The sequence below is a fragment of the Nuphar pumila genome, chromosome 5 (genome assembly GCF_984573655.1).
Source record: "Nuphar pumila chromosome 5, dmNupPumi1.hap1.1, whole genome shotgun sequence".
NCBI classification, from domain to species: domain Eukaryota; kingdom Viridiplantae; phylum Streptophyta; class Magnoliopsida; order Nymphaeales; family Nymphaeaceae; genus Nuphar; species Nuphar pumila.
In genome coordinates this window covers 9,093,051-9,376,203 of record NC_143253.1, presented here as the reverse complement: position 1 = coordinate 9,376,203, position 283,153 = coordinate 9,093,051, and the positions used below count along the sequence as shown (strand labels likewise).

At 37.2% G+C, this 283,153-nt stretch overlaps 10 protein-coding genes, 1 long non-coding RNA gene, 2 other non-coding genes and 1 pseudogene across 18 annotated transcripts; 8 read left to right on the top strand and 6 right to left on the bottom strand.

Annotated features, from left to right (window-relative positions):
- Positions 1 to 3,185: 3,185 nt before the first annotated feature.
- Positions 3,186 to 4,721, bottom strand: LOC149836705 (zinc-finger homeodomain protein 2-like). 2 transcript variants are annotated; one of them, XM_090005534.1, is made up of 2 exons: positions 3,932 to 4,720; positions 3,186 to 3,386 (listed from the first exon to the last, which is right to left on the bottom strand). In XM_090005534.1, the coding sequence occupies exons 1-2, from the start codon at positions 4,611 to 4,613 to the stop codon at positions 3,355 to 3,357; spliced, it is 714 nt and encodes a 237-aa protein (XP_089861660.1). In that variant the 5' UTR covers positions 4,614 to 4,720; the 3' UTR covers positions 3,186 to 3,354. The 2 variants fall into 2 exon arrangements, with proteins under 2 accessions (XP_089861660.1, XP_089861659.1); XM_090005533.1 differs by having other exon boundaries at positions 3,385 to 3,520; positions 3,932 to 4,721.
- Positions 4,722 to 47,925: 43,204 nt separating this feature from the next.
- LOC149836704 (F-box protein At3g54460-like) lies at positions 47,926 to 110,286 on the top strand. Its single transcript, XM_090005532.1, has 9 exons — positions 47,926 to 48,603; positions 79,623 to 82,268; positions 82,373 to 82,586; positions 82,669 to 82,953; positions 83,025 to 83,084; positions 83,160 to 83,290; positions 83,852 to 83,966; positions 109,410 to 109,558; positions 109,946 to 110,286. Exons 1-8 carry the CDS (start codon positions 48,083 to 48,085, stop codon positions 109,554 to 109,556), a joined length of 4,119 nt encoding a protein of 1,372 aa, XP_089861658.1. The 5' UTR covers positions 47,926 to 48,082; the 3' UTR covers positions 109,557 to 109,558; positions 109,946 to 110,286.
- Positions 110,287 to 119,199: 8,913 nt separating this feature from the next.
- LOC149836703 (uncharacterized) lies at positions 119,200 to 144,528 on the bottom strand. 2 transcript variants are annotated; one of them, XR_016431830.1, is made up of 8 exons: positions 144,370 to 144,528; positions 130,254 to 130,514; positions 123,542 to 123,647; positions 121,526 to 121,708; positions 119,813 to 120,265; positions 119,645 to 119,743; positions 119,486 to 119,554; positions 119,200 to 119,392 (listed from the first exon to the last, which is right to left on the bottom strand). XR_016431830.1 is itself a non-coding variant. In XM_090005531.1 (8 exons), the coding sequence occupies exons 1-7, from the start codon at positions 144,406 to 144,408 to the stop codon at positions 119,490 to 119,492; spliced, it is 1,188 nt and encodes a 395-aa protein (XP_089861657.1). In that variant the 5' UTR covers positions 144,409 to 144,525; the 3' UTR covers positions 119,200 to 119,392; positions 119,486 to 119,489. The 2 variants fall into 2 exon arrangements, 1 of the variants encoding a protein (XP_089861657.1); XM_090005531.1 differs by having other exon boundaries at positions 119,645 to 119,725; positions 144,370 to 144,525.
- Positions 144,529 to 161,570: 17,042 nt separating this feature from the next.
- LOC149836702 (PH, RCC1 and FYVE domains-containing protein 1-like) lies at positions 161,571 to 192,438 on the bottom strand. Its single transcript, XM_090005530.1, has 11 exons — positions 192,012 to 192,438; positions 185,357 to 185,443; positions 184,661 to 184,750; positions 182,391 to 182,471; positions 182,057 to 182,248; positions 179,828 to 181,963; positions 177,771 to 177,917; positions 165,690 to 166,084; positions 165,200 to 165,599; positions 165,033 to 165,089; positions 161,571 to 161,889 (listed from the first exon to the last, which is right to left on the bottom strand). The coding sequence occupies exons 1-9, from the start codon at positions 192,057 to 192,059 to the stop codon at positions 165,467 to 165,469; spliced, it is 3,309 nt and encodes a 1,102-aa protein (XP_089861656.1). The 5' UTR covers positions 192,060 to 192,438; the 3' UTR covers positions 161,571 to 161,889; positions 165,033 to 165,089; positions 165,200 to 165,466.
- A 14,031-nt stretch (positions 192,439 to 206,469) lies between these two features.
- Positions 206,470 to 206,542, bottom strand: TRNAR-ACG (transfer RNA arginine (anticodon ACG)). Its single transcript has one exon. It is a non-coding gene; the product is annotated as a tRNA-Arg (tRNA).
- A 2,485-nt stretch (positions 206,543 to 209,027) lies between these two features.
- LOC149836700 (putative magnesium transporter NIPA3) lies at positions 209,028 to 212,974 on the top strand (annotated as a pseudogene).
- Positions 212,975 to 214,121: 1,147 nt separating this feature from the next.
- On the bottom strand, positions 214,122 to 215,102 carry LOC149836699 (uncharacterized). Its single transcript, XM_090007897.1, has 2 exons — positions 214,841 to 215,102; positions 214,122 to 214,237 (listed from the first exon to the last, which is right to left on the bottom strand). Exons 1-2 carry the CDS (start codon positions 215,100 to 215,102, stop codon positions 214,122 to 214,124), a joined length of 378 nt encoding a protein of 125 aa, XP_089864023.1.
- A 2,308-nt stretch (positions 215,103 to 217,410) lies between these two features.
- Positions 217,411 to 223,334, top strand: LOC149836698 (E3 ubiquitin-protein ligase DIS1-like). 2 transcript variants are annotated; one of them, XM_090007081.1, is made up of 4 exons: positions 217,411 to 217,708; positions 219,896 to 220,140; positions 222,086 to 222,472; positions 222,924 to 223,334. In XM_090007081.1, exons 2-4 carry the CDS (start codon positions 219,925 to 219,927, stop codon positions 223,242 to 223,244), a joined length of 924 nt encoding a protein of 307 aa, XP_089863207.1. In that variant the 5' UTR covers positions 217,411 to 217,708; positions 219,896 to 219,924; the 3' UTR covers positions 223,245 to 223,334. The 2 variants fall into 2 exon arrangements, with proteins under 2 accessions (XP_089863207.1, XP_089863208.1); XM_090007082.1 differs by lacking the exon at positions 217,411 to 217,708 and adding an exon at positions 217,724 to 217,825.
- A 2,000-nt stretch (positions 223,335 to 225,334) lies between these two features.
- Positions 225,335 to 226,642, bottom strand: LOC149836697 (uncharacterized protein At5g39865-like). The gene has a single exon (XM_090007896.1). It carries the CDS (start codon positions 226,640 to 226,642, stop codon positions 225,605 to 225,607), a length of 1,038 nt encoding a protein of 345 aa, XP_089864022.1. The 3' UTR covers positions 225,335 to 225,604.
- A 13,297-nt stretch (positions 226,643 to 239,939) lies between these two features.
- Positions 239,940 to 246,001, top strand: LOC149836696 (uncharacterized). The gene is made up of 2 exons (XR_016432044.1): positions 239,940 to 240,028; positions 245,767 to 246,001. It is a non-coding gene; the product is annotated as an uncharacterized LOC149836696 (long non-coding RNA).
- Positions 246,002 to 248,836: 2,835 nt separating this feature from the next.
- On the top strand, positions 248,837 to 259,571 carry LOC149836695 (uridine 5'-monophosphate synthase-like). Its single transcript, XM_090005529.1, has 6 exons — positions 248,837 to 249,743; positions 250,232 to 250,315; positions 251,417 to 251,499; positions 251,608 to 251,695; positions 251,778 to 252,032; positions 259,192 to 259,571. The coding sequence occupies exons 1-6, from the start codon at positions 248,892 to 248,894 to the stop codon at positions 259,318 to 259,320; spliced, it is 1,491 nt and encodes a 496-aa protein (XP_089861655.1). The 5' UTR covers positions 248,837 to 248,891; the 3' UTR covers positions 259,321 to 259,571.
- A 9,771-nt stretch (positions 259,572 to 269,342) lies between these two features.
- On the top strand, positions 269,343 to 275,555 carry LOC149836694 (uncharacterized). 3 transcript variants are annotated; one of them, XM_090007076.1, is made up of 6 exons: positions 269,343 to 269,416; positions 272,619 to 272,682; positions 273,660 to 273,769; positions 273,868 to 274,155; positions 274,237 to 274,316; positions 275,110 to 275,555. In XM_090007076.1, the coding sequence occupies exons 3-6, from the start codon at positions 273,712 to 273,714 to the stop codon at positions 275,275 to 275,277; spliced, it is 594 nt and encodes a 197-aa protein (XP_089863202.1). In that variant the 5' UTR covers positions 269,343 to 269,416; positions 272,619 to 272,682; positions 273,660 to 273,711; the 3' UTR covers positions 275,278 to 275,555. The 3 variants fall into 3 exon arrangements, with proteins under 3 accessions (XP_089863202.1, XP_089863203.1, XP_089863206.1); XM_090007077.1 differs by having other exon boundaries at positions 269,383 to 269,416; positions 273,708 to 273,769; XM_090007080.1 differs by lacking the exon at positions 269,343 to 269,416 and adding an exon at positions 270,646 to 270,683 and having other exon boundaries at positions 273,708 to 273,769.
- Positions 275,556 to 277,974: 2,419 nt separating this feature from the next.
- TRNAK-CUU (transfer RNA lysine (anticodon CUU)) lies at positions 277,975 to 278,047 on the top strand. The gene has a single exon. It is a non-coding gene; the product is annotated as a tRNA-Lys (tRNA).
- Positions 278,048 to 279,794: 1,747 nt separating this feature from the next.
- On the top strand, positions 279,795 to 282,165 carry LOC149836692 (uncharacterized). Its single transcript, XM_090007895.1, has 2 exons — positions 279,795 to 279,944; positions 281,536 to 282,165. Exons 1-2 carry the CDS (start codon positions 279,795 to 279,797, stop codon positions 282,163 to 282,165), a joined length of 780 nt encoding a protein of 259 aa, XP_089864021.1.
- Positions 282,166 to 283,153: the final 988 nt, after the last annotated feature.

Genomic DNA, 283,153 nt, shown 5'->3' with positions numbered 1-283,153 from the left:
GGATATATTATCTAATGCAAGACTTATGGGTGTAAAATCAGTGGAGTTTCCAATAGATTAGAAACTTAAATTGAATACACAAGATAGGAAACTTATCCAAGATCCAACACAGTATAGGAGATTAGTAGGACGTATCATATACTTGACAGTGACTCGACCGAATATCATCTACTCAGTTCATATTTTAGGCCAATTCATGTATGAGCCACATTATAATACTGTTATCCGAGTTTTGAGATACCTAAAATCCTCTCCTGGTCATAAAATTCTACTATTTGTCGAAAGCTAGCTCAATTTATCATCTTACTGTGATGCGGATTGGGTTAGTTGTTCAATGACTCAAAAATCTATAACATGATACTTTCCATGTTGGGTACTAGCCTCCTCTCAGGAAAAAGCAAGAAACAAGCCACCGTTTCATGATAATCTGCCGAAGCAGAATACCGGTCCATGGTGGCTGCAATGTATGAATTAATTTGGCTAAAAGGCGCTTTTAGCAGATATTGAAATTATTCATGAAGGTCTAATGATATTGTATTGCGATAACCAATTCGCCGTACACATTGCAACAAATCCAGCATTTCATGAGCAGACTAAGGATATCGAGCTCAATTGTCATCTTGTTCGTGAAAGGTACAATCAGGGACCATATGCACTAAATATATTTCAACAAAATTACAACTTGCAAATGTATTCACAGAAGCTCTTTCACGAGATGAGCTTCAATTTCTTATACACAAGTTAGGAGTCACGGACCTACACTCAAAGAGATAAGGATGACGCATAATAGCATATAAACCGATAAGGCCATACATGATTTGATCATGCGTCATCTCATAGTGGTCATTAACCATTTGTAATCATTTTATAACTCCTTTCTGTTTTTTTATCCCTATAGTCAAGGGATGTCAATATTAAGAGTATGTATATGTAATCACCATTAGATCCAATGAAAGACATCAAGTTTTCTTGGGTTATTCTTTTTTATAAGAGGGTTGGCCAAAGGGTTTTAACCACTTGGGGTGGACCATACGACAGAGAATCAATCTTTTAGGAGCTGCCCCACCTGTACCATTAAGATTTTTCCTTGAAACTTCCTACTCCATCCAGTTGTAACTTGAATGATGGCCTGAGGATAAGGGCTTGGTGGACCATTTTTTTGAGTTCAAGCCAAGCGCTACAACTGATACTGCTAAATTAAAAACCTAGGCAAACTTAATTGCGTTTTTGGTAAGTTTTAGAGCTCACGAATGTCAGCTCCTTGCATTATAAAGAGTAAAGGTATCATGCCCCTTTGCTTATGCCGAAGCAAAGGTGACTTCGTGTGCCACGGGTTTACACTGTCGGGGGGGTTAGCGCCTGTAAGCACAAAAGTATAGCCAGTCCGGCTAGGTCACTGATCCCAAAGGTGGATTTCCCGTTCCTCAGAAAAAGAAAAAAAAAGAGAGCTCATAGTGGACCCATAAAGGAACGGTAAGGGTTCGACGTCATAAAAAAACTAACACATTGACAACGTTGATGCAAGGTCAGAGATCTTGGGTTCTCACAAACAGAAGCTTTCAAACGCCTCCTTATCGAGCGAGAAATCTATTACACATTTAAATGCAACAAAAGCATTACCTCTCAGAAATCAAGACAGCTCGATCGTTTCAGCCACAAGGGCTCCGCACACTTGGTTAGGTGAGTCAGTTTAGAAACATCGAAGTTAAAGGATGTCGCGAGGTTCGATACTCAATGCTTGCATTAGAGTCGGCTGGGTTGACACCCATCCTAGCCGCGGTTGAGGAGAATCGGGTTTTCTGTACTGGCTTAGGGCCAAAAAGAAAAACATGGCTTCTTTCAGAACAGTGCACTCACCCATAACCATTCGGTGAATGAATGGACATGATGGTCGAGACGCATTTCTTGTACCACTGAATTGGACATGGATTCCTCTTTGTTGATCATGATCTTTAGGACAAGACTGACAACTTGTCCTGAAATGCAATACAGGAGCAGATGAAAAGAAAACAGATGCAATTCCATAAAACAGAGATGAACACGGCTAGGTCTACATGCACTTAATGACCAAATCTCTCTCTCTCTCTCTCTCTCTCTCTCTCTCTCTCTCTCTCTCTCTCTCTCTCTCTCTCTCTCTCTCTCTCTCTCACCCACAAACACAAAAAATCGCTGTGCGTGTAGCGATTTTCTGTGTTTTACAAAGAATATCGCTGTACGTGTTAGCAATTTTATGTGTTTTGTGTGAACTAGGTAGTTTGTGTACTCCAGCCTGATCACTTAACCATCGGGGTTAAATCAAATAGAGAGTCGATTAGATAATTCAAGCTTGTGTTCCTCAAAAATTTATTCTAAAATAAATAGAACAAAAAAAAATAGTAATGATGCAAAATTCTACCGAAGAAAGTATATTTCTCAACGTCCAAAGTGGCAAAGACTATATATATATCGGACATTCTTCACCGATTGAACTATTTTCTTTTTTCCGCCTTCGGTAAGTCGGCATAAGAAATTTCAGTTTATCATTTCCAAGAACACAATGACACGATGTTCAAACTCGTCCCTGAATATATTACTCAAAATTAGTAGGAAATGATTTCGATTGGAGTAAAATAGACGCAAAATGTCACCTAGAAATCAACCAAGGTCTCCTCTCCGCAGTGTGAAAGCAGTATGGAGAAACAGTCCTCCCCTAGCTAGTCAATCTAAAGCACAACACTGCTCATGAGTACTTTGACAGATTGTCCTAGCATTCTAGATCACTCCTGAATCGTAGCAACGGCACATTTTTGCACTGTGACATTGTGGCACTAAAAAATAAATTAAAAAAAAAAACCGCGCTCCCATCTCCCAACTCCTGAACAGCTGTATTAATTTAAACCGGCCAAGAAGGAAACACACATTCTTCCCGAATCTGACAAGGATACTGTTTTGTATGAGACAAAGCCATTTTCGGGATATATATATATATATATATATATATATATATATATATATATATATATATATATATATATATATATATATATATATATATATATATATATAGAGAGAGAGAGAGAGAGAGAGAGAGAGAGAGGTGATGACACAATGTCCAAAGATTGGGGATTAAGACTTCTGCATGGTTATGAGATCAAGTTAGCCAAATTTCATCAAAGCATGGAATTAAACACAGAAATGCAAATATGCAATTGAAGATGCATCGGATGCCTATAATATTCAATGTGTCAGCGTTCTTTATGTAGTATAGCATCTTACAAAGGTGGAATTAACTGGCAAGCCACACATTATAGCGAAGAACAGCACTAGAAAAACCTATGGAGAAAACATATATGACCACGTATTTCTTTTTTGCTTCTATGTCCCATCATCTTCCTTTCTACTTGAGCCTGCAAAATTTTGAAATTCATCTTTAAATGGTCCACGAAAGGAGGAATTATGCCATACCCCATAAGTGAAATGCTAGGCAAAAACTTGTGAAAAAACTGCTACATGAAACTACGCAGTACGTTTCCTCCACATTCTGAGGTATGAACCAGTCCAACACAGCAGAAGAAGAAGCAAAGCAAAAACCAGATGAGAAAAAGAAATGATTAATTAAGAAAGCAGATCACAATCTTTTCCGAAGTCAATATCCACCACCCTTTAGGAGTCAAGACCTTAATCCCCTAAAACCCTAAACCAGAAACCCTAAATCCAAATGTCATTTCATCTCTCTCTCTCCCTCTCTGAAGAGTGAAGATACAAAGCTTTCAAAGAACCCAAATTCCAATATGGGGGCGAAAGGAAAGACAAAAGGAGTCGTCAGTCATTCCAATGTCTAATTACACACACCAACAGCAACAGTACCATGTAGATCTTACCACCATCTTCTAAATAGTAAAAATACAATGACTCTCTCTCAGTTTCTCTCTCTATCAAGAAGGTTTCTTACCAAGTGTATGCTTGTTATTATGCATCCACACCTTGAGCACATGCCTCTTGACATTCATCTCCAAGCAAAACTGTTGCACCGCTGCCTCGTCGTGCTTCTGTATCCTCCACCCCAACTTCTCCGCCAACTCCAGCATCCTATCCTTCTGCTCCTGCGTGAACTTCGTTCTGGACCTTTTCTTCACCACCTCACCACCACCACCATGGTAGTTCTCAATCTCATCATCTTGGTCCTCACGGTGCGGCAGAACCAACGCCTGGTGGTTGTGGAGAGGCTGAGGGTGGTGAGACAAAGGGTGTGGTGCTGCCCGCAGGTATCCACCTCCTCCCGGCGGCGCCGGAGCTCCACCTCGGTAGTAAGGGAGCGCGAACTGCGGGAAGTGGTCGCCGTCCCCGTGCCGGCGGTGGAAGTTCCGGTGGCAATTGCACGCTGCGCACTTGAGGGCGTCGAGCGTGCCCTCCTCTCCGGCGGGCATGAACTCGCCGCACCCATCGATGGCGTGCCCTCCGATGCCGACCGCGTGGTTCCTCTGGCACTCCTTGTACCTCGGCTTCCTGCTGGCCGGCGACTCTCCAGCGGACAACGCCATCATCTTCGTCCGCGACCGCTCGTAGCTACCGGAAACCGGCACCGGAGGTGGCAGCGTCACCTCCCCTTCTTCCTCCTGCTCGTCGAAGTCCATACGAGTAACAGATAGTGCTCGGAGAGATGGATTAGAGAAGAAGAGACTGCGAGAGCTTTATGACCACCGGGAACTCTCCGGCGAGAGGATAAGAAGGCTCCGCTTGGCCATATATATATATATATATATATATATATATATATATATATATATATATATAGAGAGAGAGAGAGAGAGAGAGAGAGAGAGAGAGAGAGAGTGTGTGAATGTTTTTTTGGGGGGGGGGGTGAGGGGGTGTGAAGGACAACCGGGTACAGCCGGTGGGTTTTACCTTGCTCCCTGAAGGTTGGGCATTTTTTTCACCAGAGGGAGTTTCGGTGAAAAGTAAAAACTACACGGTGGGCCCCGGCAGTTAAAGAAACAGTAAATGTGTCGGGTCCCGACTTAAATGCGTGAATTGACCGCGTTGGCAGATCGGGATAAAAAACATAAGAAGAGATGGGGGGGCGAAAACCATGGTTGAAGACGGTAAAAAATCGTAGGCAGGGTCCCCCGCCTCTGTTTCTTTCACCTCAGCATTTATGTCATCATGATAAATGAAATGTATGCTTATGATCATGTGATAATATAAAAGGGATGGTTGGTTTCGCAGTGCGTGATTTCATTATGATTGTGAGCAGAAATGGGGTAGGTGGAAAACCCAGATCCACTTAATTGAGGTTTTTCATCGGTTAAACTGGTACATGTCAGTCATGTTTGACTTTGAACAAGCTAGTTTTGTGTGATGTTAGTATTCTATTTGCATATAATAAGAAAGAGAAAGTTGAATGGCTTACGAGAGGTTACGTGAGACGGTGGGATTTGTCATTTAGACCACGAACTTTTAATAATACCATTACTATCTAGATGATGATGATGATGAGAGAGAGAGAGAGAAGTGGGGGACTCATGTGACCCCCCGTCCGAGTGGCACGAGAGTGACGTGGACATGTTCGTACGCATGGCATTTCGTTTCTCGGGGAGCGGTGCTGACGTGACCTGACCAACAGCCGAGTCCGGCCCCATGTGATGCCACGTCATCAAACTCGTGCGCTGCACCTGCAACTCTCTCTCTGTCTCGGACACGAACTGGAGCTTACGTTTACCGCACTCTACGTCACACGAGTGGTAGGCACGTGCTTGGTTTGGTGCAACTTGCAAGCTATGTGCCCTGAGAAGTGTTGGAAAAGGAAAGCACGGGCTGAGACTGCAACTCTCTCTCTCTCTCAACCAAAATTCTCCATAATGGTTACGCTGAAAACGCCCTTCACATGTGCCTCCTGGTTCTGAAATCTATGCCCTCCCACCCCTTTTTCTCTTTAATGAAAATGATCCCCTGGATTTGGTTCACTTCAATGGATGGTTTGATTCTATGTTGTCAGTATCGGTATCGGCTATGAATCGTTTTGCCAACGATTCATCTGTATCAGCCAGATACAGATACTCAAGTGAATCGTTCTGCATTGACCAAAAAATAAAAATAAAAATATTATGTGCCAATCAGAACATGACACTTGTTAGAACTATTAAAACAATATTTAAAAAATATTAAAAACAATAACTTTTAGTTTGTTTTTTTTACATTTATTAAAAATAGCCGATTCAGGGGTGATGTGTATCAATTTTCTACCCATACGATACCGATACTGACTTTGATTTTTCACTTCTCTTTTTAATCATCCTGAAAGGAACCATGATTGCTAGAGCACCATGCTCATGTTGATTGGATGAGCCCACTTTCCATAAAATGAACTTTGATCTGTCACCTGTGGTCCATGATATCACTTTCTTAACATGGGGATGCGGTCCTCCATGATCCTACCTTAGTTCAGCATTATTGGTTCTGAAGATTGGCTGACAAAATGATGCCTTAATTCAAGAAATATTGATATGGGAGATCTCATGTCATCTCTTAGAGGGACATTGGGCTCATCAAAGCATGCATGAACATGTTCATGCAATTATGGCCTTCAAAAAAAAAAAATTTGAATGCGTTCTTAGCATACTCATTTTTGTCCTAGACAAATTAAGTGAAACCAAAGAGAGAGAGTATATAATACAACAAATTAACTTTTATTAATTTATTTCATTTTTTAGTGGAAATCAGAAACATAGATATACCATGCATTTGACTCGTGTCAGGTTGGGACATGTTTCAGAACCCCACCCCTATGATCAAAATGGACGGTGGAGATTTGGCTGGTTGCTACCAAAATGGTTGGTTCCCTTCTCAACAGATATTTGATGCCCCATTTCTCAGAGGTTTGTGGAAACAAGACTGCAGTTGGGCCTGCCCACATGAACCAACGGCCCCACATAAGCCCGATTGCCCTCAAAATGAAGACATTCCTCCCAAAACATGTGCACCTTTATGAATATCATTGTGAATGGTGCTAAAAATAGGATTGTTGGCATTAATTCTTGCAAATTTTTCTGTTTCTGGTAGCTATCACAAAGACACAGGTACAACCTGACACCTGACACGAGTTTGACTTGCAAGTCGATTTTTTTTTTTGAAAAATAGAATAAATGGGCATGGAATTTTTAATGTTTAGTTTTTTATCATTTGAAATCTATCTTAAACATTTTAATGTTTAAAATATATTTTTTGAATATCATTAAAAAACTTTAAAACTATTAAAATGATTAAAATAATATCTGCAGGCATCAGTATTGTGTCAATGGGTCTGGTCGTGTGAACAAAGATGAAAGGTCAAAATAGTGTGTCCCTGTGACATAGATCATAAGCAACTATACGGATTCGCCATGTGCTTGTTATGATGATAATGGTGTTGATGGTAAGGCCCTTGAGAGAGAGAGTGTGTGTGTGTTTGTGTTTAATCCCAAAGAAAAAAGAAGGAACAGGGCATCCTCCACGCTGAACCAAATAAAGCTGCACGGCATGAAATAAAAGTGTAGCCTTCTCCCTTGTATTTATTCCACTAATTTTGTTTGCCCCTGGCCACTTTCTGCAAAAGGAGGGGGACAAAGTATTCCCTTACCTGCAAGCCTTCCTTTCCCTTAAAAGTATTTTGTTTCTGCATGTATTCTCTCTCCCCCCCCCCCCCCTCTCTCTCTCTCATGGTGAGTGGACGGGCTTGGTCGTTGATGGGACAGGCCTAGTCAAGCTCGATCTTTTGGCCAATCGGGTCGGGCTCAGACTTAGTACAAAACACATTGGGCCGGTGGGCTTAATTTGGACCAGGTCAGGCCGGGTTGCAAGTCATCGTATGTTGATAACATTTCACACTTGTTCCCTTGAATTCATTGGCACTTTTAGCAAAATTTTGAATCACATGACTTGATATATAGAGAGAGAGACACGTAATGGTGGATGCCCTTATTATTAGACGTTCGCCGCCGCTAAAGACCCACACTACAGGAGAAATGGGCTTTACTGACGCACTTCCTGCACTGCCCCAGTAGAAACACGCGATTTACTGATGGACAAGGTCTTACTGATGTTTCACTGACCCAACTGAAAATTATGTCAGTTTAGGGAGTTTTTTCTGGCACAGCTTACATGTGCGACAGAGAAAATAAATGGTAAAGTTTCATTGGCGCAGTTTAGGATTGCGTCGGTAAAAAAACTCTTTAGTCGCCGCCAGTGAAGGCCATAAATTTTTAGTGGCAAGGAAACCCGCTTTACTCCCTCTCGTGTATTGCCCTTTTCTTCCCTCTCATTTTCCCCAAACCCTAACCAGTTTGGGGTTGTGCCATTTTTCTCTCTCCTCAGAAGGAATACATCGGCGCAAACAATCGGTGATCAGAGGTGCTTTCTTTTTCTTCTTCTTGATGATTCCTGTAGATCGATATTTTGTGCAGGTGGTAGACATCGGAGGTGCTCTCGGCGGTAGAAATCAGAAGTAGAAATGAGGAAAAAAGGAAGAAGAAAGAAGGATGAGCAAATGCAGTGTAGAAGAATTTGTCTGCTCTGTGGATAACGATCACGGGGGGAGATGAATGGTGATGATGCACAGAGACGATAATGCCCGCAGCTCGGCCATGACGATTTCATGATCGACTAGCGGTGGCTCATCGATTCAAACCTCCTCTTCCTCGGCCCCAAGATCGGCGAGGGCGGCCACGCCAGTCTACGAGGACATGTGAGTACCCTCTCCGCCCAATATTTTTGTCTCCTTCTTTGGGGTTTTGCTTTTATGGATTATCATCTCTCTCTCTCTCTCTCTCTCTCTCTCTCTCTCTCTCTCTCTCTCTCTCTCTCTCTCTCTCTCTCTTCGTCCTTTTTACTGTCTCATGCATCCTCTGATAGTGTATGATGCAAAAGAGAGGTTACAAATGGGTAACCACAGGTCATGGGTTAGTGGGTGCGTGAGACGGTTGAGAATCCACGTTGTGTCTGTGTGGTTCCAAAACGTAAGAAATAAGTTTTGTGAGTTACTAGAGTCGTGCATTAGTAATAGGAATAATAGGGTAGTGCCTATTAATTAGGAATAATCGGTTATAAGTTTTTTATCTATAAATAGTGGGTTTTGTGGCCTGTATGAGTTGTACTTTCTCACCTTGTGTTTTTACCTAAGTTTTTATCTTATACTAAGAAGTGTTTTTAGTATTTACCTCTTTCATTATTAAGTTACTATTATGTAGCGTATTGTTGTGTGTTTCTCGGTTTGAACCAACAGTTTGGTATCAAAGCATTAGGTTCGATTGAGCTGGACGTGTTTGAACATTGCAAAGATCGTTGTCGAATCCAGATCTTCAAGTTGGTTTGCAATTACGTGGTGTAATTCATGATGTCTAACGGTACAAATCTGAACTCTATAAATCTTTCACATGCATTGGTACCCATTTTTAATGGAGAAAACTATAAATTTTATAGAGTATTAAGATGAAGACATTTTTCATCTCTCAAGATCTTTAGGATCTAGTTAAAAATGGTTTTGTAGAGACACAAAGTTCAAAAGCAACAGAAAAGGTAGCAAATGAAGTAAAGGAGTTGCGCAAAAAGGATGCCAAAGCTTTTCTCGTTTTGCAGCAAGCGGTAACTGGAAGTATTTTGCCTCGAATTGCGGCAGCCACCAAGTCGAATGAAGCATGGATTGTTTTGAAGGAATCCTAACATGGAGATAGTAAGGTAACTATTGTAAAACTCCAATCACTTCATAGAGATTTTGAGACCCTGCTAATGAAAGAAAATGAGTCCGTGCAAGATTTTTTTTCTAGAATGTCTACTACTGTAAATCAAATGAGAACATTCGAAGAAATAATTGATGATAAAAAGGTAGTAGAAAAAATCCTACAAAGTATGCCACCAAAGTTTGATCATGTCGTCACAGCTATAAAGGAATCCAAAGACATGAGTGATTATTCTATTAACAAATTGATGGGGTCTCTTTTGGCACATGAGGCTAGGTTAAACAGGTCAACCGAGAAAAGTATTGAACATGCATTTCAGGCCAAGGTAGAAATTTCCAAGAAGCAAGCGAGTAACGATGGTACCTTAGAGAATAAATATGCAGGAAGAGGAAGAGGTAGAGGAGGATATCATGGTCGTGGTCGTGGTCGTGGTCGTGGTCATGAAAAATTTTAATTGGGTCAGCACAATGGAAGCAATCAAAGGCTGAGTTATAAAGACAAACAATGCTATTATTGCAAGAAGTACGGGCATGTGGAAGCAAGATGTTGGAAGAAAACAAAGAAATAGGTCAATGTCGCTGAAGAACAAGAACAAGGTAACCTTTTTCTTGCTCAATTGGAACCCAAGGTTAATAATATGTGGTTTCTAGATAGTGGTTGTAGTAACCACATGTCAAGTTGAAAAAACTTTTTCACAATATTAATGAATCTATGAGAATGAATGTTTGGCTTGGAAACAACAAACAGGTGCAAAGTGAAGGCAAGAAAACTATTGAAGTTGATGTTAAATCAGGTAATAAAAAGGTGATTCATGATGTTTACTATATACCTAGTTTATCATACAATTTATTGAGTATTGGATAATTAATTGAGAATGGTTATGCACTTAACTTTTATGATGGAGTATGTGAAATTAGAAAAAGGAAAATAGACGGTGAACCTCTCATAAGAGTCAAGATGGCACCTAATAGGATGTTCCCTCTTAAATTTACACGTGTGAATGATGTTGCCTTGATTGGCAAAGAGGATGAGCCTTCACATTTTTGGCACTTACGGTATGGACATTTACACTATAATGGGCTGAAAATACTAACCAAAAATATGGTTTTGGGGTTGCCTAGTGTAACATGTTGTGAGGAAGTTTGTGAAGGTGTGTATATGGGAAGCAACATCATTTGTCGTTTCCCATCGGAAAGGCATAGAGAGCCAGAGAGCCTCTTGAGTTAGTTCATGCAGACCTTTGTCGACCTATGAACACTCCATCCTTAAAATAATAGTAGATATTTTTTATTGCTTACTGATAATTTTACTCGCATGAGTTGGGTGTTTTTTCTCTCTTAAAAATCAGAAGCATTTAAAAAATTTCAGGAGTTCAAAGCCTTTGCAGAAAAGGATAGTGAGCATGTCATAAAGTGTCTACGTATAGATAGAGGGAAAGAATTTTTGTCTAATGAGTTTGAAGATTTTTGCAAGAAGAATGGAATTCGCAGGCAGCTAACAGTAAGGAAAATAACAGAGCAAAATGGTGTAGCTGAGCGGAAAAACCGTACAATTGTGAAAATGGCCAGGAGTATGTTAAGTAAAAAATGACTCCCGAACGAATTTTGGGCTGAAGCAGTGAACACAGCAATATACTTACTCAATATATCTCCAACAAAGGTTATGCGTAACATGACTCCATATGAGGCGTGGTGGCAGTGAAAGCCAAATGTAAGTAACTTAAGAATTTTTGGTTGTGTGTCTTATTCCTTGATCGATTATAGTGATCGTAACAAAATGGATAAGAAAAGTGAGAAATACATTTTTGTTGGTTATAGTGACAAAACAAAGGGGTATCGATAGTATAATCCAACAACTAAGAGTTTAATTATTCATCGTGATGTTATTTTTGATGAATTAAGCTCTTGGAATTGGAATCAAGATGCAGATAGGTCAAAGATGGAAAATGTTTCCCTCATGCCTGATAAGACATTGGAAGCCTCAACAAGTATGTCTCAAGACAACGGTGATACTGAGGACACAGACTCACTGCCTAGAAAGGTAAGATCCATAAAAGAAATTTATGAATCTTGTACATTTGCCCTGATGGTTGAAGAACCTATGTGCTATGAGAATTCTAGTAGGAAACAAGAATGGGTAAGATCAATGGAAGAAGAAATGGTAGCCATTGAAAAAAAATGATACCTCGAAACTTGTAGATTTACCCACAGGTCAAAATGTTATTGGTGTAAAATGGGTTTACAAGGTTAAATATAATGTTGATAGGAGCGTGCAAAAATACAAGGCAAGGTTAGTCGTTAAGGGGTATGCTCAAGAATTTGGAGTAGACTTTTCAGAAATGTTTTCTTCTGTTGCACGTTTTGAAACTGTTAGAATTATTTTGGCATTAGCAGCTCATATGAAATGGTCAATGTTTCAATTTTATGTAAATTCCGCATTTTTTAATGGGTTCTTGGAAGAAGAGGTCTATGTTTTCCAGCCACAGGAATTTGTTGTTAAAGGGAAGAAAGAGAAGGTGTACAGGTTGGAAAAGGCGCTTTATGGCCTTAAATAGGCACTACGAGCCTGGTACGGGAGATTGGACTCATACCTAATGCAAAGAGGATTTCATAGAAGTGAGAGTGACCACACTTTGTATGTAAAAGGAACAGGTACTGAATTTCTTATAGTCTATGTTTATGTAGATGACATAATTTATACAAGCTCGTCAAGTACACTTTCTGAAGAATTTAAGGTGAGCATGATGCAAGAATTTGAAATGTCAGATCTAGTGTTGTTACATTATTTTCTTGGACTTCAAGTCCAACAAAGTGTTGAAGGTATTTTTATTTCTCAAGAAAAGTATGCTTTAGACTTACTTAAGAAATTTAATATGGTGACGTGCAATCCATGTTCCACTCCCATGAATACTAATGAGAAATTATCGATACACGATGGTACTATGAAGGCTGATGAACGGTTGCATAGAAGTTTAGTTGGACGGCTAATGTATCTTACACAGATACGTCCAGATATTGTGTTTCCAGTCGGCCTAATCTCAAGGTTTATGCAGTGTCCCATGATACATCATCTTGGAGTGGCAAAGCGGATCCTTCGTTATGTTCAAGCAACAACTAATTATGGGATTTAGTACCAAACAATTTATTATTTCAAATTTACTGGTTTTCTGACAGTGATTGGGCTGGTTTTGTAGATGACAAGAAAAACACAAGTGGATTCATCTTTAATCTCAAATCAGGAGTCGTGTCATGGATGTCAAAGAAGCAAGCAATAGTGGCACTTTCATCCTCAGAAGCAAAGTATGTTGTTGTGAATCCAACTGTATGTCAAGCTATTTGGATAAGAAGAATTTTGGCAAACTTGCATCAAGAACAGGCAAATTCAACGGAACCCTATTGTGATAACCAAGCAATCATTGCCATGACAAAGAATCCTGTGTTCCATGGGCTAACTAAGCATATTGAGTTGCATCGTCATTTTATGAGACAAGTTGTTGTCGATGGAGCTATAGCAATGAAATATTGCTCTACGAATGACCAAATTGCAGATGGATTTACAAAAGCACTTTGTTATTCAAAGTTTGTGAAATTCAGATCCACTTTAGGTGTATCGAGTTTTGCATCAAGGGGAAGTGATAGTGTATGATGCAAAAGAGAGGTTACTAATGGGTAACCATAGGTCATGGGTTAGTGGGTGTGTGAGACCGTTGAGAATCCATGTTGTGTCTATGTGGTTCCAAAACATAAGGAATAAGTTTGTGAGTTACTGGAGTCATGCATTAGTAATAGGAATAATGGGGTAGTGCCTATTAATTAGGAAGAATCAGTTATAAGTTTTTTATCTATAAATAGTGGGTTTTGTGGCCCGTACGAGTTGTAGTTTCTCACCTTGTGTTTTTACCTAAGTTTTTTTCTTATACTAAGAAGTGTTTTTAATTAGTATTTATCTCTTTCATTATTAAGTTACTATTCTGTAGTGTGTTGCTGCGTGTTTCTCAGTTTGAACCAACTTCATCTCTATCGTTCCATTGGCTGCGTCTCCGAACGAGTCGCTCCCGCCGCTTCTCTGTTAGGGCTTCACGTTATGACTCCGCTTCCTCAGCTTCTTCGGAATACTACGCGATGCTCAACCTCGTCAGAGATGCCTTCCTATAGGAAATCAAGAGCGCCTACCAAAAACTCGCTCGTCAGGTTCATCGACACTTAAATTTCGACCCCACTAGCCATCCATTTGGTCCTCTGTTTTTCTTTCCCTGCATTTTCCATTTGGACATTGGTTTGCTTTCTCTTTTATTGATGCCTTACAACATGGTTTGTGTAAAACATGGTTTATAAACATCCGTTTGTTTTCCTTTTGAGATAAGTGCGAAGATATGTTTCTCTAGAGATGATTGATTGACAGACTAGTAGTGGCTCTACTAATATTAATCTGTTAAAATGGATGTTTCTGAGAATACCAAATCAAAAGTACATTTAAATGCTATAAGTTAGATTTTTATATTTTTTTTCTTAAAGTGAATCTATATCTAAAAATAAAAAGAATTGATGAGATCATCTTCTAAAAAAATCTTAAGTATTAACACATGTTTTTATAATAATCTTGAACCTACATTCTTTGGGTATATATTGAGGGGAAATCTAGCTTGCCTCAGATTGGAGTTCATTTTATGATATATTATGGTCTCTGATGATAAACTTCAAACACATTGCAACTCTTATTATGCATTCAGCTCTCTCTCTCTCTCTCTCTCTCTCTCTCTCTCTCTCTCTCTCTCTCTCTCTCTCTCCATTGCATTTTTCTTTCATTTTTGGATTTGGTTGCTGTCTATCATCTGTAACTGGTGTCTAATTCAGGTTCTTCTGAAATGGTTAACTAACAAGCTCTCAAGAAGAGTGCTTGATCGCCTGAGATTCCCACTAACATGTGAAAAAGCCTGCAAAAAGATCACATCAATAAATGAAGGAGATTTAGGTAAAATGTGCATGTTGGTATTTGTATTTGGAACCCGGGATATTAACTCTTGGTTCTCCTATCCTAATTGGATCATGGTTGGCCTCATTGTTCAGTCGTCAGCTGAAAGGTGCTACGCTAGTTGAAGCCATTTCATGGTTTATTTATTAATTTTATTAAAAATATTTTTCCTGGAAGCTTCTCTCCCCGCTCCCTCCCTTATTTGAAGATGTTCTGTAAAGAAAATTGGTGAACTGATATTCTTCTTTTTTCCTCAGACAGAATTCATGGTTGATATGAAGTGCGACGATTGTGTTTCAGCTGTCAAGAACAAATTGCACACTTGATGGTATGGTTCTTCTAGTCATTTTTTGCACTTAAAGTATACTCAAATCTCTTCTCTATGTTTTGTTTTTCGTTCATTCTCTTCAATACATATTACTTTACAACTTAATAATCATTCATTTCGTTGGCAGGTGTCAAAAGAGTTGATGCAGACTTGACAAACCAAGTTGTAAGGGTGTTTGGCTCTGTTGCTGTTAGGTCTCTTGACAGATGCTTTAGAAGAAACAGGTCGTAAGGCTCCCTTAATTGGCCAAGGGAGCCCAGAAGGTTGGTATTTTGGTAATGCTCTGGTGTGGTTTCAGGTTTTCTTGTAAGCTGCAGCATATTTTCTCCCTAATTCTTAAATATATATTGTAAACGAATTGCATGAGTCCATCAAAGTAAAATTTAAAATTATATGGATGTCGGTGACATGATCTCCTGTTCGTTTGTTTGGTGTGTGTGTGTGTGTGTGTGTGTGTGTGTGTGTGTGTGTGTGTGTGTGTGTGTGAGTGTGTGTGTGTTGGATTGTATTTTTTCCATCTTTTTGAGCAATTCATCTTTGGGATGGTCTGTGGAAAAGCTTGCTATATATGTCATGCTGTGTGTTCCAAACTCTGAATGGAATCCTTTTATTAATTTGTAGGTGCAATGAAGAAAATAAATGAAGTTAACCCTGTAAGGAGAAAGATCAACAACATTCTTTACAAACAATATGCTGTGTTGTTCTTTAATCAAAGTTTTTTTTCTTTCTACCAGTTTGTGTATTGTCGGAAGGAGAAATGATTTTGATTTCACACATGAACGGTTGAATGGTTGGGCTAGACCAGGTCATTTCTCAAAGATAGTAGCAAATGGCCTTGATACTACTGTTTTGGATCTGGGACCTACATGCTGTTGTTCACGATTTCAACATCCCATGATCGTGAATTTCTTGTGTGTGAAGATTGTTGCTTTTCTTATCATAATCAAATTACTGTTTACATTTATGAATGAGCATTTTTCTAAGCTACTGGAAATTCTACTTGTACATCATCAAAACCTCTTAGTCTAGTGTACATTCTCCAATAAATAATGGCGGAACTTTCATATGTGAAGTTAGACATGCAAGATATTTAGAGCATACCTAAAAGCCGATGAAGCTTTTAAGGAAAATGGTGCCCTTTAAATATGCTAAAGCTAGGTTGATATATAATATTTGAGGGTGTTTTGCTTGTTTCAATCATTTGAATTATGCTAAGCTAATATGGAGGGTTTATGTTCGATCAACCCTACGTGATAGACGTGTTGGCTTCATTTTGGCTGTGTCGCTTTGTTTGAGTTGGCCAATCAATTCTTACTTCTCTCTCTCTCTCTCTCTCTCTCTCTCTCTCTCTCTCTCTCTCTCTCTCTCTCTCTCTCTGCCCCCAGGTCACCCATTGTTTAGAGCAGTTCTTGAGAGGACAGAGAAGCCCAATCTTTCGTTGGATTCACTCCCTCTAACATGATACGGGTGGCATGCCAATGGATGCCCTTTGCGAGGTAGTGCATTTGCTTGGGTTTTACTACCTATAGACACCCAATTTTTCTAAGATACTCAAAATACTAATATCTTTTGAAAAATCAAGCTGCAAGTTGGAGTTTACAAAGAGGACAACACGAGAAAACCCACAGGATCCGTTGGACGGCTATCTCAGTTTAGCAGTCCGACAATTAACGACTATCTCAGTTTAGCAGTCTAACACTAGATGACTATCTCAATTTAGTGGTCCGACAGTGCTCGACTATTTCAGTTTAGCGGTCTGATCTTGTACGGCTATCTCAAGTTTAGTGGCCTGACCTTGTACGACTATCTCAGTTTAGCGGCTCAACTCAGTTTAGTTGTTTGATCCTGGATAATTATCTCAGTTTAGTCGTCTGATCCTGGACGACTATTTCAGTTTAGCGGTTTGACCCTAGACGACTATCTCAGGTTAGCAGTTCGACCATGGACAGCTATCTCAATTTAGCAGTCTGACACTGGATGACTATCTCAGTTTATTTGATATTTGGTTTATAATGTCTCTAGAGGATGGTCAAACCTGTTTAGCCGTCCATCTCTGGGCAGACAAACCGGTCTAGTCATTCAATCAGTTCAAGCAAATGATGCATATTTGCCTCATCTTCAATCACTTTTGCATATTTTTGAGAGAATATTTCCCCGAATAAACTTTCTTCCAAGAAAGATTCCTCCCAATCTCTTATCCAGGAGAAGCACAAATCCATTTGGACCAGAGCCAAACCTGAAAAGTCCCAAGATCCGAATTCATTCCGAACACGTACAAATAAGGGTACACCCTTATGATCAAGGGGAGAAAAGGAAGACGTCTGAACATTGACACTAAGAAGAATGAACACAAGACTGTTGTCACCTGCCTCTTCGATCTTCCTCACTTGTACAGAAGTTCTATCGGAACAACTACATAAAACCCTCACTTTCCTGCAAAAGTATTGTCAAATCTACGAAAAGAACTCTAAAGCTTAAAAACGGACCTCGAGTTTGAAAAAAGTGTGTTTACTCTCTTTCCTTCCTTTTATTTATTTATTTTATTTATTTATTTTATTTATTTAGTTAATTTTATTAGTTTAGAGCATATATTTACATGTTTTTTTGTATTTGCATCTATTGTGTGAGTTGCGCTACGGAATCAAAACGTGTGCTCTAACTTTACCTTCTTTTTGGCAAAGGACAAACAAAGTTTGAACGGTGTTTCCATATCTTTTAAAAAGAAATTTTTGTGATTTAAAAGGAAAGTCTCAAAATTTTTTATCAACAACTTTGGTGATCACAATGGGATGTTTTTCTTTAAAATTTTACAGCTAAACCTGCATTTCAATCTCTATTTTTTTTACTCTGTTAGATGGCTAAACCAGGTTTAGCCATCCATCTTATTTTTTTTGCAGACTAGGCATTTTGAGGGCCTTCCTGCATTTCTGTATTTTTACTATTAAAAATATTATTGTTTTGTTTAGATGGCTAAATTGGTTTAGTCATCCATCTTATTTTTTCGTAGACTAGGCATTTTGAGGGCTGGTCTACATTCCTGCATTTTTTCTACTCTTAAAAATATTGTTGTTCTGCTTGTATGGTTAAACTGGTTTAGTTGTCCATCTTGTTTTTTTCACAGCTTGGACAGTCCTAGGACATGTCTTCATGTCTGCATTTCTGCATTTTTCTTATTTTCTATAATATTTTCTACTTTGTTGGATGGCTAAATTAAGTTTAGCCATCCATCTTGCTTTTTTTGCAGACTTGGCCGTTTGACGTCCTATTGGTATATTGCATGCTCATCGTCTACTCTATTGTCCTTGACAGGTTTGGTCATTTAGCCAGACTCTGTTCCTGAAAGGTTTGGTTGTCCAGCTAGACTTTGTTGCTAACAGATTTAGTCATTCATGTAGAATCTTCCTTTCTCCCATTTTCTGTTTCTGTAGATTAGCCGTCTAGGTCTTGTAGATCCTTTTTGTAGACTTGGTCATCTTGGCCCTGAGATCTCATTGCAGACTTGGTCGTTCAGGCCCTGCAAGTTTCTTGCAGATTAGTCGTTTAAGTCCTATAGCTTCTTCTCACAAACTTGGTTGTCTTGGCCCTACGACCTCATTGCAGACTTGGTCGTTCATGCCCTGCAAGTTTTCTGCAAAGTGGGTCATCCAGACCCTGCATCCCTTCACTCTTTGGTCATCTAAGGCATTTTTCTGTTTTAATCATCCAGCTATGTTTGGTCATCCGACTCAGTTTGGCCGTCTGCAACCCGTTATCTTGAACCTTGATTTCACTGTTTTCTTTTATTCTGAATATAGGCTTTTTTGAATTAGTTTCATGCATAAATATTAGGTTTAGGATTTTATCACATTTTTAGATACCATTTTTGAAGAAATTGCATGATATTTAGAAATTAGAAAAACATAACCTCTAACAATTTTAGAATATTGTATAAAAACCTTTTTTTTTCAATTGTATGCTTCCTGTGTTTTTTTTCTATTATCTCTCTTTTAAGATTAAAGCCCTCTTTTTGTTTGAAATTTTCAACTCACCTTGTCTTACAATTTGGATCTTCGGATACCCCCACCCGTACATTTAAGTTGTTAGATTGGGTATATTGGTGGCAGTACCATTCGAAGCCATAATGTTTATTTTAATACTCTTAAGTTGTTAGCTTGAGTACATTAGGTATTGGATCCGAAAGAGGACTCCTATCCTACAACCCAAAGAAACCTCATAGATCAGTGGATTGCTTTTCGAGGAGACCTAGGATACCCTTCAATTTTGAAAATCTCTCTTTACTTGGTTGAGCCCCTCTGAATCACTTGTTTGGGGTATCATGAATACCCGATCTTGGACCAAGAAGATGAATCCCCTATTCATTCTTGAGGAACTGCCTCTGAAAAATCTCACTTACAGGATGTCATCTCACATGTTTAAACCCGCTTTCAGGATGCTACATCCTATGGTGTTGAATGTCGCTTTTGATGTGGAATTGGATGAAGAGACTCATACCGATATCCCCAAAGAGGTTGCAAATGTTCGGAGAAAAGGAAATGGTCCAGTACAACTAGAGTTCAGCTCTCGACGGTACTCTTAAGTTCCTCGTAACATTCTTCCAACGGATTACGAGAAGGATAGCTTTAGCACAAACGAGTCAGTTAGGAGACGAGTCTATAGAACTTTTCGGGTCAGATCCCTCATTAAGGAATGAGATGAGCTGGCACAAATGAAACATCACATTTATAAAAAAACGAAGAGAAAGATAAAAGAATTGCAAGAAAAAAAAGGGTACCAATGGGCTCAAGAGGCATGAAAAGAGGAAAGAAACAGAGATACCCAGGAACAAGAATATTGAGGCAAATCTCAAGTGTCCGACTGAGAGAAGAGAACCCACTGACACCGAATGACCCATCCGGTCCACATTAGATCCTTAGAGTCAGATAGAAAAATCAAATCCCTTGATGACATGGTCAAGAATCCCAGCACCAGAATGAGATATGTGGATATGGACCGAAGGGAGTATTCTATGAAAGACTTCTTACCTGAAGGATATGATGATGAAGATAGTGAAGCATCTCCTAAGTTTTTGAAATTTGGAGAGAAAGGTGATCCGAGAACTCACCTATCACTATTTATGGGAACCATGACCAAATATTGAAATAACGACAGGAGGCTGATAAACTAGTTTTCTAGAAGTCTGAAATGGGAGGCATTGGACTGGTTCGCCACCCTAAATCTTCAGAACATCCAAGAATTCATGCAAATTATCAACATGTTCATGGAGCGATTCTATTTTAATGTGGAGGCCTTGCCCACCATTAGCCAATTGTATGACCTCAAGCAGAAGGAGGAGGGTGCCCACGAATTTATAAACTGATAAAGGTTCATGGCGAGCAAGATAAAGGAGTCGATCTCAGACTCTTACACACTGGTCATAATAATGGATTATTTCTCTTAATCTCTAAGGAGCCTAATCAACATGACTCGGGTGGAGACTTATGTCGAGCTCATCTAAAAGGTTACCACCTTTAAGGTAAGCATTAGAATGAGAGTGTATGATGAGTTCCTAGAGAGCAACAAGGACAACAATGTCTATAAAAAATCAAACTTGTTTAAAGCCCAAGTTAATATCTTTCAAACAATGTCAGAAACAGGGCCAGAAGTAGGGTCACCAAGACCATAGACAAGGCCACCAGGGCCAGAGGGAATGTAGCAAAAAAGGTTCTCTAAACAAATAGAACGAGAAGGAAGGTAGGTACGATGAAAATCCGAAGTGGACCAGGGATAGGAGGTTCACAAGGTTCAAACCAACCCGATCACAGGTTCTGGATTTGTTGTTGCAGGATGATCTAATTAAATTGCCTGAAATATCACCCCCCCCCCCCCCTCCGGAGATGAAGGATAAGCATTCATCTAAGTATTGTCAGTTTCACAGGGCGGTGGGGCATGACACTAAAGAGTGTTGTCTTCAAGCACATCATTTAGGACAATATTGATAGTGGTGAGTTATTGGTTGATGAGGAACTACAGAACCAGAGCAATAATGACCTGGGCATTTTTCAAGAACCCATTCCAAATCATAATTCAAAAGAGGAAGTTCAGGCTTGTGAACGAACGAAGAATTGACTCCCAGAAAAAGCTATAAAGCAAAGGTCACCTGCCAACTTAGTGATTTGTATTCCCTGGGTCCTCATATGCAATGTTAGTCCTCAGTAATTGCATGTAACTCCACAAATGTGTTACTAAGGAGGGGTGAGAGTACAATGAAGGCAGATTCTAGGAAAGAACCAAGAAATATCATGATAGTCCCTTGAGATAAGTGAAATTTGTTTGGACCCTTCAGACAATAATTGCACTAGGGTTCATCCTCCAGTGTCCTATCACAGAGTCACTGGCACAAAAGTGGATATTCTTCCTATATTTTATCTTAAGAAGAGTCGGCGAAAAAATGATGTGAGTCAAACCACACATTAAGGAAAGACCTATCAGTTGGAAGTCCTAAATAGAGTATAGCCTTTAATGCCTCATCAGATCACTTATCAACCTAAATCCAGTAGAAAGAAGGTGACCTCATTCCTAAGCTTAGTGATGAATGAGGCATCGTTCAGTACGGGCCAAGCATCAATTGTGGACCCCACTAAAAGGCCATAGGACTTCAAGCACAGAGGGAGGATAGATGATTCTCGCCTCAAGAGTCACCCCTTATACTTGCATGTGCAAAAATATGGTAATGGATGAAAATTTGCCTTGCACATAGGGTACCAACTTTTTCGGAGACTGAAAAAAAGCCAGCAAGACATAAAAGAGCCTCTCCTAGCAGTGCCAAAGGCAAGGGACCCAAGGTCTAGGCTACAAAGGACCTGAACAGAAAAGGGGTAAAAAGGAAAAGCTCTCATGGGTCTTAAGGATTCACTTCAGAAAGGAGTCAACCATCATCAACTCAATAGAGACTTTTGTTGCTTCAGAGAATACATAGTTGGCACTTTCTTTGCATCAACTCGGTCTCGATTCACAGAAGTCAAGTAGTCTTCCTCCGCTTCTAAAAAAGGTCGGTATGCCCAGAAAAAGGTGACTATAAGTCAGGGCAGAACCGTGATGGTATAGAGGAAAAAAGACATCTTGCATGGATCATCATCCCATGGTCCTAGGTAAGCCTTCAAAATCCTGAATTGTGTAAAATAGTATTTTAAAAAACCAAAAAAATAAAAAAATTCAAAAAATCTTAAAATCTAAAAAAATAAAATATTTCAAAAATCCAAAAGCCAAGAAAATCCAAAAATATTTTCTTCTCTCAGAGTCTAAGCCATCATCTTAGTTGCATATTATTCATGTTGACAAGACTAAGAAAGCTTTTGTCAAACCATTTTTCAATGATGTCTTTATGAAAAAATCATGTCTGGACAAGTCAAAGGAGTCTGAACCTATCCACAACCCAGAGATAGGGTATTGCAAAGTCATCAAAAGTTTAAACCTCTCAGATAAGAAAGAACCTCTAGCAACCAAGCATCTTGACATCTAATCCCAAACCAGCTCAACCTCATTCAACGAGACCCAGACGGTCTTGAAAACTTAGTTTACCTCTGGACACTGGTCTGACCTCGTTCGACAAGACCCTAATAGTCTCCACATTCCATTTGTCTTGAATACTAGCCCAACCTCATTCGGCAAGACCCACAATGGTCTTGGTAGTAGAGTTCACCTTGACTTTAATAGTCATAAAAAGATGATAGAACCCCATCATAATGCTAAGCATATCATTGCATTAATCATTAAAGGTCAGAGATCTTCTCTCAAAACGGATCTAGCTCTCATCAAAATGATCATTCCCTCCAGTATATCCTTGCATATGAGAGTCTATCACATAGGACATTAAATTCTTAAGAGAAGATAAGGAAGTGACACAGTGAGGCTAATTGATTTTAATCCAATCATTTTAGCTCATGAGTCTATAAAGATGAATAATAGGGGCACAAAATTATTGTCAATGCATAAATGTAAAGTCTTTGAAAGCTTACTTAGGTGACCAACTCTCTAGGGAAAGAGTAAGGTTATGAATACCTTTGATGCTGATCTACTCATAGGTCGGCCTCCAGAGAGGTCTTTCCTTCTATCTCAGTAGGGAAACATTAAAAAGCATGCACAAAAAAATACAGTGCATTTAAGCTAATACTTACCCCTTGGACCATGGCGTGGTAGCAGGCTCCAATCATGAAATGGAGTTCGGGGCAGGGATTAAAAACAAGTGTGTACTATAAAAAAAGCCAATACTTTCCTCTAGAACTTATGATAAGGAGGCAGACTTCGGTCAAGTGTTCTTAGAGACAAAGGTTGGATAGATAGGGGCATCCCTCTTGAATTGAGTAGTCATAAAACCCATGATTGCCGAATCTCGGTTCTAGGGAAGAAATAAGTAAGAAATAAACCTCTTACGGGATAAAATCCGAGGGTAGAAAGAAACTTACCTAGGAGCAGAATTCGTACTTGAACATATTCTCACCCAAACTCTAGTCCTTTAAAGTTCAAGCCTTAGTGAGAACCTTTGAACCTAGCAAAAATGTTTGCGACTTAATCTCGCATTCTTATAACTAGTCTCTTGAAACCAAGGCAAAATTAAAGGAGAAAAATCCTGATAAATTCGAGTGTCGCTACCTTATACCAACCTGAGAGGAGAAATGTCTAAAGTGTAGGAATCTTATAAAACTCTATGTCCTTATATGATCAATCATTTGTAGTTGTCATAGGCTATCCACTATATCACAAATGCATGAGTCTTATTGCATATCATTGCATGCATCACAATGCACAGAAGAGTCTAGCCATAGGGATCCTCAGTCTGAAGAATATCTAGAAAGCTTGGTTCGGTGCTACCTTACTAGAGTATACCTGACTCCCCTCACTGGGGCAAAAAATCATCAATTGATCAACTTACTGGAGCATCTCCACCCTATCCATTAACCCACAAGAGGTATAGTATTTCTAACACTCGCCCTCACAAATTCTCAAAAAGAAAATCATGAAAAGACATCAAAAAATAAAAATAGACCTAAAAGCCATAAAAGGGGGTCACATTTCTCTTGTACTATCCTTGCCTAAAGACCAATATTTTCTCTCTTTACAGTAAACAAAATCTTTCTGGTACTGGCACCGACATCGCTCGACAAGACCACCAAATGGTCTTGGCATTCAGTTGCCCCTCCACTCGCATCAACCTCGCACGGAAAGAACACCAAATAGTCTTGGCAATCCAGTTATCCTTGGATTGATCCAACCTCACTCGGTGAGACCCATAACGATCTCAGTAGTCCAACTCCCCCTTTTGAATGCTGGCACCAACTTCCTTCGTTGAGACCAATCACAGTCTTGGCAATCCAGTTCTCCTTTGGACACTAGTCCGACCTTGTTCAACAGAACTGAATTCAATTCCAACAACCTAGTGTTTCAAACCTTGAGTGTTCACTTCTTTGTCATAAACCGAATCACATTAATTAATGAAAAAAAAAAGAGCATACATAGACACTCAATTTTCCCTAGAGTTCACAAAGGGGACCGCACGAGAAAACTTAGAGGATACGATAATGGACGATTATCTCAGTTTAGCGGTCTGACAGTGGATGGCTATCTTAGTTTAATGATCCAAAAGTGGACATCTATCTCAGTTTAGCGGTCTGACCCCGTACGGCTATCTGAGTTTAACGGTCTAACTCTGTACGTCTATCTTAGTTTAGCAGTTTGACCCTAGACAACTATCTTAGTTTAGTGGTCCGACCCTAGACGACTATCTCAGTTTAGAGGTCTGACTCTAGATGGTTATCTCAGTTTAGCGGTCTGACACTGGACGACTATCTCAGTTTATTCAATATTTGGCTTATCTTGTCTCTAGATGACGGCCAAACTTGTTTAGTTGTCCATCTCTGAACAGATAAATTAGCTTAGTCGTCCTATCAGTTCGAGAAAATGAGACGCATTTGCCTCATCTTTAACAACTTTTGTATATTTTTGAGAGAATATTACCCCAGATAAACTTTTTCACATGAAGGACTCCTCCCAATCTCTTATCCAAGAGAAGTACGAATCGATTTAGACCAGATCCAACCTCAAAAAGTCTCATGTACAAATAAAGGCACACCCTTATGATCAAGGGGAGAAGGGGAAGATGTCTGAGCATTGACACTGAGAAGAACGAACGCAAAACCGTTGTCACCTGTCTCTTCGATCTTCCTCACTTTCGTGGAGGTTCTGCCAGAACAACTGTAAAAAGCCTTCACTTTCTTGAGGAAGTGCTGCCAAACGGAGAAAAGAACTCTAAAGCTTAAAAACGGACCCCTGGTCCGAATAAGGTGCAGTTACTTCCTTTTTTTTATTATTTATCTAATTAAATTTATTAGTTTAGAACAGATACTTACATGTTTTTTTTTGTTTGTTTATTTGCATAATCTACTGTGTGAGTTGTGCTACGGAATCAAAATGTGTGTTTAGGCTTTACCTTCTCTTTGGTGAAGGATGGTCAAACGTCCCCACATCTTTTGAAAGAGAATTTTTGTGATTGAAGTTTTAAATTTTTTTATCAACACTACCTAAGCGGAAGGCAACAAGTTCTATGTCATAGGGACATGTCATTTTGGTAGAGTGTTCATAGTAACATGCTCTGACACGTGGATATGGACACTGACATGTATGAATATATTGTTTTATTTCAATAAAATGAAAAAAAAGTAACATTAAAATATCAAAAAAATAAATTTTATTGATTAAAAATTGTCTTATTGTCGTATTTTTGAAAAAAAAAATTGAACTTACAAGTCCAACCCGCATCACGTGTCACATGTCTTTGTGATCATAAAAAATTGGTCCCCCAACCCTCCCTCTCTCTCTCTCTCTCTCTCTCTCTCTCTCTCTCTCGGTAAAACCATAGAACAGGGGGCTGGAATCCAACGGAAACCGCCTCTAGGTGTCAACCACGATTGCCCCAACCGTGGTTTTCCCAACTACCAGTTTCGTATGGAAAATGGATTGGATCAACCCCCAATGACCCTGATCTGATACGATCAACCCCCAACTACTGAAGAACACCAGCCCCCAATGAAAGTGGCAACATGGAACATTAAGGGCCGTCGGTGGGCCCGCTGACACATCTTAGATACAATGCCACGTCTGAGATTTGATGTAATGTTTCTCTCGGAAACTAAAATAACTAGAGAGAAATTGGACCAGGTGTGTTAGGAATTTCCTGGATACGGTATCCATGGTAATTTTGACTCTTCTGAGAGTAGCAGAATAGTTTGGTTGTGGAATGAGAGTGCGGTGAAAGTAGAGTTAGGTTTCACCTTTGCCCAGATTATGTCCATCATCGTAGAAAACCAGGGGGAGGTGGTGGTGGTGGTGGTGGTGGTGGTCTCCGGGGTGTATGGCTGCAACGATACTGCTGTACGTAGAGACCTTTGGAGACAGCTGATTCACCACCCAAGAGACACTGGAACACCACCCGTTCTATCGCTGAGAGGGTGGGTTCCAGGATGGGGCATGCAGACAGCGGGGATTTCAACAACATGATAGAAATATATGGACTGATGGAGATTCAGATCTCTAATGCATTGACAACAAAAAGGCCTCACCTTCCGTCTTGACTGCTGTCTGTTCAATGAAGCATGGATCCAACAATTTCCTAACATTGTTAGAAATATGATACCGAAGGCAGTGTTAGACCACAATGGGCTGGTTCTCAATTCAATTTGAGAGTTTCATCCATCCCCATCCTTCAAAATTTTCAACTACTGGTCTAGTAATGGAAAATGGCGAAGCCATCATCAGAGAGAGTTGGATGACAGAAGTTCAAGGATGCGCGATGTTCGTCCTAATTAACAACCAAGCTGAAAATAACAAAAAAGGAATCTGACCCAATGGGCTAAGAAGAATGTAGGTTCAATTTCAGGCAGGATCCAATCCAATTTAACATCTTCGGGTGAGTGTCAATCCCTCATAGAAGAGGGCAATTTGAAAATAATTGAAAAGGAACTACACCTTAGAGATGAACTTCAATGGCCCAAGGGTTTAGAGGAATCCACGTGAAAACAAAAATTGAGATGCCAATGGTTGGACGAGGGGGATCGTAATACAACCTTCCTCTACTTCCAGTTCAAAAGGAATAAGATCACCATCCTCATTTTGGAGAACGGGTCTCTCTAGAACTCTCAAGATGAAATCAAGGCAGAAGCAATAAAGCATTTCAGCAACCTAATCCAAAAATCGACCGACCTTGAACATTACTCACGTTGCTTGGAGAGAGAAGCCCAAGGGTCAAGCAGAAAGACAATGAATCCCTGGAAAAAGGTATGACAGGAGGAAATAAAACATATTTTATTTGAACTTGACCATAACAGCGCCAACCGTCTGGTATAAAAAGTTTTACATTGATAACCAAACCCGGTAAAACCACATTTTTTTATCATTTTTACATTGAAAAATTGCGGGTCTTAATCGAAACTCAGGCCAAGTCCAGGTCTGGCATAAATTTTCACAAACTATACCCCGGTCTATGAATTAATCAGACCTTTGGGTCCGCACCTGGATCTTAATCGGGTCTTCTTATTAATTTATCACCATACCCGGATTCTAACAGGTTTGGTTCGGGTCGGGTAAGGGTCAACCAGGCCCGTTGACACCCCTAAGCTTATGTGGCAATCACATGAAATTCAAAAAACACTCGTCCACTCCAGGAGGATCAATTAACTACCATGACTTCTAAAGCTGAAGAACGAAGGAGCAGGTCATATGGCAAAACACATACTTTTTTGTGCAAAAAAAAAACAATAAAAAAGATTATTTTTCAATTAAATAAGACAACAATTTTATACTTTAAACAAACATCGGTAACAAGCAGAAATTCGAAGTTGCTTAAATAGGGTACTCACCTTCAATTCACAAAATCTCATCTTTTTTGTTATAGTTCAAAAATAAAAAAAAAACTGTCATCAACCTCATAGTGGCTGGCCTCTGGTTGATCAAACCCTTGAAGTCTCTCCTATCCACTGCAGAGTGCACCCAGTTTCGACCATGCCGCAAGGGACTCCACACTTGGGTTTCAAACTTGTGATGCATGGTGAACTCACTGACATTCACAAGTCGCCCCTACCAGAAGAAAGGAGCCCTTGCGGGCTTCACAAAATCTCAGCTTTTTGGTCATAAAAGAGTGTGGAAATGCTATGCTTCAAAGTTAGGCCACTACAAAAAAAAAATGTGAATTTATCCGTCGCTAAACTGTTCAGTGGCGGATTGGCGTCGGATTAGCGATGGATAGCATCCGTCGCAAATTTTTGGTCGCTAATTCATGACGAAACTCATCTTTTTCTAATTCATCGCTAAATAAGCGACAGATTTAGTTTATTATCCATCGCAAAATTTAAAAAAAAAAAATATATATATATATATATATATTTTTTTAAATATAAATACTTCATATCAAATTCTATATGTCTAAACAGTGCATAACTGCATTTTTATACTTCATATCCAAATTATTACATATAATTTTTTACCATCACCAATACATAACTCTGACATACAAAATAAAAAATTTTATTTATCCAGAAGAGGAAAAGAACATAGCACAAAATACCCATAATACAAATACATAAGTAATATGGATTGCTATTGCAACAATTAACAGCACAGCAGTAATATGTAAAAGGGCCCAAAGACTACTTTCTGGTCACGAAAGTCTGATGAGAATGCATAGCAGTGACATGCAATTCAGCATAATGAACAGAATCCTTACAACCAATGTTAGAAATTTAGAATACTGACCACACCTGCTATTTTTTTTATCATTGACGCTGGATTTGAGTGCAATCCTTTCACCAATGCTACAATAAAATTCTTTAGCTTACATAGTTTTTTATCTTTTTCTGAGTCAACAAGGATAACATCTGCTATCAGGGTATCCCACCTCAGCAGTTACATATCTCTGCAATAGTGGCGGCAAAGCTTTGCGCTTGGGAGCCAAAGTACTGCTCAATGCACTTGGTTGTTTGGTCACTAGGATGTTGCTAACAGGGCCTGCACGTTCACATTAAAGCACTTTCATCAGAACCACATAAAACATTGATAATATTTAGTTGATGTAACTAGTATCTTCATGTAGATGTAAGAATGAGATATAAACTTGAACAGCTTGAACGCATTCCTTAAATCTAAGATTGTTTATTTTATGTATATCAGTATCAAAAAAAGCTATCAAAAATTCAGTAAAATGCATGCCTTCTCTCATTAAAGGAACAAAACAAAAGCAGAAACTTTATGCAACAGTAAAAAAGTAATCATCTTGCTAAGAAAATGCACATAGCCACCTCATACTAGCATCTATTTGCTGTTAATGGGGGCAGATTATAAATCCAGTAAATTATATTTCCTAAATAATGCTTGGTGAGCTTTCTTGAGTGTGTGCAAGTACCAGTTGTAGACAGCACACGTGTTATTTGCACATAGGTTTCTCATGCTTGCTTAATTATACATCACATTATGATGCTTATATTTCAGAAAGATGAACGTGTTTCAACAAATGTCTCAAGAATCGATGAAGGTTTACCTTCAATGTCATTGCCTGAAACCTGCCTCCATCCGGCATACCGGATTTAGCGATCCTTTGCAATACATCCAAGTTTATAACCTCTCTGTAAAGCTTCAAAAAGAACAAAACCATAAGCCAAATGGTAAGAACCGTATAATCATACAGAACGCAATAACTCTCTCAAAACTTTCCGTAAATGTGGCTTCATTAGAGTTTGATTCCAGTGGCCGAGTCATAAGTCAATGAACATATAGCAAAACAAGAAAAAAAACACAACTAGGTGTGATTTTTGGGCGGCAAGTTATTCAAATGAGATTATGCATTGAACCTTAGAGTCAGAAGGGGCTTATGATCTATTACATACAACACCTCCCAATCAGATTCCCCTCATTTTTGTCAATAGTCCTTCCATAAATTCAACCAAACGCCCTATTTGACTCATCAAATTATAAAAGTGCCTGATTTTTTGGATGACTTAATCCTCTGATATCAAAACCTTCAAAAATCTCTGAAAGTACCGTACTGGCTGAACCCTAATTCAATAGCAATACAGTTCATTTTTTCCTTTTTTAGGAAAAAGAAAAGGGGGAAATTCAAGTAAGCCCTAACCTCGAATTCCAAATCTGATAGCTTTGCCTTTTCGGTGATCGAAGTAGATACCGAAGGAGCAGTCTCTTTAGGCGTCCCTCTGCAGACATTTGAATCTGATTGTCCTCTAAACCCCTCCTCTTCTTCCTCAACCTCGTACCCCACTCTCTCCTTCGCGAACTCCGGACCGTGCCCTCGTATCGGCACAAGCTCCTCCACAAACTCGAACCCTCTAGCAAGGAGGCTAAGATCTCCCGCCTCTCCATTATCCTCGGCACCACCTACTGCAGAGGAGACCCAGAAGCCTGATCCTCCTCGGTTATTTTTTCGTGATGGTCGGGTCGGGGTACGTGGGGGTCCCACACCAGGCCGCCGTGCTCCCGGGAAGTCACTACTCCGACGCCGAGTTCCGGCAAGTTGCGTACGAGGCATCACCGATAAATGTCGGACAGCATGTTTATTACACCGAATATCCAGATTTGTGGACCAAAATTAATGACTTAGCAAGGGAGGGAGAATTTCGCGCCCGTTTCATATTGAAAAGTAGCTACAAAATAATTCTGTCGCAAAATCTGTAGTAAATTAGCGATGAATTTTATAACAGAAAAATTCTGTTGCTCATCCATCGCGAAGTTACGACAGAGTTTAAGACAAAAAAAAATTATCGTGAATCTATCTCTAATTTGCGATAGAATTTTTTCATCGCTAATTTCAATTTTAGCGACGGCTAGTTTTCTCTAGCTAATTCATCACAAATTTTGTGACAAAAAAAACCGTCGCTAATTAACATTTTTCTTGTAGTGGGTCATCCTCCAATGACAAGGTAAAACTTGAACAAGTCGGGATCCAAATCCAACAAGCAAAATTCTCAAAAGGTACGTCTGGTGTTTCTGGCAAGGACAAGATGTAGTATAGTGAGTGTAGATGGGAGGACTCAAAATAACTACAAAAAAAGTGAACTAAATCAATAAAAATGAAGCTAGATCCACAGTTTACCTTTGTTGAGACTTTTGGGGACCCCTTTTCTTTTAACCTCCAATTTCCTTTCTTGGACTCAGCAAAGTCGTTTTAGTAGGGGTGGACACCAGGCCGGTTGGGCCAGCCTGGTCAAAGCCCGGCCATTCAATTGATGAGTTGAGCCAAAAACCCATGTCGGGGTTGGCTCATTGAGAAACCCCCAGCCTGTAGCTAGACTCTTAGGCCCATGGGCCTAATCTGTGAACAACCCAACCCATTGCCTCAGGCCAGTTAGCGAACTGCGTAACCCATTGCCTCAAGTCAGTCTACGAACCGCCCAACCCATTGCATACCACTATTGTAATATCGTGTATTTTCACACTTAGTCATTTTAAGATTTTTCAAAAATTTGGCTAACTACAGAATAAAAATCGGTAGATTCTCGATTTTAGGCCGATGCTTTTGAATCTGAGCTTGGCCTAAGTCTCATTGTCAAGGCCTAAGAGCCACTTAAAACGTGAGAAAGAGTTTTTTTTAACCTTTAAATTTAAGCGAAATTTGGGTCATTTTTTAACGAATTTTAGAGACAAAATTCAAGTTCTGTATCGTTGGATGCATTTCAAAATTTTGAGCGCAATGATATTTTATTTTTTCATATTCGAGTTACGGTTGGCCCAAAAATCCCATTTTTCCAAAAAAAGACTGCCTCGACGGGTTGGGTCCAGATTTGGATTGAACTGGATCAAGTAGATTTAATCCAGATTAATATGGATCTGAACTTTATCCAAGACCCATATTAATCTAGATTTGATTCGGCCCTAGACCCATTTGGATTTTTAGAAATAGATTTGGATCTTAAATTCGAATTCAAATCTAAATCCATGTCTAACTAAATTTCAACTTTAAATTCATTAGATACCTTTAAATTGAAGTTAATTAGTGTTAAGAAGTCTCTTAGATTGATATAGTAACTTTTAGAAGCTTCTGAATAATTATTTATTATTTAATACTTAATAATTAATTTTATTTAATTCCAAAATTTATTTTGACATTTGTTTAGGACTCTTAGTAGAGTCCTTAAATACATGTAGAAGAACTTAAGAAGGTTTGAGAGACTTAGAGTCCAAATGAATTAAAAATTTTAAAAAGTCAACTGAAGAGCAAAAAAAATTGGAACTCTAAAAAGAGAAAATAGTCAAACTTGGGGAGAGCTCCCTCTCTCCATCCCATCTAGAAGGGGCTGGAGAAGGGGGGGGGGAGCGGGGTGTCACCCCCCTCTTTGCCTATATAAACAACAGAAAAAAAAAATAAGAGAAAGAGCAAAACAAGAAAAAAGGGAGAAATGAAGAGAGAAAAGAGAGAAAGAGAGGAGAAAGAAGTGGGGGATTCATTAATCTTCAGCCATCCAGAGTTCTTCCAACCATCAATTAGTGTTTTTTTTTTATCTTTGCAAAAGGTACGTGTTTCTTCTCTTAAACCAAGTGAGAAAAAAGAATATAGATAGGATTTTTATGCAATATTTTGGTAAAAATCCATGGAAAAAGAGTAAATCTACATGTTTACTTTAAAAATACATGGATGAGAATTTATGGATCCTCTTTTATGGATGTATTTTTTATTTTATATATCTTGCCAAAAATAAATTTTTGTACATGCTTATTTCAATGCCAAGACAGAATTTTATTCCGTGATAAATATGGCATGTCATGTGTTTGCTTCATAGTAGATTTGACTCCCACGATTTGCCCAATGTATAAGTTGTTGGATGCATGTAGGTATGTGAAAGAATACTTAATACGTATGCACATCTCAATAAAAATCCACATAAGTATTTTAAGAATAGGTGCATATCTGAATGTAAGTTATTTATACAAGCATACTTGATTTTGAATTCGTATATGGTTGCATATCATGCTTATTTAAATGCAAAGGGCATGTGTATAAATATGCCGAAGTATGTACACCTAAATGAAAGTTCACAAGGTATGACTATGATTGGATTTATATATGCATACAGTCATGAACCTGAATAGGCATGCACACGTACCATACAAGTCTATTTTTTTTCTGGCACATGTGAATGTTAAACCCTATTTTTCAGCATACTTAATTTACCTTTTTATCGCTGAATTGACTGTCAACCTAGCCGAGTTGTGCTTGGTTGGGCAAGATCAGTTTATGCCAAGCCCAACCACTTGGCTGGGCAAGGGAGAGGTCTGGCAGCACTTGATAGGTGCTGACAAACTACACCAGGCCTAGCTGATTGGTTGGGCAGGTATGTCTTTCAAAAAAGAAATTATTTTCTTTGTGGTCCACGGTCTGGTCTGTAGACCAGCCGAGCCTAGCTCGGCTAGCCAGACCTGGCAGAGCCTTGCCAGGCCTATCAGGTATAGCTGAACCTAGTTCAGTTGGCCTAGCATAGTCTGCCAGGCCTGCCAAGCCACGTGGGCCCAACCAAGCTGGTGCTTGCAAAAAGAAAAAAATAATAAATTTTATTTAAAAAAATAACTTATGGGCCTCAACCGACCCACAGTCGACTGGGCCACGGTCTGTCTGCCCCCCAATCAACTGGATCAGTTGGGCTGAGGGACTGACCCAGCCGACTCGGTCGACTAGGTGGGTTTGAATGTGTGCCATACCCAGCCGACTGGGTCGGTTGAGTCACATGTCTTCAAAAAAAAAAGTTATTTTTAGTTTATGATTTTTCAATATGCTTAATGGAAACTGAAATAAAAAGTGTATGTTGCCACATGAATGTATGAATTTGCTTATGGTGTTAGATATAGTTGTATTCATACAAAAGAATAAAATATTTCATGCTTGCACTTAGTATATCATACTTAATCAAAGTGTCAATGCAAAATTGTTTTCATGTGTATGTGCATGCATGAAATTGATATGTTTTTGCATGTAATAGTTGCATGAGTGTTCACATGTTTGATTAAATTGATTCACGAAAGCACGCATTTGACATGAATATGTGTATTGAAAGAAGACATGCATTTAACATGAATGTGTGAACTTATGCACATGCATATGAATATTATTGTATCATGCACATCTCTATATTGGCATGTATGATTGTACACTAAAAAGCATGTGAAATGAATGCATAGTGGCATGTGATTCATAATTTTTGCATATGAATGCATTGATGATCAAAATAGATCATTATAGACCGTGCGAGCCTTAAGCATGTGTTGCTTTTTGTTTGAGATGTTGTTATGCATTGCAAAAATCAAATGTGATATTATTGTTCTAATTGCATTGTTCGTTGTTGCCACAGGTTGTGGTTTCATGAAGAGCTTCGCATATTGATTTGTGAGTTTGTGTTATTAATTTTGTATGTTGAATTATAAATTAAAAAGAAAATAAATTAATAACAAGATAAAAGAAATTAAAAGAATAGCGCAATCTACGTTTTCTTGATGTTTCTTCTATAGTATAGAAATCTTGGACATTGCGGTTTTGGAAAATCGTGAGGATACTAAAACTTTGTATGTATTGTTGTACCCCTGAACCCGATATTGAGGTTCTTTTCCTGACCACAATTTTAGGGACAATCCACCACTTTACCTGAAAATTGTGTGTAGACACAACTGTTGTTTTGGTATACCAAGAAAATGATATTATAATTATTGATTTTCATAGTTTCTCGGAATTAGATATTGATTTATAATGTTCTGATGGATGGTGTTGATTTCTGATATTGATCGAGGGCTGAATGTGGAACCTAATAATAAAATATAAATTATGTATTAAGCTACAACTGAAAACCTAATTTAACATCGAGAAATTTTGCCTGTTTCGAGTATCCGCAGGCAACGATAAAAAAAAAACTTAAATTGTGTACATTTAATAAGAACATGCATATGAAAAAAAACTGATAAAAGATAATAATTTATTCATGCATGTGCACTGAAATCATACATATTCATGTTATGCATTAGATCATGCATATTTACTTGTCCCCTTACTTGTGATATATTGATGATTGCATGTTCTGAATGCTAAATTGATATTCTCTATTGCTTAAATGATTATTTGAATTATGAATTTATCATAACTACATTATTATAAAATATTGTATGAATCTTATTTGTGTTCTTTTTATTTATTTGTTTTATTAGAAGGATTCGTACACAAAATTTGTTAGATTGTAATACCTTTATTTTTGTGTTTTTAGAGCTTCTGAGGCCAAGTGAAGGGATTCGCTTTGCGAGAAGCCACGAGGGCTATGTGACTGCTTGATAAACTTTTCTTGGGTCGGCGTGGCTTTTTTTTATGTTATTTATATTTTATTTGCTTATGTCTCGTACTCTATGCACTTTAATAAATAAAGTTGGTTTATGTTGAAAGATAGGTATAAGATGCGGTTATTGTATTTAAACCGTAAAGGCTCTGAGTTTTTTAGAATATTTTCATACTTGAAAAAAAAATTATTACTTTTTCATGAGTATGAATTGGGGTTGTTACATCTACTGTTTAGGGTGTTTTTGAGATTTAAAAGGACACGCACGGCGTGTAAATTCAGCAAAGCTTATTTGTAAGGTGCCAGCTTTGAGGTTAGGTCTATGATTCATCAGCTTTTGATAGTTATAGAACTTTCAAGATAAGTAATTCAGGGGGCGTTTGATGCGCCAAAAAAAATGCCACATGGATAGAACACATGGAGTTTGTCCAGGCCACGCTATTTCTAGATAGGGTTGCGACTGGCGTGTCCCGTGCAGCACGTGTTGTCTGTGTGTAATAGACATGGGATAGCGCTGTGCAAGGACCGTTTTATCCCCGTAAAGCATTTGTCCCACATATCAAACGCGATCTTATGGTGCATTTGACAGCCTAGATACAATGGTCCAGGAAACATGGTCCTAGACCATTGCATTCCAACCTTCGACAATGGGCACCCCAGTAGCGTACGAAGAAGGCTCTCCTTTTGACAAGGCCATAAAGGTATCCCCCCTCGGCCTCTCTTTACTTTCTAACTCAGACTGTACTTTCATGAAGGGGCCCATAGTTGTGACTGAACCAGATGAGCCCCCAAGCTTTTCCAACATCAACCTAATGCCACTTGGGCCCATCCACACCCCCTCTCGAGTCTGGGCTTCGGTATACCTAGCAATGGGGTAGACCTCCTTACCAAACCCCAAAAAAGTTTAAAATCCTCCTCCCAAAGGGCCCCTGGGAAGGAAAACCATGGATAAATTAAGGCTGGCTCTACGCGGCTCTTTCAAATGGAAAGGCAAATCTCTCCGTCAAAAGTCACTCAAAGGGACCAAAAATCTCTCGGAACGACTACCCAGATCCTTGATTGACTGTGATCATGCTAATTATACTGTTATATTTCCTGATTTATATCGTGTTTTATATCATGATGACGATTGTGAAACTGTGTGATCCGAAATATGATCCAACAGCTAAGAGGGATCGATCACAGTTGGGCTGGTAGGCAGATTGTGAAAGTCCTAAGGAAGCACAATGTTGATGTGGCCTTCCTCTTGGAGACAAAGATCACTGGTGACCAATTGCCACAACTTGAAAAGGATTTTTTTGGATATGACATGTTTGAGAACTTTGAAACAGTCAATAACAGTAGGATTGTTTGGCTTTGGGACGTGGAGTTTTACACAGACCAACTTATGTCTGTTAATGTGGAAAATTTATAAACTGGTTGTGGCTACTGGTGTCTACGTACGCCCGTAACGAAGCCTCAAAGCGAGGAGAGTTGTGGCAACAGTTAATTCAACACTCTAAAGAAGTTCCCTGGGTTATTTTGATCGACTGAAACACCACTTGATCCTTGCAGGAACATGTTGGTTCTAGGCTTGGTCATGTGGACAGCGAGCAGTTCAATGATATGATCGAGGTGTGCAGATTAACAAATTTTCAAATCCTGAACTCTCTTCTTACTTGGCATAATCAACAAAAAGGAAGAGGGTTTGGTGTTGGCCAGCTAGATAGATGTTTGGTTAACAATCTCTGGGTTCAGGAATTCCCCAACTCGGAGGGAAAATTGATTCCCAAGCTAATATCTGATCAAAGCATCCCCTCTTCTTCGACCTTTGGCCCCTTTCAAATTCTTCAACTTTTGGGCTTTAAAAAAAGATTGTGAAGAAGTGGCTTAATCTAGTTGGGAGTATGAAGTACAATCTAGCGTGAGGTTTGTCCTCACCTCTTGATTAGAATCAGTCAAGGAAAACCTTAAAAAGGGCGGATGAACCTCTTTAAATAGAGAAAGCCAAAGAGTATTACAAAAACTTTGCAAGTGTAGTTCGACAACTCTATAAGGCTTGTAATTTGATTCAAGGAGTCTAAGGGACTTTTGTAGTCCGATCATACAAAAAGTCTAAGGTAAAATTACAAAACTACCTTCCAACATATTATCATATAAATCATTTTTCTTATTTATGCATTGGTGCCCACCCACATTAAATTCTTTGCTCTGCCCCCTGTATACAACTATGGAAAAGAAAAAAACAGATTACTTTATATATGCATTCAAACCATTGTCATATTTTCTTTTATCAAGAAATAAAAAATAAAAGACGTTTAAGGGTTTTGGCAGATTTTTTTTCTATAGTCAAAGTGAGATTAGGCTACCAGTTATTGTTCACCGTACTACTCTGGGGTTTGAACCTGTAACGTCCCACCACAAGAAAAGATGCACTGACAGCTCCTGCAAACCACGCGTGATGAAGAATCCATGTTGCTCTAGTTCAGCCAGTACTATAAAAGTATCAAACTGCCTAGCACGTTTTTTTTTTTTATGACCAGGAACCCTTGCTAAGAAGCGGGCCACCCCCTACCAGTGAGGTAAACGCCTAGTGGGTTCACTAACACCCAAGCCCTTACAAAGCCCCACCAATTAAAGGCACCCACACACCCGGTGAGAGTCAAACCTAGGACCAAGGGGTCAGCACCTTCTTCCCCAAACCTGCTGGTGGGTGTAAATTGCCTAGTACTTTAGTTGCCCATTTTGGTAATTAGTCAATTTTTTTGTAAATAAATATAATGCTAGCGAGCTAAGTTCCAACAACAAGAAAATTGATTGGTAAGGAACGACTAATAGACCATTCAACAAACCATGTTTGCAAATTGCAAACAAGAATCTTGTCCATCTTTATTTTACTTACTGATAATCAATCCAGGTCACATTGATAGTTTAGTTCAATCTGATGTTCTATTGCTATAATCTCATTGCCGAAATCACAAAGAAATTACGTTACATTTAGCCCTATGCTAAAATATGGTATAAATAACTAAGATTTTAATAGAAAATAATAATAAAAATAAAAATGACCTTAATCTAATATGGATTCAAGATTAATCCAAATCTTAAATGGAATCCAAATTTAATTAAAAAAATCATATGACAAGATTGAATTCAAATTAAAAATATTCTAATAATCAAGCCCAGCACTTGTTTTCTTGTATACTTTTTTATTTATTTAAATAACTAATGAAAACCACCTCACTCACTCGTGAGCTCATTGGTGTAAAAACCTCTGGTTTTGAACTTGTGACGTCCCCAGCCTGGTGTCATTCAGAAATCGTCCCTACCAGATGATGGAAGACTTCATGTGCCATGTACCGTGCCTTCTTTTATACCATGCTTGGTGAAATTTCTAGTAAAAATGGTGTCTCGTGCTCTTTTTGGTGTATCCTTGTAACATAGCTGCAATTTTCATAAACGGAAATGGAAAATTACTTTTGGAATCCGATGGTTTGCCACCAAATTTCTACCTAGAGATGTCAATCGGTCACGTTTGTACTGGGTAACAACCCAACCCTAACTCGAATTCTTGAGTATGGGCATAAAAAGTGCTAACCTGAATAACAATCAGGTTGACCCGAGGGGTGAGGTATGGGTTATGATTTTTACCAAGTACTCGACCCGACCTGGCTTTTTTGTTGGGTACCCAACCCGACCCCACTGTTTTATATGTATTTTAAGTAAAAGTAAACTTATGAAATTACACGAATCTAGGTTTGAGATTTCATTTTGGTGACTCCAACAAAACCCTAACCTAACATTTTGTTAATTGGGCGGGTTCAAGTACATGCTGATTGGGTGGGTGCCTGACCCATTTACAGCTCAATTTCTGCCTATCGCCTTTACAGGCCATGTCCCTTCCAGCTCTCTCTCTCTCTCTCTCTTACTAGAAATGCTATAAGAAGGTGACAAACACAATTCCCGAGAAACCATTTCCGAATTGGGAACACAACGTTTCACCCATGTTTGGAAAACGGGTTTCACCCATGTTTTTCATGCGTTTTCCAAACGTCGGATTCATGTTTTCATCTTTTATTTTATTAATTTATTATATTACTTTTTCATGTATTTCTGGATCGTCTCTCAATTTGTTTCCCATTTCACGTGCATTTAAAAAACCCTGTTCTCTATTTGTTTCCCAAAATCTCTCTCTCAGCCTTCTCCCAACATTTTTTTTTACTCAGAGAAACCACCCCAAAAATCATAAGACCTAATGGTGCTTTGTCGGTTCACTGTCCTAGCAGCATAAACCACGTTTTGGCTTGCACAAGAATGAAGCTAATAAAATTTGAACTTAGACCACTCACCTAGCAACCTAAGCCTTGTTGGATTAACCACCACGATTGACGTGGTGGTTATCTACGATGTGGATACATCCCCACATCAGAGATGATCCATCCAATAAATCAGCGTACTGTTTCTACCCTATGCTTTATAAATACAGGGTATCATGAGCGACCCTGATACGGGAATCCAAGTCTACTCACTGACTGCCTAAGGAAACTTGCGCTTGTGGTAGCTGCAGCTCGACCGAGCAGAGAACCTCCGGCGACCTCCATCTATGGTATCCACAACCTGCTAATGGCCGGATCAAGTATGAGTTCCTTGCATTTTTGTTCTCTGTTTTCCTGTCTTTACGCAAGGCCACCGCCATTCAGGGGAGGCGATGCATTTGCCGGACGATCAATCCCAACAATGGGTTAAGGGCCCACACCCCGCTTCTGCTGCGGGGTGTGTTTTCCGGTCGTCCAGCAATGCAGGTCACCGTGGGGCGACGCTGCAGCTGGTCGCCGGCAGCCAGCGACTGTCGCCGTTGGGTGACAAGACAAAAAAAATCATCGACTTACCTCCATGTTTAGGGGTTTTCAGTCGGGAACGACACACCGACTTCTCCTACTATTTTTTTCTCCGTCATTAGGTTTTCTGCAGAGCCGCTGATGCTATCGCCGACGGCTATCGAGTCGCCGGAGCATGGCAGCGGGGTCTGTAATGGCTATTTTCGCCCCACCATCAAAAGCAAGTGACCATTAGATCACTGACGATGGCAGCAGCCCCACCCTTGTCTTCGGACCGCCGACAATCGTCGAATTGCCGGATCGCCACGATCGACGACTGCCATCTTCATCTGCATCTGGAGGAGAAAGAGCGAAATAAGGTTTTTCTGAAACCCTATTTCGTGTTTCAGTTTTTTTTTTAAACCTGTTTTGGATTTTCGGGTCCCAGTTTGGATCCGGACCTACCCCTCCCGAACCGATCCATAAGGCTCCTCTGGATCGGATCCGGGTTTCAGGTGGGGACCCGCTCTGTTTCGACCCGAATCAAGCTAAATCCTGGGCCAGACCCGGATTCGGTCTGTACCGGGTCTGGCCTGGATCCAGTTAAGCCCCGGGTCTGACCCAGATCCAGTTCAAACCAGGTTCGATCCGAATTCGGCTATATACCGGGTCTGACCCATATTCGGTTGCAAACCGGGTCTGACCCGGATCTGGTTAAAATCGGGTCTGACCTGGTTCTAGTTCAAATCGGGTCCGACCTGGTTCCAGTTCAAACCGGGTCTGACCCAGATCCAGTTTAAAGTCGGGTCCGACCCGGATCTAGTTTGAACTAGTTCTGACCCGGATCCAGTAGGGTCCAGGCACTATTTGGCCTTAACCGGATCAGGGACTGATTCGACCACTTTCGGGACCAGTTCAGAGCCATTTTTAATCGGTTTCTTCTAGTTTCTCACCAGTTTCGAGATGCTAAGACCCTGTTTTCTTAAATATAAGAAAATACAGGGATTTTGGCATACGGTTATAGGGTTTTTATGGACTTTTGTTGATACTTGACATCAGTTTATAAGGTTTAGAACTGGTTCAGACCCTTGGATAACCAGTTCGGGGTTGTTTCAAACCAGTTCAGAGTGCTTTTAAATTGGTTCCTACTTAAGAACCCAGGGTTTTACCCATTTAAGCTTGGTTTGGGTTATAGTTCATGCATTTATTTGTAATTATGCATGCGTGAATGATTGTGTATAGTATTGGCATTAAGGATAGCTAGATGACTTAGTGAATTCATGTCACCAAAGTGACTGAATACACGTATGTTGTCAAAATTTTATATTATCATATGGTTTTAGCCAATATTACTGTTGTACTTATATTTATGAAACGATAAACGACCCAAAGGTAGTTTTATCGTGTTTGGAATTTAAGTAAGGTAAAATAAGATAAATGTGTTGAGATACATCACACATGAGTATCCAAAGGTACCTTGTGTTGATGGTCTATCTTCACAAGAGCCTTAGTTTTACTGAATATGGTCGGTAGGCGAAGTGGTTTTGCGTGTCGGAGCTCTTACCAAAGTAGGACTCTGATGACCCCCTTCACTCGCTTGGAAATAAGCATATCAAGGGCCTTTATTATTTTGCTTTTTCCATTAAAGTTTAGTCTCGTACGAATGCTTCTTGATATGTGTCTTTTGTCAAGCAGTTTCTAGTTTTGTGATTTTATATGACTCTAGCTCTATACCTTTTCTTGATGGATCTAATTTTAGTGATTGGAAAGAAATTATTCTTTTTACATTAGGGTATATAGATTTAGATCTGGTCCTAAGGATAGATGAACCTGCTGCCCTCACTGATCAGAGCATTGTTGATCAAAAGATTGCTTTTGAGAAGTAGGAGCACTCGAATAGGCTTAGCTTGTTGCTTTTGCAATCTAAAGTAGCTAAGAATATTCGTAGTGCTATCCCACAATGCAGAACAATGAGGAAATTCATGAATGCCATTGAGCCACAGTTTGTGAGTTCAAACAAGGCCAGAGCCAGTACCCTGATGTCAAAACTCATATCTATGAAATATACTGGAGGGGAAAACATTCGCCAACACATTTTGGAAATAAGGAACATAGCGTCTCAGCTAAATGACATGAAGCTCACCATCTCTGATTCTTTCCTAGTACATTTAGTTCTAACGTCCTTACCTTTGGAATACAGACCTTTAAAAATCTCTTACAACACACATAATGATGAATGAACATTCAATGAACTTATGTCCAAGTGTGTTCAAGAAGAAGAGAGGTTGAAAGAGGAGAAGGTGCAGAGTGCACATATGGCTTCTCATACATCCAAGGTGGGACCAAGGAAGAATGCATTTAAGAGAAATGCTAGAAAGAAGCCAACTGATGATAAGTCATCTCAAGACAAGCAATATGACTCTACTCCCATAAAGTGCTTCTTTTGCAAGAAGAATGGACACAGGAAGGCAGATTGCATAAAGTATAAGAAATGGTTGGAAAAGAGAGGTAATTTGTCATTTGTTTCTCTTGAATGTAATTTATTACAAATTTCTAAAAATAGCTGGTGGATTGATTCTGGTGCTACTGTTCATATTTCCAATTGTCAACAGTTGTTCCTACAGAAGGAAACCAACAATGCAAGAAAAGAGTATCTATTCAGGAAACAAGATGCATTCACATGTGAAGGATATTGGAACCTGCAGGATTACTCTAGATACAGGCGTAATTTTAGATCTTCATGATGTCTTTTATATTCTATCATATAGTAGAAACTTAATTTCAATTTTGAAGTTGGATAAATTTGGATATTGTTTTAAGTGTGAAAATTTTAAATTGTTCATTTATAGAAATTCAATTGAAATTGGTTCTGCATCAGTTTATGATGGTTTATATCGATTGAATGTGAAGATCCAAACTCAGGAGTCTCTAACTTCTGAATACGCATTGGTTGAAAATAAATGTAGCTTGATAAATGATAAATCTTACATGCTTTGGCATCGAAAGTTGGGTCATATCTCTGAAAAGAGAATAAAGAGACTTGTAAATGAAGGGATCTTGAAATCTCTAGATTTTATCAACAATAATCCATGTGTTGATTGTATAAAGGCTAAGCATACAAACACATATAAAGAAGATGTCAAACGCAACAGTGAGATATTGGAGATAGTCCATACGGATGTATGTGGACCATTTTCCCCCTATTATACAGGCGAAAAATATTTTGTCACCTTTATTGATGATTATTCTCGGTATATGTATCTCTACTTGATCTTTGAAAAATCTGATATTTTTCAGATATTTAAGGAATTTAAGAAAGAAGTAGAGAAAAAACCAATAAGGTTATTAAGATAGTCAGGTCTGATAGAGGTGGCGAATATTCTAGTATATTTACTGAGATGGGGCAAAGGGAAGGACCATTAGCGCGATTTCTCAAAGAGGAAGGCATTGTGTCTCAATATACCATGACTGGTAGTGCCTATCAGAATGGTGTAGCTGAAAGGAGAAATCGTACGCTTAAGAAAATGATCAGAGCTGTGTTGAATTATTCAACGCTTCCCATAAAGTTGTGGGGTGAAGCCTTAAGGACTGTTGTGCATGTTTTGAATAAGGTTTCTACGAAATCTGTGCCTAAAACTCCTTATGAGTTGTGGACAGGTAGGAAACCATCACTGTCTTATATGCACATATGGGGATGTCCTGCAGATGCTAAGTTGTATAACCCCCACATTAAAGCCTTTGATTCAAGAACAACCAGTGGATATTTTATTGGTTATCCAGAAAGATCAAAAGAGTACAGGTTTTATTGCCCATCTCACTCACCAAAGATTGTTGAAACGGATAAGGCAAAATTCGTAGAAGATGGTTCAGTAAGATTAAGTACATTTCAAAGCCTTAGTTTTGATGAAGTACAGGATTCAGTTTCATCACCTGTTAAGGAAAACATCGAAAGATACCACATTATTATTCTTGATGATGATGTGGTTGATCATTCGGTTGTTAATACACAAATCCAAAGTGAACCTATTGTGGACAATGCAGAAGAGCACAAATAGGATGATCAGGTTCAATCTGAGCTTGAAGAATAACCTGTTTGGAGATCCACAAGGATTAGGAGATCTGCCATACATCCTGATTATGTGGTGTACCTTTAAGAGCTTAGTGATTTAATAGATATAGATGATGAGCCGTTGACTTTTATGAAAGCTGTTGAAAACAAACAATCTTTGCACTGGATAGAAGTGATGAAAGAAGAGTTAGACTCTATGGCTAAAAATCAAGTGTGAAATCTTGTCATGTTACTTGAAAGAGTAAAACTCGTAGGGTGTAAATGGGTCTTTAAGACCAAGAAGGACTCCAAAGGTAACATAGAGAGACATAAAGAAATATTGGTTGCTAAATGATTCACCCAGATGGAGGACATTGACTATAATGAAACATTTTCTTTTGTCTCAACTAAGGAGTCAATGAGGATAATTTTGGCCCTCGTAACTCATTATGACTTAGAGCTACATCAGATAGATGTGAAAACAACGTTCCTCAACAGGGATCTGAATAAAGAGGTATACATGGAACAACCTCTTGGCTTCTCTGAAGATGATTGTTTGGTTTGCAAGCTTAACAAATCAATATATGGACTTAAACAGGCCTCCCGACAATGGTATATTAAATTTTTTCAAGTCATTGCGACTTTCGGGTTTACAAAAAATATTATTGATCAATGTATATACCTTAAGAAAAGTGAGAGTAAGTTCATTATATTGATGTTGTATGTGGATGACATCTTACTTGCAACTAACGATATAAAGTTGCTTTAAGAGACAAAATAGTTTTTTGCATCACATTTTGATATGAAAGATATGGGTGAGGCTACTTATGTTCTTGGTATTGAGATCCGCCGAGACAGAGCAAAATGTTTTAGATAAGTTGTTAAAGCGATATGGGATGGAGAATTGTTCTCCTAGTTCTACACCCATATCAAAAGGTGACAAGCTGAGCCTACAGGATTGTCCACATAGCGATATTGACAAAGCACAGATGAGTGCTTATCCATATGCATCAGTTGTTGGCAGCTTGCAGTATGCGCAAATATGTTCTCAACCAGATATTTCTTTTGCAGTAGGGGTATTTGGCACATTTCAGTCTAATCCAGGTTTACCCCATTGGAAGGCTGCCAAGAAAGTCTTGCGATACTTGCAAGGGACAAAAGACTATATGTTGACGTATCATAAAGTTGATCACCTTGAGGTCATTGACTACTCATATGCGGATTTAGGAGGATGCCTTGATAGTAAAAAGTCTACTACTGGGTACGTCTTCTTACTTGATGGGGGCGCGATCTCTTGGAGGAGTGGAAAACAGACGACCATTGTTGCCTACACCATGGAAGCAAAATTCATAGCATTGTACGAGACTACTTCGCAGGCTATATGGTTAAAGAACTTCATATCATCGTTAAAGGTGGTCGATTCCATTGGGAAGCCACTGAAGGTCTACTGTGATAATGAAGTTGCGATGTCCTTTTCTAACAACAACAAAATTACTACGTCGTGCAAGCATATGAAATTGAAGTATTTTGTTGTTAAAGAAAGGACAAAGAATCATTTACTGCATATTGTTAATATTGGTACCAAAGAGATGATCGATGATCCTCTTACTAAAAGGCTAGCACCAGGATTATATTCCGAACATGTAATAAGGATGAGATTGTTAAACTCTTTTTTGACATATGCACATAAATAAGGTGATCACTTTCAGTTTTTTGATTCTCATTATGGTTGTTGTTAATCTCATAAGGATTAGAGATTCAACTAAGGACCTATAGAATAGAATAAAAATGTCATTCTATTCATCAAGTTATTCTCATAAGGTTTTATGGTTAAAAAGGTTTATCGTCGGATCAAGTGGGAGAATGTTGGATTAACCACCACGATTGATGTGGTAGTTATCCACGATGTGGATACATCCCCACATCAGAGATGATCCATCCGATAAATCAGCATACGATAAGGGAGAATGGTTACACAAACTGTTCCCACCCTATGCTTTATAAATATAGGGTATCATGAGCGACCTTGATACGAAAATACAGATCTACTCACCGGCTGCCTGAGGAAGCTTGCGCTTGTGGTAGCTGCAGCCCGGCTAAGCAGAGAACCTCCAACGACCTCCATCTCCGATAACCACAACCTGCTAATGGCCGGATTAGGTATGAGTTTCCTGCATTTTTGTTCTCTGTTTTCCTGTCTTTACGCAGGGCCACCGCCATTCAGGGGAGACGATGCATTTGTCGGAGGATCAATCCCAACAAGCCCATCCCACTACACCAAACCCCCCTTGGGAGCTCCCTTCCTCCAACACTCTCCCATGATCACTATCGTTTGATCGCAAACAACATATTATTTTCTCAAGTGTCATCACATGGCACATTTTTTGTGCCTTATGCACCTGATCGCCGTCCAGGTCGATGCCCGGTACTTTGACAGGCCCTATCCCAAGATGGAGGGTGATCAATGTGCTTTTCACCGGTCACATGGCGCAAATTTTTTGCATTAAGCACCTGATAGCAACCTGTCCCCAAGATGATGATCAGGTACTTAATGCACAGATATTTGTGCAATCATATTGCACCTGATCTTTGAATCAGATTTCGTATTTTTATCTCAAACCACTGGATCATAGGTAATTTTTATTTTTAAATTTCTTTAACTGTCAATGAGTTAAGATTTTTTTATTATTGAATAGGCTTTTGAATAAATAATCCATATATTTCACATATCAAAAAATATTATTAATTACTTTTATAAGCAAGCTTGGAGTCGACCCAAATATTTTTTAGTCAATTAAAATTTTTGAAAAATGGTGTTCTCATGTCCTATTTTTCAAATAAATAAATAAATGTGAACTCGACTAAAAACTCGTGTCAAGTCAAGTACGCGTGTCCTTGTGACATTGCTTCTCTTAAACAATGTACATGCTTGGATGAGTCATAACCTTATCGGATTGGCTTGTTAAGGGGTCCGACTCGTCAATCGGTTCAGACCATAAGCTCCGATTAGTAATATTGACTTGGGTCTGATTTGAATACAAATAAAACAAAATATAAAAATAATTAATATACAAGCTATAAAAGTAGCTCAAAAATATTTTTATTGTGTTAATGTCGCAATAAAAATGTGATATTTTACGATATCCAATATTTTGAAAATATTGCGTTCATTGGCGTTATATCAGCCATTATTGATATTCAAACCCGGACACGGACCTGGTCCGATTCTGCCTATGTCAGACGCAGTCGGATCTGGTACCAGCACTTCAAAGTTGGTCCCGGATGAGGTCCGACCCGTTTGACAGATGAGGGCTGGATCTGACAGTACTGACACGAGCCCGTGTCTTTCTGCTTCCCGCCCTTTCAACCGCCAACAGTCACACCGTATAAACAACGGTCGAGTCCGCGATATTAAATAGGCTCGATATGGTTCGGGTCGAGTTATAACTTGACCCACTACCGTACAGAAATCTGATTGGTACGGATCCACCACAAAGGTTAAAGACCGATCCACGTCCGTATCCAAACCGAAACCGTACCCCCAGTTTAAAAGAGTGGGTTGAGGAAACCAGGAAGCCCAACCGCCATCCCAATACCGTATACTTGAACCCTTACCATCTATTTGATTCGGATCTGGGGCCATCGAACCCGAATCGGGATCAGGTCAAAACAATTGGACGCACCCACTGATCCAGTTCCTCCCATCCCAAGAAAAAAAAGGAGATATTTAAAAAAAGAAAAACCCCAACCTAGAGAGTCTGTGGCATCTGATCTTCTTCTCTTCCTCCTTCATCTTCTTCGTTTCTGTGGGTCGGAACCAGCTCAAAACAATTCTTGCTCCATGCTGTGAGCCATTCCTCCAGAAACCCTAAATTTCTGTGGTTCTTTCTTTTGGGAGGGGAGTCTCGGCCATGGTCGACGATCTCGACCAGCACAAGCTCTGCGGCTTCCTCTATGCGGTGGTCTCCGTCGACCCCCAGGAGACCCTTCCCCACCCAGACATCGATTTATCCCTCACCCAACTCCTCCCCTTCGGCTCTCTCTGCTCCTTCTCCCCCTCCTCCCCCGTCCTAGTCGCCGAATCCAGCGTCGTCCTCACGCCCATTGCCGATGACGCCGGCGGTCCCCGCGACGACAATGGCGAAGTCGAGGGGAACCCCGGGAACGGCCTGAGGGGTAAAGCTCAGATTTCCGTGGGGAAGAGGAGGAGGATTAGGCTCGCGAGAGGGAGTACCAGCGTCTTGCACCAGCTTCACACGTTGGTCGCCCACAAATGCTTGCGGATCGACGGGAGGGTCGTTCGCGTCGCGGTTTCTTCCGGACGTGCGAGGGCGGTCGTCCTCGTGGACGTTTACTTGCCGATTGCGTTGTGGTCCGGATGGCAATTCCCCAAATCTGGAGCTGTGGCAGCCGCGCTCTTTTCTCATCTGAGGTTTTCCCATTTTTCCTTTTCTATGGAAATTTGTATTGTTTTATCCTTAATTTCGTACGAGTGGTTTTGGATTATTTGTTATTGGGTTAGTATAGTGCCAAAAGTGGAAATAAAAGGGTTTTGTTTCGCTTATAAGGGCAAACTGTGAATCCTTGTGAGCGATCGAACTTGTTATCCAAGGGTTGATTCCCACTAAATGGACCATGCCTGAAAAAATCTATGAGTTTAAGTTGAGTCAGAACATCGTGACATTCCAACTAGATTGTAGGTGCAATAGATTGTATTAAATATATAGCCTATATATAACAAAATATCCTTAAAAGCAATGCACTGTTTAAACACACAATTGCTTTTAAGGGTAAATTGAGTCTTTCGTTTTAGAAGGAAGCAAAAATTCAAACACAAATTTCAAAAAGTGGCGAGGTCTTCTTCTGTAATTTCAGCTTAAAAAGTATAAATGACTTTTTTTACCCTGTAAAGTAACTATATATTAAAAAAAATGCCATTATTTTTAAGGGTGTTTTGATCATTTCAGTTAGTTGAATACTGCTGAGTTAATACAACTGGACTAAAGTTAGTTAAACTATATATATATATATATATATATATATATATATATATATATATATATATATATATATATATATATATATATATATATATATATATATAGAGAGAGAGAGAGAGAGAGAGAGAGAGAGAGAGAGAGAGAGAGAGAGAGAGAGAGAGAGAGGCTGAACATATTAGGCTCTCTTTTCTGGTTCTGCCCCGTTAGGCCCCGTAGTTTGAAGTGTTTTATGATAGATCTGAACTGTTAGATGTGTCTAACGTGTTCGATTTAGTAGGAATCTATTCTTGGATAATGTTTTTTCAATGAAAACATGTATTTTTATGAGCAGGAAAAAATTGATGCCTTCATAGCCATTGATTTTGGATCACCGGAAAAACCTGTATACAGGTCCAGTTCCAGTTATCCAAAATCCGGTTCTCACTAAACAAAACCTATAGATCACATCTACAGTGTTAGATGTGAGAAAAAATACCAAAAACTATGCTTTTTGGAAGGGCCTAACAGGGCAAAACGAGAAATCTGGGTAGAACTAGATCATATATGGGAAATAAAAACCTACAAAATGAACATGGTGCTAAATGAAACATGCTATTGTATTTTCATTGTTTTTTTCGAAATTCTGACCCCATAGATGTATTCAGCATGATTGATTTACTAGAAATTGACACTTGGAAGTTGGATCATGCATTTTGGATGGTAAAAATAGTATTTAGAGCCTAAAAATTCTGTGAAAATTATAGGCCGTTGATTTTTTAAACCTTATAAAAACCTATCAATGCATTGGAATCAAATGATCCAAGAAGTGATTCCTATAACAACCAGCATATAGAATCATAGATCACATCTGGATGGTCAGAATTTCAAAAAAACACTGAAAATCCAATAGCATGTTTCATTTAGCAGTCTGCCCATTTTGTAGGTTTTTATTTTCATAAATAAATAAATATATATATATATATATATATATATATATATATATATGGGTTTATTTAACATTAGTTGCATTCAACTGATTGAAATGTCTGAAATACCCTTACATGCATTGGTATTTTTATAAATAATGATCACTTTTTGGGGTTAAAAAAGTAACTTTCACTTTTCAAATTCAAATTTGGAGAGTACATCTTTTTACTTCTTTAAAAAGGTGTTTGAGTTTTTGTTTGTCTCAAAATCAAAAGATTTATTTTGCCCAATAAGTAATCATGCATCTTAAAAAATGTCATTTTCTAAGGGCATTTTGGTCATTTCAATTAGTTGACTGCAACTAATGTTAATTCGGCTAGATTAATGCTAGATAAACCCTTTATATATATAATATATATAGAGAGAGAAGCCCGTAATAGTGGATGCACAAAGTATCCATTGTTATCAGACATTTTTTTGCCATTGATCGCGTGTGGATCTATGTAGTCAAAAGCACTAGGCAGTGCCAAGTCCGTGGACCCCTAAAAAGACTAGTCGAGGACTAGGCGAGACTAGTTGATACCCCAATTAAAATAAAATAAAGTATAAAAAATATACATAAAAACATGTTTAATTATTTTAATAATAACATGTTTTCATCACACAAGTACAAAAGTACACATGCTTTCACAAAATATATTAATATCACTGTCACCGATATCGGCAATATTTTGAAAATATCACGAGAAATACTGATATTTTAAGGTAGCCGATATTAAAGGGAGTATCTCATGATATTTTCAAAATATTGCTAGAAGACAAAATATCTTGATATTATCACGATATTTTTGGGAAAAACTCTTTTTTTGTTTTAAGTTTGCATTTCCTATTTTTTTTGTTTCTTTTATATTTTAAAACCTTTACAACATGTTTCTTTATATTTTTAGAAGAAAAATAATGCAAAACTTATTATTTCTTAGGTTTTTTGTTGTTATTTATATTTTTTTCAATTTTTTAAACTCCCGAGATTTTTTGAGATTTTTCAACTTTTGAAAATCTCTCTGAAAAATATCCTTGCTGAGATAATACCTTAAACAATATAGGTGACTATGATTAATATGCATAATACATAACCAGAATATATATATATATATATATATATATATATATATATATATATATATATATATATATATATATATATATATAAAACTGTACATAGACACGTGCACACACACACATATTCAATTATTCATAACATATTCAGTATAATCAACAAAATATGCTTCAGTCTTTCACAGAAGCACAATAACACATACATATATAAATAACATATTATAATCCATAATACCAAACATGCTTTCAGGCTTTTATAAAAAAATCATCAGAAACAAGGTAACACACATATATTTAAACCATAATCAATTAAAACTGTGTGTGCTTTCAACGTTTCACAGAAAAATCTCAAAAGCAAACACACACATACAATATATAAATATATACAATTACCTAAGCATTTTTTCATCATTTCACTTAACAAATCGCACACACACACACACATATAATTATATGTATAAAAAAATAACATAATATATATAATAATAATAAATGACTGAACTGCCCTCATGCCTTGGCGGGACAGCTTAGTTGTTGACTAAGCTCCCTAATCGGCACATTTGGTACCTTTTAAGGTAATCGCCTAGGAATTGCAAAGCCTATGCATTTTACTTATGCCTAGACCGACTAGGTGGACTAGTCAAGCCTAGTCGACACTTTTGAGTTTTGACTGCATTGGCGGTGGTCGCGACCGCTGGTAATGCCCACTTTTACTCCCGTCGCATTAGTTGTGGTCGTGACCTCCGCTAATGCACTGTTTTTGCGCAAATCGGACATGCAAGGTGGGTATATGTGCGTCTGATGCTTGTTCGACGGAGAGGCTATCCACTATTACGACCTCTCATATATATATATATCTATATATATAGATTACGACACATATACATATATATGATATATATATGTCTACGTGTCTATCTATATATATAAATATATATATATATATATATATATATATATATATATATATATATATTTATTTTGTAAAACCCCACAGGGGTATTTCTGTCATTTCACTATACACGCATATCATTGATATGCTTTTTCTTTTCTTTCTTTTTCCTTTTTTATTTTTTACTTTTTCCTTTTTAACATTTGAGAGGGGTCCACATAGAGTCGTTGGACCCCTCCAACGGTCATAAATATGACCGTTGGAGGGGCTCCAACGACTCTATGGGAGCCCCTCCTTGGGTCCCTTGCTGTGTATAAATAAGGGGCACAGTCCCATGTATTTCCTAAGCTTCTTGTGAAGCATTCTATGAAGTGAAGAATATTTTTTTACCTCTTTTTGTGCTTGACCACTTTTGTGGTTTATTTTGCCCCTTTGTGGCCTCTTGTGTATGTGCGTGCTTCCGTGCTTTCGCTTGAAGACTTTGCCCCTTTTCATTTGACACTTCATTACATGGTATCAAAGCCTTGGTTAAGAAGGCTTCATCGGATTCTACCTTGACAAGTAATACCTTTCCTCTCTCTTGTCTTATTAATTTGTTTCTCTATATGGCCAACAAAGATGCAAAAATCGATCTATCTTTCAAATTGGATGGGACCAATTACCGCATGTGGGCCGCCGCTATGGAGAATAATCTCAAAGGTAAAAAGCTTTGGGGTTATGTATGTGGAACCATTCCGGAACCACAATTGAAGTTAACTAAATTTGAAGGAAATGAGGAAAAAGCTTTGAATGAAGAAGAAAAAGAAAAAGCTATTCTTGATTATTCTTCTAAAATGGAAGATTGGGAAAGTGAACATGCTAAAATTTTAGCATGGTTCATGAATAATGTCGAGTTGAAGATTTGTGCAAACCTTGCAAAATTCAAAAAGGCTAATGAAGCATGTTTTTTTATGAAAGGCATGTACACCCAAAGAGACCTTGCTAGGCATTTTTTTCTACAAGAAAAGGTAAGAGCTACCAAGCAAGGTGATATGAGCATTAGGGACTACTATAGTGCCCTATCCTCTTTGTGGGATGAACTTGTCCTTCTCGAACCACAATGGGAAGGAAGTGCTATTGCTATGAGACAAGAGCAAATGGAAAAAGAGAGGTTTTTTCAATTTGTTCATGGGCTTCGTCCCGAATTTGAACAACTTAGAGGATCTCTACTTCATAGGGCCTCTACCCCTCTAAGTGATATTTTGGCCGATTTATGTCAAGAAGAAACCCGTTTGGCCTTGAAAAAAGATGTTGATGAAGTGCATGCCGTGTCTAGACCCGGCAACAATGTAAGAACATATAAACCACCACATTTTTGGAAGAATAATGGTGGTGGAGGAAGAAAAATTATTTGTCATAATTGTAATGAACCGGGCCATATTCGTCCCGATTGCCCTAGATTCAAGAAGAAGGTGGCTTCCGTGGGGGGAACTTCTCCAATCATCAATGAAGATTCAAAGAAGGATGGTGACATAAATGTAACGACCCCAATCCAGACCCTGTAAAAATGCGGAATATTTTTTTTTTCTAAGAGTTGCGGAAACTTTCCCAGGGATCTGGGGTCCTCACAGTTCCACTTTCCATTGGATAGCCCATCCACCACAAACGAAGTTGCAATTATCATCCATATCAACCAACTAAAACTCTTTTATTAATGAGTAAGAAAATTTCAAAGACAAGATTTTCTTCAACTGAAAGTAAAGTAACAATTGCAAAAATTAAAAGAACTAAAAGACAAAAGAAAGAGTCATTATGTCCTCTAATGAAGCTGACAAGCCCAAGTATAACTCATCCATCCCCAGATGCATGTCCAACTTCACTGTTCACCATATCCTGTGAAAAACCAACAAAGTAGGGTGTCAGAACCGAAATTCTGAGCACAACTACTTCTAAAGAAAACAGGTGAGAGAAAGAACATGGATAAGATTTCATGCAGTGATTTGAGTGAGTACAGATATAAAATTTGCAACATTTAAATATCCATAACTACCAATAATTGCATATATTCACCAGTCAAGAACAATAAACAATGTCATAGATCAATAACTAAATAATCAAACCTTTCAGCATGATTTCACAAAGTAAGTCATATGCTACCACCAAAAGATGTCATGATATCAAGAATGATTTAAACATGATCTAATGCATAACAGAAAAATGCATGATTTCTTCTGTTATCCTTTATTTAAGTTCCATCTTTCCATATGCATGCCCTATTAGATGCACACATCCTTAAGTTCCTCTTTTTAATTACCGTGGCCCGCGGATACACCAAACAGGTACAAACCCCGAGGTCAAGTAGGTTTTCAGGGTAGCTTAACACACAATTTGTATTTTATTACTGGGTTCCAACTTAGCCCTCGACCGATATCAGGAAACAACACCATCCATCGGAACATTAGACCTCCACATCTAATGTCAGGGACACAAGGGACACTCCACGCCCACAAGTGCCACTTCCTTGGTACCATAAACTCACAGTTGTGACTAACACACCACTTCCGGGTAAAGTGACGGGTTCTCCCTAAAACCGTGGCCAGGAGAAGAACCTCAATATCGGGTTCAGGGGTAACAACGCACACAAAGTTTTTGTATCCTCACAGTCTCCCCAAGACCGGATAACTAAGATTCTTATACTCTAGATGAGATATCCCAGAAGGTATATTACACTGTTCTTATTCATTATATTTTTATTTAAAGTTCATTTTTTTTTTAAGTTTGCAACACCATATGCAAAAGTAAAGTGAAAACCCCGCATCCTCCCTTGCAGGGACCCATTCGGGACTCCAGCCCGCATTAACCAGTAGAACCGTGTAGTAATGTGCCAAACCATCTTATGTGGTTCAAGTGATGCATTTAAAAAAATAACAGAAAACCAAACCCACGGCTCTCCAGGCCGGTGATGGTCCAATTAGGCCATCGGTGCATCACGTAATAAAACCAAATTAGTGTTTCATTTATAACACTAGGCCAAAATGCCAAAAACATATATATATTCATGCAAATATAACCCCAAACATATGCATGTCATAATTCATTCATAAACATTTTCAATATGTGTGTGTTACCTACATCGCATATGGGTATTAACCAATCCATGGTTTCTTTAAGTGTATGAGTGTACATGTGCAATTTCACATATAAATCAAGTGTACATGTTCAGGAAGAATTAGTAATAATTGAATCATGCTCACACTCATGAATACCATAATCATAACAGTCAAGTGAAAACATAAATCTCCACGACAAGTGTTTCCAAATGCACATCCATATATGCCGATATAACCGTGGACATAGAACAACAACATTCACAAGCACGATTTCCAAGATTCAGGCACAAGGATTCACATATTTATATCAAATGTACGTTGTCATTCCTTGGTTAATTTTATTATATCATGTGAACACCCATGCATGTAAATTCCAGCAATAAAGCACTAGTTTCATGATTGCTCATGCCCATGAAAACAACTAGACAACGATATCCCATCAAGCATATCAAATCATGTTTAAGCCTACGAGCATTTTCATTCACCTGTATGCAAAAAGCCAGGTCTAACATGATTAGCTAGTATTCTGGAAACTTAAAGTGCTAAGCTAAGCTTCCATATGAGCTACCCTAAACATGAACAAGGATTCCATCGACCTGTCATTTGTCCACAAGCATGAACAGTTAAGGATATGGCATTAACCATATTTTTCTTTGTAAAAATATAGTCCAGCACCATTCGGCTGGGCTTGGCAGGGTCCCACACAACCCATGATCTTATGCTATCCTTCCACTTACTACTTATAACAGTTACATATAGTTAATCAAGTTTGAAAAGAACACATACATGCCCCAAGTTTGGTTGCTAAAAGAAAAATTGCAAATCATCTGACACTATTTACCTAATATTGTCACCTGATGATGTAGCCATACTAACATTTTCAACCCACACACACACACACATACCTATATATATATATCTTAAAGAATGATACATGACATGCCATATGTCCTGATAAAACCAAACCATCCTCTTTCTGCTATTTATAATACAATAGCTAATAAAGGAAACGCAGAAGACACTCACTAGCATACAAGTAAATTTTTACTTAAACAATCATAGCTCAGTCACAGAATGAGTTCGGTCTTGTACTCAACCGAAAGAAACTCCTTGTATTCTTGAGCACTCAATGTTTTTAAGTTTTAACACTAAAATTTTTCAGTTTATAATTAAACTTAATCTATATTCACTACTGCTAATAACTATGTTGCAGTACTGTAGGTTTTAACATGTATGCCAACAACCAAAACAAGTCTCAAGTATATTCATATTGATTTCCACCAGCTTATCTAGGCATATCAAAAGTGATTATACAACGCAACTCAAGGTTGCGTTAAAGGACTAATGCATTCAGCCAGACTGTGACTTAATAATAGATGATTGGCGGGCTATGTTCTAGATCTAGACATGTACCACCGATCTGTCTTTAACACACCAACAAAAACATTTCATAAATAACTTCAAAATAAGCATGTGAGTTCCACTCATGCATATAGTCTCTGGATCAGACATCGAAACCATAAAGTTGCAGTTCATTATATATATACCCTCACGATTTCAGATAAGGTCTTACTGCTATTCTGGGTTTGGGATTTCACCCAGAACGATAACCCCAAACAGGATTTAACATGTATCATGCCTAAATTCCAAATCAAGAAAACCCAAATCGGCTGAATTAGGGTTTTCGTCAAACATCCTCAAATCCCTCCTTCGTGACAACCGAAACCCCAAATCAAAGATTTTGGGGTTTCCATTGTGGGATTTACCAAACTTTGCCCAAAAATTTGAAAACTGAGAACCCCACAATAGGAAGATCCGAAACCCCAAACCACATAGTTGGGGTTTTAGGTTTAGGGTTGATATAAACCCCAAATCCTACCCTTAAACCCCACATGGAATCGAACCCATGTTCGATTCCTCACCCCGATTCCAAGGAGCACCGTACCTCGAGAAGACTTTTCCGGCGATCGAAGGCTGGAGACGTGCAGGCACAGACGGCTGGTGTTGCTCCCCGCGGCTGCCGTGAAGAAGGGAGCTTGCTGGAAGACTTTGGCGGCTGTTGGTGGCTACTGGTGGCTGCGGGTTGCCGTAGCCTTTTTTCGGCGACCCCTTCTTTCTTCGGTGCGCGCACGCAAACAGGGAGAGAGAGACGGGGAGAGAGAGATTGAGTAGAGAGAGATGGGGCTGAGTGAAGAGGGCGAGAGCCCCTCTCCACTCCCCTCCTTTATCGGCCCCAGGCCTCCCCCTTCTTTGCCGAGATGGGCGCGGGGTTGTTACGCTCTGTGTAACCCCCCTGCCCCTGCGCCCCCCTTTCTGTTTGTGTTAGGTTTTATCGGGCAACCCTTATCGGGTTGCCCTTTTCATTTAACAGGGCAGAAAAATTATGGGGTGGGGCTTGGGTCCAAACCCGAGACCCGTAACCCGACCCAAGTAAAAAATGGATCCACAAGTGGATCCAAATGGATCCACTGTGGATCCTCGAATTAAATTAGATTTTTAAAATTTAAAATTTTTATTTATTCATTATTATCATTAAATCAAGGTTTCAAATGAATAAATCCTAATTACCCCCTTTATGGGTCCTAGATCCGTAATGTGGATCTAGGCCCAAATTGAAAAATTTGGACAATTTTATAATCAAAATTTTCGGGTTTTACAATAAAGGAGTCCATTGCTCATCTTACCGAAACTCTTCAACAATTTATAAAGATGAGCGCCTCTACATCATCATCCTCACCTTCCACTTCCGGTGCCGCCATCTCCTCTTTTCCAGGTATGTCCTTTTGGATTCTTGACTCGGGTGCCTCTTTCCATATGACTCCAAATGCATCACTTTTATCAAAACCAAGTCTCAATAAATTTAAATCATATGTATCCACCGCCGATGGAACATCTTTAAATGTTGAAGGTATTGGAAACCTTGAGAAAACTTATGACCAAAACAAAGAATTTTTTGTTCCCAAAATCCGAATTATTCCAAAACTTAATTTGAATCTTTTTTCCGTCTCTCAAATTACCGATTTTGAATGTAATGTCTCGTTTTCACCAACCCATTGCTATGTGCAGGATCTCCGGTCCGGGAAGCGGATTGGGCAAGGCCATAAAAGAGGGGACCTTTACTATATGAATTTTTTGTCTTTGCCATCCAAATCATTTTGTAATCACGTTCAATCCAAAGATATTGAGACTTGGCATAAGAGACTTGGACACCCTAGTATTTCCAAGTTGTACCTTTTTCCGTTTTTGGAAAAATTTTGTAATACAAATACATTTACATGCAATGATTGTATTCTTGGGAAAATTCACTCTCTTCCATATTCTCATAGCAATTTTGTGTCAAAAAGGCCTTTTGAACTTGTGCATTCCGATGTATGGGGACCGGCACCCGTTATGTCCAAAGGGGGCTTCTCTTACTATGTTTCTTTTATTGATGATTTTACTAGATACACATGGGTTTACATTATCAAGAATAAATCCAATGTCTTCATTAATTTTAAAGAGTTTCACGCTCTTGTTCAAAATCAATTCCAACACAATATAGCCATTTTTAGGTCCGACTCAGGAGGAGAGTACATGTCTAAAGATTTTCAAAATTATTTTAAAACAAATGGAATTTTGCACCAACGATCTTGTCCCAAAACTCCGCAACAAAATGGTCTTGCGGAAAGGAAACATAGACATTTAATCGAAACCACAAGAACTCTTCTTGTGTCTAAAAATGTTCTTAAAAACTTTTGGGCCGAAGCTCTTCTTACCGCAACATATCTTGTGAATCGTATGCCCTCCTCTTCTTTAAAAAATGTTTCGCCCTTTGAAAAACTTTTTAAAATTACTTCTGATTTTAATAGACTAAGAATCTTTGGATGCAAATGCTTTGTACTTAGTCTAGGACAAGATAAGTTGTCATCTAAAGCTATTGAATGTGTGTTCATTGGCTATGGTGAGAATAAAAAAGGCTATAGATGCTATGATATTCGAAACAATAAATTATATGTGTCGAGAAATGTAAACTTTATTGAAGATCAAAATGGTTTCGATATCCACACATCTAAGGAAGACATCGATTATTCTTTTCTATTCGACTTAGCTCCTAGGACTGAGTCTCCTGAGGCAATCACTTGTGATACTAGTTGTGATGGAATTTTACATTATAATATACCACAACATGAGAATACTTCCCAAAATGAAAACCTTAATGATATAAATGTATATACCCGACGGATAGGATATGAACATCAACCTGCCATTGACAGATACTCTCAAGACTTCTCTTTAGAAGAATCTATTGATAACAATCCACCTAGGAGATCTTCTCGTACTAGTAGGCCACCACAAAAATTTGTGTCTTATGAATCTTTTTCGCCGAATTATAGGGCCTGTCTCATGTTAATACATTCGTATAATGAACCTACCTCATTCAAGGAAGCTAAAGATCACCCACATTGGATTGAAGCTATGAAAATCGAATTAGAGGCTCTTAACAAGGCCCAAACCTGGAGCATTATTCCTCAACCTTTAGAAAAAAAAGCAATTGGGTGTAGATGGGTATATAAGGTCAAAACCAAATGTGATGGGTCTCTTGAAAGATACAAAGCTCGTTTGGTTGCAAAAGGCTACGTCCAAGAATATGGGATTGATTATGAAGAAACATTTGCTCCTGTAGCCAGAATGACTAGTGTACGAACCCTAATTGCTTTAGCATCCATAAAACAATGGCCAATATATCAACTTGATGTTAAAAATGCGTTTTTAAATGGAACTCTGTGTGAAGAAGTCCTTATGGACCCTCCGCCGAGTCTTGAAATTGGGAAAGGTAATATTCTAAAATTAAACAAAGCTCTTTATGGTTTAAAACAAGTACCAAAAGCTTGGTGTGATCTTTTTAGCAAAGTAGTTCTTGATAATGGTTTCTCCTCATGTTCTTTGTTTGTTAAATCTTCTAATGAATACATAACAATTTTGTTATTATATGTTGATGACATGATTATCACACGTAATGATAAAAAAGGTATTGATCTTATTAAAAATATTCTTAAGAAAAATTTTGATATGTCTGATCTGGGTTTTCTAAGGTATTTCTTAGGAATTGAAGTTGCATACTCCCCCAAGGGGTATGTCCTATCTCAAATGAAGCTTGCCTCTGACATTATTGCTAAGTCTGGGTTGACAGATGACAAAAGGGTGGAGACTCCAGAAGTAATCAATGCCAAGATGAGAGCCAATGATGACACTCCTTTAGCAGACCCCACGCCTTATCGTCAATTAATTGGATCCTTAACATATTTATCTATCACCAGGCCTGACATTTCACATGCAGTTCATAGTGCAAGCCAATTTCAGACTGCTCCTACCACTATTCACATGGCAGCAGTAATGAGGATTATCAGATACTTAAAAAATTCCATAACTAAGGGAGTATTCTTCTCCTCTTACTTTACTTGCGTATACTGACTCTGATTGGGGGGGCAACTCCGATGATCGTATTTCTACCACAAGTTATTGTGTGTTTCTTGGGGAGTCGCTTATCTCCTGGAGGTGTAAGAAGCAACGTAAAGTTTCTCTCTCGTCTACCGAAGCAGAATATTGTGCGATGGCCACTACCACAACTGAGATTATATGGTTAAGAAGCTTACTTAAAGATATGGGTGTCTTATTCTCAACTCCTTCAAAGCTGTGTTGTGACAACAAGAGCTCCATCTATATTGCTAGCAATCACACTTTTCATGAACGAACGAAGCATACTGAGATGGACTGTCATTATGTTCGAGATGAGTTCCTACGCGGCACCATTCAACTCCCATATGTTCCTACCGAATATCAGTTGGCGGACTTCTTCACCAAAGCTTTGCCTTCGCCTCGCTTCTACTTCCTCCTTAGCAAACTCTCGGTGATTTCACCGTGTGTTTGAGGGGGGGTGTTAAAATATGATGTATATTTATATATATATATATATCTATATATATAGATTACGACACATATACATATATATGATATATATATGTCTACGTGTCTATCTATATATATAAATATATATATATATTTATTTTGTAAAACCCCACAGGGGTATTTCTATCATTTCATCTGTACACACATATCATTGATATGCTTTTTCTTTTCTTTCTTTTTCCTTTATTCTTTTTCCTTTTTTATTTTTTACTTTTTCCTTTTTAACATTTGAGAGGGGTCCACATAGAGTCGTTGGACCCCTCCAATGGTCATAAATATGACCGTTGGAGGGGCTCCAACGACTCTATGGGAGCCCCTCCTTGGGTCCCTTGCTGTGTATAAATAAGGGGCACAGCCCCATGTATTTCCTAAGCTTCTTGTGAAGCATTCTATGAAGTGAAGAATATTTTTTTACCTCTTTTTGTGCTTGACCACTTTTGTGGTTTATTTTGCCCCTTTGTGGCCTCTTGTGTATGTGCGTGCTTCCGTGCTTTCGCTTGAAGACTTTGCCCCTTTTCATTTGGCACTTCATTACAACAGCATCCTTTCTTTGTTGAGAGAAGTAGACCTCTGGAAAAGAGGGTATTTCCCTTCTCTGTTGAGAGAAGTAGACCTCTGGGAAAGAGGGTGTTTTCCTTCTCTGTTGAGAGAAGTAGACCTCTGAGGAAGAGGGTGTTGTACTATTTATCTGGTAACTCGGATTTTATAGTGAAAGGCTCAAGTGTTTAACTTGAGGACTGGACGTAGGTCAGTAACTCGACATTGGTCAGTGACACCCTTCTCTCTCTCTCTCTCCCTCCCTCTTTCTTTATCTCTTTTTTCCATCTCTCGCTCTTGTCCATTCCTCTCTTCTCTCTCAAAATCTGGTTTTGAGAGAGAGGGGTTGATGGGGTTTTATAACACATAGGGACTCCCCATAGTGGGGACGTCCTAGTGTTTTAAAATTAGAAGAGTTCTATTTAAATAAGAACTCTTCTAATTCCCCACCTATTCATATATATATATATATTAAAATATATCTTTTTTTTTAAATAATATAGTTTACCCTATTCATACTTGGGTTATGGATCTTGGCAATGGGTCCAAGATCCATATCACTAATAGGTTATGGATCTTGGCATCGGTCCAAGATCCATACCATGAGTGGATCATGCATCAAATTCAGGATCCATACCATAAATGGATCTTGAATCTTGGCAATGGATCCAACATCCATATCATAAATGGATCATGGATCTTGGCAATGGATCCAAGATCCCTATCAAGATCCACTAACGCCAGCATAGTATATCGATTTTCATATAAAAATTACGTTCTTTTAATAAAATCTATATTTATTAAAATTTTAAATTTAAGAAAAATTTGCGATATATTACGTCCTTACCTCAAAAGAATTTTGTCCACGAAATTATAACTTACCGAATAAGTGTGGGTAATACTCCTCCATATCGGTCTCAGGCTCCCAGGTGCACTCGTCCAGTCCGTGATTTTGCCAACACACTTTCACGAACGGAATCGTCCTACTCTGAAGTATCTGCTCTTGGCGATCCACAATCTCCACCGATCTCTTCTCCGCCATCAAATCTGGTTGTACTTCAACTGCCTCATACTGAATAACATGTGAGGGGTCTGATCACTGTTGTGAAAAGCGTTGAGGCGTAGCGAGGTGCTCCACCAAAATCTGAGGCGAGGCGTAAGCCTCATTTTTTTTTAAATCATAAATTTTACATTAAAATATAATATATAAGAGTATTCTTATTATTTTGACTATGTTGAACACATCCATGGAATCATATTTGGCCAACACGACCTTCGCCGTATGAGCTTCAACTAAGGGGTTTGGAACCAACAAAGGATAGCAAACATTTTCCCTCATGTATATATTTCATTTGTGCCTGGACTTGGACATGGACCCAATTAACTTATATCTGGTTGGACCTTGGATCCATTATAAACCAGACCCGCTTAACTGGATAGTCTAATAAGGGGAGCAGATCGGGTCATGCTGAATGGAGAGCCCCTAAGCAATGTGTGTCTGCCCCTAAGCTCGCAGTGGTAGTGAATGGAGAGCCACTCATTTTATACTTACGAGCAGAAATGGATACGATATGCATTAATACCAAAGGACGGTGGATGGATGGGATTGCCTTTCTCACTTTCCATATGCAATCAAAGACAGGTCTGGGTGAATATATTAGTACTCGCCAAACTGTACATACACACTCAATTTGGGAAGCAGATCAGGTCATGCCGACATCGTGGCCATTCGATTTGCATTTTAAAAAGCTCAAAAGTCAACAAAACCACGTGGTATTCATCCAAAATGCAAACAGACGGTCCGCATGAGCAAAAGCACTCATGTTCAGTAGGACCTGATCTGTCCCCCTTTCCTGTGGACCGCAAACTAGCCGATCTCCATTCCCGACTCTTCCTCTTCATGAGAGTCTCTCTCTTTCACTCCTCTCTATGTTTACCCCCCACGCTCCCTCTCAGATCTTTCTCTCTCTCCCTCTCTCTGCTCTGCCTACTCCACTACCACCACCAAGAGCGTCGTCGCCGCCGCCCACTGCGTAGGTGAGTCCCCTGTTGAGAAACTATGTTTTGATGATACATAACATGATATGCTGTCATACATGCTTTAATATGATATGATGATATGCCTTCATGAAAATGTTATATTATGACTGAATATGATTTGTCATGCATTTAACGAGTATTTGATGCAAGGTTACTTCACCTATGAGGAATGGAGACTGTTAAATTGTATCTCTCTTATATATATTTACATATATATATATAAAGAGAGATACATATACATATATACATGATGTATATATGTATATGTTGAAAGAATGAAACCCTAATCTACAGTGAGAGAAGAGAAGAGAGGGAGAGAGAAATTCCAGATGAAAGGAGGGTTCAGTCCATCGTGACTGCCCTCTCATTCTATTTAACATAAAGTGTAAACATTAGGGTACGAAAATACCCTTTTACAAAATAATAATTTACAATACATGAACTGGATCTGGACCCGATCCATTATACAAATGGATCGGGTCAGACATACAATGAAGATAATAATGTCTTCTTTTCAGCCTCCCTCAAGTTGTGCATGGTGTTGGACCATGAACAACTTGTTCTTCAGAAACCAAAATCTATCCTTTGTTAACCCTTTAGTGAGGATATCAGCAACTTGTTCTTTTGTTGACACATACATGGGCTCAATCTCTTTGTCTTCAACCTTTTTCCTAATAAAATGTTGATCTATTTCAATGTGCTTTGCTCGACTATGGTGAATGGGATTGAATGACATGTTGATGGCACTTTGATTGTCACACAGCAACAGTGATCGAGCAATCGGCTCTCTCATTTCAGTCAGAAGATGTCTTATCCATGTACCCTCGGCCGTGGAAGTGGCCATCGATCTGTATTCGGCCTCAGTGCTCGATCTAGCAACCGCCTTTTGTTTTCTACTGCTCCAGGATACCAAGTTTCTCTTTAATTTGCATACATATTTTTTGGCGTCTCGTTCTGCATACCCAATGGGTCGTTCCATGTAGACCTCTTCTTTTAAATCCCCGTGCAGAAAAGCATTTTTTACATCCAGCTGACTCAATGTCCATCCATGTTTAATGGCTAGACTCAACACAATACGAATAGTCCCCATCTTAACAACAGGACTAAAAGTTTCATCAAAGTCTTGGCCTTCCTCTTGTGTGAATCCCTTGGCTACAAGTCGAGCCTTGTACCTTTCGATGCTCCCATCTGGTTTATATTTTATCTTGTACACCCATTTTGACCCAACGACATTTCTGTTCAGTGGTCTAGGCACAATCTCCCATGTACCACATTCATGTAAGGCCTCCATTTCTTCATTCATTGCTTCTACCCATCTTCTAGAGCTCGCAGCTTGATAGAACATAAGAGGCTCATCCTCTTTACTTATGGATGTCAAGAATAACTGAAAATCCATTGAAATTTTTTTATAACTTACCCACCTGTCAAGCGGATGTCGAATCCGTGAAGATCTTCTGATATCTCCAGATGGATCCGTGTTCGTACAAGGAATGAATGAGGGCTCTTTCTCTCGCCGAGTGTACACAATTCCCTTATACCTTGTTGGCTCCAAGTCATATGTGACAGTTTCCTTCGTTTGAGTCTCATTGGCTGAATCCTCATGTGGCTCATTTTGACTGCAATTTTCTGGACAGTCTACTGTACCGTTGGAGAAGAGTTCTGAATTTAACCATGGGTAGTATACCTCAATGCTGGAGCTTGAGTTATCAGTATCTACCATAGTTGAATTAGTATCCTGATCGACAAAGTTCATTTCATCAAAAATAACATTCCTTGATATTTTGACACGCTTACTCAGGGGATCATAGCACCTGTATCCTTTGTAATCTTCTGCATATCCTATAAACCTGCATTTCAAAGCCTTATCTTGGAACTTGTGCCTAAGAGAGCTATCAATGTGCACATAACAAACAGACCCAAACACACGTAATTCATGATAATCAGGTTGCATGCCAAAAAGCGAGAAGTATGGTGACTTATTCTCTAAGATATTCATGGGCAAGCGATTTATCACATGAACTGTGGAGTGGAAAGCCTCAGTCCATAATGATAATGAGAGATTGCTCCCGTGCATCATGCTCATCACAGTCTCAACAATATGTCGATGCTTCCTCTCAGCAATCCCATTTTGTTGAGGTGTATGAGGGCAAGACACTCTTCTCTTTATCCTATTATGTTGAAGAAAATTAACAAAATCACTCGAGGAGAATTCACCTCCTCCATCACACTGGAAATTAAGAATGTTGATAGAGAAATGATTTTGAACAAAAGAGTGAAATTTCTGGAACAATCCAAAAACTTCTGATTTGTGCTTCATAAAGAATATCCAAGTGTAACGTGAGTAACTATCAATGAAAATAAGATAGTATTTACTGCCAGAAAAAGAAGTAATTGGAGCAGGACCCCAGACATCTGAACAAATGACCTCAAATGGCCTTGAAGCTCTTTTATTAATGGAAGCAAAAGGTAAAACATGACTCTTACATAGATGACAGCTAAAACATTTTGTATCAACGACTTCTGAACTCAGACTGGACTTAGGAATAAGATTATTCATGACAAGTTTTTCAATGAAATGACGACCACAATGGTCAAGACGACTATGCCAAAGTCTTGGCTTATTACTTTCAGAAACATTAAATATAAAATCAGAATCAAAGACTTGATGTTGGTGAGGCTTCAAGGATGAATAGTTGGAATGAATGAAGGAAGGATCTTCTTGGAAGATGTACATGTTGCCTCATCGTTGTCCTTCAACGAATATCTTCCTCGTGCGAAGATCCTTGACATAAACAGAAGAGGGAGTAAATTCGACTGAAGCATTAGCATCATCAACAAGTTTTGAGACAGAAACAATGTTCTTTTGAATATTAGGAGCATGGATGACACTTGGAAGTTTAAGAGAGGATTTTGACATGTGTATAATGGCCTTTCCAGTGTGTGAGATGGCATGATGGGATCCATCTCCTGTGACTATGCTATTCTTTCCAACATAAGGTGTAAGAGTCAAGAGCTTACCTACATCACCTGTAACATGAGTAGCTGCTCCGGAGTCGACATACCAAATTCCTTTGTCATTTTGCTTCATATTTAATTATGCCAAAGCTGCCAACAGTAACTTTTTTACTTCTTCATCCCTTTTAGCCTCTGCTTGTGGAGCTTTCCCTTTGTTTTGGGGATTAAACCAACAATTCGCTTTAATGTGCCCTTTCTTGTTGCATAGGAAACAGGTGGGAATGGGTCGTTGTCCTTGGACATTAGGTGTTGAAAGAATGCCACGACCTCCATAGTTATTTCTCCCTTGGCCTCCTTTTCCTCGAAAGGAACTTCCTCTACCTCGACCATAACTCATTCCCATAGCCAGCACATCTTGTGTCCCAAAATTCCCATGGGAGGTTTCAGAAGAACCTTTCAGATTCATCTCATATTGCAATAATTTTGCACGAAGATCTTCAAACTTTGGAAGTTCTGGTAGACATAGTAAGGTTGTCGTCATAACATGATAGTCTGGCCCCAATCCACTCAAGGTTTGTTGTACTTTATCTTTTTCACTGACAAGACACCCAACAACCGCCAACTGATCTGTGATGCCTTTCATTTTATTCAGGTATTCCATAATAGACATGGAATCTTTCTTCAGCATTTGAAATTCTCGCTTAAGAAACATGATTCTTGCCTCAGAAATTTGTGAATATGTTTGAACTAACATATCCCACAGTTCCTTTGCCGAACAATCATCAGGAAGAGCAATAAGGACCTCCTGTGAAAGAGTTGAAGTGATGTATGCCACTAGCGATTGATCTCTCTTCATCCAAACAACATATTCTGGATTCTTGTGAAGAACAACAGATTGTTCTCCTTTATCGTCCGCCTTTTCTTGCGAAAGAAATTCTGGAGGCGATGAGACTGATCCATCCAAGTGACCAGAGAGGTCCTGACTCTTTATAAATGGAATAATCTGTCTTTTCCAGGTTAATAAATTGCAGTTATTCAATTTTTCAGAAACTTGTTGACCAAGAAAACTTGAGGACAGGCATGATTGCCCGTGAGTGAATTCCATTTGATGAATATGATTGAACTGACACTTAGGTAAAACAAAGAACTCGGCTAACTTCTTCAGATTAGGAAAGACAGATGGCTGCTAGCAGACACTTCTCTTTAGATTCAACAAAAGATGCAAAGTAGAAGAAAGAAAATTACAGTTTGACAGGGATTAGCAGGTAGCAGGAAATCACATATTCAATGCAGGGAAAATCAGTAAGAAAAACAACAGGAGGAAATCACAGATATTCGCTGAACAAGAGAGGTAGATTGGCAATGATTGATTAGCAGAAATTAACTGTAGGAAAAAAAAAACAGCAAGAGAACAGTAGAAATTAACCACGGATAGAGAGATGATTGAATTTTCACAAAGGGGGAACCTGATTTTATTAGACACAGATTTTGTTGACAGAAACACACAGATGCAGGTTCCAGAATTACGTTGGGTATTCACGCTGATTCACGCTGATTGGTGACAAAGGCTGGTATTCACGCTGGGTATTCACACCCAGATTCACGCAGATAGCTATGCAGATCCACGCTGATGCAAATCCATGCTGAAACAGATCCACGCTGATGCAGAGGAGAGACAGATAACTGATGCAACTTCCAGAATCACGCTGATTCACGACTAGACGTTCTCCACTGGGTATTCACGCTGGGTATTCACACCCAGATTCACGCAGATGCACGCTGTGCTTTCTTCCCGCAGATTCACGCAGATCCACGCCTTGCTTTCTTCACGCAGATTCACGCCCTGCTCATGATACCATGAAAGAATGAAACCCTAATCTACAGTGAGAGAAGAGAAGAGAGGGAGAGAGAAATTCCAGATGAAAGGAGGGTTCAGTCCATCGTGACTGCCCTCTCATTTTATTTAACATAAAGTGTAAACATTAGGGTACGAAAATACCCTTTTACAAAATGATAATTTACAATACATGAACTGGATCGGGACCCGATCCATTATACAAATGGATCGGGTCAGACATACAATGAAGATAATAATGTCTTTATATATATATATGTAAATATATATGTTTCTCTCTCTTCTTGTAAAACCCGCAAGGGTATTATAGTCATTTCCCTTCTTTTGCGCATATTCATAATTATGAATATGCTGTAATGTTTTTGTACTTTTACTTTTTCTTCTTTTCTTTTTTCTTTTCATTTTATTTTTCTTTTTCTTGTTTGATTGACTCAAGTCAACTTGGAGGGGGCTCAACACTTAGCTGTTGGGCCTCTCCAACAGTTAGAATTCTAACCGTTGGAGGGGTCCAACAGCTAGTGGAGCCCCTCCAAGGCTCCTTGCTTGCTTATAAATAGGGGAGTTCCCCCTTTGTAAAAACCACTTCTTGGAGCTTTTGTTCTCCATTCTTCTCAATAAAATTCTTTATATTTTGTATGCCTTTGTGGATTTGAGTTTCTTTATTGTACCTTCGTGTACATTTGTTCTAAGTGTTCTTGTGCATTTGTGCACATTGGTGGTGTTGTGTCACACACTTTATCTCCTTTTTGAGATATTTTCACATGGTATCAGAGCTAGGCTTAAAGGAAAAGAAGATCGTGCATTTTTCTCTCTTCGTTGGAGTACCTCGTAAAGCGTGCCATTAAGTTGTGGTGGTTGGAGTGAAGACTCGGTCCTTCATTCTATATTTTAGAAGCTTTCTACATCAAGAAGGAACTCATTTCGCATTGTGGTACGCATTTATTTCTCTTTGTATCCTCTCTAATGGGCGAAAAGTATTCACACTTCTCTCTTGGCTTCAAATTAAATGGAACGAACTATCATGTATGGGCTGGGAATATGGAGGCCCATATAAAAGGAAAGGGTCTTTGGGGATATGTTCAAGGAACTATTCCCGAACCCGAACCTAAATTTACTATCCTTGAGAGAGGGGAGATCAAGGTTCTTGAGGGAGAAGAAAGAGAAAAGGCTTTTGAAGATTACAATAAGAAGCATGGAGAGTGGGAAATGAAAAATTACAAAATACTCTCATGGTTCTTCTCTTCGGTTGAGACCAAAATTAATGCCAACATTCTAAAGTTCAAAAAGGCATATCAAGTATGAGAATATCTTGAAAGAATGTATACTTCAAGAGATTTGTCCCACAAATACTATCTCCAAAAGAAGGCTTTAACTCTTCAACAAGGAGAAATGTCCGTTAGAGAGTATTTTGCCGAGTTATCCACTATTTGGGATGAACTTGCTCTCCAAGAACCTAAATGGAGTGGTGAGGCTATTGAATTGAGGGCCAAACAATTAGAAGATGATCATTTCTTTAACTTTTTAAATGGGCTTAGACCCGAGTTTGAACAAACTAGATCCTCTCTCTTATCTTCTTTTTCTTCTCCTCCATTAGAAGATGTGCTTACCAAATTAAGTGGAGAAGAAACTAGATTGGGAATGAATAAAACCAATCTAAGTGTGTTGGCCGTTCCCCCTAAAGATGAGGATGAGGGTGCTTATGTCGTCTCAAGACCGGGGAATAATGTTAAAACCTATAAACCCTTTCATTTTAACAAAAATCAAGGAGGAAGAGAAAATGGTGGGCATTATGGAAGAAGAGATTATAGTAAGATCATATGCCATTTTTGCAAAGAACCGGGTCACGTTAAACCGGTATGCCCTAAATGGAAGAAGATGGTGGCTATGTCTACTACTTTCCAATCAACCAAGGAGGAAGGTCCATCAACTTCCAACCATGCTACTTTGTCTCTCAATCAAATCATGGAAGCTCTTCAACCACTCCTCAAGGGATCCGTTTCCGGAGCCGCCATGACCACCTTCTCTCCTCCCGGTAAGTTTCTTTGGCTCTTAGACTCGGGTGCATCCTTTCATATGACTCCAAATGTTTTTGCACTTTCTAAATACTCAAAAAATTTGTCACCCTCTTTTGTCTCTACCGCGGATGGGGCTTCTCTTGAAATAAAAGGAATTGGTGATTTTGAAAGACAAGGTTTTTCTATTCCTAAAGTTAGATTTATACCAAAACTAAATTTAAATTTGCTTTCTGTCTCTCAACTATCGGATCATGGGTGTGATATCAAATTCTCATCAAATAAATGTTGGATGCAGGATCGCCGGTTCGGGAAGTTGATTGGGGGAAGGCTCTAGGAAGGGAGATCTTTATCTTATGGAATTTCTTCAAATTCCAAAACCCTCTTTTTGTAATATTGCCCAACATAAAGATATAAATGTTTGGCATAAACGCCTTGGGCATCCAAATATTGTCAAGCTTTCTTATTTACATTTTGCTAAAACTTTATGTAAAGACAATTTCAATTGTAATGATTGTATTCTTGGTAAAATGAGAAGCTTACCTTTTGGATAAAGAACTATGTTTTCAACTAAGCCTTTTGAAATTGTGCATTCGGATGTTTGGGGACCAGCACCCGTTGTGTTTAAGGGAGGTTTTTCGTATTATGTTATTTATGTGGATGATTTCTCAAGGTATAGTTGAATATACTTCCTCAAACATAAACATGAAGTTTTCTCTACTTTTAAGGTTTTTCACATGATAATACAAAATCAATTCAATAGTAAATTACAAATTCTTAGAACCGATTCCGGGGGAGAATATCTCTCAAATGATTTTAAAAGTTATATTGAAAATAATGGGATTGTTCATCAAAGGTCTTGCCCCAAAACTCCTCAACAAAATGGGTTGGCCGAACGAAAACATAGACACATAATTGAAACTACAAGAACTTTGTTCATTTCTCAAAAAATTTCAAAAAGATTTTGGGCCGAAGCGGCTCTTGCATCGGTTTATCTCATAAACCGACTTCCATCCAAAAACTTGAATCAAATATCTCCATATGAAATCTTGTATAAAAAAGAACCCGATTACAATAGGTTAAGAATTTTTGGTTGTAAATGTTTTGTTCTCACCGATAAGAATGATAAATTATCTCCCAAAGCTATTCCTTGTGCGTTTTTGGGATATTCGGAAACACAAAAAAGTTTTAGGTGTTTGATATTAAAAATGATAAACTATATGTTTCAAGAAATGTAACCTTTTTAGAAAACATGAGTGGTTTTGAAGAACACAAAACTCATGAAGATAATGCCGATTACTCTTTTTTGTTTGAACTATTATCTAGAAATGAAGATTTTTTTAGCGATGATGAATTGAATGTGAATGAGGATATAAGTGAAAGTATTCCTCAAACCATTCATAATAAAGAAGAAATGATAAATGAACCAATTACCTATACACATAGAGATAAAAGCACTTTTAGAAGTGCAATAGAGAAATATAGTGACCTTAGTGAATCTTTCAACCACTCTCGAAGAACTGAAAGATCTAGGAAAAATCCTTCTAGATTTATATCCTATGAGTCTTTTTCTCCAAAGCATAGGGCATGTCTTAGTGCCATTCACTCATATCAAGAACCTAGAAATTTTAAGGAAGCTAAGGAAATGATAGAGTGGAGGGATGCCATGGACAACGAACTTCGAGTCCTCAACAAAGCCAAAACTTGGGTTTTTCAATGTCTTCCAAAAGGAAAGAAAACAATAGGATGTAGATGGGTTTTTAAAGTCAAAACCAAGAGTGATGGTACTCTCGAAAGATATAAAGCTCGTCTTATCGCAAAAGGATATAGTCAAGAATACGACATCGATTACGAAGAAATTTGGAAGGGCCTAACAGGGCAAAACGAGAAATCTGGGTAGAACTAGATCATATATGGGAAATAAAAACCTACAAAATGAACATGGTGCTAAATGAAACATGCTATTGTATTTTCATTGTTTTTTTCGAAATTCTGACCCCATAGATGTATTCAACATGATTGATTTACTAGAAATTGACACTTGGAAGTTGGATCATGCATTTTGGATGGTAAAAATAGTATTTGGAGCCTAAAAATTCTGTGAAAATTATAGGCCGTTGATTTTTTAAACCTTATAAAAACCTATCAATGCATTGGAATCAAATGATCCAAGAAGTGATTCCTATAATAACCAACATATAGAATCATAGATCATATCTGGATGGTCAGAATTTCAAAAAAACACTGAAAATCCAATAGCATGTTTCATTTAGCAGTCTGCCCATTTTGTAGGTTTTTATTTTCATAATATATATATATATATATATATATATATATATATATATATATATATATATATATATATATATGGGTTTATTTAACATTAGTTGCATTCAACTGATTGAAATGTCTGAAATACCATTACATGCAATGGTATTTTTATAAATAATGATCACTTTTTGGGGTTAAAAAAGTAACTTTCACTTTTCAAATTCAAATTTGGAGAGTACATCTTTTTACTTCCTTAAAAAGGTGTTTGAGTTTTTGTTTGTCTCAAAATCAAAAGATTTATTTTGCCCAATAAGTAATCATGCATCTTAAAAAATGTCATTTTCTAAGGGCATTTTGGTCATTTCAATTAGTTGACTGCAACTAATGTTAATTCGGCTAGATTAATGCTAGATAAACCCTTTATATATATAATATATATAGAGAGAGAAGCCCGTAATAGTGGATGCACAAAGTATCCATTGTTATCAGACATTTTTTTGCCATTGATCGCGTGTGGATCTATGTAGTCAAAAGCACTAGGCAGTGCCAAGTTCGTGGACCCCTAAAAAGACTAGTCGAGGACTAGTTGATACCCCAATTAAAATAAAATAAAGTATAAAAAATATACATAAAAACATGTTTAATTATTTTAATAATAACATGTTTTCATCACACAAGTACAAAAGTACACATGCTTTCACAAAATATATTAATATCACTGTCACCAATATAGGCAATATTTTGAAAATATCACGAGAAATACTGATATTTTAAGGTAGCCGATATTAAAGGGAGTATCTCATGATATTTTCAAAATATTGCTAGAAGACAAAATATCTTGATATTATCACGATATTTTTGGGAAAAACTCTTTTTTTGTTTTAAGTTTGCATTTCCTATTTTTTTTGTTTCTTTTATATTTTAAAACCTTTACAACATGTTTCTTTATATTTTTAGAAGAAAAATAATGCAAAACTTATTATTTCTTAGGTTTTTTGTTGTTATTTATATTTTGTTCAATTTTTTAAACTCCCGAGATTTTTTGAGTTTTTTCAACTTTTGAAAATCTCTCTGAAAAATATCCTTGCTGAGATAATACCTTAAACGATATAGGTGACTATGATTAATATGCATAATACATAACCAGAATATATATATATATAACTGTACATAGACACGTGCACACACACACATATTCAATTATTCATAACATATTCAGTATAATCAACAAAATATGCTTCAGTCTTTCACAGAAGCACAATAACACATACATATATAAATAACATATTATAATCCATAATACCAAACATGCTTTCAGGCTTTTATAAAAAAATCATCAGAAACAAAGTAACACACATATATTTAAACCATAATCAATTAAAACGGTGTGTGCTTTCAACGTTTCACAGAAAAATCCCAAAAGCAAACACACACATACAATATATAAATATATACAATTACCTAAGCATTTTTTCATCATTTCACTTAACAAATCGCACACACACACAGACACACACATATAATTATATGTATAAAAAAATAACATAATATATATAATAATAATAAATGACTGAACTGCCCTCATGCCTTGGCGGGACAGCTTAGTTGTTGACTAAGCTCCCTAATTGGCACATTTGGTACCTTTTAAGGTAATCGCCTAGGAATTGCAAAGCCTATGCATTTTACTTATGCCTAGACCGACTAGGTGGACTAGTCAAGCCTAGTCGACACTTTTGAGTTTTGACTGCATTGGCGGTGGTCGCGACCGCTGGTAATGCCCACTTTTACTCCCGTCGCATTAGCTGTGGTCGTGACCTCCGCTAATGCACTATTTTTGCGCAAATCGGACATGCAAGGTGGGTATATGTGCGTCTGATGCTTGTTCGACGGAGAGGCTATCCACTATTACGACCTCTCATATATATATATATATATAGGGTAGTGGGAAGCTACCAGACAACATCCATTCTCTGTTGAGAGAAGTAGACCTCTGAAAAAGAGGGTATTTCCCTTCTCTGTTGAGAGAAGTAGACCTCTGGGAAAGAGGGTGTTTCCCTTCTCTGTTGAGAGAAGTAGACCTCTGAGGAAGAGGGTGTTATACTATTTATCTGGTAACTCAGATTTTATAGTGAAAGGCTCAAGTGTTTAACTTGGGGACTGGACGTAGGTCAGTAACTCGATCGAACCAGTATAAATCCTGTGTTCATTGTGTTGTGCCTTATTGTCTTTATTTTTATTTTATCGATCTATGTCAAATTTCACTATTCACCCTCCTTCCTAGTGGAATTTCATTTGGTATCAGAAAAGGTTTTGCTGGTTTCGACATAACAAGCCTTCCAGCACAAATGGCATCAACCTCTTATGCTCGTGACATCGAAGGACAACACACATCTCGCCCCACTTTCTTCAACGACTCCAACTACGGATATTGAAAATGCAGGATGTCCATATTCCTAAAATTCATAGACTTTGCTGTATGAAAAATTGTTGAATGTCCATACACATCTCCATCCTGAGACTATAGCTTATGGTCTGATGAAGAAAAGAAGATGGTCAATCTAAATGCAAAAGCTATGAATGCTTTGTATTGTGTCATTGATCAAAATGAATTCAACAGAATATCAGTTTGTGAATCTGCATATGATATTTGGCACTCTCTGGAGGTTATTCATGAAGGAACCAACAAAGTGAAAGAAGCTAAGATCTCATCTCTGGTTCGAAAATATGAGCTATTCAAAATGAATAAAGATGAACCCATCACAGAGATGTTCACAAGATTCACCAACATCACCAACGATCTTAAATCTCTAGGAGAAACCTATTCCCAGACCGATAAGGTGAAGAAGATCTTGAGATCTCTCACAACTGATTGAGAGAAAAAGACCACAGCTATTGAAGAAGCTCAAAATTTATCCAAGCTTACTTTGGATGACTTAATAGGCAATCTTATGGCCTATGAAGTTCATATGAAGGAAAGAAGGGAAGAGGAACAATCTTCATAGAAAAATCTAGCCTTCCCAGCCCTTTCTGAGAATAAGGACTTAGAAAAAGAATATGAAATTGCGCTGCTTACTTGAAAATTTCAGTGTTTCATGAGAAAGAACAAGTTATCAAATAAGCACAAGGAAAAGAAAGATTCTAAAGAAGATACCATGTGCTATCAATATAATAAGCCAGGTCACATGAGATGTGACTGTCATCTTCTAAAAAGAAAATCCAAAACTGAGAAACCAAAGAAAAGGTTCTTCAAGAAGAAGACTCTAAATGCTCAATGTGATGATTCAGAACCATCCACCAGTGAAGAGTCAAGTGACGATGAAGCTGAAACGGCTAACATGTGCTTCATGGCAGAAGAAAGCTCTAAAGTGAATCTTCTGATTTTTCTTTTGAAGAACTTCAAAATGCATTTCAAGAACTTTTTGAAGAATCTAGAAAAATGATTCTTAAAAACAAAATTTTAAAATTCGAAAATGTTGAGCTTTCCCAAAAAAATGAAAAACTCAGCATTGAAAATTCTGAGTTGAAAAAGAAAAATTTTATTCTTACTTCTGAAATCAGTTCTACTAGTTCTAAGACTAAAAGTCTTCAAGTAGATTTTTCAGAATTAAAAGGTAAAACTGAAAACCTTATGAAAACAGTTTTCAAGTTTACCAAAGGGAAAGAGAACCTGGACAAACTTTTATCCTTTCAAAAATTCTCTTTTTACAAAAATGACTACATTTGTCAAAGGTTCTACTGAGCCTAAACAAGAGTATTACAACTTCAATTTTAATACCATGTACTCCTCTAAATCTGTAGACAAACCCAAATCAAAATGGATATGAGTTCCAAAGTCTAACAAAAAGGGACCCGATCGGGTACCAAAAAGAAGTTTTACTTGATCTTTTGCAGGCTCTAAAGAAGAAGAACAGATGAATACTAGACAGTAGATGTTCAAAACATATGATAGAACATCCAGATCTTTTTGCTGTTCTTCATCATAAAGAAGGAGAAACCGTCACCTTTGGAGATAACAACAAAGGTTTGATAATTGGTATTGACAATATTGGTAATATCGATAAACCTCTTATCAAAGATGTTCTCCTTGTTAAAGGTTTAAAACATAACCTCTTAAGTATAAGTCAAATGTGTGACACAGGTTATAACGTTAGCTTTAAACATGATGCGTGCCTCATACAAGACACCAACAAAAATATTATTTTAAAAGGTATAAGAAAAAATAATATATATGAATTATACCTAGAAAATATTACTGAACACTGTCTTATAGCTAATAATGACTCTCAAAATTTATGGTATATGAGAATGGGACATGTTAACTCTAAATATATGTCTAAATTAGCTAAAAACAATTTGGTACGTGGATTGCCTAAAATAGCATTTAAAAAGGACTATTTTTGTGATGCTTGTCAATTAGGAAAATTGTCAAAATCATCTTTCAAATAAAAAAATATTGTTTCAAGTAAAAGACCTTTAGAGCTTCTCCACCTGGATCTTTTTGGTCCTTCTAGGGTAGCTAGTCTTAATCATAATAAATATGCTTTTGTCATTGTAGATAGATTTACTTGGGTAATATTTTTGAAAAATAAAAGTGATACATTTTATAAATTTGAAATTTTATGTAAAAAGTTATAAAATGAAAAATCTTCTACAATTATCAAAATCCACGTACCAAATTGGTTGGAATGAAAAATTTGGTTGGATAAAAAAGAATGTCCCTGGCTTCAGTATGCATGTTGGGGTAGATCCTGATTGGTTCATTCAGTTTGTAGAGCATCCCCAATATCCATGGACCCATAACCCACAAGGTGGAACGAGATTGGAAAAAGAGGAGGAGGACCGACTAACAGCTCAGTGCCTGGAGTTTTCACCTTGAGGGCAAGGCGAGTTTGAGATGGGTGGTTTGTTATGAACACTCATCTCAGCCAGATGCACCCCAGCCAGGACCCGACTAGTTGGAGTCTCGCCCAGCTGAGACTGTGCAGAGGGAGTTTTCCTTTCTCCCAGGACTCCCAGAGAAACCCGCACGGCCTGGAGTCCTACCCAGGCTTGGGACTCTGGTGGGATGCCCCCTTAGAGTCTTCTCTAGGGTGGGAAACTGTGTGTATTTTTACTCTTTTGCCCTCTTATAAATATATAAATAGATGTACCTAGATTAAGTATTTTTTATTTTTTTAATGAAGTTTATTTAGAGATTTCTTTAAGCTTCGTTTTTTGTTTTTGTTCTTGTTATATGAGGCAAGTATTTATCCCTCGCCTCTCTTCCACGCCCGTTATCGCCTCGAAGGAAACGCCTTTTCTCCCTCTCGTGCTGTCAACCCCCTATCCACCTCATGCTTCTTTGTATAGCCAATTAGGAGAGGCGACTCTCTCTCCCTCAATGTTGCACGGCCCTCCCTTTTCTTTACGTAATTGTGTTTAAGATGCGCCATCTTGTTGCTCTCTCGAAGCCGGATTTGTATAAACCGTCCCTCCCTAGGGTTGGGTTTCTAACATCCACATGGTTTCAATAGTTTAAAAAATTGGCAAACTACAACCTATCAAATTTTTGTGGCTCAAAAAACATACTTTTATGCCAGAAAAATATGATCCAAGGTGTGATGCCTTGTAATTAAACCATGTTGAGCAGATTTATGAGGTCAGATTGAACTGATACAACTTGCAACTACAATTTCCAAACAAGATTGTGCACACACACACACACACACATATTGTATGTATATGTGTATGCACATATATAGCAAGGGTGTAAGCTGCATTCCCTCAATTTGGCCTTATATGTGTATCCATTTTTCATCATAATCTGTTTGCTAAGGATTGCACCTTGTATTGTGTTTTTTGAACATAAAAATATGATTTTTTAGGCATGTAATTTTGGTTTAATGTAGGACATTGATTTTTGAAGCTCTTAAAAACACCTACATGCGCGTGGCAATCACACAATCCAAAACTTGCTATATATATACATTTATTTATTTAATTTTGTATTTATTATCTGTAGGATATCAGTCGACAAAAAAAAAACTGAAGAAGCATGCTATATATATATATATATATATATATATATATAGAGAGAGAGAGAGAGAGAGAGAGCAGTCAACTGTATTTACAATGTGGTTGGAAATTACAGGTTCAAGTTTTATTCACTCGATCTGACTTCATAGATGTGTTCAGCATGGTTTAGTTGCTGGAGGTGGTATGTTAGACCGTGTGTTTTTTACTCATGAAATTATTACACATTGTGGGTTGTGGATTTTAAAAGACTTTGGAAAACCTGCTTACGTGTTGCAAATACATGATCCAAAACCTGTTTCCTTCTAAACACGCCATGCAGATGACATCTGTTTAGAACTACAAAATTTGAAGAAAATGTGAAAATTAACATTTTATACTAGGTTATTTCGTATAATTTTCTTATGATTTTGAACTTTAATAATAAATTCAAGTTAAAAATTAGAATGCAATCTAACCAAATTTTTTTAAAAAGAAACGACACAAGTAAATATAGAAATAGACAATCAAGAACATAAAAAGATAGTAGAAGTTAGGGATTGCCTGTTGACTGTGTTCAACATGTCTCCTTGTGTCCATGAAGTTATGTGGTGTGTCAAGTGTTGACACAGGACACACATGCTAAATGAAGTGAATATGTCATAGGTAGCTAGATGTATGTTGATACCGATGGAAAGTTTGTAATAAGATGTGAATTCACTATGTACAATAACCAAGGCTGATTTTGCTAAATTTATAAGAAAGTTCTTAACAAGTTGTCCTTTCTTTTATTATTTACTTTTCATGCACTTTTTACATATTTGGTAAATTCTCTTTGCAGTTGCAACTGGGAAGAAAGAAAGTCATTGCTCACATGTTATGAAAGAAATGGAAAACATACTTACAGCGATGATGATTGCATGTGGTCCCCATCTTATTGTCATGTTTTGGGTTGCAAAGTGCATTACACTATGACAAGCTCTGGAAAGAAGAAACTTTTTGAGCTTCATGAGATATTTAAGACTTTACCTGGTCTTGGGAAGGAGAAAAGTGTGTGTTCCACTAAAATTAGTCCTGCAGAGGCTACAGCTGACTCTGGTATCTGGGATATTTCTGATGATATCTTGACTAATCTGTTGAGTATACTTCCACCGAAAGACCTAATCAAGGTTGCAGCTTCTTGCCGCCATTTAAGATCATTGGCTGTCTCTGTCATGCCATGTATGAAGCTTAAGCTTTTTCCTCACCAGCATGGTGCGGTTGAGTGGATGTTGCATCGTGAACGGAATGCTGAGGTTCTTAACCATCCTCTTTATGGGGCTTTCTCGACTGAGGATGGTTTTCGCTTCTATATAAATGCAGTTTCTGGTGAAATATTAACAGGGGTTGCCCCCACCATCACTGATTTTCGTGGGGGGATGTTTTGTGATGAACCTGGCTTAGGCAAGACGGTGACTGCCCTTTCTCTTATCCTCAAAACTCAAGGTACATTAGCAGACCAACCTGAAGGTGTGGAAGTCAAATGGTGTAAGCATAATTCTGATCAGAAATGTGGCTACTATGAACTTAATGCTGATGACTCCGCAGCTGGCAACTTCATGTGGACTTGGAGGCGATTCATGGGCCAGTCCAGACAGAGGGGGCTCATTAGCTCTGGTACTTTGTCCCAAGAATTTAGTTCTGGAGGAAACACAGGTCTCTCTTCGTCATCCAAACGGTCAAGAACACCTTCTAGTTATGTGATTGGTGAGGATTTGTCTTTCCATAGAACAGATAGTTCATTATGCTCTGTTAGACATCCTTTTCAGGTGTATACTTGTCGGCGAACAAGAAACTTGGCTCATGTGAAGAGAAATCTTATTGAGTCATATGAAGGAAATGTTGGATTGACTACTAGAGAAATGACAAGAAAGAATGTTATAGATCAATCATATGCTTTGGATATTTTGACAACAGAATGCCCAGAAAAACAAATTGATTCTACTTCAATTCTAACCAATGACTGCAAAAAGCAGAAGACAAGTGCTGATTGCATAGAAACTTGTGAGACTTGGGTCCAGTGTGATGCTTGCAGCAAGTGGCGAAAGCTTTCAGGCACAAACCCACCAGATCCGAAGCTGGAATGGTTTTGCAGTATGAATGGGGATCCATTGCATCAGAGCTGTACAATCCCAGAGGAGTGTTGTGACTATAGAACATCCATTACCAATTTACCTGGGTTTTACACCAAAGGAACTTCCTCAGGGAAGGAGCAGAATATACTGTTTTTTACAGGTGTGCTTAAGGAGCATCGGGCATTGATGAACTCTTTGACATGGAAAGCATTAAGTTGGCTGTCTAATCTGTCACCTGATAAATTATTAGCAATGGAAGCAAATGGATTAATTCTTCCTCCAAGTCTTAACATAGGATTTGATCCTAAGAGAGAAAACCACGCATTTAGTAAAATTTTTCATGCATTTGGTCTTACAAGAAGGATTTTACGGGGAACAATCAGATGGTATTATCCAAACTCTCTCTATAATTTGGAACTTGACACAGTGGCGCTACAAATTGCTTTAACCAAACCATTGGATGTATTCCGGTTGTATTTGTCTAGGGCAACCCTCATTGTTGTCCCTGCAAATTTAGTTGACCACTGGAAAAATCAGATCTCAAAGCATGTTAGTCCTGGTCAGCTGCGGGTTTATGTCTGGGCTGATCATAAGAAACCTCGTGCTCACAATCTTGCTTGGGACTATGACATTGTAATTACAACTTTTAACCGTTTGAGTGCTGAATGGGGCCATCGTAACAGGAGCGTTTTAATGCAGGTCCATTGGCTTAGAATAATGTTGGATGAGGGCCACACTCTTGGTTCAAGCCTCAGCATGACAAATAAGTTGCAAATGGCCATTTCATTGGCAGCTTCAAAGCGGTGGTTGTTAACTGGAACACCAACTCCGAACACTCCCAACAGCCAGGTGGCACATCTTCATCCCATGCTGAAATTTCTACATGAGGAGGTGTATGGGAAACATCAAAAGTCATGGGAGGCTGGTATTCTTAGACCATTTGAGGCAGAAATGGAGGAAGCTCACTTGCGTCTTTTACAGCTACTTCAGAGGTGCATGATCAGTGCCAGGAAAGTAGATCTGCAAACTATTCCTCCTTGTATCAAGAGAGTGGTGTTTCTTCATTTTACTGAAGAGCATGCGAAGAGTTATAATGAACTTGTCGTTACTGTCAGGCGCAATATTCTCATGGCTGATTGGAATGATCCTTCCCATGTTGAGTCCCTCTTAAATCCTAAACAGTGGAAATTTCGTAGTAATACAATCAGGAACGTCAGGCTGTCATGTTGTGTGGCTGGGCATATCAAAGTAACGGATGCTGGCGAGGATATCCAGGAAACAATGGATATTCTAGTTCAACGAGGTCTTGATACTGTTTCAGAAGAATACATGTTCATAAAAAATGCTCTTTTGAACGGTGGAAGTTGTTTCAGGTGGGTATGCCTTTAGTTCATTTGGTTATATACTGTTCAAAATGTATCTTTCAGATGACTTGTACATATGCAACTATGAACTATGTGACATGTTCCTATTTCAGGTGTAAGGAATGGTGTCGTTTGCCTGTAATCACTCCTTGTAGGCATTTATTATGTCTTGGTTGTGTTGCTCTGGATAGTCAAAGATGTACATATCCAGGATGTGGGTATGCCTATGAAATGCAGAGTCCTGAAACCTTGGCTCGTCCAGAAAATCCCAATCCCAAGTGGCCTGTCCCCAAAGACCTTATTGAGTTGCAACCATCATATAAACAGGTGAGATGATTTATCTGGTTTTCTCTCTTCTGGATTGTGATGGATTACTAGCACATGTATCAACATCTGGATCTCTTTACAGGATGACTGGGACCCTGACTGGCATGCAACGACAAGCAGCAAGGTTGCTTATCTGGTACAAAGGTTGAAAAATCTGCAGAATACCAATAGAAAAATGGGTTATTGTCTAGATAAGGACATTATGGAAGCCAGTGGGCAGATGCTTTTATCTGCCCCAAGAAAACATTGGAATGAGATTGTGCACCATGACAGGACGGATCTGCTCAATAAATCCCATGGCAGTTTGCCAGAGAAAGTTATTGTATTTTCGCAATTCCTTGAGCATATACATGTTATTGAACAACAGGTATGCTTATGGACAGTTGTGCTGTTTTCTGTTGATTTTCATATTAATGATTGCCTTTGTCTTCTGTGCAGTTGACAATTGCTGGTATCAAATTTGCTGGGATGTACAGTCCAATGCATTCTAGTAACAAGGTCTTCATACACTTTATTTTAGTCTTCTAGTTGTTATCAAAGTAATATGTGCTCATACTCCTGTATCATGCTCAGATGAAGTCATTGATGATTTTTCGATATGATTCAAACTGTATGGTTTTGTTGATGGACGGGAGTGCCGCCTTGGGTTTAGATTTGAGCTTTGTCACACATGTTTTTCTAATGGAACCAATTTGGGATAGAAGGTAATTTTTCTTCTTGACTATTATTGCATCAAACATGGTTCCAAATTTTTAGAATCCTAAATGGCTGTTCATATGATAATCACAATAGATATGGTTATCTTTTTCTGGTATATATTTCTTACTTTGTGAATCTCTCTCACCCTTACTATGGTATAAGCATGTTGTGCCACTGTATATATAATGAAAATCCATATGTTGCTCACTCAGAGAAAGGTATATGGCTATTTTAAATATTCTTTTCTGCTGGAAATGAAAATATAAGAATCCTTTCAATGAAAATGAGTCATGTCCACCTGCATCTATCATTCTGTTGTGGAGCTTTCTAAGCTTCCTACTCACTCAGAGGTATATAGATTTATATTTTCAACTTTTATGCCAATAGAAATGTTGTAAGTGGAACCTAATGCCTAAGAGATCCTATAGACGTCCATGATCATGGACCGTAATATTGTGATGACTGTTATTTCATTTTTCGGATATTCTAATGTGAAAAGACAAATTTAAAATCTGCAATTTCTTTATGTTTGTTATGATATAGCTACTTTTTTTCTTTACAAGCAGTATGGAGGAACAAGTGATAAGCCGCGCTCACCGAATGGGTGCTACTCGGCCTGTTTATGTGGAAACGTTGGCCATGCATGGAACCATTGAAGAACAGATGCTGGGGTTTTTACAGGTTGAGAATGTGTATAGAAAGATTCATCTTTTTTTGTTCGATATACTAACTGATGGCAATTTAGGATAAAATAATGTGATGCATGCAGTATGTGTCCTTTTAATGAACATGCCTAATAGTAGTGTTTGTTGCTTATTTCACATGTATCTGATAAAGCGTGTATATGATCTACAGCTGATTCTTTTAAGTTCTATTTTGGAAAGTTACTTTTAATTTTTCTCTTGCAAGTTTATCTTTTCACTAGGACATTCTTGATTTTGTTTATGATTACTGAACGTTGAAGAGTGCTTTATCCAGAAAGTGTTTGCTTGATTTGAGTGTACCTTGTAAGCAAACACATATTGTGCAAGTTTTCCCTTGCCTTCTGTTTTGGATTTATTTATCGCAAGGTTCTTCTTTGCTTGTATCCTTCTATATTTTTAGGAGCTTTGAAATTCAGTAAGTTATGGTAGGTATGTGTGTAACGAAACAAGCGGAAATACAAAAGAGATCCTAATAAGGATCAACACAAACACAAATGAAGTGCACAAGCACTAATTCATCTAAAGATGATACAAAGTGAGAACAATCTCAAGAACATAACACACAAACACAATTAGCTACTAAGGGCTTACACAATAACCACTAAAGGCACACACAACACAATGTAAAAATATAAGATTCACTAAGAGATGCTTAGAAAAGCATTGAAATTACAAGGGGTTTCAACCTCTATTTATAATACAAGAGGGAGTGAAGGGGGCAGCCCAATTAAGCATTGGGCTAGCCCCCAACGGTCATATTTATGACCGTTGGGAGCAGCCCAACATCTAGTTGGGCTGCCCCAACAGCCATAAAGTACATAACAAACATAAAAAAAGGAAAAAAATAAAAAAATACACAAGCCTCTAATAGGTTGACTGACACCTATACATGAGTGAAATGACTGAAATACCCCTATGGGTATTTTAGTTTACATACAAAAGAATAGAATATATATATATATAGATATAGATATAGATATAGATATAGATATTTTAACACTTTCCCTCAAACTTATGGTGTAATCACTGAAAGTTTGCTAAGAAGGTACAAAAAATGAGGTGAAGGCAAGGCCTTAGTGAAGAAGTCTGTTAGTTGACATTCCGAAGTTACATAATGCAATTCAATAGTTTTTCGCAAAAAAAATTCTCGAAAATAGTGGCAATCCATCTCTATATATTTGGTGCGTTCATGGAAGGTGTGGTTGCTTGCAATATATTTAGCACTCTTATTGTCGTAGCACATCTTCAAAGGATTAGAGATGATTATGCCCATATCTTTGAGAAGACCTCTCAACAAAATGATTTTCATCGTTGTAGTTGCTATGACTCTATATATTAGGTTTCGATGGATGACAAAGAGACCTAGTGTTGATTCTTGCACCTCCAAGATATAAGAGATTCGCCTAAAAAAATATAAATACCCATAGTTAAGACTCTATTATTGAAATTACCTCCTCAATCAACATCAATATAAGCAATTAACTATAAAAATGGGGAAGAGGATAGAAATAGCCCTTTGGTAATAGTGTCCCTGAGATATCTGACAATCTGGAGAACAACACTCATATGCACCATAGTTGGTGCATGTTGAAACTGACTGGCTAAATGAACCACATGAGAGATGTTTGGTCCGGTGATGGATAAGTCAAGGATCCAACTAATTGCTATTATGGAGTTGGATCGTCAAGTAGAGTTCTATCCTCCAATCTTAATTTTGCATTTACAACTTTTGGCATATCAACCCTTTTGTCATCAGAGATTTCAGTTTTGGCAATAATATCTGTAGTCAATTTCATTTAAAACAGCACATCCTCGAGGAAAATAAGTCACTTCAATACCTAGAAAGTACCTTAGAAAACCAAGGTCAGACGTATCAAAATGTTTCTTAATAATATTTTTAATTTCATCAATTAACTTTTGTCAATTCCTGTGATGATCATATAATCCACATATAATAAGAGCACGATAATATCAGTATATGTATCTTTGACAAAAAGAGCAATGTCAGTATAACAAGATTTATAACCCAAGTTTAGCATAACATTATTAAACCTATCATACCAAAGCTTTGGGGGCCTGCTTAAGCCCATATAAAGCTTTCCTTAATCGAAGAACTTTTCCTCTCTCGATCTCAAGACCGGGAGGAGGATCCATGTACACTACCTCGTTTAGGTCACCGTTCAAAAAAGCATTCTTAACATCAAGTTGGTAAATAAGTCACTTTTTAATAGATGCTAAGGCAATGAATGTCCTAAGACTAGTCATACGAGCTATGGGAGCCTAGCCTTATATTTTTCTAAGGATCAATCCCCTTTTGTTTTGACCTTATAGACCCACCTACATCCTATAGTGTTTTTTTTATAGGTAATTGTTGAATTTCTCAATCTTGGCTTTCTCAAGGGCACCTATTTCTAAGCTCATAGTATCAATCCATTCGGGAATTTTCTTAGCCTCTTTGTAGGTTGAGGGTGTTAGGTGTAAGAAGGAAGGGAGAGAGAATTCAAAGGAGAAACCGGGCTGTTTTGGAAAAGGTGGTCTTGATGAGGTGGAATAGTCCCATATTGCTTGTGCTTGAGTTTGTTGTGGACTTTATAAGCCACATGTAAACTCATTTACTTGTTACTGAGAACAAGAGGGTGGGATGACCACCACACACGCGCGCGCGCCCCCGCCGTGCCGTGCCGTGCCGAGTCGAGCCGAGCCGAGCCGGGCCGGGCTCGGGTTCGGGTAATTGGACCTTTAGGGCCATATCCAATCAAGACAAAGTACCTTTTTACCCAAAGTTTCTTTGGATATTTGGATTCTGTTACGGGTTATGGGAAATGATAACGGGTCACGACTCCTCGTAGTCCATGCCCGTTATGGCTCTTCGGATTCCGTAATGGATCTCGATCTTTCGAAGTTCGTTAACGGATCACGTCTCCTTATAATCCGTAACGGGTCCTTCCACGCTTTGTAACCGTTCGTGGGTTATAAAAGCGTGGTGAGGGTGGGGTTACAGAGACGATCTGAGAGATCAGAGACGCTCTGGTTTTCTGAAGAAGAGCTCTGCGATTTCCCATCTCCCTGTTGCTATCTCTCTCTCTCTTTCCTGAGTTATCTCGAAAGGGGTGTTCTGCAATATTTGGTTCGTGGAGGTTGTTTTCGAAGGACGATCCGCCGGAGTGCACCGTTCGGTTCGTCGTGGCTATTGTATCTTGGGGGAAGGACGCCGGACCCTGATTTGCACTGTATGTGGGGGCGAATCTTCTCTAAGGGGAGTACTTTCGTACGCCTTAGCCTAATACATTATCTAAACATGTTTCTATTGTTTTCTTTATGTTCTTTGCATATGTTTGTTCGTATGCTAGTGTCTGGATTTTGGATGTATGCGGAAACCGACATGCTTGATCCCTGTTTCTATTTCGATCTGTCCAAAATCATGATTTGTATTATGCTGCATATTATTGTTCATATCATGTTGTATATCATGATTACGATTGTGAAACTGTGTGATCCGAAAAATGATCCAACAGTCTTAGAGAAGATTCTAAGCATGTCGACCTTTTCCGCTTTTGTACCAAAAGTGGACATGTCCGGTATGCCGGAAAAGTTTGCCGGTCAGAATTTTAAGCGTTGGCAGCAACGCATGAAGATCTGGTTCACTACGATAGGGCTGCTGTCGGTTCTGGAAATCGACTACCCTTCGGTTTCTGATACTAACCCTGACCCTCCTGCAGTCACTGCGGCTATAGAGTGGAAAGAAAATGACAGTATATGCCGTGGTTGCATACTGTTGGCTCTGTCCAACACATTGTTCGATGTGTACTGTTCTTCGTCTACCACTGCTAAGGGTCTATGGGATCAACTTGACAAGAAGTACAATACCGAAGACCAAGGTCTTGAAAAGTACTTTGTTGCCAAGTTTCTGAAATATCAGATGGTAGAAGGTAAGTCGGTCACTGAGCAGGCACACGAGTTTCTGCTGTTGCTCCATAGTTTGGCTGAGGCTGAGATGAAACTTCCTGAGAAGTTTTAAGTTATGACCATCGTGGATAAATTTCCTAAGTCTTGGGTAGACTTTGGGGTATGTCTCTCAAGCACCGTAGAGGGAAGATTTCCTTAGATGATCTTATGGTAGCCATTGCTATTGAAGAGGAGCATAGGAGCCAGAAACAGATCGTGATGCCAACTGAACCGCCTAAGGTGAACATGATGACCGGATCTTTTAAGGGCAAGGGACAAAAATCGAAATCTGCAATGAAAAACTAGTTTAAACCTAAGGCCAAAATCCAGAAAAAGGCAAAGAACAAACCGTGTTGGAACTGTAGGCAGGTTGGGCATTGGGCTAAGGAATGTTCTTCCAAGAAGGCCAAAGCTCATGGGACCACAGACGGAACGCCTCAAGTCAACATGGTGACTAAGGTCGTTGGGACCAGTACTGGGTATGTTTCTGTTAACCCACAAATCTATTACGTTTATGAGCCAACTGAGTGGCTGGTTGACACTGGGGCTAATGTGCATGTTTGTGCTGATAAGTCTGTCTTTGTCTCATACCAAGATGTTGCAGGCAGATCCGTGACTATGGGCAATTCAACGACTGCAAAGGTGTTAGGGATTGGACGCGTGGATCTGAAGTTTCCTTCAGGACGAGTTCTATCTTTACACAGAGTGCACCATGTGTCTGTAGTTAGAAGAAACATTATAAGTGGTTCATGTCTTGTTAGAGAGGGTTATGAATTTACCTTTAAATGTAATAAGGTTTTTATTTTACATTCTGGAACATTTATTGGCAATGGGTATTTAGATGATGGTTTGTTTAAACTTCGTGTTGAACATGTTTGCAGTGATAAATTAGAAAATGATGTTTCTTTTGATTCATTGTCTAATGTTGCATATAATATAGAATCATTTGATTTGTGACATAATAGATTAGGTCATGTTATTTTCAATTCTGTGAAACGCATGATGAACTTGAAAATGATTCCTTAGCATTCCATTGATAAATCTAAGAAATGTGAAATTTGTGTGAAAGCAAAACAATGTAGGAAACCATTCCATACAATTGTTAGAGATTCTGAAATATTGGATCTGGTGCACACAGATATCTGTGATTTTAGTGGAGTGTTAACCAGAAATCATAAAAAGTATTTTATCACTTTTATAGATGATGACACTAAATCCTGTTATGTGTATCTGCTAAAATAAAAAGATGAAGCTTTTGATAAGTTTCTTATTTTTAAGAATGAAGCAGAAACACAATCTGGTAGAAAACTGAAAAGATTGAGGTCTGATAGAGGGGGAGAATATACCTCTAATAAACTCGATGAATATTGCAAGTCTGTTGGAATAGTTCATGAGTTTACAGCTCCATATTCTCCTCAATCCAATGGGATTGCAGAAAGGAAGAATAGAACCCTAACTGACATGATAAATACTCTACTTGGGAGTTCTGGATTACCTACCTATATGTGGGGGGATGCTCTGAATACGGCTTGTCATATTCTTAATAGAGTACCTCAGAAGCATAAGGATAGTAGCCCTTTTGAACTCTGGAGAAATAGGAAAGCTAGCTTGAAATACCTTAAAGTGTGGGGGTGCCTTGCTAAGGTACTTGTTCCAGAGCACAATAGGAAGAAGCTGGGTCCTAAAACAATAGATGTTGTCTTTTTGGGTTATGTAGAGAACAACTATGCCTACAAGTTCTTAGTAATTAAGTCTGAGATATCTGACATAGATGTTAACTCTATTGTTGAGCTTCGAGAAGCTACATTCTTTGAGGATGTATTTCCCATGAAAGTTGGTGTACCTCAGAATCTTTCTTCTTTAGATATACCTTCAACTTTTGGTTCCATTCCCGAATATGTAGAAAGGATGACAGATGTGGGGGTAGAACCATCTTGTTCCCATCCTATGTAACAACCATAAATTTTATACTGAACTTAAAAAAAATTATGTTGATTTGGGCCTGGGATCCGTTATCGGATCCAAAAGAAAAATGTGCATATTAGAGTATTTTAATAATACTATATAAATAAGTATATAATAATAGTAGATTTTTCAAATCCACTGTCGGACCCAAGTGGATCCAACCCCTGGGTCCACTGCTATTCACGCGACCCAGATCCAAATCGAATTTGGGTCCAGCATCACGGGTCGGGGGTCGGACCCGACCCACTCCCTGTAAAGTTTTAATACAGGGAGGGATAAAAAGGGGGGGGGGGGGGAAACCCGATATGGGTTGCCCGATAAACGTAACAAGAGGGGGGAAAACCCCTCCCCCGACATATCGGGAGTTAGGGTTCAGTGGAACCCTAACGCGTAAGGATGGGGAGGTGGGGGAGCACACCGCAGCCGCCGGAAAGGTAAGATTTCCTCCCTTTTCGGGAGGCCACCCTCCTACAAATGGGGACCCCGAACCCCTCTTTCCCCCTCTCTCGATATCCCATTCTCTCTCTCACTCTCTTCTACCTCTCTAACCCTCGAATCACCCTCCGATCTCAGGCCTGCAACTCGAAACCTTGCAGGGAGAAGCCGACCCCTCCAGTGGTGGTGCTGTTCAGGCCGACCGACCCCTCTAGTGGATGCCGCAACACCCTTGCCGGATAATGGTAGGTGGCTGTTCCTTTTTCGGGTATGCTATGGGTCGAGCATGAGGTGAGGGTTGTCGGGACACCCTAATATCGAAAAAAAAAATTGGGGAAAGGAAAACCTCCGATTTGGGGTTGTCTGTCAACCCCAAACCGAGAACCCCAAATCTGAGATTTGGGGGGGGGGGGGGAAGTTTCAGATTATTATAAAAAAGGTTTTCTTCCAAACTTGTGATGACGAATGCTGATTTTTCTGTATACTTAATTCTGTAATACAAATTATGCTTATGTAAATTTTGATTGACAGATCATATTTTTCTTATTCTGAAAAATATATTACTCTTGGGTTAATCTACGTTGGCCGATTGCATCCGTTTCAATCTATAATATGATTATGCTAAATTACATCAGCCGATGTTGATTATTTCATGCTGTAAAGTTATGCTGAACTTAGCATAGTATATGATTAGCCGATGTTGATTGTTTTATTCTGTAAATCTATGCTGAACTATCATAAATATGATTGGCCGATGTTGATTACTTTATTCTGTAAAGCTATGCTGAACTTAGCACAGTTTAGGATCAGCCGATGTTGATTGTTTTATTCTGTAAACCTATGCTGAACACAACATAATTTGTGGTGACAGATGCTGATTATTCATCCTGTAAAACATGGCATGTTTAGGTTTGCCGATAGAAACAATTTCATTATGTAAAACCTAACTTGTCTAGGTAAATTCCTGTTAGCCTAATTTTGTCTCTGTCTTATGCTGTGAGATATGGCATGCTTATGATAACTCATGTTAGTTGTTGAAGATACTGGTAGTTACCATGTTGGTGGGAAATTTTCATTTCAAGATTGAGACCCGACATGACAATAAACTATGCTGAGCATACATAGAAGCTGTTATATATTAGAGGTTGACTCAACACATAACCTGGTGCACGGTGCGATCCTTAGACATGTGCCTTGTCTAATGGGCAAGACAAATTGGATTACCCGATACGGGTATTTGGGCTATTAGCATGTGTGTTAGGGCAAGAAAAATGATGAAAACTTAATCATAAAGGTTGTGTGACCGACTGGTTTAAAGGTACCAGGGTCTAGGCACTTTACAGTTTGGAGGTACCGTAGAAATTAGAATAATGAGCATAACACTGATAAGAAACTTGAATATAATATTGTTGCCCGACTGGTTCAAAGGCACCAGGGCATTCGTGCTTGACTGGTTTAAAGGCACCGGAGCACTTTGGGAGGGTTATGCAAGTAATATGACAAAGAATTGGGACTGTTCTACACACCTTGGCAAAATGACTAAGGTTGGGAATTCTACTGCTGTGGTAGTAGAAGGAAGTTGGGGAAATGCCCTGTACTTCGGGAAATAAATTAAAAGAAAAGATTAACCCACTCAGTTTTGGGCTTACCTTGGAGAGGGTAGATGGTACAAAGCTCCGGGGACATGTTTACTGTTTCGAGCTAAAGTTACTCGTTGGTCCCCAGTCCTCGGAGTTGGGGGACCCGGACTACCAATATGTCCTAGGTGGGTAGCTCTTTGTTCTTCTGCAGAAGTTAGGGATGCATCCTGTTTTTGGTTTTGGCCTTTGAGAGTTTCTCTCGGTCACTGGCCGCTCCCTTGGGATTTCAGTCACAGTTAGAATGTTCGGGTTAATAAAACAACTTTGAATAATATACCCCTGAACGTTCTCTTCTGTGATGGTTGCCTCGGCTCGTGTGTACCCACGGGATAAGACAAGATAAACATCAGTTAGAACATGTTAGGTATCACCTTGAGTGGAGTTACTAGAGAGACCAGTTTATATTCTTCCAGCATGTTCTGAGCTTGTGATGATATGACATCCTGCAATGTGTAGATATGAGATAATCAAATTCGTATTGGGACTACTACACGAATGTTATGCAAGATTGTTATTGTGTTGCATAAAATGTTTTAATTGCTTAATGCCTTGTTTAATTGTTGTCGTTGCATAAAATATTTTAATTGCTTAATGCCTTGTTTAATTGTTGTCGTGGCATGAAATGTTTAAATTGCTTAATTATAACTGTTGTATAATCTGCATGCCTGCTTAGATATATGTCGGTTACTGCTGATGCATAGTCTGCTTTGTGCGATTCTTAATAGGCTGAAAAATTTACACATCACATACTAGATTCATGACATACCTGCATTAAGAGTACAGTCTTTTCTACTTAGACGTGGTAGTCTAATTCCTATAATTTTTATCATTTTCAGGCACAGAGTAGTGCTATGAGCGACGCAGGATGAGGCGCTGACCAAGATTTGATATATTTGTTCCCTGGCGATCCTACTTTCTTTCAGATTGGAAATTTTAGTTTGAGACTCATAATATGAAAACTTTGATGTTGGATTCTGTTATTATTGAAATAAAAATAAATGGTGGGGTTTGCTTTTACCTTCATGTATCGTTCTGAAATGCTTAACCCTAGAATCATTAGTTGATTCTGCATAAAAAAAAATCCTCAAAAATCTAGGTTTAAATTTCGGGACGTTACATCCTAGACCCATTGAATCTGAGTAAGTGGTTGAACCTAGAAGGAGCGAGAGACCACGGATTACCAAGGATTTAGGAAGTGATTTTATCACTTACCTTATCGAGAATGATCCTCCCACTTTCCGAGATGCAATGGCTTCACCTGAAGCAATGCATTGGAAAGAAGCCATAAAGAGTAAAATGGACTCCATTATCTCTAATGGCACTTGGGAACTGGTTGACCTCCCTCGTGGTAGTTCCACAATTGGGTGCAAATGGATCTTTAAGAAGAAGTTGAAACCAGATGGATCTATTGAAAAGTACAAGGCGAGACTGGTTGCCAAGGGGTTCAAACAAAAGGAGGGAATAGATTATTTTGATACCTATTCTCCGGTTACCCGGATGACCACTATTAGAGTGCTTATTGCACTGACTTCCATTTATGATCTCTCGGTCCATCAAATGGACGTTAAGACCGCTTTTTTGCATGGCGATCTTAAAGAAGAGATCTATATGGATCAACCTGAGGGTTATGTGGCTCCTGGTAATGAAAATAAAGTTTGTAGACTTGTTAAGTCATTTTATGGACTTAAACAAGCCCCTAAACAATGGCATGAGAAGTTTGATAATATTATTTTATCATTTGGCTTTGTTGTCAATGAATCTGATAAGTGTGTTTATTGCAAAGTTAAAAGTGATGGGTGTATTATTTTATGCCCGTACGTAGATGACATTCTATTGTTTGGTTCCAATATGGGAATTGTGAATGAGACAAAGTCGTTTCTTAGTAGTAAGTTTGATATGAAAGATATGGGTGTTGCAAATGTGATCTTAGGCTTAAAGCTGACTCGTTCAGCTGAAGGGTTAACCATTTCTCAATCTCACTTTGTTGAGAAAGTTCTTGAGAAATTTGGCTATAACCAAGGGAGATTTGTAGCAACCCCATATGACCCTTCTATCCCTCTTCATAAGAATACGACTGGTGTTCATGTGTCTCAATTGAGGTATTCCCAGATTATTGGAAGTTTGATGTATCTTGCAAATTGCACGAGACCGAATATTTCGTTCTCCGTGACAAAATTAAGTAGATACACAAGTTGTCCAAATCGCACTCATTGGAAGGCCTTGAATAGGGTACTTAGGTACCTGAAAGGAACCATTTCCTTGAGTTTGCATTACAAGAGATTCCCTGCAGTCCTTGAGAGATATAATGATGCAAGCTGGATAGCCATGAACTCTGGAAGTTATGGCGTGACAGAGTATGTATTTACCTTGGGTGGCGGCGCAGTCGCCTGGAGATCAGTAAAGCAGATCATCTTGTCTCGGTCTACTTTTGAGGCTGAACTCTGTGCTTTAGATGTCACAGGATTGGAAGTTGAATGGTTAAAGGGACTTCTTGAGGAACTTCCTTTAATGTGTAAGCCAATTTCTGCGATATTTGTGCATTGTGACAATATGGCCACTATTGCAAAGATTAAAAAAACAAAATATAACCAAAAGCAGAGGAGACACATACAAGTCAGAATAAAATCTGTAAGGGAACTGGTGTCTCAGTTAGTGGTTGTTGTGGACTATGTTGGATCCAAAGAGAACACAGCTGATCCATTAACGAAAGGACTAGATAAGTCTTTAGTCCTGAAATCCAGAGAGGGGATGAGACTGAAACCCATCAGTAGTTCATCTGCAGTAGCAACCCAACCTATCTGAGTGGAGATCCCACAAAGTAGGTTCAATGTGGTAATAACAAGCTGTAGGGTGAACTGAATAACACCTTATTTATGAGATATTTTGTATCTGTGTCTGTTCCCCTGTTTACTTTGGAAAGGTGTTGTAGCTGCAAGTTAAGGAAGAGTTAAAACTCTGAATGGGTTCAAAGCCTTCTAGGCGAGATGTTAGCAGTGCATCTTTGGAGAAGCCCACCTATGTGAGTGTGACTGTGTGGCCGCAGTTTAAGGAATTGGGTTATTCCTGAAGTCACTCATGAAACAGGATTCGGGCGCATGGCCTTTAACGCGCCGCCCCTAAAGATTACAACCAGAACCTTTATCATGTTGTTGCTAATGGACACTCCTACACTAATGGTTCAAGTTCAAGACTTCAGTTCACTTCGTTCCTGTGAGGGTAAAGTTAGTCAACTAAGGTAGTGGTTCAAACCGGAAGGTACCATTGCTGAAAGCATGATATGTCCTGTTGCAGATTGTCTCATCTTGCATCTTGGTTTCCTCCTGTTTTATTCTTTGAATTTGTGGGGAAATGTTAGGTGTAAGAAGGAAGGGAGAGAGAATTCAAAGGAGAAACTGGGTTGTTTTGGAAAATGTGGTCTTGATGAGGTGGAATAGTCTCATATTGCTTGTGCTTGAGTTTGTTGTGGACTTTATAAGCCATATGTAAACTCATTTACTTGTTACTGAGAACAAGAGGGTGGGATGACCACCACACACACATGCGCGCCCGCCCGTCGTGCCGTGCCGTGTCGTGTTGTGCCTGTTAGAATGACCCACTCGATCTTGTTGGAACGTGAGAATGAGGCGTGAGAGAGAGAGATAGCTGCGGGAGCAAAGGGGGACTTCAATAATGAAGTCGTGCCCTACTTTATGTTTATATATACATATACAAAATAGTAACTGGGTTGGACCAAGTATTTGGATCCATACCCAGACATAAAGTTACAAGTTACATTGGAGAACCGACCCACACTGGAAAACCCGATCCAGTTTATGATACAGTCTTAATACCCTCCCTCAAGTTGTGCATGGTCCTGTACCATGGACAACTTGCCTTTGAGATACCAAAACCGCGCACTCGTAAGTCCTTTGGTAAGTAGATCAGCAACTTGATCTTCTGTTGGTACATAGACTGGAATAACTTCTTTGTCCTTTACCTTCTGTCGGACAAAATGTTGATCGATCTCTATGTGCTTCGTTCGACCATGATGGATAGGATTGAAAGCAATTTGAATGGCACTTTGATTATCGCAAAACAGATTCGCAACCTTCACTTTTTCTCCTATCTCTGTTAATAAATGTCTTAACCATGTAACTTCGGCAGTGGCAGAGGCCATGGATCGGTACTCAGCTTCTGTACTTGAACGCGCAACAGCTCGTTGCTTCCGACTACTCCATGCTATTAAGTTTTCATCAACATACACACAATACCCAGAGACTGACTTTCTATCGTCTGGATCTCCTGCCCAATCTGCATCTGCATACACTTCTAGTGGTCTATGTTCTCCTTTTGCCTTTGATTGACGATAAACAAGCCCATCTCCAAGAGTACCCTTCAAGTACCGAAGAATTCTTTTAACTGCATTCATGTGTTCTGTACGTGGATCGTGCATGAACTGAGAGACTTGATTCACTGCATATACAATATCCGGCCTCGTAAAAGTAAGATATTGAAGCATCCCAACTAAGCGACGATAATATTTCGGGTCCTCATAGATCTCCCCATCTTGAGCACTGAGTTTATGGTTTAACACGCTAGGAGTATTCAATGGCTTGCAGTTCTTCATTCTTGACTTCTCCAGAAGATCCAGAGCGTACTTGTGTTGGGTCAACAAGAGGCTAGTATTTTGTCGATCCACTTCAACCCCCAAGAAATATCGTAGGACACCCAGGTCCTTCATCTTGAACTTATGATTCAATAGGATCTTTGTAGCCTCTATATGCTTGCAAGAACTTCCTGTAATAATAATGTCATCTACATATATGAGAAGTAAGGTGTTGACCTGATGTTCTCGAAAAATGAACAATGAATGATCAAGTTGAGAACGGACAAATCCAAATCGTTGTACTTCAATGGAGAAACTGTCAAACCATGACCGAGATGCTTGTTTTAGACTTTTAGTCCATAAATGGCTCGTCGCAACCTGCAAACATGTGTCTCAGGATTGTTTTCTGCATAACCAAGAGGCTGCTCCATGTAAACTTCCTCCTTTAGATCGCCATGTAAGAATGCATTTTTAACATCAAGTTGACTTAGAGACCATCCATGCTGAACTGCCAAGGATAACACAAGTCGAATGGTTCCCATTTTTACAACTGGACTAAAGGTCTCATCATAGTCTTCTCCATATGCTTGTGTGAAGCCTTTAGCGACTAGTCTTGCCTTATATCTTTCAATGGATCCGTCAGGTTTGTACTTAATTTTATATACCCACTTAGACCCTACAACATTCTTATCCGGAGGCCTAGGAACTATTTCCCAGGTCCTACATTCATGCAAGGCTCTCATTTCTTCATTCATAGCATCTGCCCATTTTGATGACAAGGAGGCTTGGGAGAAATCGATGGGTTCTTCTTGTTTTTCAACTTGTGCAACGAATAACTGCATTTCTGTGGAAAAATTCTCATAGCTTACCCATCTTTCAATAGGGTGTCTGATCCTTTCCGAACGTCTGACATGCTCAGTTATGTGGGGTGTGTCCCTTCTTCTGACATACACTGCCCCTTTGAATCTTCTGCCATCTGGACGAGCAGTACCTGATGTCAAGGTTTCTTCTGCGATGGGAGGCACAGTAGATCCCTAAGCAACTGTCAACACGTTCCCACTAGGTTCTGCATTGGTTTCCATGGGCTCACACTCATCCATCATTGTGTGACATGGAGCAGAGTTATCCATTTTTAGCTGATCAAATAATTCATTCGCTAGCCACAGCTGATAGCTTTCTTCCTCCTTAGTAACCCTTGCTTCTTTGTTCAAGATCTGAACATTGTTCTCATCAAAGACAACGCTTCGTGAGATTTTAATGCGTCGAGTGTCTGGATCATAGCATCGATATCCTTTATACTCTTCAGCATACCCAACAAACCTGCATCTACAAGCTTTATCCTGAAATTTGTTACGTTGGGAACTGTCAATGTGAACATAGCATACACATCCAAACACTCGTAGTTGACTGTATTGAGGTTGGGTACCAAACAACACGAAATAAGGAGTCAAATTATTCAACATTTTCATCGGTAAACGATTTATTACATAAACCGCAGAGTGGAAAGCTTCTGTCCAAAGGCTTAAAGGGATATGAGTGTCATGCAACATACTTAGGGCACTTTCAACAATATGACGATATTTTCTTTCCGCGACCCCATTTTGTTGTGGTGTGTGTGGGCAAGATATTCTACGCCTTATCCCGTTGTTTTGAAGAAATTCAGTAAATTCCTTTGATAGATACTCTCCCCCTCCGTCACACTGGAATTGTTGAATACTTGTCGAGAATTGATTGACAACAAGAGCATGAAATAAACGAAAGAATTTGAATACCTCAGACTTGTATTTCATAAAATAAATCCAAGTATATCTGGAATAACTATCAATGAATGTGACATAGTAGCGACTACCAGACAAAGAGGGTTGTGGAGCAGGTCCCCAAACATCAGAATGAATAAGTTCAAAAGGAAAAGCTCTTTCATTTATTGAATTGAAGGGAAGTACATGACTCTTACACAACTGACAACTAGAACAAAGAAAACCATCAACCTTATTATGCGGACTTGATCTTGAAATAAGACCACTTGACACAAGTTTCTCAAGAGAAGAATTATTACAATGACCCAAACGACAATGCCAAATATTTGGCTTATTGTACGAAGACAAACTCAAACAATCCTTAGATGAATCCAATTTGAATGGTTGACCAATTGACGATTTTGATCCAGCTCTACGAACAAGTGAAGAAGTCTCTTTGAGGATATACATATTTCCCTTTCGCTCTCCCTCAACGAGCGTCTTCTTCGTGAGTGGATCCTTGACACAGACAGAAGGAGTAAATTCGACGCAAGAATGAATGTCATCAACCAATTTAGAAACAGAAATGATATTTTTGACAATATTAGGGGAATGAAAAACATTGGACAATTTTAGGGAACCATCGGAAAGAGGAATATTCACGTTTCCAGTATAAGTTATTGGATGGAGAGCTCCATCTCTAGTTTTAATACTTGCATTTCCATGATAAGGGATAGGTTTCAAAATCTTACCAATATCACCTGTCACGTGGGCTGCAGCTCCAGAATCAATATACTAAGTTCCCTGATCACCCTGTTTGAAATTCAATCCTGACAAAGCTGATATTAAAAGACTCTTGACATTGTCTTCATCCCATTGAGTTCCTCCAGCTTTTCCCTTGCTTGACGATCCTGTGACATTCATTTTCCCTTTGTTTTGCGGGTTGTGCCAACAATTTGCCTTGATATGTCCCTTTTTGTTGCACAAATAGCAAGTTGGAACATTTTTGAAATTGTGAATTCCCGAAAAACTACCTGACGGCATGCTAGGCGTGGGCAACAATCCACGCCCCCCTTGATTATTTCTTATCTGTCCATGTCCTCCTCGGAAGTGGCCACATCCTCTCCCTGAATTTGTCCCTGTAAACAATACTTCTTGGCTTCCTGAATTGTTGCCTACATCTTCTCCTTTAATGGAAATTTCATATTGTAGTAATTTTGCCCGAAGATCCTCAAAGTAAGGAAGTGAAGGAAGACACAAGAGAGATGTTACCAACATATGATAATCTGATCCAAGCCCGTTTAGCGCTTGTTGAACTTTGTCCTTATCAGAAATCACACAGCCCACCATAGCCAATTGATCTGTGATGATCTTCACCTTGTTCATATACTCTGTAACAGTCATGCTTTCTTTCTTTAGGAGTTGAAACTCCCTCTTCAAATGCATAATTCTTGCCTCTGAGATTTGAGAATAGGTCTTCGCAAGTTGTTCCCACAGCTCCATTGCTGAGCACTCATCTGGAATACCTACAAGAACCTCTTGCGAAAGAGTAGAGGTAATGTAGGCTACAACAGCTTGATCTCGTTTTCTCCAAGTGGTGAATTCAAGATTTCGAATCAACTTGTTAGAAGTCTCTCCCTTATCGTCCACAATTTCCTGCACAATAAATTTTGATGGTGCAGAGATCGTTCCATCTAGGTGGCCTTAGAGATCGAGGCTCTTAATGAAAGGGAGTATTTGCCTCTTCCAGGTTAAATAGTTATTGTTATTCAGTTTGTCTGAGATAAGTTGTCCTAGAAAACTAGATGGCAGGGTAACAGAGTCCATGAAAACTGAACTATAAAGTTGCTGACTGCTGACAAACACTTAAGGAATGACTTTAGATCTGAAATAAATTCAGACCAGATTAAATCAAGAATAAAGAATAAAGGAATAGGTATTTTAGATCTTGAAGGAATGACCAGAAATCAAGAATAAATCAAGAATAAAGGAGTGAAATTGGATCGGGAAGAAATAAAAAATCTGATTCGCTTCAGATCTGAAGTGAACTCAGATCTAACCGTGACAGACGAAGGAACATCAGTAACTAAGAAAACAGATCTGATCTTTGGATTAGATCTGATCTTGATTTCAGACTGGAATGAAACAGATGCAACAATCAAAGCACAATATATGAACCTAAACAGACGTGATAAACAAAAGGAAGAAAAGATAGATAAAGAGGGCAGCAGTCACGCAGGGTCCAATCTATCGATGAGATCGAACAGATCTATGATCAGATCTGAACCGATAGTTTGGAAGAAAACAAAAAAAAAAGGAACGATGCCTAAACAGAGAGGGAAAAGCTGGATAAAGACAGAAATGAAAGAGGATGCAGACAGAAATAGAAAATGGAAAAGGAGGTAGATTGAAGAACCTGAAAGGAGAAACACCTGGGACGTTGATCTCGCTGGATAGCCCTAGACGGAACAGCACCTGCAGTGTCGATCTTGCTAGACACGCCCTTCAGAGTCGATTCACTGTGCAGAAGCCTGCTCTGATACCATGTTAGAATGGCCCACTCGATCTTGTTGGAACGTGAGAATGAGGCGTGAGAGAGAGATAGCTGCGGGAGCAAAGGGGGACTTCAATAATGAAGTCGTGCCCTACTTTATGTTTATATATACATATACAAAACAGTAACTGGGTTGGACCAAGTATTTGGATCCATACCCAGACATAAAGTTACAAGTTACATTGGAGAACCGACCCACACTGGAAAACCCGATCCAGTTTATGATACAGTCTTAATAGTGCCGAGTCGGGTCGGGCTCGGGTTCGAGTTCGGGTAATTGGCCCTTTAGGGCCATATCCAATCAAGACAAAGTACCTTTTTACCTAAAGTTTCTTTGGATATTTGGATTCTGTTACGGGTTATGGGAAATGATAACGGGTCACGACTCCTCGTAGTCTGTGCCCGTTATAGCTCTTCGGATTCCGTAACGGATCTCGATCTTTCGAAGTCCGTTAACGGATCACGTCTCCTCATAATCCGTAACGGGTCCTTCCACGCTTTGTAACCGTTCGTGGGTTATAAAAGCATGGTGAGGGTGGGGTTACGGAGACGATCTGAGAGATTAGAGACGCTCTGGTTTTCTGAAGAAGAGCTCTGCGATTTCCCATCTCCCTGTTGCTATCTCTCTCTCTCTTTCCTGAGTTATCCCGAAAGGGGTGTTCTGCAACATTTGGTTCGTGGAGATTGTTTTCGAAGGACGATCCGTCGGAGTGCACCGTTCGGTTCGTCGTGGCTATTGTATCCTGGGGGAAGGACGCCGGACCCTGATTTGCACTGTATGTGGGGGCGAATCTTCTCTAAGGGGAGTACTTTCGTACGCCTTAGCCTAATACATTATCTAAACACGTTTCTATTGTTTTCTTTATGTTCTTTGCATATGTTTGTTCGTATGCTGGTGTCTGGATTTTGGATGTATACGGAAACCGACATGCTTGATCCCTATTTCTGTTTCGATCTGTCCAAAATCATGATTTGTATTATGCTGCATATTATGGTTCATATCATGTTGTATATCATGATTACGATTGTGAAACTGTGTGATCCGGAAAATGATCCAACAGAGGGTTCATAAAAAGAGTGAATAAACAAAAGACAAACTCTATATCTAGGAGAAAAGTCTCATAAGACAAGGTTTTATTCTTATTAAATATGGTTTTACAACCTCTTTTAAGTTAAACTAGTTTTTTAAAATTGTTTTGAAAAGCTATGAGATTTTCAATTAAATTAGTTATCTAAAATTGTTTTGAAAAGCCATCAGATTTCAGTTAAATTGGTTTTCTTAAATTGTTTTGTAAGGCCATCACATTTCTTAAATTACTTCAAAAGTGATTAGCTATATCTCTATGAATTTAGTTTTTGTTTTACGTGTCATTTTGTTTTTAGTTTATCGTCTTTGAGTTGATTTGATACTGTGTTATTTAAAAATCGAATTTAGCATTGAAAATCGGGTGAAAGTTCATTTCAAATACTCTTTCAAAATCCTATATTGTGAAAGAATGTGTTCTTATTGACTTTAGGTGTTTGGATTTAAATATCCGTTCACATAAGTGTAAGTGGGCCACCAGCCGGATGGTATATGGATCCTGACAACCTTATTGAGGTTACAGACTCCTTTTTGAATAAGGGTATTTAGCAGAGTTGCCAGTCGAGGAAGCGGGAGCGGGAAGCGATACGGGAAGCGGAAGCGGGAAGCGAGGCACTTTCAAAAATTTAGGAAGCGGGAAGCGGGGGACCACTTAGGAGCGAACCGGGAAGCGTCTCGGAAGCGACATAGGAAGCGTCTCGGAAGCGACATAGGAAGCGAACCGGAAGCGACATAGGAAGCGAACCGGAAGCGACCTAAGAAGCTATAAATTTCTAAATTGTAAATTATAAGCTACAATGTTCTAAACTCTAAGTCTAACCTTAAAATTAACATAATCCACTACTTCACTTCATCATGCAAGATTCAAAATAAAAGTATACCAAAAAAATATTATAAGACCATGACAAAAAAGTAACATAAAAGTTTTTAAGTTGGACAACTCCAACTACATCATAAAAAAAAAATAATAATTCAAGACTTCATTAATCTGTCATCTTTCTCTTCCCCTTCAAATCAGCAATAGATCGCGAACTTTCTGCATCATCACGTGCATCTTGTCCTCCACGACCATGTCTTCTGCTCCTTCCTTCATTTCCTATAATGAATACGTTAAAAAGTTAAAATGTTCAAAAACCATAATTTAAAATATAAAAAACACAATATCAACATACCTTGCCTAGGTCTCCGGCTAAAGAAACGATCAATCCGACCATGAGGAACTGATGGTCGCTCTTGTATATCTGCAGTTCTACTAGCTCTGATGGATTGATTTGTATCCTCTTGAACTTCATTTGTACGTATAATTATTGGAGGTAATGGAGCTCTTGGTTGTGCATCTTTATGTTTGGATTTGGAAATAGTGCTTGATTGTTGTGCACTATCATCCAAATCTCTCCATCGCATATCCTCTAATCTCAACGTATTTTCTTCTACAATAGGAAGTTCTGGATTGATATCCCATTTTCGACTAGGCCCTTCTTTATAGCGATTGTTGCACCTTTTATAACAAGAATATAAAATATGAATGTTAATAAACAATCAATGATAAAAAAATAGAAAAAAAATACCAAAACAAAAGTACAACACAGTTTAATTATACCTGTCAATCAATCGAAGATTGGAATGAATATACACTAAGGTATCAGCATGATCTTCATTGAGCCTATTTCTTTTAACATTGTGAATGTAACTATAGGTGCTCCACACTCTTTCTGCAGAAGATGTGCTAATAGGTTGAGATAAAACCTTAATGGCTAATGCTCTCAACTCCGGTGTATCACCACCATAAAAACGCCACCAATTAAGCACTGACATTGTAGGATTCAGTGCATCTATTCGTGCTGCATTTCGGCTAAATCTTCCACTTCTTGATGCAAAAGCCACAAGTTGTGACCTATAAAGTGTAGATAACTCTTCATTTCCAGAAGATATGACTTCAAGCGCAAGCATTGCACCGTCTAAGATATCATTATCCTTTTCTGCAAAAAAAAATGTTTAGTAACTATAACAAGAGAAATGCAAATGAAATAATAAAATAATTAAATCATTTAACTTTAAACTTTATTAAATAGATAGAATTAATTTTTTACCAGGAGAAACTCGTTTGACCCCTCCTGCTGCTGGGATTTTGAGATACTCCGACTCGTAATATTTTGGAGTAAGCATGTGGGCTAGACTATAGAGAGGCACATTCATTCTGTCCCATCTATTTGAGACAATCTTATGAATCTTTTCATATAAATCTGGTTGTCCTTTTAGATTGTCTTTGATTTCCCCCAACATGTTGTCCATGCCTTCATACACTTCACCAATTATAGGGCCTTCCTGATCACAAAATTTAATCATCTTATAGATGGGTTTTGTAATCAATAATGCTAAACGTACAGAATCCCAAAATTCTTCATCAAGAACAGTTGTTTTTGTTGTAACAGCCCTTTTTTTCATAATTTCATCCGTGCATGATTGCTTCCAATCACTCCATCTATCTGAAATTACTGTGAGCCTTAAGCTCTCCCTCACATCAAGCAAGCGTTTCAAAGTAGTATAATGTGAAGCAAACCTTGTTTTTGCAATCTTTATTAATTCTAATTTTTCATTGCTTCTAAAGATTGCTAGTGCTTTTGAATGATTTGTGATATACTTCACAATTTCTTTACTCTGCAAATATGTTTCTCCCAACCAATGAAACTCATGTGCCAAATCCTTGAAGATCAAATTAAGTGTGTGCACAACACAAGGTGACCAAAAAATATACTTGTACGTTTGTTTTAATTCTTCACCTGCTAACTTGCAATTTGCTGCATTGTCTGTAATCACTTGCACTACATTAGAAGGCCCCACAAGTTTAAATCCCGTTTTCAAAAACTCGGCAATGTTTGCAGCTGACTGTTGCACATTAGAAAAATCGCTTGCATATAAGAACATCGAGCCAAAACAGTTTGAGGCAAGTATATTTATCAAGTGTTTGTTCTTGATATTTGTCCAACCGTCTGAGACAATGGAAACTCCAAACTCCTCAAACTTTTCTCGAAATTCATTTAACTCCCTGTGAACACACTCTTTCTCACTGTCAAGCAACGTTGTTCGCGCTTTTTCATATGATGGGGGTTTATATCCGGGCACTTTACTAACTGCAGATATCATCTCTTCCCAATATGGTGATCGAAGCACATTGAAAGGTATGCCATTTGCACACAAAAATCTGATAATTTTGTGATCTACATCATCTCTTTCTACCTTTTTAAAGGTATCACGAATATCAACTGTTTTTCGGCTTCCACTAGATGATGTAGTAATACTAATAGGCTTCTTTGGAGTATCAATTCTTGATCTCCTCAACTCAAATGCACTTGATGAAACCTCCACTCGACGAACTTGCCTCTTAATTTTTTTTGCCAATTCTGCATTTTTTGCAACTTCAGGGCAAAAGGCAATCCCAACACTTTGTCCCTTTGGAGATCCCATGAGATGTGCAAAAACTCGAGTATATAACCCATGATAAATATTTTTGCAGTGCCTGCACATAAAAACTTGGGTTCCACCTTGCTTTCCTTGCCCACTCTTCTTTTGTTTCAATACATGGCGCCATAACACTGTTGTTTTATGCATGCTAGGTGGTTCATCATCTTGGTCATCTTCAGAATAGTAGTCATCCAAGTCATATTCTTCTTCATCTTCCTCATCAAAACAATTTTCGTTTCGGTCCTCAAACTGATATGGACAAGCAGAAGACCTCTTGTTGCCCTTCCCAACACCACTAGATGATTCATGCTCCAAATTGTACAAAGAATCGTCATCGTCATCAGAATTATCGTGATCATAGCTTGAGATGGTCATTAATGAAGCAAAGAACATGCAAATATATCTGCATCATAAAAGTATCAGAATCAACCTAAAACACTTAAAAAAAGCTATTATTAACAGTAAATAATGGAGAGTGAAGAACACAAAGCATGGGGATGTAAACAAAAGACTAAGCTAAAAAAGGGGGGGAAATTACGTGCAATCTGACTATCACTGAACTAAATACTCAAACAGGCACTTCAAGTTCTAATAAGAAACAAGCAACATAAATAACTGAGAATATAGAGAGCGAGAATAGTTTGATTGAACTACTAAATCAGATCAAGAACATATAAATCCAGTTTTCTTTCAGGACTCCACTAAAGTTCAATACCCGACTCATTGGGAAATTCTCCAAGTACCCATCAACTTAATTTTGCACAAATGGAGAACATTAAAGTGCTACCAGCCTTGGCAAACATTGATCTCTGAGACAATAGACTTAGAACTGAGGTTCTAAATCATTACAGTTATCTTCTTCATGATAATGTTCATTTACTATTTGTACCAGGCACCAGCTCACATCCTCCAGCAGCTCTCAGCCTCTCACTGTACATCGGACTGAAGAAATAGCTTTTAAAATGTGGGAACAGCACACTCAAATGCTCTCCAATAAAACAATAATATTGCATATTATACCCGTTATACACCAATTAGTAAAAAAATTATTCATCAGTGTAGAATAGTTAAGATCATTAAAACCATCAACAATATCATGTTATCTCTAATGATACTTCCACCTCATCCGGTGCACTGATTTTCTTTGCCAACTGATGAAGTATAAAATGAACTTCCACATACATTATCACCATCATATCATAAACAACTGAAGAGTTAAATAAGAAGCTACAGCACATAATGGCCAATGCAAATTAACAATCCAGCTATATCAGAAAAGTTTTGTGACGAATGCATACCATCTGTTTAGATAAGAAGTTAATATTACATTGCTTACGCTATCAATAGACTAGTATCATGGAGACAATAAAAAACAACCCACTGCTTCATGCAGAATGAATAAAAAAAATGGCTGCGATAATGAATCAGAAACTAAAAAAACTACAAACAAACCCTTGATCTACAGTAAAAAAAAAACCCTTGATAGTTATGAGAAATAGACGAGTCAAAAACCACAGTGGTTGTCAACATCGTCTGAAAAAAGGGAGAAAGGGGGGAGGACATAGGGCCACCCTCTGTCCCTATCGCCCACTGTGAGGAAAAGAGGGGGCGGAAGATAGAGGGTGTTCCTCTGTCTCCACCCGGCACCAGCACCAGCACCAGCACCATGAAGCAGAAGTGCGAGACATGGGGGGTGCCCTTGCCTCAGCCACCAGCAGCCATGAGAGAGTCACGGACAGATATACACCCCGAAAAAAAAAACCCTGCGATAGATCTACACCGAGAAAGAAAAAAGAAACCCTTGAATTTGATCACTTTCCCCAAAACTACCCTATTGGATCCCACTGGTGGAGGGGAGCTCGCACGACAGAGAGATAGAGAGAGTGACAGAGCGTGAGAGAGGGGGATAGCGTACCTGAAGGTGAACATCTTCATCTTCGGAAGTCGGTGGAGGCCACCGGAATTTTTTGAGGTCGCCGGAACTCGGAGCTCGCCGAAAACTCGAGAGAGAGAGAGAGAGAGAGAGAGAGAGAGAGGAGTCGAAACGCGTGAAAAAACAAAACCCTAAGCCCCTTTTGATTTTATTTTTTCACGGGTTTTATAAAATACCCATTTTAACCTCGGTAAAAAATATAAATTCATGTGTAAAAAAAAAAAATTAAGGGCAAACTCGACCTTTCCATAATAGCGTCCCCCTTTAAAGGGGTACGCGTACCTCTTTAAAGGGGTACGCGTACCCCTTTAAAGGGGGACACGTACCTCTTTAAAAGGGTACGCGTACCCCTTTAAAAGGGTACGCGTACCCCTTTAAAGAGGTACGCGTACCCCTTTAAAGAGGTACGCGTACCCCTTTAAAGGGGGACGCGCTTCCTCAATTGAACCTGCGCTTCCCCTCGCGTTTCGGAAGCGCTGCGTTTCGCGCTTCCGAAACGCTGCGTTTCGCGCTTCCGAAACGCGTCCCGGGGAAGCGCGCTTCCCCTATTCTATAGGCGTTTCCGGTAACTCTGGTATTTAGCCCATTTGGCATGTTGTTGAGATTTTTTGGCCCAATCGACTTGGTCCTAGGAAATCAAGTGGCCCTTCGATGTAGCACATCGGAAAGGTGGATTTCCCCACCTGTTGTCTGGCTCATTGGGGTTTCTATGAGGGATATGAGATTGTTGGCCCAATCGAATATCCAATGGGTGATGGAACCCACCACCGCTAGTGTTATCGGTACATTTGAAGTACAGAGGGATTTTATCGGCCCAACTAAAATTGGGATTTAATGGCCCTTTAAACCTTCGATGGGATTGTGAATCAGATCTTTTAAAAGTGTTTTCTAAAAGTTGAACTAAATGAGAAATGCTGACTTTTGAAAAGAAAGTTTCATGAGTTTGAAAGTTTATTTACAAAGTGTTCTAAAATCAGTTTATTGCTTTTATATGTGTACCACATTTTAAAGAGCTAGTTTTGTTATGCAAATGAAGTTTGCGAAAGTGTTTTCAAATCCATTATATTGTCTTTTCAAATATGTTTTTTTAAAACCCTCAAAAACTTAATTATTAAAGTTGTAATAGGTTGCTTACTGAGCGTTTAGCTCATTAAATGTTATTATTGTTTTTCAGAGTGAGAATTTTGATAAAAGTAGCAAGAGATCTAGAGAGATGTTCACAAGATATTTGGACGAAGATATCGATAAGGAAGTCAAGCATCGGAATCTCTGTGGAGATGTTAGTTTGATCTTTTAGCCAACATGATAATCATTTCATAGTTGTATCTTGTCTTGTAATAGAGATTTTAATGAAAGATAAGTTAGTAGATAGAGTTGTTTGAATGCGCAGTAAATGTTCATGCCTTGGATTTTGTAAAGCTTTATCAGGTCAATTTAAAAACCCAAATACATATATGAACAATGCAAGAGTCGCACCCTAAGACGATCAAATACAGGCTGGTTTTGTGTCATGACATTAACTGCAAGGATCATTGTGAGAGGGTTAACAAAAAGAGGAACTTTTCTAAATATAGTGACAAGGGGATTTTTTGTGTTCAGTCCATACTTTAGGCTTCAGGGGCTCTGGGGGCTAATTTGAAATTTATCCAAGAATAAAATGTCATGGATTTTTCTGGTCAATACAAGGAGGAACCCGGGAAATTCATTAAGGAACCAAAAAAAATATATTTATCACCCCCAAACCTGGTTTGAACATGGCCTTCGCTGAAAATTGTTTTGCTGGCTTTAGTTGGCTTTACTATACTACATATGCCTATGTATTTGGTTTTTGTAGCAGTTGTCTACAAAAGTATATGCAACTTGAACTACAATGCACGAAAAGTTATGGAAAGGTTGGGTTTGATACTCTCTCTCTCATGTGTCTGCATGCATGAACACATCTTTTTGACCCTTCAGCTATCTGAGATTTATATGATAATTTGTGATGATGAATACTCTCTTATGCTCTTATTAATGTATTTGTTCAGTCATATTTTTTATTTTTTCTTTATTTGCTGTAATTAGTTTTTATTCTTCTCTAGGACCCGATTGAGTGCAAAAAGGCATTGAAGCAGGAATTGGATAGCAATAACCATGGTGGCACACGAGTCCATCGAACATTACATGATTTTGCAGAGAGCAATTATCTTGCTCATCTCAATTTTGTACAGACTAGAGTTGACGCATGAAGGTTTGCATCTTCTCTATAGCCAAATGTGCACCACTTCTGTCCCTTTTGATTTCACTCTCACCTCCACCACAACCACCTGAAAGGGATTTCTCTCTCATATAATTTTATGAATAGCTCTTCTGAATTTGACATACTGATGATTTTCTTGAACTCCCTTTTCCCAGTGAACTTATAGTGTCATGCATGTTGCTCAAGATTATGTCATCTGTATTTGTGATCATCAATCCTCTTTTGAGCTATTTATGGACATTCTAATGCAAATTTAACAATGATATCTCGACACATTTCTACTGCATCACCTTTGTCAGGAATGTGCCACATCACATTTTCAGTGGGTAGAGCTTTGTCCAAAGTCTAAAATCCTATCCAATTTTGGTCTGACTGCAGAAACAGGTGTAAGGTGCCCAGAGCCAAAGCAGCCAAATGCAGCATTCATGGTATTTTGGTGTGGTCGGTTAGCATCAGTTGAGCAGTGATCTTTGTCAGGGATCCCAAGCCCCACTGGTGGGTCCCGGCCTTGTCAGCACCCTAAGGTCACATTGGGGGTTTGCGATATGTATCAATGTGCACAATAAGTGGCTGATTGAAATAACTCTGGTGTATCAATATATCTTACAAGGTAGCCGTGTAAATTGTAGCTCCTTAATGAATTTCATATAGCAGTATACCGTTTTAGGAAGACCCTTGTAATTTATCAGTTGTTAAGGGCTATTTGGTCATTGTTCTCATAGTAATTTATGTTGAAAAAGAAGGGGTAAATATTAAACACTGCCCAGGTACTTTCTTTTTCCAGGCAACCTTAGAAGCCGGTTGACATAATTTCCTTCGATTGAAGATCTCTGTCTCATTTATTTTAAAAGAAATGCTCTTATCCAATTCGCAATGGAATCCAACCTTTTTGAATCAATAAACAAAATCTTCGTCTTTTATGCCCTCTATAAAATCCCACTCAGTCTACCGCTAAGATAAGAAAGATTCCTCTTCAGAGTTGCTCTCTCTCTAGAGAGAGAGAATAAAATCTAGATATGGAATGCCATTGAAAACTCAGCTAATCTAGCTAGTTTTTCATGATGAAGTTTGTTTGGGTGCATTTTAATACCAGAATGGATTTAGAGAAGTTGCTTTTTGTCTTATATTGGCTTGTTTCATTCTCTGTTAGTAAATTATGGAAAATGTACTTTACCAAGCTTGCATAGAACATCTATATTAAAAGTTTCTTTTCTACTGAAGTCAAGCTCTTGTGACCAGTGATGTTGTTCCTGTTATTTTATTGCCATTTTAGGAATTGGTATTTGGAAGGTACTCTGACCATGTATGTAGCCAACTAGCCATTGTTTTTTCTTCTTGCAAAAGAAAGTAAAAAGGTGATGAAGCAGTGGACGTCACAAATGTTGATACAGAACCACAACATAATGATGTCATCTACATCACATACGGGAATTCAAGTTGGGATGTTTGCCACATCCTTGTATGTTGGTTCTCCACATTTTTCAAATCAAATGACATGCAAATCAGCTTGCACCATGCTAGACTGTTACCAAGATATTTTGTTTGACCTAGTGGTGTTGTCAAGTTGTGACACCGAGCATGGTTAGGGAATGGGACACTTAGATGGCACTGTTGGACTAATGTCTGAAACGCAAATACTCCCTTTTGCTTCCAGAACCACCCAATTAATACTATTCTTAATAGAGAAATACTCGTTTTTGCTTCCACAACCACCCCTTGTAATACTATTCTTAATGGAGAACACCAAAATTAGCCATTTCCCATGCTTTCACTGAATGTGTGGTATAGCTCCAAAAGGAGTAATTTCTAAGGAGTGGATATGGTGGATTTAGTTGTCGTTCTACTACTTGGACATTGCAATCGATGATTAATTGAAGCTATCATGTACTCTGAAAGTGTATTTGCTTATTTTTGTGTGCATACGAGCTGTACTTGAAGTTTCTTATGCTCAGATAATTCATTTCACACAAAATATTGTTGTGGTAGTTGTTTCGTTGATTGTCTGGTAAGATTCTAGAAACCTACATGTCATGTAATTGAAGGTTAGTAACTTCAATTACTTCTTGCTGTCTATTATTAGGTTAGACCAAGGTTGCTATACTAGGAAGCGGGAAAGGGAAGCAGAAGCGGAAAATGATGCATTTTAAAATGTATAGGAAGCGAGAAACAAGGAATAAAAAAAAGCAATATACGAATTGAATGAGAATCGAAATAGAATGAAAATAAAAACTAAAATAAAAATAATTATTCTTAAATTTCATGATTTTTTAGTTTTAGAATTAATTTTTTAACAAAATCTAAACATGATTTGCCAATTTAGAGAAAGCACATGGAAGTGATTGAGAAGTGTGAGAGAAAACACATAAAAATATGAAAATAGAGAGAAAACATATAAGAAGAATATATGAAGCATGTGAAAAGCATAGGACAAGCATGGGACAATCGAGATTCTCATCAAGTTTTGGAAGTGAGGAGTATCATGCTTCTGAAGCGAGTTTTCAGCTTCCCACCTATTTAAGGAGCTTCTGGTAATTATGGGTTAAACATTGTGTTGAACTGATAGTTTTGGTTTTTAACATATCCGTTTCATTTCCTGGAAAAGGTAACTCCTTGACTAAAATACATGCAATTACTTATTTGTACGCTTAAGTTGGTGATTGTGAACGTTGTGTGTTGCTAAAATATTTGGATGACATGGAGGAGGTTCTGGATTTGAGTTCTTATCTACTGGCTAGGGAAATAAAAGTATAAGCAAGAATTCTTTGTCAACTGTGTTAAGAATGACTGCTATTATTGTAGATTGTTGATTTGTTTTTCTATTGGGTGATGGTTCATGAGTCGTGACCTTGAATAGAAAAACTGGTAACCATGCCTTTTGAGTTACTTCTCAAACTTACGTATATTGTGTTATATTTAAAGCAGTAACCATGGTTTTGGGTTGTTCTTAAGGTAATAAATATAACGGAAAATGACTGTACTGTACATGTAATTTGACATATTTTCTTAAAATTCTTAAAAAAAAATATTTTTTAAATATTTGCATTTAAAAAAACTGTTTTACCCTTCATGCATGATTTCTTAAATATATGAGAATTTTCTCTCAAATAAGTGACTCTCAGAACAATCGTTGTTCTAAGGTATGTATCTCTCTGCTCCGATGTAAAAAACCTGTGCTCTTACAATTGTTGGAAAGCTGATGTATAGACTTGTAACTTTCCTGTTTTGAGTCAGAGCTGAAAATCCATCTAAGGTTCTAGTTTTTTAACTCCAAAATCATAATAGAAGCATGTTTTGCTGACTGAAACAGGCGGGTGCACCTTTTATGTATGTTCTATGCTATTTTTCAAAAATAAAAGAAAGAATAGAGATAGATCAGGACGTCAACTTTTCAATGGCACCAAGATCACCTTGAAATGATAAGCAGTTGGAGAGAAACGTCATCTAAAAGATAGATTGTTCAGTTATTTTAGTCTGACGAGCATGCTTCTATTCCAATTTTGGAGCTCAAAAAATATAACCCTTAGAAGGGTTTTCGGCTCTGACTCAAAACAAAAAAGTTATAGTCTTATGTCGCAGCTTTTCAACGACTGTAAAAACACAGGTTTTCGACATCGAATCAAAGAGATAGAGACCTAAAAACAAATATTGTTCTGCAAAAAATATATGTGATTTTTGCATATATTTTTTGTGATTTCCTCTTAAAGATATGTGATTTCCTTCTATATATGTGATTTTTGCATATATTTTTTGTTGTTTTCTCTTAAACATATGTGATTTTCTATAAAATATGTGATTTTTTTCCTAAACATAGGATTTTCTCCTAAATATATGTGATTTTCTCCTAAATATATGTGATTTTCTCCTATATATGTGATTTTTTCCTAAATATATTAAATTTTTTTTCTATATATACAATTTTCTCTTAAATATATACAAAGTTTCTCCTATATATACGATTTTTGTTCATGAAAATCATATATAAAAGAGAAGATCGAATATATTTAGGAGAAAATCACATATATAAAAAAATAATTGCATATATTTAGGATATTTTCTGCATAATAGTCTTTGTTCTCAGATTTGTATCTCTCCGCTTCGATGTCAAAAACCTACATTTTTACCGTCGTTGAAAATCTGAGACATGGGCCTATAACTTTCTTGTTTTGAGTCAAAGTCAAAAACCCATCTAGGGTTTTAATTTTTGAGCTCTAAAACCTGAATAAAAGCATGCATACTGGAACAACCAAGCAGTCTATCTTTCAGGTGACGTTTCTCTTCAACTGCTCATCAGATCAAGGTGATCTTGGTGGTGTTGAAAAGCTAACTTTATGATCTATCCCTATTTTTTTTTATATTTTTCTTGATTTTCAGTGCATGTGGCTGAAAAATAGCATAGAGCGGACAGAAAAGGCACAGCCTCGGTTGTCCCAAGAGAGCATATTTCTATTCTGAAAAATATTCTTAGAGGGATTTTTGGCTCTGAATCAAAATAAGAAATTTACAGGCCTATGTCTCAGCTTTTCAACGACTATAAAAATATAGGTTTTCGACATCGGAAGAGAAAGATACAAACCTAAAAACAGAAACTGTTCTGCAAAAAATCATCACATGTTTGAGAGAAAATCGCATGTGCGAAAGGTAAAAAGGTCTTTTTAAATCTAGATATTTGAGATTTTAGACATAAGGAGAATATAAAAAATTGTAAGGTTTTTAGGAAAAACACGTCAAATTACCTATACAACGGTAATATATAGAGTTATTTTTGTTAAGGTTTGAATTCATGTTTTGCATTAAGTAATTCTACATTGCATAGTTGTAGTGATTTAGTGCCATCAGATTCAATCAAAAGTACCACTATAGGTTTTGGGTTGTTCTTGAGGTAATAAATATAAAGAGGAGTTACCAATGATTTTTTAACAACAAACATCTCTTATCGTGGACTATTTTCATTTAAGAAGGGCGAACATTACAAGCCTTTGTTGACCGCATACATTGCAAATCTATTTTGCGATTTTCACTCACGGAGGGTGAGCAATTAACGTTGTGTATAGTAGAAACTTGCTTTGAAAGCGCGATACTACTCGCTTTCGAAACTTGATGAGAATCTCAATTCTCCCATGCTTTCCACATGCTTCATCTATTCTTATATGTTTTCTTATTGTATTTTTCATGTTTTTTATTCACGCTTCTTACTCTCTTCAATGTGCTTTCTCTAAATTGGTAGTCATCCTTTTTGGATTTTGTTTAAAAAATTAATTTTTACACTAGAAAATCATGAAATTTATGAATAATCACTTTTTATTTTAGTTTGTATTTGTGTTTCATTTTGATTCTCATTCAATTCTTATATTTATTTATTTTTATTCTTCGCTTCCTGCTTCATCTATATTTTCAAATACATCGCTTCTCGCTTCTCGCTTCTGCTTCCTAGTTTGGCAACCTTGGGTCTGCCTAACCTCAGCTGAAGAGTTATTTTTTTTAAGATTTGAATTCATGTTTTGCATTAATTAATTCAGCATTGCATAGTTGAAGTGATTTAGTGCCATGAGATTCAGTCAAGAGTACCACTACAGGTTAAAAGCAACAAGTTTGATGCTCACCTTGATCTACAAACTTTGCTTTTATAAAAGCTGCTTTTGTGTTTATCTAGAACTTACATAGGAAATCAAAGCAGAAAAGTGCATCCAAAAATGTTTCTGAGGAAGCAAAAGGTGCTTTTACCAGCTTAAAGAATGCCAGCTAAATCGCAACATCTGTTAGCTTATTCTTGGTATAGCTTGTTTGCCTGACAAGCTTATTATCAGGATACATGTTTAGGTTTTTCAGGTCTTCCTCATATTGTTGGCAGATTATAGTTGTGCTGTATATGAATCGCTAGTCTGTTAGCTAAAATGTTATTTGTGCACTTTGGTTGCACCTGCCATTGCCAAAGTTGTTTTGCTACTCTGCAAGGTTGCACCTTTCCTTGGGTGTTGGTACAGTGAGGATCGGTAAGAGGTTGGAGAACATGATTTTGGTTCCACAGGATGTGGGGGCAAGGACTTGTTTTGCGTCATGGTTGTCCCGGGTCGCATTGATTACACCTCATTCTGATTTTAGTCGTGGATGATTCTTAACAAGGATATTGATTTGGTGGAATTTGTATATGAACAGAGACTCTATTGAGCCATGCATGTTGAGAGTCGCCACTGTATTAATTTAAAACAATTGTTTGTATAAAGAAAGAGGGGAAAACAATACAAGAGTGTGCCTCTTATGGGTTTTCAAGAACACAATATCAAAAGTACAAATACCATTTATGGGTCAATACAAGAACACAAGCACATAAGCCACTTAAGGGGCCAAGAACACAAGCAAAAGAATATAGGATTTTATTATAAATCAAATGCTTGAGAAATCTTGACATACAATAGGGGTTTCATCCCCTTTATATAGACAAGAGAGAGCCAAGAACCCTTTGGGAGCACCCCCACCCTCTATAAATATAGCCTTTGGGGAGCTTCCAACTACTCCAATGGCTTATAAAAATTATAATGGCCTTTGCCAAAAAAAAGTCAAAAATAGAAAAAAAATAATAAAAAGTCAAAAGTGTCTTTGATTGGCACTACTTTTTACATGATGCAAAATAACAAAAATACCCTTAATAGGCATTACCTATTACAAGTACAAGAAATATATATACATTCTAACACTCTCTTTGGAACCTATGAATCACCGAAAGTTTGTAAAGTAAGAAATAAAACTGGGAGACAAGGAAATGCCTTTTTCAAGAAGTCAATGAGTGAAAAATTTAATGCTATATATGGCTGGAAGATAGTCTTCTTAAAATACTCTTTATAAATATAGTGGCAATCCATCTTGATATATTTGGTTTGTTCATGGAATGTGATTGTCAGCAAGGTAGATGACCCCTTTGTTATCACAACATAACCTTTAAGGTGTCTGCATATACACCTTCATGTCTTCTGCTAATCTTCTCAACCACATAATTTCAAATGTTTTGGTGGTCATGGCACGATACTCAGTTTTAGTCAATGAGAGATACTTTTTGTTATTTTTTGCATTTTAGAACACTAGTGAGTCACCTGTAAATACACAAAAACCTGTAGTTGGGCGTTTATCATTAAGATCCCCTTCACCGTCAAAATCAGTATAGGTAATTAACTAAAGTGGGGAGGAAGATAAGATAAAAAAAAAATTAAAAACAAATTTTGTAAATATCTAATAATACACATAAAAACACTGATTTACACAGTTGTATGAGAATATTGGAATTGACTAGTTGTATGTATACTGCATAAGAAATGTTAGGTTGCAATGATTAAATAAGAGCTTCAATCATTTGTCGGTAAGGAGTGGGTCGTCCAAGGATGTATCATCATCTATCCTCATTTTTGTGTTAATCACACCAGGGGTATCCCCACTCCTTATTGCCAAATTATTAAAAACATTGCTGACATTTGTGACACTGTTGTTCAGGAAAAGGCCAACAACCAGCCTTTCTCAATCTTGTGTAGGATATAGTTGAATCTTATCTTAATTGTCACAGTTTGTTTTACTCACGCTTACTGTCAACAGGTTTCAATATGGCTCATGGAATCAACTTGGGTCTGAGCAGCATGAACAAAGTATGAGTTGAGATGGTCATGATCGTAGTGTATGGGTAATTTAACACATTTTTAAAAACCCTACAATTTTTTATACTTCCCATGTTCAAAATCACAAATAGATTTAAAAAGATCTTTTTACCCTTCGTACATGTGAACAGGATATGCGAACTTCCTTTCAAATATGTGATTGTTTTTGCAGAACAATCAATCGTTGAAAGCTAAAACATAGGCTCATAACTTTCATATTTTGAGTCAAAACTGAAAACCCCTCTAGGGATACCGTTTTTGAGTTCCAAAATCAGAATAGAAACAAGCTCTGCACTCTCCAGGGTTGCTCATTATTCATATTCTATAATATTTTTTAGCCACCTGCATCAAAAATCTAAAAAAAAAAAAGACAGATCTGAACATTAGCTTTCTAATGTCATCAAGATCACCTTGATATTTTGAGCAGCTAGAAAAAAATGTCATTGTTTCTCCTAAACATGCAAACAACAAACATAGGCGAGAATGAGAAAGTCCACATCAAATATATGTGGACTTTCTCATCTTGTTTAAGTTTAACAAGTTCATATATAATTTTCACAAAAAAAAATATGCGGACCTCATTTTAAGTGGGCGTATGCGGCACTCGAGGAGCGGAGCGATATATCAAGCAAATTTTATCAGTTTTGCACTTGCGAAGGCTAAAATGAGCATTTCAATGTTGGCTATTTGCGATTTTGGACATGAAAAGAATATCGCAAATTGTGGGGTTTTTAAGGAAACACGTCAAATTACTCAGACAGTATGATCATTTTCTGAAAAAAAAAGTTGGCAAATAGATTGGTGTGCAATCGTCAAGCATCCGTTGAAGCAGTTGGGCTTGCTCCAATTCAAGCATTTGAATATGTAATCAATCAAACTTGACCCACTCATCTTTGTTTTGTTGAGCACTCAACTGCACCAGATACAGAATTTCCCCAAATAAACCGTCTCATCCGAAAATGCTCATGCAGAAGATGCAACATATGCATCTTTTGATGTTCAACTATGGCCATGTTCAGTTATTTAAATCAATTTCACATTTATCTTTGACCATTTATTTGCATCATCTAAACCTACGTTATAAAATTAGGATCTTTCTTCGATTGGAGCATCCCTAAGAATATCTTATATCCCTTGAGAGCCAGTTTTGCAATGCCCACCCTGGACCATCACATTATTGGATTCAACAAGAAAACCTATGCTTTGTTGACGCACAGTTGACCAAAAGGTGCCAGTATTGCAAACCAGCTAAATGGTCATCAATCAATTTGCAAAAGAAACACCCCTGTTTCGTTCTTCTAAAAGTTTCAATGGAAGAGTAGCGAACCTCATTTCCACAACAATTTAGAAAGGACAAGTCATAGTAATAGATTTTAAAGGCTGTAATTTGACGTTCTCTACAAGTTTCAATTGCATTTTGCGACAATGAATCCTCATTTTTACAACAATGTACAAAGGGCAAAGTCATACTAAAATTTTAATTTTAAATGCCATATTAGAACAACATTGTGATCACAACCGGTGATGACCTGGGGATATAACACCAACAGAGCAATCTGACAACCAGTTTCAGACCAGAAGTTTATTGTAAATTATCACTGTGAACGAGTAAAGCCGATCTGATACAAGAGAAATGGATGCTCAATCCTTGTTCAATAAGCTGAACCCCCAGCTTGAACAAACCAGCGAGTGGAGTGGTCGCTGTTTCGCTTTCAGCACTACCATCAAAACGATTGGGCTTTTGTAGGTGATTGGTGTCTATCATCCATAACAAAGCATGGTTGAGAGCGATGGACTTTATGAATACTTGTTTGTTAGATAAGAGATGTAAAGACGAACCATATAAGTGAACGCCCTCTTTAATCTCGTAGCTTGGCTTGGTTTACAGCTTGTAACGTGGATGGATGCAATATTCTAACGGTCTGAAATATGTCACAATCAGGAATATGTGAAAAAGATTTACGAAAACTATCATCAAAGATGAATGGCTATACATCAGCAATATTCATCCATAACTGCATTATTGTCATTATGTGTGCGCCCTAGAGACGGCACAATAGAAGTTCTAAGAATTGTATTTCATGTCCACTCAAAAATTCTATGTACAAAAGAACTCACGTACGATGGCTATTATCTAATTGCAACACAATCCTGAGTAAGCTACATCCAAATGTGTACCGCTGTCCACCTAGCAGCAAGTGAACAGAAACACATGATTAATCAATTTATAACATAATGGCATATCGTCAAGTTAATCATCCACAGAAATAAAGTGATATACCAGATCAATCACTTCCAAACTCTTCATAGCTCAAGCCTTCTGACATAGTGTCTGGCCTCTTTTCATCTCCTGCATGCACCACAGAAGAATTCAGGAACCAAAAATAGTGTACAACCTCATTATTAAAGGGAGAAAGAAAAAGAGAAGAAAGAAGCTGACCTTGACAATCTCTACCAGGTGAGTCAAGAAACCCATCTGTGTCTTCTAGGTATGGATAGCCTGGGTAGTTTTGCAGTATATCTATTCATCCAGTATGAGCTATATGATTATCAATTATTTGAAGTTCCACTTGTTGGAGATATTTTAACAAAACTGAAAGATACTTACCAGAACTTTGGGAAAACCCTGCCGTCAAGTCAGAAAGACTGAAATTCCGAGGAATCTGACTGAGGAAGCCATATGTGTCTGGCTCTAAGAATGATCCATGTAAGGCATTCAAGTTAGGGTCCATATTGCTGAAAGCACCAGGAGGGGCCAAACAGGCCTCATGGATGTTAGAAGCAAATGCAAAAGCAGAACTGTTTGGGCACTCAGGTTCAGATTTAACTGTAATCTCACTGCTTCCTTGCATGATTCCCATTTGTGACTGCTGAACTGCAAGCATATTTTGGGTCCGCCCAGCCTGAACACATAGTTCGTCATTGGTGTGCACATTTTGGCTCAGGGAAGTTATGCCATTGACAAGAGTGCCAGCAGGAACTGTTCCATGGTATATTTGGTCAGATGCAGAAGGTACCCTCGAGTGATCAGCACCATAACATGCCAGTGATTGTTGTTGCACTACAAAAGTCCAACATTAGATGCGGGAATAAACCAAAAGAACCTCTTCAGAGGAATAAACCAAAAGAGCATAGAGAAAGCAGCAAAATCATGTGTATAATCATGCAAATATGAAAAAAGAAACTAGGATAAATGATCAAGAAACTATCAGGAAAATCACAACAAATTCTACTATAATCATCCTCCAAAGAGTCACCAATATTGTTGATATTTTGAAAATATCATGATATTATCAGTTCTAGGTGGCCAAAAATATTGGCAAAATATTATGATATTTTCAAAATATCGCCAAACAAATATCACGATACCATCGGGATATTTTCAGGAGATTTTTAAAAAAAATCATATTTTTATATATTTTAGGTCAATTTTTCTTTATTTTTGGTTTTTTGTATTTTAAGAAAAAATTTACTTCTTTTTTACAATTTAGCAAGAAAAATTAATACAAACATTTATTCGTTATTATTTTATTATTCTTTTTTATTTGCCAGAATTCCAAGATTTTCTCGAGAGAACCCACCTTTTGAGAAAAAAAACTACAAGAAAAATCCTCAGTGAGAAATTGTCAAGAACGATACTTTGTGACTGCTAAATATAATCCACTGCTAAACCCCATCATCCATAATCAAATCTCATTTGAAACAGAATACTTACATATATTACGCACAAAAATAAGTCAAAAAAATACCCAAATTACTAAACCACCATTTGTCATTAAAACATAATGTTATGAGTGTTCAACTGATTGAAATGACCAAAACATCTTCAAGAGGTTTGACATTTTTTGAAAGTATATGGTTACCTTTGTGGGTAAAGTCTTTTTTTTTTTGAGGAAAACAAAAGGTCAAACACATTATTTTAAAAGTAATAAGGTGTACTAATAGTTAGCAATAAGTGAAACGACAAAAAATATTAAATAATGAATACATTGTCAAGGAAGTGTTGCCCTTTGAGATGGTGCCAAACCCACTCGTTTCTAGCATCATCATGGCTAGAAGCCAATGAGTATTGATAATCCTATATTTTTGTCTATGGAAGCATGCTCAAAACACACACATACATGCATTTTTAAAGCATTGAACCTTCAACCATCAAAACACAGGAAAATTGCTAGTATATTGCCCATCCTCTCGTAAATGAGATAAATTCAACAATCAAAGCTATAACTCAATGTCATGGAAAAAAGGCACATGAAATCCATTAGGAATGTATAACATAATTTGCAAAAAGAATGGATTCTGAAACTTTGAAAGGGCTTACAACTAATAGTATGAGATCCATTGGGGATTGTCAGAGAAGATACTGTAGATGGGCACATCTTCTGCATGAGGTCAACCTGCTCCTGAAGCAGCTTATTGAAAATTATAATCTGGTGTTTCACCATAAGCCGAACATAGTATGCCTTAAAAAATTCTTCGTTCTCATCCTCAAGTTTTTTCCAAACTGAAACACAAGTAAACAGTTTTGATGAAGAGGTCACCTCATGGTTAAGATTTCTCAGCACAGAATAAAGGAAAAATCTTCTGAATAATATAAAGAGAGAAATATTAATCCCTGTGGTGAAAAAGTTCTCAGGACAAAATTTAAAAAAAAAATCTTCTAAATAATGGAAAAGAGAAATTCTAGTAAATGTTCCATTTTGTTCTTCAGATTATAGTACTTTTATCTCCATGCTCATGTTCATCATACCAAAACTCCACATGAATGATCCCTAGACCACAGGTATGAAAACCAGTAGTTTAAACTGCCATTTTTTTACCATTATAACTGATAATGTGTAAATACAAACTATTCAAACTACAAAAAACTGATGATGGATTTGTTAGCTATCATTAAGGGTTCAAACAGCGGATTTAGTTGGACCTCCAATCTGACTGACTTTGTTCCAGATACAGATTCTTAAGGTAAGATCTGAAGCACTGAAAGGGAATTTGGGTTGGATTCAGATTATTTTAAGATTTGGATCAATGTTTTAGGTTGGATCCATGTTCAGATTCAATCTGATTCCATCCTTTTGCATATTATTTTAGAGTCCAGATTCAACTTAGACTATCAGACCTTATTTGGATTCAGATTCGGGTCAGATCTACTGTACACAATTCAGATTTGGACTCAGATCAGGCCCATATCAGATTTGTTGGCAGTCCTAGCTGTCATGGTCATAAATATACAACAAAATGTGAAGGTCCCATTCATCATCCTTACAGCAGAGTCAACAACACCCACCCACTTCTGATGCACTGGTATATCCTTTTCAACTTATACAAGGACACACCCCTTGTAGGAAAATGATGATAAAATGTTGAAAACCAATGGATCACCGTTTCTTACAGATTTAAGGATGAAAAACAGAGAACTAAACACTGATCATGGCACTCCAGCAAAATAAGAAAGCAGAAAAACAACCCGATGTACTCACATATGCAAAGACAACAATACTTCTCAGCTCCTTGTCAGCTTTATGCATGACATCTGGTATTACCACTATGAATGGCTTCATGCATTAAGAAGGTTGATGGACCATAATAATATGGTAAAATTTATCATATAATTTGGTGGAGAGATCATTTAAGATAAACAATGTGCCTTCAACAATTGTTTAAAAATCCAACTTAAGACTACAAGCACGTCAGAACTAGAACCGCTTTCACTTGATTCGTGTTAAGCTTTGGAAATGGAGAGAGAAAAGTACAGGAACTTGGACAGACAGCAACTAAATTGGTCAAACTCAATTGACTGATTGAACTTTCAGCTCAGCCTGAGAAATCAAGTCCATAAATAAAAAAAATCACAAACCCAGTTAAATCTTTGGTCCTCACTCATCAAGAGAATAACTTCAAGAAAACAAGAGAAACACATACCCAATGGAGAGACCCTAATGCACATATTGTACCAATAAACAAATAAAATGCATGCCATATTTCTTGAAATTAAATGGCTCTTGGTAAAACAGTCTAAAAAAAATAGCTTGGTGGCTGCAATGGCATCACTAAAGGTCAAATTTATTTTGCAAAAGATAACCTCTATATTTAGCCAAAATCGAAGTTCAGCTTCATCAACTGAAACAGATGGACAATTCCATATATCAAAATACTAAAGGAAAAAAAAGGAATGAAACTTAGCACCAAATGACATAGCTGTGCAGTCAAAGCAATTAACCCATAAATCAGGATACAGATATTATAAAAGAGAATAATCATGAAGTGATTATGCAAACTTTATTACAACTAGAAAGTAATAAAACTTTCTTACAGCTACCAAGTTTTAAGCAAATACCAAGTTCGGTGAAACCAGGCTCTATTTTTGCCTGATACAAAAGAGTGTCTATGACTTCTTTCCGGCTCATATAAAGTTGCAGACACCTTTCTATAAGATTTTGTACCTGCATCAAATGGAAAGAGGAAAGGGAGAAATTATATCTATTACAACTCACAGACAATACAAATACATATAGAAGATATTAAAATTATGCCTCTTCACAGGAACCTTATTCCTTAAATATTTATTGCTAATTGTCAATATAAAGACAGCTTAGAGATGCATTTGCTACTCAGTACAGAAGTAACCAAAGATGCAGGCATGCTAGACATATAATTTGAATGAAGAGTATCCATAACCTAAATAACAGCAAATAATTGGAAATTGTCTACAAATTAACTGTAAGATGCAAATTAAGTACAAAGTCAAGAATTTATGATTTAAACAGACTGCCTTATCTAGAGAGAGAGAGAGAGAGAGCAAATATCAAAATTAGTGACCTTGAAGGAAACTGTCAACTAAATTACGGCATGCATTAAGTATACATGTCTATACTGTAAATCAGGCCAGATCTGCATAGTTTACACAAAAATCAAGGAAGGAGAACAGAGAAGACCAGTCATGACCCCCAATGTTCATCGATGGAGAAGGGCCAACTCCATTAATATTTTATTTATATGAAACCCTAAAAGGACAAATTGCACAAGTGTACATATACTAGAATAAAACTACAGCATATGCCACGATAAACAGAATGAAAAATACAGCACAAGATATATAAAAATTACAATGGATGCACTAAGCTGTCATCCCTTCATGAAAGGATGACAATGCCCTTGATATCTTGCTTCTCAATATAAGCCTCCATGTTTTTTATTGAATACAGTTGTATCATGTTTATATCAGTTGGTTTCTAATGCTTGGTTTTGAAATCTTTGTGCATTTATAGGTTGCTCACCTTAGACATATAAATACGGTTTTGTGAATTTTTACATATGACTACTGTCTTAAGAAAAAGTCTAATTATTAGTTTGTTGACATTAATTATCTTACGGAATACATACAAAGAAAAACTCTATTCTCCTCTTTTTGTGCTTTAACAAAGGTTAAGAAGCTTTTTCAGAGACCAGCTGGCTTCTACTTGTGAAATAGACACCATGAGATATCTCCATACAAATGCATAAGACAAAAAGCAACCCCTTGTACGTAACCTAAGTGGCTTTGCCTACTCTCATTGGCATAGGACACCACCAAAAGATTTTTAATTTTTAAAAATCAGGAAAAATCATAAAATTTAAAAAAATGATTGATAACTATAACAAAAATATTAGACATGCACAAAGTCGTCAAAATTCATGATTGTGCAAAATGGTGAAAGTTTTATTACAAAATGCATAGGACTAGATCTGCTAGAGCATACAAGCTTTTATATATATATATATAGAGAGAGAGAGAGAGACGAATGTGTAGCTCCCAAACCGTCCTAAATAGCTTCAAAGGGACAAAGTTCAGGTGTTTGCTTAATCTGAACTCATAAACGTTCGGATTTTTTTGGTGTTTAGATACGCTATTTAGAGTGATAAAAAATCAATGGTTCATATTGCACCGAAACTTATGAAATAGAAATTGAGGCTTCTCATCGAATCGAGTCGATTCAAAGCATGGTTTTAGTGAACAAGCAATAATGAACGCATCTCCAGGTTAGGGTTAGCAAAAAACACGTGCAACTACGTTTTTTAAAAGCATTTAGGATGGTTTAGAACATAATTGTATATATGTTGGTGCGGTGGTATCGTACCACCATAACATATGGTGGTACACACTTGATTTAGATGGATCTAAGCTCCAAATGCAAAATATAACCATTGGATCATGTTTAACATGTTCTATTTACTATTTTCATGTGTTAAAGTTGACTGAAATATGATGTTATACACCATTTTTAAACTACCCTTATTTTCATGAATTGTGAGCCATTGATTTTCGTTGTCTCAAAAATAGGATCTTATGCTATGTTACCGCAACACGGCACCTTGGGTGTCGTACCTGTGTCGACACGGGTATTGGTACCAGGACACAGCAGCAAATTTTTTTTTTTTTACTTTCTTCTATAGGGGTCAGTCAACCATTCACTATTGAATGACTGGCTGAGCACCGAAATCCTATCACGAGTATGGTCTGTATACAAAGTATCTTCAGCCCCCTCCACAACCCCTAATTGGATTCCCCCGCGGCAAATCCCAGCAAGATCTAATTCAGGACTGAATCAAGAGACACATTTTCAATATATTTTAGATATATAATATATATTTTTCAGTATATATTTAGCTGTGTCCCTGTACCCACATTTTTTGGAATTGTCGTACCTGTACCCCCACTCGTACCCAAGTGACCTAGATCTTATGATATATATGATAAAACCTTCCAACATAGTAAATAAATCATGTTAAACACATTTGTATGGTTGAATATACCATTTGGTGGCTAGATCCATACAAACAAGAGTGTGTACCACCCAGAGTTGTTAGTCGAGGAAGCAAGAGCGGGAAGTGATTTAGGAAGTGAAAGCGAAAAGCGAGGCACTTCTAAAATTTTAGGAAGCGAGAAGCGCGGGACGACGTAGAAGAGAACCGAAAATCGTCTCGGAAGCGAGAAAGGAAGCAAACCGAAAGTAACCTAGGAAACGAACCGAAAGCAAAGAGAGAAGCGACCTAGGATTCGAGTGGGAAGTGAATAGGAAACGAGTTTTTCAGATATTGGGCAAAAAACATTGTTAGAGGCTCCAAGCCTCCTAAAAATAGAAAATCCACTTCCTGATATTGGGAAGCGAGTGTGAAGCGAGGGAGAAGCGAAATGGGAAGCGTATGGTATCATGGTACAAAACCACCATATAATTTCCCATATATATATATATATATATAAAAGATAAACTCCGCCTGTGTATAACTATTTAGTTATACACTGTCGGTCCCAAGCCCAGATAAAGGAGGGTTGTGGTAGGCCAGTGACAGCCAGCATAAAAACTTAGTCATACCCTATGAATATGAACCAATATGAGAATTTCGTTGGGCCGTTCCCTACTGAGCGACGCGCTATACTCTATAGGCCCGGAGGCAGTGATAAATGGGCAAGGGTTGCTAGGTCGTCGCCCGGAAGCGACGCGTCACACCGGCGCCCGGGTGTGGTGTCAAATAGGCAAGGGTTCCCTCACTTTGTTGGACGGGTGGGGGTAAAGAAGTTAGTCCAAGACCATAAAATTAGGTTAGCCACTTGGAACATAGGGTCTTTAACTGGTAAGTTGGTAGAGTTAGTAGATGTTATGTGTAGGAGAAAGATTGATATTTTATGTCTACAAGAGACCAAATGGGTAGGTGAGAAGGCAAAAGTGATAGAACCTCGGGGATATAAGATTTGGTATACAGGAATAAATAGAAATAGGAATGGAGTAGGGATTGTTATGAGTCGTGAGTTTATAGATAATGTAGTTGAGGTCCGTAGGAAGGGTGATAGGATTTTACTTATTAAATTAGTATTATGCACGAATATTACTAATATTATTAGTGTTTATGCACCTCAAGTAGGTTTAGATGATTCCATTAAGTGTCAATTTTGGGAAGATTTAGATGGTGTAGTACAAGGGATATCTTATGATGAAAAGCTTTTCATCGGCGGTGACCTTAATGGACATGTAGGCATTAGTAGGGATGGATTTGAGAGTATCCATGGAGGCTATGGTATAGGAGAAAGAAACGAAAGTGGAGAAATGCTTTTAGATTTTGGTTTGTCCTATGATATGATCTCAGCAAACACTTGGTTTAGGAAGAGGGAGTCTCACCTAGTAACATTTAAAAGTGGGGTTAATACGAGTCAGATAGATTTTTTCCTACTTAGAAAGAGAGATAGAGGTTGTTGCATCGATTGTAAGGTTATACCAGGAGAAAGTGTAGCTACACAACATAGAGTCTTAATTTTAGATCTTAGAATTAAACAATGCCGCAAAAGAGATAGACATAGGATAGATCCTAGAATTAAGTGGTGGGCACTGAAAGGAGCTAGAGCAAGTAGTTAAGGAAGCTGATTGGTGTCTCGAGGAGGATTTAGAATCAATGTGGAATAAGATAGCGGGTGACATGAGAAAGGTGGCTAAGGAGGTATTGGGTGAGTCTATAGGCGGTGCACCGCTAGGTAAGGATACATCATGGTGGAACGAGGATATCAAATTAGCTATTAAGGTTAAAAGAGAGTGTTATAGAAATCTAAGTAAGAGTCGTGATAAGAAGAATTTGGAGAAGTATATGATAGCAAAGAAGGAAGCTAAAAAAGTAGTTCAAAATGCGAGGGATAAGGTATATAAGGAGGTTTATGACAAGTTGGATACCAAAGAGGGCGAGAAGGATATTTATAGGTTTGCAAAGATGAGAGATAAGAAATTGAGGGATCTGGGTATGATTAGATGTATCAAAGATGAAACGCAAAGGGTTTTAGTAAAAAATAAGGAGATTAAGGAGAGATGAAAAAATTATTTTGATAAGCTATTTAATGGAAGTCATGATCAGGATCTTGGAGACTTGTCCATTCCTTTTCATGAGATGAATCGTGACTTCATGCGCAAGATTCAAAAGAAAGAAATTGCAGAGGCTTTGAAGAAAATGAAATCAAGAAGGGCAGTTGGCCCAGATGGTATACATATCGAGGCTTGTAAATGCTTGGGAGAGAAAGGTTTAGAATGGTTGACAAATCTTTTTAACAAGATTTGGCGGACAAATAAGATGCCTAATGAGTGGAGAAAGAGTACTTTGGTGCCCCTATATAAGGATAAGGGTGATATACAAGATTGCACAAACCATCGTGGTATAAAACTCATGAGTCATACTATGAAACTTTGAGAGAGGGTGATTGAGTCTAGGTTGAGGAAGGTTGTCATGATATCGGAGAATCAATTTGGTTTTATGCCTGTAAGATCAACTATGGAAGCTATACATCTTCTTAGACAACTTATTGAGAGAAATAGAGAGAGGAAAAAAGATTTGCATATGGTTTTTATTGATTTGGAGAAGGCATATGATAGAATACCTAGGAACATTCTCTGGTGGACAATGATGAAGAAAGGTGTTTCTCTCAGGTACATTAGTATAATTAAGGATATGTATGAAGGAGTAGTAACCAATGCCCGCACTTGTGGAGGGGTGACAACCAATTTTCCTATCACGGTTGGGTTACATCAAGGATCTACTTTAAGCCCTTTCCTATTTGCTATAGTGATGGATGAGCTTACGCGGTCAATTCAAGAAAATGTGCCGTGGTGTATGTTGTTTGTTGATGATATTGTTTTGATTGATGAGTCTAGAGTTGGGGTTAATGCTAAGTTAGAATTATGGAGACAGACATTGGAAGCAAGAGGTTTTAAGTTGAGTAAGACAGAATATATGGAATGTCGGTTTAGTAAGCAACGAAGTAGTGATGGGAGTGTAGTGAAGCTTGGTGAGCAAGAAATACCGGTGGATGATTGTTTCAAATATTTGGGATCTATCATTCAAAAGTATGGAGAAATTGATAGAGATGTAAATCATAGGATAAAGGTTGGGTGGATGAAATGGAAAAGTGCAACTGGAGTGTTGTGCGATCGTAGAATGCCATTGCGTTTGAAGGGAAAGTTTTATAGGACGACTATTAGGCCCGCTTTACTATATGATACGGAATGTTGAGCTGCCAAGAGACATCATATTCAAAAAACGAGTGTAGCTGGGATGCGTATGCTTAGATGGATGTGTGGAAATACAATAAAAGATAAGATTCAGAACGAGGAGATACGTAAGAAGGTAGACGTTGCACCCATTGAAAATAAGATGAGAGAGAATCGTTTACGATGGTTTGGACACATTCGGCGAAGGCCTAATGATGCTCCAGTTAGAAGGATGGAGAAATGGAAAAATATATTAGTTAAAAGAGGTCGGGGTAGGCCTAGGAAGACTTGGATGGAGATGATAGGAAAGGATATGAAGGCTTTGAACCTCACCGAGGACATGGCATTGGATAGAAATGATTGGAGGAGAAGGATTCATGTGGAAGACCCACAATGATTTTCTTTGTTGGTTCATATCGCCGACCCCAATTGTTTTGGGATGAAGGCGTAGTTGTTGTATATATATATATATATATATATATATATATATATATATATATATATATATATATATAAGATTGATCTTCAACTCGAGAATCTACAATTGCCTATGATGGTGATGAGTCATCTTCACCAAGCAAAAACTACCAAAATCACATGGTGATCTAAGAAAGTTGAATGAATCGGATTCCTCTATTCAAGTACAGCAAACGCAACAGACATGAAGCTATTCAAATTTTAGCACTCAAACCTCATTAAACCTTACCATGGTCTATGACAAGTAAATTCAAGTCAATCAATTCCTAAGAGGTTACCATTTTGGGAACTCACCATAATGGGCTATCAAAGTAAATGAAGCTCAAGATTGCACGTCATAGAATCTACCGAAATTAGACAATGTAAGCATTTGAAAAAGTAAGAAAGAAAGACAAACAATACGACACAACTAACTTTTTTTATTGTTTATGCATAAAGCAATTAAACAGGTCAAGAAATATGAATAAATGTCGATAAGTAAATAGGCAGAATGTTTAGCAATCATATCACAGAAAGCATATTCTTCATCAACAAAGAAATAAGGACAACAACAAAATAACAACTCCATACCAACTGTATGTCCTGCCGAGACACCCGTCTGGTTTCCCCTCCAGAGACTTTATTGGCATCCATAACTGAACTAGGCTGCGAATAAGATCTTGCTGAAACTACCTGACCTTGCCCTGCTACATGTTGAGCTGGGACTTCAGATGCTCGTCCTTCAAGCTGATGATGACTTTGTGCAGAAAGTTGATGGTAATACTGGCTTGTGTAGCCTGGTGCCTGATGGTGCAAAGGATTTGGGGAAGACACCAGAGCATGACCAGGTAACTATGCAAAGGGAAAAGATATAGTACAAGGTCATGTATTTGACCTTGAAAGCAAAATCAATCATCTGTTGAACAAACTTTGCATCAGTAATTTAAAATGCTACTTGGGTAGTTTTTTAATGCTCGGACCTCAGAAACAAGGAATCAGACTCGGTGTGGAGCCTCCACAGAGGTCCAAGCTATTCAAACTCCGATCTCAAATCCGGACTTTTCAGGGACTTGAGATTCATTTTTTAGGCAAAAAGGGTGGATCATCTGCCCAACGTGGAGGCATCAGACAAAAGATATGCACATTTGAGATCTCTATGCATTCAAAACTTATATCCATAGAGACCACAACCAGAAATAAAAGAAATGAAGCTCAGAACCAATTAAATCTACAAAAATGCACTCAGACCTGACCTACAGCAGCCAGACTGTAGCCTCAAAAGATAATTAGTAAGCAAATTAGTAAGTAGAAAGCCCAGAAAAGCAAGTTCATGCATCTTAAGGCCCAAAAAAGTAATTCCCAATGGATTTGTCAAGGGGAAAAAAGAGCATCTACAGCCTATTAAATGCAACTGTCAAATACATAGAAAATTTCCCATGTCAATCTCATATTTATGTACACCAAAAAAAGAAAGGAAATTATAATGGCCTCCCTGGATGAACCTTGTTTTTATCCAACAGATTTCACTTGACTAGGCTCCACATTTCACAATCTATGCAATACCAACAAGTGTTGAAGCAAAAGTACAGGAATATATCCATCTTTTAGATTAAAATAAGAGAAACAGGTTGCATGACATACATAAAAGCATGAACTCAAAAAAGTAATACAACTGCAGTGTGGTTTAATTCTCTTAGAGTGACAATTAACAAAGGATTAGCATTTTTCCTACACTTTTGATCTACAAATCCAAATATAACTTGAGCAAAACAAACTTTTTTAGTACCCCGGGATATTTACTTGTGGGATACATCTTGGAAATGATATTTGTGATGCCAGCTAGCATTTACCTTTCCAGTTGGCAGGCTTCAATTTTGCATGCAGCATTGAGTATGCAAATGCTCTCAGTCCAGCCTGCCTCCAGCCACACCAACTCTAAAAATACAGGCTATTCTCTCTTTAGTGGTCCAAGCTCACTCAATTGATGATTACGTGAAACTTGAGTTCTTTGGACCATAGTCACAAATATCAGTCTCGGCTATATCTCGGCAAGGCAATTTCTCTCAATAATATAGGTTTAGTTGATAAATCTTGGGAAAAACTCAGTGCTTTAAAAAAATAAAATATAAAATTAGTAGAAATAAGTAAGAAAAATAACATGTTTAGATAATAAAATACACATATAATAAAAGAAATAAGTAAAACATATAAAAGAAAGAAGAAAAACGTAGTTAAGATATAGAAAAGAAGTAAAAATAGTAAAAGGCAACTCATAATAGAATGATATTATCAGTGATAATATTGTGATAATATCACGATATATATAATTTTTTGAGATTTTCACAATATTGTGATATTTTGCATTTAATATCATTTTATGAATTTACAGCTATATTTTCAAAATATCACCTATATCTGTGACCCACCAATGTTATTAAAAGCATGTCTAGACTTGAAGAAAGGGCCCTTTTGCCTTGATGTGAAAAAGAGCATGAGGCATGTGCCTCAAGGCGCACATGTCAATTGCTTTGGTCAAATGGGGTTTCATAGCCCCCATTTGACCAAAAGTCAAATTTTTTTAAGAAGCATAATGGAGGGAGGAGAGGCCTTAAAGGGGTTAGGGCACTCCCCTTTCCTCTTCCTCCCTTCACTCCTTCATTCTACCTGTTGGTGACCACCTTCTGACCAGCCACTCCTGTGACCCATCTTCCGACAAACAGGTATGTCCTTTGTTCTTCGCTTTTCTTTTTCTTCTTCTTCTTCTTCTTCTTCTCTTCTACGTCTTCTTCCCTTCTCCTCTTCTTATTCTTCCTTTTCTTTCTTGTGTTCTTTCTTCTTTTTATTTCCTTCATTTATTTCCTCCCAAAATTTTAATCTCTCCCAAAAGATATCAAATTGTTTTGTTATTTTGGCATTGTGTATGTGTGATTACGGACATGTCAAGAAATGGTATTGATCCCAATACACTCCAGAATGTGTCCCATGAGCCGAGAATACAATGTAGATAAACACACATTCACAATGGAAATCCTCATAGAACACGACTTAAAAATAAACAATTTTATTAAGTATGAAATTTAAATAATACAAAAATGAAAAAATACAAAAGAGCCTCACTACAACACTCAAACACTCAAAACCAAGAAAACTACCGATCACTCTCTCACTTTACAATGCGCACATAGACCCCTATTTATAAGAAAGAAGGAGAGAAAAAGAGAAGAAAGGGAGAACCCTTCTAGTCATTGGAGAGGATCCAACGGCTAGAAATATAACTGTTGGACCCTCTCCACCGGTTATATAAAGTCAACATTGTTTGACTTGGTCAACTCAAGTTGACTATTATATATAATTCATATATTATATAAATAACAATATATATACATATATACTATGTATATTATATATACGTATACATATGTATATAAATATATGAAGATATTATATTAATATATATATATACATACGTATATATATATAAATATATATATATATACACACATACATATAAGATTATGTCCATCTTTAACACCCCCCTCAAACTTACAATGACTCACTCTAAGTTTGAAATTGCAAAGAAGAACCTCATTACATAAAATGTCTTCATAGACTTCATAAAGTTCATCTATTTGGTGCTTCTTTAAAGGGTGTTCAATCATACGCTTCATTACACAAAGGATCTTCAATATCACCAATGCTTGAAAAGAAACCTTCAAGAAGATCTAACAAGAGCAATCTAACACGAAATAACTATACTTATATAAATTATGGATGGCCAAACACAGAAACATACAATTTGTAGAAAATATTTAATAATTTAATTTTAACATTTTCAAAATAATTTAAAGTAAGAATTGATTTTGAACAATTTAACTTCAAACAAGATAGTCATTGACAAACTAGACTTAATAGATAATCAAAAGTTCTTAATTTATAAGAGAACATAATTGCATATTATCAAAAATAGAAATGCATGCACAAAATATCTCAAAGATAAGCTCACAACTCATTAATTACTTTAAACATTCATTAAAACATGAATTATTCAATATACACATATTTATCACATTAATGCATAATAAACCTGAAATATGAATTTTCAAACAATCATTAATACCATGAGGAAATAACCCACAAAAGAGTTTAAATCCCAAAAAAAATTTACACAACGGAAGATACAAGAAATGATTTTCATCATTTAATTAAGAGAAGTCAAATACGCAAATATCAATTACAATTTTGGAAGCAATATCAATCATGCAACTAAAAAGGTCACTTATGGATCAATTATAAGTGATAACAATAAAAAAACTTTGAAGGACACATGCTTAGAAATAAGCGAAAATACAAAAAGGGATCCCAATGAAGATCCACACAAATACAATAAGAGTGCACAAGCACCAACTTACCAAAAAGGAATGCAAAGTGAAAATAATCTCAAGAGCAACCAGATACACACAATAGCCACTATGGACATATACACAAGAGATTTTATTAATGAAATGCATAAACTTATGCAAATTATGCAAGACAACCAATCATGGATTAACTGATGCAACTAAAGCATACATAATGTAAAATACATGAAAATATTTCAACAACCATTTCTCATAAAAGAGCAAATGAGTTTAGAAAAATTACGAAGAGATTTTAAAAATCTCATACATCGTAATGAGTGAATTTTATAAATTAAAACACTAGTTTGACCATCACAACCAATCATCTCACTAGACTTTCAATCCTCAAAAATTAAGTGTATCAACGACTAAAACAAAAGTATAATCTCAATGTCACTCATGAGCTAAAAAGACACACACAAAAGTGTAAACAAATATCTCTTGTCTATATATAATAACACTCAAAATATGTGTCTCAGCTACTACAACAAGAGTATTATCTCAATGTCACTTATGGGTTAAACAAACACACAAAAGTGTGAATAAACATCTCTTGTCTACGTATAATGACACTCAACATGAGTATATCAACTACTAGAACAGGAGTATAATCACAATGTCACTTATGGGCTAAAAAAACACACAAAAGTGTGAATAACCATTTCTTGTCTACATATAATGACACTCAACATGAGTGTATCAGCTACTAAAACAAGAGTATAATCACAAAGCCACCAATAGGCTTAAAACACACGAAGGTGTGAACAAACATCTCTTGTCTACATATAATGACACTTAGATACGAGGCATAAAAAATGAGAATATACTCGAAGTAAAAAAGCTTGTAATGAAAACACACTAATGTTAATAATAAGAATATCAATTTTAACCATCTTTTGAAATACCATGGTTTTAAAAATAGATAGTTATCACATATAAACAGAATTACAAGCATCCATAATAACAATGGTCATACAATAAATGAATGATACAACAGACTCCGATCGAGAGATCGACAATTATCAATTAGAGTCAAACCATAAGTTGACAATCTAAACTGACATAAAACGAGGAGCACACAACTCACCCCAACAAACATCTACAAATCAATGAAAACATATATAGATCCAGAGGCCAATCAACTATCAATCAGATCCAAGGCTGGTGTCAACACAACACTCATAAACTTTGACCCAACAATAAGGCCAATAGAGATGATGCATCATATATAAAATTCTGTGATGAACAAAAAACAATGCCATAAGAAGGCAATAAATACTCACGGAAATCAATTTCCAAATAGGTGAGTTCACATCAAATAATTGATTTGAAAAAAAACAAGTTTCAAATCAAATCCATGAAAGTTAGATGAAAATCTTATCATAAGAATTAGTGCAATTAAATGCACAATCAATATGTCAATCGATGCAATCACATGCAATGCAACATAGGATGTCTTATGAAAAATTTCACAAATTTGAATAAGTAAATAAGCATGCAAATTACGATGCTTGAGAATCTTTAAAAAGATCATAAGTCCATTACTCAAGAAACAAGTGCACTAAGGCATATCCAAAAAATCTCACTAATTAGACAAGAATAACATATATAATCTTTAGATCTAAATCTACTATGAGGCAATTGAAGGCAATATATAGAGATTCCACAAGAGCTAAGTACACAATCACACAAATACAAAATCACTAGTGGGCGAAATACAAAGAGCCAACTAAGAGCTATGCATAAACATAAAAATGTTAACATTATTGATAAAATGTTCTCAAAGAGCCATAGAGATTTTAATAAGATACATAACTATGAACCCATATATGATTGCATTAAACAAGAGATTTTTCTCACAATGTAATGAATATACAATCTCTTGATGCTTGATATAAGATATCAATACACAAGAAAGAAACCACTAAGATAAGCACAAAAAAAAAGATTTTGAGTATACGATAACAAGTCATGTTTATGCTATTCAATAAAGACTATTTGATGTATATACCTAAAAGATGCCTTAATCCAACACAAGTCATTTGAAAATAGTCTTACTTAATAGAACAATATTACTCAAACATACATGAAATAGCACATTCCCATGATAATAGAAAGACCTTATCAGAACATAGAAAACACGTCTATATTAAAAAAATAATCACACAATACATCTTTTTAATCTTTATGCTTGATCATATCACAAAAAAAGAAATCCAAAAGGTAGTCCACACATATGTTAAGAAACTTTCAAACATGAAATTTAGTATTTTGCAAAAGCATGAAACACATAAGATTTTAAGAAACCACATATTTTGCAAAATATAAATTTTCACTAAACATATCACATATTTCAAAAACATTTAATTTTATCATAACCCTTGAAAATAAAAAAATCAAAGATACATACCAGAATACAAAATTCTTAAATCCATACCATCCATTAATATGAATATTTCTCAAGACCTCGATGTCTCGCTCTAATACCATGTCAAGAAATGATATTGATCCCAATACACTCAAAAATGTGTCCCATGAGCCAAGAATACAATGTAGATAAACACACATTCACAATGAAAATCCTCATAGAACACGACTTAAAAATAAAAAATTTCATTAAGTATGAAATTCAAATAATATAAAAGAAATGAAAAATTACAAAAGAGCCTCACTACAACACTCAAACACTCAAAACCTAGAAAACTACCCATCACTCTCTCACTTTACACACACCCCTATTTATAAGGAAGAAGGAGAGAAAATGAGAAGGGGAGTACCCTTCTAGCCATTGGAAAGGATCCAACGGCTAGAAATATAACCAAGTTGGACCCTCTCCAACGATTATATAAAGTCAACATTGGTTGACTTAGTCAATCCAAGTTGACTATTATATATAATATATATTATATAAATAACAATATATATACATATATATTATGTATATAAATATAATATGTAAATATATGAAGATATTATATTAATATATATGTATGAGTATATATATATATACATATAAGATTACATCCATCTTAACAGGGTGCATGTCACTATGTACGTCTGAAACCATGAATAATTTGACCACGTATGTGTGCATATGATATGATATATATATATATATGAGAGAGAGAGAGGAGTCTCATCAGACGTAGAAAACACATTGAATGGGCAGATGTGTGGTTGTGCGCTGCACGTCTGCCCGAGAGGCCTTACAATTATCACACAAAATAATTGTAAGGCCTTTAGCGGCAGTAAAGACTGCTGCTAAAGGCCCTTTTTGCACTTTTTCAACGTGCGTGATCAATGGCGCTCACTCGTCTAACAAGGGGATCCACCAATACCTCTCTCTCTCTCTCTCTCTCTCTCTCTCTCTCTCTCTCTCTCTCTCTCTCTCTACATACATACATACATACATACAAACATATATATATGTATATATATGTGTATGTGTGTGTATTTGTTATTAGAAAAATAACACATATATGTAATATACTTGTAATCTGTCTTTTATTTATTTCTAGAATTTTTTATTTTTATAGTTTTTAATCCTTTTTGTCTTTTTTGTACAGCCTTTTCTGTACAACAGTCATTAATTGATTGTTGTATGTGCTGACTGTTAGTCTTTTTGTCTTTTTTGTACAGCCTTTTTTTTTACTGTTGTACCTGCTGACACAGTAAGTAAGAGTCATTGGGTTGTTTCCTTCCAACGGCTCTAATTAGAGTCGTTGGGAACAGCCCAACGACTCTTCAACCTTGTATGGTGGCTATAAATAAGGGCAATACAGCCCATTGTAATATATATAAAAAAGAGGGTTTTCACACTCAAGTCAATACAAAATATAAGTGCTTTTGATGCATTTTGTTTACATTTGTGCCACATAGCACTTGACTCAGGAGCTTCTTTTCATATGACCCCACATAAGACTATATTATCCGAATGTCAACCTAATTCAAATGCATCATTTGTTTCCCCTGCCGATGGCACTGCCTTGGAAATAGAGGGTGTTGGAATTTTTAAAAATGACTTGTCAAAACATAACAAATTTTATATCCCAAAAATAACACTTATACCAAAACTTCATTTTAACCTACTTTCAGTTTCTCAAATATCGGATCATGGATGTGATGTCATTTTCTTATCAAGTAAATGTTAGGTGCAGGATCGCCAGTCCGGAAAATTGATTAGGGAAGGTTCTAGGCAAGGAGACCTCTATTATATGGATTTCCTTTGTATTCCAAAAAAATCATTTTGTAGCACTGCCCAAACAAAAGATATACGGACTTGGCATCATAGACTTGGGCATCCAAATATAAGAAAATTAAATTTTGTACCTGTTACCAAGAATCTTTGTAAAGATCATTTTGAATGTAAAGAATGTTTACTTGGTAAAATGACATCTTTGCCTTATGGTCAAAGAACTTTTTACTCTTCAATGCCTTTTGAATTAGTTCATTCGGATGTGTGGGGTCCTGCTCTCATTGCCTCTAAAGGAGGATTCTCCTACTATGTTGTGTTTATCGATGACTTCATTAGGTATTGTTGGATTTACTTTCTTAAGTTTAAATCAGATGTATTTGCAACCTTCAAAACGTTCCACAACATGATTAAAAATCAATTTAAAAGTAAGCGCAAAATCCTCAGAACTGACTCTGAAGGAGAATATTTATCAAATGAGTTTAAACAATTTTTAGAAAATGAAGGTATTTTACATCAAAGAGCATGTCCTAAAACCCCGCAACAAAATGTAATTTCAGAAAGAAAACACAGACATATTATGGAAACTACAAGAACCCTTCTTATTGCTAAAAATATTCCTAAAAATCTTTTGGCTCAAGCTGCATTAACTTCAGTATATCTCATAAATAGGATGCCTTCAAAAACTTTGTCAAATGAAATTCCCTTTGAAAAATTATTCAAATATCAACCTGACTATCAAAGATTGAGAATCTTTGGTTGTAAATGTTATGTTTTAAATGATAAAGAAGATAAACTATCTTCTAAAGCTATCCCTTGTGCGTTCATTGGTTATTCTGAAACACAAAAAGGGTTTAAATGTTACGATATCAAAAATGATAAACTTCTCGTCTCAAGAAATGTTAATTTGATTGAAAATGAAAGTGGATTTGAAAGAAACACATCGCAAAACATAAATTCTGATTATTCTTTCTTGTTTAAATTGTTGTCTAATGATGAAAATATTTATGTAGAACCTCCTATTGAGAATAGAACAACAGTTGAACCAATATTATACACTAGAAGAAATCAGAATGCACCCAATGAAGGTGTAAATCAAAGTAACCATGAAACATTAGAAATTCCTTAAAAACAAAACACTATTCGTAGATCTGAACAAATCTCAAGAATTCCAAATAAGTTTGTGTCTTATGACTCATTTTCTCCAAACATAGAGCATGTCTTATAGCTATTCATTCATATTTTGAACCCTCGTGTTATAATGAAGCAAAAAATTTACCCGAATGGATAAAAGCCATGCATATAGAATCAGACGCTCTTAAATAAGCTAATACTTAGAAAATTCTAACTTTACCCATTGAAAAAAAGACCATAGGTTGTAGATAGGTTTTTAAAGTAAAAACTAAAAGTGGTGGATTCTTGGAAAGACATAAAGTCAGGCTAGTTGCCAAAGGATACTCTCAAGAATACATAGTAGATTACGAAGAAACTTTTGCTCTTGTTGCCAGGATGACCACTATTCGAATGTTTGTAGCTATTTCAGCTATTAAAAATTGAAATATATTTCAAATGGATGTTAAAAATGCATTTTTAAATGTGAATCTCAATGAAGAAGTATATATGAATATTCCACTTGGATTAATAATTCCTTTAGGAAAAGTGCTTAAATTAAAAAAGGCATTGTATGGGCTCAAACAAGCACCTAAGGCTTGGCTTCATACTTTTACTAATGTCATTACAAAATATGGTTTTAAACTATGCTATATTGATACAACCTTACTTATTAAGAAATCTTTTGCAGGTATTAGAATTTTACTTTTATATGTTGATGATATGTTGATTACAGGTAGTGACAAAGAAAGAATAAAAAAAGTAAAACAATTTTTGAAATGACAGATCTTGGGTTCCTAACATACTTTCTTGGTATAGAAGTATCATACTCTAACAGGGGGTACATATTGTCACAAACAAAGTTTGCTTCAAATATTATTGACAGGTCAGGACTATCAGATGACAAAATTGTTGACACTCCAGAGATTGTTGGAATAAAGATGTGAGCCGATGATGGAGTCCCTTTGGACAATCCAACTCCCTTCAAACAGCTCGTGGGATCTCTTATGTATCTAAGTATTAAAAGACCGGACATAGCTCATGTTGTACATATAGCCAGCCAATTTCAACATGCTCCAACATCATCTCATATGAGTGCAGTTATGAGAATTATTAAATACATCAGAGGCACAATAAATAAGGGAGTTTTTTTATCTTCTTCTTCCTCTCTTGATCTTAGAGCACTGGCGACTACTACCATGAAAATTGTGTGGCTTAAACAACTAATTTCAGATATGGGAGTTCAGCTTCAGAATCCTACAAGATTATGTTGTGACAACAAGTGTTTCATATACATTGCTCGAAATCATACGTTTCATGAAAGAACTAAGCACATAGAGATGGATTGTCATTTTGTTCATGAAGAATATCTAAAGAAGACTATTGATCTTCCCTATGTGACATCAGAATACCAACTTGCGGATTTCTTCACCAAGGCATTGTGCTCACCAAGATTCAACTTTTTACTTGACAAACTTTCGATGATTTCACCATAAGTTTGAGGGAGGCTGTTAGAAAAACAATACATATATGTAATATACTTGTAATCTGTCTTTTATTTATTTCTGTAATTTTTTATTTTTATAGTTTTTAGTCTTTTTTGTCTTTTCTGTACAGCCTTTTCTGTACAACAGTCATTAATTGACTCTTGTACCTGCTGACTGTTAGTCTTTTTGTCTTTTCTGTACAACTTTTTCTGTACAACAGTCATTAATTGACTGTTGTACCTACTGACACAGTAAGTAAGAGTCATTGGGTTGTTTCCAACGGCTCTAATTAGAGCCGTTGGGAATAGCCCAACGACTTTTCAACCTTGTATGGTGGCTATAAATAAGGGCAATACAGCCCATTGTAATATATATAAAAAAGAGGGTTTTCATCCTCAAGTCAATACAAAATATAAGTGCATTTGATGTATTTTATTTACATTTGTGCCACATAGCACTTGAAGTGATATTTTGTTATAGCCTAGGTTGTGAATGTTTTATCAAGTTATTTGTAAACTTGATTATTTGTGAGACTCTTTTCATTTGTTACACCTCACTTCATATTTTGGTAGAACGCCTTGCTACACCTTGACACTTTTCACAACATTGAGACCCACCATTCATGAAATAGGACTCCGCAGTCTAGACCGCAATTATGCCCCTCAAAAAAGTGACCAAATATGTTTTGTTAATTTAGAGAATAATATCAAGGGAAAGGGTTCAAGTGAGATTTGAAAAAATTAAAATCTATAGTACATATGGAAACCAATATGGAACTTGTCACTAAGCATGAATTTCTTCCTGGTGGGGTAGAATCAAAGACTGGCAGGGATGACATGTGAAACATGCTGATGTGTGGCCCTACACTGGGATCCTTCTGTTGGAAAAAATGTCAAGCTAACATCGAGATAAGTTCAATCTTATTGCTTATGTGTCACATAGAAGTTACACTTGTTCTATAGTTTGTAGTAATTTGTCACTGGGCCTGAATTGTTTTCTGATAGTGAGAGAATCAGAGAGTGGCAGAGATGACATGAGAGCCATGTTGATGTGTGGCCCTACATTGCAATCCTGCTTCATTTGCATGGTCCTCTCTATCTGGTAGGGATAACATGAAAACTATGCTGACGTGTGGCCCTATATTGGAATCCTGATTCATTTGCATGGTCCTCTCTCTAGTATGGAAATTATAATGACTTGATCAACAACCATTTATTGTCTGCACATTTTTCAAGTGACCACCATTTCAATATACACATATGGTGTCATGATGGCATGAATCTTTAGCATCATCATATGTATTATCAGGCTGTCAATCTCTTTATGGCTAGTTAATTCTTTGAAAAAAAATAATGTGTGATCTTAGTAATCATCTAGTTCTTCAGGTTCCTTTTTCATAGTAATCATCTAGTTTTTCATAGTAATTTGAAATAATTTGTATGACTTCAAATACCACTTGTTTTTTTTTTCTCTTACAAGACATAAAATTGAACATACTGAATGCTTGGCTAAAGTGACATAGTAGCATATACATTATACCACACAAAGCGAATAATTCTCATCTAGGGGATAATATATATTTGATTCATATATCATGACATTAAATCCAATATTTGTGTTTAGGTTTTTCGATCTAAATTGATTAATCATAGACAAACATTAGATAGTCGATGGATATTAATTTCATAAACTAGGAAACCTGAAAGAACCAGATTGAGTCTTATGAGAGCAACCATAGATTGTTGACCTTTTTACTAGAGTTGTCAGTCGAGAAAGCGGGAGCGGGAAGCATGGGACGATTTAGAAGTGAACCGGGAATCGTCTCAAAAGCGAAAAGGGAAGTGAACAGGAAGCGACCTAAAAAGCGAACCGGAAGCAAAGAGGGAAGCGACCTAGGATTTGAGCGGGAAGAGAATAAGAATCTAATTTTCTCGATATTGGGCAAAAAATTTTGTGAAAAGCTCCAAACCCCCCAAAAAAAGAAAATTTACGTCCTGATATTGGGAAGCGAGTGGGAAGAGAAATGAGAAGTGTGCTTCCGATTTAAAAGGGGTGCTTCCCCGCGCATTTCAAAAGTGACACGTTTTGCGCTTTCGATATGCATTTCGGGGAAGCACGCTTCCTCGACTGCTATAGTGTTTTCGGTAACCCTGCTTTTTACCCACTGAAATTATCCTGAATCTCACTACACTACTCATTATTTTTCATCAAAATCTAGAAATCTATCTTCTTTCCATATTTATACTAGTTGCTTATGTTATCTACATGTTTTCCTAACCATCCACATGCCTAGAGTTTTTCAACCATATAATCATTGAAATGGTTTGTGGTCATGTGATTTAATTCTCTAAGCAGAGGCTTCACCTTGTCGGAACGGTATCTGCTTTACACCATCATCACACCAACTCGGCAACTTAGCATTTTTGTTTTTGTTTCCTTAAATAACTAACACCCATAAAACAGTTTTAGCATATGCGACTTGCAAGCTCTTCTACAGCTCAAATCAAAGGAGAAAAAACATCACGCATCTCAAGCTTGTGAAACCAAAATGAGAAATTGGTACCATGGCCATACGGACGACTATGATCAACACACCAAAAAATACAAAGAGTGTAAGACAATGAACAAATCTGCTGGCCCAAATGTACAACTGCAAAGGCATCATACCATTTTTTAGCCACTATCTAGACTGAAGTAAAGAAAAATGATGGTGGATGGTGACATGAAGGTCTGGTCTGACAATAATTTCCATGCTTATCATAAATAACAAGAACTCCTCCAGCTCTTCCAATTCTCTTAATTTGAAAAACAGGTGGGAAGGGGGAGAATTGATTTTATGGGGAACCCATATTGGTTTCTCAATTCATACGTGGTAACTCTCATATTCCTCCAGCCTTCGTTGCTTTTCCCTTGAAATCAGGTACCCATATGGCCCAAAAATGAATGAAGACCATGCAACTCAACTAGCTACGCGTTCAAACTATCCAGAAAAAAACTTCTACAGAAATCATAAGTTCATTGAAGAAGAAAATGGGGTTTTGAGATCTTTAAAACGTAAACATACAAAAACCATCCTTCCCACCACAGCCTGCATGTTATTCCTTGAAACAACAGATTTTTAAATACATGAATCATTACAAAAACGTGCAAATCGAAAACCCACATAGCTACAACTCACGTCCTGCGATCATACACATATACAGGGCATTGAAGAAATAAGCGACACAAAGAATCGGGAATAAGAATTCCAATTACCCAACAACAATCTGCGCAACAAATTATGATCGAATTCGAGTACCCCACAAGTAATAAAACAAAATAACGTGGAAAGAACACAAAGAACGCCAAGAGCAAACTCATGACACCGTGATTCCCGTGATCAAGCGAATGAAAACCCGAGAAATCCCACAATCCATCAAAAGAAAAACTCGAAAAACACAAGCGGGATCACAAATGCTTCGATAAGGATCAAGAGTCACAAAGATCAAACGAAAAGAGTTCACAAAGAAGAAGAAATAAACCTGGCGGATGTCAGAGGGGTTACGCCCTTGATCCTTCATAAACAACAGAAAGATGGTGGTGTTGGTGGTGGTGGTGGTGGCGGTGGGGGGAAGAGAGGAGTACCGTGGAGATGAAGCGACGGGAGAGGCCTGACAGCTAAAACAAAAAGCTACAGTGGATCAGACAATAAACCCCCGCAACAAGCACATATATTTCCTCCCCTTTAAACTCTCTCTCTCTCTCTATCTCTCTCTCTCTCTCTCTCTCTATATATATATATATATATATATATATATATATATATATATCGTGAGTGCGTCGGCATGGTCCGGGTTGGATCCGAACCCGGATCAGACACCAAAAAAATCATCTTATTTTTTTCTTCTTCTTCTTCACCACCTTAGTATTGAGTGAGAGAGAGAGGCTAAACCCTTCCCCCAACACACACACACACGCATCCCCTCTCTTTTTCACAACTCCAGCTTGCCTATCAAAAATAAGATATGGGTTTGGATTTAATCTTTAATCCAAACTTATATTTTATAAAAACTATATATTAATTCAGTATTTAATTTAACCCATATATACATATATATATATATACATACCCGGCCCTCATATTTTTTGAATTTGCCATGTCGTATCTCTAAACCAGCACCTGAACCGAAACCCGCACCCCGTACCCATATGAGTTTATAATTGGTAGTAATGATAAGTTGTACCAACTGGGTCAGATCATACCCTATAGATGTAATCAGCACGGTTTATTTGCTAAGGATAAGATCTTGAACTGTATTTTTTTCATTCTTTTGAGACCTGAAACTTTGGTACATTATGGACTGCTAACTTTTTTATGACCTTAAACCCTAACTAAATATTCATGAAATCTGAAATAAAATCCAAATCAATACCCTCAATCATAAAAAAAAAAAATCATAGATCTATGCTAATTGAAAATTTTCTCACTTGGGTTGAAAATTTTCAAAACTTTAAGAGGGGTGCTTAATGTTAATGGAAAATAAAAAATAGCACAAAAAACCTTAAAGCCCTAATTAAATGTTCATGAAATCTGAAAAAAAAATCTAAATCAATACCCTCAATCATAAAAGAAAATCATAGATCTATGCTATATTAAAAAAATTTCCCACTTCGGTTGAAAATCTTCAAAACTTTAGGAGGGGCTCCAGCCCCTCCTCACCCCCGGATCCACCCTTGGTTACAATCACATTATTCAAAACACATTTTTTACTAAATAAGCATTTTGCATTTACATGATCTAATATAAAAAACGGAAATATATGAAAAAAAAAAAGGTGATTTCCAAGTTCGGTACATTCGTTAGTACCAAATATTTACGGTATGTAAAACTTTGGCCCTTATTGGAATCTCATGGCATGCAATGGCCTCCCATGTACCTTGTTTGTCCTTTCTTGTTGATATCGATCCGGTAGAATCTTTTCTGTTTTTGCTTTTATTTTAAAGTAATAGTAGAAAGAGACGTTTGGGTGTTCATTTCATCATTGACCAAAAATTTAGGGTGGCCTTTTAGATATTTATCATGCCATTTATTAAGTCAACAACAAGTGGATTGCTTTCATGGAACACCTAACATTTGCAAGCGATTTCATGGTAGTTGTAGCAAAGCTTTCACACTGATCCGGTGGACCCACATAGGGTCAGGCCTGACAATCACCAAGAGGCTCTGATCGGTTTGGGTTGGATAGAAGCCTGTTTTTGAAAGTAGACCCAGTTCACAGTTTTGCATCTATTTTTCAAGAAAATAATGCTAGGTTTTAACTGGGTGCTAACTGATAGGACTATGATTCCATCACATTTTTTATGATGCTCATCCACTGGATCTGGATGGCATCCGGGTAACTTAATGAGCCCCGCCTCTCTGCGAGGTAAATTCTAGTTAGTAATCATTTTGTTTCATTGTTATGAAAGAATTGTTAGTGTAAGCAACTTTTTGAACATGCATTACTGGGATCACTTGGCAAAGTTGATTAGAATTTGACTTGCTACAAAGGCTCCTGAGTCTATATATCCATCATCTTGGGAATTCGCCATCATTCAGATACTGTGCAACCTACATGTTTTTTTGCACGTTACTTTCTTGGATTTTCTTTCTTTGATCGGTTAATCTTTCTTGAAATGCCTTGATTTCCCACAAGAAAAGCAAGAACCCTTAATAGCGGCTCTTGGGTTCTTATTATGCATTCAACGCCCCCTTGAAATTCTTCCTGAATTTCAAGAAGTATGGATCCTTATGCTTTATCTCTTGAGTGGGTTCATGTAAGGTGACTTATATGTTCATGACTTCTGCCGTCTTTATATTTATTCATATGTTCTTACTAAAAAGCTAATTGCAGGGGAGCTCAGTTTAGGTGAGGCAAACAAGTTGAACGAACCGAGCTGGGCATGTTCGCGCTTAGCTTGTTTACCAATGGATTGAGCTTGTGACTCAGCTCGTGCTCATGTTTAGCCCAACTGAGCTTGAGCTTGGCTCGTCATTGAATGATATGAGCCGAACACAGGTTGGCTCGTGTAAAAACATTCTATGTTATAGAATATATATTTCTATATTACACATAATAGTTCATATTTTATGTGCATCCTTCTCTTTGTGTGTATATATACTATTTATACTATCTGAGCTGTGCCAAACACCTTGTGTTTGGGCTCGACTCGTTGAGGCTAAACGAGTTGCCCATGGGTCGGCTTGCCATCTATATGAACCAATCACGAATGAGTTCGTGACGAGCCCCCGAGCTGCTTGGTTCATTTACCATACCCTATAGTGTAGCCAATATTTTCTCAAATTATTATATATGTTGTTGGGCCACCTGCTTGTGTTTTTTTTTTTAGGATAAGGAACCCTCACCAAGAATTGGGTTACTTAATGGACCCGCTCCTTGCAAGGCAAAGCCCACTAGTTAAAGGCAGCAACACAACCAATGAGAGTCGAACTTGAGACCAAGGGGTCAGCACATTCTCTCCAGCAATGTTATCAGTATCGGTCCACGTTATGCCCACCCTAGACCGAAAGCAGTGCCCACCCTGGGCATTCGTACAGGTTTTCGATGCCTTGGTCCCATCTTTTTTTAGTTTGTTTAAAAGCTGACTTTCGGTTTAGGAGAAGCCATCAATTTCTTTTCTTAAATAAAAACCATTTCTTATGTCATAAGTGAGTTGAAAAAACAAGCCCTGTAATTTGGTCCCACATGCAAAATTATGCTTTAGTGTCTTGTACAACTAGTGGTATTCATCAGGAGAACTTGACAATTTTTACTATTTTTTTTTTTATGTTTGAGGTCAAAAGTTAAGTCGTCAAGAATACGCTGCAAGTTGCAATGTGTCCCGTAATGGACTTTCCCCTCAAAAAATACCCACAATTCTTTTTGTTAATTTAGAAAAGTGCTCTTAAATTTTGTACGGCCCTTAGAGAATCATGAAAATATCATGAGAAATTACCTGAAATTTAAAAACGGTAATTTCTCATGATATTTTCATCAGAAACATAAATATTGTGTTTTAAACATGATATTTATGTTTTATTGGCTGTTTATCATAAAAAAATCATGTGTTTTTTATTTAAAGTGATGGTAAATTTATGTTTTTTATTGGCTATTTGAGTAAGCTTCCTTTTTAGTTCACGAATTTGTGCCTACCCTGGGTTAAATTCTTAGCTCCGCCACTGGTATCGGTGCGTATCGGCAGATATGCATCATATCGATTAAAAACCGATACGCTTCACCCTTGAATTGACAGAAAATATTATTTTAATAGTTTTAACATGTGTCATGTTATGATCAATACATAATAAATTTTTATTACTTTTGGGCCGAAACAAAACTATTCAGTTGAGTATCGGTATCGGCCCATACAGCTGAATCGGTGGTCAAACGATTCAGGATACTGACAATATTGTTGAGGCCCACATCCACTTACGGATTGCAGTAAACAGGGGCGGGTGCGGGGGATACAGTCTCCACCCCCGCCCCTTAAAATTTTGCCCTTCATCCCCGTACTAGTTTTGATTTTAACCTCCATCCCCGATCCATTCTTGGTTTTATGTCTTACATCCTCGATTCAAATGGGGTGAGGTGGGGGCGAGGCCCCGTTTTCCTGATCCTTCTGCCGCTGCCACCTTCCACCACTACCGTCTTCTGCTATTAGAGAAAGGGGATGAGAGAAATAGAAGCTAGCGCAGCTTATTAGAGGAAGGAGAGAAAGAAAAGATGAGAGATTCGAGAAAGAGTTTGATGTTAGGGTTATGAATATATATATATATATAGGATTTTATGATATGTGTAAATGTATAATAGTAATTTCCTTAACAAAGATTGAGGACAGGACGGGGCGGGGCCGGGGCAAAAGTAAGTCCATCATCGCCTGATTTTGATTTTAACCTTCATCCCCGATCCATTTCCACGGTTCAAATGGGGCGAAATGGGGTGGGGCCCCTTTCCCCCGGTCCACTGCCATCCCCACTCGTGCCTGGTGTCTGTGGTTATATTGTATTCACTTATTTGTCAAGGATGTCAGTGAAATAAAATCAGTAAATGCAAAGATTTGAGAGTACAATAAAGGTCTAGATTTTGGGGCGTGGGAATCTTGGTTTGTTTATTTAGCCGTTAGAAGTCTTTTGACGTTCATTGAAGCCCCTATTTGGATCCTGGTTCCTACATGTGAGAGAAGGTAAAAAAACTTGATAAACATGCAAAACGAGACAAATTGCATGCTTTTTTTTCTAAATGACAAGGGTTGAAACGAGAACTTCCTTAATGTGGGTTGTGGGGCTGCAAAACAGATTGGATACAGCCAGATATCAGATCCGAATCTGACCCATCATTTCTAGATTCAATTCCTTACAGTAAGCTCGGAATATGGATTAAGATTTTACTAAATCTGATTTCTTTTGAATTCTGATTGGATTTAGATCAGTCTTTTGAATTTTACTAGATTCAGTGTTACCAAGTGTTTCATATAGGATTCACCATACTATATTGGCCTTATAAAAAAAAATACTACAATGGATCTTATTTAGATCCGGATTTGAGTATTCTACTTATAGTTTAAATTCAAATTCAGACTCGAACCTAACAAGATCTAATCAATATCCAAGATGCTTGTAATGCCACATGGACACCATGAAAAGGACAGCATTCCCATGCACTTTTTTTACTGAAAATAGCATGCAAAAGGACAAGATACTGGGGTAAGTTGGAGTGTTTTGAGTTTGCACCTTAGTGGGTGAGGTAGCCAAATGAACAATAACAAAAAACAGTGTGTGTAATGTCCATCTTGTCCTGACTCTTTTTTTCAAAACGGCCAAATTCTCCTCTTCTTGCTTGAAAAGAGAATCCGTTGTATTCATGTAAATATCGATCTTGTACTGCCTCTTTGCATTTAGAATGGCCAAATTCTCCTCTTATTGCTTAAAAAAAAAAAATACTACAGGATTATTATTATTATTCCCACGTCTAACCCTTCGGATGTGATTTGCATGTTTGATTTAGCAGAAACCAACCCTTGGATCATTCATGTTTTCCCAATCTGTATGTCAGATTTCACATGGGTCAAAAAATCAGTGACCTACAATGCATTGAGATTATAACCCTACGAATTATAATTTTTACATCAAAAGAATGTGACCCAAAGGTGAACTCAGACCCTGGTGAAGACATCCATGTGGTCAGATTTGGTTAAACAACCTTTCTTTATAAGTTTCGCGAGGGTAGCAAATACATTTTCACACATTATATATATATATATATATATATATATATATATATATATATAAAAAAAAACTGAAATATGAGAAGTAGAAATATGGGCATTTCCAATACTTTTTTTTTCTCAAAACCAACCATGTGGATGTACTTGGCATGGTGAATTTGCTAGGAATCAACCATTGGATCGTATATTTTTTAAGAAAAATGTGATTTTTGAATGCTTTAATATTTATGAAGATTATGTGTAACGCCCCAAAAATTTTAACCTTAATTATAGTTCAAATATTGAAATTTCGAGACTATTTTTTGTTTTGATAAGTATAAGTAAATTAGATCTTATAATGCAAAAATAATTTTTAAAAACGGTTAAGACTTTGGGCGCAGTTACACTAAAGATAACAATCAAATCAAAATGTACGAGATATAAACATTTCAAATCACGTACAATATAAGACTGAAATATGAAGAGTTTTAATTTCATTTCAAATTAGAGTATGACAACAATACTTTAGTCTCTACATGATCAAGTACTTAAAACGAAAACATCATGAATATCAAGATCGCAAGGTAAGAGTAGACCCTCGAGGATGCAGCTCGAGCAATCCTTCACTCCAACTACTCATCATACTTTTCCTGCATTACCTGTCTCCCGTAAAATGAGGTCAGCTTGCTAAAGTCTGGTAAGCAACCCAAACTCAAACTTAAAGAAAATATATCAAGCATTTAATAGTAAAGATATATTATTCATTCATCGTCAAGTGATAGATAAGGGAACAACGTCCTATGAGTCATTCATTTCAAGCATTCGAACATAAATCATTTAAAAACATTTCATCACTTATTATTCTATTCAACCTTAACTCACGTAATAAAGCATAATCTATATGCATTCAAGTCATACAAGTCATCACACATGCACACGCGCGCGCACACACACACACACATACGCACACACACACATATATATATATATAAGACATTCAGATCATTGCATCATTTTCATATGCATTCATAATTCTTATAAACAATAAGTTAAATCACATTTGACCATTCCAACGTGAAACACACGCACATATCTTATAAGTAATTTAGTTAGATATTCATGATACACATCAATCATGATACATATGTGTGATATATTTACTCAGACAATCTTAATGCAATCATTTGCAATAAAACTATATAGGTGTGATGTATTCACCTAATATGTCAAACCTAGTCATTCGTAGGCGTGATGTGTCATTCACCTATACACTAACATAAGCATCACAATCATAACCTCATATCAAGATCTAAAATAAATAAATATCTGATTATCATATCTGAGTTCGATATATAATTATGCTATAATAGAAAAGCCAAATCTATAGATTCATAATTGGCTATCTCAATCAACTAAAAATATCATCACAATTCATCATAACATTTTATTTATTCATAATAAAGATTTACAAAATTCATGCCAGATCACTTGGTCTGGGAAATATACAACCTCACAAGGAGTTACCGCCCTTGACGAATGGTCTGCCTGGTATTAGACAATGCACTTCCTCACAGGAATATACTGTCTTTGTGGGCTACCCGCTCTTGGACAACGCACTTTCTCACAGAGACTTACCGTTCTAACCAGATTATATGATCTGGTCATGCACACCTTCACAGAGAATCCTTTGAGAACAATTCCTCAACGGGTACCATATCCAGTGAAAACTATTGTAATACATACATCAATACAATTGACCACTCTCAGGGTCGATAGCCATCAACACGGGCATAAGCATGTATATAATCAAAATATTACATCATACATCACTTCATATGGCATTAAAATTATAAAATCACACATTTAACCAATAAAGCTTCATGAACCAAAGTTCACTATTAAACTTAAACATTTATCGCATGCATTCATAATTTTATTTCACGTGGCATTTAAATCATATTATACACAAGCATATCATCCTACGCATCATATCGTCGCCACAAAGAACATTGCACTTCGTAAATTGAACATCGAAGCATGTGTGAACAAAACATGAGTTCTATGCATGCATACGTGAACATGCACATTTCATAATACGAAACAACTAAACTTCAATATACATAACTCATACGTAGTTCAAGATTTGCACACACGATAAAAGACATGCATTTTTCACCACATGAATCGATATATCACCTTAGATATAATTGTGTAAGGGTTGGTCAAAATCTCATTGACCATCCTACCGTACATCATACGCATATATTTCTCAAGCAAACAAGATATACAAGTTCAAAATAATTTATAACATTCGCATGCATTCTTCAATATAAGAATAAATGAGTCCATCATATGACAAGACAATATATATAACATTCACAGTATGCATCGAACACGACTTATACATAACAATAATAGTTATATGTGCACCATGTATCAAATTCATACAAACACACAAAGCAACATAGTATGCGCAAACCAAAGTATGATGACACACATTGCGTACATAATATACATTCATAAGTGCACATGCATTCAAACCCACACAGAGGTGTACCTACAGCAAACACACTCCATATTTCGCTAACTACAATCATGACAAGCATGATCTCTGAACTACAATCACAAGAGTCCTAGATATCCACAACTATGTGAAGTATGTGAGCATAACTTATATTTGCAATTCATTTAGATATTCGGTGCAACATCATGCTTACACAATTAGTGCCTAAACATACTCTCTATAAATTCAGTTAAAATATCTTACCTTAATAATGTGAAGAACAATGAATCGAAACTCAAAAGACAGAGGAGTTTCGTAGTCCGCAAAGACCGCTACCCAAGCAATACAACGAACCCTTCGTGTGTGATCGCAAATACCAAAAACTCAAAAAATACTAATTATAACAGATTAGCCAAAAATAGCAAATTACCTTAAAAATCATTATCAAGAGCCAAATAACACACAAATACACTCCAAAAATTTACAAACTCCATCAAAAATATATTTAAATATGATATATATATATATAAATAGTGATTTATAGCCCAAAATAGTTCTATAAATGCAAATTATACCCTGATTGGCTTGAATGAACAAATGAATATGTAATAAATAAATAAATAAAATTCAAAAGCTAGAAACACATTTCTAATTTGTAGATAAAAAAATGAGTTCTTTATTTATTAATAATCCTTAAAAATTATGGGTTTTACATTATGAGCAATTGATTTTGAAGCCTTAAACAAAATCTCATTTATGCATTAAAATCTGTGTATTCCTATAAAACCAAGCATGTAGATCACATCTTTATGGTTAGATTTAAGGGAAAAGAACAAAAAATTTATGGAAATTGCAGTTCACACATTAGTTCTCATATATATATATATATATATATATATATATATATATATATATATATATATATATATATATATATAAGAGAACTAGAAATATGAGCATTTACAATACTTTTTTGCAAATCCAACCATGTGGATGTGCTTGGCATGGTGAATTTGCTAAGAATCAACCATTGGATCATATGTTTTGGATGAAAAAATACAATTTTTGAAAGTTTGAATATTTATGAAGATTATGAGCCATTGATTTTAAAGCCTTAAAAAATTTAGTTTATGCATCAAAATCAGATGATTAAAGAGCAGGTTCTTATAAAACCAAGCATCTAGATCACATCCGTACGGTTAGATTCAATAGAAAATAACAAAAAATCCATGGAATTCATGGTTCACACATTAGTTCTCATATTATAGTGAATATATATATATATATAGAGAGAGAGAGAGAGAGCTTGAACATTAAGTGCTTGTGATATGATGGGTTTTTCTGCTTTTTTGGTTTTTTTTTTGCAGTTCTGACCCCATAAATGTGTTGGGCATGGTCGATTTACGAGGAATCCATACCTGGGTCATGTGTTTTCGATAAAAAAAATGATATTTGGAACCTAAAAATTTATAAAGATTTTGGACCATTGATTTTTTTGAACCTTATAAAAACCCACCCATGTCTCAAAATCGAACACTTCAAGAGTTGATCACTATAAAAGCAAGTACATAGATCACATTAGTATGGTCATAATTTAAAAATAAACTAAAATAAACCTCAAAAACCCATCGAACATATATCACAAGCACCTACGTTCTACTCATATATATATATATATATATATATATATATATATATATATATATAAGTAATGCATTCTTTAGGCCCCTTTTTAGTTAGGACTTGTTAGGCCCTTTCAAAAATCGTAGTTTTAAGTCTTTTTTCTCACACTGTGATCTATAGGTTTTGTTTGGTGGGAACCATCTTTTGGATCACCGGAATCTGACCTCTATACAGGTTTTTCTGGTGATCCAAAATCAATGGCTATGAAGGTACCAGTTTTTTTTGGCTCATAAAGACATGCTTTTTCATTGAAAAAACATGATCTAAAAGTAGATTCCCACTAAATTGATTATGCTAAACACATCTAACGGTTCAGATCTATCATAAAACACTTAAAACCTATAGGGCAGAAGACAAATGGGGCCTAATATATTCAGCTCTCTCTCTCTCTCTCTCTCTCTCTCTCTCTCTCTCTCTCTCTCTCTATATATATATATATATATATATATATATATATATATATATATATATATATATATATATATATATATATATATATATATATATATATATATATATATATATATCGGCCCGTCCGTCCATGGGACGGGCACTGATAAGAAAATGAATGAATGACATTTTCATTAGCCCTTTGTCAAATTGCATTTTCACCATCAATGAATGAATTTCTGAGACAACCCCAACTCAAAATCTGAATGCATTACATCCCTAGGTGCTTGGACGATATTAAACTACAATAAACTTCTTTCGTGCTATTAGCAAGCCTAACCAGTTTGATACCCTTCAAGTTTGTGCGCATGAGACAAAGGTTCCATAATGTAGTCCGTATTGCATTTGCATGGGACATACCATTAGCTAAAGGATTCTCTTTTGACAAAGAAAACTTTCTAATCCATTCATGTTTTTATGCTTGTGGTAATTGCTTATTAATAATCTGCTAATTGCTAAAAATTGGTTTCCAAAACTGGCAGGGGCATGGTCTTATAGAACAGTTACCCAATTGGAGGGTAACTTTCTAAGATAAATATGAATATATATATATATATATATAGAGAGAGAGAGAGAGAGAGAGAGGTGTGAAAAAAGAAATAGAAAGTTACCTAATTGTAAAAGGTAAATGTTTAGACAGAGCCTACTAATGTTGGTAAATGGTAAGTTGGTAACTATTTAGATTCTCAAAATTTTATGGAAATGCCACGTAAGTAACACTTCTTTTAAATGAAAGCAAAATACAAATGCCTAAAACAAATTTTTAATTACATTCTCAAACGTATAGTATAAATGACATTGAAAAAAAAGTAACACACTCAAATTTTTGCACTCAGTGCCCTTGCTTCTTCTTTCATATATTTTATGATATATATAGGGAAATGAAAACATACAAAATAGACACGGTGCTAAATGAAATATGTCATTGGATTTTTGGTGTTTTTTTCAAAATTCTCACCCCATACATGTGTTCATCATAGATTGATTTACTAGAAATTGACAATTGGATCATGCATTTTGGAAGAAAAAAACGGTATTTGGAACTTCTAAAATTTATGAAAATTGTAAGCTGTTGATTTTTTAAACCTTATAAAAACCTATCCATGCATCCAAATCAAATGCACCAAAAAGTGATTCCTATAAAAACAAGCATATATATCACCTGTATGGTCAGAATTTCAAAAAACACCCAGTCTAATTTGTAACTCATTTTTGGTATATCATAGAGGTCAATGAATGAACGCTTGACTAAGAAATGAACCAGGTTTAGAATGCAAGGTCTATTAAATGCATTAAATATTTAGAATTTTAGTTGTCAGCTGCAAAAGCTGGATTTGTGGACATAAGTGCACAAAGTGAGAAAGTAAGAGATGCAAAGCCTACTTCAAGTGGTTCGCCTAATGAGCTGACAGAGGTTTTAACTGACTTACATCGATATTTGAGCGTTGATGAACTTAAAAAATTTATTGGAGATTATCATGGTGTGCAGAAGTGATGGGAAATTTGAGGGTCTTGTCATTGATGTACTTGTATATGTTGACATGTATTTTTTAGAAACCTGCATAAGCACAGCACAGGTGATTTCTTCAACAATTTTTTGTTTATCATCTCCTAATGCCTCCAAAGACTAATGGTCATTTAGCGGAATCCCATCCATAAACTCTAGGATTAGTACCTTTTCAGTTGATTGTAACAAGAAGAGTGGAACACAACATAAATAAACTTTTGAACCATAAAATATTACAAGTATAAGTTCTGGAATTAATACATTGACAAGATCAACAAAACTAGAAGGCATGCTCTTGCAACCAAGCTTTTTGGACAGTGTTCTTGCGTTATCTGTTATTGCATATATGCAAGTTAAATATGCAAGCATTATTCATCAAAACAAGCTAGAGAAACACTCAATCTTTTCAAGCTCAAGGTTATGTGGCTAATTTGTGAACCATCACAATTTTGAGTTGATGTTTAAATGGTCAATTTTGCATTTGAAAGTTAAGACTGAGGAATCTAAAATCGGCACTCACCAGCATCATGATTAAAGTCAAGCTCTTTGGGTGCTTTCTCGTACCACTCATCTAACAATGGATTAAAATCATACAATCCAGCCAACTATTGCCTTTGCATTTTTAAATCCTACACATAAATGAACTAATTATATAATGCCTATGCACTAGACTTAGTTCACATCAATAACGCGAAAACATAAGAACCTCTAGTATGACTGCCTTGATGCCCTTCTATGTCACATGGGTACGGCTGCGGGGATGCGGCACTTTAAAAAAACATGGGTGTGGGGGTCCAGCAAAAAAAAATTGGACTCGGGTTGGATTCGGATCCGACCTGGATCCAAACCCAATAAAACATACTTTGCGTGCTTTAAATAAGCATGCAGGGTAGGGTTTCTATTCTAGAAACCCTCTCCACGCTGCTCACTTGCCTTCTCCCTCCGCCGTAGGCTCCCTCTCGCCTCTCTCTTTCCTCGTTGTCTTCTTCTTCTTCTTCAGGCGAGCCTCCCTCGATGAGGTTTTCTTTTTTTTTTACATATCGGGTTGACCGCACCAGGTGCCGCACCCTCACGCACACCCTCGTAGTGTTGCATTGACGTGGGTGCGGCACCTGGTCAGCAATCCCTGTAACATAGATGTCCTTGTGTTCAATCTTGACAACTGCTCATTTCATATCCTTTAGGCATGCCCGATGAACTTGTGCTATCTGAAATTCAGCATGAAGGTAATGCACAAAATAGAGTGATATCTCTCAGTGGGGAGAAAAAATGGCAACATTTACAATTGAAAAGGCCTAATTATATGTTCATCCCAACAACTAAAATCTGAGAATAAATCTTTCATTTATTGCCCCAACTCTTTCTCTATTATGTGACAGACCAGAAGATGAAGCATTCTTCTTTATTTCTCAGTTCTTCTCATGAATCACAACAAGACAATTTGAGGAAGAAACAAAGGATCAAGACTTGAACTTCAAAATAACTTTTCAAGATTACCTCTTCCAATGGACGAGGAAGAACAGCATCCTGTAATTGCTTGAGCAGACATATATAGGCCTCATGGAACAATCAAATTGAACTGATTCTAAAGCAAATTTCAAAGTTAACCAAATAAAGCAAACCTTGTAGTCTAGATATATCAGCAAGGCAACGACAAAGACTTTCATGCGCCTCTTAATGTTTGTTTCCCCATCCCTTCTTTTTTTGTTTATAGAGAAATGGGTTCGCAAGTTCTACCTTTTTTGCAAATGTGAGCAATAAATGGAATGTGTTGTGTTTACATCAATGACACAAAAAAATTATAAGACAGTTACATGACTATCCTCAGTGGGTAATGTAATGTATTATTTTTTTAGTTAATTTTATCAATGCATCACTTGTGTTACATGTAATCGTGTAATTTTCTTATATTTCAGAAAAACGGTGGATGCAATTTTTTCAAATGGTATTCAAATGAACAATGTCATTCTCCAAATATTGACAATGAATGTTCTTTGAAGGTTGATAAAGGTAAAAGAGTTCAAGAATTAAATGAACGGTGTGGTTCTGGTAAAATTGAATGAGTTTGTAGGGCTGCTGATAAAGTGAGATGTTTGGAACTAGAATTAGATCAAGCAAAAGAAAATATATTACAACCTCAAAGGGAGTTGAACGTGGAGAAGATTCAACATCAGGCTGAATTGAAGATGTGGAAAGCTGATAGAATGCACCTAGTGTGTGTGTGTTAGCTTCGTAAAGAAGAAATGAAAAAATGGATGAAGTATTTACCAAATCGAAAATATAAAAACATGTAAATGCTTTAATAATTGTGTTGTTAAACATGTATGCTCGTGATGTGATGATTGGTTGTTGAAGTTGTTTGTAAGGATTTATAGGCCTTGTGGGTATTATTGGTGACTCTTTGCAGCATCCACTGTCACTGGTAATTGTGAGTTGATGTTGGCAGTAGAACATGTTTGTCAAGTGTTGGGTGATTTACCTACCTGTTATGTTGAGCCTTTTGTTTTGTTTTGTTTCTTTTGTTTTTCTTGCTATTGTGCTAGTCACCACCAAACTTTGAAAATGTGGTGCAGTTGCTGCCATTGATTTTTTAATCACCAAAAATCCTGCACATACCCGTAAATCATATTTGTAAGGTTACATTCAGTAAGACACGAGCAAATGCTTGTTTCAACTCGTTCATGTTCTACTTACATTCGCACTAATATATATATAGTGATTACAAATGCCTCCGTGTGATGGCATTCCACTTTGGTACCTAGTGATGGGCGACTAGCATCATGCCTGTCTTGTCATTTTTTTCTTTTAAATTTGTTCGCTAGAATAGGGGTCACCCACGTGGCCAGTGGGGGGTGAGATTGTAAAGGTGCATAGATAAAGGCACAGGATCAAACCCCAATGTTGGACGGATGTGCATAGCTTTCAGTGGGCCACGTAAGTCAAGGTGGTCATGGGGCCTCACCCCAGGTTTTATCTGTTCCGCTGGAGAAAAAAATATAAATTGTTAGTGCAAGTTAGAATCCATCTGTGGTATTCGGGATGCCGTTCATCTAATGAATGAATGGCACAGAGCAAGCATTGACGGTGATACGCACACATTTTGTATAATTGATCTTCCATCATATTCAGTTTTAACATCCCTTGGGAACTGTGCGTCTCACTTTGGCATATGTGAGAGTAAAGCCAAGTAGGGGTCGCCAATGGGGCCGGCCTGGCTCGGTCCGATTAAGGCCCCACAGCCTGACCCATAATTCTTTTTGAATAATTTACAAATACCCGCCTGACCTTTGAGATTTTACAAATGGGCATTTAGGTTAACAAAAAAATCACAAACAGCCGCTTGGACTAACCCTAGGCTTTAACTATTGTCAGAACCTAGTTAGTTCAGGTTAAAAGACTCGTCTACCATTCTGTAACATTGAAAAACATGTAACCCTCATTCATCCTCTGTTGCCCTCCGTTCTTGTCTCAAGCCCCACCATCGAAGCTGTGTCTCACCTTCAGGTCACAACTCTCTCTCTCTCTCAACCCTATTTGGTGGTTAGTTTGGATGGCGCGCAATGATGCTGTTTTTCGGGAATCTTCGATTCACATTAATCTTCTTGCGCAAAAAATCCTAGTGGACGTTTACGCGATTCTGCGTATTCATCTTCCTGATCTTACTTTTCCTCTTGCTGGTGTTCTGACGGACATTATTGGTTTTGCGGCTCCTACATGAGCTGCTTGTTTTTTGTTTGTTTTGCTCCGGCTTGTTTCTGTTTATTTTTGTTGTTCTGCTTTTGTTCTCTTTGGGTTCAACTCTGTTGACCCTTTATGTAGCTATGTTGAAATCCGGTTTCGGCTCTCTCTCTCTCTCTCTCTCTCTCTCTCTCTCTCTCTCTCTCAACCCTATTTCAACTTGAGTACACCCTAATTTCGAGGGTTTTGTAATTCTCTTGGCCACCATAAGAAGATTGGCCGAGTTCTTTACCAATTGCAAAGTGGACATTTAATTTGAAGCACATCTACGAAGTGGAAATTGAGAGCTGCCATGGCAAACACCTAAACCCTGTACCCAATACCCAAAATCATTCAAAACAAGCATCTCAACCCCATACTTCTCCAATTTGAAGAGGCTAGCCTTTAAAATTAATTTGTTGATGGTTGTTTTGGTGATCTTTTCGGAGCTGGGCTTGGAATAAAAAGGGGTTTCAAAGGTTGGATGGTAGAGTTTTGGTATTTATCTGGTTGAGGGTTTTGAGTTTGAGATTATCGTGGGAGTTACAGGCTGTGATCAAGATGGAGAGGTGGGTCATTGGCGTAATGGTGTCTCTTTCATTGAAGAAACCCAACTGAGATGGGTGGACATAGAGATTTAGTCTATTACAGAGAACCATTAGGGTGGAAACTGATCATATGCAAAAATTTTGGTCCTTTTGACATTGATTCAGATCTCCATTATAAAACAGTGTATATGAGAGAGAGAACCGAACGGGGATCAATGACGGTTCCGGCATGGCTTCAAGTAGATGGGAGAGGTATCTTTTTACATAATATAAGGATAAATCCATCTTTTAATCTAATCTAATAAAGGTTTGAGTCCCAGAGTTGGTTCAAGCACCTGTTTGAGAATTATTTTGTTAACTCAAGCGCCTATTAGTAAAATTTCAAATGCATGGCAGAACCTACGCAGAGCCTCACTCCACACACATACATACCCTGGCACGACAAAAGCAAAGCTGTACATTACTTTTGGAAGATATGTCTCAAGATTTTAAAAAATGAAAACCTCTATATAGGGAAGCTACGCCCCAGGAGCCCCTTGATTCACCTTGTGAGAAAAAAATATTTAAAACAAAGTTTTAATTTGTTTGCAAAATTTTCCCTTGGTAATAAAATTCTGATACGGCCAGTTGTGACATTGGTTCAAGGACACTCATGCTAATCTCTCAGAAGAGACATGGGAACTGATCAATTCTTTTTCCCTTTCTTGATAGGCAAACTGAGGGTGCGTTCGATTCCATGAACAAAAGTACACCTGATGGAGTTTTCTCGAAATGCATCCAAGGAAATTCGTTCGGAATGCAAAAGTAGGCTCCCAGGGGTCCGACTTTTGCATCCTATGATTTTGGGAGAAAACAGTCCCGTTGGATGGGTTTTGTCTGGAACCCACGTTTGAGACGTTGTCCCTGAGGAGGGTACGGGAGAAGATTTTTCCCGTGTATCAAACGGGGCCTGAGGGAACCTGAAACCTCTCACTTATGATAGTGTGACCTTACCATCCAGCTATCTCATTCGACCCCGGAACCCAACAATCGCGGTGTAGGGTCCTAGAATGAACCTTGGATCTACGAAAAGGGAACTAGAGCATACAACAGTTTTCGTTGCTCATCATCTTTCAAATAATTCAAAGGCAACCACTATGGCTTCTCTCAAGATTTCTTGTTGATGCTTGTCAAGCAGATGATGACCTTACATGTTCTCTTTGATATCGGTAGGAAAACAAATGCACAGGAACAAGAAAGATCACAATGCTTAGCAGATTCCAATCCAGGACCTATAGTATTTTGGCGGGAGTGACGGGTGTGCTCCAACTCATTGAGGTCACAAATAATTCCTGGATGCTTATCTGGTGATGAGTTGCAATTACCACAGAGCTTCACAGTTCTCCTGTTGCATTTGCGATGGATTCAGGACCTAAATTGAACCAGTCAAGGACAACCCCGTGGAGATTAAAGAGTCTAAAGAAGGAAGCACAGTCAATTTTTAACACGCAAATGTTATGTCAAGAGTCTTAACCAAAATTAATCAACATTAGACCAATCGTACCAAGAACAAGCAGTGCAACATATTTGATATCCAAAACAGGCGGAAAAAGAAAAAAACTAATAGATCCTCACATTAGCTTGCTTTTGCCTTGCTTGTTGATTAATCAAGATAAGATCAACCGCTCCAAGAATGAGCAGCGCAACAAGTTTGATATCCAAAACAGGCAAAAAAAAAAGAGAGACCTTCAACACACACACACACACACACATATATATATATATATATATAGAGAGAGAGAGTGGGGATTGTGCTGCCCCCCTTTTCATTAAGTCACATTAGGACTCCAAAAAATCACAGTTTTATGTGTTTTATGCTATATGTGAACCATACTACTTTTGGTTATTAAGCATCTTTATGCTCAGATGTGTATTTTAAAGAGGTAACAAAAATCAATGGTTGATACAACAACAACAACAACAACAACAACAACTACGCCTTCATCCCAAAACAATTGGGGTCAGCGATATGAACCAAAAAAGAAATTCATTTTGGGTCTTCCACATGAATCCTTTTCCTCCAATCATTTCTATCCAACGCCATGTCCTCAGTGAGGTTCAAAGCATTCATATCCTTTCCTATCATCTCCATCCAAGTCTTCCTAGGCCTACCCCGACCTCTTTTAACTAATATATTTTCCCATTTCTCCAACCTTCTGACTGGAGCATCATTAGGCCTTCGCCGAATATGTCCAAACCACCGTAAACGATTCTCTCGCATCTTATTTTCAATGGGTGCAACACCTACCTTCTTACGTATCTCTTCGTTCCGAATCTTATCTTTTATTGTATTTCCACACATCCATCTAAGCATCCGCATCTCAGCTACACTCATTTTTTGAATATGATGTCTCTTGGCAGCCCAACATTCCGTACCATATAGTAAAGCGGGTCTAATAGTCGTCCTATAAAACTTTCCCTTCAACCGCAATGGCATTCTACGATCGCACAGCACTCCAGTAGCACTTTTTCATTTCATCCACCCAACCTTTATCCTATGATTTACATCTCCATCAATTTCTCCATACTTTTGAATGATGGATCCCAAATATTTGAAATAGTCATTCACCGGTATATCTTGCTCACCAAGCTTCACTACACTCCCATCACTACTTCGTTGCTTACTAAACCGACATTCCATATATTCAGTCTTACTCTTACTCAACTTAAAACCTCTAGCTTCCAATGTCTGTCTCCATAATTCTAACTTAGCATTAACCCCAGCTCTAGACTCATCAATCAAAACAATATCATCAGCAAACAACATACACCACGGTACATTTTCTTGAATTGATCTCGTAAGCTCATCCATCACTATCGCAAATAGGAAAGGGCTTAAAGCAGATCCTTGATGTAACCCAACCGTTATCGGAAAATTGGTTGTCACCCCTCCACAAGTGCGGACATTGGTTACTACTCCTTCATACATATCTTTAATTATACTAATGTACTTGAGAGAAACACCTTTCTTCATCATTGTCCACCAGAGAACGTCCCTAGGTACTCTATCGTATGCCTTCTCTAAATCAATAAAAATCAATGGTTGATATTGTACTAAAATTTGATGATAAAATATTTACATTTTTACATCAAATCAATTTGACACAAAACTTTGTTCTTAATAAATAAGCAATGTTAAACACATCTAACGGTTCAGATCTAGCATAAAACACCTAAAACTATGATTTTTGGAGTGTCCTAATGTGACCAAACAAAATAAGGGGCAGCACAATCTCCATTTTCATATATATATATATATATATATATATATATATATATATATATATATATATATATATATATATATATATATATATATATATATATATGATACAATGATGACATTGTGCTAAATGAAACATGCTATTGGATTATCGGTGTTTTTTTTCGCAATTCCAACCCCATAGACGTGTTCAGCATGATTGATTTAGTAGAAATCGACACTTGGATCATGTATTTGGATGAAAAAAATGGTACTTAGAGCCTCAAAATTTGATTAAAATCATAGGCTGTTGATTTTTGAAGCCTTGTAAAAACCTACCATGCATCGGAGTCAAATGCTTCAAGAACTGATTCCTATACAAACAAGCATATAAATCACATTTGTACGGTCAGAATTTTGAAAAAAACCCAAAAATCTAATAGCATGGATGTTGTACACACACACACACATATATATATATATATATGGTACACACTTATTTTACATAGACCTAAGCTCCAAAAGCAAAATCTAACCATTGGATCATGTTTATCATTTTAATGTGTTAAAGTTGACTCAAATATGATGTTTTATACCATTTTTAAACCACCCTTATTTTAATGAATTATGAGTCATTGGTTTTCACCATCTCAAAAATAGAATCTTATGGTGTATAAAACATGATAAAACCTTTTAACATGTGTATATTTAGATTTACCATTTGGTGGCTAGACCTAAGGAATCAAAAGTGAGTACCACCATATGGTATCATAGTACAGAACCACCACACACACACACGTGTGTATGTATATATATATATATATAAGTCATAGGTGCAAATTTCATCTGCTCATTTTGAGCTGTATATACGTCCAGAATGGATCATTAAGATCATTAACTAAAGAAAAGCATTTTGCATTGAGTTGTTTCAACATAAAAAAAATGTGTAATTTTAGTTTATTATAAACCATTACTTTTTATTCTATTGAAAGCCTTCTCACACATTGCAGTCAAATTATCCAAAACATGTTTCATACCAATAAATTGCATACTAGCCAATAATTTTTCACAAATGCATACATATATGAAAAATTGCTACAAAGAATGGAATGATACAGATCAAGATTGTTACATCTGGGAGAGATTATCAAACTAGAAACTAGAAAGGAAATAAAGTTTCTACAGAGTTTACAATTAACTGAAGAATGCAGTCATCAACTAGGACTGATTAGCTTAAGAAGAATATATGAAGGTGAAAACAATTACATGCAGAAAAAATTGCAAATACCCTTGGGAAAATAGATGAAACGTACCTGTACATGGAAGTACGTGGGCAACCCAACAATAAAATTCAGATGATAATCCCACTCCTGAATCACGAAAAAGACTAGATTTAGTGCAACAAAAATATAGAGATTTCTTGTATACAACCAAATAAAATGGATAGACCAATGAGAGAGCAGAATAGAACACATATTACCTCAGGACACAACTGCTCATCAATTACACGACTGCAACACTGTAATCCGGCCCCTGCTAAAAGTTTATATCCTAGACCAGCCCCACTATTTACTCCACACCTGGAAAATGAAACTCTCTCTCTCTCTCTCTCTCTCTCTCTCTCTCTCTCTCTCTCTCTCTCTGTGCTGCCCATTGTATAGAAGATGGGAGAAGGACATCCAACAAGAAGATTGAGCAACCATACTGGAGGCTTCAATTCAAATAAACCACCCAGATTACAATAATGTTAATGAGAGGCATCATCATGGCCAACACCAATGCCGGACTTATCTACCATACGCACATTGTACTGTTCATATACCCTTGCCCGGTTCTCAGTCCACCATTGTTCAGCTTGCCTCTCACTAAATCGCTTCCGACTGCATTCACATTTTGCATTAAGGTATGTTTCTCAATCAAATAACCTACAGTTTAACTCCGACAAAGATAGTTAATGATTCCAGATGTACCTGAAGCGAACTCGTTTGAGATCCCTACCACCCCCAGGCAAGGAAGTGAGAGTGATATATACCCCTGGCTCATCTTGCTCAACCCATTCACATTCATGTTCATGGCTTTCAGTTGATTTGCTACCATTCCTCAAGGCAGCTTCTGCATTGCTCGATCTATTGTGATTCACACTCTTGATGCTACTATGAGATTGACCATCAGCAACTGGCTGCTTACTTGCATTATTGCCATTTGGATCAGCATCACAGCTAGCTGTTAGGCTGCTCAGTTCTTCAACTTGCATAATGGAAGTATCAGATGGAGTAGGACTGCCATTACTGGTGCATAAACCAGGCACAGTTAATTTGCTGTTCTTTGCAGCTCCTACAGGCAGCCTTTCAGCCATGTCCTTCAACTGTCCAAAATCCAGTAATGAACATGTCGGCTCCACATCTTTTAAACAAAATACAGCATGCCCAGTTTTTGTTCAAGAAAAGAAAAGAATGGACAGTCATTAAAATGGTATAGTGGTGCATAACTGAAAAACAGATACACAAATGTAACGTGACCTTCATTGTTTGTCATCATCATCATCAACAACAACAACAACCTCATCATCAGGCCCCAGTCTATAACAGGATAGAGTTTAATATAAAGACACCTGGGCCTAGTCGAATGGGAAGATATTCGACCCAACAGATCCTACAATTCAAACTGGTTTAGGTCCTGCAAATTCATCGGCTCTAGTTGAACCATTTAACTTTAGGGATTGTTTGGGAGGTAGGAACCAGAGAGCAACTGCAGGAAATCAAAATAATATCTGGGAATCAAAACTTCCCAAAACGACTTTACGTTTGATCGGGACAAAGGTATTGGTGGATTTGTAAAAATAGGAAGCCTTAGTGAATAGGAGATAATTGCGAAGTCCTTCTCCGGGAAGGATTCCAGCCAATTATGGCCAAACAAGAAGAATTCTTTGAATTCCTTCTACATTACATTTCCCCCTGTTTCCCTCCAACTCATTTCCATCAATTTCACCTAATTATCTCCTCTCAAAACAAATCCTTAGTTCTTCTGTAGATGATAGAGGATACCATTGTTTTGCAGCAGGATAACATCAGATTACCTTGGAATATTAGTGCAGACTGTTAAGTTGTATATATATATATATATATATATTATAAGTAAATACCCTCTAGGCATGTTTTCGTCATTCATTTTACTTGTGTAATAGTACAGTTCATTAGGAATAGTCTTTTCTCTTGGTTAATTTTTTTTATCATTTTATTTAATGTTTTTTTTGTAAAGAGCATGGGCTATATAGTCAAAAGACCATAGAGTCGTGGGGGCTCCCCAACGGTCACATTTGTGACCGTTGAGAGCTCCCAACGACTCTATTGAGAGCTCCCCAATAGACCCCAATGTCTCCCTTAGTGTATAAATAGGGGTTGAACTCCTCATGTAACCAATGCTTCTCTTAAGCATTTATGCTCAATAAAGATGAATATTTTTTATATTTTCTATTTTTCTACTTAGTTCCTTAATGTTTTATATACACTTAGTGCTTGTGTTTTTGCCCCTTGTTGGCTATTGTTTTGTCTTATAATGGACTTGTGCTTGTACACATTGTGATTGTGATCTTGTAAGCCCTTAGTAACATTGGTTTGTGCTTATGCACTTTTGTGATCATGATCTTGTAAAGCCCTTAGTGGCATTGTTTTTGTATTTTCTACTATTTCATTACAAGGTATCAGAGCCAAGAATTTCTTCTTGTCATTTTGCTTCTTTTGGGTCTTGGAATTCCTCGGTTCAAGTTTGTGCTTTATGAAGGATTCATGAACGTGGTGTGGCTTGGATTCAAGGAAAAATTAGACCCAGTATGTATCTTATATCTTTAAATATTTTTTGTGCTACCTTCTCATGCATTATGCATGAGAAAACACTTTTTTTCTTTAATCTTTATATATATATATATATATGTTTGCATTTTTTTTTGTTAAAACAAAAAAAAACTTTGAATGTTTTTTTATTGTTGGACTTGTTCGTATAAGGTTTATTTTTTTAATCTTGTGAAATTAGATATATGTATGTTTTGAAATCATGTTTGAATCTTAATTTTTCAAAAACTTGCTTTATTTGATATATATGTATACAATTTTGTATGCTTGAGCATTTGTTGGCTTTTGTTCTATTATTGAACTTTGTTTTGTTTTTTCTTGAAAAATTATCATATATTTTAAAATAATGGTAGTGTGTATTTCATAAGTATGATCAAATTTTGCTTAAACTTGTTTTTAAATTTTCTTTTTACTCTTGGTGTATTAAACGTAAGATATGAAGTATTACAAATTATGATCGAGCTTATGAAAAAATTATTTTTATATTGATATTTAATCCTTATGCACTTATGATTGCCTTATATGATGAATAAGATTGTTTATTCATGCATAAGGTATTGAGCATAATTTCATATGGGAAGTCATTCACTTTTTAATAAATGTCTTTTATAGTCCTTTTGTGGGACAATAGTTATGATAATGGGTTTTTCTCTTGTTAGTCTTTTTTGTGGTCCTTATGATTATATTATTTTCTTAATCTCATGGCTCTTTAATGAACAGTATCTACATGTTTTGCATGAGATTTAAATATTATGTTTATATTGCACACTTAGTTTTTAATAAAATATTAGGTTGAGAATCATGATAAACTTCTTTGTGTTTTCCCTTTGTGAGTGTTATAAGTGTTTCTCTCATGGTTCATTTTAGTACTTATCTATTATTGATAGATGTGTTTGTTCACTTAGATCTTTGGTGGATATGTATGTTTTTTATTAAGGACTCTTGATTCATTGCATACTTGTTATTTATAAAATATAAATTTTTATACCGTGCTCTTAGTGCCTTAAATCTATCACTTGCATATATGCTTAAATTTGTTCTATGCATGTCTTTTATATAAGATATGTGACTTTAAGTTATTTGGATTATTGTATATACATACAACAACAACAACAACAACAACAACAACTACGCCTTCATCTCAAAACAATTAGGGTCGGCAATATGAACCAACAAAGAAAATCATTTTGGGTCTTCCACATGAATCCTTCTCCTCCAATCATTTCTATCGAATGCCATGTCCTCGGTGAGGTTCAAAGCATTCATATCCTTTCCTATCATCTCCATCCAAGTCTTCCTAGGCCTACCCCGACCTCTTTTAACTAATATATTTTCCCATTTCTCCATTATTGCATATACATGAGTTTTTTAATTTCTTTGTGAGTATCCATGATTAGTTGTACTTGTGTATGCACTTGGTTTTCTATATGGTTCTTTGAGAATCTCTATATATGTTTTGGTCCTCTTTAATGTTCGCATTGATTGTCTCATAGTAGATTGTAATCTAGATTGAGCTCTCTCTCTATATAGCTTGCTTATATTGATAATGCTTATGATTGCATCAATTGACATCTTGTTGTGCATATGATTGTACTATATTCGGTCTAATTTTTTCATCTACTGTTATTGGATTTGATTTGAAACTTTGTTTTTTCAAATCGGTTCTTATTATTTGAACTCACTTATTTGGAAAATGACTTTCATGAGTATTTATTGCCTTATGGCATTTGTTGTATCCATCACAGAAATTTATATGATGGATCATTTCTCTTGGCCTTGTTATTGTTGAACCAGAGTTTGTTTGTGAGGGTGAGTTGTGTGCACCTCGGTTATATCAGTTTAGATTATCAACTTATAGTTTGGCTCTAACTTACGGTTGTTTAATCTATCGTTCTATGAGTGTATTGTATCACTCATTTGTTTTGTTTATTTAGCCATTATTATGCTTGATGCTCATAATTATGCTTATATGTGATGATTATCTATTTTTGAAATCATGGTGTTTCGAAAGATTATACAAATTGATGGCATTAGTTTATTTTCATTACAAGTTATCTTACATTTTTGTGTTTTCTCCTATTATGCCTCTTATTTAAGTGGCATTCTATGTAGACAAGAAATGTTTATTCACACTTTTTTGTGCTTTTAGCCCATTAGTGGCATTATGATCATACTCTTCATCTAGTCGCTGATACACTTGATTTTTTAGTGTCATTATATGTACACAAGAGATGTTTATTCACACCTTCGTGTGTGATTTTAGCCTGTCGTTGGCATTGTGATTATGTTTTTGTTCTAGTCGTCGATACACTTGAATTTTGAGGTTTGAAGGTCGAGTGAGGTGATTGCTTGTAATAGTCAAACTATTGTTGAAATTTGCAAGTATCATTCCCTTTGTTACGTGGGACTTTTTAGAATCTCCATGAAATTTTAAAATGTTTTCTACTTGCATTTCCTTATAGGGAAAAATGTTTATTGATAAAAAATTTATAGATTTTACATACTTGTGATGTTTAATAAAAAAATTATTCTTTATATTGTGAGCCTTCTTGTGTGTGCCCCTTTGTGGGTGTTGAGAGTGTGGTCCTTACGAAAACACTTGTGTATTGTCCACTTGATATTGGTAGACAATTTTGTTCATAATTGAAGGCTATTTGACTCTTTGCATTAAAATCATGCATTTTATTGATAAAAATAGTTATTTTATTATCGTCTTATGTGCATTAAATATGCTTTAATTGCATGCTGGATATATATATGTGTGTTTCATATTGATTATCTTGTTCACACTGTTGCATGCATAAATTTAATTAACTTTGCTTTTCTTGAGGGTTCCTTTTTAGTGTTTAGTGTTATACTTTATATGAATGTTGTTTTAGTATAAATTGATGCTTTGTTTTTCTAAAAATTTGAAATATTAATAATTGATATGTTTTTTTAGTGATTAAGTTCCTTATCATCAATATCTATGTTTTCTTGAAAAATATGTTGATTTTGAGTTTATGATTGTCTAAATTTGATTTCATAAAAAATTCTCTTTTGAAGTATGCTCCTCCTATCTTTCTTAATGGTTGTCTAATATTTCTAAAAATTATCACTACTTTGCTTAAAAAAATTTCCTCGGAGTGTTATTCTTGTTTAAATACCGTCTTTTTGTAGTTGAGACCTTTGTTTGTTTTCTCTACAAGTTCTTAAAGATGTGATGGATTGAGAAAGAAATATCTTCAATGCATCATGAAGATGGAGATAGCTGCTGAAGGCGATTGAGGTTGATCACCAATAAAAGACATTTGAAGACTTGGATTTGCAAAACTTCCTAATAAGTCATAAAGATAGAGATTTTCATTGAAGATACTTGAAGACTTCGATCCTTTCCATTGAATCTTTGTTTATATATATATATATATATATATATATATATATATATATATATATATATATATATATATTTGCTTCATATTGCACATATATTCATATATATATATAATGATGTAATAAGTAAATACCCGCTACGGGTATTTTTGTCATTTTACTTGTGTAATAGTATTGTTCATTAGAAACAATCTTATCTCTTGGTTATTTTTTTATCATTTTATTTAATGTCTTTTTTGTAAAGAGCATGGGCTCGACTCTATTGAGAACTCCCCAATAGAGCCCCATGCTCTCCCTTTGTGTATAAATAGGGCTTGAATCTCTCTCTTGTAACCAATGTTTCTCTTAAGCATTTATACTCAATAAAGATGAATATTTTTTATATTTTATGTTTTTCTATTTACTTTCTTAATGTTTTATATGCACTTAGTGCTTGTGTTGTTGCCCCTTGTTGGCTATTGTTTTGTCCTACAGTGGACTTGTGCTTTGTGCACATTGTGATTGTGATTGTGATTGTGATTGTGATCTTGTAAACCCTTAGTAGCATTGGTTTGTGCTTATGCACTTTTGTGATCGTGATCTTGTAAAGCCCTTAGTGGGCATTGTTTTTGTATTTTTCGCTATTTCATTACACATGCTTCAACTCAGATTTCCTAAATTCTGTGAAACAAGGTGTGGTAACAATAGAATCCATGTAATTAGTTGAAATGCTTTCTTTCAAATTTTTTTCACTAATCTCTTGTGTATTTTTAGCTAGGATAAATTGCAACGGTTAATACTATCATTTACTTCAAGGATAATACCCTGTCAAGTCATTATTACATTACCATCTAGCAGGAAGTCATAGGTGTGAGCTTGCTCAGCATAGTTGGTTTAGCAGAAACACTTTCGATTGAGCTCTTTCTATTAAGAGATAAAGACATTGGATCTGGGTTTGGATCCATACAGATGACATTTCCTATTGAAGCTGGTTTCCTATTGGTGCAGGTTTCCTTGTGATAAGTTTCCTAGTGCTGCTGAATTTCTTTGTTGTAGAGTTTGTGTTATAGGCAAATATGGAAAGCCATGTAATGTTTTTTATATAATAGAATAGACCTACCCAACGTCACCACATTGCATTGGTAAACATTATACAAGAAGGAGATGCAGCCCCAATCTTCATTGTCTTCTCTTCTTCTTTGGCTATGTTCTGGAACACCGTAAGGTACTCCAAACACGAGCTGAGATTCAAAATGATGCCTTAACAAGACATTTAAGCATAACCCTTAAGAAGGGTATAAAGGGAACAAAAAAAATATTCTTTTATTGAACAAAGAGAAGGCAATGCTTAAGAAGCATTTTACAATACATTACAAGAGGGGCTGAACCCCTATATATACACAGTATGAGAGAGGGAGAGAATGAGAGACTCAATAGAGTCATTGGACTCAGTCCAACGGCTCTAAATAGAGTTGTTGGACTAGTGTCCAGCAACTCTATTCAATTGCTAGTCAAGTCTCAACTAAGACTTGACTAGTTATGTCATTCTAGTTCAAATTGAACTAGATGACAAAAAACAAAAAAAAAACAAAAAAAGAAAAATACAGAAAAAGAAAAGAAAAAATATTATTTATATATATAATAATATAATAATATTATATATATATATGTTTACAAATTTACATTTTAGCACTCCCCCTCAAACTTACAGTACAATGAGCGAAAGTTTGTCTAAGAGAAAGTGAAATCGGGGAGCAACGAGAGGCTTTGTAAAGAAGTCTGCTACTGATATTCTGAAGTAACATATGGCAGATCAATTGTCCCATGTATATATTCCTCTCTGACATAATGACAATCCATTTCGATGTGTTTGATGCATTCGTGGAATGTTCTGTTACTTGCAATGTAGATCGCACTTTTGTTGTCGCAATACATCTGTGAGGCTTTTGTTGCTTCAGCTCTCATGACGCAAGCAGTCGTCGGAGCCAAACTACTTTCATGGTCGTAGTTGTCATAACTCTGTATTCAGCTTCGGTGGATGATAGAGATACCTTCTGTTGCTTTTTGCACCTCCACGATATTAATGATTCATCTAAAAAGACACAAAACCCAGTGGTTGAGTGTTTGTTATTGGAATCACCTTCCCAATCAGCATCAGTATATGCAAGTAAATCAAGAGAGGAGGAAGAAGACAAGAAAAGTCCCCGTGAAAGGGAGGACTGGATATATCTGATAATACGCATGATTGCTCCCATATGAATAGAAGTAGGAGCATGTTGAAACTAGCTTGCTGTGTGAACAACATGTGTTATATCTAGTCTGGTAATTGATAGATAGGAAAGTGCCCCGACAAGCTGTCTGTAAGGAGTAGGATCAGCAAGAAGTTCTCCATCATCAATCTTCATTTTAATGTTAACAACTTTTGGAGTGTCGACTTTTTTATCATCAGTAATACCAGACCTGAAAACAATACCAAAAGCAAATTTAGTCTGAGATAATAAATATCCTCTAGGAGAATAAGCAACTTCAATGCCTAAAAAATATCTCAACAAGCCTAAATCAGTCATTTCAAAATGAGATTTAAGAAGTGTTTTGATCGTTTCAACTCCCTGTTTATCGCTTCCAGTGATGATCATATCATCCACATAAAGAAGAAGTACAATGTTTCCTGCATCAGAATTCTTAACAAACAAAGCAGTGTCGGTTAAATAGAATTGAAAACCAATATCAATCATAATACGACTAAACCTAGCATACCAAGCTTTTGGCGCTTGTTTAAGTCCATAAAGAGCTTTTTCTAAGCGAAGAGCTTTACCCTTAGAAATACTTAGACCAGGAGGAGGTTCCATGTATACTTCTTCAACTAACTTTCTATTTAAGAAAGCATTTTTGACATCCATTTGAAAAATGGACTGTTTCTTGATAGAGGTTAAGGCAACTAAAGTTCTGACAGTTGTCATACGAGTCACAGGAGCAAAGGTTTCTTCATTATCAATGCCATATTCTTGGGCATAACCTTTGGCTACTAATCGGGCTTTATATCTTTCAAGAGTGCCATCACTCTTGATTTTAATTTTATAAACCCATCAACATCCTATAAGATGAGAGAGAATCGTTTACGGTGGTTTGGACATTCGGCGAAGGCCTAATGATGCTTCAGTTGGAAGGATGGAGAAATGGGAAAATATATTAGTTAAAAGAGGTTAGGGTAGGCCTAGAAAGACTTGGATGGAGATGATAGGAAAGGATATGAAGGCTTTGAACCTCACCGAGGACATGGCATTGGATAGAAATGATTGGAGGAGAAGGATTAATGTGGAAGACCCAAAATGATTTTCTGTTGTTTTGGGATGAAGGCTATTAATAAAGTCCTAGTGGTTTCCATAATACGACGATGTTTATGTTCTGCCAGCCCATTTTGTTGAGGTGTATAAAGACAAGATCTTTGATGTGTGATGCCATGTGACCTAAGATAATTTTTAAAATCTGTGGATAAAAACTCTTCTCCTGAATCTGTGCGAAAAAATGTAATATCATTTTGAAACTTGTTTTTAACCATTTTATGAAATGTTTGAAAGTATGAAAATACTTCAGACTTATGTTTAAGGAAGTAAATCCATGTATGTCGAGAGAAATCATCAATAAAAATAGCATAATAAGCAAATCCTCCTTTAAAAATTACTGGTGCAGGACCCCAAACATCCGAGTGTACTAATTCAAGTGGTCTTGAAGAAAAAAAGGTTTTGTTCTGAAATGGTAATCTTTTCATTTTGCCAAGAATACAATCTTTACAGTCAAATGATTCAGAGTTACAAAATTTCCCTAGATTTGGAAAAAGTTGTATTTTTGCTATATGTGGATGACCAAGTCTCTTATGCCTCAGCTCCAACTCATTTTTCTGAATATTATAGCAAAAAGCATTCTTCGACATTTCCAAAAAATCCATGTAATAGAGTCCTCATTCTCTATAGCCTTCCTCAATCAGCGTGCCTGACTGGCGATCCTGTATTCAACAACATGAGAAGAAAATGAAATATTACACCCATAGTCAGAAATTTGAGATACAGATAAAAGATTTAAATTCAATTTGGGAACATATATAATTTCTGGAATAGAAAATTTCTTTGTTTTATAGATTTTTTCAAAATTTCAAGAGAAGTCCCATCGGCTTTAAAGACCTTTGACACACTTGTTTTGTTTTTAACACATTCAGATAGACTTTGATTATTTGGAGTCATATGGAAAGATGCACTAGAGTCAAGGAGCCAAGAAATTTTACCTGGATCGGAAAAAAATGAGGTTGTTGCGTCGGTTGAAGCTTCAAATGAAGAAGAGGCACTTTTGATGAGAGGCTAAAGAATCTCCATTAATTGGGCCATGGAAACTGGTGCATCTTGATCTTTGGGCTCCGATCCAGCAATTACAGCTCTTTTCTCTCTCAGCTCCTTAAGTTTGGGACATTGTGACATGTAGTGTCCCGGTTCATGACAATGATGACAAATAACTTTCTTCTTGTCATAATTACCATTTTGCCGATTGAAGTGAGGAGGTCTATAAGATCGAACATGATTCCATGGTCTAGACACAACTAAAACAAAATCATCTTCAGTTTTAGAAGAACCTTTTCGGAGGCGATTTTCTTCCATTGTTAATTCTTCAATAGTTTCAACAATAGAAGAAATTTTTCCCAGGTGAAGGAGGGCCGATTTAGTGGTTTCAAATTCCACCCTCAAACCAATTATAAACTGGTAAAAATGTTCAGCATCGAGTTGTTTCTGACGAAGCTCGATATCTTCGGCACAATGCCACTTAGGTTCTAAGAGGGAAAGTTCTTCCCAAAGTTTGGACAAACCATTATAATATTCACGAATTGTTTTGTTTCCTTGGGTCATTATTCGAACCTTTTCTTAGAGATTGCACACGTGTGCAATATCTTTAAGGGAATACATATTATTAAGGTATTCTCATGCCTTATCAGCATGATCAAACTTGGCAAGACTTGAGCATTTTTTAATGTCAACGCTATTGACAAGCCATGACATTATCTTCGCATGAGATATTCTTCACTCTTTCTATTTTTTCTCGTAAGAGGTTAGAGCCTTGATTTTCTCTTCTTCCGATAGAGAAACCTCTTTATCTCCCTCCTTTTTAGTAAGTGATAGCTTAGGTTCCGAATCGGAACCATCCATAATCCCTTATAGGCCTTTTCCCCATATATGGTGCTTCATGATTGAAGCCCATGTTACGTAGTTTGTATCACTCAATTTCATAGGCATGATGGTGACTTTAGCATTGTCATCCATCGATTACAAGGAGAGAGAAAGAATAGGGATAGAAGAGAAACAAGAATAGAAGTGAGAAAAAGAAAAAGATACAATACAACAAGACGTGGAATCTTTTCCAACGAAGTGATAAAACAGTTCTTCTTCAAGTGGCGAACACTTTTGCAAGCATGCACGGAAACCAAGGCAGCAAGATGTGGAATTTTTTTCAACGAAGTGATAAAACACTTCTTCAAGTGATGAACACTTTTGCAAAGTGGACACGAAAACCGAGGCAGCTTTTTCATACTTCCGCGGCTCTGATACCATGAAATGAGAAGATTCGAAATGATGTCTTAACAAGACATTTAAGCATAACCCTTAAGAAGGGTATAAAGGGAACAAAAAGAAAAAAATATTCTTTTATTGAACAAAGAGAAGGCAATGCTTAAGAAGCATTTTACAATACATTACAAGAGGGGTTGAACCCCTATATATACACAGCCAACGACTCTAAATAGAGTTGTTGGACTAGAGTCCAACGACTCTATTGCTAGTCAAGTCTTAACTAAGACTTGACTAGTTATGTCATTCTAGTTCAAATTGAACTAGATGACAAAAAACAAAAAAATACAGAAAAAGAAAAATACAGAAAAAGAAAAGAAAAAATATTATTTATATATAAAAAAAATAACCAAAAAAGAAATTCATTTTGGGTCTTCCACATGAATCCTTTTCCTCCAATCATTTCTATCCAATGCCATGTCCTCGGTGAGGTTCAAAGCATTCATATCCTTTCCTATCATCTCCATTCAAGTCTTCCTAGGCCTACCCCGACCTCTTTTAACTAATATATTTTCCCATTTCTCCAACCTTCTAACTGGAGCATCATTAGGCCTTCGCCGAATATGTCCAAACCACCGTAAAAAATATTATTTATATATAATAATATAATAATATTATTATTATATATATATGTGTTTACAAATTTACATTTCAATTTCAACATAAAACCTTTACTTTTTAATTGCAAAATTTTGGTTCATTTGCACAATCCATTAATTTTTGAAGCTCTTGAATAACCAGTGTACATATTGCAGTCGCACAATCCAAAAAATGTGACCAAAAAACTATATAGTTCACATCTATAGGATTGTTCCACAAAGCATGTGGTCAAAATGTCGAAATAAGGTGGAGTCTACTATATGTCCGAACAACCTGATCAAATAGTAACCATTTGTGGGCCTGCAATGCAAGGAGAGGTTAGTGCTACTTTGGGAAGCTTCACTATAGATCCGTCCAACTAGATCCGGTTATTGTAAATAACATTACAATGAATTAAGTAATAAAAGAGTAGCATTCCACAATAACATTGATTCCTCAGAATTTAATCAGAAAAAACCTTGAAAATATACAATTTAATGTCATCAATTAAAGTCAACCAAATCAGATTTCAAAATAATCAGAGTTTTTATTATCAAATAATCCATCCCTGACATGGAAAGTGTAAGCAGCACTAGCTTGTAGTAACTAGATAATTTTGCTATCAAAAAATGGTAACAGAAACATTTAAAGAATACATTAATTTCACCTGAATGGTAAGAGCTTTAATCACTTCCTTGGCAGCTTTACATCTGGCTGTTTCTTCCCCAGCAATAGCTACAGCCTCCTTAAGTTGCTTTGTAGTTCTTTCAAGCTCAACTTCCAGAAGCTGGGATTTTCGGGTGAGATTTTTCACCTGCATTTTAGAAAAGACAGATATCCACTTAGACCCCTAACAGTCCTGTCTAACATCAAAAGTTGCAAATCCTTCATATTTCCATGTAGCAAGTCCCCGTAATATCTTGTTCTCATGTAAGATTTTGAACCATCAAAGTTCAACTAAATTTAGCTAAAATCATATATTCGAGCTGCCTGAGAATATAATCAGCATACACAAAGAAGAAATATGACATCATGAGCTTCTCTCCATAGGTTCAACTGCATGAAATTTTTACTCGTGCAGAGAGAAAAAGGGGGTTTGAACTCTTGAAGAATAACCAGAACTGGATACCAAACACAGGAAATATATGGTCCAACAACAGCTAAGGAAAGGTCACCAAGCGCCACCATCTTGCCAACAGTAGGAAAGTACTTCTACTAAACCTCTTGAAGCTTTTACAAGTATCATACTCTTTACAATGTTCAACATAGAAAATCACTTTCATCTATATCATATCATTCAGTGCACAAACACAAAAGAAAAAACTTATTATTCATGTGATCCTCCACATACCATATGTAACAGGGATTCGGCTAGCAGGGTGCTGCACCCGCGTCGACTGCGGTCAACCCGACCCTGGGTGCGTTGACCGCACCCAGGGTCATTTCGGTCCATTTTTTTAAAAAAATTGCCCTATGAAATGGGCTGCGGAATTTTAAAAAAAAATCTTGGGGGGTCTCTGCCCCCCTATAACCCCCCACCAGGGGCGGCCCCCCCGGACCCCCGCCCGCTAACCGCGCAGCGGGACCCGCGCCAGGGGAAACCCCCGGACCCCATATATATATATATATATATATATATATATATATATATATATATATATATGCCCCTGCCGCACCCCCGCACCCTGGTTTTTTGGAAGTGCCGAATCCCCGCACCCGCACCCATGTGGCATCTGATTATTTTTCAAAAAGCAACTTTATTGGTTCATAAAATGAAGGGTAAGAAGATTCCACTCAAGGACAAACAAAGGAAAGAGACACCCTCCAGAGTGAGAGACTGATCACCCCGGTTGCTTTGCAACTTTACCTTCAGATCAAGATTTTGCTCATTAATATAAGAAATAATAATGCATATATATTAATTTAAAACACCTAAGGATATGTTGTATCATACCCCTAAGTTTACCTTCTCATACAATATGTAAGAAAACAAACCAATAAAGGAATTCCACAATCAACATTGCATGAGAAAAATAAAACTTTCTATCTTTATGAATGATGCTCCAACTGATGCACACCCATTTCCTACTGCCGATGCTTTTTTAGAAGCCCCCAGAAAAGAATCTTGGTGCTTCCCATGCTTCTCCAGATAATGAACAGGTTTCATCAAACCATTGCACTTTTTCACAAAAGAATTCAAGATCATTTTGAAATTCAATATTTATATAGTGTAAACTTCTGGGATTTTGTAGAAAATTCCTTTTGCAGTAACAACACTTCGTGCTCCATAAATTGAAGACACTGCTTTTAAAGTATGCAAATAATAAAATCATGCAGTAACTCTACACAAAACGAGTGCATTGGAATGTTCTATTTTTCTTAGGATACAAAACCTCCAGATGACACATGAAAATTGACTTTGAGTTGATCTGGTTATAGATCAAAGGGGCCTCAAGGGCATCCATTTATAGCTCAAGAAAATCCTACTAAGCTCACGCATTGAATGACAGTGAGAGAACTCCAGTACAGTTAAACACGCTACAGCAATAACATAAACAATCTAGTGTCTGCAGGTAACACCGAAAAGGAACAAAGACATGTAGTCACACGGGATTCACTACTGTCACTAGCATATACATACATGCATTATCTATATATCTATTATTCACGTTTTAGTTTCATTTCATCAATGAAATAGCAATGTCTGCAAGTTCAAACATGCACCTGTGTTCTCAACTGAAGAACCTCTTCACTCAAGTTATCATTTGTCCTTTTAGCATCATGTACAACCAATCTAGGCGACGTAAGCCCTGCAAGAGTAGGTGTTGGTGTTGTAGAACGTGGAGGGCTGGGTCGTCTAGATACAGGAGATGTTGCTCGTGAAACAATTCGAGACCCAGGAACAGAAGCTGAGAAAAACTTCTTCGAGGAACCAAATGCTGGATTAAATGATCTCGACGTGGCAAGACCGCCGCACTGACTGCTACCATGAGGAATAGGTGATACTCGGCTGATGTTCAATTCTAATTTCTTGTTTCTCTTGGATGACCATGTGCCATCAACCTGCTTGAAGGATTCAATTGAAGAAAATCTCGACAGCTGGCCCTGAAATCTAGAATCAAATTTCTCTTCCTTTTCTGCTGCATCACTGAAAGTGATATGTGTGCTTTCTTTCCTACTTATTGTCGAGAGTGGTCCTGAACAATTATCTAGAGCTTTCTTCAGCTTACTAAAGCAGTTATCACAGACACGATAAGGTTTGCTAGGATTTGGGGCCATAGAAGCTTTAAGTGACTTCTTACCACAGCATGAATTACAGAAAACAAGCCCACAATTGTAGCAATTATGGCGTTTTCTTTTGAAGTTAAATGGAAGGCGGCAGCCAGAACACATGGATTGATCAATGCCAGAAACCCATCTATGCAAACAAATGACTGCTGTAAAATTAGAACCACAAACAACACTTCTAACCTGCCTGTCTTTTAAGGCTTCAACTAGACATGGTGAATTTCTATCATCTGTATCCCCATGGCCCAACCGCCCATTCACTCCCTTGCCCCAAGTGTAAACTTTGGATCTTGATGTTAATACTGCAACATGATAAGCACCACAAGATATTTCTTCAATAAAACAACTCTGCATCTTCCCCTCAACGCGAGTGGGAAGCTTTCCATCAGATTGGGTATTCCCCAGTTGACCATAAACAGTACTACCCATTGTATAAACATGACCTGAGGTTGTGAGTGCAACTGTTAAGCTATGGCCGCAAGCTACTTGGCAAAAGTTGGGCTCCACCAGAGTTGCCACACAAGTTGGGACAAGTCTAGATTCTTTATCACCATGCCCAAGCCTACCTTTATCACCATCACCCCATGTAAACAGCTTGCCAGAGGAACAATTACTTGAATTAGAAATTCCAACCACAATCTCTACAACAGCGGCAGTGTGCCATACACCACAGGCAGCACGCACAGTGCGCAGACCCTTAAGAGACTCCACCTCTCTTGGTATTGACACACTTCTGCAGTCTCCATGTCCAAGAACACCAAAAGTCCCATCACCAAAAGTAAACAACTGCCCAGCTGAAGTCACAACAGCTGTATGCCAAGGACCACAGGAAACAGAAGACACATGTATGCCCTCCAAAGGACCATTTACTCTTTTTGGAACACAATGGCTAACTTCATTACCATGTCCAAGGAGTCCAAAATTATGGGTACCATCGCCCCATGTGTAGAGATCTCCAGACAGTGTTACAGCACATGTATGATATTCACCACAAGCTACCAGTTCAATGTTCATGCCGCTAAGAGCATTTACAAGTTTTGGATGTGAAACATCAGCATCCACACCATGTCCAAGTCGACCACTAGATTCTTCCCCCCAAGAGAAGACCTCACCTTGCTTGGTGACTAAGGCAGCATGTTTCCTGCCACAAGCTATATTCTGAACATCAAGCATTACTGCTGATTCCACAGCTTTTGGTAAAAGAGCATCCATTTTGAGACCACCAGAACTTTCAGCCCTATGAATCCCCCCACCCAGGATCCCTTCGCCAGTACCTTCTCCCCAAATAAAAACATCCCCAAGTGCATCACCATCATCATGACCAGAACCTTGGCTGGATGAGCTCACAGCACTGGAGAGACTAACTCTAAATGCCTCAGTTGTAGTGTTCTTCACATGTCCATTTATGCCATCTGAGTTGCCTGTTGACAAAGAATGGGCAGAACCACCAACAGAATCTGGAAAGAATCCTTTAGGAGGTACGGCATATAATATTACATCAGCAAATGTCTTATCTGCACCATGCTTAGGTGGGCTACCGTAAAGACTATGTGACCGGAGGGCATCTTCGTCCTGTATAAGTAAAGGAAACATTATTTATATCCAACAAAGTTTATAGCAGGAATAAAAGGTCCAAACTGCAAAACAAGAACATTCATTCTACACCTTGTGTAAGCTATCTCCACCACCAAACGGAAAGCTCAATGGGGAACTTCTTCGAGTCAATGTTTTTGGACTGTTTGTATCTGAGGAAACCCCATCGATTCTTGCATCTGTTCTCCATTTTCGGTGACCTTGAGAAATCAATGCTTTAAGTCCAACAAACCACACTTCAGTTTCATCCTTATCCTTGCATATCTGTGAAACCAAGTAAAAGATGATGAAGTGAAGACAAGTCAACGCTAAAGTGAACCCACAAACTCACAAACCAAAGACTGCAGGAAAAGATTAATGCACATTTTATATACTGACAGAAAAGAAGGAAAAAGCAGTAACTTACCAGATCCAACGACCTATCATTGTATATTAGAGAAAAGGATTGGCATTCCTTCTCTGGTCGTGGATACCTCTGAAATATTGCCTGCACACAAAGAAATGCTTAAGGAATGTCGATCAATATTGACATGTTTAGTTTTATTATGTTGAGTCTATGTCACAGGGGCACGACATTTTGGTGTGTACCCCCCATGACATGAGCGGACATGATCGGACACGTGGACACGGACACTGATACGTATGGCTATTATTTTAATATTTTTAAATGATTGTAAGTAATATTTCAATAAAAAACCTATTTTTAATATTAAAATATCAAAAATAGTTTTTTATCGATAAAAATTAAAAAAAAAGTATTGTGCCCTCGTGTCCCAATTTTCAAAAAAAAAATTGAACTTGCACATTTAATCTGCATCACGTGTCCATGTGTCTTTGTGACATAGTGTTGAGTAGATTCATTGAGATGGCTACTACATAATTGTTGTCAAAATGTAGAATTTCATGAGCCCAAGAGTATTAAGTAAATTTCTAATCCAAGATATTTCTGTTGTAACTCCTATCATGGATGATTGTCATCCCCTGTGATCAATTTAGCAACTTTTTTTCCTTCTAGCTACTCCAAGAAAGTAACAATTTAAAAGCCCCTGTGATCGATCTATGAAACTATTTTTTGCTCTTGTTGTTCCAAGAAATTATCTACCAAATAAAATAAACACAACGTCAAGAAGTTGATCACATATTACGAGAAATATGCCATATATGACCTAAATAAGCTTACCATACAAGTACAGCTGGTACAACATGTGTGTTTTTCAAAAGAAGAGTGAAATCATGCACCTACAACATGTAGTATGATAGCAACCCATGGAGGACGTCCCATGAGAGGAGGAGCTCACTATGTTAGCCTAGCTCACCTAGGAGCATTGAGAGGGTGACTACACTTGTAATGGGTTTGGGTCAACAGTTGTAAGGGATATTGGGTCAAACGTACAATGAGAGGCACTAGCCTATGAATGAAGGGTATAATGGTCATTAAATAGGCTCATGCACACTCATTGTATCGTCCATCATTTGCTTAATGAAATGACTCTAGTAGTCTTTGGGCCTCTCTCTAGTGTATCTAGAGTTAGGAATTGGGCTCATCTAAAACCCCTCCAGAATGAAGATTTTTCTCAACCTCTTCCCTCTCTTCTACCTCAAATCCCTCTCATTCCTCTTATTTCTCATCCCCACACACTAGTCAATCCCTCTATTTCATCCGCTTTCATTATCAACTCTTAAATCTTTCCCATTCTCCCATTAGACCTTCTTAAAAGGTGCAGCTGGTAACAATAGTATATGCATATGTGGAAGTGCCTACAAGCACCCAACAGATGCCCTGAAATACTAGCACAGACATAGGCATGCTGGGTAATTTGAAGTGCTCATGTTACATGGTATATGCCAAACAATGTAACATAAGTGTGAGTGGTGGCATGTGGTATGGTATAGCTGGTACCACATGTTTTCCAAAAGCATTGTGTGAGGGTGTGGCTAGGATGTGTATGTTGCATATATATGTAATATACATAATATGCATAGCCGCATACGTGCAAGCACTCAAGACCAACACCTAGAAGTACCAACATCACCATGCATGCTGGGCATTCCGAAGTACCAATGTTTCACAAATGCCATAAATAGCAGGTATCCTAAACATGAAAGTTTTTGTGAAGGAACATGTACCAATAATCATCATAGATATAGGCAATATTTTGGAAAGATTTGTGATATTATAATGATGCATGGAAAAAGATTAAAAAGAAAATCATTATGATATTCTCAAAATATCATTAATTTGAAAGTATGATGACATTATTGCTGCATTATCAATATATTTTCAAAGCATTTTCTACTTTTCTATAACTTAAATATGATTTTCTCATTCTTTATCCTTTTTTTTTATTTTCCACCTTTTGTTTAGATTTTCTTTTTCAATTCTGGAGAATTTTTTGTGAAAGGGTGCAGAAAAGGAAAATCGGTTGGTGAATTCATGTTCAAATGCTTTTGATTGAAATGAAACACTGTTAGTGTTTATTTAAGAAGTAAACATTCTTAGCATCTAGAGAAATACATAAGATCTGTCACCATAAAGGATTTTCATCAAAATTTCACCAAGCACGGTTGAAAAGCTGTTCACTGCAATGCAAATATACCTTATGTTATTACAAATATCAAATGGATGCAATCCTCAGAGGCCTGCAGAGATGAGCTAAGGATAAACTAGCAACTTACTGTACGTTGTCCTGGGACAATTCTGGTGACAAGGCATAGTTTAAGATGTTTCTCCTCTTTTCCAGAGTACCATATCAAAGCCGTTTCATCCTGTAGAAAGAGTATATAATGTTTCAGAGGTGGACTAGATGGGTGAATAGACTCAAAGGCGATCATACGGTTAAGAGGGATATCAGAGATAGATCAAAGTAATAAGGTAGACATTTTTGTTATATTTTTACACGGAGAAACCTCCCCCAAGATCAGAGACCTAGCCATGCTGGCTCTGCCAGACGTACTTATGATCACTGTCCTGGCAGCGTAAAACTCTGTGGGCTTACCCCGTGGCCTCAGGGAGTAATAAGGTAGACATGCTTGTAAAAAGGCATCAGGGTTTTAAGAAAAATGGAAAAGTAATAAGTCTACATGTAAATGTAAATGTAAATCTTGCAGAAGAATGCATATGTCACATCAATGATATATAAGGCTTCGGCAGATACACAGTAATGTTTATCAGAGACCATAACCACACGAAATCTAGTAGAAAGTATATCTTGAATCCATCTACAGTTCTGCATTGTTTTCTTGCATGTGACCATAGACACGCAGCTGTAATAAATGGAAATTGTAATTCACGGAAAGGTTTTGACTATAATGTTAACCAAAACCTAAAAAATGTAATGCAACAACTGAACTGAAATATTACAGATTACTTACATTAGCCAGCCTGAATGGGCAAAACTTAGGCTTACCCCTGCGGCCATATTTAAGCAAATAAGCCCCTTTTTTAAGAGCAGTAATAGCCTGCAGCATCAATGACAACAAACTAAGATAAAAAAACCTGTGTGCTATACATGAACTTTTTGTGAAAAACAAATTTTTCTAGAAGAAAGATAATTAACCATAATAAAAACTTTAACACTGAGACAGTTGCAGCTAGACAAAGATAAACAATGACCAAAATTAGTGGCACATCAAACAAAGATCATCATCAATTTTTGGTTTGAAAAACCAGCACAATTATGCTGGTCCAGATTTCCAAATGTTCATGCTAACATGAAGAGAAAAAAAAATCTATGCCCCCACGGATCTCCAATGTTACTCTATCAGTTCCTAGTAAAAGAAAGTTCTAATGTCCTTTATGAAGATATAGGTTTCAACCAAATGCAATTCATTATTTGCTTCTTTATATATATATATATATATATATATATATATATATAAAGAGAGAGAGAGAGAGAGTCACTAAAATATGAGAACTGTGTGAACTGCGATTTTTTGTTCTGTTAATGGCTGATCAAGCTTGATGTATTCACCTTCAGAAACAAGAAGTTCTGGTCCTCGAGGTATAATATCAACTGTTTGCTGTCCATTCGATGCATCAGCTATGGTTATTTCATATCCACCTTTTTCTTTAGGTACTATTTTACTTTCTACACCTGCAGTACGGATGGGATCTACATGCTTGGTTTTATAAGGGCCAGCTCTTGAATCATCCAACTATGATGCATAAACGAGATTTTTTTAGGGCTTAAAAATCAATGGCTCATAATCTTCATAAATATTCAAGAATTCAAAAATCAAATTTTGTCATCAAAAGTAGACAATCCAACAGTTGATTCCTAGCAAATTCACTATGCGAACACATCTACATGGTTGGATTCAAGTTGATTCCTAGCAAATTCACTATGCCGAACACATCTACATGGTTGGATTCAAGGTCGTAAGTAGTGTATCATTACCCATATCGGTCAGGCCCAAAGTTAGATACATATTGTAGCGTATCGTAAAAAATCATAATTTTTTAATACATTTTTTTCAAAAATTCCAAAAAAAATCAAGAAAAATCAGAAAAAAATAGCAAAAATTCTAAAAAAAATCATATCACATGAAACAATGATAAATTGCACAAAATACAATCATAAAAGCATATATGAAGCATTTATGTCCCTATGAGTTGCATAAGACATCATTAGACATCTACTAATATAGATAATATTGCATGTATATCTCACAAGAACAATGCAAAATATTAAATATCTTTCAATTAAGAACATGTCACAAGTCTCATACTTTCATGTTACATAAACAAAAACAAAATAACCAAGTTTATGAACACTTAAGTGTTAAATAATTAAGTTTTTTGCTATGTCACCTGGGTACGAGTGCAGGTACGGGTATGGGTTGTACGATACAATAATTCAAAAAATTGTGGGTATGGGAACACGGCTAAATATATACTGAAAAATATATATTATATATCTAAAATATATACTGAAAATATACATTATATATTGAAAATATAATATAATGTAGGATACGAAAAATGTCGTGTCCAGGTACTAGTACCCGTGACGACACGAGTACGACACCCAAAGTGGTATCATAGGTTTTTTTTAATATAACCTTAATCATTATCATTGTCATTATCTTCTTCTTCCCCTAGTGTTATGCTAGAGGTTGTAGGAACAGAAGTAGCAAGCTCATCTTCGTCATACACATCCTCTAAGGGTTGCGCATACCCAATTTTTGTATCACTCATCTTTTTTTCTTGACTTTTTCTCTCAAACCAGTGAGTAATTGTTGGCATTGTTATTTCACAGCATCCAACAAACCCCTTGACATACAGGGGGCAACATTGTGATGTGTTCCAGCTAAATGATGCTTCAATCGAGAGATACCACCCGAAACAATATAATGGCAATAGTTGCACTCGATTTTCAATCGGTTTTCAGTCACTACTTGAGTGCCCCATTGTCATGCTGGATCATTTGATATCATTTTTCCCCAAAAAAATGTAATGGAAAGCAAAAAATATGGATTTGTTACCTTAGCCCATACCCTTGAGTGAAAAAAAAAGATGAAAATGCACTATTATGTGAGAAATTCACAAACACGAATCGGCCATGAATCAGTCTCACGCATCTTAGGGTGTGTGGTTTCTCCTCTAAATGCCTCTATGCAAATGAGAGAATTGACCCTATAGAGGTCATTAAACCCCAAAATTAAAAAAGTTGAGTTTCAACCCTTTTAAATTGTGCCAAACACGTATCGTACGGTACTGTATGATATAAAGTTGTATCCAGGGATGGCAGTGGGGCAGGGCGGGGGACAAGGTCTCCACCCTGCCCCGCCTCAAGATTATAACCTCCATCCCTGCCTCCATCCCCGACGGGGATGAATTTTAACCTCCACCCCCGCCTTCATCCCCGTTTCATGTCCTCCATCCTCGATTCAAACGGGGATGAGGCGGGGCGGGGCAGGGATATTGCGGGGAAAAGTGACGGGGATGAGGCGGGGATGGGGTGGGGCGGGGAAAAGTGTACGTCCATCCCCGCCTCCATCCCCGTTTCATACCCTTCATCCCCGGTCCAAACGGGGCGAGGCGGGGTCCCGCTTTCCCCCGGTCCACTGCCATCCCTAGTTGTATCATACGATACAACCGATACGGATATGATATACTTGTATCGTGATATGAGTGTGTATCATATCGAGTTAGGCCATAGTTACGATATGTATCATACTGTATCGTATGATACTTACAACATTGGTTGGATTTGGGAAAAAAGTATTGAAAATGCCCATATTTCTAATTCTCATATTCTAGTATATTTATAGTCATTAGAATATGAGAACTATCCTGTGAACCATAATTTTCATTGATTTTTTGTTCTTTTCTCTTGAAACTAACCATAAGGATGTGATTATGACATAACCATGCTTGGTTTTATAAGGAGCAGCTCTTGAATCATTCGATTATGATGCAAAAACGAGATTTTTTTAAGGCTATATAATCAACAACTCATAATCTTCATAAATACTCAAGCATTCAAAAATCACAATCGAAAATACACTATCCAACAATTGATTCCTAGAAAATTTACCTTGCCGAACACATATACATGGTTGGATTTGGAAAAAAAAGTGTTGGAAACGCCCATATTTCTAGTGACTCACTCTCTCTATATATAGTCACTAGAATATGACTGTGTGTGTATATATATATATATATATATTTATATATTTTACTGATTTAAGATAAGAATCCTAAAATTAGAAAACTTTGCTCTGCAAGAAGAATGAAGGTGTGCAAGGTCATTTCAGTCAATTGAACACTGCTAATGCTAATAAACATTTTTTCAATTATATAGTGCTTCATCTAATCTAATGTATTCTTTTAGACCACAAGACTACCTAGCATCTGCAGTTTTGACTGGATGAAAACCTATAGAAAACAGGTAATCTAAGCCTTGTGACCATTTCAAATGGGTTGCATTGGTTTCGACTTGTGTATAGTTAAAACATGCAGAAAACCTATAGGAAGCATGTAATCTGGACCCTGAAAACAAACTTAAAGAGCATCTAATCTGGACCCTATGTTATAACTTTAATATTGATTTTCTTTAATTATATATCAAATTTGTAACAGCCTCCATGGTCTCACATTTTTCTATTATACAGAATAAAAACATAGGCGGTAATATACCTCCTCCTTACCCCTCTTGCAACGAGTTTAATCATTTGTTTCTTTTCTTTTGAATCCTCCCACATGGCTTCTCCATAGCTGTTTTCTTACTTTAAGAATATCCAGATGCATTTGGCTATAGGCTGAAAAGCTGGAAGCTTTAAATCCAATCTTTTTTCCTTCTTTTTCTATATATTGAATTGATTGCTAAGTTGTTCAGTGAGACACGGATATTGTGGTTGATGTGTTGGACATTAAGAGAAAAACTAATCTTGTTCCTGATCCATGCTTTTGCTAGGGGTAAGGAATCCAACTTATTTAAATAATTTGGTCGCTCTAGATGTTGCAAATGAAACCCCGTAAGCCTAGGCTAAGCAAATATAAGTCAATTTTGGTTCCAACTCTCCAACGGGGTATCTATGATTTTCAAATGCTGAAAACGATGCTTCATATGTGCATTCAAGGCAATAATCCTGTAGAAATCATTTTGTGGCATGCTTCAACTTATTCTTAGATTTTTTTTCTTTTTTTCTCACTTTAATCAGCCATAATGTATGTTTGAATAATTCCTTCAGTTAGTTTTTTTTTAATGAAAAGAATATGTCAAGGTGTTCACTTTAGTTATTTTCTTTTTCCCTCTTTTTCTGAGGTGATTGATTGTATGATTTCAGTTCAACATTTTTTATGATCTTTTGTTTTCTAGGGTTTGAGATTTATAATAATGTACTTGTTGATTTTTATCCTTGGGGTGTCATCCTCTTCAAAAGCTTTGATCTCTTTTAGTGAAGTCCGATGTTTTCCAGTAAGAAGATGTCCGTTCACACCCTTTTGTATGGAAGGGAAACACAAGGAATGAACTCTTTATTCAATACTTCTCTCAAATAGGTGCTGTTTATTCAAATTTATTTGGTTATTAAAGTTAATTTGTTTGAATGTATATTATATGCAAACGAATCCCCAAATCTGGAGAAACAAGAAGCAAAGGTATTTTGTTAGGAACAAGACATCCACAAGCAAGAAAACCATGTTATGTATCACATTTCATTCATCCCCTTAGCTTTCTACTGTGCTTAGCTTTCATTTTGCATTTGTGAATGCTTATGGCCCATTGTTGAAGTGTAGCAAAAGATCATCATAAAGGTTTGTCCATTATGCTATTTGCTTTAGAAAATCTATTTTTCTGACCAAAATGTGGAGGATTGGTTTTGCTTGGATTTGTGAGACAATGGTCCAACCTAGCATACTTTTACTTGGAAATACAAGTGGTTTTATCAGTTTCAATAATTTAAACTTTGTCCTGATGCCTTGAGATAGTGTTGACATCTTGTTTTTTTTGGTATATTCAATAGAAAGTCCAAGATATTGCAGTTCAACAGCAAAAGGAAGCAAATGCCTATATTTGTGCAGAAGATGGCAAAATTCTTATTCTATGCAGGGGCATTGACAGGCCTCTATGCAGGCTCTCATCCTAGGATATCCTTCATTTATCAATCATTAGATTGTTGGCTTATGGTTGTGCAGTAATCTTTTTTTTTTCTCTAATAAATTATCTTGTTTTGATTCACTTTTTGCACCTACTTTTCCTTCACAGAACGTTATATCTCCAATGAAAATATACAGGTGATGGGTAATTGGTTGATCTATTCAATTTATTATTTCCCATAGAGGGACATACAGAATTTCTCAAAGTAAGCACTACGGTACTACCTAGTGCCGGATATAGAAAGCCTACTTGAATAAGTGCCATATTTGATGGAAAAAGGGTTTGGTTCTGGTTGGTGCAACTGCTGTTAAAGATATCGCATGTCATCACATTGTTCATATATACAACAATTGTTGTTTTCAATAGAATCTTTTCTTTCAAGTTTGATCAATCACCAAAAAGATGACGAATGCTTGAGAAAGACCTTCATGATCCATTTGGTTTGACTATCAATATGAATGTCTCGCTTGTACCTCCATTTGTCTGAATATACAGAAAATTGTAGTAGAAAATAAATTGCAGAATCGATATAGTAGACGATGATGAAGAACCAACTATTTGCTTTTCTTTTTTTTCTCTCCTCCAAATGCATCCAATAAAGAGGCATGTGGTTTTTCCAATAGTAGGTCTCTGATAAACAGTGCAATATGGCTTCATTTGATAAGTGCTATCATCACAAGATAAGGCAGATCTATGCTGAAAAAAGAACCACCTTTATTTTTGGAAAATCAACAAGTTTAAGTTTTCTAAAAGCTCATGTCTTACGTGTCTTGATCAAATTCCAACTGGAAAACTAAACTTATGAACTAAAACTGGAGAAATGATGCCTCTTCCCCCTAGACAATCAAACCTGATGCTCTAGTGTTGTGTTATCACTTCAAATTATCAGATTCCACTTTTGCTACTTCAATAGCCTTCCCTAGTTCAAACACTCGAAGTTATAAAAAAAATTAAACAGTTGCTAAATTCATTCGTTTTAACCACGGAAGATTAACAATGAACAGGGAGGCAATGCCACCAATTTCCTCTATTCACCATCTTCACGTTACCAATCTTAATACCACAATGTTTTTTAACAAAGACAATCCACAGCCCTGCATAATATTGTGGAAATTCATATTGATAGTCCATTTGCTCACCACGCCAACCCACTCCTGAGATGAGAAATCCATGTTTTCATGGATCCAATCTACAAGGAGAAAATTCAACAACAACCCCGAGGATCAAAACAAAACTCATAGCAATCGCGAAAAGTGAGTCACACTCGAACCATCTCCAGTTCTACCAATTTAACAAGAGAATCAACACACATTGTCTAGATTTCTCGGGCGACCAAAAACCCGCAAAATTAACCAAAAAAACACAAGAACAACCGCCAAAAAACAGGAAAAAAAAAAAGCAAAAGAACAAGCACACGCGTGTACCTGCTCGACATCCCTCTCCACAGCGCCGTTCCCAGTAAGATCGGCCATCGGCCGCTCCCGCACAAGCCGAAAGAGGCCGTCTCTGGCTCCTCCGCATTCAATCGCCGCCGCTCCGAAACCCGCTCATCTCCTCACCGCGATTCCACCCCCAACACTAAGATATCACTCACTCGCGCACTCGCAACTCATAAAAAATCATCCGGCCCGAGCAAGAAACAAACCGCACGAAACTCCCTCAATCCAACAGAAAACCTTGAAGATCGAACGAAAAACAAGAAAAAAATAAACAAGAAAACGCTCAAGCTCCATCGCTCCGCCACGAAACCCACAGCTCCGCCCCGATTTCCTCCATTTCCGATCCCGGCGACGCTAAGCGAACCAAAACCCAGAAAAATTACCAAAATGCACCCCCCCAAAAAAGGCGAAATTTTCCCGGCAATCTTGGCGACAAGAAGTACCTGAGATTTTCACCTTCTATTCCATCGATTTCTTTCATTCTCCGTGTCTGGCAACATTTCTAGGGTTTGAAAGAGGCGGGGAAGAGGGAACGCCGTCGTCGTCGTCCAATCGCACGTGCGAGGAGATGGAAACGGAGAAGTTGCAGAGCTGCACACGTACGAGAAGAGGAGGCCTTGGTCTGCTTCCTATAAGAGGGCGATGATACAACAGGAGCACAACGTCATCATCATCATCATCGCCAACCAAAGAACCATCGTTGTCGTTAAGAAAACTAATAAATTATTATTCTTTTTTTTTCCTTCCCTTTTTTAATGTGTCTCTCGGAGAGAGATGGGAAAGCTATATTTATTTATTTATTTATTTATTGTATGTATTTATTAAATTTATTCAGTTGATCGCATGCACATCTCATCTTTGTTTCATCGTGTCAGTCACAATTTATGAAAAAAATCCTAGTTTTACATGAAATAACGGACTGCCACTCCCTTGCTTCTGGTTATTGTTCCCTGTCCATATCTGGGTGGATGTCAACGGTTCGGATGTAACCCGACATCCGACCCGAATCCTAATCCGATTACTAGGATTAGGTAGCCAAATTTGGATGTAATAATAGTATTCGGGTTTGGTATTGAATTTTTCATTCAAACTCGAACCCGAGTCCAACTAAGATCTGAATCGGAATAAACCCCAATTCAATCAAGTGTAAATATCAGGTTTTGAGCTAGTTGGATTAGAAGTCGGTTTTATCTGATTTCATCCAATTTTGAATCCAAATCCGAATATGATTAGGTATTAGGTTGGATTTGGTAATGCCTAGATCTGACCTGAGTTAGACCCGTTTATATCCCCGGTTGGGTTCCAGTCTAGAGTTATACTTTTGAACTAAGTTAGATCTTGTTGAGTAAAATTTATATTTCTAAATTATTTTTAGTTTAGACAATGTTGCAAGTATCGAAATATGGGATTTATTGACAAGGGAAACTCTTGTGATAAAATAATTTTTCTATGGTCGTATACAGTCAAAACTAAGTGACTCATTAGAGCTGAGTTTTGGCCCAATTAATGAACTTAATCACTCAACCCTAACCACCAATGTGGATCTTATGTGTCTATGGTTATGGCATGATCAAGTTTTCTCAATCATTTATGGTCATTGGAAAAATGCTGATAAAATAGAATTGAATTGACATTTCCTGGTTTATTGAAAATCGGCATACATAAGTTCTCTTTTTATGTTTCAAATGTTTTATGATAATTATGGTGCTTCCTGATTTTTTTATTTATTTTTTGTAAATTATGATTTTTTATTTTTATTTTTTTTTGTTTTTTTTTTTGTTTTTTTTAAACTCCGCCTGTGTATAACTATAACTGTTTAGTTATACACTGTCGGTCTCAAGCCCGGATAAAGGAGGAGGGTTGCGGTAGGCCTGTGACAGCCAGCATGAAAACTTAGTCATACCCTATGAAAATGAACCAATATGAGAATTTCGTTGGGGCGTTCCCTACTGAGCGACGCGCTGTACTCTCTAGGCCCGGAAGCAGTGATAAATGGGCAAGGGTTGCTAGGTCGTCGCCCAGAAGCGACGCGTCACACCGGCGTCCGGGTGTGGTGTCAAATAGGCAAGAGTTTCCTCACTTTGTTGGACGGGTGGGGGTAAAGAAGTTAGTCCAAGACCATAAAATTAGGTTAGCCACTTGGAACATAGGGTCTTTAACTGGTAAGTTGGTAGAGTTAGTAGATGTTATGTGTAGGAGAAAATTTGATATTTTATGTCTACAAGAGACCAAATGGGTAGGTGAGAAAGCAAAAGTGATAGAACCTTGGGGATATAAGATTTGGTATACAAGAATAAATAGGAATAGGAATGGAGTAGGGATTGTTATAAGTCGTCAGTTTATAGATCATGTAGTTGAGGTCCGTAGGAAGGGTGATAGAATTTTACTTATTAAATTAGTATTAGGTACAGATATTATTAATATTATTAGTGTTTATGCACCTCAAGTAGGTTTAGATGATTCCATTAAGCATCAATTTTGGGAAGATTTAGATGGAGTAGTACAAGGGATATCTTATGGAGAAAAGCTTTTCATCGGCGGTGACCTTAATGGACATGTAGGCATTAGTAGAGATGGATTTGAGAGTATCCATGGAAGTTATGGTATAGGAGAAAGAAACGAAAGTGGAGAAAGGATTTTAGATTTTTGTTTGTCCTATGATATGATCTTAGCAAACACTTGGTTTAGGAAGAGGGAGTCTCACCTAGTAACATTTAAAAGTGGGGTTAATACGAGTCAGATAGTTTTTTTCCTACTTAGAAAGAGAGATATGGGTTGTTGCATCGATTGTAAGGTTATACCGGGAGAAAGTGTAGCTACACAACATAGAGTCTTAATTTTAGAGCTTAGAATTAGACAATGCCGCAAAAGGGATAGACATAGGATAGATCCTATAATTAAGTGGTGGGCACTGAAAGGAGTTAAACAATGAATGTTTGTAGAGCAGGTAGTTAAGGAAGTTGATTGGTGTCTCGAGAAGGATTCAGAATCAATGTGGAATAAGATAGTGGGTGGCATGAGAAAAGTCGCTAAGGAGGTATTGGGTTAGTCTAAAGGCGGTGCACCACTAGGTAAGGATACATCATGGTGGAACGAGGATTTCAAATTAGCTATTAAGGTTAAAAGATAGTGTTATAGAAATCTAAGTAAGAGTCGTGATAATGAGAATTTGGAGAAGTATATGAGAGCAAAGAAGGAAGCTAAAAAAGTAGTTCGAAACGCGAGGGCTAAGGTATATAAGGAGGTTTATGACAAGTTGGATCCAAAGAAGGCGAGAAGGATATTTATAGGCTTGCAAAGATGAGAGATAGGAAATCGAGGGATTTGGGTATGGTTAGATGTATCAAAGATGAAACGCAAAGGGTTTTAGTCAAAGATGAGGAGATTAAGGAGAGATGGAAAGATTATTTTGATAAGCTATTTAATGATAGTCATGCTCAAGATCTTGGAGACTTCTCAATTCCTTTTCATGAGATAAATCGTGACTTCATGCGCAAGATTCAAAAGAAAGAAATTGCAGAGGCTTTGAAGAAAATGAAATCAAGAAGGGCAGTTGGCTCAGATGGTATACCTATCGAGGCTTGAAAATGCTTGGGAGAGAAAGGTTTAGAATGATTGACAAATCTTTTTAACTTGATTTGGCGAACAAATAAGATGCCTAATGAGTGGAGGAAGAGTACTTTGGTGCCTTTATATAAGAATAAGGGTGATATACAAGATTGCACAAACTATCGTGGTATAAAACTCATAAGTCATACTATGAAACTTTGGGAGAGGGTGATTGAGTCTAGGTTGAGGAAGGTTGTCATGATATCGAAGAATCAATTTGGTTTTAGGCTTGGAAGATCAACTATGGAAGCTATACATCTTCTTAGACAACTTATTGAAAGATATAGAGAGATGAACAAAGATTTGCATATGGTTTTTATTGATTTAGAGAAGGCATACGATAGAGTACCTAGGGACGTTCTCTAGTGGACAATGATGAAGAAAGGTATTTCTCTCAAGTACATTAGTATAATTAAAGATATGTATGAAGGAGTAGTAACCAATGTCCGCACTTGTGGAGGGGTGACAACCAATTTTCCGATAACGGTTGGGTTACATCAAGGATCTACTTTAAGCCCTTTCCTATTTGCGATAGTGATGGATGAGCTTACGAGATCAATTCAAGAAAATGTACCGTGGTGTATGTTGTTTGCTGATGATATTGTTTTGATTGATGAGTCTAGAGCTGGGGTTAATGCTAAGTTAGAATTATGGAGACAGACATTGGAAGCTAGAGGTTTTAAGTTGAGTAAGAGTAAGACTGAATATATGGAATGTCGGTTTAGTAAGCAACGAAGTAGTGATGGGAGTGTAGTGAAGCTTGGTGAGCAAGAAATACCGGTGAATGATTATTTCAAATATTTGGGATCCATCATTCAAAAGTATGGAGAAATTGATGGAGATGTAAATCATAGGATAAAGGTTGGGTGGATGAAATGGAAAAGTGCAACTGGAGTGTTGTGCGATCGTAGAATGCCATTGTGGTTGAAGGGAAAGTTTTATAGGACGACTATTAGACCCGCTTTACTATATGGTACGGAATGTTGGGCTGCCAAGAGACATCATATTCAAAAAATGAGTGTAGCTGAGATGTGGATGCTTAGATGGATGTGTGGAAATACAATAAAAGATAAGATTCAGAACGAGGAGATACGTAAGAAGGTAGGTGTTGCACACATTGAAAATAAGATGCGAGAGAATCGTTTACGGTGGTTTGGACATATTCGGCGAAGGCCTAATGATGCTCCAGTTAGAAGGTTGGAGAAATGGGAAAATATATTAGTTAAAAGAGGTCGGGGTAGGCCTAGGAAGACTTGGATGGAGATGATAGGAAAGGATATGAATGCTTTGAACCTCACCGAGGACATGGCATTGGATAGAAATGATTGGAGGAAAAGGATTCATGTGGAAGACCCAAAATGAATTTCTTTTTTGGTTCATATCGCTGACCCCAATTGTTTTGGGATGAAGGCGTAGTTGTTGTTGTATGATTTTTTTATTTTTAAATCAACTTCTTAATAAACCAATTTAACACGATTTGATTTTATTATATTAATTTTGGGCTGATTTTTTGGATCATTTTTGAAAAAAAAATTGGTTCAAAAACTATTCCTGACAATAGGGTCATTCTCATAGAAAAAGAAAATTTTGCCTATGAAAAGTTTTGATATGATAATTTTTCTAAAATGATTTTTTTTAATTGTTTGGATATCATGAGAAAAATAAAATGAAAAATCTTAAAACAAATGAGAGAGAGGACGAGAGGTGGTGGTGGAGCTTCCCGGATGACGTTTTTCAGGGTGGTGGTGATGGATTGTAGTAATGGCAGTTTTTCGAGAGGTGGTGATGATGGATGATGTTGAGATAGATGGTGGTGGTGATAAATCATCATGGGGCTGCTGATGATGGTGGTGATGGAGCTTTTTCGATACCATTGGTGGATGATAATATTAGCCGTGAGATGGACGGCGGTGATGGATAGTGTTCACTTTTTTATCAGATCCCCAGTTATTTCAAGTAATGACATCAATGGACCCCTATAGTGAGAAGAGAACCACAACGGGTAGCAAGCAACTAGCGCCTAGCAGGCAATTCAATGGGAGCATGTATGTCTTATTTAATAATCACGATGGCACAAAAGGACAAGGATGAGCGGATGACCGATCTCGCACGTGTGGCATTGAAGTGGATCTAACAGTGCGAACATGATCGGTGGGTCCCGAGCACGTGCAGACGTGATGGGGGCATGTGCCATCCTTCCATTTTGGTAGGCGACGTGGGTCCCACTCCCACCCCCCTCCCTTTTTAGCAATCCCTGGGGAGCATAGTGGGCCCCAACATGAGGGGGTTTTGTCCTAGACCGTGGGACCCTTAGCCAAGGTTCATGCTCTCCCAAAAACATGTTCAATTAGCTAGGGATGTAAACGGTTCGGGTTCAATATGGATGTCCGATAGAATCCAAATCTGATTAGTTGGAATCGGTAATGCAAGTAGAATCGGATTAAGATTTGACATGCAATTTCACATTGAATCCAAATCCGAAGAAAAAACTAATTACATGTAAAATATACCCATTTGACTGTTGGATTCAGATTCGGTAGTACCTTTTTCTTTTTTATCTGGATCCAATTCTGAATCTCCGATTAGGCTACATCCATTAAAATGGAATTAAGTCTAAATCCGAATCAACTTCTACCTCTATGAGGTCACCTTATCTTTCCTCATATTAGATTGATGCCCATTGACTTCGTAGTATCCCATCCCTAAACACTATGAAAATGACAGCTAAACGGTGTTGAAGTGATTATTGCGAGGTTATTTAACGTCATTTCATTGAATAAAAGGCGTTGATTATGTACTCCTTTGTTTTCACAAAGCAGCGTCACATGCCATTTTCATAACAAAATGACACGAATCATCTTTACGAGATGATGCAAATAGATTGTTTTGAATGATCTCTTATGATTTGATTGAGCAAAGCAAAGCACGTCTTAAGTCAAACCGTCAAAGTTAGAAAAGAACTATTAAACTTGAAAAAAGAAATGCATATTGCTGACTGATTGTATATAATATATATATATATATATATATATAGAGAGAGAGAGAGAGAGAGAACGGTAGGTGCTCAATCTATGCGTGCTCGATGGAAACACATTATTGATGAGCGTCCATCGCGCAGATGATGAACGTTCAATATTTTTCTCTGCAAAAACGCTGAAAAAACCACTCAAAAATGTGTTTTTAGGTCTTTAGCGATGCTTCTGAAGCGCTGCTAAAAACAAATCCAAAAAGATGTGTGCATCCTTTTTTGTTTTTAAGCACCTCTAAAGACCAAAAACACATTTTTTTGAGAGTTTTGGTTATTTTTTAGTGACGGCCAGCGTATGTGTTTTCATCAAACACGGATGGATTAAGCGCCTACTTTTTTTTGTAAATATATATATATATATATATATATATATATATATATATATATATATATATATATATATGCATGTATATTACACACCATTGGTGGTGAACAAAGTGAATAAGCCCTCTCCCTATTCAAGTCAGCCCCGAGATTGGGTTTGTGTTAATCACGGGGAGGATAACTAGAGGGCTAATGTATTTGCAGGTACAAACAGCTCTAGATCTCCATGGAGCAAGTTGTTTTGATATCCATGGTGCAAGTCATAAACACATTCTTGGGGATCCTCTTGAATCATTTTTTTTTATGAAAAAACATATTATTTCATAACCTGAAAAAGTATTGCATATTGTAAGCCGTTGGTTTTTTAAGCCTTATAAAAACTTGCCTACATGTTATAATTGGACGGTCTAAAAGCTGATTCCTACTAAGAAAAGCATGTACATCACATCAATAAAGTTAGTGTCATGGAAAACAACTAAAAAATTCTTAAAAAAGAGAGGCATATATATATATATATATATATATATATATATATATATATATATATATATATATATATATATATATATATATATATATATATAAAGGAATTATTTTTAGAATTGGAGGATCCATTTTTCGTTTGATATCATAAAGAGATTGGGGTTATTTTGTTTAAATCATCTTATTTGAGTTGGATTAGTAATGTAGAAATAAAACTTAACGAGTGTCTCTTGGTTTTATAGAAGTGGTAGTCATGTCCGTAGACATTTTTAATTAAAAATACCACTCAAAGTCAACCCATTCAAAATTAAGTAGATACATGCCTGAAAAACTAATTATAACATAATATGGTGATTATTCTAACATGGTAATAATCCTTATAACAAGTTGGATTATATTACCAATAGTTTTCAATGGATGTTCCAATCAAGAATTTCCAATGACCAAAAGGATAATGATGTCCGTTTCTTTCGCTCAACTGTTCAGAAATATGGATTTAGTTTGTGAAAAATTTCAAATCTATCTTAAAAATTAAGTGCCTGTTTCTAGAGATAAATTATTGGATCTTTGCCAACTTCAGTGTTGAGGTTGTGGTTGGGATGTCAAGAGGTTTACTTGGGAAGCATAGAGTTACCTCTAGCAAAGTCTAACCTGTGAGTTAGTGGCTTGCAACATCATTTTTTTATGACGAGAACCCTCCCCGAAGCTTTAAAAAAAAAAAAAAAAACCAAGTGGAGCCCCCACGGCCACCATGCCCTACGTGCCCACCTCTGAAAGCTACAGACACACCGTGCACCAGTGGGGCTTGATCCGGTGGCGGTGGCTTGCAATGTCGTGACTTGTGAATAAGCAATGATTGAAAAAGTTCAAACGCTAAGGTCTAAAATATGGAATAAACAAGTGTTCTCAAGAGTCAATTCAGTTTCACTTGATCTCTCTGTCACGGTCACATATCTTTTCATTTAAAGAAGAAAAAACTTTTTCCTGGTGCAGCTCTCTTTCTCAATTAACGTCATTGTCATTTGATATAATTGCCTTCTGTTATTGGATAGGAACCAATTTGATAAATATTGATAGCTCTAAGATAGAGTATTATAAGGAAAATATCTATCAGATAATGAACTTCATTTTCTAGCAATAAATCATGCCCATAATTAGGTGTGAGGGGATTCACAAATTCTCCAACTGCTGCTACTGTTTAGAAGCTTGAATATGGCAAATACCAACAGATAAGATGGGATTTTGCAGCCTCAAATCTCTTCCCATCTCAGTAGATACTGTAGTTGCCAACTCCAATGTTGGACGCCCCTCTCAGCGCCCTTGCACTTGCAAGCTGCTGTTTTAGAGTTGACAGCGGGTTTCAAAATACCAGCTCCCAAGAATCTATGAGATTTGTCCCAAGGCTCTCAAATCTTTTTTTTGGATGACAAAGGAACCATCACAGAGAATCGAGTCGGTTAACGGGCTCGGGCTCGGGCTCGGGCTCGCCTCTCTGCGAGGTAAAACTCCGGGTTAAGGAAACAATTACCCAACCTTACCTGCTCCAACCATGATAAAGCAACCACAGTCCCCATGTGCCAGCGGGGGTTCGATCCTGGATCAGCTTGACACAGGACCCAGCTAACCACATGAGTAACCACTGCGGTAGTTTTTTTTTTTTTTGGCAAGTCCGTAGTTTGGCATTTCATTGCTGGCAAATAGAGCCTAAGCGCATTTCTGTATATGATGATGTTTTGGTCGGCATAAAAACCATGTTCAATGCACCATATTTTGTTTATATATATGAAGAATTATATATCACATTCTATTATATGTTTTTCCTTGACATACCGAAGCTCTTCACGTCTCTTTTCCAGTTTGTCTGTATAGGAGGGCAACTTGTTGAGCATCATCCATCCTTGTGATGACATTGACATGGGTGGGATCATTTTTTTTTTGTTAAAAAAAAATCAAATCAGCATAATTTTAGTCAAATCGACACTTCACTGATTTGTTGAAAATCGGCCTGAATCGGTTTTTTGGTTTTTGTTTTAATATTTTGTGATAATTATGATATCTGCTTGTTATTATAAATTTTAAGTAGAATTTGATTGGTCCTCTAAGTCATCATTCACTTCATTTCTGTAATTTTTTTAGATAAACTTTCTTTTTTTGTGTGTTTTTATTAAAAGCCATTGTTTTTTAAATAAACTGATTGAAAAACGATTGGATCTGATTCGGATTAGGCAGATTTTTCGATTCTTTTTTAAAATGATTAAGTTCAGAAACCGATTCTAACAACATCAAGTGGGGCACATAGATGGACTTGTGCCTTTTTTATGCTTCCCCTTCTTTTCAGTTCTTTAAGAAACCAACAAATTGATGCAAATTAGCCTTGTGATTGAACAACTCAAACTTTTTTGACTAAGGTCAAGCTTTTCACATGAGCCACGCTTTTGTGATTCCTTTTGTATGATCTCTGCTTGCATATAATGTCTAACTCAATTATTGCCATGGTGCTTTTTTTCTATTAAATATGTTGATGAGTGTTCTCCTTACAATAACTTTTTCTGATTCTTCTGGGATTATTTCATCCCCTTATTTTTTATCAGGAAACTGATTCCAATGTCATTGATCATATTACATGGTCTAAGCCAATGTTGTCAGTATCAATTTCAGACCTTAATCGATTTGAATTGGTTGATTTGGACTTGGACCGAATCGAGCTGATTCAGTCATTTTTTACTTTTTTAATGTAAAAAATTATTAAATATTTAAAAACATTTGAAAAGTTTATAACGCCTCAATTTTTAAAATTGAAATTTTAGGAATTTTTTTATTTCTTTACATGATTTTCAAGAAAACAGTAAAAACTCTTTTTAAACACAGTACAAGCCTTGGGCGGGTTACAACTACCAACACACACGTGTAAGACTAAAAAAAATTGATTAAAATCATGAATTGAATTGAATTCAATTAAAATACTAGTATATACTCAAGTCCTCTCAACAACCTAAAAGAAGTGTGACTCTCTTGGTGCCACACATGCCCTACTTTTAATATTTCATATTTAAAAATATTTTTAAAATGTTAAAATATCAAAATTGGCTGCAGGGTGAATCAACCCTTACCAAATTGAATTTAGGTTGATATAACACGAATAGGCAGATTCAGGCCGATTTGCATTAATTTAAACTAACAGCATTGGTCTGAGCTTTACCACCAAGGTGGTATCCCATGTGGTGAGCGGGGTCCTGTGCCAAGCTAAAGGCAGGTTCGAATCAGTCTGCCACATGGGGCTTAAGAGTTATCTGGTAGGGATCTGCCTAACTCCAGATTGCCTTTTAAAAAAAACACTGGTTTAAGCTTTTTATCACAAGATTTCATATGCTAATCCAATTTTATTTTTTGCATTTTTAAATTTCTTAATTAAAACTTAGCTTTAACCAAGAGAAGTTGTGAGAACTTCCCATATGAACGTGTGGATTTCTTGTTCAAAGTTAATAAGCCCCACAACTCGATGTGAACATTTAAAAGATCAGTTTCTCAAAAACAAGATCTAGCTAGCTGATCAGTGTATGAAAGATCCAACATCATATAGAAGCTTTATCAATTTTAAATTGTTTGAAATAGCGAAAATACATTTTAAAGCCATTACTAAAACCACTCCCTCTAGAGAAAGAGTCTATGACAGCATTATTGGCACATGGATAATTTCCAGATTGATTTTTACCCTTCAACAGATGATCCAACAAGTACTCAAAGGTTTATAAAGGCCTTCAGGCAAATCCCTTCAAGAAGGTTGATATTATTTCAGTCATTCTTTTTTTTTTTTCTTTTTGGATGGGCAAGATGGGGTTAGGCAGACTCCCACCAGTTATACAACTGCACCATTGGGTTTTGAACTTGTAATGTCCCAATACAAGATGGTGTACACTAATAGCTCCTACCAAATAAACAGAGCTCCGTTGGTTATTCCAGTCATTCTTAGCAATGAAGCTTTTCTAAAATCCCAATTAATGATTTTCAGTCATTTCAATGAGAATAATCTAAGGCCTTAAATCACCAGTTTACTTCCGATTTAATTGTTTCTGGTATTTTCCACACTCAAATTTCGATGGTTTCCAACCATGAAAAAGCCATTTCTATTGGAAATATATAACAAAACTGCTCCAAGCTTTCAGTTGGCCAATCTTCTAGAGTTGGACCTCATGCCAAAAACCATATGACACATTCTCAACTAATATGAACAATGAAGTAAATAACACATCTAAGTAGTTGAAAGTTGAAACCTAAACAAGGAACACATCTAACCTCCCTCTATCTATCTATCTATCTATCTATCTTGGCCCCTTTTCGTTAGGTCTCATTAGGCCCCTTCAAAAACCATAGTTTTAAATATTTTTTCTAATGTCTAATACCAGTGGAAACTGGCTTTTTGATTGCGGGAATCTGACTTCTATACAGTTTTTTTGGTGATCCAAAATCAATGAATATACAGGTATCAGTTTTTCTCAGCTCAAAAAATTATGTTTTTTTTGTCAAAAAAATATGATCCAAGAGTGGATTTTCACTAAATCGAGTATGCTGAACACATTTAACTGTTCAAATCTATCATAAAACACTTAAAACCTATGGGGCAGAACAAGAAATGAGGCCTAATATGTTCAATTATACATGGTTAATCTAACATTAAACTGTTGTGTTTAGCATTAGATGGATTAAACATTATGAAAATGCATGGCTATTTTTTGGGCATTACATTTCTTTTGAATTTGAAGGGTATTGAAAAGTCAAACAACCCAATTTACCTTTTTGACCTAAAAAAATAGTTATGCATTTTTAAAAAACTACTTTTCAAAAGTATTTTATTCATTTTGACATGACTGAATTCATCTAATGTTAAACATAAGTAGTTTAATGTTAGATTAACTCACATATATAGTAGAAAATAGTTGCTTGCATTGATTCATGCCTATTGCAACCTACGTTGCTTTTGAATGATTTCTTTCCACGTTTTTCTTAAATTTGACCGTACAGATGTGTTATACATGTTTGATTATATAGGAATGAACTCTTGTGTCATTCGATCAGGTAGGGTTTTATAAGGTTTGAAAATCAATGGTGTAAAATTTTAATAAATATAATAAATATTCAAGGCTTAAAAAAACTTATTTTTTTATTCAATAAACATTTTCCAAGTATCGTTTCCTAGAAAATCGACTATGTTAAAGACATCTACATGGTCAGATTTGAGAAAAACAACCTGAAAACCCCCTAGAAGGGGGTTGTAGGCAGCTACTGTATATATAGATAGATATATAGAGAGAATGGGGATTGTACTGTCCCTTTTCTCGTTAGGTCACATTAGGACATTCTAAAAATCACAATATTAGGTATTTTATGTCATATCTGAATTGTTAAATGTGTTGATCATTGCTTATTTATAAATAAGTAACCTTTGTTTCAAATTGATTTGATCTAAAACTATAAATATTTTATCATTAAATTTTAATATAATATCACCATTGATTTTTGTACCTCTTTAAAATACACAACTCTCCTCCAATGTTCGAGTGTTTCATTGATCGGACCTTATATATTTGTTTTTTGTAACATATTTAGTAAGAAATATGCTTTACACAAAGACTTTATGACATTTAAATATATTTTTGAAATGTGAAAAATCGATGGCTTAAAATGCATTTAATACTCTACAATACAAAGTATTGTGGGCCTTTGATTTTTAGCGCTTTAAAAAATGCATCTAGATATAAAAAATTCATAATCTAAACCGTGTCGCTTACTAAATGAATGATAAAAATTCAATATGTAAAGATGGACCACTAAAAACCCGATCCTTAGAGAAGGAATGTCGTTAGATCATTGATCGATTGTAGATTTTGGACATTCCTTTGGTTGGACAGTCCCCATTATATATATAGGAATGAAAATGTCCTCAATAGAAAACCCTTCCAAACCTACCAAATGGATGTTTTATTAGATTTTTGATGTTTTTTCAAAATTCTGATCATACAGATGTGATCTGTATGTTTGCTTTTATAAGAATCAGTTCTTGGAGTTTTGATTCTGATTTATGATAAGTTTTTATAAGTTTCAAAAATCAATGGCCTATCATTTTCATAGAATTGTGAAGCTCCAAATACCATTTTTCTATCCAAAATTAATGATCATACTGAACACACCTGTACAGTCAGAATTTTGAAAAAAAATACTAATTTTTTTTCATTTGGTAGGTTTGGGACCGTTTTTTTTTAAGGGAAGGTTTGAGACCGTTTTAGTTGAGGAGGTTTTCATTCATATATATATATATATATATATATATATATATATATATATATATATATATAGGTTTTAAGTTTAATAAAATTGTTTGTATGTGCAAAAGATTTAGTAAACTTCTTTTTGTTTTTTTCCAAATGACCCTATGCATGTTTTTAGTGGGAACCTGCTTTTGAATCTCCATAGTCCAACCTGTGTGCAAGTTTTCCAGTGATGTAAAAAAATGGAGAGTTGTAAATTCACTGACCTTTTCCAACTCTGAAAAACATAATACAAATGATTTTTGCATGTACATACATATGTATTAGCTATGAAGCATTTACAGCTGTCCTTAGTAAACAAATTGCAACGCTGGACGGGAATCTTGGATCAAATTGGACCTGAATCTGGACTGTTTTACGTTGACAGGACGGCAGGCTGAGCCAGCACGGCCAGGTCTCTGTGCCTAGGGCGATTTCTCCGAGTAAAAAAAAAAAAGCGACAGAACAGCCCCTCCAGTAGCAGAACTTAATGTACACAAGCTGCAGTCTAAGCGTCAAGCATGATATAAACCTTTTGCTGGATCGTCAAAATTATAGTATTTACTGTTACAGACCTTCTCGTTTAAATTTTTTAATAGTTAGTGGAGTTGGGGGAATCGTTTGGTATAGCAATTTATTCATGCGACATAACGCAAGAAAAAAGAAACTTGTAAGGGCAAAAACGAAGGCTTTAAAACGACTCCACTGGGGATCGAACCCAGAATCTCTGGTTCCGTAGACCAGCGCCTTATCCATTGGGCCATGGAGTCATGGTTGTTGATAGGTTTAAAAAGTAATATTTAATATTCTTAATAAAATCCTAATGGGTCTTACTCTGCTCAAGTCTAACTCAAAGTATCGGTTCCGTTTCGAGTCTCTCTTGCTCTCCAAGAACGTATTCACGAAAAAGGAAAATAAGGGATCCCTTGAACTATGGGTCATATCCATGGAGCAGGTCCAACTGCATCAGGCTTATCAAAATATGAATCCAGGCACTGAGCTTGGCTGGAAAGTATTAGCTGCTTGCAGCAACTAAAAAATGAAATCGCCAGAGGTGTCAACGGGTCAGTTTTAACCCATACTAAACTCAATAGGGTCAGGGTTTGGTGACAAAGAAAGAGACCCGATTAAATCTGTGTTGAACCCAAAGGGTCTGATTAGTATATGGAGCCAGGTATGGTTTGTGAAATTTCACTCCGGTTCCGGCCCGACTTCCCATTAAAATCTGCAATTTTATTGTAAAAAACATAAAAATATTATTTTATTGGGTCTTGACTGTGTTTGGTTCATGTAGTCCTTATTTGACCTGGGTATTGTTTTTCTTGTGGTGGATCCAATTGGACCCGGGCCAGACCTAGTAAGAGCACCTCATAATGAACTTGGAATGCTAGGATGTGCAAATCGGGTCATATGTCCAACCTATCTCCAAACCGAAACAGCCTAATTTGTGGATCTGGATAATATCATTTTGGTATATCCTGGTCGAATGGTTGAGGTATAATCCGATCTGAGTCAGAATTGGGTCAATAAATGTGATTGGACCCAGGTTGGTATCGCGTCTACGCCAGCTTTTTGCAACTTGTTACTTGAAAATCAATAGACGCCCATTTTCAGTAGATTCAGTACCATGGAGGCTCAGATCATAACAGAATATGACACTCCACTATGAAATCCGGATAAATCTCAGATGGGGAGAGAGGCCGACTCTTCAGAATTTGGATCTAGCGTCATGTGGGACCGACTCGTCTTCATCCCTTAGGAGTTAAAAAAACTAGGGGTGTCAATGAGTCAGGTTTGACCCGGACCCAAACCATACCAAACCCTATAGGGTAAGGGTTTGTTGATAAATAAGAAGGTCCAATTAGAATTGGGATCAGACCCAAAATGTCTGATTAATATATGGATCAGGGTATGGTTTGTAAAATTTCATACCGATTTGATCGAGCATCCAACTTGTTAGGATGGGCAACTTGTTATGATGGATTGCTTATTGGTGCAAATAACAAAGACAACCAAACACTCGCAACGTTCGATTCTTCAAAACTTTTAGACTATATTCACACGCTGAAAAGCATGGATGTTGGGTGGACGAGAGAGGATAATGTGAGATGTGATGATTCTATCATTTTTTTAGTGTGCTGCTGCACCTGGTCACCCACCATCTGCTGTTGTGCCGTTGGGTCCACAGCTGACACGTTAGGGACTTAGGTTTTGGATCAAGAATGACGCATCAAAACACGTTAGGATTTGGAAGCGATACGTTTAACCTTGGTCTAATATTAAGATATCAAAATGATTTTGAGTATGACCTATTAATCCAATTTATAGAAGGTTTGGAACCAGCTGAACCAATTCCTTAGTATCAAACAAACATGACAAATTGAATTGTGCCTTTTTGTATAAAAATAGAGAACAAAAATATGAAACTTATTCATAAGATCTAAATAATATGATTCATTTTTTTTTTCATGGAATTTACTTGGACATGTAAAAATGAAATATTCCTTCCAAATTTGCCCTTAAGAGAACATGTGATTTGCATTCATTCCAACTGGCTATAAGGTCTTATTTGGAAATGGGCAAAACTTTCATAAAAAACTGAATCCTGTATTCATATGAAAAGCATGAGTTATGAGACGTGCCACTGAGAAAAATTTCACAATCATGTATTCACCTTTTTAGTTGATGAAAATTTACATATACGCAGACGTGAAAACCATGTAAAATTTTGAAATTTTGAAAACGTTGCAAGTTCAAAACCCAATGGTACTGCTGTATAACTGGTGGGGGTTTGCCTAACCCCAGCTTGCCTATCAAAAAAATGAAGGGAGGATGTTTTTATATTTTGAACAAAAATTCTCTATCATTTTCCTGGTTCCAAACCGAGTAGCCCTTGAACAGTCTCATCTCTTAAATCCTCCTGAATTACCTCAAAGGACAAATTTTTGGGTGTTTACTTATTTGAAACTCATAGACCTATTCTCTATAATTTAGTAGAGAATATTTATTAGATTAGGCATTTTTAATGTGCATATGCATATTTAGATTCATCGAAAATCAATGACTCATATTGCACCAAAACTTGGAATAGAAATCAAGGTTTCTCATTGAATCGATCCAATCAAAGCATGATTTTTAATAAATAAGCAATGATGAACGGATTTTCAGGTTAGGATTAAGCAGAAAACATGTGCAACTATGTTTGTTAGAAGTGTTTAGGTTTGCAGAAAATACCAGCGTGACATTGTTTAAAAAAGCCTATACCTTTCTTGAAAATGTTAGTAAAGGCTTAAAGGGCATCCAAATTAGAATAACAGAAACTTTGAAGCATCATTTTGGTATATTCCTTAAAAGAAATACAGACATCTGATAAAGAAGAATCCAAGGGAATTTACGTTCCTGGTGTAAATAACTGCAGAAAAGAAAAAGGAGAGAGAGAGAGCCGAAAGAAGATCAACATTACCACTCATGAAATGTTGAACCATGAACCTAACAAGATAGAAAACAAAAATAAAATATAGAAAAATAAGAAGCTAAAGAAAAAGAAACTACAATTTCTCAGGGATAGGTGGGCAGAATAATAAGAGAGGGATCGGCATGTCTGTGTCTGCCGATAATCTCAAAGGCTTCACTTTAGCCCTTCTCTCAAGTGGGTTAATCGGCGCAAGTTTCATCATCAAGAAGAAGGGTCTCCGGCGGGAGGCCGCTTCCGGAGTCTGAGCAGGTGGGTTCAATCGAATTGAGGTCCTGATGCCGAGGAAAGCTTGAATTCTAGCTGAATTTGATCTTTTCTTTGATGGGTACCTTTCCTTTTTGGTGTGGTTGTCACAGGTGTTGGCGGTTTCTCCTATATTTTACAACCTCTATGGTGGGTGGGCGTGGTCACAAGTGAGCTTTTCTTGTTCAGTTTTGGTATTTAGGCTACAAAGGTTGGACTTTTTATTCTTGGTATTGCTCAATTACTTGGTAATTTAGTCAGAGATTGTGATCCAAATCTATAGAAAATCAATTTCACCTTGTAGTTGATTGCGGAAGTATACACTTTCCATTGATATAAGTTGGATGCTTTTTGTCAATTGTATGGTTCATGTTTCATTATTTTGTTTGCTGTTTGGATTGAGTCGCTCAATTGGGATTCTTGCTTCCATTTGAAAAAAAAGTGAATATGCTGGTTTGGTTGATCTTTCCTTCTTCAATAATTTTGTTGGTCAGTGAATTGAAAAACTAACTCTCGTGTTGCAGCTGAATCTTGGAATCTTCACGAATATATTTCTCTGTGCTTCATAGTGTGTTTAGTTTCAAAATACAAACACAATGATTGTATGCCTTAATTGTAAGCCAATCAACTTTTCTCCTTTTCTTTTTTGGCATTGATCTAGTGATTGTCGGAGAAGTGGCAAATTTTGTTGCATATGCCTTTGCTCCTGCAGTTTTAGTGACTCCACTTGGTGCGCTGAGTATAATTGTCAGGTAATTCCGACATTTTCTCTTTCTAATTTTTGTTTTTTTTTTACCCCCTAGCTAATGAAAGTTTATAATGGATATGATTGTTCCTTGATTGAACAGTGCTGTACTGGCTCATTTTATCCTCAAGGAGAGGCTACATCCGTTAGGCATGCTGGGATGTGTAATGTGTATAGCTGGTTCTGTCATAATTGTCATTCATGCACCACAAGAGAGCTCAATTACTTCTGTCCATGAAATATGGATCATGGCAACTCAGCCTGGTATGCATTATAAACTTATTAATTCCTACAATAGTGTGTTGCTTATGAAAAGATTAAATCTGACTCCGATGTTCTTGATTCAGCTTTTCTGCTTCATGTGGCATCGGTTGTTGTGTTGGTCCTGGTGCTGATCTTCCATTTTGCTACTCAATGTGGAAATACAAATGTGTTGGTCTTCACGGGGATCTGTTCTCTTATGGGCTCTCTTTCGGTATAAATTTTAGATTATCTGTGTTTCATGGCTACTGATTCGGAACATCCTCTGTATTATAATAACTAGGACCTATAGAAACCCTGTGACTGGTTTATTTTTCACTTCTTTGTCTGCCTGCAGGTGATGAGTGTCAAAGCTCTTGGAACTTCCTTGAAGCTAACCTTTGAAGGTCCCAATCAATTGATTTACCCACAAACATGGTTCTTTATGACAGTTGTTCTTACATGTGTCCTCATGCAAATTAATTACCTCAACAAGGTCAGTAAAGGATCAGTTACTCTTTCTGCACAGTGTTGGCTGTAACAGTACTAAAAGATGAAGTTTATGGGATCCCTATATAGTTTTCCATTTTGGTAGATGCTTCAAATCATTCAAGAATTGTGTCACCATGAGATAATGGCACTCACGTGGATACAGATGTGGGAATGGGATACATCATACATTGCAACCTTGGTACAACACGACAATTCTAAAAAAATTAGGACATGGGGACAGCCGTACACACACAGATGTATGTGTGTATGGCTTCTAATACATATATGCACCCATACATACATATGAGTGTCAAATACTAAATCCAAATTGTGTTATGCTTAATATAAATGGATGAATCAGTAATAGTCTTCAAAATTCCATAATTATGAAAATGGCAGTTAATCATGCCATGTTCTTGGCTTTCATTTAATCTAAGGAGACTCTTTTTGGGTTTGTACATGGTATTTGCATGAATAGCTTTTTAATTTTCTCAACACAGATTTCTCAAAATTTTAAATTTTCATGGATGTGTCAAAGTAGTTAACTGTCAAGACTCAAAAATACCCCTTGACAGTCTATCATAAGCACATTCATTTTGGCATGTTCTCTGCAATTCCACTTTTCTACCAATCAATTGATTTATACAACTGCAACATGTCTTGTAAACCCACTTGATTCCTATGGTTGAATCATTGAAATTGTGGCTAGAGATGAATTCTCAATGTATTCAGTTATTAGCCTAACTTAAAGTGAAAGCGTCCTATATCCTCTTTCTTTCACTGCCAGCAATTGCGCACAAGATAGAAACCGACTAGATGAAGCTTTGTGAATGGAGGTGTGCTCTTAGTTGTTCGTACTTAGATAATTTGGTTGGTTTTTGTCTGGCTTAAAGGAATTATGTATGATTGCAAGTCCTTGACAAGTTTATGCACCATGGCCTTAAGGATTCCCAACTTAATGGGTCAATGTTTTCTTCTGCGCCTTTTAAGCATTTCTTTGGCCATCCTTCCTCGTATCAAACCTATTCAAAAGGGTGGTTATATGGTCGATGACGTTTTTCACTGCATGTTAGTGAAATGCTTACAACTTGTTTCAAGTGTGCCTATGTAAAAGTTCAGGAATTATCTTGGTCAGATGTTTCTACCAAATTTGGCTTTGTCAAAGGGTGTGTTTTATTTGTTGGGTTTTGGCGCAAGTGTATCGAACCAAAATGGTGCAGCAGAACTTTGGAATGGCCAACAAAGGCACAAAAGAAGGTCGTGTTATGCTAAGAACTCAAGTGCGCATATATATATATATATATATATATTAGTCACAGATATCAGCAATATTTTCAAAATATTGCGATATTATCACTGTAAATTCAGCAAATGATAATCTAGGTAAAATATTACGATATTTTGAAAATATCGCCAATGTGATAATATCGCAATATTATCACAAGAATATCGCGATATTATCAATTAGTTTTACTTTTTATTTATTTTTTACATTTTAAATATGTTTTTCTTCTTTCTTTTACATTTTTACTTATTTCTTCTATTATTTATGTTTTATGTCTAAACATGATGTTTTCTTACTTATTTTTATTATTTTTTATATTTTTTAGCCCCGAGATTTTTCCAAGATTTATCACCAAACCTATAATATTGTGAGAAATAGCCTCGCTGATACAACAACAACAACAATAACTACGCCTTCATCCCAAAACAATTGGGGTCGGCGATATGAACCAAAAAAGAAAATCATTCTGGGTCTTCCACATGAATCCTATATATATATATATATATATATATATATATATATATATATATATATATATATATATATATATATGCCTGACCACTTTTTGAGCCTACCGCAAGCCTACCAGGCTTTGGAAGGTTTTTTCTTATTTTTTCTAAAATTTGATCATACAAATGTGATCTACATGCTTGATTTTATAGGAATCGGCTCTTGGATCGTTCGATTACGACACCCAATTAAGGCAGTCAACTGCCTTTTGATGCCATGCTGCTTCAGTAACTCCAGAATTCATTGGACGTGAATTCTCCTCTATAATCTGTCCCTAAACCTCTTCAGCTTGCAACCACTCTCATTTTCTACCGATGCCTTGAATTGCTTGATGACATCAAAAACTTCTGATTTTTGCTTGAGGAAGTACACCCACATCATCCTTCTATAGTCATCGACGAAGAGTAAGAAGTGCTTCAATTTGAGATGGTTCACAAACATGGATTAACTCGAGTGAGTGCTTCGCCTTCCAAGGTGAGTCTGGGAATGTGAAGTCTATGAAATTTACCATAAATACAACCTTCACCTATTTTATTTTCTTCATTGATACAAGGAAACCAAATCACCATATTTCTTTGCTTTGATAATTTCAGGCTTTTATAATTCAAATGGCCAAATCTTAGATGTCATAGATTTGATTCATCTAAATTTTCAACTTTTAAAGTCTGACTATCACACAAAGTCATAGTCACGGGAAAAGACTTTATTTGGAGCCATTTTCACTTTGGCTATCACTTGTTGACTCTTCTTGTCAACTATAGTGTATTGGTCATTACTAAAATTTATCGAGTATCCATCACACTTTGCATCTAAGGTGATTAAGGTTCATAAAGCTAGGCCCCTAAACTACTTAACTAACCATCACACTTTGCATCTAGCATCCTCAGTGCCCCCCTTTGAAACAGCTTCTACTCTTGCTTCAAATTTATATAGCATTTACGCCTTCAGAAGCTTTAGGGCTGGTCAAGGTAATCCTTTTTCTTGGGGCTCTCCCCTTTGGAGAGTGAAACTCAAACTTGAAGGATGATTTGATACCAAATGTTAGGAAATTAACCAATTGGCAGAAAAATCATAGAATGATTAAGGAGTGTAAATCTTGACCTTCAAGCTATCCAACAGCAACACCCCCCATGTTCATAAGTTTGGCTCAGCTCAATTAGGACTGACACAACTTCTTGTTTCCAAAGCAAGAAGCGGGTGCAAAAAGCGATGCGTGAGAGCATATAAGAAGCATAAGAAGTAGGAAGTGCCATAGAAGTATGGTACAAACCTTTTCTTTTTTTACTTGAATGAATTTTAAAGTAATTTTATAACATATGTTTATTATATAAATGGATTTTTTTAATAGATGCATACATTTTAAGTCATGTTTGCCTTGGTCACGGGTGGTGATGAGCAATCACCGCTGAGAAAGTAGAAGTTGTGATTCTTCTTGTGACCAACTTTCACAAGATTTATGGCCAAAACAATCACGGCTGGCAATCACAATCACAACTTGTACTTTTTTCATGTTTCACTAACCTTGAGAAAATGTTGCCCAATCATGGCAACTTGAGAAAATTCAAGAATCACAGGGCATTCTTTGCAAACATGCCCGAACCAAAAGCAACTTTTTCTTTTAAAGTTCCAGACGACTTGAGGGTGACGCACATATGGTTGGTGCGATATCACCAAGCTGAAGGACGTCAAAGGTTCAAAACCCATGGGTGTGTGTCCTTTGCTGCAAGGGGCAGCGGACGTGGGGTTTTACGCCGATAAACCCGCCAATCGAGGTGGGTTTTCTCCAGTTATAAAAAAAAAAAGTTTCAGAAACATGTAATGTCGTGCTTTCAAATTGTGCTTCCTAAGAAGCAGATTTCTGAGGGTTTTAAGGAGCTTCAAGTAACCATGCTTTGTCTTGCAAAAAAAAAAAGTAACCACTAAATTAGGGTTCAAAAAAATACTGCAGAATGAAGAATCAATGCGCTCTGATCCTACACTGGTTACAGTACGATCAGAAAGAAGCAACCACTGATTCAAAGCGATCATCGTGACCTGAAAAGAGGGAATCGGGGAAAAATCAGAGAGAGAGAGAGTACCAGGGAAGTATTTGCCGACGATCCTGAGGATCGGACGGCTCTGCTTGTCGAGGCCCTCGAGGCGCAGGGCCTGGAGCTGGTCGAGGTCGGAGAAGTCGTCGCCGAGGAGGGACGAGCGGCAGTCGAACCACTCCTCCTCCTGCTGGATGATCTCGTGCGTCCCTTCCAGGAAGGTGCGAGAGTCCACCGTCAGATCCGACGCCAAAACCACGATTGACAGCCCGTCTCCTCCTCCACTTCCCTTCCTCTCTCCGCCCTCCATTGCTTTTATCACGTTCATATGAAATGGGAAGTGACGGTGTTGTTTATATTTATTGAGTATCTAAACGAGTGCATAGTCAGCTTACTTTAAATAAAATAATGAATATCATAAATAATTTATTTAAATGCAACAAACCATTTTGACGTGTTATATAGAATGTACTCAATAAATAAGTTTAACATAATGTAGTTACATTAAATTTTGGGAATTCTCCATTTCATCAGTACTTTACATCCTTTTTAACATTAAAAATATATAAATCAATATAATTTTAAAAAATTGAGTGATTAAAATTTTTAGATAACAGTAGATCTCAACTTTTTATTGAAAACACAAACTTCTTATTTAAGAAAAAAGTGTGAGAATCACGCTTTTCAAATAAAGGAATTGTTTTTCATATGTAAAGTAAGTTTCCCATATGATGTGAAACAAGTTTCTCACTTGATGAATGAGTATTCTATGTATTTTTCCACAAGTTTAAAAAATGTCAGGTTTTTAGTTTCAGCAACTGTTTCTCAAAAAACAGGTTTTTCACATGTAAGAAGAGTTTCTAGTAACCTAAATAACAACTCAAAATTACTCTTTATGATTTTTTCTGAGATATAAACATTGCAAAAGCTATTTTATAAGATTTGTCATCCTCATAAAATGGGAACTTTGTCATACAGAAAAAGCGTTTCCGAATTGTCGACCATATCTGTGATTAAGGGTGTCAATGGATAGGGTATGACCCGATCCCAACCCAATCCTATAGGGTCAGGGTTTGGTTACAAAGAAAGGGGTCTGATTATCTATTGGAGTTGGATCCAAGCATGGTTTTTTCATATGAAAAATCTGATACACGGCATCACTTAGTCGGATCCTGATTTGGACTCATCCATTTTAGCGAGGTCCCCTAGATATTTTGTATCTTTATTGGGATACATTAGTTAAAACTTGCAGTAAATCTGCCTAACCATCATCTCTTTATAAAATACTGCTTGATTTCGATTATTAATTTTAATTGCTTTCTTTTATAATTTATATTTCAAAAGGATGCCTGGCCTTTGTTGGTCAAACAAAGTGACTAAAAATGCCCTTTAATTTAACAACCTGGGCTCCACTTGTCTGGTAGGAGCACCTAGTGCACGCCACCTTGTATTGGGACATTGCAGGTTCAAAACCCAATAGTATAGTTGGTCTGCCTAACCCAGCTTGCCTTTAAAAAAAAGCCCTCGCATTTGGTACAAAGGTAGGAACATGAAATGTATTCAAATAAATTAGGCGGTTGAAAACACAATCATAACCTCTTAACATATTGACCAACACAGACCCGATTCACTTATCAGCATCAGATTCTAATTTTACTAAAAAATCAGATTAAATAATGATATTGTTACTTTATTTTTGATACCTATGCTATGCTAAGGGATAGCGCTGATGCCTGGGGTTCGAACCCGAGACGAAAGCTCAGCTACCCGAAGTGGGGCCCCATGACCACCCTGCCTTACTTGGTTCACCTCTGAAAGCTACAGACACACCGGTGCACTAGAGGAGTTTGATCCGGTGCCTTCGTCGCAGCACCCTCACAACCGCCCACTGGCCACAATGGCGACCCCATGGTAATTGAGAACTAGGGAGGAAAAATAGGAAAATTGTAGTTTTTTTTTTTGAAACCCTAGTTTTTCTCAAGAAAGCCTTAAAAAGGGATTGTTATATATATAAATAAAAAATATATACGCATATATTTAATAGAAATACAAATATAAAAAATATAAAAACCTCTAAAAAAGTGTTTTTTATGAGTGCCAATTAAAATATAAATCTGATTTTTCAAAAAAGGTGATATTTTGAAAGTGTCGGCGGTATTTGTGACTGTGGTTTGATATTTATTTTGGTCCCAACAACGTAAATGAGCAATAAATAGCAAAAAATAAGAAAATAGATATTATAAATAAAACTAAAATAACTCATGAAAAGCCAGGAGGACAGCTTTCGTTGGAAAATGACCATCAATATTTAAGGTGGTCAGGGGATCAGTCACCTTCACCAAAACTCGAAAAGGAACCACATTTCAAACCTTCAAACTCCCTCGTACCAAGTTATCAACAATATAATATTCATATATATATATATATATAAACTCGTTAAAGTTTAAATTCCTTGCAGTAACGATGAACAACTTATCAGCAATATAATATTCATATCTATAAATTCCTTAAAGTTTAAATTCCTTGCAGTAAATTGCAACGAAGATGCAAGGAAAATAATAATAATAAACAAATACAAAAGGGTAAAAAGGCAGAGTGAGACCTCTCGCTCTCTCTCAAGAAATCGAAACTCGGGCGAGGGGATTGAATTCGAAAGAAAAAGATCTCAAATTTTGTTGTCTCTCGAGGGTGCCCTCTTCCCAACGGCTTTTAATTCGAATTCTGAATCGAAGAGGGCGGACGATTCTCCGCCGCCGTCCCTATTTATTGTTGCCCGTAGAGAAGGAAACTCCCCTTCTCTCTCTCTCTCTCTCTCTCTCTCTCTCTCTCTCTCTCTCTCTCGGTGTGGTCCTTCCTATTATGGACGACGATTAGGGGGTGAGGCTTCTTGCTGGAGTTCTTTTGATATATATCGAGGTACGTGGTGAATGTGGTAGCTGCGGGTTTTCTTCGTTTGTGCTTTTTGTATTTGGATTTTCATAATCTTTTCTTTTTTCATTCCTTTCTTGGTTATCTTGATTGAGTTCAAAACAGGTAATGAAAACCAAGCATTTACTTTTTTGTTTCTCCTTTTCTTTTTCTTTGCTGTTGCGGTGCTTATGAGGCTAATGGTGAAGAAGGCGTTCGGTCCTTATGGAAATTGAGTTATTTTGCGTATTGGGTGTTGCGGTTTCTTTTTCCTTTTCTTTGGGTGGTGCCGATGCCAAGCCTTTGTTGGTTGTGGGGATCGGTTTTAAACAAATGATCCCATTTCTCGCGTCTAAATGTGATAATGGCGCGGATATCGGTGTCGTTCTTCTTGAAGTTTTGTTATGTGGTTATTTAATGGTCATTTTTAGGCTTAAAGATCTTTCTTTTTTCCTTTAAATCTCTCTTACGTTAGAAGATCTTAACAGAGATGGAAAGGTAGTATCTCGAGAATAAAATCCATCCAGCGAGCAATGTGGAAGTTTTAGAAACAAATACTTGTTTTGAATCGTTCATTTGCTTCGATCGAAGGTTCTTTTTGTTTTTTCTTTTGGTGGTGTTTGATCTTGTTATCACGTAAGTATGATAGTCTTCTAGGAATCCATGAGTGAGGAAGCTCGCCTTACTCTGAGAAATATCTATTCAGATCAAGTGTTATTTTTTTCCCTGTTTTTCTATGGTCCAGTTCAAACTACTCCTCATGAGTTAGGAAAACACTTGGAAGAAATTGTTCAAACCTCCCTCTGTAGAGGGGGAAGTGGGGAACCCAGCTCCATAGGTACTGTTTGTTACTTGGGCGTTGGGGGTAGGGGGAGAGGTTTCGGTGGAGATGGTGGGGAGTTGAAGTCATGTGTTCTTTGACCTCCACAATGAAGAAACGGGAGTTGGTGATATCATAACCATTTCACGGTAAACTTGGGAAATGAATGTTGTTTATATGTGATCAGATGGCACTCCGAATCTCTGATGATAATAATGAGATCCACACCCGCTCGGGTAGCGGGCTTGGGGAGAAGATGCCGACCCCCTCGTCCCAGGTTCGACTCCCACAGGGTGTGCAGGTGCCTTTCACTGGTGGGATCCGTAAGGGCTTGAGTGTCGGTGACCCCACCCTGAGATCGTCATCAAAAGATGATAAGATCCATGAGTAGGCTGAAAAAGTTTTTAAAATCGTTTCTATTGATGGTCACTTCTTTACATTCACTGGAATATGAATGTTGTCTATTTATGAGAGCATGATTTGTAATAGGTAGCAAGGTGACATACAATGAATGTGTGCAAAAGTAAAGAATAGTTATCGGAAGCAAAGGTTTGTACAGGTACAAAACTGGGATGGATTTGGGCTTCCAAATTATGCCTCAATGTAGTTGCATGAATTCCCCTGAAGCAAAACATATATTTGAATAATTGTGACTTCCATATGAGCTTGTTCTCTTCCCCTTCTTCGGCAACCTAATTACCAGAATTTCAGCAGCCTACTTGCAAGGATGGGTCAAGCAATTATTCATTCTCTATGGAGCAAAAAACCTCATTGCCTCTAGGGAGGAAAACTAGGAATGCTTTTCATGTATAGTTTGCTTAGTGTTTTGTGCTTGCTATGGAAACGGATTGCTATAGGTTTTCCCTTATGAGCTATTCCTTTTCTCTGTCTCCAGAAAAGTGTACCACTTTTGATGACATTCAGCATCCTCAAGGGATGTATTTCATTCTTGCCTTCAGTGTTCTTCCTCTTTCTTGATATAGTTATTTGTTGTCATTAGCCTCTCATTGTGTGTGCTCAAGGCTCGAGACATCTGTGAACCACGTCTGAGCACTTTGGCTGTGCAAGAATGGCTGGTGCTTCTGGTCAATTTTTATGACTGCTAAAACTTCGGGCGCTTGTTTTCCATTCATCTCTCTTGCTTTCATAAGCTGTCTGAATTCATCTCAATAAAGTGTTTTTCTAGTAGTCAGCATGCACAAGCACTACCTTGTTGAGTTATTTGTGATTCAGTGGTTATTTCATGTTTTGTGTGTGTGTGTGTGTGTGTGCTCACACAGGCATGTGTGGCTGACATTTTTTACTTTAAAACATATTTTACAAGTTTACATCTAACTTCTCAAGATTTTGACATTTCTGTTTATCTTTATGAACAGCTAGCAGTTTGGCGCATCATTAGTGTGGAATGGCTTCCGTAAGCCTTTTCCTGGATGATGTACAAGAAAACAACCCAGTGGTTATAAATCCTCTCCAAAACGACAACATGCTTGAGGTCAGTGAACTTGTGAATGATTCTGTTCAACATGATGCACCAAAGAAGAACGTGACTGTTACAAGCAGTGTGAGGGAACTATTAGAGTGCCCTGTCTGCTTGAATGCTATGTATCCTCCAATCCATCAGGTTTGTTGTGAGTAAATGCTTTCTTCCTTATTACCTCGAATGAAGCTTTCTTATGGAAAAGGTACAACTGTATCATATGTTGTACAATTTAACTGTAACATGGAACTTGGTTTTTGTGTGCTGATTTAGTGAATGTTGTGTATATTGTGGAATACATGATTGGTTTTCATATGTATGCATTAATGTCTTTCACGAATGAATTTGATTTGCTATGTTGAATAATTTTGGTCAAAACCATTTTCTTATTTGAGTTATAAAGCCTATCCTAAGCCTGTCTCTGTAAAGATTTTATTGAAATGCTTCGGCTTTTTCTTCCCAGGTTCTTTTGGAAGAGAAAGATTATACTGATTGAAATAACTATAATAAAATCTTATGATTAACTATTAGAGTGCCCTGTCTGCTTGAATGCTACGTATCCTCCAATCCATCAGGTTTGTTGTGAGTAAATGCTTTCTTCCTTATTACCTCGAATGAAGCTTTCTTATGGAAAAGGTACAACTGTATCATATGTTGTACAATTTAACTGTAACATGGAACTTGGTTTTTGTGTGCTGATTTAGTGAATGTTGTGTATATTGTGGAATACATGATTGGTTTTCATATGTATGCATTAATGTCTTTCACGAATGAATTTGATTTGCTATGTTGAATAATTTTGGTTAAAACCATTTTCTTATTTGAGTTATAAAGCCTATCTTAAGCCTGCCTCTGTTTGTAAAGATTTTATTGAAATTCTTCGGCTTTTTCTTCCCAGGTTCTTTTGGAAGAGAAAGATTATACTGATTGAAATAACTATAATAAAATCTTATGATTAGGCCATATTCGGCGGTTATATCATTTTCTTGATGTTTCCAATCATTTGGCATTTTCCTCACTTGTTGCCTTTAGTTGTCACCATTCAGGACATTTTCATCTTTGTGAAAGTTTTTTCTTGTTTTTGATGAAAATGTTAATCTGATTTGAAGTCGGTGAGAGGAAATCATTTGGCATTTTCCTCACTTGTTGTCTTTAGTTTTCACCATTCAGGACATTTTCATCTTTGTAAAAGTTTTTTCTTGTTTTTGATGAAAATGTTAATCTGATTTGAAGTCGGTGAGAGGAAATCACTGCCCCACTTAAGTCGCCAAGGCACATAATCGAAAAATTACTGATCTGTAATCTAATCCTATGTTGGTTAATTACGAGATCACAGAAAAGCTTACTTTTGACGAAGAGATTTATTAAAATTTGGTTGGGAGTATGTATATTTATATATTTTGAAATACTTCACAATGTATAGTAATTTATCACTTAAATCCAGATTCAGAAGTTCTTGTAGGTACCTTGAACATAAAGCACAGTATACTGAAATCTTACCTATCAGTATTGTTTGGCTTTTGTGCTGCATCAACATGCAAACCCCAAGTGTGTGGAAGCTGCATGATCTGAATCTAGAGAAGATCACTTTTTGGTTTGTAACATATTGTAATTCTGACGAAGATGTGAAATCGCTTTGATGGTCACACTTTGCTGTGAATGAAGGTTTTGCTGGTTGTAGTGCAGGGAAAAGCTCATGCCAATTTTCTAGACTCTGCAGCAAGACCTGTGCACCAAATGTACAAGTATATACTGTACACATACCAAGATATAGTTGCTAGACTAGCAGCAAAATCATGTGGTCTTCAACTGCTTCTTTTATATTCTTCCCCCTTTTTATGTTTGGGAAGGACTGTCAAGAGTCAGTTTCTTGCATGTCAGGAGGATAATCACTGTGTAAATCAGTAATGAAACACTATCTTAAGTTAATTGATATAATAGCTTCTTCTGTTTTCACTAAAGGATTAATTTGAAATTTTTTGAACTGATTGTTATTTTAGTTTGTCTTGTAATAAGAACTTGTTTGATTTGTATCCAATGATGTAATTTGTGACCTTGAAAATCTATATCCATTTATGTCCGTTCGCAGTGTTCGAATGGGCATACCCTGTGTTCTGGATGCAAACCGAGGGTGCACAACAGATGTCCAACATGTAGGCATGAACTTGGGAACATTAGGTGTCTGGCGTTAGAGAAGGTGGCTGCTTCTCTTGAATTGCCTTGCAAGTATCAGAGTTTTGGATGTATGGGTGTGTACCCTTACTACAGCAAGCTGAAACATGAATCACAATGTTCATTCAGACCCTATAACTGCCCCTATGCTGGTTCTGAGTGCACTGTTGTTGGTGATATTCCTTCATTGGTAGCCCATCTGAAAGATGATCACAAGGTTGACATGCATAATGGTAACACTTTCAACCATCGATATGTCAAGTCCAATCCACATGAGGTCGAGAACGCTACGTGGATGCTTACGGTATATATTCCTACAAAAAGTCTCGTTATTTTCTTCTGTTGATTATGTGCATATGCACATTTCTGCAGGTTCCTACTTGCACATATGCAACCTAGAACATGAAATAAGTGTGCATGTATATCACACACAAACATGCATATCATGAAATTATTGTGCATCACACGACAACAATATTGTGCTTTTGCCCTTATGCATGTACGTATGCATGTGACTTGCTGAAGTTGTCATGACATGCACACAGACTGCCAAGCTTCTGCACAAAAGACCATTGTGTGCATATATTTATGTTTGCACGTACGAATGCATGTCAAGCTTCTGCACAAAAGACCATTTGTATGCATATATTTATGTTTATGCATGTGCATGAATGCATGTGAATTGAATGCTCAGCATGTCATATTGGTTCATTGGATGATTTTTTTATTTATTTTTTTGGTTGGCAATAAACCAGGTATTTAGTTGCTTTGGGCAGTACTTCTGTCTGCACTTTGAGGCATTTCAGCTTGGCATAGCACCTGTTTACATTGCCTTTCTCCGTTTCATGGGCGACGAGAATGAGGCCAAGAATTACACTTACAGTTTAGAGGTTGGAGCAAACGGAAGGAAGATGGTGTGGCAGGGGGTTCCTAGAAGCATCAGGGACGGCCATAGGAAAGTTAGAGACAGTTATGATGGTTTGATTATACAGAGAAACATCGCTCTCTTCTTCTCAGGTGGTGATAGGAAGGAGTTGAAGCTCAGAGTGACAGGTAGAATATGGAAGGAACAGTGATAGGGTTTCCACTGGTCCTGCATATCGTGTATATGGTCGTTGTCTTTATGTAATTTTTAGCACTGAAAGCAAACTCTCTTTGCTTTTCTGGTGGACCATCTCTCTCTCTCTCTCTCTCTCTCTCTATATATATATATATATATATATATAGGGTGATTCTGAACCATGAGGCATGTTGACTGTAGACCTGTGTAGGTTTCTGCAGTGTAACACTCCGTGAGTACTCTCTATGCTTGTAAATTGCTGCATCTTTTGTTTCTTTCTGCTGTATGCTTGCGAAAGCACAGAGACATCAGTTAGACATAGTATTGACAAGAGATCAATGAATATGACAAGTTTGTTCGTATCTGACCGAGCCATGTTTAATTAGAAAAATAATAAACATGAATTGCAGATGCATCATATCATCAGAAAGAGGGAGGCCCTTCTCAATACGACATGATGCATCTTGCAGATGGAATTATATCAACAAATATCTCACTTGCATTTTTTGCGACATTCAAGGCTACTGTAAACTGTGCTGTTAGAGAACCAAGTTTTTGTAGGCAGATGAATCAAATTTCAGTAATACCGAGTGGTGCTTATTTGGTAGTACTGTTGTCATGGATTTGAATTTCTCCATGCGCTAGGACAAATGGAGAGAAGTTTTCAGATAGGTCTGAATCTTCTTCAATGTGTTTATCAGTTCCATTTCTTTTATTCAAATGGAGAGAACGAAACAATAGCCTATTAAGCACCTCAGCGTGTTTTTTTGTTTGAGAGAACATGAATTTTAAACTCTGCATTTCATCTTCTGCGTTTCTGGCAAAAGCTGATGTTTCATTTACAAGCCTTTTTTCTTGTTTTAAACACTGTCCAAAACACCTTTTTTCCATTACAAATATGTCTGTCAAACTTCAATTATTAGAAACTTTAATACTACCAATATGGAGCATCATGGAACCAAAAATTAAATCAAAATCAAACAGCAAAAGTTCTGCTAACCTGTTCCTTGTAATTTTAGCTTTAAATGCATCCCAGTCAACATAAAATGAGCAAGAGGACAATGGCCTTCTAAAATTTCTCGTTTTGTTCTTGGGAAATTTTTGTTTTATTTTAATTTCTTATATATGTCAAAGGGACTGTAAGCATCTGGACATGTTTCCTTGCTGGCAAAGTTCAAAGCCTCATCATTGTGCTCGTAGCTATTATTTCACACAAGCAGAGGATTTCACCGCATTTTCCATTCATTTAACTGCGCCTCGGTCACCTTCAAGACAAAAATACTGTAAAATGCAGAAGATGCCCTACTGATATAAAATGGGAAAATGCTGTCCACAAAAAACCAACTAAAATTTATTCTTCTGTTTGCAGGTAGTATATCAAAAGGATACTTTAACTACCGATGACCATATGGGAGAAGCATGATTGGACATCTAACCTTTGGTTGCTGTCACTGTAGCATACGAGAACACAGGAATAACATAACAAATGCAGCTTGTGAAATGGAGATTGTAAAAGATAGTGTGATATCACTAGTGGATGGAAACATGAGCCGGAAACCACTAAAGCTTTGGAATATGGAGCAAATGGAGCTGGACATTGAACTTGAGTGTGTTCCTCTCAGTCAATAATACATCTATTTTTTCAAGAAAGGCGGTTTACATGATCAACCAAAGAGAGTGTCTCCAAAGTCCTCAATCACTCTGCAGATCCAACCGTAACAGGTGATGACATACTAAGGGTGTCTGGTCACATCTATTTTATCTAGATAAAAGGGATAAGCTGGTACTTTTTGCTGCGGTACGGGACATCCCAATACACCCCAAAAAATTGGACGGTGGATATACAAGTGTGACCCATCTTTGTCCACAAATCACAGCTCAACTACCATTCATCACCATCCTTATCTCAGATGTGCAGAATAAATAAGGCTTGGGTGATCTTCCTTAGTACAGCTCATAGCTGTTCGATATCAAGTTATGAACTATTTATTTCTGTGATACACAACAGACTAACGTTACCATCACATCACCAGATCAATGAATGAACTCAAGGATTCAGTGAGGAAAACATGTAAAAATTTTCAACATCTCTCACCACATTCAATGAGCTTTGTTACATTAAATAAAAAGAACCACGTAACAAGAATTAAGCAACACAAAAACAACAGAACCTTTTTACATTCTCGAATTGAAACGCCTTCAACTTTTCTTTCAATTCAAACCTGAAATTCATCAAGTATACATTATGCACAAAAATTAACAAAGGAAAAGCACATACCCAATCTTTTTTTTTTTCTGATCATCTTCACCACCGCCACCGCATTATCCTCGCCGCCATCATCGCTATGGCAACTGTCAGTTATTTCATTCTTAGTGTCAGTAACAACACAGTGGGCACCTGATCAATCCGTTTTCGTTGCATTCCAAACAACGCCTCAGCGTACCACCATCGTCTTCCTCATAAACCTTCCTGCTGCCATGACAATTCTCGCAGGGCACGAACCTCACGTCGCCGCACATCTCGCAGACGGCCACGCTCTCTCGCACCGGAAACCCTTGCAGGATCTTCCCCAATTCCCCGGCCTCATGAAGATACCTCACCTCCTCTGCTCCCCAAATGTATTTCCCCCCGATGAACACCTGCGGGAGCGGGGCGCTTCCCCCGAACGCGCTCTGCAACTCCTTCCGGTAGGAAGAATCCATCGAAACGTCGCGCTCGTCCACGCAAACCCTAACCCCCCTGAGAATCGACCTCACCGCGCAGCAATCCTCATACGTCTTCCTGATCCCTCGAAGGCTTGTGAAATACACCACGATCTTCCCCTCGCTCCCCGGCGGCGGCCACAGCGCCGCCTTATCAACCGGCAAGACCTTTGAGCCTAGGATCGGTTGGCCGGAATATTTGAAACCCACGTTTGTCGCCCGTCTGAAACTCAAAACTTTAGCATATTGACTGGTTGATTGGTCCGATAGATGCGTCCAGAGCGGTTTCGAAACGTTTGATGTCTGTTTTTTATCAACGCTGCTGATACCATGATAAAGGCTAACAGAACGGTGCAAAGGTCTCTTCACTCCATCGTCATACACCGTTCGGTCGGCTGAATCCTCGAAATCGTGCATGAGCTCCTGGGCGTTGATGTTCTCCGGCAACGATACGGTATCGGAGTCAGGCAGAGGGTCAAGGGCGAGGTAACCGTAGGTAGAAGAGGTGAGGGAGACGACGTGGTAGGAGTCGCCCTTCCACTGCGTTGGGTGGTGCACCGGCAAAGGGAGGGAATGGGCGCGGGAGATGGGAGGAGGAGGACGGCCTTGTCTCTGTTGTTGTTGCTGTTGGTGATTAGATTCCAAGTCGTGACCTGAATTGGTTGTCTTCGGACGGACGCGGCGGGATTCCCTGGAAGTGGTGCCACCCATCCTGTCTCTTTCCCTTCCTTGTACTCTTTCTTTCTTCACGCTTTTAGGGGTACTAGTGGTAAGCTTAGAATTAGGATTTTCTGAGTGTAATTGCAGGAGGAGGAAGGTGGTGGTCTTTGTTTCAGTCTGCTTTCATTGATCTTTAGGTGGGGAGCCTACTGTGCATCAGGCGGTCGTTACAGTGACCGTGGTGCTCTCTCTCTCTCAGCTCAAATCTCTTTTTCCCTCTCTAAAATGGTTGCCTTTGATCGAAAAACTCTCGCAAGCCTCTTTCTCTGTGGATATTTCAATACTGTTTCTCTCTCTAAAAGGTTTGCCTTTTAATGAACTCTCTCTCTCTGTGGAGCAGTCATCATGTTTCTCTCTCTAGTCGTCTGAAATTCTCTCTCTATAAGGATTGCTTTTGAATGAACAGTGTAGAAAATGATAGAATAATTTGGTTAATTAACTGTTCGATCGAAAAACAGAAGGGTGAAGAAGGGAATTCCGTGAAGAGGTGAGGGTAGTAATAAAATGACCAAAGTGCCTTTGCTTTTTGTGGGTCTTTAGATCTTGGGAGGGGGCTCTTCTTAGTTCACTTGATGTGGGTATGGGGTCTGCTTTTTGGAGCACAGACGTGAGACACACTCAGGTTTGGACCCTATGAGAGTGCTTTTGACCTGGAAAACAGATGTGGACCTGAGTCATTTATGTGGAATGGGTAGTGGGATTTGGGTAAGGGTCTCTAAAGATTGGGCTGTGTCCGGACCCATTTGGATCATTAAAACTCCCACACATGACTACAGATAGGGATTAAAATGGATCTCATCTGGATCAGTTAAATACATAAAAATTGAATTCAAATCGGATCAGAACAACTAAAAATCATAAAATGTCCATACTGGATCGGGACCGTTGCATCCTTAGCCACATATGGCCATCTCTGATCCATGACATAGACTGAGATTTCGTTTTAAAGCCTATCCGGATACGCTTTTTTTTTTTTTCCATGGAAAGTCCTACTGTGGCCTGGATTAATGAAAAAAGGGTTGGAGGGAATTCTTTTTTTTTTCCATAAGAAAAGTACTGAGTTACAATTAGGTTGGCGAAAAGGTTTTCAGGGATTTTTTTTTTCCTATTGAAAGAAACATGCAAAGTTGCAAAGAAGAGTAGATAAAAAAACAGAAGTGAAACAGAGAAAATTTTCAAGATTTATGCTTAAGGTGCTAGGAGCACCATATGGCAGGATAAACATTTGGTTTGCGTGAGGAGCAAATTTTGAAAATTTTGGATCATTTTCAGGATGCCAACATATCTAATTCATGGTAACTTTTCTTGTGAGATCCGTTACCCGCATTGACTAACATAGAATGACAAGCTGTTTAGATGTGAAAAAAAAGAAGGCTCGATAGGTAAGAGTAAATATATAAAATCTGATTGATGAAAAACTCAATCGTTGGAGAAGGAATGACATTCGATCATCATTGTTTGTAGATTATACATAAATAAATAAATAATGTGATTAATATATAAAATTTAATTTTATAATAACACATCAATTTGCTTATAAATTTTAATGGAAAATCTAATATTCATAATAATTATAAATTTTAAAACATAAAAATAGAAATAGAAATATTAAATATCAAAATAATAAGTTTAATGACAAAATAAAAGCTAATCATTTTCTAAATTAAGTACACATATATATTTGTTTTAAATTTTACTAATTTCAACAATTTGCTACACATTTCTACGGATTGATTTTATTGCTTTTAGTTGGTAATTTATTTAAGGTAACATATTTTTCTTGTCTGTCAGGAGCAGTTAGTGCGCATCACCTTGTGTTGGGACGTTGCAAGTTGGAACCCCAAATGGTATGGTTGTATAACTGGTAGGGGGTCTACCTAACCCCTGCTTTCTCTGAAAAAAAATAGTTTTCATATAATTTTATTGTATAATGAAGACCACTAATTTTAAGGATATAATTAGATAAGTTTTTATTTATTTTTATTTTAAATTTATTTGTTAATGGTTTTGATTATAACATTTATGATATGGCTTATTAATCACGATTTAGAATTTTGATGATTAATCAGATCAAAGTTGAGGTGATTAATCACGATTTGCCGAGGAGGGTAATCGCCGAGGACCAGTTTGGCTTCTTTGATGTAAATCACACCGCTGTTAGTGCACGTCACCTTGTGTTGGGATGTTGAAAGTTCAAATCCCAATTTTATGATGTATAACTGGTGGGTCTGCCTAACCCCAGTCTGCCTATAAAAAAAATATGAAGGTTCAGTTATCGAATTGGCATTAAACTGGTTAAGGCAAATTGACCCAAGTGGCAAGGTGGCACCATCCATCATTTAAGTCAAAATATTTTACCTAAAAAAAGTCAAATAATTTGACTTTTTTATTTAGAAGGAATTTAAACATTTTTTAATAAAAAAATGATCGTATTATTGTACTGTACGACAAAAATGATACTTTTCTTGAAAGATTTTGAAATTTCAGAAATCTGTCTATTGTCCACAATCATAAATACAATTATTTTTAGGACCATTTAATCCTTCACACCTATCGTCTTTTGTGTGAATTTTCAAAATATGCATTTTTTTTTTGTTTCTACTGAAAATGCCTTAGTCGCCGTCATTGTCGGCAACCACTATCTCAGTGGACGCTTAATCTCCATCACCTTGTCAAAAACCAAATTTCGGTGGATTCTCTGGTCATGCAAGTATGGCAGATTTTGCCGAGATTGGAGGAACCACCAATTGGCGGCGAAGAATAGCCTTGGTTTTTTTATGAAAACTCGAATCTCGAAACCTCGCAAATACCTAAGTTATCATGCATTAAAAATTTATCAAATTTGCATAAAATAAGTGTGAGCGAACTTTCTTTTAAATTTGAACCGATAAACATCACAAATACTTTAGTTACCTCGCATAAAAAATTTAATAACGTAGCATAAAAAATCTACAAAATTTATTTTTAACTTAAACCGACAAACCTCACAAATACTTAAGTTACCTCATATAAACTACAAAGGAAATTTTGAGGTCTTCAAATAACCGACAAGCCTCCATACACAGAAAACAAAATTATATAATAATGGACAAGCATCTTCAAATAAGCGAAAATATTGAATTTTTATGCGATAAAACATTTTCAAAGAAAACACAGATTTTCAATACAAACATATTATATTCTTTCAAAAAAAACTTAAACTATATGTGCGAAAGAGATTTCGTGGTCTATACGTTAAAGACCATAAAGAACTCACCTTTAAATCTAACAAGAGAAGTTGATGGAAAGAATGCCGCAACCTCGTCAGAATTACCAGAAAAGTTGTCGAAGATAAGAAAAACTCAAAAATTGTGCAGAGGGGATTTTGGGGACCACAGGTTTGAGACTACGAAATTTTTTGTTTATGTGACGTTTGTCGGTTTATGCGCGGTAACTCAAGTATTTGTGAAGTTTTTCGTTTTGAGTTAAAAATAAATTTTATAGATTTTTTGTGGTAATGCTATTACATTTTTTATGTGAGGTAACTCAAGTATTTATAATGTTTGTCGGTTTACGTACTTATTTTATGCAAATTTGATAAATTTTTAATGCACGATAACTCATGTATTTATGAGATTTTGACATTCAAGTTTTCATTAAAAAACCCAGGCCATTCTCCTTCGCCAAGTGGTGGGTCCTCCAATTGTGGCAGAATCTGTCGTACCCATACCATCAGGGGATCCACCAGAGATCGGTTTTTGATATGATGATGGATATTAAGCGTCGGCTACCAATGATGGCGGCAACTAAGATGTTTTTGGTGGAGACGACAAAATTTTACATATAGAAGAATTTTGCATAAAAAATGATAAGTGTACAACAACAACAACTACTACGCCTTCATCCCAAAACAATTGGGGTCGGCGATATGAACCAACAAAGAAAATCATTATGGGTCTTCCACATGAATCCTTCTCCTCCATTCATTTCTATCCAATGCCATGTCCTCGGTGAGGTTCAAAGCATTCATATCCTTTCTTTTCACCTCCATCCATGTCTTCCTAGGCCTACCCCGACCTCTTTTAACTAATATATTTTCCCATTTCTCCATCCTTCTAACTGGAGCATCATTAGGCCTTCGTCGAATATGTCCAAACCACCGTAAACGATTCTCTCTCATCTTATTTTCAATGGGTGCAACGCCTACCTTCTTACGTATCTCCTCGTTCTGAATCTTATCTTTTATTGTATTTCCACACATCCATCTCAGCATACGCGTCTCAGCTACACTCATTTTTTGAATATGATGTCTCTTGGCAGCCCAACATTCCATACTATATAGTAAAGCGGGCCTAATAGTCGTCCTATAAAACTTTCCCTTCAACCGCAATGGCATTCTACGATCGCACAGCACTCCAGTAGCACTCTTCCATTTCATCCACCCAACCTTTATCCTATGATTTACATCTCCATCAATTTCTCCATACTTTTGAATGATGGATCCCAAATATTTGAAATAGTCATTCACCGGTATATCTTGCTCACCAAGCTCAAATACACTCCCATCACTACTTCGTTGCTTACTAAATCGACATTCCATGTATTCTGTCTTACTCTTACTCAACTTAAAACCTCTTGCTTCCAATGTCTGTCTCCATAATTCTAACTTAGCATTAACCCCAGCTCTAGACTCATCAATCAAAACAATATCATCAGCAAACAACATACACCACGACACATTTTCTTGAACTGATCTCGTAAGCTCATCCATCACTATAGCAAATAGGAACGGGCTTAAAGCAGATCCTTGATGTAACCCAACCGTTATAGGAAAATTGGTTGTCACCCCTCCACAAGTACGGACATTGGTTACTACTCCTTCATACATATCTTTAATTATACTAATGTACTTGAGAGAAACACATTTCTTCATCATTGTCCACCAGAGAACGTCCCTAGGTACTCTATCGTAAGCCTTCTCCAAATCAATAAAAACCATATGCAAATCTTTGTTCCTCTCTCAATTTCTCTCAATAAGTTGTCTAAGAAGATGTATAGCTTCCATAGTTGATCTTCCAGGCATAAAACCAAATTGATTCTCCGATATCATGACAATCTTCCTCAACCTAGACTCAATCACCCTCTCCCAAAGTTTCATAGTATGACTCATGAGTTTTATATCACGATAGTTTGTGCAATCTTGTATATCACCCTTATTCTTATATAGAGGCACCAAAGTACTCTTCCTCCACTCATTAGGCATCTTATTTGTCCGCCAAATCTTGTTAAAAAGATTTGTCAACCATTTTAAACCTTTCTCTCCCAAGCATTTCCAGGCCTCGATAGGTATACCATCTGGGCCAACTGCCCTTCTTGATTTCATTTTCTTCAAAGCCTCTGCAATTTCTTTGTTTTGAATCTTGCGCATGAAGTCACGATTCATCTCATGAAAAGGAATTGAAAAGTCTCCAAGATCCTGAGCATGACTTTCATTAAATAGCTTATCAAAATAATCTTTCCATCTCTCCTTAATCTCCTCATCTTTGACTAAAACCCTTTACGTTTCATCTTTGATACATCTAACCATACCCAGATCCTTCGATTTCCTATCTCTCATATTTGCAAGCCTATAAATATCCTTCTCACCCTCTTTGGTATCCAACTTGTCATAAACCTCCTTATATACCTTATCCCTCACGTTTCGAACTACTTTTTTAGCTTTTTTCTTTGCTATCACATATTTCTCCAAATTCTCATTATCACGATTTTTACTTAGATTTCTATAACACTCTCTTTTAACCTTAATAGCTAATTTGACATCCTCGTTCCACCACGATGTATCCTTACCTAGCGGTGCACCGCCTTTAGACTCACCCAATACCTCCTTAGTCACCTTTCTCATGCCACCCGCTATCTTATTCCACATAGATTCTGAATCCTCCTCGAGACACCAATCAACTTCCTTAACTACCCGCTCTACAAACATTCCTTGTTTAGCTTCTTTCAGTGTCCACCACTTAATTTTAGGATCTATCATATGTCTATCCCTTTTGCGGTATTGTCTAATTCTAAGATCTAAAATTAAGACTCTATGTTGTGTAGCTACACTTTCTCCCGGTATAACCTTACAATCAATGCAACAACCCCTATCTCTCTTTCTAAGTAGGAAAAAATCTATCTGACTCGTATTAACCCCACTTTTAAATGTTACTAGGTGAGACTCCCTCTTCCTAAACCAAGTGTTTGCTAAGATCATATCATAGGACAAACCAAAATCTAAAATCCTTTCTCCACTTTCGTTTCTTTCTCCTATACCATAGCCTCCATGGATACTCTCAAATCCATCCCTACTAATGCCTACATGCCCATTAAGGTCACCGCCGATGAAAAGTCTTTCTCCATAAGATATCCCTTGTACTACTCCATCTAAATCTTCTCAAAATTGACGCTTAATGGAATCATCTAAACCTACTTGAGGTGCATAAACACTAATAATATTAATAATATTCGTACCTAATACTAATTTAATAAGTAAAATCCTATCACCCTTCCTACGGACCTCAACTACATTATCTATAAACTCACGACTCATAACAATCCCTACTCCATTCCTATTCCTATTTATTCCTGTATACCAAATCTTATATCCCCAAGGTTCTATCACTTTTGCTTTCTCACCTACCCATTTGGTCGCTTGTAAACATAAAATATCAATCTTTCTCCTACACATAACATCTACTAACTCTACCAACTTACCAGTTAAAGATCCTATGTTCCAAGTGGCTAACCTAATTTTATGGAAAATGATAAGTGTGAAGGTTAAAAATGTCTTAAAAATAATAATATTTATGATTTTTATATAGACTTATAAAATTTCAAGGTCTTTCGGAAAACGTGTCATATTTGCTGTACAGTAAGATCATTTTTCATTTTATCCATTCAAGTTGAAATAAAAAAAATATTGTTTGGGTCTAAGTGGGGTTGTAAAACAAGCCGAGCCGCTTGTGGCTTGGCTCATAAAGCGCACATTTAAACTTGTAGGCAAGCTGGAATATGAACAGTAGGTATCTGGCTCAGCTCAGCTCGTATAAACTCGTTAGGTAGTAAAAATTATATTTTAGTTATATTTTATATGCATTATTTTATAATCATGTTTCTTCAAGCTAGAAAACAATGTATTTTTTTTAATAAACAAGTCAGCACTTGCTCGTTTATCTAATACTGATTATGCAAAACATGCAAATTAGAACCATCCACATGAAGTCCGCACCTACATCTTGCGTTATGTATAAGACTGAGTGTAGGTGCGCAAGGTTATAGTTTTCAATGTTATGGGTGATGTTTACTTAATCCGATTCCTCGAAGGAAAATTCTTCTAATTTTGCCCAAATCCATTTTTTTTTTCCATTTCTCTCAATCAACTTAATTACCATCTCCTTAACAAGCCTCAAACTACCTAAAAATTTATTATTTTTTGGTACTTTGAAACGCATTTGGATAAAGTTGGTAGTTCAATAACATGTTTGCTTTGGTCACGGGTGGGGATAAACAATCACAATTGAGAAAATAGAAGCCTTGATGGTTGGTCATAAGGTCAATATTGTGACTAACTTTCACAAGATTCATGACGAAAATATTACAGTTGGCAATCACAATCATGTTTTACTAACCTTGAGAAAGTGTTGTGATTGTGATTTACCAACACAAAATTTCGAGAAAAAAAAAATTTAGATGTTTGCTTTGGTCACAAGTGAGAAAGTAGAATCAAAATCAATCCCTCACCATCACTACAAACCTCATTGAAAATTCTTTTTATATAATCTTTAAAAAATTTACATAATGGGGGTCAATGCATCGAAACAAGTCAAGTATTAAAAATACCCATAACACAGAGTTGGACAAAGCAATTTGATAACAAGCATACTCCACTAGCTAAAAAGTATCAACTTCATATTATAGAAAATGACCATACTGTCCTTGTAAAACTATTAGTTGAATGTTATTTGCTCGACTGGATCTGGTTCTGGATCTGGATCTGACTAAAGGGATTAGCATTTATTCATATATCTTAATCAAATTTGAGACATGTTCGACATCCCCAGGGTCCTTCGTCTATAAATAGCTGTGCTGCTTTTTTATAAATACTAGTCCTTTAGTTTTTTAGAATAAGTGATAAAGTTAGGCACCTTTGTGAAAATTATCGCCAAAAAAACAGAGTTTTAAACATAATCATAAATATCGGCTACTTTTTAAGATCCCATTATTTTAATGTTTTTTTTTCAAAAATTGTTATAATCCTGAAAAAGCATGGTATTTTTAAAATATCACCTATTTTGAAAATAACAAGGTTTATTACGTTATTAATTTGATATTTATATTTTCTAAGTCTTTTATTTAAAACAACTAAAACATTCATCCAATCATCTGAAAATCAATTTAGACCCAAAACCAATTCTGATAACATTGCTTCGCCTCTGAGATGGGAACCCAAGTAGGGATGACAGTGGGCCGAGGAAGAACGGGCCCCTCTCCGTCTCGCCCCGTTTGAACCGGGGATGGAGGCTAAAATCAAAACCCATGCAGGGATGGACTTACACTTTCTCCTGCCCCGCCTCGTCCCAATCCCCGCCTTGCCCCACCTCACCTTGTCCCCAATCCTTCAGGGATGACAATGGACCGAGAAAAAATGAAGCCCCGTCCCACCTCGCCCTGTTTGGACTAAGAATGAAGAACATGAAACGGGGATGAAGGTTAAAGTAAAAAACCTGTGCGGGGATGGAGGGCAGGATTTTGACATGGGGTAGGGGTGGAGACCTTATCCCTGCCCCGGTCCACTGCCATCCCTAAACCCGATCGAGTTCCCCTGAGAAAGAAAACCATTAAAGCATTGTTATTATGCTTCTTGACCACCATCATTGTCATTGTCATTGTCATTGTTGAGGATGTAAATTGTTCGTTTTTTGCTTGGATGCGGCCAATACCCGATCCGACTAATCGGATGTTGCCTAAAATGATTCAGATTAGGACGGTAAAATGCTCATACCAAATCCATTGTATACTACATGTAATCAAATTCAGATATCCATCAAATGGGCATATCCCTCGGATTCGATAGCAAAAAACCAAAACCATATCGGCAACCCACTAGGATGCGATACAGTTTCTGCATACCAAATCTGACTAAACGAAGTCGGTTTCAATTGAATATAGGATAAAATCCGATCCATCGACATAACCTAGCCACGGTGGGGAGTAGGCATATTAAATAACCTATGAGGTTTCTTATCATTTTATCCCGATGTCGATGATTCATTCGATGACGATCCATTTTTCTATCTAATATCTCTTCTCTCTCTTCACCTTTCCTTGGTATTCTCTTTTCTCATGGGTACTTGTTTTCTTTCTCGTTTCACTCCCGAGGAGATCAGAACTCGTTAGAATCCCTCTTCCGGACTCATTCTCCCTATTCCCCTCTTCCCCCCAACAATTCGTTTGCTAATTTCCTCCACAGTAGAGACGTTTCTGGTTCAACCATGGCGATTCCCTCTGCTTGGGCATTCTCGATCGCCAAGATGGTCTGGACCATTTTGAGAGAGTGGGTGACCGCCTGCGTCGCGATTGCTTCGGAGATCGCTCGTGCTCTCAGAGTTGGAGATTTCGGCCCCTTTCATGTTGGCTGAATGAGGTTAGGCCCATTTCTCTTGGTCTTTAATCTATGGTTTGATTTATTAGGGGATTTAAGCAATGCCCATGTTCACTGCGACGCCTAATGATTCTGGCATTACCGATTATGCGATAATTGTTCATGCCGCAGTTTTCCGGTTTTCGATTGTTTCTGTTAATTCTATGCAAACTATCTTCGTCGATTAGGGGATTGAATTCATAGATTAGTTGGTTGAGCTGTTTGGCTTTTCCGGATGAGGATTTTGTATAGTTTCTGCATTTGGGTGCTGTTTGTTTCAGGAATTAGCGGCTTAAAATGATCTTTTTTGTTCAGAAAATTTTCGGGCCTTTTTTGATTGGGGGGTTTAATCCCGTTTTAGTTGAATAAGAACACACGGACCATCAATTGTTTCTGTTTCTTATCAGTTAATTACTCTGCTGATTAGAAGATTAAGGCGTTTTTGGAAGATCAAAGTGGTCCATGTCAACAGGATAAGCTGGGATACCACGTTGTGTCCCAAAATTTGATATCCCCGCTTGTACCACTTTTCTGGACAAATAGGTGTATTCAAAGTTCAGAACATCTCGTAAAAATGGTGTAGATTTGCCACCACCGTCTATCATGGTAGGCATGTGGCGTTGATTATGTATTTTCTTGTTCAGTGGCACTCTGTCTGTTATGCCTTAGGATTTTGAGTTATGGTGACACCTCTTTTGCGACTAACTTTTTTAGGTTAGTTTTCTTTTTAGCTTTTCGTCTTCTACTTTGTCTTGACTGGGTAATGGCACGATGTCTTGTAGCCCACTTCTACTCCTGTTTCCCTCTACTTCTTCTTTGCCATTGGGGAAAGGGAAAAAAAGATAATGCTTATGTTTTCATAGTAAATCTTGCTTGAGTTTTTGTTATTTTTACCATTAAAATGTTGAAAATAATAGCCTAATAGGAACTGAGGCTATAATTAGTAGAAATGGAAATATGGAAAAATAGGAAATTCAGAACAGATAATAAACAACATGCTAAAATGGGAAAAATTTAACAAAATGAGTTTTAGTGATACAAATGATGACAATATTAGGACAAAGCATGGAAGAAACTTTGCCTATATAACTAGAACAGGAAATTATGGTTCCACATAATTGCCGAGCTAAACAGCCTTCATGATCTTCTTCATGGCCTTTTAGCTAGCTGCAAAAGCAAGTATATTTCATAGTAAAAAAACAAAGATATTGATGGTGGCATGGTGCTAATCAACAGTTATGAATATGATGGTTTCTAACCATTATAATAGACTGTAGAATGCTAGAAAGTTGGAATAACTTTATTTTATTTAACTAATAGAATAAGATAGGTTGCTGAAGATGAGTGATAAATCCCTGCTGGATCTTGAATTAGTAGGAAGCAAGCAAGTTTCTTGTAATGATCATTTTCAAGGTTTTCATTGCTTTGTTTCCTGTCAATCTATCCATGTCTGCTGATAAACCAAGCTACTTGATAATACCTGGACATTGAGATGCGTGCCTTTCTAGATATGCCCCCATTGTGCCAAGAACCAGCATCTCCATCTATAACTAGGCATTTTTGGTTATGCAACTTGAAATAATGGATCTTGGTTGTTGAAGAAAGATTTCTGATCAATAAACTATAACAGTTTAGTTTTTCAAGGTAGCAGCTATTTTATAGAGAACCACATATGGTGTCAAGATCATGTTTTTAAAGGGCGCTTTTGGAGGCGTTAAAAGGTGTAAACCTTAATGTCTCCCCTCCATTCACGCGTTAGGTGCTTATGCCTCTTTATGGATAAGTGAAGCTTAAGCCTCTTTCTTCAAGAGGTCTCATCCTTTATATGAGGTGTGGACCTCTATGGCGAGGCCCATGTCTCTCTCAAAAAGCAAAAAGGTATGACTATACTGACTTACAAAATAGTAGTTACAATCATACTTGTATTAGTTGATAATGGTAATCTTATAGTAGTAGCTCTGTGACAAAGCTATCTATAAAAGCATAAATGAAACTTAAACTATGAACTAAATAAGTAGTTTTATGCAATAAGTCAGCATGATCCTAACCATGTGGTGGGTCCAAGCCTAACCATGAGAGGTAAGATTATATCAGTCATGAATCAATATTTGATACATGATTACCGTATTTTACATGACACTAATCCAGATGTAGCTTATAGGTTCAGCCTTGTTGTGCATGAAATCCCTACTAAGGGAATGATTGAAGGTCTACCCATGGACCCTTAATCCCATGGCACATTTCATTTATTCAAATAATATACAATATGCATTTCTTTTTTTGTGATTACTTGGAATGGTTATTTATTTGTCTTATAGTTAATGAAGTACTTTCTTTTAGTAGTCATATATTTTTTTATATCTTTATATTTATACCTTGAAAATTATCAAGCTTAAGCCTCAGCATACCTCGAGGCTTACACCTCATGCCTTTGAAACCTTGGTGAGGATAATTGTTCCTAAACAGCTTAATGTGAGGAACCATGTTTGCTTCAACGGAATTTCTCATTCACATTACTATAATCAAGGACGACTGCATTCCTAAGTATGACATATATCCATTTTTCATTTTCCTTACCTGTAGGCTCTAGAAGTGGAGATTGCTCTGCTAAGCTAGTTCTATATCTGATTGGAAACACTATTTAATGGTTCCTTGGTAAATGTAAGGCTGTTTGTCTAAGAACAAGGCGTCTGATGATCAAAGCTGTTTTTCTAAGAATTGTCATAATGGAATGTCTGGTAAGTGCCCATGTAGTGTAATGAAGTAAGTAAAAACAATACACTAGAGTGCCTCTTATGGGCTTACACGAACACAAGAGCAAGAACATAAAGACGACTTATGGGTCAATACAAGAACACAAGTAAAAAATATAAGATTTATTAGGAACCAAGGTGCATGAGAAGGCATATTTTACAAGAAGGGGTTCAACCCCTTTATATAGACAAGAGAGAGCCAAGAGGCCACTGGGAGCACCCCCAACGGCTCTAATGGCTAGGGCATTAGAAAGGCTATAATGCCCTTAGCCAAAAAGAAAAAGACAAAAATAAAGAAATACTAAAAAAGTCAAAAGTTCCCCTAATGGGCACTACCTATTACATAATGTGAAATAACAAAAATACCCCTAATGGGTATTACCTATTACAAGTACGAGAATATATATATTCTAACATGCAGCACTCAAGTGGTCATTGGATACTCAGCATTGACAAGTTCATGGTCAAACAAAGCATGTGATGACAGTGATCTTGGTGCCAAATATTTTCATGGGATTGGAAAACTAAAGTTTCTAATGCATCTATACATCTGCCACATATACACAACAATCCAAGAATGATATCAAGTCTCTCGAGGTAAATATCCAATTCCAGTTTTTGTTTTACCTGCATGCACTACTAGCACATATTGTGCTAAGCAAATTATGTGGCCAGGTTAGGAAAATGTAAAAAAATCTGTTGGTCAACTAAAACTATTGGCTCACCAAGATCAAGTTATTTGATGCCAATAATTGTTAGATTTTCTATGCTGGACAAAGGTTCATAGATCATTATGGTGATGATTTCGTGGTGACTATTGCAGACTTGTAGTGTTAATGATGGCGACAATGATGTTGTCAGTGGTGGTGTTTCTAATGGTGGTTGTCTATGAAGGCATTTACAGTGCAGTGACAATGGTGATGTTGGTGGGTGGTGGTAGCGAAGAAGAAGATTATGGTGATGGTATTGCAAAACAAGAAACTGGGGGAAGAAAATAGTCATGTATTCTTCATGATAGTGGTAATCAGTGTTATCAAAAACGTGCCTTGAGGCGCAAAAGGCACGCCTCGCCTTGAGGCGCAGCCCTCTGTGCCTCAAGGTGCAAGCCTGAGGCGCAAATTTTTTTTTACAACAAGATTTCTGAAGCATATGCTTATTCTTTTGAAAGTTTTCTGCTGCAAAGTTGGTTAGTCCATCTTATGCTATTAGTTACATTAGGGTTGTTTCACTGCAGTCTATACAACTGTAACAGTTGAACTGTTCTTGCTTTCTCAATAGCATCCACACTAGGAGTGTTGTATTTTGCACGCTGTCTCATAAAAAGATGCAAATCACAGTTGGATCAGTAAAGAGAACCATAGCTTCATTGGTTACTTAGCTTATAGAAACGTAGTTTTCAACACATAATTTGACAAGTATAACTAATTCAGGAATCAAATCCAATAGTCTAACTTCAAGCACATGGTATAGGTTTGGGAATATAGGATTCTGGCTAATTGTATTGGATCGCTTCTTATGTCATAAAAAAATCAGATCTCTTTTCATGTTGGGGATCCCTCTCATGTCTTCTTTACCTTTTTACTTTACTTTACTTTACTTTATTTAGAGTTTCCATTCATTGGCCAGAACACTGTGTGCACATGCAAACAAACTTATTTTATGGCATAATAATGTAAATGCTCTTGATACTAAGTATTTAATCAATTTTATCAATCTTTAATTATTCCACAATACAATAACTAAGTTCTTTGTGGCTAAATTTACATCTACTGTCATGGTTTGATGTTAGGTGTATGATATACTGCCATGGTTTGATGTTAGGTTTTATATGTTAATCTCATATTTTTTAGAATAATCTCATATATTTTAATTTTTGTCAGTTAATCTCATAAATTTTCCAGTTATGTAATCAATTTTTTAGTTACTTTTATATGTTAATCTCATATTTTTTTAGAATAATCTCATATATTTTAACTTTTATAGGTTAATCTCATATATTTTAACTTTTGTAGGCTAATCTCATATATTTTTTAGTTATGTAATCAGTTTTTAGTTACTTTTATATGTTAATCTTATATTTTTTAGTACTTATTTGAGATTTTCTATTTCTTATTGGTTGTTATTTCATCAATAAAGCATTTCTTTATTTATTTGTATTTTTAGATATTTTTTTATAATTTTTTAAAAGTTTTCAAAAAAAAAAATTGAGGCTTACGCTTTACGCCTCGAGGCTTACGCCTCACCTCGGTTTTTGGTGGAGCGCCTCGCTACGCCTCAACGCTTTTCACAACACTGGTGGTAATAAAAACCATGTATGCCCATATATATAGTTACGTACTTTCAATTGTCACATTGGCCTTTTATTTTTATTTTCAGAAATAAATTTATAAAAAAATAATGTTTCAAGAATGTCGTCCAGAGGGGGCCTTACATATTGCAAGTAATCTTTTTTTTTTGTTTAAAATTTTATGTCAAAACATAATTTGCTCAGATAGCTGGATTTTAGGTGAGAATGCCTGAAGTGCCTGGCACAAAGGTGCATGTCACATGGCTAATGTTGGCAAAAACTGTGACAGATGAGGACTTGTGTAATCTAAGAGTTTCGCTTGTAAATTTCTGCACTGGGGACCTTGTTGGTTTGTTGCAGTATTGTTGAAGTGCCAATTACACATTTGAATCTGAACTAGAGATTGGGGAGGAAGAATGTGAATATGTATTAGATAGATATCATTAGAATGTAAATGTGGTCTGCAGTGGACAAAGAATTGAATCCAATTAGCATGAGAAGACTTTCAGGTTATAGGTTCCCTTACCTCCACATTCACCATAGATATAGAGTATGCAGCCTTGGTTGATGCATGAATGTAGAGGTGTGCTGATTAACCAGGGGATCTTGTATAGTCTTCACTGGATTATGGAGTAAGATTTGGTGGCAGCATATTGTCTTTTTCCTGTCAACATTCACTTCAAGTTCAGAGGATCAGCTAAGGCACATCCCCCTCTTATTCCAACAAGAGTGTATGCACAGTTGTCAAGGATGCTGTTTTCTAGTGGCAACACTGGACTCTAAAAAAAAACGTTATCTAGGATAAATTGCATATTATGAAACCAATGTACTGGAAATATCTGGGGACGAGCTCTTTTTACCATCCAGATTTGCATTGAAGAAGGAAATTCGTGGCGACTTTAAAGGATACTTATCTGTTGGTTAAAGATCAGCTCAGGGCATTGTCCATGCGTTCTACATTTGTCATCTTCTCTGCATGTATTAATGGGGGTTGAAAAATCACCTCTTTTGTCATATAAGCATCACTTAGTGTTTCTCACATGGAGCATTTCAAGCTTTTATGCCCAGTGCCTTAGATTGTGAATCCCCAAGCTGAACTTTGAGAGAAAGTGATGAGAGAAAACGCAATACTGCTCTATACTCTTAGGCGAACGTGGCCTTTGGATGCCATGTTGCCTAAGGGGGCGTTTGATTCACGGAGCGCACGCGTCCGCATGACGCCCGCAGCATGGGGCCCACACAGTGTTATCAAAAACGCGCCTTGAGGCGCAAAAGGCGCTCCTCGCCTTGAGGCGCATTTTTTTTTTACAACAAGATTTCTGAAGCATATGTGTATTCTTTTGAAAGTTTTCTGCTGCAAAGTTGGTTAGTCCATCTTATGCTATTAGTTACATTAGGGTTGTTTCACTGCAGTCTATACAACTGTAACAGTTGAACTGTTCTTGCTTTCTCAATAGCATCCACACTGGGAGTGTTGTATTTTGCATGCTGTCTCATAAAAAGATGCAAATCATAGTTGGATCAGTAAAGAGAACCATAGCTTCACTGGTTACTTAGCTAATAGAAACGTAGTTTTCAACACATAATTTGACAAGTATAACTAATTCAGGAATCAAATCCAATAGTCTAACTTCAAGCACATGGTATAGGTTTGGGAATATATAGGATTCTGGCTAATTGTATTGGATCGCTTCTTATGTCATAAAAAAATATCAGATCTCTTTTCATGTTGGGGATCCCTCTCATGTCTTCTTTACCTTTTTACTTTACTTTGTTTAGAGTTTCCATTCATTGGCCAGAACACTGTGTGCACATGCAAACAAACTTATTTTATGGCATAATAATGTAAATGCTCTTGATACTAAGTATTTAATCAATTTTATTTTTATCAATCTTTAATTATTCCACAATACAATAACTAAGTTCTTTGTGGCTAAATTTACATCTACTGTCATGGTTTGATGTTAGGTGTATGATATACTGTCATGGTTTGATGTTAGGTTTTATATGTTAATCTCATATTTTTTAGAATAATCTCATATATTTTAATTTTTGTTAGTTAATCTCATAAATTTTCCAGTTATGTAATCAATTTTTTAGTTACTTTTATATGTTAATCTCATATTTTTTTAGAATAATCTCATATATTTTAACTTTTATAGGTTAATCTCATATATTTTGACTTTTGTAGGCTAATCTTATATATTTTTTAGTTATGTAATCAGTTTTTAGTTACTTTTATATGTTAATCTTATATTTTTTAGTACTTATTTGAGATTTTCTATTTCTTATTGGTTGTTATTTCATCAATAAACATTTCTTTATTTATTTGTATTTTTAGATATTTTTTTATAATTTTTTAAAAGTTTTCAAAAAAAAATTTGGGGCTTACGCTTTACGCCTCGAGGCTTACGCCTCACCTCGGTTTTTGGTGGAGCGTCTCGCTACGCCTCAACGCTTTTCACAGCACTGGGCCCACACAAACATGGGACAGTGCAGATGTGGTATCTTGCAGACGACAATTCATCGTCTCCCAGCATTCTGCCCCTACCCACAGAACACCATGGGGGCGGACGATATCAGACGAAAAAAAGGAAAAAAATGCATCGGGGTATACCCCAATGCTTCCAACACCCCCTTCCTTCCTCCCCCACTCCTCTTCGACGGCCTCTCACCGGAGTCTCTCTCTCTCTCTCAAACCCTAACCTGAAAATGTGGTTAGGATTTGCTAAATCTGAATTTTTTGGGTAGATTTTAGGGGTTTTTTCATTTTAATCTTTATTTTTGCAATTGATTGAGTGAATGCATGCAAGATCGAATATTTTTTTGTTCAGATATGCTGAGATTTTAGGCGTTTTGCATTTTAATCCCTATTTTTGCAATTTATTGAGTGAATGATGCTAAATCTGATTTTTTTTGTATGCCTAGATTTGAAGGTTTTTATATTTTAATCCCTATTTTTGCAATTTATTGAGTGAATTCATGCAAAATCCGTTTTTTTCAGGTATGGTTAGATTTTAAGGGTTTTGTATTTTAATCCATATTTGTGCAATTTATTAAGTAAATGATGCTAAATCTAATTTTTTTATGCTTAGATTTTAGGGTTTTTTGTAATTTAATCTCTATTATTGCAATTTATTGAGTGAATGATGCTAAATCCATTTTTTTTAGGTATGCTTAGATTTTAAGGGTTTTGTATTTTAATTTTTATTTTTGCAATTTATTGAGTTTATTTTAATCCCTATTTTTGCAGTTTATTGAGTGACTGCATGCTAAGTCCAAATTTCTTTTTTGTATGCTTAAAATATGATTTTTTTATTATCAAAATACACATTTTAAACATGTGTCTAAGTGTCAGCGATGATAAATCAAACGTGGGACACATGGATATAGTGTTCTACCCTGGTCAATGGAAAAGCTTGACATAGATACCTTGTTACTGTCTGAACAGGGTCAGAACAGAACTGGACAGATCATATGTCTCCGTCAAACGCCCCCTAAGAGGCTTGATTGATGGGCTTGGAGTTATCTGAGGATCATTTCGGCTTTTTTTTGTTGTAGGAGTCAGGAACTCCAGAACGTTGTAAGTTTTGTTGGGGAAAAAGAATATTTCAAGAACGCTTAAAGTTTTATATGGTGTCATTGAGTTTATTTCTTCGCTTACAAGATTGTATTTTAGAGTTCTGAGTGAAAAAGTTGTGTCATGATCCTTAGCCAAGTAAAATGCCTTTCTTTTTACAATTTTCTCCTAGAAAGTTTTTCATTGTTAGCATGGAAAAACAACCCTACCAAGGTTGATCAACCAGTCAAAGAAGACGAAGGAAGAACTGCACTCAGATGGTTTTAACATTACTGCAGAACAGCTTGCATGCCTCTTCCATCGGGAAACATGCTTTTTCCTCAATTGTAGACTAGGCCGAAAGGACTATTTCGATTATCATAAGCTGTAATCATTGTTTTATTATTATTATTATTATTATTATTATTATTGCTATTAGGCAGAGATATTAGAACACTAAGACCCTGCATGGAGCTTGATTTGTTTCTAAAGTTCTACAGCATCTTAGCCATTTGGATTCAGATAAAAATATAATTGAGAGTTTCCTGAGACACTGCAGATAATTAGGATTTCTGATCTGCCTAATTGCATATGTAGTGTTTTGGGCTGACTGGCTTTAACTTTTTAGTACATGGACCTAGGGTGCGGTAATCCATAGGCTCCCTACCATGAATTAATAGTGGTCAGTTATCTCTATGATGATTGTGGTATCCTATAGTGGATGCACATGCATTAGTTTGCACCTCATTGTTCTTAGAACCTACCTTTGTTTCTTTAGATGAATATCTCCCTGTGTTGAAAAGCACAAAATGGATGATTTTATTCTCTAATACAAGATGTAATCTTCTTTTGCAGTGCCAAGCAAATCACTCTCTGTTGTATATAGATCTGGGAGTGGAAGGAAATCTTCATGGTTCAACATGGCCATCCCAAATGACAACTTACTGTAAGCCTGCAAGATACTGCAAAACTTTTGAAATGGCAACATCTTGTTCATCAGTTAATCGCTTGACACGTGTCAAAGATACGTAAGGTATTACACATTGTAAACATCAGCTATAGCAATGAATAATGCATTTCATTCTCGTGATTCCTATAATCTAAGGACGCATACATGATAAATCCACACACACACACACACACACGCATGCACCTGCGTGCAAGCACACGTGTGTTGGTAATGGAGATAAAAGTGCATTTTGTTAAGGCATGTTTCATTAGAGATGGATGGCATTGATTCATGGTTCTTTAAGGTAAAAGTGATTTACCAATGGATGCATAAAAACTCAGCCAATCAATGATTAACATGTTAAGAGCCAGACATAGCGTTGGACAAGGGCATATCCCATAAATGAAGTGCAGTGAAAATGTTTGCAGGCGAAAAGTGATCATTTTTTTTCATAGGAATAGCATGAAAAATCTTCAAAACTAAAACCAATAAAATTTCTTGAAAATACAAAACTAGGCTTCACTTTTCAGAAATTCCTGACATAGGCCTCAGGTTAATGTTCATCGTATTGAGTAATGTGATTTTTTTTTTCATGTTATCCTTTTAGAATTGAAAAATGCTCATGTATCATAAAAAAAAATAAGGGTTTTGAACAATTGATTACAAAGGTTATAATTGTAATTTGATTTGAGATTTAACTTAATGCGTAATAAATAAAGATAAACTGAGCTAGCTAGGGCAAGCCATAACAATCAAGGAATAGGGTCTCTGTTTAGTCGTTTTCAGAAAACCAGAGGCCCATGTCAGGAAATGCAGAAATGCGAGGCCCATTTTTGAAATTAGGGACAAAAGGTTGGCCCCTAAATGTAATTTTCCTAGTTTGTACGATGCTCCACTTAAATGTTTTATGTTTCTTATGAACAAAGTTACAAGTATAATATGGTAGAGGCGCTGCATCATGCAGCGCCACTGACAGCCGCCCATCTTGTTATTTCTGGAGATGGGTGTGGTCTCCATCTTGAGATTTCATCCATGATGTTCCACAGATGCCAGCTCAGTGTTTTCATATGAAATCTGCATGGAAATTTGGGAAATTGGTCGGTGTCTGAACTCTCAATCTTGTGTGAAACATGGTCCTTTGGGTGGGTGGACCTGATACATTCCCTCAAATGGTAAAGGCCATTTGTTGCCAACCAATGATGTGTATAGACCATTGTTGCCAGTATCGGTATCGGCCCTGAATCGTTGGGCTGCCGATTCAGCTTTATAGGCTCATACCGATACTCAGCTGAATCGTTCTGTATGGGCCCAAACATAATAATCAATTATTACGTGACATGTGTTAAAATAATATTAAAAATATTTTTTGGTATTTTTTACATTTATTAAAAATTAGCCAGCCCTATAGCGTATCGAAATTCTGCCATATCCGTCGATACTCACCGATACTGATAACATTGGCATAAACCTTTCATCAATGGTTTAAGTTTTGTGCAATGTTGTCATATGGTTTGACCAACAATTCAGGTGAATCCACCGATATCAATACTCTAAGTGAATCGTTTTGAATCGGCCAAAAAATAAAAATGAAATATTATATGTCAATTAGAATGTGACATGTGTTAAAGATATTAAAATAATATAAACAAAATAATTTTAAGTATTATTTATATTTATTAAAAAATAGCCTATACGATACGTATCGGTGATAACATTTTGCCTCTAACGTACCACTAAATGAATTATGGAGATGTTCATTGCTTCTAAATTTAAAGATGGGTCCCACCATCGTCTTTTTGACAAAGTTAAAGGCAAACCAACCTTCAAGAATTTCCTTTGCTTATATACCACATGGCAACTCACTTATATATATGTTTAAACAAATTTTTGTTTATGTTTCATTAGGATGTATTTGAAAGCCTCGGATCTCATACGAGAGGCTCGGGCCAATATTTGAACTCATATTCTCAAATTGAGATACGTATTTAAAGAGAGATACAAAACTTTTGTGTGACTTGATGGGGATGAGCCAAAATTTTCAATTCTCAAATCTAAAGGCATTCAAACATGCCCTTTTTGGTACATTTTTGCTTTGGTTGTCATTATTGGGATGAGCAATTACCATTGATAAAGTAGATGTTTGATTGTAGCTTGTGACCAAGAATCGTATGATGCAAGGGATGAGTGAGAATCATGATCATAGCTTAATAAAGTGCTTTGTGATTTGCAATTGCACGATCTTGTAAAAATACAAGGCATTGCAAGCATGCCCTCAGGCACCTTAGATGTTGTTCTTAAAAATGTATGCCATCCAACAAACAGTGAAGAAGGCTCATCGTGAAACTATTCCGATGTCGTCCATCCGAAGCACAAATAGTGTCGATCGTCACACTGTGTTGGGACGTTGCAAGTTCAAAACCCACTGGTGGCTTTAAAAAAAAAAGTGTTCCTCCTCATTGGTACTAGTTTGGATACCGTCAAAGCTCACTCCACCAAACTTAAAAGACTTAAGAAGTGTTCCTCCATCCCCTCTTCCCACCACTTGACAAACCTCATTGCCACAATTTTCTCATCAAGGCACCGAGGTGATATCTCATGTGGTAAGCAGAGTCTTGTGTCAAGCTGAAGGCCCAAGATCAATCATCAAATCCCTCTGCCACATTGGGGGCCCCAGCTTGCCCTTAAAAAAAAAAAAGAAATCTCATCTAAGTTAAATCATTCTATCATGAGTTAATCTTCTCTAAGTTGAGAAAAAATATCTTCACTGATATAACAAATAAAATACAACAATTATAAACTACACTGAAAATTTAAAGAACGCATTAATATCACCGCGATATTTTATATCCTTAATATTCCTAAAAGTTAACGTCTTTTGTATTTTGGCTTTAAAAAACACATCGACCAGAATCAAATGATAAATTGTTTGTATAGCGACATTTTAAAATACTCTCACTCTCTCTTCACCGATGCCGTTCGCTGTTTCATCGGACGGTGATTCGTAATCCACGCCACGTTTTCCAAGTTCGACATGCAGACATCCATTTTAGACCCTCCCCGAGCGTCAGAGTCTGAACAGAACAGAACAGATCAGTCGGCAATGGAGTTCCTGATCCTGGAGCTCCACGAGATCGAGGCCGTCCGATTCGGCAGCTTCAAGCTGAAGAGCGGCATCACCTCCCCGGTCTACATCGACCTTCGGCTCATCGTGTCCTTCCCTTCCCTCCTGTCCCGCATCGCCTCCCTCCTCTGGGATGCCGTCTCCGTCTCGTCCGACCCCGCCCGCTTCGACCTCGTCTGCGGCGTTCCGTACACTGCCCTTCCGATCGCCACCTGCGTCTCCGTGGCCCGGTCCGTTCCGATGGTCATGCGCCGGAAGGAGGCCAAGGACCACGGCACCGGCAAGCTCATCGAGGGCGCCTTCCGGGCCGGCCAGTCCTGCCTCGTTATCGAGGACCTCGTCACCAGCGGCGCCTCCGTCCTCGAGACAGCAGCCCCACTCCGCTCCTCCGGCCTCGCCGTCTCCGACGCCGTCGTCTTCATCGACCGCCAACAGGGCGGCAGGGAGAACCTCGCCGCCGCCGGCATCCGCCTCCACTCCATCCTCACCCTTGACGAGATCCTCGATACGCTCGTCCGGCATGGCAAGGTCGCCGAGGATGTTGCCGCTTCCGTCCGGGCGTTCCTCGCGGAGAACCGAGCGGTCGCCGTGCCGGCTCCGGCGCCAAGGGCTAGGGTGAGGGTTTCTTACGGGGCGAGGGCTGCGTTGGCGAGGAACCCTGCGGGAAAGAGGCTACTGCAGTTGATGGAGATGAAGCAGACCAATCTTTGCCTCGCGGCAGACGTTTCGACCGCAGCCGCGTTGCTCAGCCTCGCCGAGAAGGTCGGCGTCTTTTTTTCTTTAGCTTTAGCTTTCGTTCTGGATCGATTTTTTTATTGTTTTTATGATAGTTTTATGCCTTGGAAGAGGTTGGGTTATTTTTGGTGGAAAGTGAAAATTATGTTCCTTTGTTAGCTTGTTTGTTTTGATCAAAATTAGAAGTCGATTTCATGGAATTGGGAACTATTTTTTCCCAAATTCTGGACCGCTGTAACAACGTTTTGGAGAAGAAGAAGAGAAAGAGGGCCCCTTTTTCATGCCCTAGAAACTCTCTCTCTCTCTCTCTCTCTGTGTGTGTGTGTGTGTGTGTGTGTGTGTGTGTGTGTGTGTGTGTGTGTGTGTGTGTGTGTGTTGGGCAAGAATGCGGTGTATTCCGGGAGACATACATCTCTAACAATCGTTTAGGATTGATTGTTGAATATTCAGCAGATTTATACATCTCTAATCATTGGTCAGTATTGATTTGGTGGCCATTTTAAATACGTGAGCAGGTTGGGCCAGAGATTTGCTTACTGAAGACCCATGTGGATATCTTGTCTGACTTCACTCCAGAATTCGGCTTGCAGCTGCGAGCGGTATGTTTGTTTTGTATTCATTTAGGGATACCCACATGAAATTGTTTGTGAAAGCATTGCATGGACATGTTTTTCTCTGATTAATATTCAGTACGAGGGAATGTTTCCCATAACCTTTGTAGCAAGAATATAACTAGCACTTTCTTCTTCTTCTTCTTCTTCTTTTCATGAAGTTGTCTTGATTAGGGCTGCTAAACGTACCTGCCTGAGGGAGACATGGTTGATTATTTCCTTTTAAGTAAGTTGTACCTCACAAGTCACATTCATTTCCTGACCTGTGGTATCTCGACTATGAGTGCAATAGGAGCATCCTTCCACAAAAAGATCACCCTAAGATGGTCATCTCATGGCTATTGAGAATGAATGATACCAGATAAGTGGCTGGGTTTCGTAGTAAACAAACCTTGTATATTACATCTGTAGGGCTTCGTCTGCCAAAAAAACTGAAAAGGTGGGATTTTCTGCCCATGTATACAGCATCAATGAGTTCAATCTACCCTACCTATGGGCTGTGTAGCTCATGTTTTGGACATAGCTCATTAAGCATGATCAACTCAGTCTTGGATGGATCTCCTAGCGAGCTTGAGTTCAAGCCTGACACTGAACTGCCACTGAGCCGAGATAAACTGAGCCTTAAGAAGGCGAAGTCCGTCTAGTTGTGCTTGTTTACCAACTCAATTATTAGAGTTATCTTTCTATGCGTGTTCTTTTATTATGTTCTTATACCCAAGTACTCTATCCACTTCCACTGCCTAGTTCCTATTGTTGTGACTTCTATACCGTGCCCTATGTGAAGAGGTTTAATGATTTTGTAGGGTAAACATCCAAGTTGTTGCATCATTAATCTTTCGTCTCGAACTTGATTTTTGGTTTCTGTATAAGAGGCGTGGATGTCCTTTTCTGCTGGGCAGCAAAATGTTCTAAACACTTTCTTGCGTGTTTAGCCACAAAATGTTGCTGTTTTTGCTTGATGGAACTTTCTTTTTAAAGACGTTGCAGAATACGTGTACGCATTTCAAAGTTATCATTTTGTTATATGATCTGGTGTGCTTTCCTGAAATTCTGCTTCATGATTAGCTGATTTGGTAAATTGTGTCAAAGATTGCAGAGAAGCACAACTTTCTTATCTTTGAAGATCGTAAGTTTGCAGACATAGGAAATACAGTAACAATGCAATATGAAGGGTGAGATTGGTTTGCTTTCTTCTGAAACCTTTCCTAGACCCTTTGATTGGACTTTTCTTCGCAGAGTTTATTTTAATTGGTCTAAGTTGTATTGGTTGAACTTTGCAGTGGCATTTACCGTATATTGGATTGGGCAGATATTGTTAATGCACACATAGTCTCTGGTCCTGCTATTGTGGATGGTTTAAAATTGAAGGTATGTGATAAGGCCTTCAACCTTTGTGTTGTGCCAAAAGCAAATCACCATTTGATTATGTTAAACAACTCACAACTTTCAGGGCCTGCGTCGCGGAAGAGGATTGCTACTACTTGCTGAAATGAGCTCTTCTGGTAACCTTGCCAAAGGGGAGTACACTTCTGCTGCTGTGAAAATTGCTGCAGAGCATCAAGACTTTGTCATTGGGTTCATATCAGTCAATCCAGCAGCATGGCAAGCAGGGCCAGTTGATCCTGGACTAATTCATGCAACACCTGGAGTTCAACTGGTTACTGGAGGTGATGATCTAGGGCAGCAATACAACACCCCTTATTCGGTAATCCCCTAGATTTAACATTGTTCATAATTTTATTCAACCATTGTATGTAGCATCCATGGCCAAGTTTTTGGTTTTATGATACAACAACAACAACAACGCCTTCATCCCAAACAATTGGGGTCGGCGATATGAACCAAAAAGAAAATCATTTTGGGTCCTCCACATGAATCCTTCTCCTCCAATCATTTCTATCCAATGTCATGTCCTCGGTGAGGTTCAAAGCATTCATATCCTTTCTTATCATCTCCATCCAAGTCTTCTTAGGCCTACCCCGACCTCTTTTAGCTAATAGATTTTCCCATTTCTCCATCCTTCTAACCGGAGCATCATTAGGCCTTCGCCGAATATGCCCAAACCATCGTAAACGATTCTCACTCATCTTATTTTCAATGGATGCAACGCCTACCTTCTTACGTATTTCCTCGTTCCGAATCTTATCTTTCAGTGTATTTCCACACATCCGTCGAAGCATACACATCTCAGTTACACTCATTTTTTGCAAATGATGTCTCTTGGCAGCTCAACATTCCCTACCATATAGTAAAGCGGGTCTAATTGTCGTCCTATAAAACTTTCCCTTCAACCGCAATGGCATTCTACGATCGCACAACACTCCAATTGCACTTTTCCATTTCATCCACCCAACCTTAATCCTATGATTTACATCATCATCAATTTCTCCATTCTTTTGAATGATAGATCCCAAATATTTGAAACAGTCATCCACCGCTATTTGTTACTCACCAAGCTTCACTACAATCTCATCACTACTTCGTTGCTTACTAAATCGACATTCCATATATTCTGTCTTACTCTTACTCAACGTAAAACCTCTTGCTTCCAAAGTCTGTCTCCATAATTCTAACTTAGCATTATGTTAAAATGTATACTCAAAAACATTATTGTAAGTATAAATATATATACTTATATACATAGAGATACGTATACATATATTATATGTATACGTATCTCTATATATAAGTATATATATTTATATATTTTTCCCTTTTTCCCCTTTTTTCTCGTTTACCCAAAAAGGGTATTTCTGTCTTTTTACATTTTGCGCATATTCCATTTGGAATATGCTGTATTTTTTCCCTTTTATTTTTTTGTAATTCTTTTCTTTTATTTTTTCCTTTTTGCCTAAACAAAAAGGTGCATTGGGGGTCTCCCCAATAGAGTCGTTGGGGAGCCCCCAACGGTCACAATTGTGACCGTTGGGAGCTCCCCAACGACTCCTTTGGGGAGCCCCCTCTTGCACCTCTTCCCTCTTGTATAAATAGGGGTGTTCCCCCTTGTTGTAGAATAAGCTTGAGAGACTCAAGCATTTGCTTCCATTTTATGAAATACATGCATTATTGCATGTTTATTATTTATACGCTTTTTGCGTATTTTGTTCAAGTGTTGTGAGAGTGCTTTCATGCACTTCTTTTATAAAGTATTTATGCTTGTATACGTATTGTCTTTTCGTAGACAATTTCACACATTAACCCCAGCTCTAGACTCATCAATCAAAACAATATCATCAGCAAACAACATACACCACGACACATTTTCTTGAATTGATCACGTAAGTTCATCTATCACTATAGCAAAAAGGAAAGGGCTTAATGCAGATCCTTGATGTAACCCAACCGTTATAGGAAAGTTGGTTGTCACCCCTCCACAAGTGCGGACATTGGTTACTACTCCTTCGTACATATCTTTAATTATACTAATGTACTTGAGAGAGATACCTTTCTTCATCATTGTCCACCAGAGAACATCCCTAGGTACTCTATCGTATGCCTTCTCCAAATCAATAAAAACCATGTGCAAATCTTTGTTCCCCTCTCTATATCTCTCAATAAGTTGTCTAAGAAGATGTATAGCTTCCATAGTTGATCTTTCAGGCATAAAACCAAATTGATTCTCCGATATCATGACAACCTTCCTCAATCTATACTCAATCAGCCTCTCCCAGAGTTTCATAGTATGACTCATGAGTTTTATACCACGGTAGTTTGCGCAATCTTGTATATGTAAAGAAACAACTTTGAATATATTAGGTTCAATAATGAACCAATACACATGCACATGAAGTGCGAATATACCCACTAAAAGGAAAAACACAAGCACATAATGTGCTAACACATAAACCCACAAAGGGGCAAAAATGCCTATAAGGCATAAGTTGATATTATTGAAAAGAGAAAGGGTGTAACACCCATTACATGGAGCAAAAGCTCCTCAAAAGGAGTAGTAAATACAAAGGGGAGAGCCCCTATTTATACACTCTCAAAGGGACCACCTTGGGGAATCCCAAAGGGGACTTTGGAGAGCCCCCAACGGTCACATTTGTGACCGTTGGGGGCTCCCAACGTCTCCATTGGGAGGCCCCCAATATGGTACGAAAACCATAAATAAAAAAAACAGAAAATAAAATAAAAGAAATATTACAATGCATATTCCAATTGGAATATGCGTAAGATGGCAAATTACAAGAATACCCTTGAGGGTATTTTAGGAAGAGAAAATATATATATATATATATATATATAAATAGAGATACATATATATGTATACGTATCTTTATACATATATATGTACATTGAAGGATTATATTTCAACATACATATATGTGTACGAGTACACATATTTTAACACCCCCCTCAATCTTTGCGGGGAAACGAAAAGATTGAAAAAAATTGCAAGACTCCAAGAGGCTTCGGTAAGGATGCTATTGAAACTTGTAAATGCCTTCCTCCAATTGCCTTCTAATGGTGAACACATTTTCCGATCCATCCAGGGTACTTCTTTTTATTCTATCTCCAAGATCCTGTAGAATAACAACAAAGAACAAGTAAAAAATATCTTTGCACTTTACTCAAATGGAACATTCCTAACAAGGTGCAAAATTATAACTTATGCATAGAAATTTGAAGCACATGAGAGGATAATTACTTTATCATGAAGAGAAAATTTAGAAAACCAAAGTTTCAAAATCATATATCATGTTAAAGAGTGAGCGGAAACGAATTGCAAGAATGCATAATGCATTCATAAGGTCCAATATTGGACAAACACAACCCCATAATGAGGAATAACAAAATGGTCCACTAGGGGACACCACAATAAGCTTACGAAGATGCATAAGCTACATATGCTTTATTGAATGAGGGCCTAAAAGGCCATAATGAGCATATGCATATACTATTATAAAATGAATTAATACTTAAAGAAATCATTAATGAACATGCTCCAAACATACTTTAGTCAAAAAGAACACAAGAGTTGAAAAAGTTTTAAATCCATTTAGGAGGCAAAATAATGAGTGTTATTTGAGTAGAGAACCTTACATATTTAGGAACATCTCACTCAAATGATTGCAATTACAAAAACTTATTTTGCATATCAAATATAAAAGGTGACAAAAAATCAATTTGATTTTAAAATATGCATATTAATGATATGATTTACTTGTATCTTAAAAAGACAAAATATGAATGAAATTTCACAAATTTTAACAATAATTCATCCATTACAAGCAACTACCTCATTAGTCCTCCAAAACCCATAAATCAAGTGTGTAAGCTACTAGATCAAGAACATAAATATAATGTCATTAAAGGCCGAGGACACACACAACGGTGTGTAAAAGAACCTCTTGTCTACATGTAATAATACTTGAAATGAGTGCATCAACGATAAGAACAAGAGAATACATGCCAACATGGACCAAAAGCATCTCTTGTCTACGTAAAAATACACTGAAGACCAAGTATGTTCAGCTACTAGAACAAGAGTATCAAGCCAACCATGGGCTAAAACACAATACATCTCTTGTCTACATAAAATGACACTTGAAATGAGTGAAAGAAGCCAACCATGGGCATACATCTCAGCGACTAGAACAAGGACACAAATGCCAACATGGACTAAAGATCACACACCATGGTGTGAATCAACGTGCCTTGTCTACATATAATAACACTCAAGACAAGTGTGTTCAGCTACTAGACCAAGAGAACAAAGCCAACAAAGGGCTACCAACACACAATGGTGTAATAATATGTCTTGTCTACATATGATGACACTTAGATAAGAGGTATAAGAGGAGAAGACTTTTGAGGCAATAAAACTTTGTAATGACAAACATATAAATAAAACCTTGGACAATATTTTGAAAATAAATATGTGCACATACGCATAACAAGAACACTTGAAACACTTGTGCACAAAAGCACGTAAAAGTATCTTTAACAAGATACTATAATCGATGGAACAATATAAATGTAAGAACATACACATACCAAGAACACTTGGAACACTTGTGCACAAAAGCACAAAACACGAAATCACAAATGTGCAAATGCACTCGTAAGATTCATAAGCAATAAAAAGTTGGGCAATAATCCCCAACACCCTTGAATTAAATATACCTTAAAACATTTAAGGTTCCAAGACACCATATATCCATCGCATTTATATATAAATAAGAGCATCCATAAGATCAATGTCCACAAGAGGAAAAAAACGAGTGACACACTCATAATTAGAGATCATATAACAAATCATTTTAGAGTCCTCAAGGTGCTCATAACTCACCTCAACAACCATCTTTAATATGGCAAGTGGACAATCTAAAATGACATAAGGTGCCCATAACTCACCTCAACAACCATCTCTAATATAACAATAAGGCCATAAAAGGATTGATGCATCATATAACAACTTGTGATGGATAAAATAAGTGCCATAAAAGGCAAAAATACCTTTTCAACAAACATAATGACATAAAGAAATCATCTTGGGATAATCAAGAGAAGATAATCAAGCTTTTAACAAAGACATCACATGAACCGTAATGGTTCGCAAAGAGAGCTTTAACACAATATCCAAGGAAAAGATATTCAAAAAATACTTGAAAATTTATAGAATTGGGATTAAATCCCATACAACAAATTTTAATATTCTTTGATTGTGATGAGATATGCGGAAACGTACAAAGTGCCATAAGCATTTACAATGTTTTATAATGATTCAAAAGAATCAATATCTAAATTCATTACACTTTCATCAAAAGAAATGTGCACAAAAGCTCCACAATGTAAAAATGTCTACGAAGAGACAATACGCATACAAGCATGAATACTTTATAAAAGAAGTGTTCACAAACACTCTCACAACACTTGAACAAAATACGCAAAAAGCGTAAAAGTAGTAAACATGCAATAATGCATGTATTGAATAAAAAGAACAATTGCTTGAGACTCTCAAGCTTTAATTATGCAATTATATGCTTGATAAATGCAATTTAAGACAAAGAAGACCATATTATGGCCAATGTAGGCATCCTTAGAGATACAATCAAGAGGTTTTGAAACCTTATGTGAAAAATACAAACAAACATGTTTATAAAGTTGCATCATTAGAAGAAAAATAAAAAATTAATGAAATCTTTTATACCAAAGGATGCAATAGATACACTATGCATTCTATATAGTGTGAGAAGATTTTAAAAGATCTTTCCTAATGAACACAATGGTTCATACAACATATTTATCATAAACAATTTTCAAAATTCTTTAAATAAACCAAAACCATTGAGAGACTTTTAGGAGTTCATAAATATTTATCATTAACAAGAACTACTTAGGGTTCATAGAAAAAGAGGTAAACTACAAAGATTTAAATGTGAGAAATTCTCATACAAGAATTATATCAAAAAATATATATATATTTTGTTTTCACAAAAAAATGCACTAAAAACCATACACAAGAGTTTTTAAGCAAAGATCATTAATTTAGCAAGAAATCATATATAAAAAGTTAACTTATAGGTTAATCACGAAATTCTTATGAAAAAATCATAAATCTCACCTAATTGAAAAACAATTTTGCAAAACATAAATTACTATTATATGTGATGAGGAATCGATAAATATATAACCAAGAATTATATATTTGGACAATAAACAAGTTTACCAAATTTAAAAGGAGATATTTTAAAATATATGAACACGCGAAATGTGAAAGGAAATGATTCAACTATCAAAAACACTAAATGTGCAAAAAATAGTTTCATAATGCATAATATGTTAAGAAAAGAGATACATACCGAAAACTTCTAAAAAAAGAGAGGAACAATGAATACTTCACCATTTCTTGAGCACCACGCTTTCCGTTGCACCAAGAGACCCCATCGTAACCTTGCTCTGATACCATGTAAAGAAACGACTTTGAATATATTAGGTTCAATAATGAACCGATACACATGCACATGAAGTGCGAATATACCCACTAAAGGGAAAAACACAAGCACATAATGTGCTAACACATAAACCCACAAAGGGGCAAAAATGCCTATAAGGCATAAGTTGATATTATTGAAAAGAGGAAGGGTGTAACACCCATTACATGGAGCAAAAGCTCCTCAAAAGGAGTAGTAAATACAAAGGGAAGAGCCCCTATTTATACACTCTCAAAGGGACCACCTTGGGGGCTCCCAAAGGAGACGTTGGAGAGCCCCCAACGGTCACATTTGTGACCGTTGGGGGCTCCCAACGTCTCCATTGGGAGGCCCCCAATATGGTACGAAAACCATAAATAAAAAAAACAGAAAATAAAATAAAAGAAATATTACAATGCATATTCCAATTGGAATATGTGTAAGATGGCAAATTACAAGAATACCCTTGAGGGTATTTTAGGAAGAGAAAATATATATATATATATATATATAAATAGAGATACGTATACATATATATGTATACGTATCTTTATACATATATATGTACATTTAAGGATTATATTTCAACATACATATATGTGTACGAGTACACATATTTTAACAGTATATCACCCTTATTCTTATAGAGAGGCATCAAAGTACTCTTCCTCCACTCATTAGGCATCTTATTTGTCCGCCAAATCTTGTTAAAAAGATTTGCCAACCATACTAAACCTTCCTCCACTCATTAGGCATCTTTTTGGTTTTATGATGCAGCATATTTTTTGAGCTTTGAGGTAAAATACCAATATGCAGTTTGGTTTTTGGTGAGGTTTTGCCTCTGTATTGCGCCTTGAAGAAGTATCATTGACAGCCAGGTTGCTGTCACTGCCATACTTCTGAAATGAAAATTTTAATTGTTGGTGTTATATATATGTTTCACAGGCAATTCATGATAGAGGCAATGACATAATCATTGTTGGCCGTGGTATCATAAAAGCAGAGGATCCCGTTGAAGTTGCCAAACAATACCGTCTTCGAGGTTGGGAAGCATATAAGGCAAGCTGTGCATAATTATCTCTTGCCAATCAATTAATCCCTTTCACTTTTCTTTTTTAACATTCCTATTGCATACTGTTCTGATTACTTCTGTCCACCGATAGCATTGTAGTCCTTTGCTCTGGAATATTCGAGAAAGTTTTTGGTTGCATCCATTTTGCTTGAAGCTGTTTTTCAGTTTGGTGAGAATATATGTACTTATGGTGAGCCATGTAGAATTGTATTTGCTTATATACTGCGGGACAAATAAACTTAATAATGCCAAATTCAGAAGCATGTACGAATGGGCATGGGAAACTGTTGGAACAAATGACGTGAACTATAAGCAACACAAAAACGGTGGCAGACTTGAGAGTTCACGATGGGCCAAAGCCTCTATTCATTAAGTTGATCTTTGACTTGGTTTTAAGGTGAATATTTGGTACTAATGAAGATATGAAACTATTGAGTAGAAAACACATTTTGTCATATTCTTTTGTGAATCAGACCCTGCAGATGTGATAGTAGGAAATGGTGTTTTTGAAGCATTTGATTATGGCATGTAAACAAGTTTTCCAGGGACTTTAAAATTCAACTATCTATAATGCACGAAAACTTTGTGATCCAAGATTTGATCCTTATCAAACAAACCATGCTGAACACATCTATGTGGTCGGATTAAATTGATAAAGCTTGCACTTAAGATTTCTAGCTCAATAATTTCTTACTTTCATTATTACCAAATAAATATGAATTTTAGGGGCGACTTTACATGGAACTTATAAATTAATGAAGTTCTTTTTTAATTTTTAAATTATCAAAAAGATTTGAGAAAAATGTTCGGGCTTTATTGCTGGGTGTGTGATGCATAAAGGAGAGAGAGAGACAGAGTTGTGGTTGAAAATCACAAACGTTGAACTTTCTACTTGTTGAAATGGTTTTTTCAACTCCGATACAAATTTCAAAGATCAAAAGGCTAATTCCTACCGTTGCTTCTTTCGAGTTACTATTTTTTTATATTGAATTTCACTAACCTGATCAGCCTGTCCTTGTAGTTGGACCCTTAGGTTGTTCGGGTGTAAGCCTATTCTAAGTGTGATATCCTTACCTAATATCTTGTCATATTCAGTTATTTTTTGGCAAATTTTCTCTGTGGATTATCACTTTCACATTTTGGTTCTGTGAATTTCATCAAGAGCAGAAACCATGAGAATGTTGTTTCATAATTTATACACCCTGGCTTCTGATGGATGGTCAGCAGTAGTGGAGCTGCATAAGAAATGATTTCTTTCTGAAATGGAACACGTTTTACTACAGTGCAGATCTGCTCAAGGGTTACCCCCCTGGTCCCTCCAATGCTGTTCATCAATCACAAAACTTTCGTTTCCATTGATGTTTGCGATGAATGGACAGTTGAAAGAAGTGCAGAAACCAGGATTATTTAATGCCATTCAACACCATAGACAAAATGGATCCAATCCTTGACATTCCATCCTATGTCGATCCTAGCCATCCAGCTGAAGCATTTGGTTAGTCCACATCCAGGTGAAAATGTGGAGCAATTCTAGCTGTTGATGATTGGACGGCTAGGATTGATTGTAGGATGAAACCCATCTTATGTCAAAGGACTGGATCTGTACTCCACCATTGATGAACTGCGTTGGAGGAACTCCCAACTGTTTACTCTGACCTGATCTTCCCTTGTTTTACTGAAGCTGCAACTCGCATAAGATGTCTGGACGGGTTGGGGTTGTATTGCCTGACCATGCCAATTTAGGGTCCAAATTACTTGGGGCTGTGTCATGTGCCGGACAGTCTGATGCACAGTGCTGCTTTTTCTGCCTTTTCCTCAAGATAACTATGGAAAATAAAAAATAAAAAATCAAGCTTTGCCACGTTGCCTAAGCATTATAGTGTTGACATGGGTATGAACTCTGGAGTTAAGCATGCTTGGGTGAAAGTAGTATTGAGATGAGTAACCTCTTGAAGTCATCCTGTTGCACCCTCATGACGGTGGTGTCTTGCTTGTGGTAACTGCTCAGATGAATGGGTTAAGTTCATCAAATGCAAATACAGTTTAGACGATAACACTCTTGTAGTCTTCTATCTCGCCTTCCTCCCTTGCTTCAGCCTTCTGGTCTGATCTTGCCCCAATTCTTCGACTGGCTCCTGCCTGACCCATCATCCTCTCTTGGCTTCTGATGGGCCTGTTCAAGAGATGGGTTGTTCTCTGTCGTTTCTTGCAATGCTTCCTTGATCGAGCCCGGGGCGGCCCCCTTTCTAAGGAGTGCATTTGGGGGCCTGGTCCCTCGCCACGCTCTAAAACGTTCATCTGGTTACTGTCATTGAATAGATTGCAGACAGTTTAATCTATGCAGATGAGGTCTACAATTACCGAGTCATTGCGCCCTATGCTCTGTGGCAGAGGAGACATCAAACCGTTTGTTTTGGTCCTGCCCATTTTCACAGCTTTATGGAGCTTTCTGTTAGGGAGGATAGCTGGGTAACTGGGTTCATGATCTCATCCTCATCCAATGGTGGAGGTTCGTTTGGAAGTGTAAGCTTTTCTCGACATATGAGCTGTTGTGGAAATAATGGAGCAACTGGATGTTATCTTTAAGAGGGAATCCATTACCCATCTCGCTATCATCCAGAAAGCCCTACCTGATGTTTTCTTTCTGGTTGGCTGCCCTTCATTGTTTGAGTCTTTGTTGGCCAACTCCTCTGTGACCTGATTTCTTGTACAAAAGCTTTTTTCCTAGTGAATGAAATGTATTATTACTCTCTAAAAAAAGTCACTAGTTAACATCAAACCTGCAAAAGGTATGAAGTAGCATTGTTGGGCCAGTCTACTCTCTCCGGGTTTGCCACTGTAGGGTGAACCTAAAAGAGCTTGATTTGGGTGGGTTGCTCGTCTAAGAAAACAGAAAATGACCATATTATACAACAAAAATGATGCATTTTTAAAAAAATCCTGCTATTTGTCAAAATTTGTCGGTGTCTAAAATCACAAATGTTCGGCATTAAAATGATCATTTTAAAATCCACATGTGCACATTTTATGAGGACATGCATCTATGACAAACTTTACTACTTACTTTTTACCCAGAAATTGAAGGATGAGAAAGTCCACGTACATGTATTTTATGAGGATGTCTAAGTTCTTTTGTCGTATGGATTTTCTCTTTTAGACTTTTTCATCCTTCAGTTTTTTGCTCCAAAATCAATAGTGAAGTCTGCGTATCCTTAAGGGCCCACACATCCGAAAGTTAAAAATGGTCATTTTAATGCTCTACACTTACAATTTTGGACATCAGCAATTTTTGGCAAATTGTAAGGTTTTTGAAAAACACGTCATTTTTGTTGTACTACGGTCATTTTCTGAAAAAAAAAACCAACAACAATAAAAAAAAAAAATCAGAACATGAACTATTGTTAATGGCTCAATGCTTGTCTCAACTGGTTGCATGCGATTAATGAAAAAGGCTACGATTGTTGAATTCTTACCGAATGTGCATTGTATATACTTCACTTTTTGCTCATGGGCTAAAGTTTTTTTATTAAAGTTCTTTTTTTTTTACAGGTATTGTCAACTATGTCATACGTACCTACGATTAAATGATATGCCGACTTTAGCAACACATTCTATGATAATTACTGACAACCTTCATCTAAGTAAATATGTTGCCTACGCTCGGTCAATTGTATTTAGAATCGACTGTAGCAAATATAAACCCGACATATATTATTATTATTATTATTATTATTATTGCAATAGATTACAATTATTACTACAAAGGCATTTCTTATCTGAAAAATCGCATCAACGAGTAGATGAGCATTCCACAACCAATGTGTCTTAGAATAATTACAAGCAAATTCCAACTTTAAGTATTTTTTTTTTTTGAGGAGGGTCCAACCTAAGTAAATTATGCAGCATGCTTATCCAAGCGCTCTTTTACATGATACGATGCTCCCGAAGTACCTACTCCCACCCATACTGACAAAAGTTTAAAATGACAAAATATAGGCAGTCAAAAACTTGGGAGATTTTAAAAATTTTTATAAATCTCACATTTTTTTTGGAAAAATATTGGCAATAAAAAATAAATTAAAAAAATAATTTATATAAGAAAATATAAATAAAACATATTTAAAAATAAAAATCTCAGGGGTTTTCACGATAAATATCTGCTAAAAATGTAAATATCATGATATTTGTCATGGTTTGAAAATCTCACAAGAAATTATCTTTTTAAACTTTCAAGCAATTTCTTGCGATATTGTTGTGAGAATTTTATAAATTTTGAGATATTTGTCACAGAGCTCCCACCTAATAGAAGCTTCAGATTGTCAAATTTCTTAAACCTTCTTAATTGATCAAACCCTATAAATATGATCAATAAGCATTATTTATTAGAAAACAAGTTTTGGATCATGTGATTATAGCATATATGTTTATTTTTTAAGACCTTTAAAAATCAACGACTCACAAAATTTTACTTTTATGTCCAAAAAAACATGATCTAAAGCATGATTCCTATCAAATAAACTATGTCGAGTACATCCATAAAGTTTAATTGAAAAGATACAAGCTACAACTATGATTTCTAGTATGTGGGAGTAGGTACTCCCTGGGCATCAGAGCATCTCTCTATACTTATTTAGTTCGTTATTGTTAAAAGAATACTTTAGGTGAATTGCGGGTAACATTTACTACAGTTGATGTTTACAAATTATTTCATGACATAACCTTTGTTTTATTTTCTTCCTAAAAAACACTTTATTTTATTTTAATACAAGTTTTACAACTTAACTACAATAACAAAGTGACACATAAATTCTAAACTCTTAATTTTGCAAGGTAATTATATTGTTTTATGAAAGTTATCAATCAAACTTGAGCAAAGCCAAATTAAAACAGCAATTGAGAAGGTACTAAATAGGAGAGTAAGACATTACTCAAAAACATAAACATAAAGCACTTTGGGAAGTAACCAAAAGATGTGGGGTTGGATAGTTAAAAAATTACAGGTAATATGATTTCAGTGTGGCCATACGGTCTCACAAAGAGAAGTCCAAGCACCACTAAAATGATGGACCCATTAAGATTAATTTATGCCATTTAATATTATTTAATGGCTGCATGTAACCTATTTTTGCATGAGTTATGAATGAGGCTACAAGATTAAAGTAGCATTATCTTCCCCAAGTTGGAGTTAAACTCAATCCTTTATGTCCACGATCATAGCACGAAGAGCAAAAGATGAGCTCTAAGGACTGTGAGAGAATCTCACTAGGGTTGGCGGGTCAGCGTACCTCAACCTGAACTCGACCCGTTTATTAAACGGGTCGGTTGTGGCAAACACGAACCCGGCCCGTTTAATAAACGGGTAACCCGACACGACCCGCCAACCCATTTAATAAATGGGTTGGGTTGGGTCGGGTAAACGGGTTCTCAGGTTCGCGGGTCAGGTTGGTGGGTCGACCGGTCAGGTTGGCGGGTTGACGGGTCGGGTTGGTAGACGGGTTGGCGTGTTGACCCGCCCGCCTAACCCGTTTATTAAACGGGTCAGCCGGGTTGGCATAACCCCAACCAGTTTAATAAACGGGTTAGGTGGGTCGACCCGTTTATTAAACGGGTTGGCTTAAGCCCAACTCGAACCCGCCTAACAGGCGGGGTTGGCGGTCGTGTCTGGTTTTGCCACCCCTAAATCTCACCATGTGGAGAGGGTTAGAATAACACAATACGGCAGAGAGTGTGACTTCACAAGGTTGGAGGTTCAACCCCTCCTAGGGTACATGACCCTTTGATTTGGTGATCCCATTAGCGACCTTGTGGTTAGAAAATCGACTACCACCAAAATCGGAAACACATAAAAGAAAATTAGCTAAAAAGGTTAGTCAAAAATTTTGTTTTTGACAAACAACGAACGAGTAAGTTCCTGTTTGTGAAAATTGAAAGAGTAGGGTATATGGTACGTACTCGATTTTCCGTGGCTGGCGACCTTCAGTGCCCGCCACCGGAAGTACCAAAATTGCAGCATTTTTTTGATGATTGAAGTTCGCTCTCTCTTTGCAAAACCAAAAAAGGAAAATCAGGAAAGTGCGACTAAAAACTCAGTTTTCTGTGGGTCGTCGAAAGCTGTGAGGTATCGCAGGCGTGCAAGACCTCCATGGATCCGCTCTTAGGCACTATGAATCATCATATATCAACACAGAAATCAACACAATAACCATTTGTTTGATAAAAAGAGGAAACCCTCGAAAGAGGGAAGATGAACAACAGGAGAGAAAGGGGTCAGGGGCCTTCTTGCTGATTTTCGACATATCATGAGAAGAGAAAAATCCGACTGTAATAATTGAATAATAGTTCGGCTCAAGTTGCTGAGTTTCCCCCTTTCCTTCACTGGAAAAAACCGTCATCATCATTGGGTAGGTGAAATCAGTCTGAATAGCCCTGTCAGAGGTAACAACTGTTGGTCGTAGCCTTTGGGTGAGAACTTCGGCTAACCGGATTGAACTCCACCTGAGATTCATCGCTGAAAAAGGAACGATGCCGAGTTAGGGGGCAATGGCTATTGTTTTTTCTTTCAGTTATTTGAGGAAAGTAAGGGTCCTTTCATGTTTGTTCATTTTTAAAGTTAGTTTATTTAATGATTGTTGGCATATTCAGTATATAATATTGTGATTCATTCCTTTTAAGATTCTCTAAGTAGGTTCTATTTTTGGAAAATTCTAAAAACAAAATCGTACGTTGAAAAATTTCGTACCAGGGTTTCTATCTGTCGATTTTTCAAAACCAAACCTTCTAATAAAAAAGTGTTTAAACTTTTCTGTTTAACTTAAAAATTACAAAATCTTTGTTTTAGGGTTTTGGCTTATTGTTTTTTCACCTAACTGTTTTTCTAACTTTTATGATATTATAAAAAATAGTTGCTGATTGGCTGAAAACCTCCTAATACTTTATTTTGACAAAAGTAAAGCTGCATAGCATAAAGTAGAGTCTGAATGTAATCCATGTTAGCAAGGTGAAACAATTTAAGTTCAATTAGGTTGGATATGATCAATGGATCACGTCAAACTAAATCTAATACACTGATGATCAGGTCACTTGAATTGGATCAAATCAGCTAGATGTGATCTCAGTAAATCCAGTTGGATTAGTCAAAACTAGATTTCATCAGATAGACATGATCGAACTCAATGGACCCATTTGGACTAAAGTGGATCCAGTTAAAAGAGTAAACTATTTGGTTGATATTGAACTAAAATTGTAGCTACACATTGAACCCACAAATAGGTTTGGGGGACTTTTATTTTACACAAAATCAAAGTCATTCCTTCTTAAACTTAATTGATTTACTAGTTTAGATCTATTTTGGTGTTGCATTTGAATGGTTCATACTTATGAGTTTTTGAGACAATTTATTTGTTAAGACAAATAATTGAATATTGGATCTAAACATAGACTCAATTTAAGAATCTTTTGTTGAATCAAAACTCATAGCACGACTTGGATCTAATTATGATCCGAATTGAGGTTCAACCTAATATGGGTGAGTTTAGATCAAAATCACAATGATGAGATCTAAAATTATTTATATTGGCACAATTGATCTCTATCTTTAATGCATGTGTACTTTGTATGGTCCCTCTTTGGATAACTTGATTGTATAGATTTGGATTTGACTCAAATTTTATGGTTGATTTGGATGGTATCAAGCTGGATATTTGAACAGAATAATATATTTGTGTATGGATATGGGTTTTGGCTGTAGTAAAATTCTAATGACTCAAGAATAAGCATGTGAATGAGCTTGAAATAATGGTTTGATGGATATAATTGGATCTACATATATAATGAATTTGAACTATGGTCAAATTCTATGTGATCCATGGTTTTACTCGAGTTATTTATATTTGCATAAATTATATTGGACTTGATGATAACAACTTAAGTAAGTTTTGAATATGGACTCATATAAATTTAATGGAAATGAGTATATATATTTTTGTTTAGATCTGCTAATAGATATGAACTTATATGTTCACATGCTTGTTGTTGTTTGATTGTTTATTATCATATTTGATAAGATTAAAACCTTAAAAAATAAATGAGTTTATCTTGTTTGACATATCTAAATGGTGATGTAATATGAAAAGAATAACTCTTATTGAATATGAATTTGGTGTATCTCCAAATTAAATCTAGATATGAGAACTTAAGTTTTATTCTTAATGCATATTGCTTCTAGTTTGTGATGACTTAATGTATATATATTGCTTAATTAAAATATGTTAGAAAAGTGAGAGCTGAATTATAATTTGTGCTTGCATATATTCATTTGTATTTATTGATAAATAATTATTATAAATTATGCTTATATAGTTTGCTTTTATGAATGTATGCTTTTCCGGCTTTAAAAGCTTTATGCATTATCTAACATGGCTGCATTCATATTTTAATAATCATGTTTATGATTATTTGGATATAGATATATTGATCATAAATGATCAAGTGATGTTTAACATGATGAAAGATAAAGTATGTTGCATGTGATAATGATGCACATGGATAGTGAGAGTATTGTCTATGATAAAATCTTAAAAAGTACGAGTATTTATTATGTTTAGCAAATCATAATTTATCATGAATTCACGAGTTGCTAAAAATTTATACTACGTTATTAGCATATGAAGATATCTTATAGTATAATTATGGAAGACCAACAAAAAAATCCTATGACTAACTAAGGGAGATCCTATGTATTATCATGAATATGTTAACTTTATGATATATGTGCAAAACAATTCACTATGATTTGTTTTTAAGCTATGAACTACATAGCTGAGGATGTAGTTGATGTGAAAAGGAAAATAAAATCTTGCACCTGACATAACACACTAAGGGTCACATGAGCCATCTCATAGAATGAAAATAAAAAAAGTGAAAATGAAACCAATAAAAAAATGCTTACAAATTAATTGAGAAAGAGGACTTTCCTATTCTGTGAAAATTTGGAAAAGTTAATCTTTACAAAAAGATATGCCAAACCCATTTTGCTTTTCCTTTTTAAAAACTAAAAATCACAAGCCTCCTCCTATAAGAACTCCTGTACCATGATTTTTTTTTTTTTTGAAAATGATAAATCCTATCAAACAAAAAATGACAAAGAAACTCATGTGTCCATCCATTGTCCTTTGTGGACTTCAAAATTTTGAGGCCCCTCCAAAATAAGCAGTCACCTCAAATCTCAAAGAGGCCAGCCGGCCCTGTCTCTATTGACCTATACTGGTCTTAAGTGAATTCCATCCCCAACTCAAACTAAAACAAAGTTCATCGTTATATTGGTTTGAATGCCGTTTTATTCTTTGAAACAAAATTGGGGTCGGACTCACACCCAACACGGTTCCCTGGACACCCAACACGGTTCCCTGGACTCCTACTCGGCAATATGGTTCCTCCAAGGTTGCACACCATACACTGACCTGACCAACCTTATCCACCTAGGGGTGTCAACGGGTTGGTTTTGGTTTGGACCCAAGTGGAACCGGACCTCTCCCTGATTTTTGGGTATGGTATTGGGTCTGGACTCGGGTCTAATCAGACCCACCATAAGAGAAACTATACTTGGAACCGATAAGAGCTACATGAACCAGACCCAGGTCATACCCAGTAAAACAATATTTTTTATCATTTTTACATTGAAAATTTGTGGGTCTTAATAGGAACTTGGGTCTGGCATAAAATTTAGCAAACTATACTAGGGTCCATGTACTTCTGGTAGGAACGGGTCTTAATTGGGTCTTCTTATTTATCACCATACCCGGACCCTATAGGATCTGGTTCTGATAAACCCGACCCGATGACACCCCTAGACCAACCTAGGTCCCAGCTAAGCCCGAGCCGTTGACCGACATAGCAAAGCGAGAGGTTTGAAGTTTGAACTTCAAATATAAAAGTGAGTGACCGTTAGAGCCCAAACTTTCTTCTCCATCTTCCCGAGAGAGGGACTTCAAGTATAAAAGGAAAAGCGACCGTTAGAAGCCCAAACGTGCTTCTCCATCTTCCCGTTTTTTCATCATTTTCCTTCTTCTTCTCGCGTCTCAAGCCTCCGCTATGAACCAGGTATTCTCATCATCTTTCTTTCTTGAAATGAATAAACGATATATTTTTTTCCGTTCGTTTACAACGTTTGGTTTCGAATGCTCGGTTTTGGTTTCTTTCCTCTTTCCCATATTTTTTGATCTGGATTCTTTCCTCTGGAATTTAATCGGGATGATATCGGTGGGTTTTGATGGTGATTTTCATATTGATTCTTCAAAATTTTTCATTACGGGTTTAAATTTCTAATCGGAGTGCTTATACGTAAGAAACTTAGAAAAGGGGTTTTTCGATAGAAGATCAATATGGGAAGAAAATTAGGGCAAAAGGATCTTGAAGGGTCAGAATGGGCACTAATGGAGTGGCCATGTGGCCTTTTCTTCATCTAGGAATACCGACGGTCTTGCCTAGCGATTCTGGTGGGTTCGAACTCCATGGAGTTGTGGTGAGTCGACCAACCATTGAATGGTCTTGGTTCGGGGCGTTCTCGCTCAGAAATGGAAATCGGTATGGCCTGGATGAATGCCCTGAGTTGGTGTCTAACTCCATGGAGTTATGGTGAAACAACCAACCATTGATTGGTCTTGGTTCAGGGTGTTCTCGCTCAGAAATGGAATTGGAACGGCCTGGATGGGCGCCCTGAGTTGGTGTCGAATTGGGCCAAGTGGCATCACTTGACCCCATGTGCTTAGTTCATATTATTATGGTCTCCCAGTTCCTATGTTGCATATGCCTGAATCAAGGTGCACAGCGGTGATAAGTTGGCCATTGAATTTGATTCATATTATTATGGTTTCCCAGTTCCTATGTTGCATGTGCCTGAATCAGGGTGCACAGAGGTGAGAAGTTGGTCATTGAATTTGATTCATATTATTATGGTCTCCCAGTTCCTATGTTGCATGTGCCTGAATCAGGGTGCACAGAGGTGAGAAGTTGGTCATTGAATTTAATTCTGGAAAGAGAGAATCACGACCTCGTAAACAAAATTGTTCAATGTAGAGTTCATGTTCCTCAGGTTATTGCAGGGACACATAAACGTGTGGTATCTGTCTTGCAGCTGATACACACTCAAGTGCAGTGGAATTGATTCTTCATTCTTGTAGCTTCATCCGGACCTAACATCTTATGTCAAATCTCAGCAATACAAAGTACACAAACACCTTTGAGAATCATTACTCAGGAGATTTGAGAATGATTGATGCTGGAAGAAATATCATTGTAATCTCAAATTTCAAGTCCATGCCTGAAGATCATCACCTCGCAATCAGATTTATTCTAACAACTTGTGCAGGTCCACCTTACTCATTATTGTAATCTGTAGTCTCCCACTTTTAGGCCTTGAAATAAACCTTCAACCCCAAAAATTTCTTGGGATATTGAAAATTTGGGTCTTCATGGATCAGCATAACTTTAAGGGCTGGGGAACAAACCAAGCTTGTTCATGGATCAGCTTGCTTCGGCTGGCATGAAGCTCGTTTTGGCTCATCAACTAGGCTTAGCAAGCCAAGCCACAGGCAGCTCATATAGTATAAGCAAGTCCAGTATGAAAAAAGGGCGGTTCAGCTCAGCTCTTAAAGTTCATGCTTGGCTCAACTCAGTAGGCTCATCAAGACAAGTATATGTATTATTTATGTAAAAGTTATGCTAAAAATCATTTGATAGGTCAATTGTTTGGGCATCTCGGGGTGTCACAAGCTTGAGCTTTGGTTGTCTCGCCACAAGAATGAGCTTGAACTCAAGCTGGGTGTGAACCTAAACAAGTGGAATTCTAACAACTTGAGCTTGGTTTGTTTTGCTTGTTTACCAAACCTAACTGCAAGCATTGAGGGAAAAACTGTTAAAAGCTGTTCCCGTACCTTTTTCTGAGTCGAGTTGTATGTATGACAAATTACCACAAATGCAGATGTTGGGCTTTTGATGTCATGCCAGGACAAACGAAAACAGAAAAGAGAACAAAAACAACACTAAATTTGCACAACCATCTTGAGTCAGCCTTTAGCTATAAAAAAGAAGGGTTGCATTAACTGGCATCAACATACATATTGATTTTATATGACTTTTGCTTTACAAAAAACTCAGAAAATTCTGTGGTAGATAAATTTAAATAACAATCAGGAATATGTAACTGATTTAGTGCGATAGATGGGTTTGCGCTTAAATGTTTACAAATGCGACCACATTTTAGTAACCAAATGTATCAAGTGAACCTGTACGCAGTCATATTTTTGATTGATGTATACAGGTTGAAGACTTAATAAACCATCACATATTAATTATAAAAAGAAGTGAACCTACACAGATTTTGTGTATTTTTTTACCTTGCATTCCAAAAATCTCACAAAGTTCAGTGGTAAATAAATTTAAATCACAATCAGAAAGTGATTTAGGTGGATTGGACTGACTTCAAAGGTTCTTCACATAAATGCGCTCATAGTTTAGTAACTAAAGTATCAAGTACACCCATATACAATCGTACCTCAATTGATGCAGACGGGTTGATGTTTGCTAAACCATCACGTTAGTGATTATCAAATGAAAATATACTGATTAGTGATGTACAAGGATTTTTCATTAGCTCTTCAAGAATTTTAAAGTAGACTTTGCAATTGTCTAGGTTTTGCAATGTAAATCATGTAACTATGCATTTGTCTTTTACTGTAACTATTTTTAGTTTATATTAGACTATATGAGCCCTTGCCATTCAACAAATTCTGAGCCTCAAATGCAAGACTCATTAAATTTACGCTCACTAGGAAAATAAAGATAGAGGAATTAAAAGAGTTCATTCCCAGATTAATTTAACTTTGAACATGTCCTATGCCAAAATGAAGATAGTTTTCCAGCTTGTTATTGTTCCTTAAATTCATCAAGCTATTCTACTGTTTTTTATCTTCTAAATTCATATATTTGCTGGCAGGAAAAAATTGGCAGAAGTTCATTCATGTAACTATGCATTTGTCTTTTACTGTAACTATTTTTAGTTTATATTAGACTATATGAGCCTTGTCATTCAACAAATTCTGAGCCTCAAATGCAAGACTCATTAAATTTACGCTCACTAGGAAAATAAAGATAGAGGAAATTAAAGAGTTCATTCCCAGATTAATTTAACTTTGAACATGTCCTATGCCAAAATGAAGATAGTTTTCCAGCTTGTTATTGTTCCTTAAATTCATCAAGCTATTCTACTGTTTTTTATCTTCTAAATTCATATATTTGCTGGCAGGAAAAAATTGGCAGAAGTTCATTTGTTTTTAATTTTCTTGAAGTCGAAATTGAAGAATTTGCTGGTGAGTTTTGTTGACCTTTTTTCGATGTTAAAAGACTTCATTATATTTGGCTAATAGGCTATCTCACACTTTTCAACTTGGATATCCATGTATTTTGATTTCTGTGTCCTGATTTGTGGCATTTATGATTAGTGAGGAAATGAAATGTATCTTAGAAATTTGTAATAACGAAATGGAAAATGTTGCAATGAAATATGTCCTGATTTGTGGCATTCCTTTATGTCGTTTTCTATTTAATTTCTACTACAATTTCAAGTTGTGTATGCTCTTGAAGTGTATAGTAGCATTTGATTTTCCCCACAAGCTGATAATTTTTTCAAACTCTAATTATTTTATTTCAAGAAAGGTTGGCAAAACTTCCTTCATATAGTCTGTTCCATTTAAGTCAACTTTTAGTCTATTCCGGTATGTTACAGTTATTTAAATTTGACTAGAGCATCTTGTGAAACTTTTGGTTCTTCCTCTTGTTGAATTCTGAATTTGTATTTGACTAGTCTAACTTTTATACTATTCCGGTAAGTTTACAGTTATTTAAATTTGACTAGAGCATCTTGTCTTTCAATTTTTGGCTCTTCCTTTTCTTGAATTTTGAATTTATATTTGACTATATCGACCTTGTTATTCAACATCTTCTAAGCTTCGGTTTATTATCACTAAGAAAATAAACGATATAGGAATTAAAAGAATTCATTCTCAGATTAATTTAATTTGGAACTTGTTACATGCCCTATGCCGGAAACAAGATAGTTTTCCACAGCCTGTTACTATTCCTTCGTGAAGTAATTTTGTGGTGTTATTTTTTTTATCTTTTTTCAGCTTCAGCATAAAATCTGAAAACAAAACAATGAAAAGTTTTCACCTCATAATCATAAGACTGGATAAATTGACAACTTGGCAATTACTTCATTTCCTTTTCTAACATTCATGGATTTGATGGGATGTTATATTGCATGGTCTAATTTTTGTTCCCCATTCAGGAGCTGTATATGATTATCCTCGTGATTTTTTGTCTTGGATGATTTCAGAATAATGGCAAGCCGAGCTCCAATCCAAGTTCAAGATCAGAATTCAGAATTTCATTTCAAAGGCATGGTCTTGAATTGCTATAGAAAACAATTGTATCTCGTTGCATTTATTTTCTCAGAGATGATAATATCAAACTTTAAGTAGATAATTTTTGTTTAGGTGCTATTGAAATGTCAGCTGGAACTAAAGCTCATCAGAAAGCAGGCCAAGTTGTCCGAAGGGGCCTGACAGACATTACAAATTTGGAGAAGTCATTGCCTAAACATGCATCAAAAACAAATCAGCTAAAGAAAAAATCTGGCAAGACAGGACCTGACAAGGGAAGCAAATTTTCAGTATTGCATGATCCACAAGTAGCATCTGGAAGCAATGTTCCGTTAGAGAGAGAATATTTCCACTTTACAGGAACAGACATGGAGAACCATGAGAAGAAAATGAGAGAGAAAGGTAGAACCTTAAGCTATACAATCTTTGTACTTATTTTCTCTTTGATGGATCTTCTTTAATTAAATCTGGCTTCAATTTTAGCTATTGAAAAGGAAGTACAGGAAGTGATGTCATCCCTCAGATCTATGGACTTTCCTTGGCCTGAATTATACCAAAAAGAGGTATGTAAATTTAGTACAATTACCAGTTAGAGTTGGGTAAACTTTCACAAGACGAGCTATATTTGTATTCCATATGAAGAACCTATGACCTGTCCTAAGTTGTATTTACTTGGGTCTAGCCACAGACTTGGTAGAGCCATTGTTCTTAGTTAAATGTGTCTTACATTCTAAATTCTTCTTTGACATTTCTCTTCTTTCTCTGAGGAACATATATGTTTACTTAGGTTCTTATAGAACACAACCTTATTATCTTTGGTATTGATTATATTTTTTAACTTTGAACTGTAAAATTGTACTAAGTTTCATTGAACTTTGTGATTCTTGGACTGTGTTAAGCTTTGGTTTCCACTATTGTACTTCATTTATCATTTCAAAACTTTTGGTACTTATGAGCTGGGTAAACTTTCACAAGACGAGCTATTTGTATTCCATATGAAGAACCTGTCCTAAGTTATATTTACTTGGGTCTAGCCGCAGACTTGGTAGAGCCATTGTGTTCCTAGTTAAATGTGTCTTACATTCTAAATTCTTCTTTGACATTTCTCTTCTTTCTCTGAAGAGCATATGTTCACTTAGGTTCTTATAGGACAACCTTATTATCTTTGGTATTGATTATATTTTTTAACTTTGAACTGTAAAAGTGTAGTGTAAGTTTCATTGAACTTTGTGATTCTTGGACTGTGTTAAGCTTCATTTATCATTTCAAAATTTTTGGTACTTGAAGTCTATCTAGATGAGCTTTGGACACGCCTTGAATAATTTTGAATGGTGGTGACTAACAAAATTTCTGCAGGATGATTTTGAATGGGATTATTGCTCGGAAGCAAAACTTGAATGGGGAAAGATAATCAACTCTCCATTGCGGCTCTCACCATTAAGGTCTGTTGAAGATGATGCATATTCAGATGATGATGAATGCTTTGAATGGACTTTGAAACAGTCGCCATTGAAGCCTTGCTGAAAATGATCTTGACCTGAAATTGGAAGAACAGTGCGAGTGTCATAACAAGTGCTGGGCCTCCTTTCTTTTACTTGTCCTCATGTGTAATAGAGATGCTTTCTGGTTTGTGTTCTTAGCAGCTATCTCACATTGCCTGTATTGGGCCCGAGTCCATATATTCCTTTTCTTTGTATTGTTAGGTTGTAATCTTTGTGATCGTCCAACTCAAGGATTCTGTCTTTTTTTCTTTTTGTTCCCTCACTGGTTCTCTCAAGGAGATTAAACATATGTTTGCTCCGTATATGTTTCAATGAGATATTGTGGGGGTGTCTTATTTGGTGATGGATTTGCATTTCTCAGCTGTTTAGCATGTTAGGCTCGGTTTAGGAGCCTTACATTGAGATGGAAACACCATTTCTATGTGTTTGCTAAAATATGGTTTTGTAAAAATATGGTCTTGAGGATGAACTTACCAAAAAACATCCTCTTGTGATGAATGGGTGTGGGAAATATGGTGTTGGAGTTGCCAACTTCATCACCAATGCAGTATTTTGTCCAAACAGCGGAGGGGAGGCCATGAGAGCATTGAGGAAGACCACATTACCTCTGATTGGATTCCAAACAGAGCCTTAGTAGCTTCGAAGACATGACCAGTTCCATAGATACTCGGATATAGTTCAACGCACCTTTTAAGTTTCTCATTATCACCCATTGAATGTGTGATGGCATGAGAGCATTGAGGAAGACCACAACACACCTCTGATTCAAGGATCCCAAACAGAGCCTTGGTAGCTTTGAAGACATGATCACATAGATAGGATATAGTTCTCAACACACCTTTTTAAGTTTCTCATTATCACCCATTGAATGTTGATGTCATCCAATCCTAAAGTAGTATTTGGTTTAATGTCTTTCTTTTTTTTTGGAATATTATTGGAGAACAAAGACCACCAGATATTCTATGCAAATAGTCACTAGACGAGAGTTTGTGTTGATGTTTGGTAGGTGTCCAACCGTGCACCGGCTAAACTACATGCTTGACCCCCCCCCCCCCCCCCCCCCTTGATATTTAATTGATGCAAGTTCTTTTGATCAGATCAGACTCTATAGATATGATCTACATCATTCATTCGGTGAAGACTGACATTTAAATAGTTGAAATCCAATTTGTGTGCAGGATTTTTTTGGCAATTCAAAAATCAACTAACACAAAATTTTATGATATAAAAATCATATTTCCAAGGGTTCGTTTCTTACTAAATCGATCATGCTGAATCTATCTATAAGGTCAAATTGATCAAACCAACTTGCAGCATAAGATTTAAGAGGGGTATAAAGATGGGTATGGTTGTTCCAAGTTGTGCATGTGCTTCATTATCTTCTCCTTACAGTGGTTGAATAAGCTTTCGATGGGCTTCCTTAATTATACTGGCTTTAATGTTAAGATCCTTTAGCACATAATAGTTTTTTTTAGCCCACAAGGGTTTCGCTCATCTTTTCAGTTACGAGTTCGAAACCCACGGGTGTGTCTGTTGCTGCAAGGCCAAAGCTGGGTAAACTCCCTGGTGAGCAACAGGAACTTGGGGTTTTTTACACGATGATCTTGCAAGTGAGCGGGGTGGTGTAAGAAGTTTATAGGACAAAACAAGAGAATAAGAAGTTAAAAAAAAAACATGTACAACAGCCCTAAGGGTAAGGTTAGATTCGGTGCTAAGCGTGCAACGCCTACCCCCAACGGGGGTTGGCGTAGTGGGGTGGGGCCTTGGCTGCTAGACCGGCAGCCGATGTTTGATTCTCATGGGTGTCGCCTTTCTGCGCAAGCCAACACGTAGCATAGGCCCCCGGGGCAGGGGTCCTAGCCTCTGAGCTTTATGATGTAGGTATGGCTAAATCAGACTTGGTGCGAGGTGCGGTTTCTTCGAGTTATAAATTTGAAAAAAAAGGTGCAATGCCTAATTGATAATGCCAAATCCTGATCCAAGTATCTTAAATAACTAATTCGATACAGCTTTTACATGAATTTTGAAATCCATGGAATTCTGATTTAGCTCAAATTTGGATGGTTCAGATGTAACACTAAGTACCGAATCTGAATCTGATGTCATTTGTTCTACCAACTCCAATTAAACGGGTTCGGATTCAGTCAGATATTTGACGTGAATCTGAAACCTTCAACATCCGACAGAAAGAATCCAAATCTAAGAGTCCATGTCCAAATAAAAGGCCTAAGAAATTAAGTGCACTTTCACTGACAATGTTGACTGGAGGGAGGGCTAACACTTTTTTTACCCAGAGAAACCGCTACGGGTGTAGAAACCTAGCCGCGCTGGCTCAACCTGTCGTACTTACGGTCTCTGTCCATGTCAGCATAAAACTTTGAGGGCTTATACCCCTTGATCCTAGAGAATTGCCTGTCAAACGGTCTAAGCCACCCATTGGATTTGAACTTAGACTGCCTGTCAAACGGTCTAAACCTCATAACACAACTTCAAACCCCTTGGGTCAGAGGGAGGGTTAACACTCATCACACAGTGGTTCCCCTTCTTAAAATCAAAACCATTGGGTTCGTCTACGGACCCATGTTATGTTGTTGGCGTGTTGCTGGGTTCAGGTTGACCTTCAAGCACAGCACCCACGCGGGTCTATGGTGAACACGAGGTGGTGGCCGGTCAATTAATATATATGTTTTTAAAAAACTAGTCTTTTAGTTACCAACAAGCCCGTCTAGCTCAGTTGGTAGAGCGCAAGGCTCTTAACCTTGTGGTCGTGGGTTCGAACCCCACGGTGGGCGTTTTATTGTTTTTTCTTGTTTCTTTCAAACACGCTTCCTTCCCCAACCGAGTTCCACTTTTGGGAAATTCCCAACAAAAAAAAAAACTTTTTGTGTGACTAAAAAAGCAACAAAGTTATGTTTGTCACGACCAAAGACAAGTTTTTTTTTTTGTTAATTAATTACCCTTACGACTGACCTATCTTGTGGTTAGTAAAGTCATCACCATTTTATCCCTCAACAATTATAGAGTTTATTTTTTTTTTCATATTATTCCATTACTCCCTTATAGGCTAAAGCCAAATTAGTTCCTCTGCTATTAGTTTTCTAAAAAAATAAATAAAACAGTTCTCACAATTTACATCTAGTGTAAATGTATATTCTTTTCTGCAAATAAACAAAAAACAAGCCACTTGCAGCAAATGTACATTCTGACATGGAAAATGGGATAACTTCTAGTCATCTAGTGTTTATGATTACATTGTCCAAAACCAAAACACCAAGTATCAAGAAACTCATGCAGCCAGGAGCAAAGGTGGATGTCCTTTGCCTGGATAACTTTGTCAGACGTCATGATTTCCCTTACCAATTAACCATTTCCTACACACACTTGCTACTGTCAACTGTATGTAGAATCTAGTTGGAAAATCATAGGTACATGATATATGGCTATATCCACTCTATCTAACCTCATAGACGTGCTCAACATAGTTTGTTTGCTAGGGATTGCACTTTGGGTCTACCTAAAAAATTATGATCTTTCGAGTCACCAAATTTTGATATATTATGGCCGTTGATTTTTGAAACCCTTGAAAAGACCTGCTGTTATGTTGCAAACGCATGATCCAAAACTTGTTTTTTACTAAACAAACAATGTTGGTCACATCTATAGGGCGAGATCCGCAAAAAAATGAAAAAAAAAGTGAAAAGAATTAACGTTTTCTACTGGATTGTATATACAAACGACTGTGGCAACCCTGCACGTACGAGCACTGTGAGTTAAGGGTTTGTTGGTGGGGGATTGAGCATGCAGTTTCCCACTCAAAACTGATCTCATGCATTTCCACTTTTTTCAATGGAAAAAGGAGCCCCACGTGGGAAAGGCCTTCCTCACAGTCGTCATCAATGACGCAAATGGCCCTCTTGGTGTTATTATATTTGTTGAATCAAGAGGGTTCGTTAATTTAAAGTATCAAGGAGAAAAAGTAAAGGTGATTACAGTAAGGACGCACAAGGAATCCAATCAACTGGATTATCGTTTCATTACCAAGCTTCCCAATTTCCCTACTACTGTGTCTTTAAATTCGTCCACTACAGGTTTTATTCGGAGCAGATTCAGTATTTCGGGCCGAACACTTTATAAATTGTTCGGGCCATCTGACGTAGTGGCCCAGCTCCTTGTGAAAAAGGAGTGAACACTGGATCATGCCCAGGTTTTATTGAACATGGATCCCATCATTTGAAAAGAGGATGGGTTTCATCATACATTCAATCCTAACCATCCAATCAACAGCTAGCTAGATGGTTCTTCTGGATTGCTAAGATTGAACGTATGATGAAACCCATCCTATTTCAAATGATGGGATCCGTGTTCGGTTTTATTTAAGTTTAAACAAATGTATTAATTCTAAGAGTATTTTTAAAAGAAATAAGAGTATTCGATTGACACAAACTATCAAACTGTATGTGGGGGTGGTTGAAGCATTTTTCAAATGTGCTCACCGGCCAGTCCACACATACAGAGAGAGAGAGAGAGAGAGAGAGAGAGATGGCACAGTTGTTCATCAAACAGGCTGGTTTGTATGCACAGACCCGGCCGAGTTACCCACCGGAACTCTTCTGGTTCATTGCATCTAAGATGCCAAATCACGACCTCGCGTGGGATGTAGGAACCGGGAACGGTCAGGCTGCTGTATCGGTAAGATCCACCCCGACAACTCACTCTGCTTTAATCCTCTCCTACATCTGCTGCTCTTTGGCCACTTACCGGTATAGTTATGGGGATCAAAAGGACCCTCTCATGTCTGGATGGAAGGATTTGTGGGTTCCGGATCTGATCTCCACTGGACCATGTCTGCTATGGATCAGGAACTCTGTAGTTGGGTTTTCTCTTTTGAGGTGCATGTTCTAAAGGAAACGAGATCTCAACATGGCAATGTTGAACTTGGTCTTACCAATACGTGCACAGGCCCGTTTGTTTCATGGGAAAACGCATCTTTACTTGGGAAGCCTGCCGTTTTCCCTGTAGGACATGAAAGAAACACACTCCCAGTGGGCCCCACCTTCTTCCACAGGGCGTGGTTTTCCCGTGAAATTCCTTTCCCGAGGGCCTGTATGTTTCATTCATATAATAGCGAATAGACATTCATGGGATTAGCACGGGTTTTCCAAACTCCATGTAAAACCGGTATGAATGAGTTTACACATGAAAATAAGAGGGAGGTGAGAAAAGCTGAGCCTCACTTTGGGCTAGGACTAACTTCTCCAACTTACCTTTTTGAGTGATGGGAAGAGAGTGCCAGCACGAGTGGCATGAAACAAATGAACCCTAACTGAGAGTGCTTGTTTCATGTTTACTCCTATGAAACATGTCTGTTTTCATAGGAATAGGAAAGGGAGCCTCTTTGTTTATTTTTTTCATGCAATTTCCATGAAAAACGGATGAGATGACAATCATTTTCTTTTCTTTTTTTCATCATGAACAAAACAAACATCAAATCATCATAATGAATATGTATCGTGCTGGCGTAAGTGAACTGCATTTTCCCTGACCACCTACCACTTTTCATGCTTAAAAACTTCAATACCACCGTCCAATAAAAGCATTTTCATGAGAAGGCTGAGCTGAAAATCCATACCCCTGCTCATGAAAGGCCTTTCCCTACAATGAAACAAATGGGTAAGAGTAACGAAACCAAAATCTTCATGAGAAAGATGTAGTGGGGGCCCCTACATAATAAATGCAAAAACAAAAACAACTTTTTTTTTTTTGTCAACATGGGTTCAAACCTCCGCCCATGGGGAAGCACTTTCCCTCCTAAGTGCCATTTTTAAAGGAAAAGTAGCATCCCTTTCAAACGTGCCATAAGGAGAGTTGGTGTCTGTGGAGGTTGCACAGTAATTAAGCCCTTTCCCTTGGGAAAGAAAGGGCATGTGCAGGAAGTTTTCAAGATGCGTGCAGTTAAAACGAACGGTCCCTTGAAGTTTGAACCTCACATTAGTGTGGATGTTGAGGTTGATTGACCCATTGCATTATCAAGTGTTTGGATGTCACCAACAATCAAGAAATTGGAATTCTCTAAAATTAACATACTAAAAGTCACAGATTGAACCAGAACTTTGGCTCTTCTAGTAATCTCAATCTTAGCACATTAAGATATACTGTCAAAGTACACGATGCCAAAGTGGGTTAATATAGCTCAACTTGGGGTTAGCCCAAATGGGTTTGGTTTTCACATTTTATTCAACTTCACAACCTGAAGGTTTTCTTTTCTCTTATTGCCATGAAGCTTGCTGGTCTCTATAAGAGTGTAGTGGCCACAGACACCAGCCCCACGCAATTGGCGTTGGCACACAAGCTGCCCAACATAAAGTACCAACAGACCCCACCTTCAATGTCTCTAGATGAGCTCACCCAGTTGGTAGCCCCAGAGTCAAGTGTGGACCTTGTGACTGTGGCCCAAGCCATACACTGGTTTGACCTCCCCACCTTCTACCAACAAGTCAAACACGTTCTTAGACCCAGTGGCGTGCTAGCTGCGTGGTGCTATACGGTAAACCACGTTAATGATGCCGTTGACTCGGTCTGCCGGCATGTCTATGAGAAATCAGTACCTTTCTGGGCTTCAGAATGCAAGCTTATCAATGAGGATTATCGGAACATAGAGTTCCCGTTCGACCCGGTTGAGGGGGAGGAGCACACTGGTCCATTTAGGTTCGAGTGCATAAAGAACATGGATCTGGATATGTACCTAACATACATACGATCGTGGTCCGTGTACCAGACGGCATGCCAAAAGGGGGTTGAGCTCTTGAGCAAGGAGGTGGAATGGGAATTTGAGAAGGCATGGGGAGGAAATGAGATCATCAAACCAGTTAGATATCCAGTTCATCTTAGAATTGGTAGGTTTCTTGTCTAGAACACCTATGAATGTCCTTGTTTGGCTTGTCTAGAATGTTTTTCTTATTTAAGTTGAGCTTGTACTTGAGTGAATGGATCTTTCTTGCAGTGATGTAAATCAGTTTTTAACTACTTTAATGGCCATTCCTTTCTAAAAATTACTTGAGTGCCCATTCCTTTCAAAAAAAAAATACTTGAGTGCTCATAAGGGGTGGCAAAATCTGACACGACCCACCAACCCGCTTCTTAGGCGGGTTTGGGTTTGGCTTAAACGGGTTCGTGTCATAAACGGGTCGACCCGTTTAACCCATCTATTAAATGGGTCGGGTTCGTGTTAGGGGTATGCCAACCCGGCTGACCTGTTTAATAAACGGGTTAGGCAGGTGGGTCAACCCGTTTACCCGAACCCACCAACCCATTTACTCGACCCGACCCGCCCACTAACACGAACCCGACCCGCCAACCCGTTTACCCAACCCGACCTGTTTATTAAATGGGTTAACCGTGTCGTGTTGGGTTACCCATTTAATAAATGGGTCGGGTTCGTGTTTGCCACAACCGACCCGTTTAATAAAGGGGTTGGGTCTGTGTTGAGGGATGCTGACCCGCCAACCCGACCCTATTGCCACCCCTACATATGGGTGGTTGAATTACTGTTGTAAAGCAGGATGACTTAATTCCCTCAGCTCTATTATTAAAAAAACAAACAAAAAAAACTCATTTCAAGGGGCTGCAGGGAACAACTCAGTTGCGATGCATACAAGTAATAACATCTTATGGCACAGGGTGCATGCTTTCAAGACATGGAGATTAATAACTCTCGATCAGGTGGTTATTTCTGCTTCTAATGTTTCTTGGATAACTTGGATAAAAGCACTTCTAGATGGTAGGCATAGAATGCATCTTTCACTGTTATCTCTTTGTCATGCTTTGGAGCTTAATTATTAGAGTGGGGGGACGCTTGCATCAGTTCGGATACACGTTTTCTCTTGTTTTATCCTTTTCAG

Coding starts and splice junctions, on each gene's coding strand:
- LOC149836705 (XM_090005533.1), bottom strand. CDS start 4,613: ATGGACTTCGACGAGCAGGAGGAAGAAGGGGAGGTGACGCTGCCACCT. Junction 3,521..3,931: donor TAATAACAAGCATACACTTG/GTAAGAAACCTT, acceptor TTCATACCTCAG/AATGTGGAGGAAACGTACTG.
- LOC149836704 (XM_090005532.1), top strand. CDS start 48,083: ATGGTCGACGATCTCGACCAGCACAAGCTCTGCGGCTTCCTCTATGCG. Junction 82,954..83,024: donor TACATGTTATTGAACAACAG/GTATGCTTATGG, acceptor TCTTCTGTGCAG/TTGACAATTGCTGGTATCAA. Junction 83,085..83,159: donor CAATGCATTCTAGTAACAAG/GTCTTCATACAC, acceptor TATCATGCTCAG/ATGAAGTCATTGATGATTTT.
- LOC149836703 (XM_090005531.1), bottom strand. CDS start 144,408: ATGAAGGATCAAGGGCGTAACCCCTCTGACATCCGCCAG. Junction 130,515..144,369: donor ACCCCTCTGACATCCGCCAG/GTTTATTTCTTC, acceptor CCCTTTGCATAG/TTACCTGGTCATGCTCTGGT. Junction 123,648..130,253: donor CTCGGCAGGACATACAGTTG/GTATGGAGTTGT, acceptor CATTTGATGCAG/GTACAAAATCTTATAGAAAG.
- LOC149836702 (XM_090005530.1), bottom strand. CDS start 192,059: ATGGCCGATCTTACTGGGAACGGCGCTGTGGAGAGGGATGTCGAGCAG. Junction 184,751..185,356: donor GCCCATTCAGGCTGGCTAAT/GTAAGTAATCTG, acceptor CTCTTTCTACAG/GATGAAACGGCTTTGATATG. Junction 165,600..165,689: donor CTCAAACGAGTTCGCTTCAG/GTACATCTGGAA, acceptor ATGTGAATGCAG/TCGGAAGCGATTTAGTGAGA.
- LOC149836699 (XM_090007897.1), bottom strand. CDS start 215,102: ATGGAGGGCGGAGAGAGGAAGGGAAGTGGAGGAGGAGACGGGCTGTCA. Junction 214,238..214,840: donor CGTCGGCAAATACTTCCCTG/GTACTCTCTCTC, acceptor TGTGATTGCCAG/CCGTGATTGTTTTGGCCATA.
- LOC149836698 (XM_090007081.1), top strand. CDS start 219,925: ATGGCTTCCGTAAGCCTTTTCCTGGATGATGTACAAGAAAACAACCCA. Junction 220,141..222,085: donor TGTATCCTCCAATCCATCAG/GTTTGTTGTGAG, acceptor GTCCGTTCGCAG/TGTTCGAATGGGCATACCCT. Junction 222,473..222,923: donor ACGCTACGTGGATGCTTACG/GTATATATTCCT, acceptor GCAATAAACCAG/GTATTTAGTTGCTTTGGGCA.
- LOC149836697 (XM_090007896.1), bottom strand. CDS start 226,642: ATGGGTGGCACCACTTCCAGGGAATCCCGCCGCGTCCGTCCGAAGACA.
- LOC149836695 (XM_090005529.1), top strand. CDS start 248,892: ATGCAGACATCCATTTTAGACCCTCCCCGAGCGTCAGAGTCTGAACAG. Junction 249,744..250,231: donor TGCTCAGCCTCGCCGAGAAG/GTCGGCGTCTTT, acceptor ATACGTGAGCAG/GTTGGGCCAGAGATTTGCTT. Junction 251,500..251,607: donor GTAACAATGCAATATGAAGG/GTGAGATTGGTT, acceptor TGAACTTTGCAG/TGGCATTTACCGTATATTGG.
- LOC149836694 (XM_090007076.1), top strand. CDS start 273,712: ATGGCAAGCCGAGCTCCAATCCAAGTTCAAGATCAGAATTCAGAATTT. Junction 273,770..273,867: donor TTCAGAATTTCATTTCAAAG/GCATGGTCTTGA, acceptor ATTTTTGTTTAG/GTGCTATTGAAATGTCAGCT. Junction 274,317..275,109: donor CTGAATTATACCAAAAAGAG/GTATGTAAATTT, acceptor AAATTTCTGCAG/GATGATTTTGAATGGGATTA.
- LOC149836692 (XM_090007895.1), top strand. CDS start 279,795: ATGGCACAGTTGTTCATCAAACAGGCTGGTTTGTATGCACAGACCCGG. Junction 279,945..281,535: donor ACGGTCAGGCTGCTGTATCG/GTAAGATCCACC, acceptor ATTGCCATGAAG/CTTGCTGGTCTCTATAAGAG.